At 40.8% G+C, this 279,992-nt stretch overlaps 20 protein-coding genes and 2 long non-coding RNA genes across 40 annotated transcripts; 11 read left to right on the forward strand and 11 right to left on the reverse strand.

The window, feature by feature from the left end:
* Positions 1–7,553: 7,553 nt before the first annotated feature.
* LOC117465123 (uncharacterized) lies at positions 7,554–32,671 on the reverse strand. The gene is made up of 16 exons (XM_034108032.1): positions 32,620–32,671; positions 25,304–25,357; positions 25,055–25,231; positions 24,774–24,925; positions 24,573–24,662; positions 23,864–23,930; positions 23,177–23,340; positions 21,008–21,110; positions 20,896–20,925; positions 20,632–20,808; positions 20,062–20,207; positions 19,882–19,971; positions 19,243–19,290; positions 19,075–19,138; positions 18,828–18,991; positions 7,554–8,187 (listed from the first exon to the last, which is right to left on the reverse strand). Exons 1-16 carry the CDS (start codon positions 32,669–32,671, stop codon positions 8,023–8,025), a joined length of 1,743 nt encoding a protein of 580 aa, XP_033963923.1. The 3' UTR covers positions 7,554–8,022.
* A 5,558-nt stretch (positions 32,672–38,229) lies between these two features.
* Positions 38,230–43,425, reverse strand: LOC117464726 (sarcoplasmic reticulum histidine-rich calcium-binding protein). Its single transcript, XM_034107351.1, has 6 exons — positions 42,247–43,425; positions 39,632–39,732; positions 39,466–39,537; positions 39,322–39,376; positions 39,204–39,240; positions 38,230–39,112 (listed from the first exon to the last, which is right to left on the reverse strand). Exons 1-6 carry the CDS (start codon positions 43,148–43,150, stop codon positions 39,091–39,093), a joined length of 1,191 nt encoding a protein of 396 aa, XP_033963242.1. The 5' UTR covers positions 43,151–43,425; the 3' UTR covers positions 38,230–39,090.
* Positions 43,426–45,123: 1,698 nt separating this feature from the next.
* Positions 45,124–69,804, reverse strand: LOC117464736 (transient receptor potential cation channel subfamily M member 4-like). The gene is made up of 28 exons (XM_034107366.2): positions 69,552–69,804; positions 67,500–67,561; positions 67,211–67,388; positions 66,694–66,874; positions 60,825–60,994; positions 60,233–60,407; positions 59,303–59,367; positions 58,957–59,190; positions 57,062–57,164; positions 56,843–56,964; positions 56,061–56,354; positions 55,881–55,982; positions 55,647–55,775; positions 55,278–55,398; positions 54,598–54,743; positions 54,120–54,232; positions 53,917–54,033; positions 53,739–53,788; positions 53,417–53,655; positions 52,754–52,872; positions 52,139–52,271; positions 51,867–52,041; positions 51,522–51,687; positions 51,264–51,445; positions 46,878–47,010; positions 46,686–46,758; positions 45,664–45,757; positions 45,124–45,567 (listed from the first exon to the last, which is right to left on the reverse strand). Exons 1-28 carry the CDS (start codon positions 69,609–69,611, stop codon positions 45,536–45,538), a joined length of 3,768 nt encoding a protein of 1,255 aa, XP_033963257.1. The 5' UTR covers positions 69,612–69,804; the 3' UTR covers positions 45,124–45,535.
* Positions 69,805–75,332: 5,528 nt separating this feature from the next.
* LOC117464718 (chaperone Ric-8A) lies at positions 75,333–82,866 on the forward strand. Its single transcript, XM_034107336.2, has 14 exons — positions 75,333–75,416; positions 75,949–76,044; positions 76,132–76,179; positions 76,875–76,892; positions 77,008–77,091; positions 77,179–77,696; positions 78,434–78,569; positions 79,165–79,353; positions 79,447–79,541; positions 79,926–80,076; positions 80,522–80,617; positions 80,698–80,842; positions 81,449–81,728; positions 82,396–82,866. The coding sequence occupies exons 2-14, from the start codon at positions 75,955–75,957 to the stop codon at positions 82,535–82,537; spliced, it is 1,992 nt and encodes a 663-aa protein (XP_033963227.1). The 5' UTR covers positions 75,333–75,416; positions 75,949–75,954; the 3' UTR covers positions 82,538–82,866.
* Positions 82,867–82,962: 96 nt separating this feature from the next.
* Positions 82,963–88,890, reverse strand: irf3 (interferon regulatory factor 3). 2 transcript variants are annotated; one of them, XM_034107345.1, is made up of 11 exons: positions 88,689–88,890; positions 87,638–87,798; positions 87,282–87,453; positions 86,508–86,581; positions 86,348–86,408; positions 86,189–86,254; positions 85,855–86,091; positions 85,348–85,438; positions 84,509–84,798; positions 83,861–83,979; positions 82,963–83,403 (listed from the first exon to the last, which is right to left on the reverse strand). In XM_034107345.1, exons 2-11 carry the CDS (start codon positions 87,794–87,796, stop codon positions 83,290–83,292), a joined length of 1,383 nt encoding a protein of 460 aa, XP_033963236.1. In that variant the 5' UTR covers positions 87,797–87,798; positions 88,689–88,890; the 3' UTR covers positions 82,963–83,289. The 2 variants fall into 2 exon arrangements, with proteins under 2 accessions (XP_033963236.1, XP_033963235.1); XM_034107344.1 differs by having other exon boundaries at positions 86,189–86,257.
* Positions 88,891–89,452: 562 nt separating this feature from the next.
* prr12a (proline rich 12a) lies at positions 89,453–106,426 on the reverse strand. The gene is made up of 15 exons (XM_034107292.2): positions 105,166–106,426; positions 103,222–103,379; positions 102,641–102,802; positions 97,853–102,405; positions 97,011–97,238; positions 96,217–96,904; positions 95,512–96,011; positions 95,197–95,313; positions 94,962–95,095; positions 93,991–94,445; positions 93,789–93,908; positions 92,870–92,967; positions 92,196–92,327; positions 91,754–91,849; positions 89,453–90,777 (listed from the first exon to the last, which is right to left on the reverse strand). Exons 1-15 carry the CDS (start codon positions 105,246–105,248, stop codon positions 90,643–90,645), a joined length of 7,659 nt encoding a protein of 2,552 aa, XP_033963183.1. The 5' UTR covers positions 105,249–106,426; the 3' UTR covers positions 89,453–90,642.
* Positions 106,427–107,567: 1,141 nt separating this feature from the next.
* Positions 107,568–109,295, forward strand: LOC117464737 (uncharacterized). Its single transcript, XR_004554117.1, has 3 exons — positions 107,568–107,694; positions 108,497–108,609; positions 109,048–109,295. It is a non-coding gene; the product is annotated as an uncharacterized lncRNA (long non-coding RNA).
* Positions 109,296–111,287: 1,992 nt separating this feature from the next.
* Positions 111,288–128,632, forward strand: brsk1a (BR serine/threonine kinase 1a). Of its 8 annotated transcripts, none has more exons than XM_071206790.1 (20): positions 111,288–112,484; positions 112,598–112,692; positions 112,872–112,957; positions 113,417–113,557; positions 113,871–113,987; positions 114,214–114,247; positions 114,427–114,495; positions 114,642–114,788; positions 115,619–115,650; positions 115,851–116,015; positions 116,683–116,780; positions 117,412–117,565; positions 117,665–117,725; positions 119,691–120,321; positions 122,968–123,018; positions 123,614–123,662; positions 123,779–123,902; positions 124,217–124,421; positions 124,884–124,970; positions 125,988–128,632. In XM_071206790.1, exons 1-20 carry the CDS (start codon positions 112,400–112,402, stop codon positions 126,200–126,202), a joined length of 2,646 nt encoding a protein of 881 aa, XP_071062891.1. In that variant the 5' UTR covers positions 111,288–112,399; the 3' UTR covers positions 126,203–128,632. The 8 variants fall into 8 exon arrangements, with proteins under 8 accessions (XP_071062891.1, XP_071062895.1, XP_071062896.1 ...); XM_071206794.1 differs by having other exon boundaries at positions 120,045–120,321; XM_071206795.1 differs by having other exon boundaries at positions 117,415–117,565; positions 120,045–120,321.
* A 1,401-nt stretch (positions 128,633–130,033) lies between these two features.
* On the forward strand, positions 130,034–146,465 carry LOC117464716 (carnitine O-palmitoyltransferase 1, liver isoform-like). 2 transcript variants are annotated; one of them, XM_034107331.1, is made up of 19 exons: positions 130,034–130,196; positions 133,531–133,676; positions 134,278–134,417; positions 137,512–137,683; positions 138,254–138,355; positions 138,914–139,051; positions 139,274–139,351; positions 140,038–140,145; positions 140,540–140,627; positions 141,471–141,666; positions 141,758–141,943; positions 142,038–142,143; positions 142,224–142,340; positions 143,065–143,229; positions 143,318–143,446; positions 143,618–143,773; positions 143,852–143,962; positions 144,437–144,529; positions 145,288–146,465. In XM_034107331.1, exons 2-19 carry the CDS (start codon positions 133,536–133,538, stop codon positions 145,411–145,413), a joined length of 2,352 nt encoding a protein of 783 aa, XP_033963222.1. In that variant the 5' UTR covers positions 130,034–130,196; positions 133,531–133,535; the 3' UTR covers positions 145,414–146,465. The 2 variants fall into 2 exon arrangements, with proteins under 2 accessions (XP_033963222.1, XP_033963223.1); XM_034107332.1 differs by lacking the exon at positions 140,540–140,627 and adding an exon at positions 141,043–141,127.
* Positions 146,466–155,780: 9,315 nt separating this feature from the next.
* LOC117464735 (troponin T, slow skeletal muscle-like) lies at positions 155,781–159,273 on the forward strand. The gene is made up of 10 exons (XM_034107365.1): positions 155,781–155,811; positions 157,363–157,387; positions 157,475–157,532; positions 157,642–157,758; positions 157,898–157,975; positions 158,110–158,223; positions 158,309–158,418; positions 158,698–158,788; positions 158,870–158,910; positions 159,190–159,273. Exons 1-10 carry the CDS (start codon positions 155,799–155,801, stop codon positions 159,233–159,235), a joined length of 693 nt encoding a protein of 230 aa, XP_033963256.1. The 5' UTR covers positions 155,781–155,798; the 3' UTR covers positions 159,236–159,273.
* A 3-nt stretch (positions 159,274–159,276) lies between these two features.
* On the reverse strand, positions 159,277–163,294 carry LOC117464723 (dynein axonemal assembly factor 3-like). 2 transcript variants are annotated; one of them, XM_034107346.1, is made up of 12 exons: positions 163,226–163,294; positions 162,825–162,907; positions 162,116–162,222; positions 161,928–162,021; positions 161,685–161,839; positions 161,407–161,607; positions 161,181–161,303; positions 160,776–160,898; positions 160,520–160,661; positions 160,098–160,212; positions 159,861–159,935; positions 159,277–159,689 (listed from the first exon to the last, which is right to left on the reverse strand). In XM_034107346.1, the coding sequence occupies exons 2-12, from the start codon at positions 162,904–162,906 to the stop codon at positions 159,548–159,550; spliced, it is 1,359 nt and encodes a 452-aa protein (XP_033963237.1). In that variant the 5' UTR covers position 162,907; positions 163,226–163,294; the 3' UTR covers positions 159,277–159,547. The 2 variants fall into 2 exon arrangements, with proteins under 2 accessions (XP_033963237.1, XP_033963238.1); XM_034107347.1 differs by having other exon boundaries at positions 162,825–162,956; positions 163,226–163,277.
* LOC117464738 (uncharacterized) lies at positions 162,897–166,195 on the forward strand. Its single transcript, XR_004554118.2, has 4 exons — positions 162,897–162,986; positions 165,637–165,742; positions 165,820–165,980; positions 166,109–166,195. It is a non-coding gene; the product is annotated as an uncharacterized lncRNA (long non-coding RNA).
* Positions 163,801–168,423, reverse strand: syt5b (synaptotagmin Vb). Of its 2 annotated transcripts, none has more exons than XM_034107349.1 (9): positions 168,308–168,423; positions 167,135–167,398; positions 166,015–166,190; positions 165,827–165,922; positions 165,553–165,720; positions 165,035–165,202; positions 164,770–164,887; positions 164,521–164,654; positions 163,801–164,415 (listed from the first exon to the last, which is right to left on the reverse strand). In XM_034107349.1, exons 2-9 carry the CDS (start codon positions 167,391–167,393, stop codon positions 164,206–164,208), a joined length of 1,329 nt encoding a protein of 442 aa, XP_033963240.1. In that variant the 5' UTR covers positions 167,394–167,398; positions 168,308–168,423; the 3' UTR covers positions 163,801–164,205. The 2 variants fall into 2 exon arrangements, with proteins under 2 accessions (XP_033963240.1, XP_033963239.1); XM_034107348.1 differs by having other exon boundaries at positions 165,827–165,925.
* Positions 168,424–170,048: 1,625 nt separating this feature from the next.
* On the reverse strand, positions 170,049–175,694 carry LOC117464733 (ferritin, middle subunit). Of its 3 annotated transcripts, none has more exons than XM_034107363.2 (5): positions 175,610–175,694; positions 172,545–172,648; positions 171,064–171,210; positions 170,849–170,974; positions 170,049–170,594 (listed from the first exon to the last, which is right to left on the reverse strand). In XM_034107363.2, exons 2-5 carry the CDS (start codon positions 172,644–172,646, stop codon positions 170,445–170,447), a joined length of 525 nt encoding a protein of 174 aa, XP_033963254.1. In that variant the 5' UTR covers positions 172,647–172,648; positions 175,610–175,694; the 3' UTR covers positions 170,049–170,444. The 3 variants fall into 3 exon arrangements, with proteins under 3 accessions (XP_033963254.1, XP_033963253.1, XP_033963252.1); XM_034107362.2 differs by lacking the exon at positions 175,610–175,694 and adding an exon at positions 173,281–173,408; XM_034107361.2 differs by lacking the exon at positions 175,610–175,694 and adding an exon at positions 172,799–173,013.
* Positions 170,551–191,530, forward strand: LOC117464712 (receptor-type tyrosine-protein phosphatase H-like). Of its 3 annotated transcripts, XM_034107300.1 has the most exons (23): positions 170,551–170,633; positions 173,880–173,965; positions 176,935–177,055; positions 177,312–177,566; positions 177,800–178,054; positions 178,301–178,555; positions 178,800–179,054; positions 179,299–179,553; positions 179,800–180,054; positions 180,300–180,554; positions 182,730–182,987; positions 183,107–183,340; positions 184,156–184,419; positions 188,190–188,283; positions 188,377–188,427; positions 188,657–188,738; positions 188,883–188,973; positions 189,111–189,187; positions 189,374–189,508; positions 189,672–189,794; positions 190,012–190,172; positions 190,474–190,609; positions 191,059–191,530. In XM_034107300.1, exons 3-23 carry the CDS (start codon positions 177,049–177,051, stop codon positions 191,230–191,232), a joined length of 3,672 nt encoding a protein of 1,223 aa, XP_033963191.1. In that variant the 5' UTR covers positions 170,551–170,633; positions 173,880–173,965; positions 176,935–177,048; the 3' UTR covers positions 191,233–191,530. The 3 variants fall into 3 exon arrangements, with proteins under 3 accessions (XP_033963191.1, XP_033963190.1, XP_033963189.1); XM_034107299.2 differs by lacking the exons at positions 170,551–170,633; positions 173,880–173,965 and adding an exon at positions 175,789–176,039 and having other exon boundaries at positions 188,380–188,427; XM_034107298.2 differs by lacking the exons at positions 170,551–170,633; positions 173,880–173,965 and adding an exon at positions 175,790–176,039.
* Positions 181,160–182,722, forward strand: LOC139435846 (tenascin-like; the record flags this gene model as incomplete). The annotated part of the gene is made up of 2 exons (XM_071206828.1): positions 181,160–181,451; positions 182,168–182,722. Coding segments are annotated over 2 exons (570 nt in total), but the record flags the coding sequence as incomplete, so codon positions are not given.
* Positions 191,531–191,564: 34 nt separating the features above from the next.
* Positions 191,565–193,910, reverse strand: LOC117464729 (putative nuclease HARBI1). The gene is made up of 2 exons (XM_034107355.2): positions 193,083–193,910; positions 191,565–192,121 (listed from the first exon to the last, which is right to left on the reverse strand). The coding sequence occupies exons 1-2, from the start codon at positions 193,756–193,758 to the stop codon at positions 191,706–191,708; spliced, it is 1,092 nt and encodes a 363-aa protein (XP_033963246.1). The 5' UTR covers positions 193,759–193,910; the 3' UTR covers positions 191,565–191,705.
* Positions 193,911–195,635: 1,725 nt separating this feature from the next.
* On the reverse strand, positions 195,636–197,536 carry pigp (phosphatidylinositol glycan anchor biosynthesis, class P). Its single transcript, XM_034107364.2, has 5 exons — positions 197,319–197,536; positions 197,145–197,229; positions 196,729–196,801; positions 196,502–196,620; positions 195,636–196,220 (listed from the first exon to the last, which is right to left on the reverse strand). Exons 2-5 carry the CDS (start codon positions 197,224–197,226, stop codon positions 196,105–196,107), a joined length of 390 nt encoding a protein of 129 aa, XP_033963255.1. The 5' UTR covers positions 197,227–197,229; positions 197,319–197,536; the 3' UTR covers positions 195,636–196,104.
* A 220-nt stretch (positions 197,537–197,756) lies between these two features.
* On the forward strand, positions 197,757–201,152 carry rexo4 (REX4 homolog, 3'-5' exonuclease). The gene is made up of 8 exons (XM_034107350.2): positions 197,757–198,268; positions 198,378–198,706; positions 198,788–198,934; positions 199,577–199,770; positions 199,872–199,960; positions 200,054–200,128; positions 200,219–200,293; positions 200,439–201,152. Exons 1-8 carry the CDS (start codon positions 198,047–198,049, stop codon positions 200,607–200,609), a joined length of 1,302 nt encoding a protein of 433 aa, XP_033963241.1. The 5' UTR covers positions 197,757–198,046; the 3' UTR covers positions 200,610–201,152.
* Positions 201,153–208,699: 7,547 nt separating this feature from the next.
* LOC117464719 (voltage-gated potassium channel KCNC1-like) lies at positions 208,700–267,545 on the forward strand. 3 transcript variants are annotated; one of them, XM_034107338.2, is made up of 6 exons: positions 208,700–209,200; positions 217,972–218,659; positions 246,131–247,112; positions 248,453–248,647; positions 249,615–249,743; positions 262,690–267,545. In XM_034107338.2, the coding sequence occupies exons 2-5, from the start codon at positions 218,039–218,041 to the stop codon at positions 249,734–249,736; spliced, it is 1,920 nt and encodes a 639-aa protein (XP_033963229.1). In that variant the 5' UTR covers positions 208,700–209,200; positions 217,972–218,038; the 3' UTR covers positions 249,737–249,743; positions 262,690–267,545. The 3 variants fall into 3 exon arrangements, with proteins under 3 accessions (XP_033963229.1, XP_033963231.1, XP_033963228.1); XM_034107340.2 differs by lacking the exon at positions 249,615–249,743; XM_034107337.2 differs by lacking the exons at positions 249,615–249,743; positions 262,690–267,545 and adding an exon at positions 256,957–257,529.
* A 3,290-nt stretch (positions 267,546–270,835) lies between these two features.
* Positions 270,836–275,878, forward strand: LOC117464721 (potassium voltage-gated channel subfamily A member 2-like). Of its 2 annotated transcripts, none has more exons than XM_034107341.1 (3): positions 270,836–271,139; positions 271,337–272,187; positions 274,286–275,878. In XM_034107341.1, exons 2-3 carry the CDS (start codon positions 271,501–271,503, stop codon positions 275,180–275,182), a joined length of 1,584 nt encoding a protein of 527 aa, XP_033963232.1. In that variant the 5' UTR covers positions 270,836–271,139; positions 271,337–271,500; the 3' UTR covers positions 275,183–275,878. The 2 variants fall into 2 exon arrangements, with proteins under 2 accessions (XP_033963232.1, XP_033963233.1); XM_034107342.1 differs by having other exon boundaries at positions 271,416–272,187.
* Positions 275,879–277,160: 1,282 nt separating this feature from the next.
* On the reverse strand, positions 277,161–278,115 carry LOC117464732 (fibroblast growth factor 21-like). Its single transcript, XM_034107359.1, has 4 exons — positions 277,939–278,115; positions 277,758–277,835; positions 277,531–277,634; positions 277,161–277,448 (listed from the first exon to the last, which is right to left on the reverse strand). The coding sequence occupies exons 1-4, from the start codon at positions 278,084–278,086 to the stop codon at positions 277,161–277,163; spliced, it is 618 nt and encodes a 205-aa protein (XP_033963250.1). The 5' UTR covers positions 278,087–278,115.
* Between the last annotated feature and the right edge of the window lie 1,877 nt (positions 278,116–279,992).

Genomic DNA, 279,992 nt, shown 5'->3' on the forward strand with positions numbered 1-279,992 from the left:
CTTTTGTCCAGTTTCTGAACAGATATGAGGAGCTGTGAGCTCTGAGTGTGTGCTAACGGCTGATGTGTTGGGAGGGACCGGTTGGGACATATTGCGCTGTCGGACGTTGACCAATCACGAAGCGTCATTTCTTCACTGGCAGCAAAAACAACCAATCACAGCAGTGCTGTCTGGCTGGCTCTGTCCAATCATAAACAAGAAGTGTTCTCCCTACGGAATACCCTTTCCGTCCAATGTGAAATGCTGTGGTGTTTTCTGAAATGCTGCGGCGTTTTGTGAAATGCTGTAGCGTTTTGTGAAATGCTGTTGTGTTTTCATTTTAAGTCATACGCTAATATTAACCAATACACAGCTTCAATTATTACTTTACTTACCTTGACCACATAACAGCTGTATTGAAGGTTTGCTTTTTGATCAATAAACACAACAACAAAAAGCAAACTCCACTGGTATGGAACATACATGGCCTAATATCAAGAGGAGATGCGTTTATTGAGTAAACAAACAGTCAAGGGCAGAACGTCTGCACAACCCACTGCACCGCACGCCACGGTTAACCTGTTAAGCCGGCGGGGACCCTGGTTTTTTTTTCCACGACACTGTGTCTCAGAGCATCTTAATATTTAAAAACCTATTAATGTGTTATACCAGATTAAAGAGAAGAATCTCAGCTAACTGACGATAAGAACTATTTTTACCGAAACAAAACAAAAGTCTCACAAGAAGCGTTAGCATTAGCCCTTAGCTAAAACGGGCAGATGCTACTTCCGGTGCTAACTAGCAAAAACGACCTTTAAAACTTAATGTTTTCTGCACAAACTACATATCATCTGAAAGCTGATACTCCACAGATTATTTTTGTTATAAGTATCATCACTGTAGGACACAAACTCACTGAGCTATCAGCCAGAACAGAGAAGAAAAAAAACAACAGTTTTCAAAACCATAACAATAAGTATGTCTTACCGTTGCTGTTTTGTGATCAAAGCTCTTGTTCAAGGGAATAAAAACGCTGTTTAAGGTTAATCCAATGTCTCTTAGTCACTTTAGAATTGTTCCTGATAATCTATCATTACTTTCATGGCGGCAGAGTAGGTATAACGTTTTGCAGTCCCGAGCTAATGCTGTCTCACGTGCGGTTTACGCAAACCTCTCTCTACTTGACGTAAGTGTTTAGCGGGACTTACTAACTGTCACTCGATTCTATTGGCTCCAACTGTTCAGAAAAGGTGTCAATCACCCAAATCGACCAATGGGTTCCAAAGATATGATCCTGTGTAGTATAAACTACGCCCGCTGCGGCTCCATTACGCATTACGCAGCCAGAAGGGAGAGCTTCACCACCGAGGCGAGCAGGTGCTAGAGATTCTAGCTGACGATAGCGGGGCTTTGATCATACCAAATGACTCTTCGTCGGATGATGAAGATCTCCTCCAGCCAGACCTGGATCCGGGCAGTAGTGACTCGGATGTTGAACTTCCACCACGGGAAAGGTATGTAATCTCTCTGTTTTTATATATTACTTATGTGTTTGGTGGAACTGCGTCACAGTGCTAGCTTAGCCAAGAAGCTACAGGAATGATTAGGCAAAATGCTAAATAGTTTTACTTGTCTTTTTGGAGTTACATTTTCTAAATGAATGGCCAGTGAATGAATATATACATGTGTTTACTTATTTATTTGGTGTAATATTATTTATTTATAGTCCAATATTATCCTTTTTATATATTACTTTTGTGTTTGGTGGAACTGCATCACAGTGTTAGCTTAGCCAACAGGAATGATTAGCCAAAATGCTAAATAGTGTTACTTGTCTTTTTGGAGTTACATTTTCTAAATGAATGGCCAGTGAATGAATATACATGTGTTTACTTATTTATTTGGTGTAATATTTCATTTATAGTCCAATATTATCCTATAAGTATAAGCCAGTGAATTAATCTAATCTCTTTGTTTTTCCACATTTGTTAGATGCAGCAGGACAAAGCCACACACCCAGAAGACTGTCAGGGAGCAGCTTGCTGCAGAATTGTTGGAGTTTGCTGAAGGCCCTGCTGAAGGCCCTGCATCTCCACCACCCCCTCCTCCACCACTCACATGCATGCCCGAGTATTATGGGGAAGATGCAGTCCGGGACACGAACGTTTGAGAAATTACGAACGGCTCATTTCGGAGGACACGCGCGCATCTGCTTGACGCCGGGACGACCAGCGACCCTCCCCTACAGGCGCTCGGACGCGAAGGCCCGCCCACAACTGCGTGCACGTCTGTGACCGCAGTTTTAATTTAAATTGAGTTTAGACATAAAACACTGTAAGACTATAGTTTAAAGCACAAACAGAGGAAAAAGGGCAACAAAATGTCACTACCTGCTAAAGAAACAGACAACCCCCCAGAGACACAAGTCAGGTCCAGCTCTCGTGAACAAAGTCTAACACAAAAAGCCCTAGAGTTGCAAGAAAATGAAGCTAAGAAAAACGAAAAGGCATTCAATAAAGCCTACGACTCTTGGAAGCAGACAGCAAGAGAGGTTAGACTAAGACTGAAAGAGTTCTGCTCAGTTGAAGACCTAAATAGACGCACAGAGGACACAGAATCCAAATATGTCATAGTACAGCAACATTATGAGCCCATTCGACGCAACCATACCACTACTCCAGATATTGCAGAGAAAATGGATGCATGTGTCACTCTTACAGCTGAGATTCGTGAATTACTCAGTAAAAGGCAAGAGAATATAGATGAGGTTTTCAACTACCAACTTGAGAAGGAGAGAGTGAGGGCGGCGCTAAATAAGAATGAGTATGGCTCTGTCTTTGGAAACACGAACACAGAAACTGTAATCTCAGAGTCATCACGAGAACCAAGTATCACCTCCAGCTCCTCTAGTAAACATGCAGAAGCAGACCTTGCAGCCAAACAAGAACAGGCAAAAGCTACACGAAGTTTACATGGCCAACAAGCAAGAATCGATAAACTGGAGAGTGAATGGAAACTCAAGGAAACACAAATGCTGGCAGAAATCAAACAGAAGGAGGCTGAAATGAAGTTAAAGCTAGAAGAGGAAAAAACAAGGTTACAACAGCTACATGTAGATAATGAAGTAAAAGTAGCAGCAGCTCGAGTGAGAGCGTACAGACATTTTGATGGGTTTGAAAGTTGTGAAGAAGAGGTCGACCACACATCTCAACATTGTGGCCGAAATACCGACCACAAACCCCCCCCCCCCCCCCCACTAAATCCACAAGCAAAGCCATTCCGGCTTCATCCTGCACCGTCGGAAGCGCCAACGTCTCAGGAAGAAGTCAGCCTAACCCAGGCAATTGTAAGCTCTTTTACTCTGAATCGTCTACCTGTCCCAGAACCAACAACGTTTACTGGCAATCCTTTGAAGTTCATAGACTGGAAGATGTCCTTCATGGCCCTCATTGGAAATAAGCCCCTCCCAGTTGGTGAAAAGATGCTCTATCTAAAGAGTTACCTCGCAGGGGAGGCGCGCAAGGCTGTAGAAGGATTTTTCTACAGAAACTCAGAAGATGCATATCACAGTGCCTGGGCAGTCTTGCAAGATAGATATGGAAACCCCTTTATTGTCCAAAAGGCTTTCAGAGACAAGCTCATGAAGTGGCCCAAGATAGATTTAAACGACCCCATAGCACTCAGAGAGTTTGCAGATTTCCTTCAAGGTTGTGTTGAAGCTATTCCCTATGTAAAGGGCCTGTCCATCCTAAATGATTGCGAGGAAAATCACAAGCTTCTCCAAAAACTCCCTGAGTGGATGGTTCACAGGTGGAGTCGGATTGTTGTTGAAGAGTTAGACAAATTTGGAGACTATCCAAGTGTTTCACGTTTTACAGAGTTTACACAAAAGGAAGCTAGAATAGCTTGTAATCCCATTGTATTCCCCCTCCTGATGAAAAACACCAAGACCACAGATGAGAGGTTTCTCAGGAGAACGAAATCACTCAACACCAGTACTGAAATGAATGAACCCACCTCAGAGACATTCGTAACTTCAAACTCAAAACCATGGCCACCTTGTTTAGTTTGTAAGGATGAAACACATGGTATTGCAAGGTGCCCAACCTTTACAGCAAAGACTACAGACGAGAAGAAAACTTTGATTCACGAAAATAACCTTTGCTTCGGGTGCCTAGGAAGGGGGCACATTTCCAAAGACTGCAAAAGGCGACACACCTGCAGCACATGCAGTCGACGTCACCCAACCTGCTTACACATAGAAACAGACAAAAGACCTGCAGAGACATCAGGCAAATATTATGCTGCCACATGAGAACATACTAGTAAGTAGATCCACAAAGTTATGTCCCATGCACTGACACAGCATACTTCTGCCACCTCTAGCATTGTTCCAGTTCTGGTGTCGTCAACAATGGATCCAGATAGAGAAATTCTCACTTATGCCCTACTGGACACACAAAGTGATTCAACCTTAATTTTGGAAGATTTAGTTACTGAACTAGACGTGGACACTCAACCAGTGCAGCTGAAACTCAGTACAATGACAGCGGCTAACACAGTCATTGCAAGTAAGACTGCCAGTGGTCTTCAAGTTCGGGGACTCAACTCTGAAGCCTATGTCAAACTACAGCAGACCTACACACGAGACTTCATACCAGTTGAAAGATCTCATATCCCCACTAAAAGAACAGCACTCCAATGGCCTCATCTCAAACACTTAGCAAACAAGCTACCACCACTTCAAGACTGCGAGGTAGGATTGCTAATTGGTTATGACTGCCCATCAGCGTTGGCCCCCTTGGAAGTTGTCACAGGAGGCGAAAACGAACCTTTCGCACAAAGAACCGTGCTTGGATGGAGCATCATTGGCTCAGCCAATCCCCATTTGGATAGACAGGGACACCAAAGCTTCGTACATCGAGTCACAGTGAAAGAGATGCCAACACCATCAGCCACCGACGTGCTGAAAGTCTTGGAATCAGACTTCAATGAAAAATGCTACGAAGACAAGTATGTGTCCCAAGATGATGTTCGCTTCATGCAACTCCTTAGTGACAACATCAGGCAGAAGGAAGACGGACACTACGAGATGCCTCTTCCTTTCACCATCACTACCAAACAATAAGAAGCTGGCGACTATCCGGCTGCAACACCTTAAGACAAAAGTGGCACATACCCCGGCGCAACCTGAAGGTTAACGACATAGTCATTATCAAGGAAGACATGCTTCCAAGGAATCAGTGGCAGCTAGGGCGAGTGGTCGAGACAACTGAAGGGACCGATGGTTTGGTTCGTCGAGTCAAGGTGCAAGTTGGAGATCGGAAATCAACAAGGAAACAAGATTACACCTCCAAACCCTCGATCATAGAACGTCCCATTGAGAAGCTAGTTTTACTCATTGAAGGTGAATAATTGGCTAAAATACACTTGCATCAGACATACTAGTAAACATGTTTTCTAAGGCGACAAAGCTTATTTGTGTGTGAACAACCATACCTTTAAGTGTGTTTTTTTTTTTTTGACGGTCTCGAAATCCTGTATGATTCACCCAGTTTGTTTACCTCTTTAAGTTTGTTCATCAGGACAGGATATGGTGGGAGTGTAACTGACCGCTACGTTATTTTAATATGCATGGTTAGGGGCGGGCGTAGGTATGGGTGTGACGCTGCGAACCCCGGAATCATAACTGATTTAAACTGTTCCCAGGCAACGAGGTCTAGCCTGTGCTACGGACCTCTCAAACATACATGTAAGTTACTGAATTGCCACGAACATTGTGTTATATAATCGGTTTATATAGGTTTTAATTGAAACTGTGTGTGTTGTTCCTTGGCTCAACTGTTCATAGTGCCAAGTGATATATTAAGATAAGGACTGCCATGCCTGACGTCGCACATATTGCACCCTCGGTGAGCGGAGCGAGGTACGTTACAGGGACTGTATTACAAGTGTTTGTTTGATCCGTGAATATATATTTGTGATTTAATCAATGATTTGTACTTGTTCTATGTCTGTATATATTTTAGTTTTCACGATGATTGAAAGACCATTAAAGAAACTACATCCGTCGAGACTCTGCTGTGATTATTGCCGAGGGCAGCTACACTGCTGCTGATGTAGCCACTAATAAGGGTAAGCGCAACCGAGAGAAGACCCGGAAATATGCATATGCCATCCACAGATTGTTTGAGGATTCACTGTCCCTTCTACATGTATGTTTAAAGTTAAAACTTGTATCTGTGAATTATTTTAATAGCTCTGTGTTCCGTGCAAGTTGTATGTTTATAAATGGCAGTGGCACGGCCACCCTGTACCTTGCACATGTTTAAAATAAAAACATGAATATATTAACTTGTGGCTACCATTAGCAGCTAACATGTTCTCTCCGTTTTTTACATAAAAATGGAATTATGGATTATAAATTAAATAATTTTTTTATACAGAGACGTTAAAAACCTATGGATTAACCGATTCAGCCACGTTTTTTCTGGTTTTAATGCCATTGAACACGTCTTTTGATCAGATTGACAGCTACGGTGAGACGATCTCCCTAGAAGCTCCGTAAAAGATACGTGTTGTGATGTCTGTGTTTGCTTCCCCTGTCAAGAGTTCGGATCACTCAGTGATGATATATATACCTAAATAATCTGTGGAACCTCAGCTTTAATCAGATATCTTGTATGTGCAGCTACGATAAGTAATAAGGGTACTTTTATCTTGAGTTCTGTGCCAATGTCCGTTAGCATTTTTCGCTAAGGGGTCATTTAGATGCTTCTTATGAGACTTGTGTTTTGATTTGGTAAAAATGGTTTGTATCTTCAGTTAGCTGAGATTATTTCCGTTAATCTGGTATAACACATTAATAGGTTCTTAAATATTAAGATCCCCTGAGACACAGTGTCGTGAAAAAAAAAAACAGGGGTTTAACAGGTACAGTAATCAAGTGAGTGCTTTGTAAAGCTGCTATAGGTTAAAAGTAAATAACTAGGAATCTATGTTAAGGAGAACATAGGAAATATTGGCTTTACACTAAGGTGACCAGATAATTGTATTTTCTATTTCCATATCCTTCTGCTTTATACTTCTACACCACTACACTACAAAAGCAAATGTTATTTATTTTTACTCCAATATAGCCAGCTAATAACTTTAAGATTGAAAGTATAAAATGTGATCAGCAAATATTTTTTTGATCCCTTGAAATCAATTCACAAGGTGCCGTGCTCTTGATCAGCTTGCCTTGATTAAAAGTCTTAACCTTTGACAAATATACTGTTTAAAATCTTCACTATCACCTAAAAAGAATTACATTTACAAATCTATTGTATTTGCTAATGCACTGCGCAACAACACATTATGTGGGTAGCTTAATTCACATGAGATACTGCATTTACTCTTATCCCGCATAACAGTATGTGAAACAAGTCAAGAAAGGATTTCACGCTCAAATAGTAGCATTGCTAATTGATTCCTTTTTATTGCTTGACATTAATTATTCTTAAATTAATAATACAGTTCATTCATAACTGATCAAAGCAACAAAACAAACTCACACTAATATAATAATAATAAAAAACTAAAGGATTAGATTCAGTTAGTCAGACAAGAACAGTTCCTGTCAATCAAAGTATGATCACTGCTTTTAGAGTCAGACTGTCAACCAAACACACACTTAAATGATTTGTATCTTTATGAATATTCTGTAAGGTTATATAAGTTGTTTAGGATAATCAACAAAAGTCTTCGATTACTACCCAAGGCTGAATTATTATTGCGTTTTATAAATGATGTCATGTTTTGACAAAACATATGGTGATGATTAAATCAAGTGCTACCCAGGTCATGTACTTATCTAGAGAGGCTTATTTTTTGTATTCTTGATTAAAAGATGATATAATTGCACTGTTAAGGTAGCCTATAAAAATCACTGATTGAACACTATTTGAGGTGTTTGGCTAACAATTATTAAAAGGACAATCTGAAGGGACTGATAATCATTACAATATTTGGCTCTACAGAAGCTCCAATTAGTAAAACTTATCAGAAATGTAATCTAAAGTGAAAGGCGCAGAGACACACAAGCAGCAGTGAGATGGAGACGGGGGCTCTGGCTGCGGCTGCCGTGGTGTAGACGGTCCTGCCGTGAAGACCCTGCGCACACCGAAACACGTTGTGATATCCTGTCTCATTCGGAAACATCATCATCTGGTGAGGGAAAGGAAAGTGTTAACTTTGATTTAGCTACTGTAAAGGTGGATCACATCATTTCAGTTTTAAGACTTTACACTGGCTTCCCGTCTGTCAAATAAAATACTAAAGTTGGCTACCCCCCCCCAAAGCAGTAAACCTAGGGGAAACACTGCACTTGTTGGCTGCTTTTCATTCACTCTGTGGTCCAACTGATCCCAAACCATCTCAATTGTGTTCAGGTTGGGTGATTGAGGATGCCAGGTCCTCTGATGCAGCACTTAGTCAAATAGCCGTCACATAGCCTGGAGGTCTGAGGTCATTGTCTTGTTGAAAAACAAATGATTGTCCCAGTAGGCGCAAACTAGATGGGATGGCATGCTGCTGCAGAATGCTGTGGTAGACATGCTGGTAAAATGTGCCTTGCATTTTGAATAAATCACCAACAGTGTCACCAGCAAAGCTCCCCCACACCATCACACTTCCTCCTCCAGGCTTCACGGTGGGAACCATTCAAGGTTCAAGGCTTTTATTGGTCATACGTACATAGCTACAGTGTAGTTATGACGATGAAAATCTTAGGTCACAGGCTCCTCCAACAGTGCAACACAATAAAACAGAAAAAAATAGTGCAAGTAAATTCGATCACCCTCCCTGCATCTCAAAAACAAATGTTGACTCATCAGACCAAAGTACAGATTTCCAATGTCTAATGTCCAATCCTTGTGTTTCTTGGCCCAAACAATTCTCTTCTTCTTGTTGTTCATCCTCAGTAGTGGCTTCTTTGCAGGAATTTGACCATGAAGGCCTGAATCACGCAGTCTCCTCTGAACTATGGATGCTGAGATTGTCTGCTACTTGAGCTCTGTGATAATTGATATGGGCTCTGATCTGAGGTGATTTAATTTGAGGTTTCTGAGGCTGGTAACACTTTTATCCTCTGCAACAGAGGTGTCTCTTGGTCTTCCTTTCCCGGGACGGTCCTCATGAGAGCCAGTTTCATCATAGCGTTTGATGGTTTTTTGCGACTGCACTTGAGGATACATTCAAAGTTCTTGAAATGTTCCGGATTGACTGACCTTAATTTGTTAACGTGATGATGGACGGTCGTTTCTCTTTACTGAGGCCCCGGGCCACACGAGGACGAAAACGGTCGTTTGCGTTACTGTTTAGTGTCATATAGACCGTTCGGCCACACGAGGACGACCGAATATGGCACTAAACGACTGAGGAAACGATAACGGGTCCCAAGGTGGATAGAACGGCATACGCAACGCTCTGGGGGGTCCAACGGCTCCGTGTGTACGCCCTATATGATCATTTTCTGATAATGATGAGGCAATAGCCCCGCCTCTCCCCACCTCTGCTGCTCACCCCCGCGTCAAAGTAAACTGCACACTGAATTCAGATTATTTATCTTTCTCTCGATATGGACATAAACGCGAGTGAAGTCTAATCTGACAGGACGGAGACACCTCTCAAACTACCTACACTAGTTATAAATATGTTTATTTTTACTATCAGCCGGGTCACTCATTACTAGGGTTGGGTACCGAGAACCGGTTCCAACATTTCGATTCCAACGGCATCATTTAGACATGTGAATTTCGGTTCTGCTTTTCGATGCCTGAGGAAATGTTTCTCACCGCTCTCCGTAGCCTACTGTATGACTGCGAAGGGGCGGGAAATGTAGCGTTGTACCCAGCGCCATATAGATAGATATATCTATATGGCGCTGGTTGTACCTACACTTCCTACGGTGTAACCTGAGACCAGGGCCGGCCCGTCACACTGTCGTTATAGATGTTCGCCTAGGGCGCCAGATCTGTGGAGGCGCTGCGCTGACAGCTCTGGGAGGGGAAAAAAAAGTTTGGACCATTGGTGCTCATCCTAATTTTCGGCCTTGATGTAACAACATTCATAATTAAGTAAATGTAACACCCTTTTTCACCCCGGTTACTTTTCCTTCGCCCTGTACGATGGGCGCTGTAAGTGATGAAAATGGGGGATGTTGGCTTATCTGGCACCCGCAGCTCACAGCCAAAGTGCGAGTGAGCGAGGGAGAAAGGGAGGGCGCTGTTGTTATTAGCATCTGGTGCTAGCTGCTCTAACGGAAGAAGAAGATGTTTCTACAATGATGTGGAGGGAGAGTCCTCTCCAGTCAGACTGAGGCTGATAACTTCAGCTCAGTGAGGTAAAGGACTCTGAGTGTTTAGATAGTTCACTTTAGTCTAAGTTATCTCAGTGGGTCTCAAACGTTTTGATCACAATTTATGTAAACACATATTTCCAAGGCATTCCTTTATAATTATTGGGATAAAACAGGTTTGAAATCATTCCAATGTATACTATAGGACAGTAAACCAGACATATCGTTTTAAACTGGAGAGATAAAAAAATATGCATAAATAAAATAGTAAAATAGGATATGAATGAACAACAAAAATAAAACAAGTTACATATTTGTTATTGGCTATGGTAGGTTACTGGTTATGTTCACATACTTATTTGATTATTAAAATGTAAACCGATCTTTTTCATATGGGTGTTTAGAGTTGTACCCCCTAGATCTAGTCTCTAGTAATTCTGCTTAAAGTGCACCAGATTGAAGCATTTTACTTCAAAATGTTCAAACATTTCTTCCCGGTAGGCTATGCCTGAGAAGGCAGATATGCTTGTTTTTCTCAACAAGAACTGTTTTTAAATGGGGGGTGGGTTTCCTTTAAAAGTTGGACTGTTGCACTGTTGTAGCTTCAGTGGTTCTCAGGTTACAATTACATAGCAGTGAATATAAACAGACTGATTAATGTGAATATTACTGTAAACTAACCTGTGTAAAAGTTTCTCGAATAAATGTAATTTTTTTGGTGGAAGAAGCATGTATCATTTTTTTACCCTGCCCCTCAAAGAATCGGAATTGAGAACCGTTAAGAACCGGAATCGAAAAGTAGAATCGGAATCAGAATCAGAATCGTGGAAATTCAAACGATAACCAACCCTACTCATTACTGGATCACCTGCTGCATGAGACAGACACTGACGCTGTCCGAAGAGAGGGAGGAAAAAGAGAGGCTCCGTGTATTTTATTATTAGATTATAGAGTCGTTATTCATTTGTTTTAAAGCTCAATAAATAACAAAGAAGACCTTTGACCGGCACTTTTATAATTTTGTCCCGGAAGATTTAGACTTTAATACACGTTGACTGGCGAAAAACTCTGCCCGGTTCCCTCGGCCCCCACCGCGGGGGCAACCATGACAACCATGCTTCTTCGCTGCTTTTGTGGAGGAAGTTACAGCGCCACGTACAGGCTCCTGCATATGTACTGCAGCTTCTCCAGCGGTTGGAGCTAAACGGAGCGGTCTCGTGTGGACAGACACTATCCGGTGAATATTGCGTGTGGACGGAAGCTTTTTTGCGATTGCGTTTGCGTTAATCCTATGCGTTTAGCCGTTTTCGTCCTCGTGTGGCCGGGGCCTGAGTTGAGTGGTTCTTGCCATAATATGGATTACAACAGTAGTCCAATAGGGCTATCCACTGTGCACTAACCTCTGCCTCTGCACAACACAACTGATGGTCTGAGACACATAAAGAAGGCAAGTAATTCCACAAATGGACTCTTGACAAGGCACACGTGTTAATTGAAAACTATTCAAGGTGTCGACCTTATGAAGCTGACTGAGAGAAGCCAAGAGTGTGCAAAACTGTCATCAAGGCAAAAGGGGGCTACTTTGAAGAGTCTAAAATAAAAATCCTGTAAAAATCCTGTCCTGTAACACTTTTTTTGTTTACTAGATAATTCCATGTGTTATTTTATAGTTGTGATGTCTTCAGTATTAATCTAAAAAGTAGAAACAACTTTAAATAAACAAAAAACATTGAATGAGAAGGTGTGTCCAAACTTTTGACTGGTAGGCTACTGTACAAAGAATACTAATATGTTATATTGTTGTAGATTTCACACCATTGGATTTCAAATTAAACACTGACTGGCCTTTGAGTGATGGCGTTCAGAACTGTTTGGGTAAAGAGTGTCAGAATATGAATCCCTGATGCATTGCGCGTTCATGTGTGTTGGAGGAGGTGGAAGGAAGGGGCGGATTCTTTTCGGCTGTGTACTTTCAAATTTTAGTGCACTCCAGCCGGTTTCTGAAACTTACCTACCCCACCTTTAAGGACGACCACACTACATCTACAGTATTATCTCACTGCCTTACTAAACTAAACTCGAATGCCATCTTATCATCACGTTAGCTGCCATTAAAGGTTTGACTGGTGCTCTTGTCATCTTGTTGCTCGATTGAGCACATTCAATTCGGGCAACATTTGAATACTTGGAAAATCTAGGTAGTGCCAAAATGGATTGGGAAGGACTTTGGGATTTGTTGACAATAAGAACATAGAGCACCTCAAGCCTTATTTGTGTGAGAAATAAGAAATAGTAAACTAAACCTAAACTACATCTGAGTTTTAAACTATTTAATTTAAAAAAAAAATTCCCCTACTCCCCCCCCCCTACCCGACTTGTAAAGCGACCTTGGGTTTCCTGAAAGGCGCTATAAAAATATTATATATTATTATTATTATTAATCAGTGTTTGTTTAGTTTCCAGTCATGTTATAATGTGCGTAACAGATGTGACAATTTGATTAGCTTCTTTGTTTTGTCACATCAGAGAATCCTCACAACAATGCATTTCATTATTATCTACGTCCCCAACACACTCTCACTCCCTAAGCGTCCAATAGCGACGTTTGGTCAGTGTCCGTGGCGTCCAATTGTGACGCTCCTAGGCTCCTTCAGCGTCATAAAGGGACGCAAATAGCTTTCAACTGATTGCAATGTATTCCCATCTGCGTCGAGATTTGACGCTCATGGAAGCACGGCATTCGTTTATGTCGGCTGCCCTTAAAGGTAATGTGAGCGTCCATTCCCAGGAGTAAAGGATGGCAGAAGACACTACACTACCCAGAATCCCCAGCTATGGTTTGGACTAGACCATGTGCTCTTGACAAACCCCGTGATAGTCCTCAAGCTCTGTGATTGGAGAGTGTGCTCCGAGGGTTACCGAGCCTCGAACAGCACTTGAAATGGGATGGAACCACGGCAGACTGTCCAAAACTGGATTTGAACGGGTCCACCGCGTCCCCCCTCCCCCACCCCGTCCCCAGAACTACACATGCTGGCTATTCTGTTTCGCAACATGTTCTCTAAGGCACGTCTCTACTGGGAGTTGTAGTTTTAACCTGTTAAGCCCGAAGGTCCCCGCCGACGGGGACCCTGATTTTTTTTATACACACTCACACAAATATTTTTAATATTTTTTTAAGAATCTTTTTTTTTATTTACATTTTTTTAATTTTTTTTTTTTTAATGGAATGAATACCTATAGTGATTATTCAATGTAATACAATGCTTTTTATAGTCTGGTATCTGAAAAAGGTCAAATGGCACTGATGGGCCCAAATGGGCCCAAATGTGCCCAAAGCTTATTCCGCCTGGACTTTATTTTCATAAACCTCTCTAAAAAGGTCAAATGTCACTTGTTTTGCCTCAATCTTGATACAGGGTACTTATTATATGTTATCATTTGGATTCCTAAAGCTTTTAGGCTACTAACCCATCATTCAAGGTTGGTCTTCACTATAAGTAATGGGTTTTCTTTAGGCGGAGACAGGAATTTACATTTTTTTGCTATGTTCCATCTGAATTTACTCTGACACAGAAACATCTATATTGATTCTGACACTTCTACATCCAACTCACAGATGTAACCTTGCTTTGATAACAACAATTATTCATATAAACCTTTTAGAAGTGAAGTGCCAGTCATTTGTTCTGGGAATGTCATTTTCGAGCCTGAAACCTGAAAAACAGGCTCGGGGTTTAACAAGACGTTTTCGTATTTCCCATAATAAGAAGTTGCCAGTATTAAACTGTGTACATCCCTGGAGGTTTAGGGGACAGGAAACACTCACATTTAAAACATATAATTAATAAATGGGTGAAAATTGCTTGTGCCCAATATGGGCAGTATTAATATATATACCCACATGCCAGCTAAGGTCAGAAGAGCTTTATTTAACAGCTGGTCTTATGTGTGTGACCCCTGTGATAACATTACATTACATTAATTGATAAGTCTGAAACATGCACTTGTCAAGGTTCAGAGGCACATTTTGCAAATATGGCAGTAGCCATCGATCAGCTTAAGATAAGATATACTTTATTGATCCCAAGTTGGAACATTTGCGTTACATCAGCATGTGTAACAGTTAAATATGCAGTTGTGTTTATTTGAAAATCATTTAGTATAATCACATAAATTCTGTGTTTTATATTCAACAATTCTGTGTTCTTTATTTATTGATTGTTCAATACCTGACAAGGCCGGAGAGGAAATATCTACATACATCTTATAAGAGTAATACATTATGTATAATATCAGTTAAAATAAGTGCTTCAACATAGTTAACATTGCTGGAGGTATGCACAAATATTGATAGATCTCTTGTAATGCACTATTGAGGAACCTGCAACCCAAGTTTTTCATTCAGTGCAGAACTACACCACAGTTGTGTAGGCCTATATGATATGTCAATAAACCTTAGAAAATCTTGAAATCTTGAACGGGATGTGCAAAATAGTCATTACATACAGTCTTTAATTAACAATTAGTAGAGAATAACGAGTAATGAATATACTTTATAGGGATCGTATTAATATCTAATAATAAAAATATTGAAATTCAATAACATGCTTTAACCACCAGGTGTCCCTTGATATCAGCTGTGCACCTTTATGGTGTAAATACAGCCTATCTACCAATTGGATCAAATATAAAAGTGAGCCGAATTAGTGTTGATACTGCAAGGAGACGTATTGTGTGAAAAGAAATGTAAGATGTTGTTTAATGGCTGATATATTTATGATCCACGTCACGTTTTCAGTTCCTCATGTTTGTCTTCTCATCAGGGCTCTATAAATACAGAACTACGGCAGATATGTAATATGTAACGCAGCCGAACCGTGTATTACAATGCCGTTATGTGATGACTTTCAAAGAGAAAAGCAAGCACACTCGGAATAAGGTATTATTATTATTTTGGTCTGTTTCCGGTATTTGTTAATGACGATGTGCTCTGAGATGTGAGACTGGAATTGCACAGGGGGGAAATAACGTAGGCTATCTTTAGATTCGGATTTTGTTAAACTAATATGTTTAGGCTGTGGACCAACACTATACATTGACGGGGAAGGGGGTAGCAATAAAGATAACACCATTAAACAGTTACACAACATAACAGAAATAATATCGATAGCAGCGTCCCTAGCAACCACCTTGGTAACAATGAAAACGTCGCGATTTCCTGAAGTAATCTTCGTAATAACTAGCAAACTAAAGATCATGTACATCCACTGCACACATAATCTGAAATAACAACTCATATTTCTCGCATCAAATGACATCAAAACGCATTTTAATGGCCAAACTAACTTTAAAATAGGCATTTTACACCCAGAATAAAACGAATTTCGGCCATGTTTTCTTTTTCTGCAGGGAGAAATTTGAAGATCACGTGACATAGGCGCCAGCCATCGGAATGAATGGTGAAAAAAACGGGGTTTGTCAAACAGAGCACATGGTGTAGGCCAAACGATAGCTGGGGATTCTGGGTAGTGTAGTGTCTTCTGCCATCCTTTACTCAGAAAACATATTTGTTTCTCCGAATTGAAGGGGAAAAATACAAAAGCATTGCACACAATTTAAACCAATCAATGTTGTGTAATTAACAAGGATAATCTGGTGTTTTTTAGTCGATGAGTAGTGCAGATATCACTGTAAAATCAATCGACAGTAAGAGGAGTACTTACTTCCGGGTGTAAAATTCTCCGTTATCCAATGGGAATGGATGCTCACATTGCCTTTAAGGGCAGCCGGCATAAACGAATGCCGTGCTTCCATGAGCGTCAAATCCCGACGCAGATGGGAATACATTGCAATCAGTTGAAAGCTATTTGCGTCCCTTTATGACGCTGAAGGAGACTAGGAGCGTCAAAATTGGACGCCATGGACACTGACCAAACGTCGCTATTGGACGCTTAGGGAGTGAGAGTGTGTTGACGTCCCCGAAGAACATTAGTCATTCTTATCTTGTGACGTTGAGGAACCCCACTGCCATTACAGAAACTATTTGAATCTCATTTTATACTTCTGCTAAATGTTAATGGTGTTAGAAACCCTGTTGATACATAAAAACAGACCATATATAAATCTGAAGATTCATTTTTAGTTCTGGGGATAAGAATTATGGTTGAGTACTGTTTCATGGATTATTGCTATTATGTTTTTATGCAAAGTTATTGTGGCGAAGGTGGCTTCGTCACTATGGACTGACGGCTTCAGGCCGGCTGATATGGCACTTTGTTGGCGTGATTGCACAGTATAGGTTGTCTGTGGCTGATGATTGTGTGCACCTGGTGTCCTGTGTAGTCTCCTCCCCCCTCACCTGTGTCTTGTTGTGATGATTGGAGTCTGTGTATTTAGGCTCTGTTGCCCTGTCTGTTGAGAGGGCTGGGTGTGTGTGTGAGATCCTTGTGGCTGAAGGATAGGTGAAAGGAGAACCGCAGATTGAGGCGGTGAACTTTGTGCCCATGTTTTTAATAAATGCCCACGCCGGGTTATCTTTTTGGACGTTCTGCCTCTGCCTCCTTGCTTGGTCGGGCCGCTCAATTGTCAGCTTCAGTTATATTCCACCACATATGCCCAGCGGTGGGAGAAGTAGTCAGAACTTGTACTTCATACAAAGGGTTACTCAACTAAAAGTGAAAAACTATCGGCATCAAAATACACTTAATGTACCAAAAGTAAAAGTAGTCATAATGCAGATTGGTCCATTTTAGAATATTATATATGTTATGTTTTGATTATAGATATTGATGCAAGTGTTATCAAAGCTTGTAAAGATGTAGCTAGTTTTAATCACTTTGCGCAGCGTAGCTTGTGAATTTACTCCAGGTGTAACTAAAGTCTGATTTAAGTGTTGGTTATATTTCACATCATTATTCCAAATATGTAGTAACTAAGTGCAAAATAAATGTAAAAGTACAAGATTTACCTCTGAATTGTAGTGGGGTAGAAGTACAAAGTAGCAACCTTTATATTCAGCTGATGGTGAGTAGCACGTACCAGTAGGGGTGGGCGATATGACGATATATATCGTCGTGACGATATTAGGTCTCCACGATATGCTTTTTCAGAGATATCGTATCTATCGTGATAAAATAAAAAATAAAAAACTTGAAAAAAAAAAACTGATGTGAAAGACATGCTCTAAAGCTGTCTAGTCAGGATTCAGACAGTATTGCACTTCATTTATTGTCTTGGTTGATTCTGTTGGCTTATATTTTTATTGTATTTGCATATGAAACGCTTACCATTCCCATTGAGATAATTAAAACTGTCATTTGAACGGCGATCAAGCCTGATGCCACAGAGACGGACACGATCCCCTGTCCGGCTAGGGTTAGGGTTAGCCAACACACTCTCACTCCATAATCGTCCAGGAGCGACGTTTGGTCAGTGTGGTGGCGTGCAGTTGTGACGCTCCTAGGCTCCTTCAGCTTCATAAAGGGACGCAAATAGCTTTCAACTGATTGCAATGTATTCCCATCTGCGGCAGGATTTGACGCTCATGGAAGCACGGCATTCTTTTGTGTCAGCTGCCCTTAAAGGCAATGTGAGCGTCCATTCTCATTGAATAACGGAGAATTGTACACCCGGAAGTAAGTATTCCTCTTACTGTCGATTGATTTTACAGTGATATCTGCACTAATCATCGACTAAAAAACACCAGACTATCCTTGTTAATTACATAACATTGATTAGTTTAAATTGTGTGCAATGCTTTTGTATTTTTCCCCTTCGATTCGGAGAAACAAATATTTTTTCGGAGTAAAGGATGGCCGAAGACACTACACTACCCAGAATCCCCAGCTATCGTTTGGACTACACCATGTGCTCTGTTTGACAAACCCCGTGATAGTCCTCAAGCTCTGTGATTGGAGAGTGTGCTCCGAGGGTTACGCTGAGCCTCGAACAGCAGTTGAAATGGGATGGAACCACGGCAGACTGTCCAAAACTGAATTTGAACGGCTGGGGGAGCGGGAGGGGAAGAGGCTCTCCGTGCGCGGCGGGGCTATGACAGCGGACGGAGAGCCTCTTCCCCTCCCGCTCCCCCAGCCTCACCTACTGATTTTAATTTCACCATATATCAAGCCCGATCGATTTCACAATGTCAGCGCACCTCTGCTTTCGTGTTGGTAGTTCAGTCCGAGTTGTTTGACACGCTAGTCAGTGCTAGTGCTAGCTCAGAAAGTTCATTTTTATACTGAGAAACTGTATCAAAATGTTGAATTGTTCATTCGGGGATTCATTTCAGAAATAAAACCAGCTTGAAATACTATTTTGGTCTGTTACTCCTTTTTGTTGTAGTTTCTGTTACCTTGTAGGTGCTTGTACTGTTAAGTAACTTGAAAAATAACCATAATAACCGACATGAAAAAATATCGTGATATATATCGTCTATCGTGATACTGCTTGAAAAATATCGTGATAATATATTTTTCAGTATCGCCCACCCCTAGGCCCTACGTACCAGGGTTTCGTCCAACTTGATGGACTCTTTAAACACGGTCCAGACCACAGCTTGATTACAGGAAGGCGTGGTCAAGGAGCCGTTGTAGCGATAGTATGACTCTCTGTTCACACTGCCAAGCAAGTCGTCAATGGAGATCTCTTCGGTGACGTTAACTTCTGAACCTGCATTGAAAACCAAAATGCCCAAGATGTAGTGCCACTTGTATTTTACGTAATGTATGCCAACAAAACAGGTGTGCACTCACTGATGTTTTTAATAGCTGAAAGATAGCTGGTGAGTTTTTTCAAGGCGTCCATATCAGATAAGGACTGTGTGTGCAGAGAAAAACATGGTGAATAAATAAGGAACATTTCATCAGAAGTAGCTAATTGGACCACAGTAGCACAATCTGCTGAAAGCTTCCATCTCTTACCGCGCCTTGTTCTGAACTGCTGCGGCTTTTTTCCTTTGCGCTTGTGGCCTGGAAACAAGCAGGTTAGTCTGTTGTGTAACTGGCTTTTCTCAATGTCAAATGTAGACACAAGAGAAAATAAAGCATTACTCCCAACAATAACATGAACTGGGAACCAACGGTAGAACTGATAACACAAAGTAGATTTATTTTGCAGTTCATATTGACACAAATAAGGGTTTATTTTGTATTTTTATAGGGTGTGGATCATGACATCTGTGCAGGTATATGCTTTAAATGCGAGCAGGTAGAGATAGTGACATTCTTGTTTGCGATGCGGATATGTTTCAGTTAGTGAAATAACTTTTGATTGACAGCTCAATTAGCACGGCGTCCTTGAGCTCTCTTTTGTTTTCTAAAGGATTCTTATCTTGTTCAAATATTTCTCACCACCACATTTTTCCCACATTTCCGTAGTGCATTATATTGCTGGAGGCTGTCTATAAAGGGTGTCAGAACATAAAACTGGTTTTCTTTTGTATGAATAGTATGCATAACTTTGAGTATAGTTTTGTAACTTTTCCATTATGAAAATACTAGCAGATACAGAGTTTGTAAAGTATGGATTTGGACATAAGAAGTGTAATGCGCTTAAGTTACCTCAATAAAGAATCCAAGCACAGCCAGACCATCAGTAGTTTGTAGTGCCTTTTCGAGAGTTAAATCTTTCCTCTTGTTCACTATGTGCATCTGGATAAAGACACAATTCATCAATAGAAAACAGGCAAAAGCTCAATCTATAAGAACACACTTCAATGCAATAACGTTTAAAAGCCTGACCTCCATTGGGTATCTCTTTGAATCCACTGTGTGCTCAGAGCCTTCAGAGTCATGCGCGCCCCAATGGAAGTGCAACTGAAGGGTGGAGAAGACGTGTCCCAAACCTCCACCTGAGACCTCCACACCCTCCTTCAGTATGCACTTCACTGGGAGTCAAATGAGAACACATGTAGAAAGTGTTACATGTTTTCACAGACTTAAATGTGTTTTTCCTATTTAACTAACAATTTTTTGAATTGTTTGTATTCTTGACACTATTTTGTCAAATAATGAAATTATTTCGATGACAGGCAAAGGGACTTGATTTGTTAGGTGAAATGAAATTGTAAAAATAGCACCTTAAAGTTGCCCTATTATCATCTATATTTATCTTAAACCATTAACCAGTCATCTAAATGGTTGTATCTTGATAAATACTTGTATTAATGGTTGCAGCTATAACCCTCTTGAGATAGAAGTAACTAAAGTTTTAGATACGCTTTGGGATGATTAAAATAAATAAAAGTCCTTCTTTTGTGTCTAGATTCCATAAATGTCCACAGAAACAGCCAATAATAAGGGTGAACAAACCTGTGTGGCCTGTGTTAATGATTTTCTCGATGACATGTTTGTCGTCAAACTTTTCAAAGTGGAAAGCACCGAGTTTCTCCTCCTTCACGGCGCTGCTTTTCGCAATGTTGATGGGTGACTGGCTTTTCCCGGCGCAGTAGGCGTTGGGCAGGCGGCTCCACTCAGACTGCGTGTACTCTGGAATTCAAGGGGAACAAGTTCTGTAGCAGCATTATCACTTTAAAGCTGTCCACTCATCACATTTGTACATTTGCCCCTACATACCACAGTGATCATGATAGCACCATGGATGACCTGAAGAATAGAAGAACAGTCATGTTGAATATGTCAGTCTTAGATATTATGGGTCTTATATGTGTTTAATTTTACCACTCACTGGGTAAAGGAGTTGCAGGGGAAGCCAACACCTGCCGTCCATTAAGAGCTTGTGTAGGTCGATAAACATTTCTGAACCCTGCCTTTTCGGGGAACTTCTGAATCTAACAACAGCACAAAATAAACATAAATAAAGAGACTGCATGGAGCGTGAGCCAGCAGGCCAGCCACAATGAAGAAGGCGAATTCCAAAGGTGTGATAAATAATGGCAAAGACACCCACTGTGGGTGTAAAGTTTAAACACTCCCTCGGATCAGGTCATGACGACCTTGTCTTTGATGACACTGGTATTCGGCTGTGTCTTCTCACACCAACTTGCATTAATCATGTGATTTTACTTGTTTGTTCCTTATTCAAATAAGATGGTTTAAAATGAAACTAATTTGATACTCATAAAACACTGATGGAGTAAAATATGTCATTATGTCTTATCAAAACCTGGTGCCTTCATTACCCAATTCAGTTTCTCCACCAACAGTTTTGGTCAGAAACTCGAGGCTAAAGTGCCCGAGCCGCTCGCCTCAAACAGAGATGAAGAGCAGATGACATGACATGTTACTTGCCACACACCGCAGATTATGTAAGATCATATCCTTTTAAATCCACACCCCAACATTGTGTCATTGTTAAGCATGGGTTCAACCCTGGATGCCACATCAATTAATTTCCCTTGAGGTGATTTATGAGGTGATTTATGAGGTGATTTATGAGGCGTTGCAAGTGCTCTGCCCTGGAGCCACAAACGGTTTCATCCATTCCAATCCAATCCACTTTATTTATAGCGCATATTAAAAACAGAGAGTTTACCGAAGTGCTTCACAGCAAACATAACATTATAATAAAATATTACAATAATAGATAAAACCGGTTTAATTTTGGACAGGAGCCTCAAGTGATAAGAACTGGACTTAACCACAGAGTTTATCTGTTTATCCAATGTAAAAGCACTGTCGATTTTGACGCCCAGATTTGTGACCATGGGTTTTGCATACGGTTGCAGGGAACCCAGGTCAACGGAAGGGACATCACCATTTGGTCCAAATATAATGACCTCCGTTTTGCTCTCATTTATGTTTAAAAAGTTTAGCGCCATCCAGGCCTTTACAGTATGTCATTAAGACAGTCAACCAGGGGCATCAGAGAGCTGGTGTTTTTTTTTAGGGGTAGGTATATTTGGGAGTCGTCCGCATAAAGGTGGTGGAAACGCCATGTTTTCTAAAAATTAGTCCAAGAGGGAGAAGGTATAAAGAGAATAAAATGGGCCCCAAAATAGATATTATCATAGCTATTTATTAGGTAGTTCTCCCTTTCACCTGTAAACAGAAGATTATGCATTATACTTAAAACATAATGCTGCATCCACAAAAGAACATAGATAAATGATGATTAAAGTAATTCAACGTTATATCTATAGAGCGTTTCAAAACCTGACTTATAATGTACGTAAAAGGATGGACATTTTTTGCACTTGAAGGCTATTTAGTTCCACTTCATAAATATACATGTTTTAGACTACACCTTTAAATTATAAGGCAGTAAACAGTGTTCAAATTAATACTTTTATGAAGGATATAAATCTGATTTGTTGTTAAAAAGAATGGTTGCACTTCACGCGATCTTTGAGATAATTTTGCCGATCATCATCTCTTCAAAACAGACTGGTATGCGTGCAACTTGGGTCAAAGAGTCACGCACCTGCTGTGTCACCTGACTATGTGACATGTGCACCTGTTTATCTGCAGAGGGCCTGTCAGGTAGATCTAATGAAAAGAAAGATTGTGCGTCATTCTGAACATGTGACTCAACGATCTGTTTTTCTGTCACGCCGTCTGCAGCTATTTACTTGGAGTTAGACCAAACCGATAAAACAAACCTGATTATCTCACAGGACTCTCACATGCACCTGTATATCCCGGCACCATGCAGTCTGGTGAAGTTGCCCTGCATATATGGGTGGTCAATGATGTAACAGGTTGCATGTGACTCCACTTGCAATAGGTCACTTTTTTTTAATTAAATGTTGTTCGTATCCAGAACACAGATATGAAACCCTTCCCATCCAGGATTTCTTACAAAAGTCAGAAGACAGCTGAACCTGCTGACATCTTCCACACCCACTTTTGACATTGTATTACTTCCGTTTATCGCTCTCCTCCGCTGGCAACTCACCAGAGTTTTGTGGATGATGATTGGCTCATGAAAGACTGTCCACACGACCGCTTCGCTGCAGTTTGGGGTGGTCAGCGAGCCCATGTAACGGTAGAACTTTGTGAGGTCCACATCTTTAATCAGGTCATCGATAGAGATGTCATGTTCCATATCAAACTCGGTGTCTGGGGAAAGATGTTTGAAACAAAAAAGGCTGTCATGTGGATTTAAATGCTCCAACAGTGTCCTTGGTGTGGTGCCATAAAATGATATTTATAAAAAAAAATTGCATTATCTGACGATGTAACAAAAAAAGATTAATGGTTTTAAAAACAACTCTAACTTGACCTTACAATTGTAAAGTACAGTTCAAGGACAACACCAACCAGTTCAAGTACAACAGTAAGCATGATTATTTATTTTTGTATCAATACAATACAAAAGACGACATTAAAGATAGTTGTGAAAATTTAATTTGCAGGATTTGTTCAAATATATTTATATATATATATATATATATATATATTATATTATATTATATTATATATATATAAATATTTCAAGCATGGGTTGACAATTATTTGAATGGTTGTTTAAAAAAAGCACAAACCTTGAAATGTCAAGGTTTGTACATTCAGACCATGCCAGGGATGTAGAGAAACCACAATATTCTCACTTGCGATAACAACACAAGGGAAGAAAACGTACCCATGACATTTGTCAGGTAGGATGTGAGGTTACTCCATGTTGGCGACACATCTCCATCTTCTGTTGCCTTTAGGTGGAGGACATCATATTACACATGAAATGTTAGCTCTTTTTTCTAGTCTAGTTATCTGGCCTATAGGGGTTGTCAGTGTTAGAGTTGATGCATACATTTAAAAAAGGTTCAAGTTCCCATAGCACAACCCATTGACTGCCTAAAAGAAGTTGAGTATAACCGAAGAATGAACAAGACCATTTTAGGCGACCAAAGTACTGTAATACATTTTCAATGGTAAAAGATCTCTTAAAAACTTAAACCGGAAAATGCCGTGTAATCTTAATCAGTTAACATTTTAGGGTAATTTTGGTATTTTCTCGTAGATTTTTATACAATCTGACTACAATCTGAGTTGCCCTCTGCTGGCCATTGGAAAGAATGCGGGTTTAACATACTTCAAATGTGGCTTCACTAGTTTAGACCATAGACTGTATATATAAATATCAAAATATGTATAGGCTATACATACATATGTATATATATATATATATATCTTGGTTTAGACCAAGAGGTTTCTGCTTTGTGCAATTGGAATTGAGCAACCTGAAATCCTGCAATAAAAGTTTAGCATTTTTGTGGCGTTTTTAAAGCATAATGTGATTTCAACAGTTAGCAATTATACCACTTTACGATAACTTAACGTGTAGGACATACCTTTATGAAAAACGCCATCGCTGCAATTCCCTCTGATTTCTCCGTGGCCTGCTGCATAGTTAGACCTTTCATCATACTGACTATGTGCATCTGCAAAAGATTAGAATAGAAGGGTGTGAAGTCAAAAGAAAAGTCACAAAGTGCGCAGTTTAAAAAACAAGAAGATGCATGTTTTCTATGGTGAATGCCGAACAATACTACCTCCATTAGATATCTTTGTCCGTCAATCTTGTGCTCTGAACCTGGGTGATGTTCTGTGTCGCCCCAGTGAAAGTGAAGCTGAATTGTTGAATATGCATCATTTAGTCCACCTCCGCTCACCTCAACTTTCCCATCGTGCAATTTCAATTTCACTAAAGATAAAGGATGTGTTAAGCATATACTGAAGTTACGCACATTTTAAAGATCATGTACAAATTCCAGACCTCTGTCCCAAACAATGAGTGTAGTATAGAAAAGCCCTTCAGTCTCAGTTTGTGTACCTGTGTGTCCATTGTTTATTATGGACTTGATGACATGCTTAGAAGAGAAGTTGATAAAGTTAAAGTTAAGCAGGTGGGGGTCCGCATGAACATTGTTGGTGTCTATATCTATCGGAGACTGCCTTTTTCCTCCACAGGAAGCCCCATGGAGGTTTTTCCATGTGGACGGGGTGTCATCTGAAAGTTAGAGGTGGTCTTAATATCACAAACTAATAGTAAATCAATAGGAGAGACATTTTTCGTACTTACCGCAGTTGGTATAGCACCAATCGCTTCCAGTAGCTGAAACAGAAATAATATGTACTGCGAAAACTGTAGAAGGCTGACCGAAAAGGCTTTGTAAGCATTTTGTAATCAAACATTGCTGAGTTATATTGTAACTTGGACCTGAACACAGTGGTGGCTTTAAACCATGCAATTACACATTATTTTTGGACTATTATTATTGCTTTAAATGACATTGAGGATATGGGGACGATCCCCCACTCAAAACATGATCACATGGATAAGATATTGACTACATTTGTACACTTTTTATATAGTAACCTTTGTCCATTACTTTCTGTTTGGGTAGTAGATTGGTCTAATGTAGAGACTTTTAATTCATTATTTACATTTAATATGGTGTGTTCTTTGGATAGTCGAAACATTTTTTATTTTTGTTGTATCTTGTGATCAATAATTGTATGTCCACAACGTAAGAGTAGATTTAACTGGTTTACTTTGGTAACATGCTTCCGGGACTTCCTCGTGGGAATGTATAGGCTCTTTTAATACCAAGAGTGAGTTTTCCCCCTGCTGGACAAATACAATAACACAAGGTAAAATACTACATTTCCCCCCCCTTTAAGCTAACAATACTTCCCGAAGGTGGGGGTATAACATACTCCCGTTACACAACATTTCGAGGTACTGACATAAATCATTTCACTTTCAAAGATTAACATTCTAAAAATGTCCTTAAAGTGAGAACAGAGAACTATGCTGCTCTTGATCTATTTAACAAAGTCTTTCAGGCATACAGGTGGCTGTCTCTTGCGCGCTGATCATCTCACCACGGGTGTAGCAGGCAAGTCCGGCGGGACCGGAGTACACAGAATCACTGGCTCACTTGCAGGAGGTCCTTCTTGCTCGATTGTCACTGGAACCACAGTATCTCTGTTGGAGTCCAGCACCGGCTCTAAGGACACAGTGTCTGTCAATCTGCCTCTTACTTGATCCACATGCCGCTTCACGACTTGACCACTTCCAATGATCACTGTATATGACACTGGACCTGATGAGCTGTCGATGACCGCAGGGATCCATTTAGGTCCATAAGAGTAGTTTCTGATGAAAACGTTATCCCCAGGTGAGAAACTTCTCAGTTTCCTGTTTGTGTCATGGGACTGTTTCTGTTTTAGTTGTTTTTGCTGCACTCTTGTTTTCACATCTGGCAGGAGCAGGTCAAGTGCAGATCTGAGTCTCCTTGACATCATCAACTCTGCAGGCGACAGGCCTGTGGTCGCGTGAGGTGTGATGCGGTAACTGAACAGAAACCTTGACAGTCTAGTTTGCAATGTTTCACCTTTCATCTTTTTCATCCCCCCTTTGAAGGTTTGGACCACCCTCTCTGCCAGCCCATTAGAAGACGGGTGAAACGGTGCTGACCTCACATGGCGGATGCCATTTTGTTTCACGAAATTCTCAAATTCAGCACTTGTAAAACAGGTTCCGTTGTCTGACACCAACATTGTTGGCAGTCCAAAAACACTGAAACTCTAACGTAGCTTTTCAATGGTCACCTGTGATGTAGCTGACTTCACTGGATACATATCCATCCATTTTGAGTGAGCATCCACTATCAGTAGAAACATCTCTCCCAGGAAAGGACCTGCATAGTCCACATGAATTTTCGTCCAGGGAGACTCCGGCCACTCCCAGGGATGTAATGGTGCTGATGGTGGTGACTTGTGGTGCTTTTGGCACTCCTCACAAGACTGCACTTCCTTTTCTACATCCTGGTCCATCCCCGGCCATCATACATAAGATCTAGCCAGACCTTTCATATTTGACATGCCGGAATGTGTTTGGTGCAGTACTTTCAATATCTTTTCCTGCCTTTGTTTGGTACGATGACTCTGGCTCCCCAGATCACGCAGCCATCCCTCACACTCAGTTCCTCTCTCCTCTGATGATACGGCTTGAGAGGAGCCTCAGTCACTGAAGGCCATCCCGACAGGACATAACCATGAACTTGAGACAATATTACATCCTTAGCTGTCCAGTGTTTTATTTTGGCTGTGTCCACGAGTGTGTCTTCCAGAAGATCAATCATGAGCACTTGTTCTGCGGTCTCACTCTCTCGCACATCTTCCGACAGTCTGCTGAAGAAGATACTGTCTGCTTAATGCGTCCGCATTAGCGTTGTTCTTTCCTGGTTTGTACACAATGTGATACTCATAGGCACTCAGGTGCACCGCCCATCTCTGAACTCTAGGGGAACCCATCTGTGGAATGGATTTCTTTTCGTTGAAGAGAGAGATCAGTGGCTTGTGATCTGTATAGGTGGTGAAAGTTCGACCATACAAGTACTTAATATAACTGCTAAGCCTTCTTTGTCTAGCTGTGAGTAATTCTTTTCAGCAGGCGCTAGGGTACGCGACATGAACCCCAAAGGACGTTCAGTTCCATCGTCCATTACGTGTGATAAAACAGCGCCCACCCCGTAAGGTGACGCATCACATGACATAATTAACGCTCGGTCAGCAGAGTAATGCACCAATACTTCTGCTGAGTTTAACAGGGCCTTTGATTTTTTAAAAGCCTCTTCCTGTTTCTTTTACCATGTCCATCGCACATCTTGTCGCAGGAGCTCATGCAATGGTGCCAATAGTGTAGCTAAGTTTGGCAGAAATGTGTTATAGTAATTTAGCAAACCTAAGTACGACTTGAGTTCAGTAACATTTGTGGGGTTGGGAGCCTCCATGATGGCTTTGACTTTCTTTTCCACAGGGTGAAGTCCCTGTGCGTCCACTCGATGTCCCAGATATTCCACTTCCTCTTCCAGGAAAGTGCACTTGCTCCTTCTCAGACACAATCCTGCCTCCTCCAGCTTTGCCAACACTGTTTCGAGGTTCTGCAGATGGTCTTCCTCATCCACACCGCTCACCAGGATGTCATCTAAATACACTGCCACGAAAGGAATGCCTCGCAGGAGACCTTCCATTGTCCTCTGAAATATAGCTGGGGCTGATGCTACTCCAAAAGGCAGTCTGTTGTATGTGAATAAGCCTCTGTGCATATTCACTGTTAAGTATTTATTTGATTCATCACCCATGAGTATTTGCTGGTATGCATGACTCATGTCCAACTTTGTGAACTGTTTTCCTCCTGTCAGTGCTGCAAACAGATCTTCCATTCGGGGTATGGGGTATTGTTCAAGTGAGGAAACTGTATTTACAGTGAGCTTGTAGTCTCCACATAGCCTTACTGTCCCAACAGGCTTCAGTATTGGAACCACTGGTGCTGCCCATTCTGCATGTTTAACAGGTGAGATTACTCCTTCTTTCAACAATCTGTCTATTTCTTCATCTACTTTGGTGCGCATGGCATACGGGACAGACCTTGGACGGAAGAAACGAGGGACTGAATCAGCCTTTACATGGATGGTAGCTTTCATACCTTTCAGTGTGCCAAGCTCCTCTTTGAAGACATTTTCATGTTTGCTCAGTACTTGCTGCAGCGATATGTCCTCTGTCTTCAGGTGTTTCAGGACTCGGGATTTGTGTCTGAGCTTGATTTCTTTCCAACTCAGATGTATTTCCTCCAGCCAGCCTCTTCCCAGCAGGCTGGGGCCGTCCCCTTTAACCACAATGAGGGGCAGGTACCGCCTTTGATGTTTGTATTTCACTCTAACAATGGCAGCTCCGACTACATTAACAGGGTCACCTGTATAAGACTCGATGTGGATTTTGGTTGGTCTCAAACATGGACTTTTTGTGTGTGTCCATAGTCTTTGGAATGTCTGTTCATTCATTATTGTGAGACTACAGCCAGTGTCTATCTCAAAGTTAACAAACCTACTATCCAGCTTCACTTCAACCATGTATGGGTCTACTCGTCTCAGGTGCACTTCACTCATGCGTCCCAATCTGAACCTCATCTTATTCAGAAAGAATGTATCTTCTTCTGAGCGATCACTTTGGCTCTGTTGCTCTTGTACTTTATGAGAACGGTGATATGTGGTTTGCCTCCTTTCTCTCTTTGGGTCTCCATTGTTGCTGTGTAGATCTACTACGACAAGCTCTGGCAATGTGTCCTAGTTTACCACATGCATGACATTTCTCTTGTTTAAACTTACAGTCTGCTGCTTCATGCTTGGTTCCCTTGCATCTGTAACACTCTTTGGTAGGTTCTCTGTGTGCATAAGCCTCCTGTGGATTTGTATCCATTTTGAAGCATTTAGCTGTGGCCCCTTGGTTTTGTATCTCCTGTGCATTTGTATTTGCAGTCTCTGACGCCAGAGCAATTGACAATGCTTTTTCAAATGTTAAATCTGCTTCTGATAAGAGTCGTCTCTGAATCCGATCTTCATTTATTCCACAGACGATCCTGTCTCTCAACCTCTGCTGCAAAATGTTACCATAGTTGCAATTATGGAGTCAGATTTGGGTATTCAATATATATATATATTCAGATTCAATATTCTAGCGCGCAAAACAAGCTACTCACGAGTGGAAAATGTGCTTTTACACGCGCATGAAATGACCCCTGCACGCGGCTATGCGCTACACTTAAGAATATAATAGTTTTGTATGTACAACTTTACCATTCAGTCTCGTCCAACTGATCTTGCAGCTGTCACTCCTCGGCTCTTGGTAGTTCAGGCATGTATCAAACCTGGTAACTCCGGGCTTCCTTGCAGCTGTCAATCAAAGTCCAGTGGCTCCGCCCCAAAGTGTCAGAAACTTTTCACACGCACATAGACAGACTCCGCGAGCAAGTGAGGCTGACACTCCCGCGATCGAGCAAGAGGGCTGTCTGCATAGCCGCTCGCGGGGGTTTAATCTGCGCGCGAGGGTCATTTCATGCGCGTGTAAAAGCACATTTTACACTCGTGAGTAGCTTGTTTTGCGCGCTAGAATATTGACCCAAATCTGACTCCATAGAAATCCTGCGCTAACCGACACAGCTCAGCCACGTATTCCATTACTGACTCATTGGGCTCACGGTTGCGGGAGTCAACTTTGTACCTTTGTGTACCTTTGCACAATTTCACTAGGCTTTGGGTCAAAGTGATTTTTTAGCAGCTCCACAAATTGTGTGTAAGTCTTATCCTTGGGCTTATCCGGACTGAGGAGGTTTTTCATAAGGCTGTATGTTGATGATCCCACAACACTTATTAATATGGCTCTTTGTCTGTCTCCATTATAAATTTCATTAGCCTCAAAAAACTGTTCCAATACCTCACAGTATTCTTCCACTTCTGATGTTTTGCATCAAGAGGTGCCAGCGTGCCAATCATTGCCATTGTGTGTCAATGAATCCTCTCCTCCACCCGCAGACGTTGCTAATAATTTGAGCTAGCTGCCGCTAACAACCCAAACCTGCATGTAAGGTGCTAACCAGTCCGTTCGGCATGTCCTCTTTGATCCCGTCTTGATCCTTGTCTTAATCTTCTTCTTAATCCTCGTCGCCAATAATATGTTGTATCTTGTGATCAATAATTGTATGTCCACAACGTAAGAGTAGATTTAACTGGTTTACTTTGGTAACATGCTTCCGGGACTTCCTCATGGGAACGTATACAACAGGCTCTTTTAATACCAAGAGTGAGTTTGCCCCCTGCTGGACAAATGCAATAACATGTAATAATAACACAAGGTAAGATACCACAATGTTCTAATTCAATTGTTGTCTGGGCTAAGCCTCCGATCTTAGTAGATACAAGCAACGCCCCTGGTATAATCTAATATATATATATTTTAATGCATAGCCCTCTTCTTGTAATCATTCTGGATGTATGCTTGCCCTTTAAAATCAATCAAAATCAATAAATCCATCTAAAGAGCAGGTTCAGAAATCGTTTAAATAATCATTACGTAATTAATTATACTTAATGATCATAATAATAATAATAATTCCCAATACCAGACCTTCATGCATCCTTTTATGCTATGTTATGCTTATTTACACTTAACGCTTCAGAGGGTAAATGTATATTTTACAGTTACTATACATTTTAAGTCCAACAAGAAAAAAAGGGTAACAATTATTTTTAAAATAAATGGAGATTCCGGATCCACGTTTTCCCAACACTATCTAGGGCCTAGGCCAAGACACCTTGTGTAGGCAGGGGCGGTGGGGCCTTCCCAAATATGTGTGTCACTGCATCCTGGTAAAATAAAAATATATAATGTAGCCTATAATGTTTGTGTATTTGACATTCGCGCTGCTATGCAGCTACCTGTGCCCTGTACGAACGAAGTCAGTTCAACAGACCCTGGATATGTTTGAGTTATCTTAACTAACTCTAACAAATGAGATCTCGCTAAGCGGTCCGACGACGCTGGTTATCAATTCGGTAAATCAAGCCAGTGTTTCTCTCTCCAGCTGAGAGCGCGTTCACGTGAAAGGGGCGGGGTTAGCTACATTTGACCAATCACAAACAGGGACATTGACAGCGCAGCGTCATACTTCATTAATGAAAAGTAAACTAATATTAGACAAATATGAACTTTAAACATCCATGACTTAAACATATAATCCAGGATACAAGCCACATAGTTACACCTGCAAGGTGAATAACAACTGGTTAAAAAATAAATAATCTACAGAGTGTTTGAATTATAGGTTTGAATGCGTACAACAGTTTTATGATCACTGCCCCAGACACGAGTGAATCTGACTTTAATTACATTTGAGTGTTTCGTCAACGTAATGTGTTGCTTAAAATAATACTTCTGCATACAGTATATGTGACAATGTAAGTGTTGCACGGCCAGATACGGCTCGAGAAGCTGACTCAGATAAGGAAATATTGTGATATTATATGATCGATGATCTGATTGATGATGTGATATGAATGATAAGTGCGACACGTCGGCGTCTTCTCTGCATAGGCATAGGCTACGGCAGTTTAAACTCTATTTCCTTTATCCTGTAATATGACTTGATACTTAAACTCCGCACACTGAGCTCTGATTGGTCAGCAGGCGGTGCTTTCATTGAGTTGATCTCTTTTCTATAGACGCCGGAGGCGGGCAGCGTCAGGTAAAAAAAAAAGTTATTTAGCCTTCCCAAACCTGAGCCTCACGAGTCGCCTATGTGTAGGTCATGCAGTATGTATGATAGACAGCTTAAGATAATGCTCTTTATTCACAATCTTGGATGCATAAGATTGCTCTACATATGTCTCCAAATCTCTGTTTAGAATTTTTTTTAAAAGGTCCTTGACATCCAAATTATATTGCGTCCTGCACTGTAATCCTCATTAAAGATGATACCACATGAAGTACAAATGGACAAAGCTCTTAAACAGAAATATTTACATTTAGTAGAAATGTAAGCTTTTTACTCACCACATTTTACCAAAGCCCCCAAACTCAGGCACAGCAGAAGGGCGGACAAATGCATCTTCAGGAGGAAAGGTAACAAGGTCTGCATGGGTTTTATAGCCATTTCACAATGTCTATTAACAGCATGAAGTAAACACGTTTTGAGACAAAGCTATGTCTGTACTAACATACCTACTGTATGCGAAATGTATCAAAATATATCAATATGAATTCTGCGTTTTTGCAGCAACTGGACATTGAAACATCAACATACGTCATACAACATGCATTACTGAAAGGATGTTGAATGTGTTGAAGCAAGTCCTACTCAAAGAGTCCCATGAAATCCAATTTAAATAAGACACGGTATAAACTCAAGTCTTCCCACTGCATCCCAAAGGCAGGCAGCAGGAGGTTTGTGATGCCATATAATGTGGAATCAAAGAATAAATCCTGAATTCATGCTGAAAATGTAATCGTTTAAAATTTGACAAATCCTCTAACCTTGCTGTCCAAGCCTGAAGTCCCCAAGGATTAAATCAGATAGTTAGATTGAGGTGTCACAATAAAAACATGTGTCCTTTTCCAAACAAGCTCTTCAGTGAGGAGAAGGTGAGAGCGTCCTATAGAGTTGCAGACAATGCAATGGGAGGGGGGGACACTGCGTAACACTAAACCAGTATAGGGGAGACGTAACATGAGTATAAGTTTGTTTTAAGGACACTGCACTCAAAATACAGGTGTACCATGAGGTGGTTAATGCGGGGGATGTACTCAGCAAGGTTAAACCTGAATGACCCTGCTCCTGTACCAAAGCACCACAATGGTAATAATATGAAGTTGACGCTAATTCAACCTTAACCTAGGCAACAAAACAAAGCCCTAGTTTAATTCAAAGCATAACTTTTAATCAGTAAATTCATTATCATAACCTTGGACCCTGTAATGCAGCATGAACTTCAAATAATCCATTTGATTCCTGTTAAAGGAACTGTTTTGATTTCTAATCCCTTAAATCGAGCCGGCAAGCAACAATAAAACATTAACGTACAGATAAAGATAAAGGATACACCACTTTATATACAAAGGACACAGCCGTCTATAAGCTTTTAATTCTTATGTTGTCCTGAAAACTGACACCTTAAGAAGTAAAATAAACCCTCTGTATATGTTGGATTAAGACAGACTTTAGGCCAACACAAATAATTGTAGGAATGTTTACTTTAAACCGCAGTAATGTGACGCTGTACTGTGCTGGGCCACGGCCGAATGTATAACCGTCTGATTCAAATCCAGATGCTCCTCTTCTGAATGGATTTCTGATTTGGCATCCAATTTTTAATTCCGACAAACCACAATGACATTACCACATGAACATCATTAAGTTCATGTTTGGGTGTGTTATCAAACACTTCATATTAAATTGATATTGACTATAGCATTTAATGACAGATGCAGGCTGAGCACGAAACATTAACACTTAAGACAACCATTTTCTTCCAAACATGAAAGCAAGGTGTCTTTTTACCTGGAAATGTTTATTGTTATTATTCCTGTGTTTATGCACCACTCTTTAAATGAACCTACGCAACAGGTTTCTTTCACATCCACTCCTCACACCTCATTACTCAGAGCCCTACATTATACTTCTCTAAAAAGAAAACACACCCTGCCTTTTCCAAAACAGCAACGACAAGTTGTCAGACAAAATGTCGATGAATTGTCACATGGGTACGAAAGTATGATTGGAGATAAGTTTATAAATCAATAAATGAAGGGGCAGACTCACAAGAGACCTTCTATGCGAAGAAGAGTCCAAATCAAGTCAATAAAGGCAGAGATCTCCTTCGATTTAGAGGCCCTATTATGCACATTTTCAGGTTCATTTTTTTAATTGTGTGCATTTACTGACATGTCTCACTGTCTGCTTTAATGTTCAATAAGCTCTTAATTTTTCTCATACTCATATTTTCACCCTCTGTCTGAAACCAGAGCTCAGTTGGTTAGCTAGCCGGCTCTGTTGTGATTGGTCAAATGTCCCGCCCTTTAGCCTTACACATAAAAATGGTTGGAGTGCTAGCCAATAGAAGTGTGGGTGTTAGTGATGTCATTATGTTAAGGTCATAAACAAAGGAGTCCAATGGAGGCGTTTCGGGCAGCGGGGGGAGTGTTTGGGAGAGAAACCCCCTTTGGTGGTAGGTTATTAATTTAAACCATTTCAACAGGTCATGTTAATAATGAGAGGCATCACAGCCTTAAAAAAAGATGAACGTTCTTCAATATTTAGTTATCAGCAGGTTCATACTTACCGGACACAAAGCCCTGACGCCGTCTGTGTTGATTCAACGATACACTCAATTGATTTCTCCTCCTTTTTATTGCCAAGTTCCAACCAATAAATACGAACTTTGTTTTCCCTTGACACATGGCTCATGTTGTCCTGAAAACGGGCACCTTAAGAAGTAAAATAAACCCTCTGTATATGTTGGATTAAGACAGACTTTAGGCCAACACAAACAATTGTAGGAATGTTTACTTTAAACCGCAGTAATGTGACGCTGTACTGTGCTGGGCCACGGCCGAATGTATAACCGTCTGATTCAAATCCAGATGCTCCTCTTCTGAATGGATTTCTGATTTGGCATCCAATTTTTAATTCCGACAAACCACAATGACATTACCACATGAACATCATTAAGTTCATGTTTGGGTGTGTTTAGTGCAACTATCTATCATCAACAGATAAGCTAATAAAAGCTATGAACAATAAGTGCATTGTGATTGATTGAAAGGAACAGGTTAATGAAATTCCAATGTAGGTTAAAATAAATGTTCTTATCTTACTCTGCCAGAAAGTGAATGATTGCATTTCCAAAATTATCAAACACTTCATATTAAATTGATATTGACTATAGCATTTAATGACAGATGCAGGCTGAGCACGAAACATTGACACTTAAGACAACCATTTTCTTCCAAACATGAAAGCAAGGTGTCTTTTTACCTGGAAATGTTTATTGTTATTATTCCTGTGTTTATGCCCACAAACACCCCTGCTTTAAATGAACCTACGCAACAGGTTTCTTTCACATCCACTCCTCACACCTCATTACTCAGAGCCCTACATTATACTTCTCTAAAAAGAAAACACACCCTGCCTTTTCCAAAACAGCAACGACAAGTTGTCAGACAAAATGTCGATGAATTGTCACATGGGTACGAAAGTATGATTGGAGATAAGTTTATAAATCAATAAATGAAGGGGCAGACTCACAAGAGACCTTCTATGCGAAGAAGAGTCCAAATCAAGTCAATAAAGGCAGAGATCTCCTTCGATTTAGAGGCCCTATTATGCACATTTTCAGGTTCATTTTTTTAATTGTGTGCATTTACTGACATGTCTCACTGTCTGCTTTAATGTTCAATAAGCTCTTAATTTTTCTCATACTCATATTTTCACCCTCTGTCTGAAACCAGAGCTCAGTTGGTTAGCTAGCCGGCTCTGTTGTGATTGGTCAAATGTCCCGCCCTTTAGCCTTACACATAAAAATGGTTGGAGTGCTAGCCAATAGAAGTGTGGGTGTTAGTGATGTCATTATGTTAAGGTCATAAACAAAGGAGTCCAATGGAGGCGTTTCGGGCAGCGGGGGGAGTGTTTGGGAGAGAAACCCCCTTTGGTGGTAGGTTATTAATTTAAACCATTTCAACAGGTCATGTTAATAATGAGAGGCATCACAGCCTTAAAAAAAGATGAACGTTCTTCAATATTTAGTTATCAGCAGGTTCATACTTACCGGACACAAAGCCCTGACGCCGTCTGTGTTGATTCAACGATACACTCAATTGATTTCTCCTCCTTTTTATTGCCAAGTTCCAACCAATAAATACGAACTTTGTTTTCCCTTGACACATGGCTCATGTTGTCCTGAAAACGGGCACCTTAAGAAGTAAAATAAACCCTCTGTATATGTTGGATTAAGACAGACTTTAGGCCAACACAAACAATTGTAGGAATGTTTACTTTAAACCGCAGTAATGTGACGCTGTACTGTGCTGGGCCACGGCCGAATGTATAACCGTCTGATTCAAATCCAGATGCTCCTCTTCTGAATGGATTTCTGATTTGGCATCCAATTTTTAATTCCGACAAACCACAATGACATTACCACATGAACATCATTAAGTTCATGTTTGGGTGTGTTTAGTGCAACTATCTATCATCAACAGATAAGCTAATAAAAGCTATGAACAATAAGTGCATTGTGATTGATTGAAAGGAACAGGTTAATGAAATTCCAATGTAGGTTAAAATAAATGTTCTTATCTTACTCTGCCAGAAAGTGAATGATTGCATTTCCAAAATTATCAAACACTTCATATTAAATTGATATTGACTATAGCATTTAATGACAGATGCAGGCTGAGCACGAAACATTGACACTTAAGACAACCATTTTCTTCCAAACATGAAAGCAAGGTGTCTTTTTACCTGGAAATGTTTATTGTTATTATTCCTGTGTTTATGCCCACAAACACCCCTGCTTTAAATGAACCTACGCAACAGGTTTCTTTCACATCCACTCCTCACACCTCATTACTCAGAGCCCTACATTATACTTCTCTAAAAAGAAAACACACCCTGCCTTTTCCAAAACAGCAACGACAAGTTGTCAGACAAAATGTCGATGAATTGTCACATGGGTACGAAAGTATGATTGGAGATAAGTTTATAAATCAATAAATGAAGGGGCAGACTCACAAGAGACCTTCTATGCGAAGAAGAGTCCAAATCAAGTCAATAAAGGCAGAGATCTCCTTCGATTTAGAGGCCCTATTATGCACATTTTCAGGTTCATTTTTTTAATTGTGTGCATTTACTGACATGTCTCACTGTCTGCTTTAATGTTCAATAAGCTCTTAATTTTTCTCATACTCATATTTTCACCCTCTGTCTGAAACCAGAGCTCAGTTGGTTAGCTAGCCGGCTCTGTTGTGATTGGTCAAATGTCCCGCCCTTTAGCCTTACACATAAAAATGGTTGGAGTGCTAGCCAATAGAAGTGTGGTTGTTAGTGATGTCATTATGTTAAGGTAATAAACAAAGGAGTCCAATGGAGGCGTTTCGGGCAGCGGGGGGAGTGTTTGGGAGAGAAACCCCCTTTGGTGGTAGGTTATTAATTTAAACCATTTCAACAGGTCATGTTAATAATGAGAGGCATCACAGCCTTAAAAAAAGATGAACGTTCTTCAATATTTAGTTATCAGCAGGTTCATACTTACCGGACACAAAGCCCTGACGCCGTCTGTGTTGATTCAACGATACACTCAATTGATTTCTCCTCCTTTTTATTGCCAAGTTCCAACCAATAAATAAGAACTTTGTTTTCCCTTGACACATGGCTCATAGCTGATTTGAAGAGCCCACTCACTTTTCACTTAGCTTCACCTGAGCAGCAGCTGGAGCTCATTCACTCATCATCGTGGGATTGGCTGAGCAATTCTTCTTTATTATTTTCTACCATGTTGTGGTGATCATACATCTCTTGTGTGTGTGTGAACATGTGTGGAAATCCCTCTACGAATATAGCATAACAAAGACCATGCCTGTCAGATTATTTTTAAAAGAAGGATGAAAAGGTTAAAGGGTGAATAGAAGTAATTTATTTAGGAAACAGTCATCGATTTTGCCTTTTAATTCTATAGAGTATAAAATCGATTCAAACGATCGACCAAAAGTCACCTACTAAACCCAATTTACTCCAATGAATCATTTCACATTTCCGACAGGTAATTCCCATAAGTTAGGTGGAAAAACTTTCATTTATGCACAGTTGTGAATTAAAACTGTGAGGCCTTATTAACATTGTTTCAATTAGGCACTAACTGCAGTTTGAATAGTCATGAGTATGCTAAAAAAAAAAAAACTATAAATAACCAATGTGAAATAAAAAACCAAAAGTAAACATATCAAAAACAGCTAAATGTAATATGAACTGTGCTTGTGGTGTAAATGTCGGAACCAAATTGAACAGTTAAGAAACATTAACACATAAGAATTGGTTAAATTGAATAACATGTTTTTGTATCAACACGTATATTAAATTATTCTGTAACAATAAATGGACTGTCATCTTTCTGGTGCATTCCTACAGATGTCATCCACTAAAATAAACGTATTCACATTGTTGTTCAACTAAAACTGTTTTACAAAAAGGTTCCTACAAAATAAGATTCTCAACAAAGTATATAATAGCCTTAGCAATTAACTATTACATTAGGTACTTCATTAAATAAAGAAAAGGAGAAGAGACTCTTATTTGCAGCCCAAATGACTAGTTCATTTAAAAATCTAAACAAGAGTTAAAACCTTAATGTGTTTCTGTTTTTCTGTCAGCTCTCATGTTGCTGGAGAGGTTTGCACAGCCGGACAGCTCTAGTCCTGGGCGCAGTACGTCACTTTACCACAGGGTGGCGTTAGAGGGAGCAGCCTGCAGGTTGCTCAGAGTAGAGAGGAAACGCTCCTGAAAAACAAGATCATAGCATGAGTAAACTCAACTACATAATGACATAGTATATGCACAATACATCTAAATGTGTTGTGTGAAGTCTTACTGAAAGAGAGTCCCAGTAAGCTCATCAACAAGGCCACCTGAAACAAACACATGCAACATTTAAGAAGTTGCTTAAAGATTGAACTATACAAGCATAATGAGTATTTCTCAGTGTTTACCTGGTGAGCAGATTGTGTCGCACAGTAAGGGGCAGATGTAGCAAGATGAGCAATCCTGGAACAAAATAAATAAAGTTTATCCCAATTGTTGCCTTTAATGTGTGTTATTGAGAGTGTTTTGCACACTGCACAGTGAAGACTTACTTGGCACTGCTCACAGTGATCCGACTCATCGTCATCTTCACACGGGCATTTTTCACAGTCTGTAGAGCAGTGCTGAAAGAGGAAGGAAGACACACAATGTACAGTTATTATCTGTTTCTATTTCTCTACAAGTTATTTCGTCATAAAATCCATTGAGGTCTCTTACCTCACAGATGGTGCACACACTGCACAGAGAGCCGGAGCGGTACTGCAGCAGGACGGTGGCGGGCTCCTCAATCGTTTCATTTGCTGCGTCAGTGACTTCATCTGCATAGAGTTAACAGAGTCACAACAAATTAGTTGGGCCAATACATATTAGCTTAATATTGAAATTAGCTATAGGCTTTTGTATGTATCTCGGCCAATAAGTCAACCCTTTAAAACCCTAATAAAAATGGTGTTCCCATACAAAACTGCACTGCCAATATCGTTTCAAGGTCTCTATGACATTTGGATCAGTTTAAAACATGTGGTTGTGTTTAGAAATCCAATATTGTTGGTTAATATAAGCATGTTACATATGTTAGCTATGTGTGGTAGTTAACTTCCCAAGTTTAACAAGTCGGGGTTGTTTTTCGTTTCACACACAACACTATTATCGGCCTCCTTCATATGTTTGACCCCTACACCTACCCAAACTTTCCCATTGAAATTGATAGGAACCTTATTTGTAATCCAGGAGATACATCTAATAAAGACTGCATAAGTAGCTTGTATTACAGAGAGAGTTCATTCAGGTATTCAGTATCCCCAGAGGATGAATTATACCGACCTTGGTGATCCCTTTAGTTTCCACCCAGCACCACCATGAGGTTGCAATTTGAGATTTAGATATTTAGATATTTAAGTTAGTCCAACACTTTGATTTATGACCAAGTACCTACAAAACTAGTGGCATTCCTATGGGCCTTGGCAGTATGCTGATTTGTGTGGAGTGCTCTCTGGTTAATAATAGCATGCTTGGACGCTCAACTGACACCGCGTACATTACAAACATTATATGTTCTAAACATGAGCATGCCAGTATTAACGCTGACAGCACATTTGCATTTGGCTGGAGTAGACGCACAGAACTGCTAGCATGGCTGCAGACTCTTCTTACATTGCTAAATCCTGCTTGGTGTGTATTTGTGTATCTTGGTCAGAGCTCATTATGTACCATATGTAGGGGACCTGCATCAAGATTGGTGTTTATGTTATGTGTTTCTGAACGAAAAACAAACAAAAAAACTTAAAGTATTGTTTAGCGAACATTTCATGCATGAGCATCAGGTTGTGGATGTCTTGTTTCCATACAGATGATATTGAATCATTATAAAAGCTCATTGGATAAGTCTTTTGTTTAAGAGCATTTTGAAAAGCTGCTATCTATTAATACCCAAATGCTTTAGTCCATCGACAGAAACATGTCAACAACTTTTTTTGATAATGGGTTCATCTTTACAAATATTTTTCATTTAAAAATGGCAAAACGTTTTTAATCTTTCGGCCTTTAAGATACGATGTCCTGCTTTTCTCTGCTTTTTTATGTTAACTGATTGTCTTTGGTATTGGACTGACAAAACAATAGCAACAATTATACATCACCTTGAATTAAATGCACGTTTTACTATTTTGACATTTTTAAGGCCAAATTGTAAATTGATTGATTTAGAAAACTTATCATGAAATGACAAAGTACTTATAACTCAAGTAATCAATAGGGAAAACTGTTCCCATTACTGATTAGTAATAATGATGCAGGTTCGAGTTGGGAATACATATTTTGTTGTTGCGTAGTAAATATGAAAGCATGAACACCGAAAGATCTTGAGACAGTCCTTTTTCTTAGTTCTTTTAAACGTACGCACTACACCAGTAATTATTTTTGCATCTTAAAATAAACACAGTGGTTCAACAAAAGGCATGAAAGGTTTGGACCCTGCTGGATGCCAGCTACTTCACCGATAAGTGAGTCTATTTTAGGGCCGTTATTTGACAGCGTTCCTGGTGACTGCAGAAAGACTACAATGTCAAAGGGACTGTGGAGTTAGGAGGCATTAAAGCAGGGGTGTCAAACTCAAGGCCCGGGGCCACATTCGGCCCGCGACTTCATTGTATGTGGCCCCACAAGAGCTTGCAAAGAATATAATATGTTTATTATACGGTTACATGCTACAGAAGCACGTTGCCCATAAACTACATGTCCCACAATGCATCTCAAATATGACTTTTTTCTCAGAATTTGCCTTTTTTTCTTCAAAATATGCATTTTGTTCATAGAATTCCCAATTTCTCAGAATTAGATTTTTATTTCAAAATGTCACTTCTATTTCTTTTTTCTCCAGAATTTGGCTTTTCTTTTTAAATCATTTTGGGACATACTTGCCCTAGACTTATGCTTTCAGATGTAGTATCCGTTGATAATCCAATGCAGAGGCAATGATGTAATATAATACATTATTTTATATATATGATATATTTATATGTATTTTTATATAGTCTTAAAGTTACAACCGGCCCTTTGAGTGCAACCATAATGCTGATGTGGCCCGTGATGAAATTGAGTTCGACACCCCTGCATTAAAGGGTCCAGGAAGTACATTTACTCAAGTACTTTACTGTGAAGGATGGACTATTGTTACAGTGTAATGTTGCTACTTTCACTTAATTATAACAATAATAAGTACTTCCTTCACCTCTGAAGTGTTATACTTTATATTAAATGACACAAGTTTAGTGGTAGTATTTTGATAATCTATGAATATATTATAAAATGTAGTAAAAACAAAAGGGGAATACCGTCATCTTCCTCTTCTTCAGTTGCAGCGTATTCCTCATCATCCTCCTCATCAGCCTCCTCTTCCTCAGCCAACTCCTCCTCCTCCTCCTCCTCCTCATCATCATCATCATCGCTGGCTTCCTCTGCCTCTTCAGATGCCTCCTCCTCCTCTGCTGCATCTTCTTCGTCGTCATCTTCAGCTGTGGCATCCTCCTCCTCCTCCTCCTCATCATCCTCCTCCTCCTCCTCCTCCTCCTCCTCAGCAGCCTGTTCTTCCTCCTCTGCTTCATCTTCAGCAGTCTCCTCTTCGTCATTGTCCTCCTCATCAGCAGCCTCCTCTGCAACCTCTTCTTCCTCTTCCTCTTCCTCCTCCTCCTCCTCTGCCTCCTCAGCAGTCTCCTCTTCCTCATCTTCCTCCTCCTCCTCTTCCTCCTCTGCCACCTCAGCAGTCTCCTCTTCCTCCTCTTCCTCCTCTGTCACCTCAGCAGTCTCCTCTTCTTCCTCCTCCTCCTCCTCCTGCTCCTCCTCCTCCTCCTCCTCCTCCTCCTCCTCAGCAGTCTCCTCTTCGGCCTGATCCTCCTCCTCCTCCTCCTCCTCCTCCTCCTCCTCCTCCTCAACAGCAGTCTCCTCTTCCTCCTCATCTTCCTCTTCCTCAGCTGCCACCTCCTCCTCCTCCTCTTCCTCCTGTTCATCCGACTCTTCCTCATCGTCTTCCTCTGTTAGATGTTCCTCTTCATCACCCGCGCCATCATCACCCTCAGCAGTTTCTCCCTCTTCAGCTACCACCGCCTCCACATATCTGGCGTAGAGGCCTTCCCCTGCCTCCCCCACCTCATGGGCACTCACCCCCCCAGAGAGAGGGGTCTGAGACGGGCAGAGGAGGACCAGCAGGAGCCCCACCATCCAGCCTTTCACAGGAGACATTTTGAAAAAAACTCAAAAGGTTTGGAGCTTCTTCTTAACAAAAAATCCACAAGTCTCCTGACCCTGTTTCCTCCACCGAAATGTAAAAAAATCAATGACTTTAACACTTAAAAAACATTAAATCCACAGGAAAGGTGAGAGAGTTGCAGGTGGTGCGAGGATGTGGTTCAGCTCAACAGACCAACAGAGCAGAGTGCTAGCCTTGTGCCTGGAACACAGTGGAAACACAACTGGGTGTGTGGTGGAGTAGCATATGTGCATGAGTGACAGGGGCACATGGGTGGGAAGAATGCTCCCGATGCCCTTAACCCAGTGTATTAGAGAGGTGGGTGTGTGCTTAGGGTAGACAGGGGGGGTTGTACCGCAGGAGGGAGGGGGGTAAGGGGTAAAAGAACATATGAAAATGAGGGAAGAAGCAGATTGTTCACCAATATTAAATAATCCAATTGAAGTGGATTAGGTCTTCATTTCAAGTGCTACAGTTATTCGGGAGAGAATCTTTATTTGCATGTATGGGTATATATGTACACACTTGTAAATGACTGTTATTTATTTAATTTTGAGTATATATTTTTTTCAGTTGTTGATATCTACTTTCAGTCTGTCTGTAAATCCCCCAGAACAAAAGCAGTCCAATAAAGAATACATTAATACAATATACCATAAAAAGATACTACAGTTCTATTTTATTTGTATTCTCTTGCACTATCTGTTTTATGTCTGATATATATTCATGTTGCACTGCTGGGTGAGCCTGGGACTTAAGTTTATCATTGCCATATATGCACTGTAGCTAATGTGCACATCACAATAAAGCCTTGAATCTTGAACAAATTAGACGCATGCAGGCAACAAATGGTATTTACACGCTCCAACAGCTTTGACTTTCCCTGATTATTCTCTACCTATTAAAGCTGTGGGAGGTGTAATCAGGAGCATTCACACACTCCCTTTCTTTAATTGAATCTATAAATAAACCTGGCTGAAACTCAGGACTGCATTTGCACAAAGCTCCATTGTACAAATAGATTATTTTAAACTATGGTCTCATGAAAGTGATAACACAAATGATTGTAATATTAGTAAGTAATAGTCCCTTTTCTGTTAGTTTATGGGGTTAAACGAACACCTATCAGACACAGTCTCATCAGCGAGTCGATATTTGCTTGCCTGTCCCTTAGCAGGGAACATGTCAGGATGATGTATGAAATGGATGTAAATAGACAGAAATGGATATGATGGCGGTCTGCACATGTGCAACAACTGCCATTCCCAAGAAATTCTTTATGTTTTAAGAACAGAATGATTATTACGGGTTTTCTTTATGCAGATAAGAAACAGTAAGGATAGTTTTGGTTAATTGCGTTGCAGATTGTGTGTAAAAGGAAGCATCAAATGTAGCCTACTCAGAAACTGAACCGTGACACACATGCTCACAAATGGGTTCATGTCTGCACATGAGAGGGGGGGGGGGGGGGGGACAGAAAAGTGATGACACTGCCTCTCTCGGTGCGACCCGCTGCTGCGATTGACAGGTGGCCCAGCCGGCTATTTACAGTGAAGCCTCCTTCAATAGCCCTGCTCCACTATGTGACCTTCAATAGAGCTCTTGCAATCTGAAACTCAGCACCACGTACACCTTTCACACTTACATGTCCCTTCTATCTACAGTATATCAAACTACCTCACTCCTATGTTTAAGTCACAATTTCCCTCAGTGATTCATGGGATTATGGTATTTCAATGTTTGACCTTTGACCTGACGCGTCGCTCCAGAGAGTGTAGCTAAAGGAATAGTTCAGTCTGTAACTGACACTGATTAACATATTTTGAGTCAGGGTAGCTGTTGCCATTTTGTTTCAAGTATTTGTGCTAAGCTAACTGTCTATGCTAGCTCTTGAGAGTGGATGTCGTGTATGTCACAAAATCTCCCCCTAAAGGGTTAATCCGTTAACAGTAGCATAGTTGACTCCTTATACCATTGTTTACAATTTATTGAACATAATAAAATAATTGCAATACAAAAACATGATTTAACATTTAAGTTTGCCCGAACATAAGTATTAAACAGTAATGTGTCCTGTAAACATTATTGTAGTTTTAATATAGCGGTAAGACCCTATATAAAAACCTTTGAAACAGTATTCTAGGAATAAAAACATGATAGCATTGACAAACAAAATACAGGCAATATGTCATGCTACATCATAAATACATACACTTTACTTTGTAATTGGAATAATGTAACAAGTGCTACTATACTCCAGTTCAGAACAATTAAACTACTTGAAGTGAGTCCAGTGATGACCATGGCAGTGGGTAGCATGGGAGCAGCCAAAGTAAAAACACTTGTCTTTTACCGACCCTGAGCAAGTGAAGGCTGGATCAGGCAGTGTGGGAAGAGGAGGGGAACGCCTCTGTGAAACAGAACACGGTAAGTTACACATGAATGACTTAAGGCAAAAAGCAACAGGAAACAATTGAGAATAAAAATGTATGCTGTGATTTTGTACCTCTTATTGTAGGAGGAGGCCGAGGAGGTTTGAACGTGCTGCCTTGTGCCAAAGTATCCACAATCCAGCTGAGAGCACTCGAGCAGTACTCCATCTGAGATGAAAGATCAGAAGAAGAGATCAGAAGAGAGCAAATGTGTGCCTTTACATGCAGTACACACCTGAGGTGAGGATCTATTACATGGGAATACCATGACGTTATCTAAGGCTACATGTTGAAGTTTCCTGGTCATTTTGCATGTGTGTGATTTCGCCTTAATTATGCAAGCAGATCATTAAAAAAAAAAAAACGAGGGTTCTAGTTGATATCATGCGGTCCCATTTTAACCTTAACTTAAAGTAATAGTTTGACATTTTGGGAAACCTCATATCAACCTGTTAAATATGAGGCTATCGCAAGCAGCCAGTTAGCTTAGCTTAGCATAAAGACTGGTAGCAAGTGGTAACAGCTAGCATGGCTCTTTCTAAAACGGAAATCCAGATACCAGCACCAGCTCACTAGATTTACAGCTTCTTCTTTTTTTATCTGTACAGAAAACGATAAAAAAGTTCAACAACCAACGGAGACTCAGGGAAATTATTGGTTCAAACCAAGACATACCAGGTCATAAAACCCCAAGAGAAAACAGTGCATTTTTACACTTTACACTAGCTGCCCTCATAATGCTAAATAAACCCAGTTAGTTGCAGTAGCTTCATATTTAACGTACAAACAAAAGTAGAATAAATACTTTCATCTAACTCTCAGCAATTAGCAAACTATTCCTTTAAAAAATGTGTGATTTTCCTCACATATGAAATAATGCATATTGTGATAACAATATCAGAACATGGTGTTCTAGTTGTCGGGATGCATGTCATCCTGCCCTGCTATATCTAGCTGGCTGACATTTATGTCACCTTTGGATAGGATAAGTTGACTGAGTGCAAGACATGATGTGAAAGTATCAAAAACAACACAAATGGTACAGAATAATAATCTCAGTGAGAGTCAATACTTTAAAAAGGTGCTATAATTTCACCTCATTCTCCAGAGCCCTCAGCCTGTGGTCGAAGTCTCTGCCTTCACTCATGTGTTTAAGTACACCATCCACTCTAAAAAAAGGAGAGAAAAAAAGGACACATTCACTATTATGTTATTACTGATTATGTATTATGGAGCATGACATAAATAATTACACTGCCATAGTGTTGGTATAGGGAGGTGTGCTCACTTGACAGACATCTGTTTGAGCCTCTCACTGTCACTGCTCTTCTGGATCTTGTTCTGGGCGGTCAGGAAGTCCTCCTTCTGAATGGTTTCCCACGTCATGAGCCTGTTGGCTGCTTTCCCTTTTAACTGCAACACTAAAGAAAAGAGAAGGATTTGTTGATTGCAAGTTGAAGATGATGTGGGAGTTACAATGATACAGTCCTCTTACATGACACTATTCGAGGACACTGACTAAATTGGGGGGAAAAGGCAGTTTCAAATAAAACAACACATTGATAAAAGCCAACTGGGAGTCAAATGTGTTGGTGCATTTGGGAAACCATTTTTTATATTAATTAGACTCACTTGAAAGGATATTCTATATGTTTTGAAGGGATTGAATGAGGTTTATATCTATAATCAGTGTATTTTAGTATATGGAAGACGATGCTTTGCCTGTTAGGCCCTAAGCCTGTTTTTCAGGTCTCAGGCTCGAAAATGACATTCCCAGAACAAATGACCATATCTTCCCTTCTAAAAGGGTTAAATTAATAATCTTTTTTCTCAAAGTAATGATAAACCTGTGAGTTGGATGTAGAAAAGTCAGAATCAATATAGATGTTTTTTATTTTAAAGATATTTCAGATTGAACATGGTAAAAAACTGTAAATTATAGTGTCCGTCCAAAAAATATTTTGTACTTATAGTGAAACTAACCTTGGATGATGGGTTGGTAGACTAAAAGCTTTAGGAATCCAAAGTACAACATATAATAAGTACCCTGTATCAAGATTGATGCAAAACAAGTGATATTTGACCTTTTTAGACAGATTTAGCAAAACAAAACCTCTTCTGGGGCCATTTGGGTGGATTTCCCGTATCTCTGGCCCCCCTTGTTCAATTTTGACATCTGATATCTCTTTCTGACCGTTAGAGCCAATAGAATCGAAGGGAAATCTTCCCATAGACTCATGTTTAAAAAAAAAAAAATGGTAGCCTCTCTGCGCATGCTAGCTTGCCTTAGAGGGGAGAAATATCGCTGCTCTGATATCAAGCAACGGAAAAGCTGTTTTATTGCTTATGGATTATCAGAACATTTCAAAGGAGAGGCAGTCACATTGGATTAACCTATGGATTAACTACACCATCGTTGTTATCGTTTTAATGCCATTGAAGACCAGTTTAGACCAGACAAAACCAAGGTAAGACATGTTAGCGTTGTGGGCTACCTAGCGCCACTTGTTTTGATGTACGTTTTTGTTGATAACGTCAGGAGTTTGTATCTTTCAGTATTGAGGTGGGCACCGTTAGATTCTGTGTCTCCTTGCGATCATAAACGATGTGTTGGATATGCACCTAGGATAAGTAATAAGGGAGCTAGGAGTGAGTATCGGTGCAGTAATAGGTTAGCATTTTTCGCTCGGGTCATTTAGATGCTTCTTATGAGACTTGTGTTTTGTTTTGGTAAAAATGGTTTGTATCGTCAGTTAGCTGAGATTATTCCCGTTAATCTGGTATAACACATTAATAGGTTCTTAAATATTAAGATCCAGAGGTGGGGACTCGAGTCACATGACTTGAGTCGAGTCGCATATTTTTGGACTTGAGACTTGCTTGACTAACATTGATAAAAGACTTGACTTGGACTTGGTATTCATGACTTGAGGCTCGACTTAAGCTTGAGACAGATGACTTGAAAGGACTTGACTTTTTCAAATTAAATATTTGCGTTTTGTTTTTGTAGTGAGATATTACATTTAGTTTTTTCAAAAAACTTGATTATAGCGCCATGCGCGCAAACCTGGCAACCCACTAGAAGGCAGGAGTCTCAGTTAACATGGCAGCGGCTAGCTTTACTCCAAAAATAGTGAAGTTCGGATTCAAGGATTATGTTGTCGGTGACGCTAATAAGAAGAGAACAGCGGTATGCAGGGTCTGCAGCATAAAGATCAGTGATACGACCACCACAACATCCAACTTCATTCGTCACTACAAAAAAACCCATGGAGAAAGGTGCGTGCATGTGTTGTGTTAGCTAGAAAGCTAACGCTAAATTTAAGCTACGTTAGACTTGGTTTCAAATTGATTAAGCAAAGAGAAGACAAAACGGTAAATGAACACTAGAACCTCCAAGGGATTCATTTTGACTAACCCCGATAGTGACGGGCTGTCAGGAGAAGGGGAGAGAGAGGAAAAGAGATGCCTCGTTTATTTCCCATGTGTTATTATCAGAAGTTACTGTAAACTTTTGAATAATGTAGTTCATCTACTTTTAGTAGTTTGTTTAAATGTGTTAATTATGTTGTTTTTGTTTGTAGAAGTGCATCATTCCTTGATTTATTGTAAAATGAATGAACTTTTTGATCTGTTATGATGTTAACTGAAGCAATTTCTAAATGAACCCAATTAAGTGAGTTTTAAATCGTCCTACTTAGTTTATAAGGAAATTATGAAGAGAAACAAATTAAATGATTTGAAAATGATATCGATGTAGGTGCTGACGCTGTTGGCGGTTCTAGTGTTAACAGAAATTTAAATTAAATATGTGTAATGGCAAATGCCATATATGATTTTCTTACCTGGAATTCTGCCTTTTTGAACAGACTTTTTGATTGAGTCCTAGCTATATTGTCTGCAGTTCTAGGGTTAATATGAATCCAATATGATTGTCATCGGTCTAAATTAGATTTCAATGATTAACTGTGTATGTAATGAAGATCATAGTGTGGGTTAAATCCATTTTCATAACCACTGTCTTTTAACTGATTGAAATGCGAAAACTGGGCTTATTCATCAGAATTGTGTATGACTTGACTTGACTTGCTTGACTCTCACCACAGTGACTTGGGATTTACTTGAGACTTGCTCATGACTTGCACATGTAGGACTTACTCCCACCTCTGTTAAAGGAATGGTATGCTCATGACACTCATTTTTTAAAAATTATCATCCGATAAAACAGACCAGTCTCTGCCAGTCTCTCTCTTTTTTTTTTTTTAATCCGATGACATTATCAGTGATTTTAAACTGATTATATACCGAAATAACATCAACACTGTGGGCGCCGCCATTTCCCGGACGTGACGTAATCCATGCGTTTGGTTTTCGAAGACACGTTGATCTCCATGTTATTTACTGTAGTTTCTCTATTCAAATATGCCTCACTGTATCGCGAAATATTGCCACAATTCGGATAGGAACAATCCACGGAATGCTCGGTTCCATCTGTTGCCAAAAGGTAAGCATAAGAAGTACATTCGGAGGCAGTGGCTAGCGAAATGTGGCCGGCCCGAACCGAGAGATTTACAGGCTCATGTATGCAGCGAACATTTCACATTTCCGGACGACTACTCTGAGAGTATGATAAAACATAACATGGGATTTAAAGAACAACCATTACTCAATGGAAATGCAGTACCATCGGTCTTTCTGGTGTCATCACCGACCAGGACACCAGTTCGGCCAGTAGAGAAATCGAGGAGCAGAAGTAGTGCTCGGAGTAAGAATAAGGTATGTTATAGCGCATTTCCATTGCAGCGGCTAGCCCCGTTTTAACGTCCAGGCCAGGACAGTTTTTGGTGGCCTTTCCATATAGCGTAGTACCAGCTAGTGTGTATTTCCCCCCAGTTTTTCCGGCCCCATAAAATCGTGATTCTATGGCCAGGGACAACGAAGCTGAGTATGCTAAACTAGAGAGGGAATCGCTAGCAAGGGTGGTACTACATGCATACATATAGTATCTTATATCATCTTCCCATTATACACACATGCATTTCCAAACATCTGGACTACCTATGTTGCAAATGTATTATCTTTTCAATTTACACACGGCATCTATTGCACGTCTGTCCGTCCTGGGAGAGGGATCCCTCCTCTGTTGCTCTCCCTGAGGTTTCTCCCATGTTCCCTATAAACTGTGGGTTTTCTTCGGAAGTTTTTCCTTGTACGATGTGAGGGTCTTAGGACAGAGGGTGTCGTATTGTCATACTGATATGTATGGCTGAATTCCCCCATCCAATCTCTTCACATTGGTGTTGACAAAGTGAACGCATGGATGACGTCACGACCATCACGTGACTACTGAAAATGGCAAACATGGCGGCGGCCAGACGGAATATACAGGTCTTGATAAAAAAGAGCTATAAAATCATTATTTACCGGGGAATATCGCTGATTTCTTCAGGGTATGGTTTAAACATAACGTTTCACTAAATACTGAAGTTTTGATTAATTATCTAATGAGTGGACCATTCCTTTAAGATCCCCTGAGACACAGTGTCGTGAAAAAAAAAAAAAAAGTACCCGCCGGCGGGGACCTTCGCGCTTAACAGGTACATGGACTGGATAAGTACCTCCCTGCCTCAAAACATCCAAACTATCCCTTTAAGATTGCTGTTGAAATACCTACCAAAGTGGTAGATCTTGATGGAAGGCACCTTGCGGATTACCCTCTTGATAAAGAGATTGATGTGAGAGAGGATGATGAATGGAGGAGCCAGGGAAGGACGGGAGTGGTACTGAACAATCAGGTTGTAGCGCTGGAACTTCCAGTAGATGTCACTGTTACCCTGCACTTCAGAGAAGGTGTGGCTGGGTGGACAGAAGGAGAGCAGAGTTAAACCATGTGGAGCTACAGAGACAAACTGATGGGCAGCCATCTTCTTACCTGAACATGGCGATGAGCAGGTTGATGAGCAGGATGTTGGTGACCAGTAGATAAACAATCAGCAGAATAACGACCAGCCAGTTGCTAGACGTCGTCCTGCAGGGCTCCTCGCCCATCTTAATCAATGTCACGTTGTGTGTGCAAGGCATGTCCCAGGCCTTCCCCACTGAGATTGACAAAAAAATAAAAGGAAGGTTTTAAACTACGTTCGTACCGTGAAGTTTAAAAAGCTGCAATGGATGTGGAACAAAAGTTCAGATACATACTTCATTCTTAAACCGGTTTTAAACTGTAATATTGTAATACTTTTGATCAGTTGCATGACACACAAACAAACACATTTACCATCCATCTCTTCCACAGGAATCTGTCCGAAGATGTGCAAGTACGGCCTGTAGAAAACCCGGCGAAAGATGCGCTCCAAGCTGGGGTCGTAGGAGTACAGCAAAGCCTGATTGGCTACTCCGTATGCCATGAGCCACACCATGAGGAAGAACAGGAAGAAGAAGATGTCCTTCATCTGAAAAAGCAAAAATAAAATAGATTTCCATCAATATAATGAAAACATCCTACTAAGTAAGGTTGGTATGATGTCAACGTTTGGGATTGTTTCTCACCATCTTGCCAACAATGATGATCTTTGGTCCCATCTGTTTGTGAATGGCAAAGATGTGAATGAGACGCAGAGTGAAGACCATGTAGTCCACACACAGGATGTCGCGGCCTAATTCATAGGACCAGTCGAACATCCTAAAACACAGTGAAGAAAATACAGTTAGGTAACAGCACCATCCAGTGGGTGAAATGTAAGAGTGACTGCCGATTGAATTCACGAGACATGAGGATTAAATCCTTTGTGATTTTTATTTTGTCATGTTGTTTTGATTTATGTCCAGTTTGGTTAGCAACTGCATTAAGTTCCCTAATTATAACTGTAACCAACTCTAACTTTTATAAACATAAATCTCATTAGGCTAAACTGTGCATACGTCTACTCTTTGACATTGTCACATATATCACAACACACTGCTCTGTTTTGAAGGGCCCAAGCCATTGAGAATAAGAGTCTTAAAACACAATAATTAAAACATAATTAATCTTTGTAATTCTGTAACATGAAAACTCATGGACAATTTTACTAATAGTGTAGAGTTCTGTCATAATCATATATGAGATATATATAATTTTTAAACTTTGCGTATACTTATATAATATGTTTGAAGTGTCTATACCTGAGGATTACTCCTACGATGAAGAGCACGATAGCGACGAGGTCACACTTGTTCCACACGTCCTGAATGTACACTCTGATCTTCTTACGCAGAGTCTTCATTGTCCCCAAAAAGAACGTCTATGGGAGAACATCGAGCATAGATGAAATAGGGCTGTCATCACAAAATCACCAGATAGTGCAAAATACTGGAAAGCTCTTTAGAGGTAGTGTGAGACTCTAATCCAACACACTGTCATATTCTGTGCGTACTGAAATCTGGTGAAAATCGACCTCTGTCAACGGTAAGTGGATCAATCTGAGCTGCTAGAGCTGTACCAAATATACTTCTTTTTACAGTCAAAGCTTCAATACAAATTTAGTTTTTAAATGTAATGAAAAGGAGAAGGGAAAACAAGGACTTGTTTCTTTAAGACTTGAGTGTCCGTATAGCTTTATATCTGGAAGAAAACACTAGCTTTTCTCCTTTTCTGAAAAGTTGGACACCATAAATGAAGCTTTGACTAATTCTGTACAACAACAACAACAACTGTGCCACGCAACACTATCCTGGTTGGGGAAAGGCCATGGATGAATAAAGAGAAAGGCAGTGATAGCGAGAGGGGAGGTAAATCTGGAGGCGTTCATTTGGTATAAATTATAACTAAGATCTGTCTGCACTCACCTCTCGGAACTCCTCACACACGATGGTGAATACCCAGAAGTACAACACATACTCAGTGATGGCTGGACCAGCAGGAGGCGGGGGCAGAAAGTCCACCAGCAGCACATAGGAAAAGAGCAGGAGGAACAGGAAGTACATGATAACATTGCCCAAAAATGCGGTGACAGGAGCGAACCAGAACTGACGCCATCTTGACACGATGAACGGACGCTTTGGAGGTCTGTGAGTCTGGGGTAGGCCTGTAGGGAAGGTCATCGGCCATTGTTAAGTAGTTTGTCTCATTTTTATTTTGCAAGAGGCATTGCGTTAAAAGACAGCTCACCTTTGATGGTTGCGGTCCTTGGAGTGTGTGATCCTTGCGTGTCAGCTTCACTGTTACAATAACAAGACGTTTTTAAAAAAATCAATAGACAAAAGGAAATTTCTCCTAGAACAAACCAATAAAGCAATGTGGTCCCTTTTCCTTAAATGATAAAAATATAAACATGTTAGAGTTTTACATGTGCTTGATGTCTGAGAAAGAGAAGACGGTGGCACCATAGAGGCTGTCGTTGTCGTGGCCCGGTCCGTCATCGCTAGGCTTCCCCTCGTCCTCCTGGTGCGGGTCATTTTGTTTCCTGTGAGGTAGAGCATGAAGTAAAGGATCAGTGCGGAAATCTGACAATTCTGAATGACTAAATAATGATACTAATTTGGGTTTTACCTGAAGGGGATGAGGTTGGTGTAGCAGAGGAAGGGGCAGAAGAAGGCGAGCAGGAGCTTCCACACCTCTGTGCTCCTCTTCATGTCACCCCACCAGATCTGAGACATCAGAGACTGGAGGAGAAATGTAGAGCATTTTCACCAACTGCAATGTATTTTCTCAATATAAAAAGGTGCTTTTTTTTGTATTAAATCAAAATTCCATTATCATTATTCCCATTATTCCTTCATTTTCAAGTGATGTTATTTGCAATCATTTTAATAATGTTAAAGAAGAGAAGACTATTTCAGTTAAACATTGTATGAAAACAAGGTTTGATCTATTTAATTATTCTCGGGAAGGGAAGTTAGCAAGTTACAGTATCAAACGTTTAATAGGATAACAGATACCTTGTTAAACTGCCTCAATAAAGCCCTTGATTTGGTTCCAATGTTGTCTTTGATATGTTAGTCACACAGCTTTGAAAACAGTGACGTACCTGCACTCCGTCATGGCTGAAGAAAAGTCGTGCATCAGCGCCCATGCCCATCTGTAAGCAGGTGGTGCCCCCCCAAAATGGAGATTTCCTAATCAGCAGCGTGAAGGAGCGACTCTCATCGCTCCGATAGCAAGAGCTGAAGACGTCTGAGAAGAGAGAGCACAGACAGAGCTTCATTTAGAAAAGTGAAATTCAGCAAGAAAGTTATTCTGACAAAAAGTCAATCATCATAAACAGGATGTGCATGCATTGCTTTGTAAAAAACAACCGATTTCCACAGGCAACAAAACAATTAATTCCTAAAAAGCAGACAGCTAAAAAATAACTTAATGTCTGACCATCATTGCTACACGTTTTCTCAAACATTAGTGGATTGAAGGTTCATGATAGTGTTCATTTCATTAAATAAATATGTGACTTTTTGTTTTTCATGAATTAGACGAGACTACGACAAAGTGTCAAACAATCCTACCCCTGGCATTACCAACACGCAATATTGTGATTAAAAAAGATCAGACTGATGTGTAGTTTGAAAAAATCAAAACTCAAAGATCTGTCTTTTTCATGAACTTCCACATTTTCTTCCCATCACTTTGTCACTCTCCCGTACACTCACACTCAGACTACAGTATATATATATATAAATAGTTGTCCATATGAAGACTAGTTCATGCTCTCACCGTGTGCCAGGTTCTCAAACCTCTGGGCCAGCTCTTTCATGGACAGTTTGGTCTCAGCCTCGGCCTCCAGCTTGGACATTTCCCTCAGGATTTTACAGCCACTCAGAGCACACAGCACCGACTCCCTGCCTGAGAGAGAGACAGCAAGGAAACTCAGGTCATACAACAACTTTCAATGATACAATATGTTTGCTAAGAATGGGATGTCCATGAATGTTTTTCTTCTGTATCACTCAGGTGGTTAGAAAAATGATATTTACTAATCAAGCTCTGGGTCTGATTGCACCAGAAGAATGCAGATGATTAGATTATCAAGTGCTAATTTAAAAAAGAAACACATTATTGCTTTATATGTCTTCAAAGTCTTACCATCTCCCAGAAGAATGTGGACATCTTGCTGCGGTTCTGGAGGACAGACCAGATGAAGAGCGAAGCCCAGGGGTAGCGACAGCGCTTGTCCCGATACAGGCAGTCTCCTCGCAGCACCTTACTGGCCCGCTGGGATGGATGAAAGGAAGCAGGGGAGGGGGTGTCAGAATAATTGCAAGTCCACGTCATTTGTTTATTAACTTTGATATCCGTCTACTTATTAAGCAAAGCTACCCTAAGAGCTCTCCTCTTGGATGAGATCTGTTCTAATCCCAAGGCTTCGTAGTAAAACGGCTGGCAGACATCACCCATCAACAGTTCCAGGACCCTTGCAACCTAAGGAAAGAACAAAAGATTCAAGTGTAAACACAAGTTCTGTTTTCATTGGCCTGGCCTGTGTCAGAAGAAACAAACCTCAAAAAGGCTGATATCCGTCACTCTGCCACTGTGTACGTTCTCTGCTGCAACTTTAGTGGAGTCCTGCAGGTTTAATGTGGGTGCAGGGGCTGCATACCCCAGCCTCTCCACTAGATGGCGCTGAAGCAGATGGTAAAGCACCGTCCCGTCGGCCACGGAGCGGTAGAGGTTCTCCAGCCGGCCATACGTCAGGTAGTCCAGAATGTTGAGGCCATTCTCTGTGAAGAGGCGCACAAACTGAGGCTTGTCGTTGACCAGGGCGTCTGTCATGGAGTCTTCCAAGTCTTCATACTAATTGATTGGGAAAAGGTTTCAATATAAGGTCAATACTTACTGCGTACCAATGCCATTGCAGAGTAGAACTTTAAGTGCTGTAATTACCAAAAGGGCTTCAAAATAAGGCTGCACAAGTTAGAAAAAAAACAACTAATTGTGACTATTTTGACTGTAATTGCAATTACGATATGATTTACAATAGTGGAGACATTTTTACAAAATGATTGTCATCATTATTGAAAGATATTTTTTAAATCCACATGGCGAGATTCCTTTTAAAGGATCTGTACCAAACAAAGATAAAATAAATTAAGTCTGAAGAATACGATGTGTAGTCTGTCTAATATTATGCCTTCTGCAATTTCAAAATTACACCAACCAATTTTGCTATTGCGATTACATTTCGATTAGTTGTGCCCTAATACAGAACACTACACATAATACATTTACTTTAGAGTGGTAGTATTTCTCATCTCATGTGATGTCTCCCCCCTCCCTCTCACCCTCCATTGGATGTCTCCATTGAAGAGTTCACTCTTGGCGATGTCGACCCTGTTCCATGTGACCGCTAGCTTCAGCTCTTCATTGTAAGGACTGTCATCAACAGACGCTCGATGCTTACTGGCTGAGAAACACAGAATCACACCACAAAACATCAAAAATAAAGGCGTGTTGCCACTTAAAACAGACATTTTTCATAATTTAAAACGAGTTGCATGTACCTCCCACCAGTGCCTTGAGCAGGACTGTGTCAAATTCATTGGGGCTCTCCAGCTCTCCATGGTAGATTGTAATTAAGTCTCTGTTTTGGTAGATGCTCAGAGCCTGGAATATGGAGACAAAAAACAGGAAAAGTACACATTTGAGTTCAATAGTGATACTGAGCAAGAGACGGACATGCAGACAGTGAAGAAGAAAGATTGGGTGACAAAGGGAACTGTCAAAGCCATGAAGATACGTCCCCAGGAAGATACGTCCCCAGCTGACCCAGAAAGCGACGCAGCTTCTGGTCCAGGCTCTCGTCACCTCACGCCTAGACTACTGCAACTCCCTCCTGGCTGGTCTACCTGCATGTGCCATCCGACCTCTGCAGCTCATCCAGAATGCAGCGGCTCGTCTGGTCTTCAACCTTCCTAAATGTTCCCACACCACGCCGCTCCTCCGCTCCCTCCACTGGCTTCCGGTAACTGCTAGAATACACTTCAAGACACTGGTACTTGCTTACCATGCTGCGAATGGATCTGGCCCTTCCTACATCCAGGACATGGTTAAACCGTACACCCCAGCGCGTGCACTACGCTCTGCATCAGCCAAACGGCTCGCTGCACCCTCGCTGTGAGGGGGACCCAAGTTCCCATCAGCAAAAACACGTGGGTTTGCTATCCTGGCTCCAAAATGGTGGAATGAGCTCCCCATTGACATCAGGACAGCAGAAAGCTTATACACCTTCGGGCGCAGACTGAAAACTCATCTCTTTCGACTCCACCTAGAGCGATATAATTACTAACAAAGAACTGCTAACAGAGCACTTATATACTAATAAAGGACTGGCTTATCTATAACCAGTTGAGTAGCACTTGAAATGCTTGGCTCTATGAAACCTGATGTACTTATATGATTCTGTTTTCTTCAAGGTTGTGTCTTCCTGGTTGAATGTACTTATTGTAAGTCGCTTTGGATAAAAGCGTCAGCTAAATGCAATGTAATGTAATGATCTCGTTGAATGGACTCGCCGCTGAGTGAGCAGATTGTCTGGCATTTAAAGATGTTATGAGGGAATTAGGAGTCAAGCATCAACAGTAATAATTAACCATTGATTAACAGTGGGTATCAAATGAGTCCCAAGTTAAACAGATACTCAATAGGCAGGGAGTAGACACATCTGTTATATTTATTGAGTACATAATCATGATGGCACTAACAATAACCAGCCACAGTCTTTGAACGCAGCATGGGCTGTTGATAAAACTGCAGCGATTAGGAGGGTGTGTTGGTAGTGCAGAGGAGCTGACGTTGATTTAAAATAGAGAGCAGCTAAGATACTTCACAGCTTTTTACAATGCATTTTGGAAATGTCCAAACATGTATAAGAGTGATTTTGATCAGATATGTACTGAAGAGTTGGGAGGATCACTAAAGGCATTTTTCTTTTAAACATTATTGGCTAGACAGATGCAACTAATCCTATTGCAGTCTGTTTTGTTACAGGAATAATCCTCTTATTAGTCTACAGGCTCCGTAGAGGCACAATAATTGTTCATTAAATGCAACCATTGTAAAGTGTTGGATGACATGAGCAACAAATAAACCATGTGGCTGTTTTTCTTAGAGCCTTAGCAGCTGCAGCAGAGCTTAACATGTTAGCTTTCCCTGGGGGTTATGGTACAAGAGAAAATACTTTTCCACTTGGGAGTATATGCATGTTTATTGGAATGCTGATATATCCTGTGGGAGTAATATTGAAATCTCGACCTTATAAAAAGCAAAAGAAAAGAAAGGTCAAGGTGTCACCAGGAGGCCATGAATTTAAAAGTTAAATGTCACGGCAATCTGAGCCAGTAGCCTCTGAAAAAACAGCTCCTTCCTGAACACAATGACAACATGCTTCAGCACTTACCCTCTCAACTAGTTTATCCGTCTCCGTTTCAGAGGGGAAGTGCTTCTTAACCCGTTCTGCCACTCTGTCTTTCAGATCCACGCTGGGCCCAGCCTCGCCGTCCCCCTCTGAGGAGGACTGGGCGGTGGGGGCAGAGGACAGGTTCTCCAGGACGTCGCTCAGGAAGTCAGCCAGCCCTCCAGAGCCAGCCAGCACCAGCCAGGGCATGGAGGTCTTCAGAGAGAGGTCCACTCTCTGGTGGAAAGTAGAAAAAGAAAACAAAAATATTGATGGAATACAAAAGCCCTAATAAAAGTAAATTGTGCTTTTGAAATGATTTATTCTATGTAAAAAGCAGCAACTGTACCTCCAGCTTGCTTGCCTCCCCTGATATCAGCATACATAGGACTGGGATGTCGATGCTGCCGCTGCCTACAGAAATACATTTTAACATTTTAATTCCTTCACTGCATTGGTACATTTATTTCCACATGTATATTTTTTTACTTTTTAACGCTATTTTATTACTATTTCAGAAATATTTTGAATTGTTTATTTCTAGTTTCTTGATTTCTCTTATGTTCATTGCCTTGTCTTTTATGCTGCTGTAACGCAAACATTTCCCAAATTGGGATCAATAAAGTACTTATCTATCTATCTAAATTCTTTGTTTATACAGACTTCACTTTAATGCAGACATTAGATCCTGAATGCAGGACTTGGCACAAACTAAGCATATTTTCCTTGTAACGTAAGAGGCAACAACACAGAGGGAGCACGCCGTTAAATATTTTTGCCTAAATCTCTGCTTGACTAGACATGTTTAAGAGCTGTGACATGTAAAGGATTTCATTCTGCAGATAACGAAGGATCATTTTTTCAACACATTCATGAATGAAAGGTCACCACAAGAGGTGATGGATGAGCAAGGACTTGTTCGTGGGTAAAAGAGCCTTGTGCCGTTTGGACATATTTTTGTTTTCTTTACATACACTTTACACTACTGAAACATTAGTACAAGGACAATTAGGGATAATAGCAGCAGCAGAAAAGCTGAAAATCTACTATTTATTCAGGATTCAAGATAATCCATCATCATTCCTCATGCATGGTTCTCCAAAACCAGTTTTACCAGCAATTCAGTAGGAAGGAAACAAAACAACAGAGGAAATACAGTTTAAGTTACACTTTTTTCAGTCATTGGTGTCACATTTTAAGTGAAGAAGGGAAAAAAAAACTGTCTTTTCTGATACTACATATAATAGCAAACATTATATTTAATCATATTATCTCTCACCCCATATGCCTGTGCGCTGATGGGAGATGTAGTCCTCCAGTTTGGCTCTGAATCCAGTCTCTTGCCTGCGCTCAACACTCCCGTCGTCCACCAGTAGGAAGGCCTGGTAGTTGTTGTCCAGGCAACAGGAGTCCTGGGACGTGTTCTCAACGTAGTACTTAGCGGGAAAGCTGCCCTGCAAGAAACAAGGAAGTTATGATATAGCAAGGTGTCTTTGAATAAAATCAATATCTGATGTGCATTAGAGGCCCGTGTTTACTAGATTCCAACATATGACAGAGAATCACAGTAAAAGAAACAAAGCAATACAATTGGGAACCAAGATAATGAAGAACATACGATACAGTTCTTCTACTTTTGACACGTAAAGCTGAACAACATCTTCCCTTAATGACAAGGTCTGGTTGTAATAGAGAAAATAATTCAACCCCAATTCAATTCAATTCAATTCAAAACCTTTATTTATCCAGGTAAAATCCATTGAGATCAATGATCTCTTTTTCAAGGGAGACCTAACTTGGGACCTAGTCTTTTCCTCATTTAGAATAATTAGTGCAGATTTGTAAATGAAGTATAGGAAAACCTGTCCAACCTGAGGGTTGACCAGCTGCTCTCGGTTGTGGACGAAGCCCCAGGGAGCGATACCCAGCGCCACCACCTTGTTGAGGGACACAGACGAGGCTGCGGTGGCATGATCCCTCACCGCCTCTCCAACACACCTGCCCACGCCTTCACGCAGGCCGGCCGTCAGGATCCACGCTCCTGGGAAGAGCAGACAAACAGTGAGGGGGAGAAGAAACCAGAAACTGTGTGGTAGCTGTAACTTCTTAAGAGGAAGAGAAATGTTATAATAATTTGCCGTTTAAAGCTAACATTTTTACCTCTTGACTATCAGGTAAATGACCAAGACCTATTTACAAAAGCCTTCAAATTAATTGTAAATAAACTTACATATTCTTGATTAGGACTAATCTAATCTAGTCTATTTGAGATAGACAGTCATTTATACTCAAGAACCATAGACATTGTGTTAAGTGTTTTATCATGGAAAATGCTAAGTAACAACATCTAACCATGGGAACCTTAAAAAAGAAAAGTTAACATGGAAAAGAAAACATCAAAAGCTACTATCACGGAGATATATATATACATACAGCCTCAACACACATTTAACATCTGTTTACTTTGCTAAATATATATTTATTACGTAATGTTTACTACTATTTTGATATTTTATGTCCATGTCAACAGTCCTTGTTGGTACACACACACATCTACACAGTGTTGTGTATAAACAATGTATTTGGAGACATCTTGTTAAAGTGACCTCGGTGACAGGAGATCAGTATCGCTGTTTGCAACCTGCATCTGGCACAGGAGTGAGGAGGAAACGGCCATTGTCGTACCAAATTAGGATCGGACCCCAGGGAGTCCTAGATTGTACTGCTACTACACGACTAACAGCTGTATTTTTCCTGCTAAAAGCACCATGAGTATTTCTGTGTCATTCAAGAAAACCCATGAATAGATTGTTACTTAGAAATGTTTACACATTTTAGAGGACTTAATGTGCATCTCTCTCTATCTACATTACATAATAATGAAATTATGGTGATTTTAATGTTTTAATGATAAATAAATGTTGAGATTAAAATGTAAAAGAGGTGGGCAAAATACTATAATTACCATAAGGGGGAAAAAATAATTAAATTAAAGTTACATACGGCTATAAAGGTTAGACATATGAAGTGAAATGCCGTTAGAAGCATTTGTTTTATAAGGGCAAAATAAAACATAAGGCAAATTCAGGCTTTCTTCAAGGTTAATTTAGTTAATTTAAGACCTTTTTGAAAACCAAATACACAGTATAATAGGTAAGTAAGTATTATGATGAACCAGTGAAGATGGTATGGCCCAGAATCATATATCAGGTTTCTTAAGCAATTGCCATCTGTAAAAACAATAATTCCTGCTGAAATGTTGAACTATATTAAAGGTGGGGTAGGTAAGTTTCAGAAACCGGCTCGAGATACACTTTGTTATATTCCATGGAATGCTCTTAACATCCTGATAGCAATGAATATCTTAAGTGCTTTGACAACAAATCCATAAAAAAATGTCATCTGTGGAAGCCGTGGTGCTGTAAAAAGTACAACCAATCGGTGATTGGATTGCCGCCCTGTCTGTCAGCCTTCCATCTCGTGCACGCACAAATGTATCTCGTGCCCTCATTGGGCGTGCATTGCGCGTTCATGCGTGTTGGAGGAGGTGCTCTGTAAGGAAGGCCCAATCCCAAACCACTCCCTCGACCCTACCCCTCCGTGATGGAGTGAACTCCGTCTGTAGCCAAACTCGCAGCTCAACGTGGCTCCCTCCTGTCAGATGGAGGGAGTAAATACAGCAGCAAGCTTTGGGACGGCCTCCCCTCTCTCCGGCAGAAACAGGAAATGCCGAAACTGTATCTAACAACGGTTTCAAATCAGCATCTCTTAGACAAAAAGTTTAAATTAATAACTCAAATAAAACTCCAAACATATTTCATTGTGTTTCAAAGCTCTTTTAGTTTTAAACCTGATGTTTATAAGCTTCTTAGTTTTTGCAACGGTCTGTAAATATACACAACTTTATAATAAAATGCACACATTTACCTTTTTCTAGACTAAACACAGGTTTGATCCTAAGTTAAAAACATATGAGGTCATCATGAGGTTGTTAACATTGCAGTTTATCAGTGGATGTTTGCTGGAACTACTTATAAACAGCGTGTTTCCTGACGGACACACACAGCGTGACTCCGGTCAGGTAGAGACCGGTCTCAAGTCAGCACCGCTGCAGACTCGCTGTTTGAGGGCTTGATAGCCCACTCCCCCTCCACACTCGTTGCTTTGGAACAGCCCTCAATATGGCGGACCCTCCGCGTGAACGCGCAAACGGAGGGGTAGGGTGTAGGGAGCGGTTTGGGAATGGGCCGAAGTCTGAAGGAAGGGGCGGATTCTTTTCGGCTGTGTACTTTCAAATTCAACACACTCACTCCATAATCGTCCAGGAGTGACGTTTGGTCAGGGTCCCGTGGCGTGCAGTTGTGACGCTCCTAGGCTCCTTCAGCATCATAAAGGGACGCAAATAGCTTTCAACTGATTGCAATGTATTCCCATCTGCGGCGGGATTTGATGCTCATGGAAGCACGGCATTCGTTTGTGTCGGCCGCCCTTAAAGGCAATGTGAGCGTCCATTCTCATTGAATAACGGAGAATTGTACACCCGGAAGTAAGTATTCCCCTTACTGTCGATTGATTTTACAGTGATATCTGCACTACTCATCGACTAAAAAACACCAGATTATCCTTGTTAATTACACAACCTTGATTGGTTTAAATTGTGTGCAATGCTTTTGTATTTTTCCCCTTCGATTCGGAGAAACAAATACTTTTTTCGGAGTAAAGGATGGCAGAAGACACTACACTACCCAGAATCCCCAGCTATCGTTTAGGACTACACCATGTGCTCTGTTTGACAAACCCCATGATAGTCCTCAAGCTCTGTGATTGGAGAGTGTGCTCCGAGGGTTACTCCGAGGGTCAAAACAGCACTTGAAATGGGATGGAACCACGGCAGACTGTCCAAAACTGGATTTGAATGGGTCCACCGCGTCCCCCCCTCCCCCACCCCGTCTCCAGAACTACACATGCTGGCTATTGTGTTTCGCAACATGTTCTCCATCCATGGCACATCTCTACTGGGAGTTGTAGTTTTAAAAGACGTTTTCGTATTTCCCATAATAAGAAGTTGCCAGTATTAAACTGTGTACATCCCTGGAGGTTTGGGGATAGGAAACACTCAAATTTAAAACATAATTAATAAATGGGTGAAAATGGCTTGTGCCCATAATGGGCAGCATTAATATATATACCCACATGCCAGCTAAGGTCAGAAGAGCTTTATTTAACAGCTGGTCTTATGTTTGTGACCCCTGTGATAACATTACATTACATTACATTAATTGATACGCCTGAAACATGCACTTGTCAAGGTTCAGAGGCAAATTTTGCAAATATGGCAGTAGCCATCGATCAGCTTAAAATAAGATATACTTTATTGATCGCAAGTTGGAAACATTTGCGTTACATCAGCATGTGTAACAGTTGTACATATGCAGTGGTGTTTATTTGTAAATCATTTAGTATAATCACACAAATTCTGTGTTTTATATTTAACAATTCTGTGTTCTTTATTTATTGATTGTTCAATCCCTGACAAGGCCTGAGATGAAATATCTACATACATCTTATAAGAGTATAATACATATGTATAATATCAGTTAAAATAAGTGCTTCAACATAGTTAACATTGCTGGAGGTATGCACAAATATTGATAGATGTCTTGAAATGCACTATTGAGGAACATGCGACCCAAGTTTTTCATTCAATGCATAACTACACCATAGTTGTGTAGGCCTATATGATATGTCAATAAACTTTAGAAAATCTTGAAAGGGATGTGCAAAATATTCATTATATACAGTCTTTAATTAACTATTCGTAGAGAATAACAAGTAATGAATATACTTTATAGGGATCCTATTAATATCTAATAATAAAAATAATGAAATTCAATAACATGCTTTAACCAATAGGTGTCCCTTTATATCAGCTGCTTTATGGTGTTAATACAGCCTATCTACCAATTGGATGAAATATAAAAGTCAGCCGAATTAGTGTTGATACTGCAAGGAGACGTATTGTGTGAAAAGAAATGTAAGATGTTGTTTAATGGCTGATATATTTATGATCCACGTCACGTTTTCAGTTCCTCATGTTTGTCTAGAAGTCTTCTCATCAGGGCTCTATAAATACAGAACTACGGCAGATATGTAACATTTAATGCAGCCGAACCGTGTATTACAATGCCGTTATGTGATGACTTTCAAAGAGAAAAGCAAGCACACTCGGAATAAAGTTTTTTTTTTTTTTTTTTTAAATGTTTTCGGTCTTTGTTAATGACGATGTACTGTGAGATGTGAGACTGGAATTGCACAGGGGAAAATAACGTATCTTTAGATGCGGATTTTGTTAAACCAATACGTTTGCACTGTGGGCCAACACTATACATTGACGGGGAAGGGGGTAGCAATAAAGATAACACCATTAAACAGTTACCCAACATAACAGAAATAATATCGATAGCAGCGTCCCTAGCAACCACCTTGGTAACAATGAAAACGTTCTATGGACGCAATTTCCTGAAGTAATCTTCGTAATAAGTAGCAAACTAAAGATCATGTACAATTTTACATCCACTGCACACATAATCTGAAATAACAACTCATATTTCTCGCATAAAATGACATTAAAACGCATTTTAATGGCCGAACTAACTTTAAAATAGGCATTTTCCACCGAGAATAAAACGAAGTTCGGCCATGTTTTTTTTTCCTGCAGGGAGAAATTTGAAGATCACGTGACATAGACGCCAGCCATTGGAATGAATGGTGAAAAAAAAAAACGGGGTTTGTCAAACAGAGCACATGGTCTAGTCCTAAACGATAGCTGGGGATTCTGGGTAGTGTAGTGTCTTCTGCCATCCTTTACTCCGAAAAAATACTTGTTTCTCCGAATCGAAAGGAAAAATACAAAAGCATTGCACACAATTTAAAGCAATCAATGTTGTGTAATTAACAAGGATAATCTGGTGTTTTTTAGTCGATGAGTAGTGCAGATATCACTGTAAAATCAATCGACAGTAAGGGGAATACTTACTTCCGGGTGTACAATTCTCCGTTATCCAATGAGAAGACGCTCACATTGCCTAGTTTAAGGGCAGCCGACACAAACGAATGCCCATGAGCGTCAAATCCCGCCACAGATGGGAATACATTGCAATCAGTTGAAAGCTATTTGCGTCCCTTTATGAAGCTGAAGGAGCCTAGGAGCGTCACAACTGCACGCCACGGGACCCTGACCAAACGTCGCTCCTGGACGATTATGGAGTGAGAGTGTGTTGTCAAATTTTAGTGCACTCGAGCCGGTTTCTGAAACTTACCTACCCCACCTTTAAGCAAACTGGAAAAGCAGCTAAAAATGTATGAATGAATTAACCAATGAAAGGTGGTGAGTTAAGTTAAGTTTAAGGCAAGGGGAAATATTAAGATTAAATGTAAGATTGTTTTCAAACATGTTATGCACTATTGAGGAAACAATGCAATATTAAATGCAAGATGCAGATTTCCTGAATTTAGGGCACAGTCACACCCATCAAAACAATTATTTTAAATGTGAAGGGGACCAGTCTGTAAATGATGACATCATATGCTGGCTGTAGACAAATCGCTTCCCAAGGAATTTTAAAGTCACAGTGATAAAAGTGTGCATGGGTTTAACTGGCCTGTAACCTATGACCCACCTTCATAGCAGTGTTTGCAGTTTAGCCACTTCAACGTTCATTTGGCTTTCACAATGTTTACCTGTGCTTTGTGAGGCTTTCACCAGTCCCTGCCGGAGGACTTCTCGTACCCAAGTCTTCACTTTTGTCCTGCCTTCTCCGCCCACTATAGAGACCACCAGGTTAGGAGCAGAAAGACCCCAGTGAGCCGTCATCAGGGTGTAGACCATAGACGCTTGGGTGTCCCATGACAGACGCAGGTACTGATATCCCAAAGAGACAAAACATTGAAACGGGTAGAGGATAAAACACAAATTTGACTTCAATTTAATTATAAAATGTGTGCTTGATTGTATTATAACTGTCCTATGTGGTCAAATGGTAATGTAGCTTATCAGTAAATATATGTGATCCCTTTGTGTTCAGGTGCAGCAGTAGGTTGAAGATAAAGGGGGGGGAAGTACTGATAACTACAGAGTAGGTGCATTGGAATCTTAATTGTCTAAAAACAGAATAGATTTGGTCATAAAATCTAAAAATATAGAGACAAACATTAAATGAGCTATTCAGAGAACAGAACTGAGCAAAAAGCCACCCACATAGCTGTGCCTCTTGCTGGCTCCTGCAAACTGCAACTCCCCAAAGGCATCAGTGGGATATTCAGAGGAGTGCTGGGCGCTGACCCAGCGGTTGACAATCGCTGTGCTGAAGTAGTCTCCAAGAGCCACAGAGCCGTGGTCATCTCTCGCACCCCCGCACTGACACCGCGCGCCATTACTGAGAGAGGTGAGAGGATAACGCATGTGAAAACATGATCATCCTGACGCATCGCCACAATAAATAGACATTACTGTCACAGAGGAATGTGCTGCACAGAGTTCAAAATACCTGAGAGAATCTTCTACAAAGGTGGTGCACACTCTCTTCTTGATGATCTTGGGGATCCAACTCTGAAAACATTTTCAAAAGGTTAACACACTGAAATTAAACACAGGCTTTTACCACTTTAAGAACTCTATCCCTACCCTTTTATGCTTGGAAACTATGTGGCAGTAGGGCGTAAGAAAATGTTAAAGTGAGAACTTTGACTTTGGCTCAGAGATGGTGAAAAGCTGGTGAGAAGTTCTGTGTCTGAACACCTGGCTGTGAATTCTGACATGGTGCTGTAGTTTCAGACCAAGTTTCTAAAGTGTGTGTAAGAGTGCGAGTGTGTGTGGTGGGCACGTAGGCCACTACTGTACACAGGTATCTTCTGTGCATCCAGGAGGCTACATTCTGCAGGGGCCCGACTGGACACGTTTTACACACTGTACTGGAAAGGGAAGCATTGGGCACAATCACTTACCTGAGACCTGACACACCTAAACAGAATGCAGCTCTGTTATTATTAACACCTGTGCTTTCAAGTGAAAATATTTGTTGTGAGACCTGAGCCAAAATCCTTATATTCTGAACAGATATTTGTTTTATCTTTTGAATGTTTATCTCCCGGTATTAACAGCGGCTATGTTTGTTAGGCTTTAACTTCAAGCTATGATATAGCTTACAATACTTCTGTACTTTTACTTAATTAACATTTTCAAAATCAGGACTTGTAGTAATGTAGTATGTAAAGACTGTGGTATTAGTACATTTACTTAAGAAGAGGATCCGAGTAATTTTACCACTAATGCTTACAAAGTTATCAAAAGGTGGCACGAGTGGTGGAAAGTAACTAAGTAGATTTACTCATTTACAGTACTACTTAAGAACATTGTTGAGATACTTGAGTTTTACTTGGAGTATTTAAATGTGTTGCGACTTTGTACTTGTACCCCACCAGAATTCATAGGTGCAGATTTTGATTAATATTTTGAAATACAAAACACTATACGACTTCACATCTGGAGTAACATTCCAAAGCTACCCTGCAGCTGCAAAGTCATTAAAACTAGCTGCACCTTCACCAGCTTTGATAACACTTGAATGCATCAATAATTAATTGATTAATTAATCAAAACATATAATATATTATTCTGAAACGGGCCAATCTGCAGAATGTGTACTTTTACTTTTGGTACTTAAAGTACATTTTGGTGCCAATACTGTGTTATTTTACTTGATTAACATTTTGATAGCAGGACATTTACTCAGAATTTTGTTTGTTTACAACAGTAACATGCTAATTGATGCAACACTATTATCTAGAGATGTCACATATATAAATAATAATATACACACAAAGGCAATTTTTCTGCACATGATTTCATTCAAGTACATTTTGCTGATAATAACTTTGTTCTTTTCTTAAGTAAGACTTTTACTATTAATTAAGTATTTTGACAATAATGTATTGATACTTCTTCCACTAGTTGGCTATGTACCGTAACGTTAGCTGGTGAAAGGCTGGGTAGCACAGTACAATAAGGGGCGTACTCTTATCTGTGTCTGTACAGTCAGAGTTAGGGTAAATAAAGTTAAAGTAACATTAAGTAGGCAAAAAGCAACCCTATGAAGCTCTTGTTTACAACTGTCAATGACTCTAACCGGCAAATTAGACGTTAGTGTTGTACATTTTAAAATGTTAAACGGTAATTTCTCTTCCGCAACAAAGTGAGCTAGCTTAACTTCCGCCGGTTTGACAACTATCCACAGATATGAGCACTAGCTGCTTTTTAGGTACATTTGCGACCAAATACGGGTCTGTTTACACACAAACACACAGCTGCAATGCTACTTTCTGTCGTCCATGCGTCCGTCATAAACCGTGAGTATTAGCTCCTGCTCGACCAGCTGATTCTGCTGTTTGCCCTTCGCGTCACTGTGACTCAGAGCCTCTCGGGGAATAACAACCAGCCACAACTTGTATCACAACTTCCACTTAAATTCCTCTATTATTAAACTGTAACCGTAAAAAACGTGCATAAAATCACGTCCGGAACAGAGAGATTATGAGCCTACCTGGTCCTTCTCAGATTTGCCGATTTTATTTTCGCCTCTTCCTTCTCCTGTGTCTCTCATTGTGTTTCCTTTCTATGTTCCCCAGTGGGAGATATAAGGGGAAGAAAGACTTCACAGTTTCGGTCTGCCCATGTTACAGTGAGTATGCTAAAATACTGGGTTGAATAAACCTGAAGCTATGGAAGAGCCATTTCCAAACATTTCTGAGCAGCCAGAGAGGAATCCAGGTGTGGCGCAGACACACCACACACAGGTGAAGGTGTGGTTTCACAAGAAGCTCACCTTTTCTAATTTTCCTCAACACTTTAAAACAGGAGGAGCCAGTCACCCCCACTGTCTGAGAGCTGCTGATTATAAACCTCTTCATGAGTTCATATAATTGTTATTATCTAGGGATGGCGAGATGAAGCCTTACGAAGCTTTTAAGATTTCCTGCCAATTTGTTGGGAAATTATTTCGTCACAGAAGCAGAAGTGTGTTCAGACCGGTTCAGACTTTATATTATATACTTTAAATACTTTAAAAAGTGGTATAAGAGAATTAACATTACAAATGCAATGAAAAGTATTATATCAAATATAAACAATATAAACAAAACAATATAAAATATTCCGGATAATTTAAATAAAAAGTAGGCTACTTAGGCGGATCTCAACAGTGTGATCTTTCTAGTACCGAGTTCCCAATAGAATACATTTAAACAATGAACATAACATCTTATTTTCATGTAATCAATTTGTATCAATATTGTACTTATTCCAGTTGAATGATTTTGATTGAAAAGCCTAAGGAGGCTGGTAAACATTGCAAAGAGGGATTTGTATTCCTTAATAATATTCTCAAACTTAACCACGTTAGCCTCAGAAAGATAAAATAAAATGTAGCCTACTTTAATCCTCTCAATTTGGGATTAATAAAGTACAAAACCAAACAAGGCATTACATAATACCAAATAAAAAAAAGTAGAAATAAACCATTCTAAAATATAGACATCATAAAACAGAAATAGAAATAAACCAGCATTAGAGAGTAAGACAAATATACAGATGACCGGGAAGATATCAAATCTATAAACTGTCTGATGTATTTGTTGGTGATAAAAACAGGATAACATAATATGATATAACACTTTTGACTGTAAATACATTTAGCGGATAATTCTGTACTTTTCATATTTAAGACTTCTACTTGTAACGGAGTATTTAAGACTATGGTATGTGTACTTTTACTCGAGTAAAGGATGTGAGTACTTCTTCCACCTTTGCTGATGACACATATGTTGACGATACTTTAACTGGCGGGACAACTGAAGCCACGTGCATGGGCATTGAGCAGTTTGCTTCTGTCAAGGTTGCCTAAAAATATCACAGCCTGGTCAGCCTGGATTTACAGCATGGAAAGTGGGACAGATAATTCAATCTTCCATACACCTTAAAATGCAGTATCCTTTTGCAGAATATATGAATGTGGTCATCCCGGTAAAAAACAAAAGAGAAATAAATAGGGCAATTTTAAGACTCTTTTAATCGATGCATCAATGATCTATGCAAAGTGAATTTTCCAAATTTTCTCCAGACCCTTACAGATTATTACATACTTTTTATATTAAATATTTATTATACAATGCATTTAAATAATGAGGAATTTATATTTTAAAAAGTAATATGATTAAGCATTTCAATACATCCACATTCTCTTTGGTTAATGAGCATACATCCTTATAAAGTACCAGTCAGTCAGAACAGAATCAGAGATATTTGGTTGGAGAGAGATGGAGAATATGTTGAGAACCCTCCATGTTATCAGTCCTTAAGTGCCGCCATTCCTCCTGGCCCTATCTGCCGAATCCCCGCGGGTCATTGGCCCTTTTCGACTCCTCTTTTCCACTTGTTTTGCCGATTTGGTACAAAGTGTTAGCCAGGTTGTGAAGCTGGCATGTCCCGAGATGGCATCCTCGGGGTGCACGCCGAGGACGTAGCTTCTCTGCCATTCTGTCAATGAAGAAGAGGAGAAAATTAAAATTAGGCTTTTAAATCATCCCATATATTCACTTGACAATAACTTGTTTAAAATAAATCACCAAACTACAATTGTGGTTTGCGCTCAGCCATAATTAGTATAACTAAAATAAACACTACAGTTTTCATGGTGCATAAATCAATTTCAATTTCAATCAAATTTAATGTGACATGTCAGGAGAACGGAAGGGTTTAACTATTCCATGTACTGGTACTACTCATGCTATATTGTGAATGTATATGCTTTTTCCTACCTGTGTTTCAGTGCCTCCAGGTCTGGATGTCGGACTTCTGAATGAAATGGGATGATCCTCAGTGCTGGAGCATGCTGCTCATCTGTGTCCTCTGACCTTTTCACCCCTGAAGTCTGGACAGAGTCCCCTGTGAGGACAGTGTCTGCTTCTGACCTGTCGGAAAATCAGAAAAAGGTACTTATTAAAGTAGGCACGCACAAAACAACTCTGATTTGCATGACTGTAGAGATGAACATTTGTTGACAGGTTTTCCAATGTTCTTTTTTTTTAAGGCAGAAGTTTTTTAATATTCCATTAAAGATTAACAAGCTGTGGTTGACACACCATTATGGTTACTGTCAGTCTTTCACATTCATCATTAGCTGTATATTTACTGATGTTTTCACTGACCTGTGAGTCGGTCTAAGTGGTGAGGCAGCACTCAAAGACACAGTCAGCAGCAGCAAAACGGCTATCTCCATACCGCACTGGCCTGCGTGGCGGGAAAAAAAAGAAGGCATGAATGATGCTGAGGAAAACATCCTGTCCTGACCAAATTGAACACCATGTTAGTTGTAAAACACAGACAGAAGATTTTGTGAAGGGAACTATCAAGATAGGTAACAACTATGAATTAAACAATAGTTTAAACAAGTTGAAACTTACCACCAAGAAGATCCCAAAGGCTGCTGTTTCTTTTGGAGTAAACCATTCGAAGTCTCTTGCTGATTGTTGGATGCCCAAGTCTGTCACCCCTCTCCACTTTTGGTCCTTTATAGGGTGAGGGGGTGTGTCTGAAAGGTAGTCATTACACAGTCAGACCGACTCACACACTCGGTAATTAATCAGCTCTCGTGGCAGTTTTATTCTTTATTTATAAGAGCTGTGATACATAATGTAAACAATCTATAAAGAACCTCAGCATTGTATTTATACTTGAAGTGACCTTGTACCTTTCATGATGTTTACATTGATTACCGATGTTCACTCTCCGCCCCCCCCCCCCCCTCTCCTGCTCCACTTCCTCCTCCATCCCTCTCCTTCACTCCACTTGCTGCTGAGCAATTGTTCCAGAAATCGCTCTTTCATTTCCATCACCTGCAGGAAGCCTGCAGGGCCCAAAATAACCCTGATTCTCCTCCAGGCTTTTCTTTATCGGACTATTTGTCCTGTGCCTTTTTCCCTCGAGTCACCTCGCCTTCACCGTGTTTATTACTGAAATGTCCTTCACTCACATACAGTGTTTCAAAAACATCTTGTTCATCATACATCTGGTTTTACAGATAATCTGATAAAGGTATAGATTCCACGAATGTTTTTTAAGCTTTGTTTGTCCACTTATAAATGGTGACAGACGTAAGAGAACTTTTCAGGTTTGGCACAAGGCCACATGTTATTATCTTTCGAGGAAAGGATCCTGTCATTCATAATCTTTGTATACAGTTATTCCATGGGGAACCAGTTTCAAATTGTCCAAGCTCCTCTCTGTTTCTCCCAGCCTCTCTACTTCCCCTCTCGACTCCATTGTGTAGCTTTCCTGTGCACGTTGTCTTCAGAGTCGTGCACTGAGTCATCGCTGCTGTGCGTGCACACAAGAGCTGTGAAATGATTAAGCAGTCCTGTGATTTCACAGACAATTAAGTGTGTGAAGTGTGTGAAGTGTGTGAATCTGTGACCCTCTACAAAGGTTACAACTGCATGACTAAAGGCGTTCTGTGCCAAAGTCAATCACAGTTCCTGTACACCTGCTGCTTCCAAGCTTAGCCAAAAAAAATACTATGCATACTAAAATAGAAAATAAACTGTGTCACTAATAACGTCTCAAACAATAAGTTATTGAATGGATCAGTCAATCAAAAGCAGGTTGATCTGCAACTGTTTTGATGATTTAATTATCATCACATACTTTTATCTGATGACATCACATTTAGTAAATTATGATTTCCATTTTGACTCTTTTTCCTAATGTTTCAGTTGCACTACTGTTGCAATACGAAACAAGTTGGAACATATCTTTTGTATCCCTCTTTATTATGATCTTTTTTGCTCAATGCTGTGACATTTAGAAGGAATTAGGAATCCATCTGTAGAAAATAAAACATTTGTTTTGTTCAATTACATCTAAAGAAACTCTTTGAATAATAATTTGTGCTGGGTATGCTTTTTAAAATATATATTTTTAAAAACTCATTTTCATCCTTATTGAAAAATCCTCAATATGTGAATAGGCAAACAACATTTTTCACCCCATATTCGTCCTTAATGGACATTTTTTGAATGGTTTATGACAAATAGACACAGATACATTGAAGTCGATTGACCCTTGCTCTTATTTGTCAGGGGATTTTGGTCTACATGCAGTATTTTGTGTCGCGGCCGTTATGACGGTAAAGTAATGATGTCAGTCTGTGTCACGATGTTGGAGGCCTATTCCTGGATTGCACAACAGCTGTTTTCTTCCACTGTTTTAAAAGGCTACTGGGGGTCATCACCTGTTGATATCCTACATCTTAAGCGTGTAATTCACCTTGAAGGAACATGCTTCCCTGAGAGCACTTTGTCAGGACTCCCCTGACTTTCCTCCCACTCTCGCTGACGTACTGTGCATCCTGTTGTTGTAAACCTGCATCCACCAGCCGGCCCTGCTTCCTCTACCCACTGGGCACAAGAGTGAGCATCCTGCCGGGAAAGCCTGTCGTTCACTCGCATGTCATCTTCTCACGGAGTTCATCTTTCAGGGCCCTCAACTCATTTTGTGTGTGAACCATGTTTACAGTGCATCGAAAACAACAACATTTACTAGTATCATTTGAGAGTGCAATCCTTGTTCTTGCTCTCATCCACTGCAGCTTGATTTCTGTTACATCTGATCTCATGAAGCAGCCTTTTCTAAGTTCATTTGCAATAGAAACATGTTTTAAATGAACTCATATTGTGCAATAGAGACATTATCTCATCAGACTGTATGGTTTGATTGTCTCAACCTTGAGAATAGCCCCATCTTGTGGGACTAGACACAAACAGCTTTATCCTACAGTATAAGTCACTGTACCTTTTTTATGTACATGATTCTATAAAAACTGTAACATGTTAATCTATCGGATGAGACATATTGACATTGTCTTTGTTGACCCTACAGATGCATTTATAAGACACGTTTTCAAAGTCCGCCTTAGCAACAGTGTGGTTATGCAACAGCAAGAGAGGCGTGATAAAAAAATAAAAGATCTGGATGGTTCTTTCAGCATGGTTCATATGCTATTAAGAGATTTGAGGGAAAGAGTGTGTTAAAGCTGGACACAGAAAGAGAAAGCGTCTGGTAAAGCTGTAGGTTAACGGGTCAACACTGCAAGATATAAGCCCAGAGTCCATTAGTGGATTATAAGCATAACCAAGCCATGGCTCCTGAATCCCTCTTGGATTAAAGAGAGAGGGAGAGAGATGCGTAGATACGCTGAGTGCATGAGGAAAGCCATTGACTCGAGCAAATTTGAAGGCAGAGCGTTGTATACTAGTTGAGCATAGGTGAACTTAAGGGGGTCTTGGCACAGCTAAGGTATATTATTCTAAAATATACTTATCTCACACCTGGCTGATTAAGGGACCTGCACAAGGTAAATTTTAACAGTGGAGTTAAAGTATTGTTGATGTGTGTGAAGAATATATATTAGTGTAACAAAGTGTCATGTGTAGATGCAGCTTCCAGTAGACAGGAAGCATGTATTAGTGATCAAATAGATGTGGTTGTTGTGAAGATAAGTTTGTAGGAAGTGTGTAATTTGTACTTCTTACTGTCACATGTATTGTTTTATATTCATACTTTCTCAATCCTGTACATGATGTGTTTTAATTACTATGTTTTTAATCTTGCATAATCTCCGGCACCCGTGACCATCCTCGTAATGATTGTTGTGTAACTTCAATTTCTTTATGGACTGAATGATTATTCCTTCCGTGCGTGCGTGTGTGTGTGTGTGTGTGTGTGTGTGTGTGTGTGTGTGTGTGTGTGTGTGTGTGTGTGTGTGTGTGTGTGTGTGTGTGTGTGTGTGTGTGTGTGTGTGTGTGTGTGTGTGTGTGTGTGTGTGTGTGTGTGTGTGTGTGTGTGTGTGTGTGTGTGTGTGTGTGTGTGTGTGTGTGTGTGTTCAGAAAAGCATGGACGTGGACCTGGAGGGGATTATCCAGTGTATCAAGCAGGGGGATGAGAGCGGTGTTCAGACACAGCTGGAGGAGTTCAACAAAGAGGTAACCCCCTCACATAAGCCCAACCATTGCTGTGTCTGTCAAATACACTGCTGATAGACCTGAAGTTGTCGTCATTTCTCTCTACAGTATGCCCAGTGCTTCTTCTTTGATTCAGAGGAGAGGGACAAGAGAAAAGTACGTTTGTATGCTTCTGCACCTCTGAGAAAGTGAATCATCATATCCCTGGCCTAAGTCCTTAAAGTTGTCTACACTGTCTGTGTGTGATTAGTAATTGTGCTGTATCAGTTATCCCTGATCCTCTCTCCTTGAGTCCCTAGACAGATTGAGCCCCAGGCTTTAAATAAACAACATACTGCAATTACTGTTAATCTATACTACCCTCAGCTGTCGCTTACAGCCATTCAACAGCTGTATAATAATGAAATCTAAAAAACAAATCCACCAACAAATAATGCATGTAATGTTTAGTTTCTTTTATTAAATTTGATATATTTTTAATTGTATTCGATATTTTTTTTCATCTAATTTATTCAGTTCCTTTTCAGTCTCTTATGTATTGATCCATCTAGATCCACTGACAGACCAGTCCCCTCAATGGCTGTAGAAATAGTTGGTAAAAAATTCAAAACATGATTTCATCTAGCAACAACGTCTCTTTTCTTAGTACAGAAAAAGTTTCTCAGCAGCTTTGTAAAGATATACTAAGAATAAACTCTTATTAGATTGTAAGATCTCCGTATGGTAACATATAGGTATGAAACGTAATGAAATATCGCCCCCTAATTCCCAATGATGACATACAAATAAACGTATATTGTTTTCTCTCTCTTCTGCTGCGCTGCTCAATGACATCTGTCCACCTCCTAAAGCAAAAAAAACTAGAAGAGGTACAGTACTGCCACAGTGCACAAACAATGTTCAAGTCTCTCTCCTGTTTGCACACCCTTTAACTACTTCATGAGTTGTAGTTGATCACATTTGTTCTTTGCCCTGCTTAACCAGTTCAGGCAGAATAAAGTGAGGGATTACGCTGATTCTGACTCTGAAGAGTATGACCAGGAGGATCCAGGCCTCATCCTCAGACAGGTGACACTATCATTTACCCAGAAGTGTTTACATGTATTGCTTTGTGAGGAAAGTTGTTCAACTGAATGTCTGTTTTTCTGTCCTCAGAACTTAGCTCTTGTCCTGGTGAGGTACATTAGAGCAGAAGTGAAATGTCCTCTGTTGAGAGTCTCTCTACGCACCCTGAGGATCCTCTCCAGAGACAAAAAGGTCCTGGGCCCCTTGGTGACCGACAGCGCTCTCCTGGCGCTCGCAAAACTAGCCGGGCTGACCCAAAGTGATGCAAGTGACGACACCAGCGACTCTGATTTCTACGACAACATCCTGGCTTCTCTCGCTGAAGCCAAAGTGTTGCCCTGTGGCACCGAAGAGGACGAGGGTGACATTGAAGCCAATGACCAAGACGAAGATTTCTCTGAGGAGGAAACCATCGGCACCACAGAGGGCATCCATCCTAATGTGCTGGAGAGAGGGAAGAAGGACCGCAGAGTGAGCAAGATTGGTGGGGAGGAAGAGGAGGAGGGAGGCGAGTCAGCAGAGGAGGCTCAGAGGAAAGAGGCCATGAAGGTGTTGTGTAACGTGGTGTACAACAGCAGCTGGGCGCAGGAGAGGTTCAGTGCTCTCAGGTGGGCTTTCCTCAGAGACACACGTCAATTCCAAATACTGATAAACACCGCCGCTTGCTTTGCATTTCTGGGTCTATATATCTGTTATTACCTGCGGCTTCCTTCCTTATTTTCCTATCAAGCCACTAGACGCCTTAAACAGACAATTTGTACTCTTTATATTTGTATTACTTACAGTTGAAGAGTTACTTGGCCTCCGATGGTTTGGATGATATTATGCAATGGGTTTACTCAAAATAAGATAACAAACTTTTACACAATAAAGAAAAGAGGCCTTCACCATAGTCAAAACAAAGAGGCAAAACTCAAATAAAATAACAAACAACTTAAGTATTCTTTCTTGCTTTCTTTGTTTGTTAAGGCTTATATAACTTGATAACTTAAAGGGTAATTGAACGGTTAAAAACTGTGCCTCGACGGCGTCTTTCTAACAGGTTGCCCAACACTGTCACTTTAGAGGAGGTGCCATGGGAATTGTAGTCTTTTATACTCTGGTTGACTACAGGCGTCACGATTAGGTGGCCTTTTTATAAAAACAAAGTAGGCTACTGGCTCTAACACTGCATATAATGGTTAAATTAAGGCAGTCTTCTGTCAATTTGGAGTGAACAGGAAACACAATTCTGTGTATTTAATATCAGTGACACCATTAATATACTTTGTCATGACTTTCTGCTGGCTTTGATACAAATCAGAATATTTGCAGAGATCTAACCTCTTGTTTTGTTCTCCATCAGGCTCATTTGTGGCCTCACAGAGCGTCTTTCCTCCGCTGTCAGTTTCTCGTCTCCCTCCAGTGTTCACTTCTATGAACTACGCCTCATGTTCCTCATGACTGCTCTGAGGCGGGAGCTCAGCACTCAGCTCCAAAAGGTAAACAAGCACGCAAAATGTTATTTATAATGTACATTAGACATAAGACACAAAAAGCTTAAAACAGACACATCAATGATACACCTGACCTGACCATTAAGAGAAGGTGGAATGAAACGTTAAAATCATTAGGATCAGCAAGCAACAAGTAAGAAATAATAAGACGTGAAAATCAAAACCAAAATAATTAAGTAAAGTTATGATTCAAACAGTTGACAATAAATTAGTTAAACCCAATAAAAAAGTAGAATAAACTACAAAACACTTAAAATAAGTACGAATACAATCAAATAATAATTAAGAAAGCAACCAGACTACTCTTGGGCGCTGCTAAAAAGTGATCTTTTCAGTTTAATTTTAAAGGGCAATAGCGTATAGTCGATGTGCCTTGGAGCATAAAAGCTTTAACCAGTACCTCACTTATTACAAAGTTACCGTACTAAATGTGTAGAATGGTAACTGTTATGGTAGTTTTAATATGTGGTATATATGTAACAACCCCTGGGGTCCTTCCACCATCAGTTTATTCTAGTATTGCTATAAACAGGTTGAAGTGTTACCCCTCTGAGCATTATCTCCCTATGTTGCTCTGCAGGAGGGAGGTGTGTCCATCTTCACAGCCGCTCTGGAGAGCTGCCTGCAGGTCCAGTGGAAGGAGCAGTATGAGTGTGTGCTGGACCCCGGAGCACCACCCATCTCTCTGGAGGCCTCTCAGCGAATCATAGAGATCCTCAAAATCCTCTTCAACATCACCCACAGCGCCCACAGGCAGGAGCCGAGTGAGGTCAGTGCCAAGAGTCCATTATCAATCCATTAGGTGTATGGTGGATTAGGACAATACATATAACCTCTGTACTGTGTGTTCCTCCTCCTTCAGGATGATGCAGCTCTTTACCGTCACCTGGTGGCGATCCTGCGTCTCTGCCTGATGAAGGAGTGTTTGCTTTCAGACGACACTGATGAGCTGCAGGGGTGAGCATGAACCAAAGGTGGTTTATGGAAAATGAAATTGCAATGAAAATCACCATTAATCATTATTTATAACAAAACTGATGCATTTGGTAATAATAAGTTGCCGGTTTCCAATTTGTATTTCATTAAATACTTTCATGCACATTCTTTTTAACTATAGTTCAAATGAGCTTCAACGGTATAAATGGCCAGGTCTAAATGACATGGATACTATGGTTTATAGTCATGTACCTAATCTTTAGTGTTACATTCTCTCTGACAAATTTGTTTTGAAAACAGTTCTTTCATACAAAAAACTGCCAAGCTGAACCGACTGCTTTGCCTTTGCGCTCTATTTTATAAATGTTTGCAGTCTGTTCTTTAAATCTTGCCTCCCTCCCTCAGTCACACGGTGAACCTGCTGTCCGCGCTGCCTCTCCAGTGTCTGGATGTGATGCTGACGGTGCCTCTGGAGCCAGACTCCATGCAGTGCCAGGGGGTCAACATGGACTGTGTTCAGACCCTGCTGATGTTCATGGAGAAACGTCTGGAGCTGGTGAGGGAGGAAGTGATACAATTACGGTTTTGTGCCTACAAAAGTTAACATTTTCATTTCATTTTTATTTGTTCCGTTGATGGTATGCACAACTTAATGTATAACAATTATTTACAAAACATGTCCTCGAAAACACACCATACCCGAAAAGGAGCAGGGAGAAGAAAACAATCATATAATACCTGCCCCTTTCTCAACACAAATGTAATAAATAGAAATAGATGGTCTGTCCTTCATATTTTCTTATTCACAGCCAATCATTACATTATCGTAGGAAAATAAGAGAAACGTACAAAGAAATCCGTAGTTCCCACTTTACAGTTAACGGAAAGAAACAAAACAAAAAAACAACAACACCAAAACATCACATGAACAAGGAAGAGTGCAGCACTCTTCTGAGTAAGACTGAAATAACCTGAGGTCTTCTTTATTTGTTGCTTCTCAGGGTAATAAGCTGAAAGAGAAGGTGACCCCGGTCCTCAATCTGCTGACAGAGTGCTGCAGAGCCCACAGAGAAACCCGCCATTACATCAGGAAACATGTAATACCCCCCGAAACACCATACCTCAGAGAAAGCATTGTGCTTCTCACACTTAAACTATGTTGTATCCTCTTCATTAGATCCTTCCTCCTCTGAGGGACGCGTCACACAGGCCGGAGGAAGGCTCCACGGTGAAGAGTCGTCTGATCCGCCTCATGACCAACCTGGACACAGACCTCAAACACTGCGCTGCTGACCTCATCTTTGTCCTCTGCAAGGAAAATGGTAAGATGACACATTATTATTCTTCATATTTTCACATTTTGGGGTCTCCACTACAGAATTTAAAACACATGTCAGTGCTTTTAAGCACAACATGCATCAGAGACCCTTGGAAAAGCGTGTCAGTCTTTCTCACAAGTCTGTTTCTTATTTAAAGTACATTTTTGAAACTATTAATGTTTTGTTTTTTGCAATGTAAATCTTTATGGTCACAATATACATGGTATTAACATGCTGGTTACAACAACATAATAATAACACTTTTACAAAAGGCCAGCAAGGCATTACAACATTTAAAATTAAATAAAAGGCTAGGGATATGTCTTCATGTTATTATATTATTAGCTATTGTTCCATTCAAATGTCTTTGTTTTGAGTCTTGTATAGAGTCCATTTTTCCCACTTTCCGTTGAGTTGCGTTTCTTGTAATCTCAGTCAGTTTTTCCATCAAAAAGATTTCTTCCAGCTGTTACCCATTGGTTTTTCGTTGGTGGTGCTTCCTTACCCCAATTCCTAGTGATAGCTTTCTTGCTGGATATTAGCAGAATTTGATCAGATATCTGTTACAAACTATTAATAGTTTAACACCACCTTCACATCTTCTTCCAGTGGGCCGCTTTGTGAAGTACACAGGTTATGGTAACGCAGCGGGTCTCCTGGCCACCAGGGGTCTGCTGGGGGGCCAGAGCTCCAGGACCCTCAGCTCTTACGCCCAGTACTCCAGCGACTCGGACTCGGACACTGAGGAGTACCGGCAGGTCAAAGATCGCATCAACCCGGTGACAGGAAGGGTGGAGGAGGAGCAACCCGACCCCATGGAGGGCATGACGGAGGAGGAGAAGGAGGAGGAGGCCAAGAGGCTCTTCATGCTTTTCAACAAGCTGTCCAGGTCAGTTTCAACAACCGTAACATCAAACTAAATCAATAAGATTAATGTAAATGCTGATTTTTAAATGAGTTTTTCATCCCTCATTGGCAGAGGTGGGAAGTAGGGGAGTACAAATACTTTGTTACTGTACTTAAGTACATTTATCTGGTATACTTTACTCTACTAATTATTTTTCTGACGACTTTTACTTCTTACATTTTGAACACAAATACCTGTATTTTCTACTTCTTACATTTTCAAACAGGCTGATTCCTTTAGTTTGAATGTGTGTTTGGTGCGTGATCATTATTATTTAGAGTCATTGCGTGCCTATTGATTTGAACACGATCCGTGTATCCATCACTTCCTGGTCTTCTCTACAGAAGAGGGACCAATGAAAACGTTGTCATGTTGCCGTTGTTCAGCATGGAAACATTCATTAGCTAAGAATGACATTATTGTTCTATTAATATAAAAGGAGGTCAGGTACTCTTTAAAACAGCTGCTAGTTATGGGTACTTTTTACTTAAGTACATTTTGAAGCCCATACTTCTTTACTTTTACTTGAGTAAAGAAGTTTAGTCAGTAATTCTACTTTTACCAGAGTATTTTTAAACACGAGTATCTGTACTTCTACTTGAGTAAAGGATGTGTGTACTTTTGCCATCTCTCCTCATTTGTTCCACAGAGAAGACATTATCCAGCCGATGGGAGTGGACTCAGAGGGGAAGCTGGTCCCCATGTCTGGAATGAGAGATCTTTCCATCCCGGAGGAGAGGAAGTCTGGCTCAGAGAATGATGGAGAAGCCGAGGAAGGAGAGAAAAACTAAAACTCCCATTTGTTTAATTTATATATTTATTTTGTAAAAGTCCCATTGCTAAAGTTGACAATGCTTGGAAACAAAGGAATGTCGTTTTCTCACCCAGACCCAGCAAGCATCCGTCAAATTAATGGACCCAAGATAGGATGTAAAAAGCTTTTTTTCTTTATATTCATAATAATAATATAAAGCATCAGAAATGTCACATTGGTTTAGGTGAAGTTTACAGTAGATTTTAAGTGAATTTCATTGTAAACGTGATTATATTCTAATATTTTAATAAAGTCTTGAACGTGCATTATGTTTATTTTCAAGATGTTACTGTTAAATCAAATGATACCCCAAACAGGGAGATTCAAGGCAAAGATTGTACTAATGTCTTTAAGCAGAGACAGATTACTTTAAAAAGAGCAGAATATACAATGAGTGAAAAGCCTGTTTAAGAGCATTTATTGATCTCAGTTTCTTTGCATCAGAGAGCAGGACATTATATAAGAGAAGTGGTTTAAATTCCCAGAAACACTAACAGCAGAAATAAGTATAAAATATCCAATCAGAACTCTGTGATAAGAGCCTGATTATTATTATGTAAAGCACATATTTATAGTAAAAACAACACCAAAGCAATTATTTACACCACTATTTTACCTGATCTATTTGGTGTAAAACGAAATGCTCGTAAAATATGTAAACATTATTATTTCTGAGATGTTCTCGGCAAGGTAAAGGACACAAAAAGGGTAAACAATGAGCAAAGTGCGTCAGTACAGGTCCATCATCTCCTCCAGGGACATCTGCAGCTCCACAGACTGCAGTGAGGAGGCGCCGCCTCCAACAGCCATATTTTTCAGCTGCTCCATCGAAGTCAGGACCACCTGACACAGAAAAACAGAAGTCAAATTAGGGATGAAAGTCAGGAAGGCATATTTCAGCTTGTCAGAAGCCATGCAATTTGAGAGAGATGGAGTAATGAGACGTGTCAAGTTGCAAATGAACTTTTTGTATGAGCTTCTCATTTCTCAGCATGCATTCCTCTGTAGTGGTTGAAGAGCAGAGACACCTTGACACCTTTACACCTGAGGGATCAGCTGTCACCTCCGGTATGCAGCCTTTGTTCTCTCAGAGCTATTAATCAATACTGAGAAAGAATTGCCTCTTGAAAGCCGCCGCTCACTACAGCTCTCTAGAGTGAGCAATTTAGTGGGTTTGATCACTCGTGAAATTTGATAGAGGGAGAGAGAAAACCCTTCACTGCCAAACTGAAATACTGCTTTGAGGTCTGTGAGAGCACAACACTGTCTGTGACCTTTAATAATTCAAAGGTACTCTCACCTCCACTGTGATGAGTTTCCTATCCCAAGGCCTGTTGTCTTTATCCGGCCACTTCTCGCCGAGGCAGAAGAACAGGGAGCTGGGAGGGGATTCCTTCCCATTTATGAAGTCCAATATACCTAGTAAAAGACAAAGTCAACTTTATTGTCAATTTTTCAGTTTGTGAGAGATCGAAATACCGTTTCCCACAATCCAGAGGAATACAAAATATAAATATATATAAAAGTATGTACAAATAAGTATATACATAAATATACACAATCAACAGACACATTTGCACATCAGAATCAGAAACAGGTTTATTACCAGGTAGGTTTACACGTATGAGGAATTTGACTTGGTGTCGTGGTGCATGTAAACAAGAATTTAAAACACATGTAGGGAACTAGAAAAATATAAAAAATATAGTCAAATATAACAGTATTTACATTGCAATGGAATGGAATAAGAAGGAATAAAATATGGAATAAAAATCGGCATATGCACACATTAAAGACATAAATAAAAGCACAACAATCAACATACAAAATAAAAGTAACTTCAAAAACTGTGAAAAATGACAATTGATCACTACACCAACATGAAAGATACACCACATTTTCACAAGTACACTTACAAAAAGACGTTATAGTTATTGCTTTCACCCACCTTGGATAAATTCCTTGAACATGTACAGTGGTTGTGGCTGTAGTTTAGAAATCTCTTGCGGCTGTCTGCTCTCGTCAAATTTGGAGCGGCTCCAAAATGCTTTGATTTCACCCCGTCGCTGGCCGTAGACCACACTGCCCGACACTCCGACGTCCAAACCCTCGCCCAGCTTGTCCAGGATGCGCTGGGTCAGGTTGGCCTGGGTTTGATCCAGCATGGCTCCGGGACTTGGCAGAGAGACGAGCGACAGGCCGGACCCGGGATCCAAAACTGTCCCTGTGAGTTGAGGACTGATGAAAAGACAACTCATTCCATTTTAAGTTGAACTGCAGGTAATTTGCCTTTGATTCATTACAGAAAGTTAGATGGGATTGATGCCACTTTCATATCAGTACAGCATTAATTTAGCTGCAGCCATGACTGTAAACTAGCTTAGCACAAAGAATGAAAACGGGAAAAAAGTAAACTTGTTCTTTTTTACACGTCAGATTTATAGAACCTGGTTAGCAGTTTGGCCAAAAATATTATTCATATATCATAAAACTGCCATTGTATAGTATCTCAAAAACGTTTTTAATATAGTATCTTAAAACAATAAAATTATGAGTGTCTACATACTTAAGAATATGTATTTGCTGAAGTGCCAAAAAACTGTGCAGCTTTAGAAGTGGTAGTATTTTGCAAAACTGTAACAAAGTGGTATAATAACCTAATCTACTACTCTTAGCAAGAAAGTGAATATTGTGTTGTTCCCAAACTAATAACTTTTACTCTAACTGTGAGAGTACATTTTTAAACTTGGGATATTGAACATTTTGTTTCCTTTATTTGGGTGTTACCTGTAGACCAAGCGGATTCCAACTTCATTGTCAACCAGCTCATCCAACACCTTCACCCCTCTGTAGTACACGGATATCCTGAAATGTGTCTCTGTGGATTCAGAAAGCAGAGAAGAGTATGAGAAAAGGCATGTTTACATGTTTATAGACCACATTGTTTTGATGGCCTTAATCAGACTCAGAACAATGTATTCATCCCCGGGGGAAACTGGGTTTTGTAGCAGTTGCTCCATTTTAGAATAAAATAAAAATGTGCACATTGTACTAAAATATAACAACAATGTAGAAATGTGTATATGACAAACTATAAAGTGGTGTATTAGTATTACGAAAGATATGAATTCTGAAAACAGATCATTGCTTGTGTACAGTGTAAACAGTAATAATCCCAAGTGATATGAGTATTGCACAGTTGAATAATAATGGCACAGGTCAGGGTATTCTATGTTAATATTTTAGACATCTGTGTGTCCATTTCCTTTCTTTCAGTCATGTTTATCCACTTACTGAAATGTTCTCCATCTCTGGTGTTGTTCACAGAATGTTTGAACTGCTCAGCAAACTGCTCGTCATAAGCCCCGCCTACAGCTCCCTCTATTGGTCCTGCCGGTTGCTCAGGCAACCCAGCTTCACCCTCATACACCACTGGAAACTGCTGTTGCCCAGGCAACGCATGTCCACCAATCACAGCCGGGTTCTGGAGCTGCTGTTGCTCAGGAGGAAGCTCAAAGCCTGCAGTGCCCTCTGTGGAAAAGTTGGAGAAAGTGAGAAAGTGTTTCCAGGAAAGTACCTTCAGTCTGCAGCGATGATGAGGAGGAAATGATGAGAAGAGCTAGTCTACCTGTGTCCGGGCCAATATTCAGTCCCATCAGACACTCCTGCAGAATATCATGATGGCCGGGGTGTTCTGCTGGCGGAAATTGGTTCTTAGGAAATGTTCAGAAAAGTAATTCCATGTTCTTAGCTTTCAAATGAATCCACATTTCTGGAATTCTCTTACCTGAAAACACAGTGTCTTCTGGAAGATAGAGATAGTCTTCGAAGTTTGGGACGGCCTGGCTCTAAAATATCATAGATACAAAAGTGTTTACATGCAATCGTAAAATTATACAGCATTTGTGATTTACTTCCCGTGTTTCTACAAACCCACAGTCATTTACCTCTTGTGTAGGAAGGGGGAAATATTCAGACAAATCGGGATCATCTTGTTCCTGGGATCCAGCAGCAGAGTTAGCTTTGAGAGTAAAAGTAAAGAGCTTAGTTAACCTTTCTAATTATTTATTCTCCTCAGAACACATCTTTAATCCTATAATCCACTTCACGGATGGTAATGATTCTGTATTTGCATATTACCCTCACAGATCTCAACCACAGAAATGTAAATCATGACATAATTGTATGCAACAACGTCTAGAAGGGCTGTCTGACAGAGGTTCAAATAAATACCATAGCAAACAGTTAACTGAGGACCTTATTAAAAGTGATTTGTTCACAGCAGTAGGCTTCATTGCTTAGCTTCTATACCGATAAACCTCTCTTCCTTCAAACTTCGGGCTTTCCGTCCGCCATCTACTCTAGGGCTGCGGCCACACGAGGACAAATTTGGTCGTTTGCGTTACTGTTTAGTGTCATATAGACCGTTCGGCCACACGAGGACGACCGAATACGGCACTAAACGACTGAGGAAACGATAACGGGTCCCAAGGTGGATAGAAAGGCATACGCAACTCTCTGGGGGGTCAAACGGCTCCGTGTGTACGCCCTATAGGTTATACACTGACTATGGATTTTTGCCAGGTGCCAGTACACACACTATTGTTTTGTAAGTAGTTTAGTACAGTGCATAGACAAAATGCCTTTTTTAGCTGGCCTGTTATCCAGTACAATTAAGTACCAAATGTTGACAGTCTACGGCCGGCTCTGTGGATCCTCACCTCCTGAAGCTGACGCCTCCGGCCAGCGAAACACTTTGTGGGGGTTAGCGCCGTCGTTCTTGTTGTCTGAGATCAGTTTGAAGCCTTTTGCTCGGAGGGCGCTGCGGAAGTTCCTCTTCCAGACTGAATGGTCTCCGTGAGCTCGGCCATTGCCACTCGTCTCTGCCCAGGCCTACAGCGGGGACACGGGTTAAAACACAGCACCGGCTACCTGTTTCTCTCAGAATAGTTACAACAAATATTTTACTTGTTTTTACAGTTTTAAATTGCAAGTTGATCCCTATACCTGATTTTGTTTAAACTATATTGCGACTCGTGTTTTTCAACATCATCCTGATTATTGTGTGTGACATTACCTTAAAGATGAGGATGTCCGTGTTGGAGGAGTCCTGTCTTAAAGCGTGTTTCCATGGGACGGAGAACTCTGTCTGCTCCGGGTTGGTCCACTGGACACCGTCATACTGGTCGCTGTTAATCTTGGCCCGCAGCCACGGTATCAGCAGCGGTTTAGACATTTCTGCAGGAGAAACAAAACAAGTTAAGTTTATACTATTCAAATCGTACATACCAAATCAGTGTTGTAGCTATGCACTATCCAGAGTAGCTTGCACCAAACTGTGAACTTAAATATGATTTTAACCTGTAGAAGGCACTATTTAGTAACTTTAAAACCGATGCATGAATACATCACCAAATCACCAAATAGTCCTATATGTAGTAAAAAAATGTGTACATAAAAAATAAAGCTATTTTAAATTTGCATGTTCAAAAACTGTTAGCTAAAAAATTTTAGTCTTGTATTTTTTTGAAAACGTTTGGGTATATTATTTCCATTGTACCTTGCGTTGTTGATTTAATTGAATAGATCATTATAACTTATTAAACGTAATTAGTGATTATCCACCTTAATATTAGATTGTTATTGTCACTCAAAGACTATGGTGCAGCTGGAAAAATCTGCCTAAATTGGTAATTTCTGTATTGCAAGAAAGAGGAAGCAGGCCAATATTACTCCAGCTGTATGAACACGCAATACCAAAAATATTCTGATAGGGTAAAAATAAATAACTAGATTTTTTTGAAATACTCAAATATACTGACTCATTACAGTAAATATTTAAGAAGGAAGAGTGAAACTAACTATATCTGGAAAAAAATATATATACTTTACGAAATAGCCAATACTATAATATTAGTGTACATGTATTTCATGAATGGTTCGTTTAGAGTACAAATTAACAAGGCTAAACATATCTACAGGTATGTAGTATTATACAATATTCCAATGACCGTGTGTAACAATAAAGAGCTACACAAACAACAGCTTAAGACGGAATGACTGAGTAACACATTCGTTCACTACAGATAATAACTAGACAGTGACAGCAGTAATACAACCGCTCCTACCCGCAGTGGCCTCAGCCGGTGTTGAGTTCAAGTGCAGTCTGCGTCAAAGGTCCGAAATATGATGCAAGGCAATGTCTGTAACTAAGCATTAAAGGTGAGAGTCATTCAATCCGAGCCCATGCATTCCTAGAGTATCTCCAGGTCTGCTTTCTCTCTGATTTAAAGAGGTTGATCGGTGTTCTCGGGAAACTCCGAGTCGTCAGTTTCGTTTTTCAGATGTGACGTCAGCGAGAGTTTCATATCAGCGGTCCCGCGAGGTGGGGACACACACACACACACACACACACGCACGCACGCACGCACACGCACATTTATTCCAAATCAGTAACTGTGATTATGTAAAGAAAATCGTAGGGAGATGTAATTGTATACTATTTTCCACCAGATTAGCTTGCCATATAGCGCCAATAGTAATTTACAGGTTTGCTGAATATAAAATAATGCTGCAAAATCTATGTGGTTGATTTTATATCATTGACTCAGGCTGTGAAAAAAAAAACCTAATAAAAATGCAATAGTGCTCTCATGGAACCATCATTTAAAAGGCTCAAACATCTTACATTAAATACTATTTGGTATTTATCTTCAAGTCTAAAGTTGGTCCTGCTTGGCTGTGAAGTTTGAAGTGTGAAAAGACAGCTTTTCATGTTCAAACATCTGAGGAACAATAGTTAAAAACGTAACCCTCAGAAAAAGAGGGTGGTAGTCAAAATGTCCTCCTTTGCTTTGTAAAGGAACACACACACTGTGGGGAAATGAAACAGTTTGTTCTTTGCAGATTTTATTTGTTTCTCAAATACAGGAGAGTTAATGTACAGAAGGACAAAGAATTTCATCAAGAACTGTACAATATTTACACGCCTTTTTTTTCCTTTTTTTATGGAAAATTAGATTGTTTTCAAAATAAGTCATAGTATGCACAAACATCAAAATGATAAAAATGAAATGACTATTTCCTCTTTAAATATTACTTATTTATACTCCTTCTTCCCACATGGGAAATGGATAGTTTACTTCTTTTTCTTTGAACCTGCATGACTGATGATGATTGAACTGAAGCACAACAATGTTAAGTTTCAAATAAAGTTTCCCCGTTATCTTTTTTTCTTACTTTTTTTTCCTCATTATTTTACACCCACTGTATTTGATACAATATTTCTGTCTCCACGTCTGTTTCTTTTGTATAGAGGGGAAGACGGCTTGGATATGTGGGTTACTGACTGTATACTGATTCTGTGGAAAATAAAAAGGTTTTTAAAATGTTAGGGCAGCAACCCAGTGCTTGTGAGAGTTTAAGTTAAAAACCTCCTCATATAAATAATAAAAATGTGTTTATATATTATCACACAGCTGACTGGGGCTGCCCTTCACGTAGATGAGAGAGAGAGAGCGAGCGTTTATTAACACAATTCATGTTTCCATTCGCGGACGAGTCTCATGTTCACGCTGCTCCCGGCAAACTCTGCACGCAGTTTAAAAAGCATTCTCACCCGCTTCCACTCTCTTCAAAAGCCAACAGCTGATGTTAGTCTTCAAAAAAATAATTTATGTAAAAACTAAGTGGTAATAGTTTCTCTTTGAACTATTGTCTTCATGACACAAAGTTAACATCTCAGTGGCTCCTCCGGTGACTTGGCGTTTCAGCTCCTCTTCGCGTCGCTCACTTTTTTAAGCAATTCCCTCTCGACCCCGCCGATGACCTTTAATCCGACGGGGTCCCGCCTTCTCACCAAGTAAGACATCTCTTTAGTCAGTGATCAACAACAAGATAAAAGAACAGAGGCCAGTGTCCGAGGTCACATGAACAGACCCATTGTGTCCGTCGAGGGTTCTTAAAAATTCATCCTCGCATCTTAGAGATTTGAAGAGGGAGGGGGGGCTGTACAGTGGGATCTCTTCTCGTATCTTCATTTAGTTTTTTTTTAATCCATTCTGTCTCTCTCTTTGTGTGGACTCAGGCTTTGGTGCTGAGCGTGAGCAGCTCGATGAAGGAGCTGAACAGGGAGTCCAGCCAGCTCTGGTTGGCCATGCACTGCTGCACCACCTCCTCCTGGCCGGGGTCCTCCGTCGCCTGCTCGATGCTGTTGGTCTGTGAGGGTGGGGGGGGCGGGAAACAGTCAGTGGTGACGCCAAGACTCAGACCAGCGTCACAGAATACACAGAGCCAGCTTGTATATGCTTTATTTTACACTTGTTTAAATAGATTTGCGCTTTTCATACAGTCTATTTTTGGTGAGAATGTACTAGTACATGTTTGTAGTACCAGCTCGATTCCAAAATGAGAAAACTATGTTGATCAACTGCTAACATGACTGGGGCGAAATACAAATTATAGAGAGATTACCAATAGAAACAAATGATACGGTTATCACGTTTGTATTGCCTTATATATACACACAATTATAATCATATTCTTAGTAGTAGTGGAAGAAGTAGTTCATTTTTAAGTTATTATTTATTCTGTGTGTAGCATTTTATTAATGACATTAGAAATGAACTTGGATTCAAGATTTTGAATATAATCTTCAAAATATTCAAACCGTTAAGCTTTCTGCCATTAATACAGTTAAAGTGATCTGAATAAACAACAGAGTGGGAATGGTATATTTAAAAATAGCTTTTTTGAACATTAAAAGAAACCTGTTTTATAGTAACGACTCCTCCATTCACAACTTTGAAATGTATGCTTGGTGCAATAATTTCGAAGCATCATGTTCCTTTTAACATTATGTTCTTATCTTTAATATGTGTATACAAATAGTTCAATGACCCATGACGTTAACTATTCTTCGGTTGCAAGGAGCACCGTTTTGTTGAGCAGTAATTGGGAGAATGGAGACGTGGGAAAAGGGACGGCAGAATTGTTTGCAATTCATTCGTCATCATTACGAAATAACAATCCTACAGGAACATCTCTAAATAACCATATTCTATATATTATTGATAATATCATCTTATAGTAATTCAGTTGGAATTGCAGTGTAGGACAAAAGCAATGGTGGAAATACAATCAAACGCCAGTCTGCACAAGCCTAACACCAATACTTGAAAAGCTGCTTGCTTACCTCTTTCTTGCACTGTAAGAAGGTGTGGTATTTATAGTGATGCAGGGAGTGGAAGAGACTGTAGATACGATGCGTCTCCCCTGACAGTTTAAGGTCCTAGAAGGAGAGAACAAAAGTTAATTGGATAAAGCTTTATTGTAAAACATTACATAGGCAGAAAAGTAGAAAGCCACAGGGGAAAGAACTCCTTCAATTCCATGTAAGAAAGAGTGACAGTGGAGCCGGTCTAGAAACTCTCAGCAGGTGTTAAGAGGAAATGGGTACGGTTTACCCTCCGAGTCCTTAGTGATAAATCTGAGCTTTCTAGTTTTTCTATTGATGCCGTGGTTTCAGTGTCACCCAAACCAGAGGAAAATGGTGTTCCTCCCTTTATCAGATTCTTTGAAATACAATAAATCATCTGTTAAAAAGACCCACAAACACTAACTATCCTCACACCTACCTGTGGTTTAGGCAGGGTCTTTTTGACTCTGTTGAGGGTCTTGCGGTTGTAAGCATCCCCGCTGAGCCGCACCCTCACCAGCCCCGAGTCCAGGGGGTCAACTAGGATCTGGGGGTACGCATGCAGGAACTCCTGTGAGGGGAGACAGAGATGTTTTGATACAGGGAGAAGTACAACTAAATATTCTTTAAAAAGTGTGCCACATTGTGTTTATGATTAATTTAATAGATAGTAGGGCAGGGCTGGAGATTATCCGGCTGAACAAAACGTGCATTTATCAAACCGGTTTGTTTTCCACAGATCTTATTTTTTACAATATTCCAAAATCCTCTGGAGAAGTCCCATTGCCTTTTTGTCGAGGGAACCCTTGCGCCGCTTACGTCCGGGTCGGCCTACAGAAATACGTCATCCCTGCACCACTCTATTACCAATGAATCTTAACAACGATTATTTCGTTTTAAACATTTCAGAACCCAAGGTGATGTCAATATAAGATATTAAATGAAAAATATCTGACCATCTGGAACAATGATCAATGACGACCGAATTGATTAGCCGATTATCATGAAATCAACTTTTTCTTTGTTGACAAACCAGTTAATCTCCTGCGTGTTTCATTACTGCGATCCGAGGTATGAGTCACAGCAGAGCCGCCGTGCATCGGGACAGATTACCTGGTGCTGAGAGCTCATGCTGACTCTCCTCAACAACCGCCTTTTCTGTTCGCTGATGATGCTGTCGATCTTCCTCATCGGCGGGAGGTACAGCTCATCTGGGGGCCAATCAAGGGGAAGGAAGCTTCATTAGTCAACATTCAAGGCGCTGCCAACCACGTTAAAGACCAAGGGCAGATTCAAAGCAGCATTCCCTTCAACCACCTTGTTTATTAGGATTTCCAAAAAGAGTCATGTCAATTTGCTGCAGACTTTGGGACATTTCCCCAGTTTGTCCAGCTGGATGGCTTGATCGGACACTTGGCAGCTGCTGCTCGTCAGTGGTGGTGATGTTTATTCAACCTGCCCAAACTACACACAGATACTTGAAGCCATTTTGAGAGAAACATCCTCAAAATGCCTCAACACTGCGGTGTCAATGTGGACATTTTATCTGTAGGAAACATACTCCCAGACTAGCATGAAATAAGGAAGCATAATTACATCTAAAATAAGAAAATTGCAATAAGGACTAGTCAATAGCCAAATCGCGGTAGGAAACCATATTTGGTTAATGCAAAACATATGAAAATATCTTTCTGAATCCAGTACTGTGGTGCTGCAGAGAAGTCCCAGCCGACAAACAGTGTCTGACCGACAACATAAAAAATCATCGTTTGATCTTCTTAAAATAACACCATCATCATTTTAACATATTGTTTGCGAATAACTTTTCACAAGCGATCATTCCTTCTGACATTGTGAATCAAATCGCAATATTAAATCATAATGATCGCAAATAGTTATTTTTTTCCAAATATTGCAGCCCTAGCAACACAGGCTGCCCTCGGAGCTCCTTCCTCTATTTCGGTCTCCTGCATGTCAGTAGATTTTTAAAAGGAGGCTTTAATTGTAAACATGCTGAGGAGGCGCTTCTCACCGTCAGTGTCCTCCAGGGCTTGGATCATGTCGGGGTCCAGCGCCGTGCTGACCAGCATCTCCACGTAGCTCCTGAACATCTCCCTCATGGCCCGGTTGTTCACTCCGCCTTTCACTGGCACTGGGAGGAGGAGATCAGAGTTAAAACCAACCTCATACTGCGGCATGAAAAATGATAAAAAAAAAGACATCATGGCACTCACTTTCATTCTCGCTGGCTGCCTCCTCCGATGAGTCCGAGTCCGATGATGAAGGTATTTCCTTCAGCCACTTCTTCCTCTTCTTGGGCGGTGGCTCCGCCTTCACTTTAGTCGGCTTGGCCTTGGGAGGTCGCTCAGCCTTTTCTTTCTCTTTCCTCTCCACCACCTTCTTCTCCTCCTTCGCTCTTCCTCGTTCTGCCACTGCACGTTTCTCCACTTTGTCCTGCTGCGGCTGGACTCTCTTCTCCCTCTCTTTCTCGGGCTCCCTCTCTTTCTCCTTGGCTTTGGGCACAGCAGCCGGAGCCTCCTTTTTCTCCCGTAGCTCTTTTGTCGTCGTGGTCCGCGTTTTCTCCCTCTGTTCGCGCTGCACCGGCGGAGTCACTCTCTCCTCTTTCTCCACTTTGGGTGGCGCCTGGGTGGCAGTAGGAGGGGACGCCATTCTGGGGAGGGGCGGGCGTCTGTGACACAAGAGAAATAGATTTAGAGCTGGAAACCAATAAAGATCAATAGAATGTTTTGACAGAAAATGTTTCAATTCAGCCAAATTCTCACAAATGTCAGCTGGTATCTCTTCATTTTTGGAGCCTCTCCTGTCTTTTTATTTGATCTAGGCAGAGTGATTTAATCTCAACTTAATCTAGCAAGTCTTAATACCAACATGTTTTGACTTTTGCTCCTATATGAGAATGGTTGGCACCCTGGGCCCAAACACCTGTTCATGTACGATGCGTCTTTGATGAGCAGGAAGTGCATAAGGCTTTATTGAACCAAGTTGATTTTGGTGAAACTGGATCACGCTCTATGTAGAAAACGTATTCTCTTTTTTTCTCCGATGGCTGCTCGACCTCGACTTTCTGCGATTTAAGGGTTTCCTGAAAGACAGAAAGCTTCACTTGTTGCTAAAGCGATGCTAAACGCTGCCGGGAACGGGAGCTCGGAGCACTGAGGGGGAGTTGATGTTTTTATTTTGGTACCTGGGAGCCGGTGTGGCTCTGCGCCAAGGTCTCCGAGAGCAGACTCGCACATAGTCCTTCTTGCTCACATTCTCCAGGAACTTGACATAGATTCGCTGGTACCGCCTCTTAGCATCTCCGAAGTAGCCGAGATACTATGCCAGAAACAGAGTGTTAAGATCACCTTGTGACAACACCGTGAATTAAGAATGTATCAATGTAAATACACGACAGCATATACTACAACATTTCTCACGTTGCTCGTGGCGCAGAACTGTCTCTGTCCATCTTTGATCTCCGGGCTGAACTTCTGCAGCAGGGCTTTCTGCACCCTCCAGATGGGTGGGGGCTCGCGGCCCATTTGCAGGGCCAGCTGTGCACAAACACAAGACACACAAGTAAGTATAAAACGTCTTAGATTCAACTATTTTTAGCCTTTTGCATCAGTGTTATTATTTTTGAATTAATTCAAATAATGGTTTCAGCAACTTTCTCTATTTGTGTAAAAAAAGAAAAGTACCTCATGATTCCTTAACTGTCAAAAACGCAATAAACATTTACACCCAAATACCTTGAGAGTTTGAATGTCCTCCACCCGCACCACGAACTCGTCCCTCTCTCTGAAGATGCCCTCCCCTCCACTCTCACTCTCGTCTTCCTCACTCTCTCCGGCGATGGCTGCATCTTCCTGTTTCTGCGCAAGGTGCAGGGAGGTGATTTTAGGAGCCGGGGCGTCTTCGGGAGAGGAGGGGGATTCTGGAGACGGCACGGGAGACTCCTTCTGGACTGAAGAAGGGGGGTGAGGGGAAGTGGGATGAGAAGGAAGTGAAGGAGGGGGAGAAGTGGCAGGCTGAGAGAGGGTAGCTTGTGGGGGAGGTGATGGGGAAGTGGGAGCAACAGGGCTCAGAGGCTGTGAGTTCTCCTGTTGTTCCTCCTCAGGTTGGGGCATGGGTGAGGGGAATGAGAGGGGAGGTAGGGGGGAGTGAGAGGGAGAACACGAGGAGGCGGGAGAAGGAGGGATGGAGGGAGCTTCAGGAGATTCTGGCTCTGAAGGAAGCTCGGGGAGCAGCGCTGGAAGCAAAGAAGGGAAAGATCAATTTTACACATCGATCAAAAACAGCCACAAGAATTTAATCAAGTTCTTCCATAAACGGACATTTGCTTGGAAACATATGCCGCTCAGCCGAAGGGGGGATGTAGTAATATCTTAAGCTGAGCTGTGCAGAAATCAACAAGAAGATTTAAAATGATAGGAAATCAAAAACTCGTAACTTACCATCTAGACTCGGGGCTCCCAGGATCTCCAGCTGTGGCTCTCTCTCCTCCGTCATTTCCCTCTCTTCATCTCCTCCCGCGCTCCTCTGCTCTTCCTCCTCTTTGTTCTCATCCATATCTCTGTCGTCTTCTAGCTGGAGGACGTCAGGCTCGTTGGACTGGGGCAGGTCGTGGGGGGTGTGCATGGCGGGCTGAGGGCTGAGCGTGGGGGGCTGCAGCGAGGGAGTGAGCGGGGACGGGGTGGCCTGGGAGTGAGGCTGGGGAGGGGACGGAGGTAGAGGGCTCTGCATGTTGGAGGGCAGCTGAGGGGTGTCGTACAGAGCAGAAATGGCCGAGGAGATGCTCTTCTGGAGGTCCTGGTTCTTCCCCACGGAGTCCTCTTCGTCGGAGGAGAAGGAAGGCAGTGTCTCCAGGTTCCTCTTCAGCTCGTCCTCCAAGCGCTTGGGGCTGTGGCAGTTGCCCAGAGTCAGACCCCCGTTCCCTTCACTGTCCCCAAAGGGAGCCAGCGGCGGCGGATGAGGACCAGGAGACAACTGGCGCAGACCTCCCGATTTAAAGGGCGACGTTTCTCCGTTGTCATGCTCCATTCCTGGGGAGATGTCCAAGCCTGGAGGTCTCTTCCCCGTCTTGAGGAAGTCCAAGAATGAAGCGACAAAGCCGGCCTTGGAATCAGAGTCCTTCTCATCACCCTGTAAGCAAAACAAAAAAGACACTTGTTAACACTGAAGTAAAAAATAACTGTTTAAAATTGAACCATTTAAATGTTTTGCTCTACCACAATCATGTAGCTCTTACCCTTTCCTCCAGTCCCTCATCGTCCACTCCTTCACTCATCATCTGGCTTTTCTGCTTGTTCTTGTCATGACTTCTGTTGCTTTCCGTGCTGCAGGGGGGTCCAGGACTCAAACCCAGAGAGGGAGCGGAGCCCACCGAGCCGTCCGACAGAGCGGGGTCCGTGCCGGACAGAGAGTCCGTCCTCAGCAAGGCATCGGAGGAGGACAGGGTACCAATGGGTAACTTGATCTAAACAAAGAAAGACGAAAGGAAACGGGTAAGAATTAAAGTATGGCTGCAAAGATTAATCAACAGATCAACTAGTTAAGAGACATAAAATAAGTATTTTATTTGTTGTAACCAATTAATATAATCGAAAATAGATATACAAATTAAGTTATTTTAATTCACTCAGATGACATATCCTGCAATATTATATATTAAATATATTTGGGTTTTCTAATAACAAAGCACTTACTAGAAATCCTCTGAGAAACCCGAACAAACATTTTTTTATCATATTTTATGGACCAAATGATGAGGCGGTTAAGAAAACTTGTCAGGCTTATGAATAATGAAACACTAATTTAAAGTTAATTTGCCTGAAGGTGCAAAAATACATAATGCAAACAAACATTAACGCCATGATGACGTTTTTTATTGCAATTAAACAAATATTATGGGTTTAGCCTTCCCCCCCCCCCACAATCAGATCCCATGTAATATAAGGAAAGGACATTTTTTATTTTCAAGGCACTGTATATAGTTAAAATATGTTTTTAAATGTATTAGAAAAACACCTGTGCTTGAAAAACTATTTCTTTGAATATTTCCAAGCCTTTTTTATGCTGAATGCCACTGACCTTCAGAGGAGGAATGGGCTCGTGCATCTGCTGCTGGAGCTGCTGCGGCTGGAGTTGTTGTTGCATCTGATCCTGCTCCTTCCCGCTCATTTCCATGTACATATCCTCCCTCCTCTGTCCTCTACCTCGGCTTCCGCGGCCTCTACCCCTACCTCGGCCCTCGACAGTGAATCCCGCTCCTGGAGTTGTCGGAGCCATTTCTCCCATCATCCCCCGTGGAGTGTAAGGCTCGGGCATCGGGCGGATGCGTGGCCTGCCTCTTGGTCTCGGTGGTCCATCTCTCTTGGGTCTCGTAGGCTTTCGGCCCCTCTTCTTGGGTCCTTCCTGAGGCATAAGAGAGTGTGACCCCATCGAGGAGTATCCAGAGGCGTGGTAGAAGTCGATGTCACCCATCAAAGGGCTGAGAGAGCCTCCCCCTCCTCCCTTTCTGCAGCTCGACACCAAGTCTGGCAACAGATCCGGGAGCCTCCGGCTGTTCAACCGGATGTCAGCCGGCTGGTCGGCTTTATCCTCATCGTCTTCAAACTCGTATTCTTGAGCGTAACTTTTCTTAGGCAGTGTGTTGGGGTCCCGCCGCTCCTTTAACAGATGGAAGGAGCTTGACTTGAGGAGCTTCTTGGGACGAGAGGAGCAGAAAATAGGAGATTGGAGGCCTCCGGAACCAGCGCCTTGGCTGGGTCCTCCGGGCCCAGAGGACATTTTAGCTCCAGGGTTGTTGGGACCAGCCGGGTTGGTGCCCATACCCATAGCTGGGCCCTGGGACTGTATCAACCCCAGCTGTTCCGTGTTCACAGTGGAAGGGAGCTCGTGGGTTTTAAGGGAGTCCAGATCCAGAGTCATGGTGTTGTTGCTGGGCTCTTCCAGGCCGTGACAGTAGGGTTCGTAACCCTGATCTCCACCATGGTGACCCATCATGTCGTAGCTACCTCCGCCACTTCCACCTGCTCCACCTCCGCCTTGTCCACCTTTCATTGAATCCATTCCCTCTTGCCCGGTGTGGCTGTCGTTCATCTCCTCCTGTCCCGGCCCAGCACCCCCTGCACAGCTCGACTTGTAGTCTTCTGCACAGAACATGTCTTCCATTCCCGGGAAAAAGGAGCGGTCCTCATCCTGAAGGAGAGAGTCCGGGAAGCAGATGGAAGTGAGGGGGACGAAGCGGTTACTCTGCTGATTCTGGTCTGCCTTCTCCACTGGGCTGACGTTGTCAAACTGGTGCTGCTCGGAGCGCTGCTGGTCCAGCTGGCTCTGCTGGGGGGTGAGCTGGGAAGAGAGGGGCTGCTGGGGGTCAGACTGAGACTGGGAGTGGCCTGAGGCTGACTGTGAGGGTATATGGTGTTGAGAGTGAGGGTGGTGGGAGTGGGTTTGTTGGTGTTGGGAGCCGGGGTGCTGCTGTTGCTGCTGCGCGTGGTGCTGTGAGAGGTGGTGCATGTGAGGCGGGGTGGATAAGCCCATGTCTGGCTCGGAGAGGAAGGAGTGGAGCTCGGAGGCTGAGTGTTGCTGCGAGAGATGGTGGGACGGGTGCTGCCTCTGCTCCTGCTGCTGTCTGTGGCGCTCGCTGCTCCCTCCGCTCCTTCCCCCGTCGCGTCTGTCTTCTGCAACGGCTACGTCCGTGCTCGAGGTCTGAGAAAGAGAGCGCTCCAGCATGTCCAAGGAAGACACCACCGAGCTCTGTTTGACCTGGCTCTGATCGTGCTGATGTGTCGGGGGCCCGTGGTTGTAGTGAGCCGCCGCCACCTCCATGGCCTGTGACTGGAGCTGTAGCTGGAGCTGGGTGGACTGAGACTGAGCCTGGTGTTTACTCGAGCCGAGCGTCCCGCCGCCACCTTCCATCACAGCCTGCTGTTGACTGATAGAGTGCTGCTGCTGTTGGGAATGAGAGTCCATTTTGTGGTGCTGTTGGTGTTGCCGATGTGAGTCCATCTTGTGGTGCTGCTGTTGGTGTTGTTGGTGAGAATCCATCTTGTGGTGCTGCTGCTGATGAGGCTCTAATTTGTTGCGGGTGGTGTGGGACAGCACCGACTGGAGCAGGTGGGGCGGCTGACGGGATTGGTCAGTGGGAGAGTCCATGAGGGAGGCGGCACCTTGGGAATGCTGTTGCTGGATTTCCGGCGTTTTCCGCGGATAAGGAATCTCAGCGCGCTCCTGCGGCTTCTTCTGGAGCTCCATCTGGGAGTGGGACGGGATCTGCGAGTGCGAGGAAACGAGCTGACTATGTGAGGAGTGTTGGGGTGCAAGGGGGTGTTGGCTGTATGGATCTCCTCGCCCGTAGTGGACTACCGAGCCTAGGTTGTCATGGTGATGGAGATGGGAGTGCACTTGTTCAGCGCTGCCTCTCCCTCCACTGTTTCTGCTGCTTCCAACAGACCTTTCGTTTCTCTGCTGCTGCTGTTGGTGATGGTGGTGTTGTTGGTGTTGCTGCTGTTGTTGTTCTTGTTGTTGTTTCTTTAGTGACATTTCCAGCTGGCTCTCCAGCCCTGAGATGGACCCTGCAGACCCTGCATTACCAGCAGATGTGGCACTGTGGGTACGGATGACACTCTGGGGGTGGTACCTCTCTTCAGAGCTCTTACTCATATCGTAGGTCAGCCCTTTGCCTGAATCAGTGTCCGAGGGCCCTGACTGGGGCTGGGGCTGCGTTTGTTGGGACGTCTGTTGGGGTTGTTGTTGAGGATGGTGATGCCCACCCTGGGGAGCGGGACTTGCCTGCGCCTGCAGCAGGTGCTGGATCAAGAACTCGTCGTCGTCGTCCACTTCCTCTTGGGATCTCTGAGAGCCCACTCCAAGCATGGAGGTGTCTGCCTTTGTTTTGGAGGAGGTGGAATGGTAGGACTGAGGTTGGGAGCTGGGGCCTCTGGTGTCGGGGTAACCCTGCGGGGAGGCGAGGAAGGTGGGGGAGAGAACTGAGGAGATGTATTTATTAGAGCCTGCGCCTCCCGGAGATTGTGTGGGACAGGTGGGCACTGGGGAGTGCAACCCTGGACGGACGATGCCCGAGTTGCCTGATGGGGAGGGGCTTGAGTCTGGAAGGTGATAAGACCCTCCAACACTGCCACCTCCACCTCTCTCATTGCTCATACTATTTCCCGCTCCTCCTCCCGAGCCAGAGTTCCCACCTCCTGTGCCACTGCTGCCGCCTCCTGCAGATGCTCCGCTGCCTGATGAACCGCTTGACCTTAAAAGGGCAGGGGAGTGACCTGGGGCTCCGTAGCCTAGTGATGGGCTCCCAGCTCCGCCCAGAGAGGATGGAAGAGTTCCATAAGTGGAGTCAGTTCCATATATATCAGTGGGGTAAGACTGGCTTCGCCCTCCAAGACTCCCATAGCCTTTTCCGCCCGTACCAGAGCTCAGGTCTTGGGCTTGTGGTGAACTGAAGCCTCCGTAAGACTGAGCCAGGTGAGAAGGAGGGGGCTGATTAGGAGAATATGACTGTGTCTGTTGTTGGGGTGGGGTCTGACCAGTAAGAGAAGATGTAGGAGTCTTCACTGGAGGCACGGGCGAACCGTAGCCTGAGAGGCAGGATTTGGGGAGAGACTGGGGGGCTGACGAAGATGTGGAAGGGGGCTGCTGCGGGGCTGGGGGAGGAGGAGCGGGCTGAGGCGGGGGCTGCTGCCTGGAAGGGGCTGCGCTGGAGCTGGATGCGGGGATGGAATTGGAAGGATGAGCCCCAGAGGTGGCAGAAGAAGAGGAGGAGGAAGAGGATGTAGAGGAAGCAGAGGGGGGTGTGTGGGGAGTCCTTGAGGAGGATGCTGAACTGGCAGAAGAATAACCGCTGCTGGAGCTACTTTTGGTACCTTTCCCAGCGGAGGAAGAAGACGAAGAGGGGGAGGATGAAGAATAGGGCGGCTGGATGATTGGCCGATACTGATCAGTGCGAGGGGGGGGCTTGTGGTCAGATGAGGGGCTCTGGTCACCCAATGGGCTGCAGGAAAGGCCAGCGTGCCTGTGGTGGGGGGCAATCTGCTGGTACCCGGCGCCTCCACAGCTGAGGTAGTGCTGAAGGGAGTGGGCCGCAGAGGATGAGAGCTGGGACTGAGTCGGCGTTGGCCGCTGGTAGTGCTTGATAACGCTGTCCTGTCGGGGAACAGCCCGTTCCTGAGCCGAATTGGACTGAGGCTGGGGCTGCGCTGAGGAAAACACTGATGCATTGTACAGCTGGGACGACTGGTCCTGGAGCTGTGATGACAGCAGGTTGAACTGGTGTGACTGCAGGTGTCTGGCAGAGGACGCCTGGGCTGATGTGACACTCGTGGGATCCTGGCTGCCCCGATAGGCAGCTGCTGCGGCGCCCTGCGACGTCAGGAGTCTATCAAACCCCAGGCTGGACTGGGAAGGGGCCTTGATGTGTAGTAAGGGGTCATGTGGGGAGAGCAGGCCATTGGATGTGGGACTAAATGTGGGCGTGTCCTGGAGGGAAAGGGAGCCTGTAGGGAAGGAGCGACTGGAGAAGGATGCTGGATGCTGATAGGCTGAGAGAGCTGAGGCCGAGGGGAAGGAGCCAGAGCCAGGAAGCGCTCCAGAGATGAAGAGTTCAGGAGGGGCAGGTGTGTGCATTGCTGTAAAAAAAGAAGAAGAAAGAAATGATAGAAACATTCTTTAGTCTCCATCAACCTGTCATTTAAAATTATGAAATAATGGAAGCAATAAATAGTAATCTAGAGTGATAGGAGAAGGAAAATTCCCAAACAGCCTTGTCAGAATAATTAAGTAGTTTAACATGAGAGGTTCTTTAAATGTTATTTTGGGCCTGTTTGAATGTCAACACATGAGGGACGGTCTAACAAAGCCCACCTGTCTGCCAGGATGGCGTGCGGAACTGCGAAAGAAGGGAGGAGGCGGAGGGCGGAGGCTGGGGACCCCGAGACTCCAGGGCTGAGATCAGATTCATGACGGAGGCATCGGGGGCAGAGGGGCTGGCATGGTGCAGGCCAGTGTCGAAGAGCCCTGACAGACCTTTGGGAAGGAAACACAGAACCAAGATTGATTAATTAATAAAGAATGCAAAAATGAACAGCTAATGCAGAGATGTAGTTAAATCATGATACATCATCACAAAATCAAAAAAGGTTTATTTCTCGAGCATGCAGTTACAGATACAACAAATGTAAATGAGTCAAAACAATGTAATTTGTTCCAAGTTTAATTATAAGCACATAAACCTCAATTTCTATAAAACCATTATGATATTGTTTAACTGTATGAGAATGAATGCTGTGTGACGAAATGCTTTAACATCTAGGGCTTCAACTCAATTGAGCAATAATGTGCACATTTTTCAATGACAATCTAACAGTGCCTGTGGAGAGAGACATAATAATTCATTGCTGGGGCCCCTTATGGTGGTGACATGGAAGGTATGACATTTATCTCACCCAAACTCCGTCCAGCTGCTCCCCAAGCTCCGCCTTGGCCTGTGCTCCCTGGGTGGTGATTGGTGGCATAGCCCTGCAAAGGGTGTGGGGTGGCGTAGGCTTGTCTGTGAAGGAGCTCAGCCTCAGGGTGGGATGATCTGGAGCTCCCATACACAAGACTATGGAGAAAGGGAAATTATTAAGTGTTATTAATATCAGATCACATTTACATAAACTTAATCTGTTCCCTAAATGTGACCCTTGAGAAAAGAAAATGTCAACATAATCTGAAGGGCAAGTTAATTGTTCCCTAATTAAAAATCCACACCTCCAGGTATGTCAACTCCATGCTGTTTATTTGTTTGGTCTCCATGTGTGGGTTCTCCATAGTTTCTCAAATGTGAAAAACAAAATTGCTGATAAGTAATTTATATATTATTCTAATAGATTAATTGGTTAGAACATTGGTTCAGGACCTTTCCCCCCAAAAAAGTGTAAACAGAAAACTTTGGAATTATACCAAAGTGAATTGCAGTTGATACAAATCTGTCAATGCAATGTAAATGTCATGCAAAAATAATAGGGTAGTTAATTAGCAATTATTATAATGGCCACACAAGACTCAACCATTAAGTAATGTATTAATGTAGAGACTATATAACATTCTTATTCAACACTGAAAATGAGCCAGTTGCAGAACTTTGCTTTAGAAAATAAAGCTGAAATGCGTGGCTGCCTGGCTGGCCAGATAACATGCTAACATTGTGCTACTGCTAGCACCGCCTAGCACCAATGAACAGTAAAAATGCAGAGACTAGGCCCAAACTGCAAGGCCAGTCAAGTCTTTTACGTGTAAATAGACCATGTTTAACGAATATGAAGGTTGAGGTCAAGTAAAACATGTAGTTCTCTCAATATAAACCATAGACCTATCATTAATTTGTCTGCAACCATCGATTATGTCGATGTAGCTAACAGCTGGATGCTGCAAGTCGACGCAAATACATGCTAAACTGCATGCAAACACCAGCCACTATCAAGGTTTGTTTATCAAAAGAACACTTCTAATAGGGGCTTGGTGGCTTTTTACTGTGATAAATCAGACAGGTTTGAGTCAAAATATCTCAAATATGTGCAGCTAACTAAGCATAATGATGCTTACGAGCACAGGCCTCAACTGACTTCCATGCAACATAGCGCTAGCTTGCAGGCTAACGCGAAGCTAAAAGACATAGCTATCTTGCACAGCACAGGCAATTTTCATCATCTTAAAAATTCACCGTCGCATTTTATTTTGTTTTTGCAAAACAGCAAATTGCATGATTTGGTACTTTTGAATAGTCCACCATTTTTAATCAGGAAATTAAATAATCCATCACCGATAATCTAGATCACGCTTGGGTAAAATGCATCAGAAATCTCAATTTTATCATAAGAAAGTCACCACCTCTAATTTAAGACGTTTTATTATTTTTCTTCATAACGTCACACAGAACAATTGTTTTGTTTAATGCATCTCCCCGGGTATTATGCATCTGTTCCGATTGTTGATGTCCGTCAGGGGCTTTGCTGCGTCTGCACTCTTCGCAGTTGCTTTGAATCCAATGCATTTATCTATCAGGGTCCAGGCCTGCACACAGGGAACAATAATTCCTATGGATGCTCCAGACATACCCCCACCTCCACCCCGCCAGGTCCACCTAAAACCCATGTCTGTCAATCATTTTCAATTCATATCCCCAACCTTTTCCTTTCTCCACCCCGCCCACCCCCACGACACGCACACTACTCTATTCCTGTTTATAATATTATTACTATGCATCGGTTTGGATGACAATGCACTGCACATAATGGCACGGCATGCTACTATTTACGGACCCAATGGCGACAATTTGTTTACATGGGCCACACCGTGCCTTGCAAAGTACCAGTGATGCATGCACATTGTCTGAATCAAATGCATACCTTGCTTTTGCCGATCTCTCGTAACTCCATCCTGCTCCTGCGCCCAAATCACCAAACCCTGTTCCCGGGTAATTCCTATCCATTTATGAGCTGTACAATGAGTGCGATGAGGACGAAAGCAACGAGAACGTCGCACCGCAGATTACGGAAAAAAATCCAGTCTTTCCCGTTGTCGGTTTCAGGCTATTTTCCCCGGTTTCATAAGCAAGTCCTCAGGAGTGGAAAACAGCATATTGAAAGAGAAATGGAGGGGAGGAGGAGAAAGCTGGATGAAAAAAGAGGGGGGTCTACGGGGTTATAATCCAACCACCTCCAAAAAAGCCAGTCTTTCTCCTTTTCCGTCGCCTTTCACATTTATCATTTCCACGAATGCAGATTTAGTCCAAAATCAGTCATGGTCATGATGGAGATGCCGCGGATTTGGCCGGTGGTGGATGAATATCTGATAAACATTTGATTTGAATGCGTCCTTTTCACCGTCTCTCCTCCCCTTTCTTTAGGCTAGTCCTTGCTACGATGCTAGCACCAGAAGAAAAAAGGATTGCAATCGACGGGGCCACGTTGGTAGCAATCACTCCCCACCGACGAGCAAAAAGAAATCCCCACAATTGCAAAATCCTTTTTCTTTTCTCCTTTGAATGCAAATCGTTCCCACCCCCCTCCGGAGCAGAGCTGTGGGTTAGCAGCAGATGCTAGCTGTCACTAACGACGCATCAAAAATAAAACAGGGCTGCCTTTATTTCCCCAAATACTCGCTCCCCTGATTTCTGCTTTCTTTACCCAATTCAAGTAAAAGCGACGACGAGTTTGAAAACACGGGGTAAAATAAAAACAAAGTGCGAAAAAACACCAATACCGAACGAGGAAGTATAAAGAAAACAGGCCGCGTTTTAATATTTTTTACTCATTTTCCTCCGGAGACGCCATTTTTGAAGGCGGCTGGCCGCTGTCCGTCCTCCCTCTCCCCCTCTGTGCCTCACCGCTGAGACTCACTCAATGTCTGCGGTGACCTCCATTCACTCTGCCAAGCAGCCCTGCATGCTATTCCAGATTTTTATCTTATTAAAAGGCCAAATATTAATTTAGACTGCATTTTACACGAACAAAAATAGTCAGCTGTCTGTCTTGATCGCTGCGATTGGCTGAGACGCGTTCGAGTGCAAAAGTATTTCCAGTGATAACCAGATTTATATGGGCCTTCAGCAACCGCTTTTCAAATTTACATCCGAAATGTGGAGCCTGTTTTGAGAGACAGAAGCATTTCCTGCCTCAAGTCCGATGCTTAAGTATGCTGCAGTTTGCATATAATCAGTGGAATGCAAATACTGGGGATTTTCCTTACAATTGGCAACATTCCTTAAATCGCCAAGACCTGATTTAGGGTGTTTCTTGCTAATTTTATTATTTGGAGTACCAGTCTGCCTGAGCTCATGTGCACTTGATTTGAACACCAGCAGATGGCACACTGGATTGTATGTTCATGATAAAAGAGAAGGAATCACTGGCAGCATGACAGAGTGATGCTTTTCTCATATTTCATTTTTTGATCGGGGTTTTCTGATGCACTGTCAGTAGCTTTACCATCATATTAATATTTCACCATATTGAATTGCATAAAAACACCAAGATACTGTAAGAAAATGATTTCAATACGTGAATGAACATCTAAACTAGTGAATAATGCTAAATGTAAAACGTATCTATTTTGTTGGCAGCAATGATGCACATCTCTGGAGGCCATTTGTCCAGAAATGTAATGTGTATGAGAGTTTGTTGCCCTCTAGTGGTGAAGTGAAATCCTTGAACTAAAATACTGTAAATAGTAAGTGACCACAAGATTTTAGGCATTTTACCTTTTGTAATACCTTGTCATTTAAGAAAACGTGGGGGACAAACAATCTATGTTTTGTCATATTTGCTACAACTCCCTACCTCTTAAGCTAACAAAGCAGTGTATAACAGAAACAGGCTTCCCCATCTCCTTTCAGGAGAAGACCCTCCCCTGTGGTGAGTATTTTAGATGCATTATGAGGTCTTTGTAATGCACAATGCTTGACTCAAAAGGTCAGCTATCTACATATTCATTAGAAAGGCTGTCAAACAAAGGATGGACATGAAAGCATTTGAGATTACCTACATTTTGTAGGTTAATGTACATAATGGATAGAAGATACATGTAAACAAAGAGAAAGGAGCAAAGAAACTCAACTTTCAAACATTTTGCAAAAAGTGAAATAAAAAGCAAGACTAGAGAAACACGTATTTCAAATCAATTGAGCAATCTCTTGCAGATGATTAATTTATTCTGAGTTTATTACAAAGTTGCTGTCATACCTCCTCCCTCCCTCTTTCTCTTTTTCTCTCTCTCCCTCCCTCCCTCCCTTCATCGCTGTAACCAATCTGTAACCATACATGAATACAGCTCTTGTGGTAAAGCCACTAACTCCAGATCTTCCCTGTCAAAATGCCAGACTCCAATGAAGCAGTTCCAGCATCATGCCAGGTCATCAAACAGGACTTTGACAAATGGTGAGTACTGACTGAAATTAAGGTACAATTATAGATACTAACATTGTATTTGTACAAACATACATTACTATTTCATCAGCCAGCGTGACAGTCTTTGGTGTCTGTAATTGCCAATAGAGAGGGTCTTTGTTTAACTGTGTGCCCTGAGGGGAAATGAATTAACTGTGTTTGGGTTCCAACTAAATACTTGTCACTTCAATTACATCCACATGGCCATCCTCAGTTAACACTCATTGACTTCTATGCGGGGCATCCAATGTTTTCATATTCACTTGTCATCTGGGCTCAATTTGTAAGACTGCTGTAATCCTTAAGTCTAACTAGAGTTCATGTAGAATACCCGACATTTATGGAGGGCCCTTACAGTAATGCAAATGTCTTAAGAAGAAAAAATAGACCTGAGGTTTAAAATAGGTTTACACATGTATGACCTATTGCAGAGCATCGGCACATACCAGTCTGTTGGTTCGTGTTACATGAAAACACTTTGTGTGTGTGCAGGTGCAGCTGTTGTTAGTGTAGCTGCTGCTGAAATTTTTGTATTGTACTTTAGTAAATGCAGAGGAGTACTTTATTATCAGGCTATACTGTAATAATCCCTTTCATGCACATCGTTGAATACACTTAGCAGTACCTCCACTGAGTTGTAGGTGACTTTTAATGTGTTTACTGTTTTTCTCAACATTTACATTATGTAATTTGCACAATTTTAAACTGAAACATGTTATTGTGTCAGAGAAGATAAGCTATATACATGTGCCGGGAGTGCTAAGTGTTTTGTAAACCCAGTTTTGTGTTTCAGTGTCAGAGAGAAGGGAGAGGACGCCTGCAAAGATCTGATGGACGCCTTCCAGTCCTGTTTAAAAACCCTGTCTGAGGGATCATGATACGTAAGGAAGTACATCTTCATCAAAGGTAAGTTCACACAATTGACTACAAACTATCATTTCTGATTTTTCTTTCATGTATAATCACACAAAATGAACACATCACTCTACTAATTAAATGAGCAAGAATGCACTAAGTGAGTTTATTAGGAGTTACAGTATATGATAATTTTACTAGAATTTAGACTCAAATGAAAAAGGTAAATTTATTAGGAAAAAAGTATTGAAACTGTAAAGATAGGACATTTAAAGGGCAAATGGATACTTGAAAATAATAAGTAAGCTGCTCCAATTACAATATTACTGGCTAGCTAATGTGAAATAATGCTTTTTTATTCCATCTAAACTATTGATTGTCTTTTGAAGGGTGAATATACCTGTGAGATTAAATTGTATTGTGTTGAATTACAATCACATATTTATATTCATAACATTTCCCATCTTTTTTTATTTATTTAAATTGCAGCTTCACTTTACCCAATCCTCCACTTTTCCCAGCATTCCCTTCACTGCTGATTGCACCACACCGAACCATCAGAAAAACTGAAGAGGGGGGTGCTGATACTGAACGTCGTGAAATACTGTATTCTTCTGTCAATGTGAAACATTTGTTGTCATAACTGTGATAACTCCATTATGGATTCTACTCTGATAAACTCTGCACTGTAACCTTTTTTGCACAAAAATGCAATAAATAAAAAGCTACTCTATTGACACGTTTTTAATTCAAATGTTTTTGTTATGTTTTATTACATGTGCTGGCTGTTGAAATCTTTTCACTGGCCGAGTTTGTTAATCTCTGCTTAATCCTCACATATACCTGCACTGAGCAGTCTGATGTCGCTTTCCCAGTCTGAGCTCTTGCAATGAGTTAGTGGAGATGGAAGAAAAGTCAGAGTTCCTTATTTTCAGTAGAGAAAAGGTGTTTAGGAGCCGAAATTATTTATTCACAAACCAGATGTGACAAAATAGACAGGGTAGATCCGGGTGTTGTGGACGAAAAATATATATTTACAAATGTTTGCAAGATAAAGCAGACTTTATTCTGCCCTCAAAAAAATGTAAGGCTGAGACTTTTTGTCCTTCTTTTTTATTTCCTATCTTTGCTTCTCTCAATTCCTTTAGTATAAATGCTTGATTGCAAACATAGCATCACGCCTTACAATATGTCATTAATATTTACTTTATCATTTGCGGCACTGATTGAGGCCCATAATTTCTGTAGTACTTTGATCTAAAACAACAAAATATGTCTCACCAGAGGGAAACAGACGATTGTATGTTTCCAGTTCTATTTCTGCACCATGGTTGGAGACAAATCCTTCTGGCTGCGTGTAAATCAACCAGCTAGGCGCAGATGAAGATGGGCTTTGGGGAATTATCCGCCCACACACAACATTTTAGATTTAGAGATTTTTTAAGGCACTTTACAGATGATACATTCACATGTCCTACATACCTCCTTTTCATCCCTGTGTGATTCATTTAAATCAGCATCCAACACATATCTTTTCAGTTTCATCTCCAGATGAGGAGGTGTGATGGGTCACCCTTATTTAAGGAGATGTGATCGTCAGAAAATATTATTTTTGTCCTATAGCTGGCATCATGAATTTCTGGGACATTTAGTGTTTTTTATACAAAGAGAAAAATGTGTGATTATATCATGTAAATGGGGCTGGCAATGTATGAATAAGGTGACACAGAATATGTGTGTTTAATATAAGCTGTTTGTCAGTTAATTTAATGTTTTACAGTTTTGGAAAAAGCATTGGGATATTTCACTTTAGTATAGCATACTTTATTACAAGTTACCAGTGAGTTAAAAATAATTTAAATGTGCTTAATTACCTTTATATTTCTAATACTATATATGTATTTCGATGTTGTAGCTAATCACACAATTTGAGTAATTATGTTTTTAAAATATTCCTCTAGAATTTAATTAAAATCATAATTAGTAATAAGTAGTTTTCAATAATCTAATTCAATTTACGTCGCATCAATTGTAGTGGAGTAGTATCAAGTGCAATACAATACAAATATTAGAGTAAAGTTCTTATTGACTATTGTAAAATATTTGAATAATTTGACTCTTTTGTTACTTCAAAAGTTAGTCCAGTATTCAGGGATGCATTTTGTTAAATCTGTTTAATAAATGAAGTGGAGTACAATTACATTATTTCCCTTTTGGAGTAGAAGTATAAAGTAGCATTAAATGGAAACACTCAAGTAAAGTACAAGTAAAAAGTACAGTAGGCTACTTCAGTAAATGTACTTAGTTACTTCCCACCTCTGCTGGAGAAGGCCTATACAGTTGCATATAATGGAAATACTGAGGTTATGTAATTACCTCCTTATTGTAGCCTACTTCATTAAATTGTACATATATATATATATTTTTTTTTTTAATGTAACACAATCCCCACTGCGGCCCAAAGGCTGCGGGACAGCGGTGAAATCTGAGAGGCCAGAGCCGGGACAAAACACCCAAGTCCCCCCACACCAGCAGCGTCCCATCCGCTACCTCTGCTCTGGCGATGTTTACACTTTTTTTTCTTTCTTCATGAAAACAGTAAGGGAGGTGTCCGCGGTGCTGAGGTGAATGCAGAGATAAGCGTATTTTGAGGAAGAAGACCAGGAGGAGGAGGAGGAGGAGGAGGAGGAGGAGGAGGGGGGCGAGATGAGAGTGGATGGAGAGAGAGAGAGTGGGACCCGGATGCTGATGCGAGTGAGACGAAGGAAGGAAGAGGAGAGAGGAAAATATCGATTTACGGCAAGAAAACCAAAGGGAGTGTAATTCAGGGGGGCCTTTTACCCTGCGTGAACTATTATTAAAAGTGAGGTTGGGGAAATAAGGCAGTCGATAATTGTGCGAGGTTATCTGCGGATATATTTTTTTACCTGTGTATCCGCCGGTGAGGAGGGAGGACACGCCAAAGGAGAGAGGAGAAGATGCTGTGATCTGCAGGGATGTAGAGAGACGGGGGAGAGTCAGGGAGGGGGAGGACTACGCTACGCTAAAAGATGGTTGTTTTGCCAGGAATTTCACCTCGAAATATTGTGAGAATGCGGAGGCCGTGTGATAAATCTAACCGTTTGGCGTTGAACTTCCGGAGGAGTCGCTTTTTTTGACAGCGAGACGGCCGTTGGTCCAGCCGTTGAAGCTAAAGCTAGCCTCGCTGCTGTGTGGGAGAGCGGCGGCGAGGCTAAAACATAGCATGTTGTTGCACCTGTGAAAGGCCTGCCAGAGAGAGTCAAACAGATTTAATTATCAGTGCTAACAACCAACCTGCGTATTTTGACATTTTGTTGGTTGGAGACGACCAGCAAATGATATAAATCTTTCCAACCTACGTGGGAAAACACGTTAACGTTCCTCTAATACGATAATTTCTACTTAATATCTACTTAACGTCATTATACAAATAAGCTAATGTACAGGAGTAAAACTCTTTAGTTTGTCATGTTTGTCTTTAGGGTAGTGTTCAGTATTTAACGCATACAACAGCCTTGTAACTTGCTCTCATTTCAGTTTCTCTTCTTCAACGTTATACATGTTAACTGTGCTTCAGAACAACTATATTTAGCTTTGTGTATTAACCAGATTTGGATAAAGAATGTTCATGTATCACCCATATGTCAGCACCAGTTTGCAGTTTTTAAGCATTCACCCAGTCAGTGTATCAGTATTATCACTGAAATAAAATCTGCAAAATTGAGCACCATCTTGTAACTGTATAAGCTGTATAATATCACAGTGATTGCAATAGCCACTGTGCAGATAGAGTAGTGTGTTAGCCTCCTTCAAGAGCAGTATGAGTAAGGAACTGTCTCTGAGTCAGTCAGCTCAATATGTTGGGCCCTACCGACTGGAGAAAACACTGGGGAAGGGACAGACAGGTGAGTAAACCCGGCTGGATTTTAAACTACTAAACGTAGACATTTAAACTCTAGATGACGAATCTTTCAAACATGTCTGTGTCTTATTTTTGCCTCTACATTTTCTATTTCAGGACTGGTCAAGCTCGGGGTCCATTGTATTACGGGTCAGAAGGTAGCGGTCAAAATAGTCAACAGAGAGAAGCTGTCTGAGTCAGTCCTGATGAAGGTACAGTATGAAGCTCGTCAGGTCGTTGCAGTGATCATAATGCTGATTTTAATCAAGATGCTTTACACAAACTGCTCCATATTCTCTATATTTAACTTCTGTATTCTCCTGGCTTGTGTGCTCTCTGCTTTAATATCTTCAGCTCTTTTTCTGCACATCTGTCTCTTCTCTCTAACCAGGTTGAGAGGGAGATTGCCATTCTGAAACTGATTGAGCATCCGCATGTGTTGAAGCTGCATGATGTTTACGAGAATAACAAATACCTGTGAGTTTCCTCTGCATTCAAAAGAGCCCCACAACTGCGCTCTATGCAGTCTGCATGCTTTATTCTGTGGCTGAATACTGAACTTTGGAGTAGGCTGGGTATTAATATTACTCCTATGAACTATATTAATCTCCTATTCGTCAAATCTCCCTTTTCACTTGTTTCTGCTTTGTCTCTTGCATTAAATCTTAAATGTTTTTGATTTTTCTTGAAGAAAATATTCACTAAAATGTTCAAATAAAGATCTTTCAGATTAAACAGGTATGTTAGCTTAAAGTGAAGGCATAACAAAATAAATTACAAGATTTCATATAAATATTTTAGACCAAGAATCATACATCCAAAATGCGTAGTATCTAAAACTATAAGAGTGTCTTAAAAAAAACAAAACTATTTTACAATTGTTGGTCCCTAATACTGTCTTTTTGAAATCACACTGTTCTTCCTTAATGTTGAAAGGTACCTGGTGTTGGAGCATGTGTCGGGGGGGGAGCTGTTTGACTACCTGGTGAAGAAGGGCCGGCTGACTCCGAAAGAGGCCAGAAAGTTCTTCAGGCAGATCATCTCTGCTTTGGATTTCTGCCACAGTCATTCCATCTGGTGGGTTTCTTTGCTGAGAGAGCAGTGGTCCTTAAATGAAACTCTTTAAACAATGAATAATCCATACCAAGTTGATGTGTCATGGAAGAATAAATCAGAAGCTGTCTTAGTCAGTTACATCAACAATGAATCATAAACATCTCTTTCTAATACTGACTCAATGTTTGCAGGCACTTTTCATCCATAAATATCATTTGGACACATTTTTGTCAGCAAATCAAGTTATACATTAGTGGATTGTGTAGCATGAACAGTTGAAAAGCGATAACCAGTACTGGAAATCTTACAGTTTCTGTTGTGTTTGTGTCAACAGTCACAGAGACCTGAAGCCTGAGAACCTGCTCCTGGATGAAAAGAACAACATCCGTATCGCTGACTTTGGCATGGCCTCCCTACAGGTGGGGGACAGTCTGTTAGAGACCAGCTGTGGGTGAGTACCAAGTGTTTGAGTGTGCTGTTAATGAGTACACCCATTTGAAATTTTGATTTGATTTTGTATTTCAGAAACAGTGTATATCAATGCATAACATAATGAATTCCTCATGATAAAGAGTAGATAATGTGCCACTTTTTAAAATACTACTTATTATTAGTAATTACTGCCAATTATTCCAGAATTGCACACGTAACAATTGTGCTTTTTTCTTTCATTTTAGATCACCACATTATGCTTGCCCTGAAGTCATACGGGTGGGTGATTCTCAAATGTTGGCACCTGTAATATAAACCATGCAGATGTTAATTCTAAAGTCATTTAGGAGATGTCTTAGATAAGCCCCTAATGAGCTGAAATTAAATCCGTGAATTGAATCAATCAAAGTCACTCGAGTCATATTGCGTCAGTGTATGATTCATTTTTTCTGTCGCAGGGAGAGAAATATGACGGGCGGAGAGCAGATGTGTGGAGCTGTGGGGTCATCCTTTTTGCTCTACTGGTGGTGAGTCTTTTGCTTCCATTTCACACCACAGTTTGGTCCTTTTGTAAAGACCCCTTTATGTTTCTGCAGTCTTCCTTCCCCTTCTTCAAGTCAGGTTTATTCTTACCCCTTTTTTTGTCCTTTTCATCCCATCCTTTCTCCTACAGGGTGCCCTGCCCTTTGACCATGACAATTTACGGCAGCTCCTGGAGAAGGTGAAGAGCGGGGTGTTCCACATGCCCCACTTCATCCCCCCGGACTGTCAGTCCCTGCTGAAGGGCATGATTGAGGTCAACCCCGAAAAGAGGCTCACGGTAAGAGACTGGGCTCACACCAGGCTCAGAAACATGGGGTCTAAATGCCTTCTAAAAACTTTTATTATCATTCCTATATTTAGACTGTTTCCAAAGATAATTTTGTCAGATTTACACCTGTGTTACGATACGATATACTTTATTGTCCCCTTAAGGACATTTGTTCTGGACTCTGTCCTGCAGTACATCTACATATACAAACATAATAAACATTAAAATACATACACATATAATCAAATTGCGGTTTGCCTTTCATTCCTACTTTATGAATTTATCGGAATTGACAATATGTTCATGGTACATTTACATTCCTGTAGTTGTCACTGTAGAGAATGAAAAAATAGAGCCTAAAAATAAAATACAAGAGGATCACATAAGAAAGACCAGACTCCCAGAATGTTCCCATTCAATTATAAAAACGTTTCCTTTTCTTATGCAAGGAGACGTTATTCTTTATGTTAACCTAATTTTAGATGATTAAATTGATCGTTTTGCCCCAAAAATGATTGTCGCTGAATTCCTATTTTTAAAACAAATATTTGTTTCTTAAAAATAAAATGTGATTCCAACCAAGCCATTTTAAGAGTTCCAAGCATATTTTAATGATTCATTAGGATAATATCATGAATCACACCTACAGTACTTAAAAAATATCGTCCAATGCCAGAAATCAGAATAACGCATGTAATTGTGATTTAATGTACAATACTGATGAGGAGTTTGAAAGAAAAGTGTGGTGTGAGGTGTTTACACAGCACAGCTCTGCGGCCATCTGGCTGCAAACAGACTGTAGGAGCTAATGGCCCCATCTGCCCTGTCACCCTTTACAGCTAGAGGCCATCCAGAAACACGCCTGGTATCTGTGAGTATACGCTCTCTTTTTACATGCTGGACTGTTGAATGAAATACTAATCTAAAGCGATGTGTGGTCATTTTTAATTATTCATTATATCTGTGTCATTCATGTGTGTTTCATGGTGTGTGTGTGTGTGTGTGTGTGTGTGTGTGTGTGTGTGTGTGTGTGTGTGTGTGTGTGTGTGTGTGTGTGTGTGTGTCTCCCAGGGGTGGTCGTAATGAGCCGTGTCCCGAGCAGCCTCCTCCCAGGCGAGTGTGTGTGAAGCGAATCTCTTCCCTGACGGAGCTGGACCCAGATGTGTTGGACAGCATGCACTCGCTCGGGTGTTTCCGAGACCGAGGCAAGCTCACGCGTGATTTGCAATGTGAAGAGTAAGTATTTAACATAACTGTGTTTAACCGTGAACGCCGCGTGACCTGGAAAACATTCACACTTACTTACATAATGAAGTGCAAGTGAACAGCCCTGCAGTACAACCACTACTGCTCTAATTACAATGGACAGTAATGAGGTTATGTTATAAAACAATTTGAAACTGTTGAAAGATTGAAAAGTATTATGTAACTATTATGTAAGACAATACAGTACGTGAAACATCTAGTTATACTAAATGCATTTATTAAAGACTGCAGTATTTTAGTTACTATTATTCTGCTCACACATTCATGTACTTCATTTATGATTTGTTGTACTCCTGTGTATTGTGGACAGATATTTTGAGAGCTGTGTGAAAGCAGAAAGGGGATACAGTTCCCTCTCCAAAATGCAATGTGAAACGTTAGTGAAAGAAAGCAAGATGGCGGATGAAGCTGTGTGATCCACACCTTACAAAAATCAAAGTCATGGTGCAGTCAGGTGCTCATTGAGAAAACAAAGCAATATTTAAATAAAGATTTGTGTTCAAAAAAGCCTGTGTTTTGTTGTTTTGAAGTGGAAAACGCTGGAGATCAGGCACCTCAACATACCTCACCTTAACACATAGTTATAGTAGGAGTAGGTATTTGGACCGATGTTTATGTTCTTCTGTTTGTGTCTCAGAGAAAACCAGGAGAAGATGATCTATTACCTGCTGCTGGACAGGAAAGAGCGCTACCCCAGCTATGAGGACGAGGACTTGCCACCGCGCAATGACGTAGGTCAGTCAATAGGGGGCAGGAGGGATCCACTCAACGCAGGGAGCTGCTTTTACCAGCCTAGGTTTCTGTGAAGAGATTTTACTGGAGTGTGTGAGTCTGGGGCCAAACACAGGTACCCTCAGAATTATTTACACACTACTGGGTTTTGGATAAGATATTTGTACAGATAGCCATTAGACCAAGAAGCCAGTCAAGGTCATCCCCACCATTAACATCGGCCGAAGGCCTCTTCTGTCTTCAAAAATCATTTAAAATTGGACAAAACTGGACAAAACTGGGTGAAGAGGGCTATTCTTTTTGATTAAATAAAGCTACATTTATCACAGTCACAGATGGCACAGAGAGCCAGTGGGAAAATCACACTTTTGAGTACTGTAAAAGAGAAAATAAATGCATAGTGACAACAGAGAGCGAGATGATGAAGATGAAGCCACATTTTTTACTAACAGGAAGCAATAGGGTTTATTTATTTAAAAAAAACACCTAACCAGTACCACTTCAGGGGAAAGAAACAGCATATTTCTCAGAGTGACAGTTGCCCAACGTATCCTGCAATGTAAGTCAAACTTAGCCAAAAACTGCAAATAAATGCCGGTCTATCCTTTCATAACTTTATGTCGGTGCTCCACAGCAGACCCTCCTCGAAAGCGCGTTGACTCTCCGATGCTGACGCGCCACGGCCGCTGTCGCCCCGAGAGGAAAAGCCTCGAGGTGCTCAGTGTTACTGAGCAGGGGTCCCCTACCCCGCCTCGCAGGGCCCTGGACTCAGCTGCACACAGCCAGAGGTACATATAGTATGCTAACACACATGCATTACACACAGCTTCTCGTTGCTCATACTCTTTGTTTGCTGACAATCCTTTGACCTCCACTCTGGTCCCCAGGTCTCGCTCAGTCAGCGGAGCATCAACCGGTCTCTCCTCCAGTCCTCTCAGCAGTCCCAGGGTAAGGGCCTGGTGGCCAAACTTCGACAAACTGTACACATTTAACTGTTGCATTGATTACCTGCACTGTCTTTGATCAGAATGCAAGCATGCATTATAAAATATTGAAATCCAACATTATTTTGTATTATTTAACTCCCCCAGGATAGACTCACAATAATCAGGCCTTTGAACGACCCCCCCCCTGCTTGATTACACTTTGATTTGGTGTAGAATTCCCTTTGTGTGACTATCCCTTGGCTGCAACTCAGCATTGCAACACTGTGTGGGAAGCCTAATATTAATAATAATAATAATAATACATTTATTTTGGGGGGCGCCTTTCATAACACCCAAGGACACCTTACAGGGTTACAGATTTACAATTTACATTTACAATTTTACCTTACAAGTTAAAACAGTGGATTTAGTGAAGTATCAGCCGGGGTAAGACAAGACAAACAACAGGAAATTGACTACAAAAGGACACAGAAGGACACAGGGTACAGATTATAAAGAAAATGCCAGTTTGAACAGGTGGGTTTTGAGTTGGGTTTTGAATGTTGTTATGGAATCAGACTGTCGGATGTGTCGTGGCAGGGAGTTTCAGAGTCTGGGAGCCGAGCAGCTGAAAGCTCGAGCACCCATGGTTTTGAGGCGATAGCTTGGGACGGTGAGAAGTCCTACAGACGAAGAGCGGAGGGTGCGGGAGGGGGTGTACTCCTGAAGGAGGTCAGAGATGTAGATGGGGGCAAGGTTATGGACAGCTTTGTATTTGAGTAGAATGTTTTTGTAGTCAATATTAGCTTAAGATAAGCTTCAGGAAGCATATTTACACAGAACAAGAACTGTCCATTTTGGCCAGTATCACTTACATTTAAAGCACATTAAGAAGGGATCACTTACAGTTACTGGCAGCATGAACAGGAGGAATGATTACACGCACAGAAACTCTTCTGATGGACCCCTGGCTATTGTTTTAAGACAGTCTTCAGAGATCCTATCCTTAAAGCCTTAATGTTATGTGTGTGCTTCAGTGTTGCCCAATCAGCAGAGGCCACATGGTTAGCATTTCCATCGAGCCCTACAGTGAACATTTAGGTCATGTCATATTCTGATAGTTTGTTGATAACAGTGCCGTTAACCAATTTGTCCTTTTGAATTTTGAAGTATTGATGACATTAAGCTGGGACTGTAATTTAAAGTTATTTATTATGTATTCATTAGTTTTGTGACAATATTCCCATGTTATATAAACAAATGTAGACCTTAACAATGTCTAAGAATGTCATAAATACTGCTAATCATGTGTGTTTTTTAACAGTAAAAATCATCATTACACTAAGTAGTTTCAATGTGTGTTTAGCTATCAATATCAGTGTGCTGTGCCTTAAACTGCTTTTATAAAAATGTAACCACATTCACGACCCCCTCAAGTATCCATTTATCAAGTCTTCAGTCATTCTTACACATCATCACCAGCACACCAGTTCCTCAGATTAAATCTCACCCGACAGGAGGTTTGTGTGGCATTCTTCTTCTGTCTTCATGTCACTTATCTTCCTCATCATGCATGAACTAGTTGTGTGCACCATTCTCAAGAATATGTCATTGAACCTTTAAAAAGAGGATTAATTTGGGTTTATTGGATAGTTCGCTCATGTTCTAAAACAGCCCATAGATGGTGAATAATTCATCCTTAACTGCAAGCAATAACTTTTTCACTGCCACTGTCTTTAGTCACTAAATGTTTAACCCAGTCACTACCACAATCACATGAAATATGAAGAGCACAAAAAGATGAAGCGCAGACGTGAATGCTTCTTTAGTCACCGTTGCTAGTATTGCATTTGACACTTTCACTACTCACAAGATGCACTCTTTTGTCATGAAGCATGATATTCATCTCCATCCTTTCTCCATGTTCCATCCCCTCTCTTTCTTGGTATCCATCCCCCCACCCCACAAACCCCCCCCCCCTTCCCAGTCCTATCAAAGCCCCATCTTCACTTTCAGCCAATCAGACGTCACCTCAGCCACCGCCACCCTCCTCTCAAAGGAGTCCAAACAGGGAAACGCCACCACTCCTCGCTCCGCACGGGCTCATGAAAAGCCCAAAGCTCCCCCCAACCCAAAGACCCAGACCCTGCCCACCAAGGGACCGGCCGACCGACCCCACCTGCAGCCCATCAAATCCCTGCCTCTGCACAACCCATCCTCCCGCTCACCCTCCCCCTCTCCACTCCTGTCACCCATCCCTCGTTTCTTCTTCCCCTCGTCTTCTGTCCTTAAGTCAGTGACTAAGAGCTTCTACCCAAACTCTGCCCACTCTGTGCCGCAGGTTACCCCCCAGGGCTCTCCGTTGCCCACACCCTTGGGCACCCCTGTCCACCACCCTCACCACCCCTCCTCTACCCCGCCCTCCTCTTCCTCGTCCTCATCCTCCTCGCGGGCAGAGGGAGGGGGAGGGGTGGGCTCTCTGTCGCTGACCCCGCCCTCCAGTCCCGGGGGGGTAAGCGGCATGGCGGCCAGCAGCTCCGCCCACTGGAGGACCCGCCTCAATTCTTTCAAGAACAACCTCCTGGGCTCGCCGCGTTTCCATCGCCGCAAGATGCAGGGTGAGTTTGTAGGAAGGAATGTGGAGGTGTCGTGATTTTAAGGTCTCAACATTATCTGCACCAGAGTTGACTAAACTAACAAACTGTAGCTCATCAGCTTTAAGACGTTTTTTCTACTTACACAATAGGACATATTCACTATATGATTATCATGGCCAAATCAATAACAGCGACTATATTATTGAGATAACTATTGAAATAAAACAAACAAATACTGCTTTAAGTCATATTCATCTTTCATCTTGCCTTTTATTTTGTCAAATAAATTACACTTTTATGTGCGTGGGGTCTTTGGGGAGGGAGACAATGCGAGAAAGGAAAAAGCAGAAATGATTAAGGAGGCGCTGGATTATTTACACATGTTTCACAGAGGTTCGGAAACTTTTCAGAACACATACCAAATCAAATTTCCCAAGCCACCTTAGCTATACAGTATACAGCCTTTGCTGTTCCTCTGGCCCTGTTAATCCTAGAACTGCGGTAAAGTTTGTTTGAGGTTGGATATTCAACATTCACTCCGCTCTTAATACTCAGTTTCACAGACTGCCAGCATTTAAAGCTCATATCTAATCCAGCCCTTACTCTTTACCACAGGGCTTCCCTTAGGGACCATCAACAAATCACTGTATGAACAACACAAAGCCAATGTTATCGCCGCCGTGCTAACTGAACCATATTAGTGACATAATGCTAAAAACTTGTATACAATCAATTAGTATGATGTCCCATGAATAATTGATTCCAAATCAATGCAGCATTGTATTACTACACTGGCCAAGTAGCACACACTTTTCTTTATTGGATTTTAGTCAACTTCCTTTTTATATTAATATTTCCATTAAAGAAGAGGTGTGTCCTACTTGTCCAGTGAAGTAATTCAATGCCATTGGGTTACAGGAAATTGAAGCTAATGAAAATAAATCTGAAATTCCACTTAAATATACATATAAAAGAGAATGTGGGCTAACATCCAATAAAAAGGTGTGTCTTTCTAGTTATACAATGCTGCATCGATTCAGAGTCAGAGGGTGTTTCTCAATGTCGAGGAACGCTGCTCCAGAGCCACTATTTCAAGCATACTACGTCATCGAGTGCCGCCGAAGGACTGTTCCAATGTCCATCATACTTGGAATTCTACCGAGCCCGGCGTACTTTGTAGCGAGAAATTTCGAGGCTGCACATGTGTAGACTCTGCGGTCTTAGGGTGTTTCTCAATGTCGAGTACGCTTGCTTGGTAGCACATGTCTTCCGAGTCACTTGCTTCAGAAGCGAGGCAAGAATACTTCCTGGTATTCGGAAAACGAAGAGTGAACCAGGCGACCAAGGCCGTTTCTCAATCTCGAGGATACTGGCTTCCAAGCCAATATTTCAAGGATGCTACGTCATCGAGTGCCGCCGAAGGACTGTTCCAATCTCCAGCATACTTGGAATTCCACCGAGGCCGCGTCCTTGGTTTGGGGGAAATTTCGAGGCTGCACATGGGTAGACTTCACGTCCTTAAAATCCCCACGATGCTTTGCGCACGGACCAATTTCAAAAACTCTTGCAGAGAATGGCTGAACCGACGCAGCACACATTTAAATGTAAGTATGTGGCGTAGAAAATGTGTATGTGTAGTAAATGTGTTACTTTGTTACATTTGTTACCACCATAAATGTGTTCCGTGAAAGTAAAGCAAGTTCATAATTAGATAGACATCGTGAGGTATTTATTTTCGGTACAGTTTATGTTGAAACCATTAGAGAGAGTGGCACACTTGTTAGCCTGTTCCATTCTTCTTCGTTTTCCGAAGCCGTGGCTTGGAAGTATACTTGCTTCGTTTCTGAAGGAAGTGACTTGGAAGTACGCGACTACCAACGACTACCAAGCCAGCATCCTCGCGATTGAGAAACGGCCCCTGTGTGCAGGTGTGCGTCATATGAGAGGCCCCGCCTTACATTTTCCGCCACAGATTTGGGGAAATTGGTCCGTGCACAAAGCATTGTGGGGATTTTAAGACCGCAGAGTCTACACATGTGCAGCCTCGAAATTTCTCGCTACGAAGTACGCCGGGCTCGGTAGAATTCCAAGTATGCTGGACATCGGAACAGTCCTTCGGCGGCACGCGATTACATAGTATGCTTGAAATAGTGGCTCTGGAGCAGCTTTACTCGACATTGATAAACGGCCTTAAAATCCCCACAGTGCTTCACGCAGGGACCAATTTCCAAATCTTTGGCGGAAATCGTGCTCCATTTAAGGCGGGGCCTCGCATATGACGCACACCTGCACACCTGTTAGCCTGTTCCACAATTCTTTGTTTTCCGAGGCTAGGAAGGATTCTTGCCTCGCTTTTGAAGCAAGTGACTCTGAAGACATGTGCTACCAAGGAAGCGTCCTCGACATTGAGATTATTATTATTTTGTACCACACCATACTTTTCACTTATGGGCAAACTACCACAATGGTTTTCAAATGGTAATTTATTATTGGAAAGTGAAACCCTTTGGTTTAGAGCGAGGACTGGGTCTGCTGACGGTCTGTGATACTGGGTGAGATGACCTTCTGGATCCAGGACATTATTCCGAATATCCAACCTGAAACTAACTTCACCGCCGTAGTTCCAGATTGCTGTAGCCTGGTAACATCTTCTCATTTTCTTTCTAGAAGTGGCGCCGCATGGCACCTCAACTGCCGACCCCTCTTCAGCAATGAAAGGTTCGTCTTTCAGGGTCGTGTTGTCAGTTGCCTCTCGACTGTATTTTTTATAGTTATTATAGTTAATCCAAAATTAAAATGTATTCTGTTTTAATCATTGACTGAAGATTTAAAATCTGACTGCGTTAAGCTAAGTTAGTTAATTTCATGCTGTGTGTCAGACATGACATCATTTCATTACTAAAACATTCAAATGATTAACAACTCATTTTTACACTTTCATTGTATTTTAATGTGTACAAGTAAAAAATAACTGTTACTCAAAAATAATTAAATGACACATTTTCGGACTCGGGCCAGTTGGAGGGCACTTTTGGGTATGGCAAGGCTCTTCTGTACCACCAGGTGAAACAAGCGGACCAAAACAATAATATTATGTGTATTATTAGAATAATATCCATCTTTAATTTGTTTTTAGTATCATGCTATCATGATGTCATTCTAACACTGACAAACATCCATTTTCTGTTCCAGCATACAGTGTCCTGACCTCTTTAACCCGCATGGATCATATCTTAATATTTTTTTCCCTCTGACTTCCAGTTGAAGATCATCTATTGAACTGCTAATATTAAAAGTGAGTTGTCTCTTTCAGTTCCTACATCAGAAGACATGTCCAGTCTAACACCAGAATCCAGCCCTGAGTAAGTCGCGATAAACGGGTGGAGTCGTTTTAACTCTTGAAGGCTTTGTGTTTGTGAGGTTTATTTTGGCTCTGTGTATTTGCTTCTACTGTATATGTTTTCTGTCTGGCTGCCAGGCTGGCTAAGAAGTCGTGGTTCGGGAACTTCATCGGCCTGGAGAAGGAGGAGCAGATCTTCGTCGTGATCAGAGACAAACCTCTGAGTTCGGTCAAAGCCGACATCGTCCACGCCTTCCTGTCTGTGAGTATCTGAGCTGGTCTGTCTTCATTCCTCTCACTATCAACACTTGTTTGTAGAGGCATGGCTCTCACTGGCTATAAGGACTTCACACGCACTCTCATACTGTACGCATTTCTTTCACGTTTTTTTTTTTTTTTAATCTTGCTCACCCGTGGCACGTTTATCTATCACTTTGCTTTCACCAATGGCTCACTCTGTCTCTCTTCTCCTCACCCTCACCCTTTGTCTCCCTATACTCACGTTTGTACCCGTACCTCTCCTGCCTCGTAAGTCTGTTGGTCTCTCTGCTTCTTCTCTCTCTCCCAACCACACAGATCCCGTCGCTCAGTCACAGCGTTCTTTCACAGACCAGCTTTCGGGCCGAGTACAAGTCCTCCGCCGGCCCTTCTGTCTTCCAGAAGCCCGTCAAATTCCAGGTGGACATTTCTTTTTCCGAAGGCGAGAGGGAGCGAGAGAGGACCGAGAGGGAGGGCAGGAGGGAGACAGGAATCTACAGCGTGACGTTCACCCTCATTTCAGGCAAGTTGGCCGATCATTTAATTGGGAGTTTATTCAACTCCATTCAAATTTTAAAAGAAGTTTTGGTCGTAATTACTTAAAATAAAAAAAATGACATAACTAGTTTCAAACTGAGTGAGGGGTTAATTGAGAGGATCAATAATAATTGGTTTATCTAGCCTTGGACAGAGCCTGGCTAGCTGTTTCATCCTGTGTCCAGTCTTTATGCTAAGCTAACAGGCTGCTGTCTGCCATATACTAATCTAACTTTGATTCAAAAAGGGAACATTTAATAAAAACATGTTCACTTATTCTCTGATCCTGACGTTTTAAGGTTGTATTTTGTATAGACATTGAGAACTAATACCTGAAACTCATGACCTATTTGACAAATAAAAAAGATATCATCTGGAAATGTTAAAGTCATACTTTCAGTTCTTAAAACGTAAGCATAATATTTTGCGTGACTCGGTGCATCTCCAGGTCCGAGTCGCAGGTTCAGACGAGTGGTGGAAACGATTCAAGCCCAACTTCTCAGCTCTCATGATCAACCCATGGCGCAAGCCCTATCTGGTGAGACTGCTTATTCACGCTTGTGCTTCCACCAGAGTAACAATATGACCTTTTCCATGTTTGGATTTATTATTCTAGGTATGTGCAGGGGCATTTATGTGTTTTTCTTGCCTTTTTATGTTTTGAAATATATTTTATTGGCCAATACTTCATTTCCTTGTGCTTGAAACGTCTCTTGGTATTTACAGATACACACACATATAGGTGGCTCTAAACTAACTTATTACACCATGAGCTATCTGAATATATGCAAATGTATGTAAATGTATGTAAATGTATGTAAAAGTCAGTGCCAAACAATTAAAATGTAAACTTTAGACTTGAAGTGCAATAAAAGACTTTAGCATAACTGAAGGGCAAAACTATATAAATACTTTATTGATAAAATAAAATATAAGCCAACAGAATCAAACAAGACAATAAATAAAGTGCAATACTGTCTGAATCCTGACTAGACAGCTTTAGAGCATGTCTTCACATTGTATAGTTTTCTTTTTTTTAAACTTGTGTTACTTTTCTTGTTGTATGACAGAACACAATCACAGATTTTTTGCCAAGAAAATCAGTTTGTCAACTTTCTCTGGCTTGAGATTTCTCTTTTCTTTTTTTTTCTTTTTTTTTTTATCACGATAGATACGATATCTCTGAAAAAGCATATCGTGGAGACCTAATATCGTCACAACGATATATATCGTCATATCGCCCACCCCTAGGCTGAAGTAGTGCAGTTGATCTGTCAATAAAGGAACTGAATTTAAGGCTTACCCCCCATTTCTGTAATCAAACATTCCATAGACACTAAAGCATGTATACGGCTGTGGTGGTGTTGGGATCAGGGGAGTGCAAACCCCACTGCAGTCAGCATGTCGTTGTGTCCCTGGGCAAGACACTTCACCCCAAATTGCTCCTGTGGGGATTGTCCACAGTATTGAGTATGCAAGTCGCTTTGGATAAAAGCGTCTAACAAGTAACATGTAACGTATACGTCGAGAGTGACTTTCCTGTTCTCGTCTGCTGATCCCTTCCCAGATGAGAAGAACGGCCGGCCCCACGGGACCCCCACCCGCCAAAACTCGAGGCGCTCCGAGGGTGGGGGCGACAGGTGCGAGTGGGGCGACCGGGCGGACGGAGGAAGCATCGGAGGCAGCGGGGGGGTCCTGCAGCGCAGAGGCTCGGCGAAAGAGAGAACCCGACTGCTGTCCTCCAACGGAACCCAATCCCAACCGTAGGAGAGAAGTGAGTCAGCGTAGCGGGATGCCTGAACCACAGCGGGAAGAAGACAGTGTAACTTCATCTCCAAGTGTCCCTGCAAGCCATGAGCTACTCCTTTTCCTCCTTGACTAAGTTATTGAAGGTGCAAGGGTTGAGTATTTCTCCGTCACGCTTTCCCCCCCCCCAACTCCACATTGTTTTGATCTTCTGGATCTCCAGGATTCCTATCCCTTAAATGAGAAGTGTTAAGGAATCACCCTTTAAGGGAAAACATATAAATGTGAATGAGCAGTTTGGTATCCCTCATAGATACAGCTTCACAGATCCAACTAGGAATTTTGAAATACTAATGTGCATGCCAGTTAGCAAATCAGCCTGCTAAAGGATGCTGAAATGATCAGATAGGCTAGTCTACCATATCGTCGTAATACAGTATCTGACACCAAAAAGAAGTAACAGTCTTGTGACGGTTCTCAAGATTACTCTTTAAATTAACCAGTGCGCTCATATCATTATCAAGCAACATGCAGTCCATACTGAAAGAAATATAGATGTATCTCTGCAGAAGAACCCTAAGAGTTAGCAACCTGCTCCCACGTCAGTGAGGAGCTGAGCAAAAGGTCCTGATTTTCTCAGGAGAAACAACAGCCTGGAACTCCAGCGGTGTCTTCTCCTGAGCTAAAGAAAACCAACCAAGTAAGCTAAGTAAGTGAATGTGAAAATAAATATTTTTTTATTTAGTTTGTATTTATTGTTTACATATTTATTTCGAGGATGTCAGTAGCACAGTGACGGCAGTACAGACAGAAACACTCGACAGTGCCGGAGAGGGGACGTTGCTTTAAGAAGGCGTTAAAGTTCAATGTTTTGATTCTTTTTGTATTTTCTTTTTACTCAGAGACAATATGAAACAATGCATCTAAGATTTTCACGTTGGACCCTTGTTGCTCTGAACAAAAGTATTTTTTGATTTGAACAGAAATATGAACATAACTATATGAAGAAAAAAAAAAACATTATGCGTGAATTGTTCCATGAACCTCATCCCTGCTGTTTGAGGCCAGAGTAAGAAGAGTGTTCCTGGCCTGTGGATCAAACAGACGCCACCTTTCTCGTCAAGCTTGTCTCCTATTGCCATAGTATTTATGTACTGACTCAGAACAAAATGAAACAACAACAAAAAAAACTCACAAAGGAAATTGATCAATGGACATTTTCATGATGCCGGACTCTAAAGGCTTGCGATGTCAATTCCTCGTTGTGCAGGACTTCAAAATGGGAAGCAAGCAAAGAGTCTCCTCACCCCGGGATCCTCACTTCTTCAGTGTTCACCAACAAGCCAAGTAGTCCATCACTGCACCCACGCTCACCACCAGAGAGTCACACCATCCTGCAAGCAGACGTAGCAGCTCGGACAGTCACGTAGTCCTCCAGCACTCGATCAGACTAGTCGATGTTTTTCACCAGTCTTCCATACAGCACAATATGCAACACAAGTGCAGAATGTTTTCAGAGAGACACACAGTGCTACAGTTCTGGTTATTATTTCGTTTTTTATATTTATTCACTAACGTATCCATCTATTTATTTTTTTGGTCAGGTGGTTGATCGTGTCATGTATTTGATTAGATTTAATGCCAACAAAAGCTAATACAAGTTGCCTATTTCAATTCTCATTATCACTGTTTTTTGAGCATCACTGACAAGTTGCTCTCATCTTACCTCTCTGATGATATTTTTTTATGTCACATCATATTTATCGTGCTTATCTCTGGTAACGCGCGCGCGTGTGTGTGTGTGTGTGTGTGTGTGTGTGTGTGTGTGTGTGTGTGTGTGTGTGTGTGTGTGTGTGTGTGTGTGTGTGTGTGTGTGTGTGTGTGTGTGCGCGACGGGTGGATGGCGGCTGAGTGAGAGTGAGATGAATACTTTGCAGCAGATGCCTTTTGAGCGTACAGAGTTTTAAACTGACCCAGGAATACTACATGAACTAACAGCCAAACGCTAACCGGCACATCATTTCTCTCATGCATTAAATGCTTGCTATTTCGCTTCATCTCTTGCTTTTTAGCCTTGTCCCCTTTGACCTGTCCGTCTGCCTCTTCACCCGTTGTGTAGCCTTCATCACGAGAGAAACTGTACAAAGTTGTTTGCCTCACTGTCCGTGCACACTCTTTGATTGCTCACCATCACCACTTTCATCTGTTCTCGTCACGACGTCACCTTCACTATCATTGACCCAACTCTGGCTAAGATTGTAAACTATTCTCCATTCATAAGGGTCAGTAGAATAAGGTGTATACAAAAAAAAGGAAATGTCTATCATAATTTAAATATAAAAAGTGCACTATTATAACTATTGCCTGTGATAAAAAGAACAATTATGATTGAATTGATGGTCAAAATAAAGAGAGATCCACCTTATTGTTATGGTTACAATAATAAACCCTAAATTCATGTGTGTGTCTATTTAGTTTCTGGGCTAAAATGTTGTCTGTTCATTTTATGTGGCTGTTTTTTTGGTACCACTTTATAATAAGACTACCCTTATAAAGGGTTTACGAATAGTTTGTATTTCATTTATTAATTTGGTTGTGAACACTTTATAAATCATTAATAAGCTTTTATAAGACATGAGATAAACAGGGCAACTGTGACCGGTTGCTTGCCAAATAGTGAGCCCACATGTATCTGTACGAAACGGTAGTAACTCATTAATACATGGGAATGTGTTTTACACTTTACAATAAGGCTCCCTTTTGGCAACTATAAATGTTAGTAACTCGTAAATAAATAGTCATAAAGAGATGCCAAGAAACATCAAGATGGATGGGGGGGAATCAACTCAGTGAACAACAGATACCAAGGATGCTGGCTGATGAAGAAGACGAAGTAAACTTGGTAGCCAATATAAGGCTTAGTCATCTTGCCAAATAGTGAGCCTGTGTTGATGTATGAAAACTATTTTAGAACTGGTTTATAAATGGTTCTTAATGATTAATAAAGTGTTTACAACCTAATTATAAACCCTTTATGAATCCTTTACAAGGGTAGTCTTATTGTAAAGTGGTACCGTTTTTTTGTAATAGGCCTACTCTACACAAAGAAAGCTTTGAATAGTTCTATCATCTGCATGCAAACATTATTTGATAATAATTATAACTTCAATCTCAATGGGCATTAACGTTCAAACAAGATGAACATACGCTGATAAGGAATTATTAACCTTAGAACAGTCATTTTTTCCAGAGTTTTTTTTAAATGATTTATGGTGTTCAGTGCAGAGATGGGAGTTTCTTAGTCCACTTAAAAAAACGTAACACCTTTGTTAGGAAAAATGAATCAGAAAGCTACTGTAGTTAATATTCTTAGTATGAAATCAAATGAACATATATCAAGAAAAGCCTGTCAGTCATTTACCTTTTTTAGATGTATTGTTCTTAGAATACGACAGTAGAGAGGTAATCCATATTGAAAGTCAAATCAGAGTCAACATTCCTTTATTTGTCCTGCAATGGGGACATTTACAGTATTACAACAGAAGCATAGTGGAGATAAAGTAAAAAGATGAACGAAAAATAGGCAAACGTTATTAATAATAAAAACACAATAAGTAAAAAAAAAAAACAGATAAGCAAACCATGGTAACTTAAACAAAAACTAAGTAGCTATATATATTTTTAAAGGGGACATATACCATTATGGAAGTAGCTGGTACTGTTCACAGATTGTAAATTAGTTGAAGGAAAATGAACTACTGGCATATGTTGACATGGGGGCTTTTCTCCGCCCCTTGGACGTAACAGATTTAAAACATCAAACAGCTCACCAGCACTGCGTGATTCCGACATTTCCCACAGTCTGTGAAGGCAGCAGCAGCTCCATCCAGGAGCATCCACAGTGACAGTTCAGTGGACAAGGCCGACACTCACAAATACACACTTGGACGTAGTGAGGATTTAGCAGTCGATTCCATGCTACCCTGTATCCTGGAAATATCGTAAACAACAACAGGTATGCTATCAGGGTTGTGACAGTGTTTTACTGCGTTGCAATGAAGGGAAAAGCAGTCGCATCTTCCCATGAACGTGAAGCATCCGTTAGCTAATGGGCTGGACGCTCGGCTAACAAGGCTAGCTGTAGTTAGCTAGCTCAAACGCCAGCTAGTGCATCAGTTGTATTGGCTTTTTGTATTATTTGTAACATAAATCTAATATTACTGTGGAGTTATAATAACAATAAGAGGTGTATGACTCAAAACGTGAAGCTGTGACACGTTACTGTTTGTACTGCTGAATCAAATTCTACTTTTTGTTTAATTGTAATGTAATATAAAACAAATGGTATAGCTAGCTAACACATATCTTTGTAAAAAAAACTGAATATACTGTTGGTTGTTTAGTTGAGTTGTATTCTTACACATTAATTAGTTTGTTGTAGCCTATGATGTGTAGGCCTACATGTTTTGTTTTATTATAATTGCCACAAATGAACTCAAACTAAACAACCAACAGGATATTCTAGCGTTTTTAAATATTTACGTTAGAGATAAATGTTGGCTTAAATAACTGTCAAATGACTGTCTGCTCTTTAACTGGGACCAAAAGAGCTCAGGGTGATCTTGACTGTAAGCTATATTTGCTTAACAAACAAAACATGTTGACTTTATGGAAGTGGTCCTATCATAGGCTTCATATAATCAGAAGTACAGTGAGTGCTAATGTTTCTCTCATAGACTATATATATTTTTCTCTATAGAGTTTACACAGTAGCTGCTGCAGGTCAGAGGTGTTCTGCTCGTTAAACATTGAAACATCACCAGGCCTGCCTCATAAAACACTGTACATATATTGGGCAATGGCTTACAGTGGCTTTATAGTTGTGTACTTGGAATATCTGGATGTAAATGGGTGTACCTCTCAATAAAACACTCTCCTGACATTAGCATTCCTCCACTGAAGAGAGTAACTTTAATAATAGATTATTATCAACAAAGATATATTGTGTTTTTCAGTAAACCAGCTTAAAGACCAGCAGATTATAATGTTTTATACAGTTTAATGAAGTGATAAAAAAGACGATGGTTATTTTGCAAGAGATGTATATCTTGGGAGCTTCACAGTCTTTTTGTCTTTTCAAATCTTCAACGAAAGTCCTACCTGTGGACTACCGTTTCTGTAGTAAGAATATCTGCACATACTCAAAAGTAAACAAATGTAGCTCAATTCTTCAACTGGAGAACACCTGAGTGAATAACCACTGTCACTTTAATAATCAAAAGTGTTTGCTCAAATAATGTCCAGCTAAATAAAATATAGTTTAAACAATTTCATCCAAAAAAGGGCATATAATTGAATATCTGGAAATCCAGAAAAAGAATCTCACATTTCGGATCATGTGTGTGTCATGCATTATATGATTCCCTACAGAGGTGTTCACCTTTCACCTAGTTAACTGTGCCGGACCCAATTTCTCCTCTTTCTGTTCTGGACCCAATCTCTAATGTTGATCTGCTATCTTTCTGTCTGGCAGCTTTCCAAAAAAGAAGGATGCAAAGTTGTTTAGTTGTTCAGCCAAAATACAGGGTCGTGTCTGTTCAGAGAGTTGTGTCTACATTCGGCGCTGAACTGAGCCGGTTATTTGGAAGGGCTGACCAACATTGAACTGAAGTCGCAAAATGCAGTATTTAAATATCAGGAAGCACAATATTTATTGAAAGCTAATAATTATGTGGTAAAAGGCCATTTTGCTGCAGAAATATCCCGGCCTACAAATATTATTCTACAGACTTAACAGAAGTTAGATTTGTTCCATAAGAATTGGATTTAAAAATAACGCCATGGTTATTTGGAATATTTTTTTTATGTAATGAGTATTTTGACTACAAACAGATTCTTCCCTCTTAAATCCTGAATTATATCGCAATTGTATTCAGTCAAAATGAATCCCAATGAGTTTCTTTATTCCAAATTGTGCTCCCCTATAGTTTTGGGAACAGGCACGACTGTATCTGCCAGATCCGACCTCAAGGGCAGCTCCTCAATGCAAGCAAGGGACGATGAGGGAGTTATGTTTGTGTGTGTGTTTGCTATTTGCCACACACACACAGCAAGAGCAGACGTGGCCTCCACAGGGCGCAGTCCAGTGTCAGAGTGACTCAACCTCAGGGCATCATCCATAGCCTATTTGTGGAGGAAAATCAATTTCCCTTTGTGGAGTGAAGCAGTTTTTGCCCTCAACAAATATACCGAATCCCATCGGCCGCCAGTCAGCGCTTTCCCCCCACAACTCCATCAGTTTCTCTACATTCTAAAATGACCCATAAAGAATGTGTCTCTTTTTGAGCTTCTGTTAAAATCATGCATTGAATGAATGTGTATAGCCAGGAGAGCACTCACATATTTGGCATTTAATCATCTGTGTGTCCTTTCTACCGCCTTCAGAGCTCAGTTTCCCATCAGCTGCTGCACACAGGAATCGTGATCTGAAAGCGTTAGCCTATGTTGGCCTTCTTGTTTATTTTTCTTGTTGGATAGCTGTGTGCACTTCTCAGTATTGTATTCTCCCCCCGAGGTATCTAAATGTCACATGTATCGCCTCATTAGAAATGTGAGGATTGTATCTAACCACAAAGACCCGAGCTGGCAGGACTTTCACTTCACCACCGAAAGACGGATATTGTTTGTTTGTAGCCTTTATTTAACCAGGTGAAAGCCCCTTGAGATCAAAAGATCTCTTTTTCAAGGGTGACCTGCAGTATTAGTTAGTGTTGCATATTAGTGTTAAGGTTACATCTTTACTTGAGCAGTCAACCTTTGAATTATCTGTGTTGTTTGACAGAATATTTCATTAGTTTTTACAAAAGATGTTGCTGGTTATCATCTCTGGATTTGAGAAGGCATGTACATCAGTGTATTTGTACATCTGGGAAGGGCTACATTTAAATGTTTGAGAAGTGTCACTTACAATGGGTCTTAAAGGAGTAAAACGGAACCAAACATCTGTTTAAAAGAAGTAACTTGGAACTATAACATTATGTATAACTAAAGCTTGTTTGTGTACATATGCTAAAGCATGTTAAATGAACAACTAAATGAATCATAGAAATATGTCCTACGTTTCTTAATATTTTCACAATCTGAAGGTGCGCAGTAGTCGATACCTTTATCCTACACACATTTTAGTCAGGGTTTTTTTCAATTCAGGAGATATGAAATGTACATTGTATGAAAGCCGTCAACTTTAATATTGAGGTATACCGCTTTACTGATCCTCAAGTTTTTTACTAATTGACAGCTAAAGAAAACCTTTCCTGTGTCTTCTCTTCTGTTCCTCTCACCGTGCTCAGTCATCATGGCTGAAGCCCACCAGGCCGTGGCCTTCCAGTTCACGGTCACTCGAGAGGGCATCGATCTGCGGCTGTCCCACCAGGCATTCACTGAGATCTACCTCTCCGGTGTGCGCTCCTGGAAGAAGCGCATCATCGGACTCAAGGTATCTTCACTCTGGCTGACGCACTTGTTTGTACCCTAAAACTGTCTATAATGATCACATAGTTCTCCATGTCATTACTATGTTTGCTTCACTCTTCATGTCAGCACCTGCAGCTCATTGTAGGTTGCTCCTTTGCAAGAATACAGAGAATAAAAGTTACTTGTATTTTATCTCAATAATTGAAATAAACTCAGGCTTTATGCTACAGGGTTGTCTTGAAATGTTAGTTGATGGAAATGTTGTGTTAGTTTTGCTTGTATGATCCTATATAAAGGGCACTTCTGAAAAAGACGGCTTACTGATTTTTATGGAATGCATGTGGGTATCCTCAAGTCTTTGTTTGATCACACATTGATTTTTGGGGAGCAATGTGGATAATAATTAAAGTGATTTTTTTTTTTACACCTGCTGCAATAGCTTTAAAGTTACAGTTAAATTCAAAGTGGTTAGACGTGTAAGTCAGGTTAGTGTCTGACACTGAGCGAAATGCAGGTAAGACCTAAGCTTGTACGTACTCTTGATCATAACTGCATGTCAGTGTGCTTACTGTAAACAGGAAGAATGGCACTTCAAATCAATCTCTCTCTCCTCTTGTTTACAGAACAGCGTGGTGACGGGGGTTTACCCTGCCAGTCCTTCCTCCTGGCTGTTTGTCGTCATAGCGATTCTGGCTACTATGTACACACGCTCCGACCCCTCCATGGGACTCATAGCCAAGATACAGGAGAACCTGCCCGTCAGGTAACACATCTCGTGACTTTATGAGATGGGTAATGATTCATCTTCGGCCGCGGACACACAATATTCACTGATTGTACATTGTGTCACAGAGAGATGTACAGTATAGTGTGTGTGGTTTAAACAGGCCTTCCCGCTTCCCATTGTTAACTAATAGTCTCCTGTAATACATGTCAGTGTTTCCCACAGATCTGAAATATACTTGGGGGGTGGAGTTGAGGTGATAGCGGGGGGGGGTGCATAAACATTAACATTAACCTTTCTGTTGGTCGCTTGTTATCAGCCCCTTCACGCGATGGCAGAGCGAACAGGTGAAGGCAGTGCCCATAGTGATAGCCCTATAGTTTAAATCTACTACCCACAAATAAACATATGGACATGGGTTACTATTTAAAAAAATGGTAAATGTATTTAGGAACCTATCAATGGGATTTTAAGTGGGGGTGGACCTCAAATCCTCTAGGGGGGTCCGGGGGCATGCTCCCCCGGTAAGATTGTTTGATTTGAGTTAAATGCATCAATCTGGTGCATTTTGAGGGGAAAATAAAAAGACTAGATCTATGGAAACACCCATATGAAACAGAACTGTATACATTTCAATAATCATAAAATCATGGCCAATACCATATCCAATATGAAAAAACACTGAAACTTGTTTATTTATTTATTTTTGGTTCATTTATAGTTGTGAGTGTGTCTGTGCTCCTGAATCAGCCTCTCCTGTCTCCCTCCTCTCCCCCTGCTCCCCCTGTTCCTCAGGCAGCAGCAAAAGACTAGTTTTAGCTCTCAACAAGTTTTAAAAGTGTATCTTACCTTTTTTTCACCTAGTTAACTTTTTATTTATTTATTCATGCATATTTCACTAATCACTACCCCCTCAAATGGAAATATGTGTTTACATAAATGGTGTCCAAACCGTTTGAGACCCACTGAGAACTTAGACTAAGTTAACTATCTAAACACTCAGAGTCCTTTCCCTCACCTGAGCTGAGGTTATCCCGAGCTTGAATGACACACCGAGACCAATCAAGGGCTTTGATTTATGATCTGTATGACTATGACAGGGGCCATGTTGGCAGGCCACATCATAGACAGCCAGTCACCCTGTGTGAGGCAGGCCACTTAACAGGCCAGGCCATCAGGAAACCCCCCGGTCCTCCCGATGGCCAGTCCGGGACTGGGTACAGGAGGCATAGAGCGAGGGATCATTGTCCACAAGTTAATCAATCGCAGAGGCCGTCTTGGTCACGGACGAATAAAAAAACAAAACTAAATGGGTCGCGAAATATACTTTGGCGGCCGTTAATATACCTGGGCGGCCCGCCCAAGTATAGTCTATGTGTGGGAAACCCTGCATGTATTCTCTTGTTTACACGAGAGGGTTGTATATAGCTATATACATAGGCTGGGCAATATATCTATATTGTATTTATATCATGATGTGAGACTAGATATCAATTTAGATTTGTTATCATAATATTGTTAGTGCTGTATTTCCTTATGTTTAAAGGCTGAAATACTATATAGTAATTTACATTTTTGTGATGACTTTGTTAGCTCTTCTATTATTTTCCTCTTACCAATACGTCATTAAAGGGTCCCTATCATGTTCATATTTGTATTTTGTGTCTATACTGTGTAGTGTGTACTAGGGGTGCAACAACTAATCGACTTAATCGATTAAAATCGATTACCAAATTAGTTGCCAACTAATTCAGTCGTCGATTCGTTGGTGACGTCATCACGTGCGTTTTACGCGCCGTTAAGCTACAACGTTATTGGTACTGGGGACATTTAAAAAATATATGTCGTGTATTATTGATACAAAAACATTATATCACAGTCTTAGTGTGGCCAGCTCGTTTCTAATATGCAAAAAGACAAACAAATGCGTCTATGATGTATTTTCGATCAGACGAGATCTCTCTCCCCGGTCTGTGTGGGAGGGGGCGGGGCAGTTTACACACACGCGGCTGCTACATGCAGCAGCACACTGCGGAGATGGCGGAGAGAACGCCGCTCCGAGGTGTTGTTAAACTTTACCCGTCTCGATGCTCGTTGCCAAAAGTGCAATAAGAGTTTAGCATGTAAGGGCGGTAACACGAGCAATTTATCTAAACATTTAGCAAAGTGCTCCACATCCAGACGGAGAAATGCACCGGGTTCGACTGTCTTTCTAGCAGCTCTGTAGCCCCGTCCACGAGTAACGTTTTCACGTCAGGTGTTCTGTATGCTAGCAGCAACACACGGAGTTAACTCCATTATACAAACATGGGTTAATGATTAGAGGTAACCGAGTTATTTAGTTTGTTAAAGTTTCAGCTATTCTGTTTACAGTTCTGTTATCACATTATTTATTATTTGCTAAAACACTGTTGTTTCTTTTGATGTGAAATATTATTTATTTAATTTAAATGAAAAGCAATGTTCATTTTGTAAACAATTTGTTTAGTTAATTTAATAATATGTATTTTTTAATCAAGTATTCATCTTTATTGTCTTCATTGTTAGTTTCCACATGCCTAAAACAACCTCAAGCTAAATCTAAAAGTTGATGGCTAAATAAGAGCGCTTGAGAAATTGTGCAAGGCGTAATAGTCCGAATAGTCGATTAGTCGTTTCATTAATCGATAGATGAATCGACTATCAAATTATGTTAAAATGTTAAAAAAGGTCTTTATTGTTCTGATACTGCCTGTGCTGCAGCACCTCTTTTCACCCTCTGTCTGAAACCAGAGCCTAGTCTGCTCTGATTGGTTAGCTGGCTGGCTCTGTTGTGATTGGTCAACCGCTTAGAGATGGGATTTTAGCCCTTGCAGACCATTTACATGCACAAAAACCCATATAACACATTACCGGAAAGGGAAAACCCCAAACGCAGAATTGGGCCCCATTAAATCCACATTACTGCTGATTATTTATCAGAAATCTCATAATGTAAATATTTTGTAAAATGTCAACAATACAATATTGTCAAAATATCGATATCGAGGAATTTAATCAAAAAGGTAGATTTTTCTTCCGCTCCATCCTTGTTCATCTTAGTTTAATTTTTATTTGTATTCACTGTTCTTCTTTTGTCCCTCTGTATTTGCAGCCAGTCTATGAGTAACCAGTGCCAGACGTTGGTGTCGGCATTGCTCTTCAGCACCATGCTGTGGCTCCTGCTCATCTTCACCATGCGCATGTGCCTCAAGCAGCTGCTCTCCTACCACCGCTGGATGTTCGAGAAGCACGGCAAGATGTCCACCACCACCAAAGTCTGGGTGGTCAGTGCCGCTTCATACCCATTTCAATTTGTTGCTGTTGACTAATTCAGACTTTCACTTTCCTCCAGTTTTGTAAACCTAAGTCTTCAGCCTGTGCTGTTGTTAAAAATACAATAAGTATAGTGTCATGTTTCACGCTCACTGGGAACAAGGTCATCTTGTTCAAGAAATTCTTATTTTATATACATTTTATATTTTATTTTAGATAAACAAGAGGGAAATGTAAATAAGACGGTAAGTAAGCTGTAAAACAAATCATGTAATCACCTTTATAATACCTTTTTTGATGTATTTGAAAAACTGTAATTATGAATTTTTCAACAATATTAAGACGACATCAAGACAGCAAGGAAAAACTGTACTACTAAAGGAGTATACGAAAAAAATGTAATGTGCAAATAAAAAATGAAAACGGTAATAAATTCAAGTGCTTTCTTATGGTTTTGGGAATGTCAAAGTATATAAATATATACGATGTTTAAGATATGTAGTACCAACCATGTGTGCCCTGTGTCCTCCCTTTAATATTGTATGTTTAGCCTCTCTGTTATGGATGTGTTTCTCTGCCAGGCGCTGGTGCGGATCTTCTCTGGCAGGAAGCCGCTGCTCTACAGCTACCAGGGCTCGCTGCCAAACCTTCCTGTGCCGGCCATCAAGGACACAGTGAAGAGGGTGAGGCGTCTCATGAAGCAGAGGAAGTGAAAACACGCTGATAACTGAACATTAAACAGATGGATCCCTCCTCACTATCAGCATCTTCTTCCTCTTTATCATCACATATCCTTTGTTTATGTCTGGCTCCAATGTTACATTACATTTCATTTAGCCGACGCTTTTATCCAAAGCGATTTATAATGACCGATTACATCGGGACATTCTCCCTGGAGTAACTAAGGGCTAAATGCCTTACTCAAGGGCACACGAGTGGTGGTGTTCCTGGCGGGATTTGAACTCACAACCTTCCGATCTTCACCCCACCTCACTATCCATTAGACCACCACTGTCCCTGTAGTTGAGATATATTTGACAAAATAAGAGATTTTGTGTTGAATAAGCGGAATTAGATGTGTTTGTATTGTTATAAGACTTCCACATTACCAACTGCAGGCTTTCATTTATGTATATTCATTGATTTACTAACCTTTTTCTGTTTCCATATTTGTTTTTCTTTATTTTACAGCCTCTGAATGACACTTATTCTTGTTTTCTTTGCACACCTTCTCTGTTCAGCACTTGGAATCGGTGCGTCCTCTGATGGACGACACAGAGTTTGAACGCATGACCCAGCTGGCGTCAGAGTTTGAGAGCAGGCTGGGTAACCGGCTGCAGTGGTACCTCAAACTCAAAGCCCTCTGGGCCACCAACTACGTAAGTGGACCACCGCAGCGTTTAACTGTGACCACTTCAAACGTCACTCAAATGTTCAAAGCAAAGCAGGGAAAAGGACATTTAAAATTCCATTAAAAGTGTATATCTTTGTGAGGCTCTGTGGTTTAAATAATTCATCCTGTCCGAATATGTAAGTGATGTGTTTGCCCGTTGGCTGCAGGATTAGCTTTCTGACCATTTCTTTGTGTTTGAATCCTCCAGGTTAGTGACTGGTGGGAGGAATATGTCTATCTACGTGGACGAAGCCCAATAATGGTCAACAGTAACTATTACGGCATGGTAGGAAAGTCGTTATGTTTTAAGAAAATGTCTAATACAACCTGCTGTTATCCCAATGTATATTTGACTCTAATGAAATGGCTTGGTTTTAATAGTCGATTCTGATTGGTCGAGTAAAGCAGCCATACAGTCTGTTATTTTTCAATAGCAGACTGTTGCTATGTACGCAGTTCAATCTCCTGTCAAAGCAAGGGGAAACATTTTTTACTTTCTAAATCAATCAATCTTTTGTAAATCAATAATTTGTGTCAAATTAGTGATCTCCTTAGTAGCCCTGTATTAATGCGTCCTGCTTTATGACAATAATGATAAGCTCGCAGTACATTGTCCCCTATTTAATGGTGGACATGTTGGCTTTAACAGGTCTAACAAGTTAATTTATTCTGTTTGATGGCATTTAAAATGTTGTGAATCATTTGTGTGTGTGTGTGTCATGAGGAGAGATGTTAGTCCTCTGTGTGTTACTGCTCATTGGACTTTTCATTAAGTCTATATATTTTGAAACTGATTTCTTTGATCAGTTTAAAAAATGTAATTTAAGGAAATGTAGCTGCGAACGTACGACTGCTACTATTGCAAACTGCACCCAACTTCTCAGATGTACTTATGGATCCCTTTTGTTTCAATGAAAGTGACCCGTGTTCATCCTTCTCCTGACTTCCTGTTTCTGTGCCCTCTCTCTCCAGGACTTCATGTACGTGACGCCCACGCCCATCCAGGCGGCTCGGGCCGGCAACAGCCTCCACGCACACTTCCTCTACCGCCGGAAACTCAACAAAGAGGAGCTCAGACCTGTGAGTTTGACCTACAAGTCAACCATTTATAAGGAGGCGTATAATATGCATGTCTTTTTGCTATTGTAACAGAAACAATGGGATATTTCTTAGCTAAAATATATGATTATTACAATACAGATGTTTGAGAGCATCAGTTTGTGTTGTGTGAGTTACATCCATTCATGGCCGTTTGTGTGTATGCCTGTTAATGATAAGAAAGTGTGCATCTCCATTTATTTGTTTAGCTTTTGTGGAGACATTTCCCTCATGTTCTCATACCATGCTCATCTCTCCCCCCCTACCTTTTGTACTCCTTTCACTCGCTTGATTCCTCTTCATCTACTTCCCTTGTTTCCTCTTTTTTCGCTCGATTCTACGTTCCCTCCTCTGCTCTCGCCTCTCCGTTTCCCAGACCCGCATACCAGGCACTGTCATTCCCCTGTGTTCAGCTCAGTGTGAGAGGCTTTTCAACAGCACACGCATTCCTGGAGAGGAGACCGGTAAAGAGACTGACATGCACACGCACATCACGTTTCTCGCTGTGCCGATATGTGATACAGTCGGAACTCGTAGCTTCTAAAAAATGCCAACACACGGCTGCCTCAGAGCGGATGAGGCGAACTGAAGGTGTCTGAGCCCTCTGGAGTTTAAGCGTGGGATAGGAGTGAGTGAGTGTGACTGAGTCATAATATGTCTGCTGCAGAGGCCGTCCTGTCTTCTCTCATCTGTCTCCTCTCGCCTGCTGCTCTCATCATCTGGGTTTCTGTCTCTAACTAATATCTATTTTCTTCTGCCCACACATTTTCTTTTCTCACCTTTTTCTTCCTCACCCTGTTCACTTCCTGTTGCATCCCAACACTCCTGTCTTTTTTTCCTTTCTTCTTGCACCGGGCCTTCCTTCTTTTCCCCGCTCAGTTGATGATGAGGTCTGCAGTTCCTTGCTGTTCCTATCAATTTGAGCAGATGTTTGCCACTTGTCGAATCCCTGGAAGACTAACAGGTAGTAGTTATAATTTTACACAACTGGCCCAATCATATTTTAACCAATATAATAACACTGGAAATGTGCTTGAGATTTTCAAGATGATCAGTCAAGTAGAGTCAGATCACACGACATCTCTCGACAAAACACAAGCACATTGTCTATGTAGTATATTTATGTACTTATTTTTATGTCATTTTATCTAAATAATGTCACCAATGCCAGTAGGACAGAGAAAATGCCCCCAAAAATAAACAAAAATACAGATAAATAATTAATTAAACTTAATTTTGTGTAGTTCTGATACATTTATGTGACATGCTTCTATTAACCATATGTGTATTTCCTTTTATGTGCGAAGACACCGTGCAGCATTGGCAGGACAGTGACTACATCGCGGTGTACCACAGCGGGCGCTACTTCCGGCTCAGGATGTACCAGGTAGGCCGGCTCCTGTCGCCCCGGGAGATCGAAACCCAAATTCAGAGGATCCTGGATGACCCCTCAGCTCCTTCAACAGGAGAGGCCAAACTGGGGGCCCTGACTGCTGGAGACAGGTCAGTTGGAGAAGCCTCCGGAGATCATATCACATGTGAAAACACAGCGCTCTGCATCCCTCATGTCTTACCATCATCTCCTCCCTCCCAGAATTCCATGGGCCGAAGCGAGGACGAAGTATTTCAGCAGCGGGGTGAACAAACGCTCTCTGGACTGCATAGAGAAAGCCGCCTTCTTTGTGTCCCTGGATGACGAGGAGCAGGGCGTGGTCGCAGACGACCCGGCTAGTTTAGATGCATACGCCAAATCCCTGTTGCATGGGAAATGTTATGACAGGTCATTTTACACCTCATTAATCACTGTCCTGTGAACGTGTAATAAGTTCGGTTTTCCTTTAACGTTATGTTGTTTTATCTTCATTGACATGCAGGTGGTTTGACAAATCCTTCACAATTATTTTCTACAAGAATGGAAAAATGGGCGTGAATGGAGAGCACTCGTGGGCCGATGCTCCGGTGTTGTCACACTTATGGCAGGTGAGGAACATGAGAGAAAAATCCACACCGTTTTCTTTCTGAGAGGTCATCACTTATTGTTATTTATTGTTTGTTTCCAGCAAACGTTGTCCACTGACTGCTTCCAGCTCGGTTACAATGCAGAGGGTCACTGCAAAGGAGAGGTGGACTCATCTCTCCCCCCACCACAGAAGCTCAGCTGGGAAATCCTTCCAGAGGTGAGTCATCCAGTCACACACTTCACTTACTTCCTTTAGTCTTTAGCTTCAGAAAACAGGCTCCTGCTCCTGTGTTGGCAGAAACCCCTATAAGCTTTTTATGCATGCATCAAAAGGTCTGTCTGAAATGATAATGCTTAAATTATAAAATCAAAATCACTGCTAATTAGATTATTCTAACAGCTGCCTAATTTACCTAAACAATAAGGCAATTTCTCATTGGTTTACCCTTATATTGAATTTTGATAAGGTGTTTTCAAGGAATTATTTTAATGTTCAACTGCGCAATTGCTTTGAATGTATTTTTTATTATATATTTTAGGTTTTGTTGTTTATTTATATAGTTATACCTTTTGATATGTTGTATTTATCAGGATGCATCGGTTTAATTCTGTATTTTTGTCTGTTTAAGTGTAATTTAGTTTATTGTTTCATTTTGATAATTGGTGACTTGTGTCACGTTTTGGTTAATAAATGTATTTTTTTTAATGGTTTTAAACACAAATATAAAAAAATTCTAAAACAAATATAGCACAATACTTTTTATACATATATTTCATGTTTATGATATGTTAAAAGCGGTGAAATGCTGCTAATTACTTGAAGTAACAACATGGACATTGTCTTTGCTTATCAGGGGATACAACATTATTTTGAAAGCACACTGTGCAGTGGTGTCAGTATCTCCGTCCTGTTGATGTAAATGTCTACCTGTGTGTCTCAGTGTGAGGAGCAGATCTCACAGTCTCTGGCTGTGGCCCAGGCCCTCGCTGACGATGTGGATATTCACGTTTTTGCCTACCAAGAATTTGGCAAAGGGAGGATCAAGAAGTGCCGAGTCAGTCCAGACGCCTTCATCCAGATGGTTCTGCAGCTGGCCTACTACAGAGTGAGCCTCCCTCTGAAGCGTTGTGGACTACATTACATTTAATGTGCCACCGTAAACTTTATATGTGAATTTTGTTTCGTCTTTCCAGGACCAGAGGAGATTCTGTTTGACGTACGAAGCCTCCATGACCCGTCTGTTTAAGGAGGGCAGGACGGAGACGGTGCGCTCCTGCTCCAACGAGAGCAGTGCCTTTGTCCGAGCGCTTGAGAATGGAGAGGTGAGACCATGGAAACTGTCTCTTAAATATCATTATTTTATACAGTGTGAGAAAAGCATTTTATAAAATGTCAAATATAGGACCTGTTTGAGTGTGAATTGCTATTTTCCTCGCATAAATCATACCGTTTCTATGCAAAGCAGTCATGCCGCTCTTGCCTTTCCCCTCCAGCCGGCGCATGTGTGCAGGCGTTTGTTCCAGGAAGCGTCAGAAAAGCACCAGAATCTGTATCGCCTGGCTATGACTGGATCTGGCATCGACAGACATCTGTTCTGCCTCTACGTGGTGTCCAAATACCTCGGAGTGGAGTCTCCCTTCTTGAAAGAGGTTCAATTCTCCCATCTGGCATTTTCATATTTATAACGAGTTCAGTTCATTATTCAATTTGATATCTACGTGTTTCAGGTGCTGTCCGAGCCCTGGCGGCTGTCCACCAGTCAGTCTCCGATGCACGTGGAGATGTTTGACATCGTCAACCACCCAGAGTACGTCTCCTGTGGAGGGGGCTTTGGACCGGTCAGTGCTTCGCTCACACAAGTTACTAAACTGGTTGATGTTGTCCTGGAAACAATACATAAACAGGGCTGTACCAAATAGCTTCAAATGTCATCAGAATATTGACAAATGCAAATTATTTCCTCTTTTGTAACCCTGTATTTCTGCTACACTGACTATATCTGATATATCTGATTGTATGACCACAATAACAAAAAACTAAAATTCCAGTGATTGAAAGATCATAATAAGCTTGATTGAAAAACACTTGGTACAGCCCTAGAAATACACTTTTAAATTGCTATGCCATTTTACTGGTTTTATTTACTAGTCTTTTCCTTTTTCTTCAGTCTTGGACCTGTAAAATAAAACATGCCAACATTTTTAGTACTTTTCTTTCTCATATTAACAGCTACTTTTTTGAATGAAAGTGGCTCTGTGTTCTTGTACTCATTAAGCAGCCACGAGTATAAATATAGTGTTTATCTCTTTCAGGTGGCTGATGACGGTTATGGCGTGTCCTACTCCTTTATGGGGGATAACATATTGAACTTCCACATCTCGTGCAAGCACTCGTGTCCAGAAACTGTGAGTTCAATAAAAGTGATGCAATACAATAAACAGAAACTGCTCTACATATTTAAGTTTAAAGGGGACCTTTCATGCAAAATGCTCTTTTTGATGTATTTTATACATAAATAAGCATATGTGTATGTATACTCAAGCAGCGTCAGAAAATAAAACCCTCTCTCTTTTCCTCCGTACCCAAATCTATAAAAACGGTGGTACAACGGAGCTGATCCAGATTTGCGTCCGATATGACGTAATATCGGAAATGTGGACGCACAGCCCTATCGGAAACGTTGCTATCAGAAACAATGCCCGACAGTTATGGACGTAATATGGTCTTTGTTTACATTAGCAAGCATCGCTAACACTCAGAGCTAACCTGTACTGGAGAGAATATGTGTAAAAAAAAGTAGGAAATAAAAAAAGGAACTCACCTTGTGGTAAACCCGCAAGAGAAAAAGTATTTGAGCAAAACACATCATAGACATGTTTTTATATATTTGTATATATCTGAGACCCATAATACATGCATTTTTTTAAAATAGCATAATAGGAGACCTTTAAATATTGCTTTTATTGATAAAAAAAAATCTACTTTTATGCAGAATAGGATTTAAAATACTTGAGACATGACTAATTGTTTTGAGCACAGCTTTTTTTAACGCCCAGGGTAGTAACGTTTTTGAGATGTACAGATGAATACAGGTGACATAAGATCTTATTGGATGAGGTTGTGTGAAATGCTAATTCTCATTTGGTCTATATCTGCCCTCCAGGATGCACATAAGTTTGGCGATCAGATCAGAACAGCGCTGCAGGACCTGCTCCAGCTGCTGAGCCCCATCCGAACAGAGTGCCACAGTGCGGAGGGGTGGCGGCCCGACGTGAAGAAACACCTGTAGGCGAGACTCAGGGAAAAGGGAAGCAGAAATAAAAGTCTGCAAGCATAACATTAGGAAGTGAGGAAAGACGTGTATTTTCTTCCTCATGAATAAGGAGAATTTTATAGCCAGATGATATTCAAGGGACACTTCCATTGGGGAACTGATCAAGTGGAGGAGATGTTTTTACTTATGTGTTTAAATAAGCTCTTTGATAGGTGTGTGAGGAGGAAAAAAGTCTGTAGATTAACAAATGAAGAGTACAGTATGTTTTTTTTATTTGTTATAACAACAAAACTATTAGAAGTTGTTTTTGTGACATGTTGTAAAAAGGCCATTATGAATCGCACCACTAACTGTTAGGGTAGAAATCCCTAACGCGTATTAATTGCAGGGAGTAATTTCAAGTCAAAGATTGCCACTTTTTGTGCCACTTCATTTTCTGTCGTCAAATTTGTTGCGTGTGATGCGTCTCGCCGCAGTATAGACTCAGTTTCAACCGCCCGAATGCATCATCGCTGTAGCAGTGACACCACACACTTTAACATCTCGGAGGTCTGTGACTTCTCAGTGTTAACTCATTATGTATTTAATAATACTTTTTCTACAAAAACATGATTGTAATGCTGTGCTGGGAATGCCAGGTGGTGAAATAACAAATCCACAGGTTGGCATTACTGTTTGACTGGTATTATATTCAGGAAATAACACTTATTTTATGTTTTCACACATTCAAAATGTACAAAATATAAAGGTCAGTTTGCTCTCATCGCTCGGTTGGTTAAAGACTCTACTGTAACAAACTCCAGATATTTCACTGCCACCTTAAATCTGTTTTGTATTTTGTTTTTACCACTGGATTATTACGGAAGCACGATAACAGTACAAGCTATATTTATGTACATCATGTATTTAGTCTCGAGCAGTGCTGCAGGTCAGATGTGGATTACATCCGATTCCTCTTGTCATTTTTCATCGAGAATTGCCTTTTCATTCAAGCTTGTCTCGCTGTATTACTATTGTCAGCCTTTTTAATGCAATATAACGGGAGAAAATAAAGTTATTCATTAAGAAAAAAAGTGTGAAGTGTTTGTTTTTGTTGCCCTGCTGTTGCATCCGCCCACCTTATCGCCTGAATCTCCTCCTACAGCAGGGGTGTCAAACTCAGTTTCATCATGGGCCACATTAGCATCATGGTTGCACTCAAAGGGACGGTTGTAACTTTCAATCTCAGTCTCAATCTTTATTTATTTATATTGCACATTTAAAACAACCTCAGTTGACCAAAGTGCTGTACAGGGAACACATATCAAATAATAACACAATAGGCGTAAAATAATTAAACGATACTTAAAAACAAGATAAAAAGCACAATAACTAGAAACATATAAAAACACAAACAAATATCAAAATGTTATGTTCAACTATTAAAAGCCAGTGCTAAACTTTAAGACCATATAAATATATCAAATAATGTATCATATTACATTATTGCCTCTGCATTGGATTATGATCAGATAGGGTAATTACTTCCTAATTAACTACGTCTGAAAAGCAGAAGTCTAGGGCAAATAATTGCAACTGAAGAGACTTCAGTGTGTACGTCACAAAATTAGATGCATTGTGGGACATGTAGTTTATGGACAACGTGCTTCTGTAATGCGGCATTCAACCGTATAATAAACATATTGTATTTTTTCAGAGCTCTTGCGGGCCACAGAAAATGAAGTCACGGGCCGGATTTGAGATTGAAACCCCTGTCCTAGAGCACTATTGTGTTTTGTTTAACCAATCATCTTTCAGAGGGGCGTGGCAAGCGGCAGCTAATTTGCATTTAAAGCTACAGACACATAATCAGCACTTTTGAAACAGGGCTGAAACAGAGGGGATTCTGGGATGCTACAATGATCTGCCAAACACGTCAGAGACATGTTTTGTATGTCTGAGAACTATAGTACATTGTTGAAAAAGAGTATAATAGGGGACCTTTAAAATAATTCGTATTTGCCAAATGCATCAGAAAGCACTTTTCAAAAGGAAGCATAAAGTGCATACAGAAGCTCAGGAGTAAATGTAATGTCTTGTCTGGCACTGCAGATAATTTCACAATAGCCTCTTCTTCATTCGTTTTATTTTTCTCTTTTTCCTGGAAAATCTTCCCATCTTGGACTCTCCACTGAAGGGCGAGTCCCTGGAACTTCAGTTTGAGCTATTTAAGCAAGAGAAGATGAATACACTCCTTTATAAAAAAATAAGCTCGGCATCATGTTGTTATGACATTGTAAAGATAAAAACGTACTTCCTGCAAAATGGCATTGGACACAGCTTCGTCATTGAGGTCTAAGGACGGATCTGACTTCATTTCCAGCCTCACAATCTTCACATGTTTTATTTTTACGTCTAAACAAACAGAAAAAAAAAATACATCGGTAAATGTACTTCACCACATTCCACCACTGACTTTAAGTTTGCTTTCAATCACTTTGGCATTTAGATATAGGCAATGTACTTGATATAATATAAGTAATGCTCACCATCCTAGCAGTATAAAGGATATTTGACAGCACAGCTTCTGTCCCACCAGTTCTTGGAAGAGATCCTTATCAATGTACAGGAATCAGAATCCGGCTGACCTGGAGCCCATTGTCTGAAAGAACTGTTACTCTGATCCGACCATTGCCACTCATCTCTGAACAGACCGAACCACACCGAGGACAGTGATGAGCTACTCATTATTTGCTGTAATTCATCGTTTTCAGTCTCGCTCCTTGCACTGGCCAAGTCAAAATAATTCAGTCTACAGTATGTTTGGGCGTTCCTCCAATTCTTCTCTTCAAGAACGACATGCATCCTACCTGACGTCTCCCCTGTGAATATTGCAAACATGCAATGTAAGATCAAAAGGTTCCAAGAGAATAGGAAAAACACACATGCTTAATTTGGTTTTTCAGGTTTTTGCAAAAATGCACTTCATGCCCATAAACACATACTCGAGTTATTAGTCTTTCCCTTTCATAAAGACAGTGTCCAATTATCTAGATAAAAGGAGCTGAGCTGAGGCTTAGGTTTTTGATAAGTCTCAATCAAAATATGCTGCATTTCCTAGTGTGGGCTTACTATGCATCATTTATCTCGTAAAACAGAAAAATACAGTAGAGCAAGGCTAAATACATCCATGTTTCCAGTCTTAAAGGGCCCATGTCATGCTTTTCCGGTTATTACCCGTCCCCTTGAAGGTTTGTATGCATGTAAACGGTCTGCAGAGTCAAACACCCTCAAAGTACACCCTGTAGCGAGTAAAACTCTAACACAGAAAAGACCTCCCCAAAACGCCTCATTGGAGATTTCTCATTTTCCATTGTTTACTTCCTGGGTACTGTGACGTGTGAATACCCAGAGGCCACACCCTCTGCCAGCTTTTCACGAAACAAAGCTTCCCAACTCTTTCAGCGATTCATGCCGGATATGTACAGCATAGGGCACTGAAGAATGATGTTGTTTGGACCAGCGGGAGATTCGGGTACACAACCTGTAAGTATTCATTGTTGTTTGTGAATTTATGATGCTTAAAACAAACAAGGTATCTACCACGACTGTTTAAATGGGTAAACGTTTTTCGGGTTGCTAAGTTGGGATCGCGGAGAAATGCTCTCCGCAGATCCCTTCTCACGGCGTTATAAACCTTTTTCTTACTCAATATCAAGCCACACTTATTGTTTTTGCTGTGAGTGTTTGTGTGTGCTCAGGATGAGTTTCGCTTGTTCTCGCTGTATTGCCGACCCGGAAGCCTGTCCGCTCCTCGCAGCAGATCACAGCAACGAGCCTCGCAACGTCCTGACCAATCAGAGCACACTGGGCTCACAGGGAGGGGGGGCAGGAGCTCCAACAAGCCGTTTAGGACAGAGAGTGAATACCGGTGAATACACATACTTTACAGAGATGTTGTATGAGAAACCAATGTGAGTTTGGAAAATTGCACAGTATAAATCTATTTTAGTATACCTCAACAATGGAATTATGATCAGTAGAAATGGCCATGACATGGGCCCTTTAATGCTAAGCAAATTACCAAATTCTCATCAAGAAAAAAATCCCTGTTACCTACCTCCATGACACACAAAGGGACGAATAGTATTACAGAGTCCACCGAACCATTTCCCATCACCCCCCATGCCTCCGCAGTGGTGAGAGGAGGCAGGTGAAGCGGCCCAGTTACTGTATCCGGCTGATCTGGTTTTTTCTCCAACTGACCATGACCAAGTCCCCATGCCGGTCTTTTTCAGACCAATCCTGATTTCTGATGGCACATTGATACCGTTTGTTAGTTTTATCAATGTCTCCATGTCGTCATGACTGCGAATGGTAACAAGGTCAGTGAAGTACTCTCTGCAGTACGTCTGGGCATCCTCCCATCCCTTTACATCTTTCATCAAGTTATACTGTCCTACAACTTCTGAACACAAAGTGAATGAACCTGCAAAAGGACACCAAACAACACAATTAATAAAGCCATCGTCATTATTACAGCACTGCGTTTTTAATCTCAGCATTAACACAAAGACACTTACTTGAAGCAAGGAGAAAAATCACCAATTGCAGCATTTCTTTCTCCCTAGGATACAAAAGAATAAAAAGGCAAAGCAAATTCCTATCTCCAATGCTTGTTGTACAATTATTTTTGAGATCTTGTCCCTAAATTTCATTTGAAAACAGTGAGTAAATACTCAGCTCAAACCAAGCTTTTTTAGAGAACCATGTTCATTGAGTTAAATAAATACTTAGCAGTACCAAACAATAATATAGATATTGAAATCCATGCTATCCATAGAAGTAGGAAAAAGGAACTGATTGTTGAAAGGCTTTGACAATCTGCAACTCAGTTTTAAATATTTACATCACCAACTCTTTTTAGTTGCCACAAAACACATTTGAAGATATTTAGTCCAAAATTATATCAGATTACATGAATTGTTCCCAATATCCAAATAGATCTTCTCACCTGATGCACAGATCTTTCCATGTGAGAGATAAAGGCACTCCTGCAGGTTGTCACTCAATCTCCCTCTCGCTCCTCATGAATTTGTTTTAGCCGTCCCATTTCCTTTATATTTGTCTTTATGGAAATTCTGTTTGAGTTTCACCACTGCATGGACTTATTTGTATTTCACAAACATACCTGTAAGAAGCAAGTGTAATAAACAGCTTATGTGTTTTACATTCTCTGTCTATAGTTCTTTTTTTTTTTTTCTTTTTTTTTTTAAAGCTAGTGGTTTATTACCAAGCGAGAGTGTGAAGATTCATGTTAAATACTACTGCAGAGGTTTACTTTAAAGAGGCCCTTATGCTATTTGGGTTTTCCCTTTCCTGTAGTGTGTTATATAGGTTTTGCATGTAAATGGTCTGCAAATGCTAAAATCCCAAAAAGAAAGTCCCATTAATTTATGGTCCCATTAATTCAACGGGTTTTACTAACCGGTATCATTATGTTGTTACTTCGGCATCATTTTGAAACATGTATTACAATTAAATCACTGTCAAATATGTTCATCTTGTTGTAGTTGTAGCCCCCTTGCCAGCGATTCTCTCTCTAGTTTAGCATACTCAGCCCGACTCAGCCTGGTTGTTGGCCCGGAAAGAACCTCGATTTTATGGGGCCAGAAAAACTGTGAAATAGTACCTGCTAGCCGGTACTACGCCAAGTGGAAACGCAACCAAAAACAGGCCCCGCACGGCTCGGCACGCTTAAAGCGAGCTCCGCGCAGTAGTGGAAATGTGCCAATAGTGGCATTACTATGTAACACTTGGGCTTCTATTGGCCGGCGCTCCAACACATTGTACGTGATAGACTAAAGGTCGGGACATCTCTAAGCGGTTGACCAATCACAACAGAGCCGGCCAGCTAACCAATCAGAGCAGACTGGGCTCTGGTTTCAATAATAAAACAATAATCTACTTTAATGGTAATATAACAATGCAATACAATCAATACATTACCATACAAAGCCATATCATATCATATGCGTAATGTCAGGAGTATGCCTACTCCTGGCCCTTGTTCACGGGCTGCCACGACCTTCCGGTCCGGGCGGCGCGAGAAGAGAGAGGCAGAACAAAAAGCTGAATAGGCTTTCATACCAACAGAAACAGGAAGGGGTGGAGTTTACTCAGCCTCCACACACACACCCCCCCCCCCCCCCCCCACATTCCAGAGACCTCAGATGTGTCTTAAAGGATATTTAAGATAACACAAATATTTCATCTCTCATATCTCCAACTTCTGGTTACACAGAATACAAAGTAATTAAACCCACAGATATACTATTCAAGATATGTAGACTTCCCTGAAACATGACATGCTAGAGATCTTAAGCAGAATATACTCTTCCCCCACCTAGCACCCTGTCATGCATGCCTACACCTCCCCCACAGGGCAATACAACCCTGTTTACTCTAAACAGCCCTTGTTTAGAGCCATTTTAGTCCTCACCTTTCTGAAAGGATAAAACAGAGAAATCAATATAAAACACAAACACAAGTATTGTTTGAACAGTATTCACTTAACTGCTACTATTGATAATTACCAGAGAAACTCAAGGGACCTCTTTTAATATCTGGAAATTGCAACAAGACTTTCTGCCATTTCAAATGTAACACACTTCTTAAATATCAGATGCTGCATTCCTTACAGAGCCCCTCCTCCAACACACACGAACGCGCACATGACCAATGAGGGCACGAGATAAGATTTTGTACAGATGGAAGGCTTACAGGCAGGTAGGCCATCCAGTTATTTTAGTTTAAATACTAATATGAACCTTAAGATGAGCATAATTATGGCCCCTTTAAACAAAGTAGCAATATTAAAGAGTACAAATATTGCATTCAAGAATGCAGTCAAGTAAACGTACAACACTTGAGTAAAAAATACTCATTATGCAGTATGGCCCATTTAAGAATATCATGTATATTACATTGTTGTATTATGTAATTATGTTTTCCACACTTTAATATTCTATCTCTTTGTATGTCCTGCCACCTGTCTCTGTGGCTTGTTTCAGCTGTGAGGTCAGCAACAAACCCCTTGCTCATTATCCGGCCACAGACTTTATCTTATGCTCACAAAAGCTGCCAATAATCCACACACAATCCCCTGGCCTTCTTTTCTAAGTCTTGCCTCACACACAGACACGTTGTATGCCAAGTCACCTCTCCATCATCACCCCAGAGAGCCCCTTATATAAAGCTGTGTCTCCCCCCTAGTTTTACTGCCTGTATTTTTGTCTTCCGGGAAACATCCCTCTATTTTGCTGTTCAGGTATGTGCTTTGAGTTTCTTCTTCTTTGATATTTGAAAAATATGTCACCATCTAGAGGCAGAGGATATTTTTCAATAAGTCAAAAAGTGTTAGAAAAAGTATACAATATTTAAAATAATAATAATCTGGCAAAATCTTTAATTAGTACAAATGTACTATGTTGTTGTACAATTTCCTGTAAACGTGCACACCATTGGATCTCATAATATTATATTGACAGTGATTTTCGTTTGAAATGTAAATTGTTGTTAGATGAATTTCAAGGATGTGAAATGAATTGGTTGAATATGTTTCTTTAAAGATAATGATATTATAAATATATTTTATAATAAAAATGTATCAATCAACTCTATAATGCTAGGAGTGTTGGGCATAGTGATAAACCCTTGATAACATTTAACTTAAGATACAGTTCCTCTTAACACTACAGTGCTATTCTTCTTCTTTCAGCTCTTTGTTTAGATTTTTTTTGGTTTGCACATTTAAAAAAAATATAAAAAACCTGCCCGGCTAATGGAGAGACAGACGAAGTTGGCAACAGTTTTTAGCTGCTGAACAAAGTGGTGCAATAAGCAGCTTAAAAGCCAGATATTCTCCACAAGTAGAGGCCAACATCAGGGTGAAAAGAAGAATGAACATTGGATTAACATACGCAGGTGCCCAGAAAAAGCAAATTCAAATGAATGTTTTTGTTGCATGGTTTTATGTAGATGTAAATGGCAGCTCTTTGCTTTAGTTTTCAATTATAACTTAAAATGTACTATTTTATTAGTAGTTACAGCTCTTTCCTGCCGTGTAAAAAACCCTGAAATTGCACTTATTACATTTAATCCATAGCAAATAAATAATTGATTGAATCAAGATGCTTTAAAATGTTTCAAACCGATTTTAATGGCTGATGACTTAGTCTAAACACTGTCCTTCTCAGATTTGTTTTATCGTACATTGTCACATTGTTTGGATTTCCAATGAATACAAATACAATCCAGGATGTTGATTAAGCTGTATGAAATCTCTAAAATTAGGAATGATCCCTTATATAATTCTTAGTGCCCTTGGCCTCTCTATCCGTCCGGTCGGTCAGTTTGGACAGAAACATCCAACAGTCAAGCGATATGTGGAATTCCTCTCCCAATCCCTCATCTCAGTCATCTGCCTTTGTCCATGTGCCCGTGTTTATTCAGATTCACATGCTCATGCTCTGAGATCTTAAAAACTAACCATGAAGGGATCAGTGAGACTTGCGCGGCCATAGTGCTTGATCTAGTTAATTCACTCAAAGACTGACAGCGAGTCTGGTATGTTATGAATATTGTGCTATTGCTGGTGTGTTTACCTAGACACCCATTTTTCTGTTTTGGTTTGACTCATCCGACTGAAATACACAGATAGGCTGCTAAAATAATGGCTAGGAATATTAAAATACTCATGGAACACACATCTAAATATCCCATCAGTTCAGTCAGACTGCGACTAGATCCAATGATAATAGAGGATTGGCTGGTGTTAATAGCAGTCAGCCGACCAGCTTAATCTCTCCATCCCACATTCTATCTTGTAAATCAAATTAAACAAAAAGGATTGGCCAGCTGATACCAAACTCTTATCCTGGGTAACAGGACACTGCTCCGGACTACAGTCACTCTGACCTCTTCTATTCCTAGACCATTAGCTACAAATGGACGTCCCCTTTATCTTATGCTTAGAACAAAAGCACCAACCTGTGTTGAAAGTGTAATGCATCTACACTGGCCTTCAGGACACATGAGCTTTGATAAGCACAGCCATCACAAGTGGCAAGCAAACATATACAGTGGGAAAAAAAAGTATTTAGTCAGCCACCAATTGTGCAAGTTCTCCCACTTAAAAAGATGAGAGAGGCCTGTAATTTTCATCCTAGGTACACTTCAACTATGAGAGACAGAATGGGGGGAAAGAATCCAGGAAATCACATTGTAGGATTTGTAATGTATTAATTGGTAAATTCCTCGGTAAAATAAGTATTTGGTCACCTACAAACAAACAAGATTTCTGGCTCTCACAGACCAGTAACTTCTTCTTTAAGAGCCTCCTCTGTCCTTCACTCGTTAACTGTATTAATGGAACCTGTTTGAACTCGTTATCAGTATAAAAGACACCTGTCCACAACCTCAAACAGTCACACTCCAAACTCCACTATGGCCAAGACCAAAGAGCTGTCAAAGGACACCAGAAACAAAATTGTAGACCTGCACCAGGCTGGGAAGACTGAATCTGCAATAGGTAAGCAGCTTGGTGTGAAGAAATCAACTGTGGGAGCAATTATTAGAAAATGGAAGACATACAAGACCACTGATAATCTCCCTCGATCTGGGGCTCCACGCAAGATCTCACCCCGTGGGGTCAAAATGATCACAAGAACGGTGAGCACAAATCCCAGAACCACACGGGGGGACCTAGTCAATGACCTGCAAAGAGTTGGGACCAAAGTAACAAAGGCTATACCATCAGTGACACACTACGCCGCCAGGGACTCAAATCCTGCAGTGCCAGACGTGTCCCCCTGCTTAAGCCAGTACATGTCCAGGCCCGTCTGAAGTTTGCTTGAGAGAATTTAGATGATCCAGAAGAGGATTGGGAGAATGTCATATGGTCAGATGAAACCAAAATAGAACTTTTTGGTAAAAACTCAACTAGACGTGTTTGGAGGGGAAAGAATGCTGAGTTGCATCCAAAGAACACCATACCTACTGTGAAACATGGGGGTGGAAACATCATGCTTTGGGGCTGTTTTTCTGCAAAGGGACCAGGACGACTGATCCGTGTAAAGGAAAGAATGAATGGGGCCATGTATCGTGAGATTTTGAGTGACAACCTCCTTCCACCAGCAAGGGCATTGAAGATGAAACGTGGCTGGGTCTTTCAGCATGACAATGATCCCAAACACACCGCCCGGGCAACGAAGGAGTGGCTTCGTAAGAAGCATTTCAAGGTCCTGGAGTGGCCTAGCCAGTCTCCAGATCTCAACCCCATAGAATATCTTTGGAGGGAGTTGAAAGTCCGTGTTGCCCAGCGACAGCTCCAAAACATCACTGCTCTAGAGGAGATCTGCATGGAGGAATGGGCCCAAATACCAGCAACAGTGTGTGAAAACCTTGTGAAGACTTACAGAAAACGTTTGACCTCTGTCATTGCCAACAAAGTGTATATAACAAAGTATTGAGATGAACTTTTGTTATTGACCAAATACTTATTTTCCACCATAATTTGCAAATAAATTCTTTAAAAATCAGACAATGTGATTTTCTGATTTTTTTTTCTTCTCATTTTGTCTCTCATAGTTGAGGTATACCTAGGATGAACATTACAGGCCTCTCTCATCTTTTTAAGTGGGAGAACTTGCACAATTGGTGGCTGACTAAATACTTTTTTGCCCCACTGTAGATTATCTACTTTTTATATATCTTTTTTATGTGTGCTTAGTCAAAGGTTCAATTTGAATACCATATATGTTTAGAGTGTAACTTTTGCCACAGAGAGTGGCCACAAGTTACTAAATAATAGCACAATTAATGTTGAGAAACAGTAGCACAAAAACAAAAGAGACATTTAGTTCAGCAAACGGATCCAGAAAATCACAGTTACACAGTAATATCTACAGCATCTAAAGCTAGCTAACGTTAGCCACGATAAGCTACAGCTTACCATTTTTAAGTAAAGGATTGTGTTTTACTTTAAAACATCACAGTCCAGCTCTAAAGTTTGTTAAAAGTATCCTAACTCCAGTCAACACATTGCAACTTTAGCTAATGTGTGTGTTAGCAGCTAAATTGAATATGGGACATAGCCATTGCTGGTGAATGAGGAGCCAAGTTGATGACCATTTGATACATATTCTACATGTATTCTAACATGTATGCAACTTTTACCTTTAAGCTAACTAACATTTGAAAAATCCTGGGAAAAAAATTGTATTTTGTTAATGCTTAAACAGTTATTACTTTTATTATTTTAGCTCCAGTGCCACCATGTCAGACTTTGAATATCATGGGTGAGTAAATCCAGTCTTAATTTGCTATTTTTTCCAACTTTTTTCCAATCGTTATATGTTGGCATCTGTTTTACAATGTATTCTTTCAATTATTGTTTATCTAGAGGCCCGGAAGGTAAGGAAACTCACAAATTCATTTATTGGAAAGCAGTTTCATTGTGTCTCTCGACTCAAACGCTGTGTCACTCTTCCTTTCTCCAGAAGAAGATGAGGAGCAAGGAGAAGGAGAAGGAGGTGAGACTGTAATATTGGACTGTGTTGACTTCATGTCTGAATTCCACTCAAACATAACTTATTCACATAAAGGCAACCTGTCTGTGAAAAAACAGGAGAACTTTCTAAATGTAAATATAGATTTACATATCATATCCCGCCATGCTCGGTGTACATACTGTCCATGAACTTTGAATTTATATTCAAATTGAACAGGAAACGTTAACATATAATCCTTTGTGTATCTTTTTGGCATAAACCCTGTACAAGTAATAAGTAATACAACTTAATTCCAATCTGCTTTATTCCACTTTGCCTTTGAGTTAAAGTTGATTCAATTCCTCTGTTGTATTTTGACATATAACTGCTTTTTATTAATAAAAACATTCAATTATTCTCTTTTCTGGCTGCCATCTTGAAGAACGGCCAAAATACAAGTAAGATGGAATACTTAAAAAAAGTAAATAAATAGCAGAGAAAATAATCTGATGGTACATAATGTTATGCCTTCGTGTTATTTACAGGCCGGTCACACAGCTCGCTGCCCCTAAAATCCCTGAGGGGGAGAGGGTTGACTTTGATGTTTGTTCCTTCAAGGTTGTTGCTAATGGAACATTTACACGATTAAGGCATCAAATACCAGCTGTTAAATAAAATCTTGATGTGTGAACTTTCTGCTGGTCCTTTTTAGGATATTCATCGGAAAAGGATGGAGAAAGATCTCCTGGAGCTGCAGACTCTGATTGATGTGCACTTTGAGCAGAGGAAGAAGGAAGAGCAGGAGCTGATTGGACTCAAACAGAGGATTGTAATGCTTTTCCGATACTGTTTTCACAACTGTTTGTCCATTAGTTTCATATGTATTTGTCTGACAGATAGTTATGCTGATTATTCAGAATAACAGTGATTTAAGAGCTATGTGTAAAAGCTGTTGTTTGCTGTTGTAGGAAAGACGTCGTGCTGAAAGGGCTGAGCAGCATCGTGTGAGGGCTGAAAAAGAGCGGGACAGACAGACGCGGATTGCAGTAATTAATGCCTTTTACATATGTTGTCTAATCCCTTCATGACAATTATCCGCTTTGATCGCCATATTTTGACCTAATACATTATGAAACAGCAATTGAAACAGCCATAATAAGCTGAAGATTCATCTTTTCAGGTGGAGAGACAGAGGAAAGAAGACGAAGAGGCGAGGAAGAGGGCAGAGGATGAGGCCAAGAAGAAGAAAGTGCTCTCCAACATGGGGGCTCACTTTGGAGGGTTCCTGGCCAAGGTAAGAATAATAAATGTCTTAGGCAGATGTGCTACTGTAAACTCTTTAATCCTACAAGAAAGTGAATTGTTTTTACTTCCTGCAGGTAGAGCAGAGGCGTGGCAAAAGGCAAACTGCGAGGGAAATCAAGAGGAAGACTCTGGCAGAGAGACGCAAGCCCCTGGCTATTGAGTCAATGAGAGAGGACAGCCTGAGGTCAGTTTAAGGTCCATTATGGTCCATTCCAATCATTTTTTACTTTTATGTATGCACCACGACACCAAGTCAAATTCCTCGTACGTTTAAACCTACCTGGTAATAAACCTGTTTCTTATTCTGATTACATTTTAATCCAGCTCAATTTAACTCAAGAGGGCCAGTTTACTAAATCTGGCACATAATATTTAAAGCTATTGACAAAGGAAAAAGTGACCTTTTATTAAGACATAAGAAGGTATTTCAGTATTCTCATGTTTCTAATGTGCTGTGATTAAGAGAGAGAGCCAGGGAGATGTGGGAATGTATCTACCAGCTGGAGTCAGAGAAGTTTGACCTGACAGAGAAGACGAAGAGGCAGAAGTATGAGGTGAGCCCTTGAGTTGAGAATATACAAAACATGGTATTTTAAAAATGGCTCATTTGTGATCCGTGTTCTTTTTTCTTTTAGGTCAAAGTCCTCCTGAACAGAATCCAGCAGGCTCAGAAATTGTGAGTCCTTACTTGACACAACATTCATTTCCCTGAAAGTAAAAGCATTCTGAAGAACTACTTTGCATCAACTATGCAAACATACCACAGATGTTTGGCAGCAGTTGAATAAACACAAGAAACACTAAACTAACAGCTCTTAAACATGAGTCACTTTATGCACATAATTCACACATCTTAGATATTAACATAAATGTATTCTCTATCAGTCACAGTGGCTTGTAATTGCTTTGAGGACTACGACTGTTTTTAACACACTTTGTTCTTGCCTTCACGCAGCAAAAAGGTGCACGGTAAGGGGAAGGTCGGAGGACGCTGGAAGTGAACACACACAGAGGCAAAAAGAAGACTAGTTAAAGGACAAGATTTCCAGTGTGGGATTTATTGAAATATATATCCACTCACATTTGCAACACATTTTGTATCTGTAAAATACAAACAGTAAAATGGACATTTTCTAACAGTGTCATTGAAATCTAAAATGAAACACTCACAGTTGCTGATTTTTAGCTGTACACATAAATCAGTTCTGTATGTGATCTTGTAAAGTGACTGTGATGATGTGAAGCAATATAACCTTTGCTATTGCATATTGTGATAAAGCTGCTGAAAATGGGAGAAAATAAACAAAACACATTTAATTCCTCTTTGGTATGAAAACAGCATGGACGTCATCACTCTTCCCCTCACGCCACAGCTCAAATTCAGCATCCAGAGCCATGCTAACCACTTTCTCTGCAAAGCCCGCTTCTTGCTCTTTGTTTACATCCAAAATATACCTGCAATACACACAAATGCAACAGTGTCATAACAACTTTGTAGCAGTCAATGCAGCTGTAGCAAATAAGTCACATGCAAACAAGAACATGCACTTTTGATTAACATGGCTGTGCTCTTGGTGACTGAAGTGTCACCATGGTTACAAGCCCTGTTACTATAAAAACCCTCACTTGGCCAACTCCACGACGAGCACAGCGTCTGGTGCTGCAATCTGTCTCACCGTCGGGCCCAATTTGTGCACGCAGCTTTACAGCATTGACAGTGGGGGAAACAAAAACACAGAAATTAAAAACATGGTCAGCAGATTGTAGCCCTAACCCTAACCGTAGATTAAATTACTACATTTGTATTAAACTGTTTACTAAGTGTATTTATACGTGTACACATTTGAGATGAAAAGGTCTCACCTGAAAGAGAAGTAGACGGAGTCAAAGAAGTGGGAGAATTTCTGTTTTTCTGGCAGTTTGTCAAGTGAGTCCAAAGGCAGGAAGGTCACAGAGATCCCACTCAGAGGCATCAAATCTGGAGAGGATTGAGAAAAGCTAAATGTTTATTTCAAAGTAACTGTTTATCTGGGTACTAAATATCTAACAGGCTTCAGAAGGCTGGGAAGTGATCTACCACTGACTGGAAACCTTAGACTCAGTAGACCCATTTACATTTCTTAAATATATAACATGTGCACCCTGAACCAAAAATGCTGCAACTTAGTCATACTACATTGTTTGCATCAGTCTAAGCTATTTAATTGTGAGTTTAACAGGTTTGTCATTGCGTTCACTGACACCCATCTAAAGCCACAGGGCTGCTAGAGCTAACAGGCATTTACCGTTGATGGTGACCGATTTTCGCTCAGACTCTGGTGGCGGCTGATCTGCGTCAGACTGAGAAGAAGTGGGGGGGCAGCCCCGACTGCTGGACAGGGAGTGGAACAATTCCTGCACATTTGCAAAGGAGATATCCTGGGCTGTCTGTGGATGTGGGGAAAGGAAGGGACAGACATTCATATGGTCATCAGTAGATGCACGACGTAATGCAACTGTATGATAAGAGGAAGCGGAGACAATAGCTATAATATATTTTACCTTGATGTGTTGCCCATTCTGTGTTTTCAGCATGCTCTTGTCATCAGTCTCAATGCCAAAGGAGAGGTAAGGACTTGAAACAATGTCTCCCCAGTAGCCCCTGAGAGCCACTTTGTTTCCTTTCTGTCCACACACACACACACACACACACACACACACACACACACACACACACACACACACACACACACACACACACACACACACACACACACACACACACACACACACACACACACACACACACACACACACACACACACACACACACACACACACACACACACACACACACACACACACACACACACACACACACACACACACACACACACACAAAGTTCCTTCATGTCATCGTATTGCTGTGTTGTGTAGACAATATTGCGCAGAAAAACCGACAGTTACCTGACTGAACACTCTGGAAGAGAGCAAACTTGGATTGGTTATTTGGTAGACACCTTCCCTCATTTCAAACGCCAAACCTCGCTCCCTCCATCGTGCATATTGTTGTTTGTTGATGACACCGCACTGCAGATACAGAAAGATTGTCCATCGTTAATCGATTCTATCTTCTAAATGTTGCCTGAAATAACTCTACAAACAAATGAAAAGTACACAACAACTCAAATACCCCTCTCTCGTGCAGTTTCATTTTCAGGTCCCAGTCGAAGCAGCCTGTCTTAGAGTCGTAGCGGGTTCCAAGGTGCTGCCTGACGCGATAATCCCAGGCTTTGGACATTAGGATAGGGGCAGCACTCTGAGATGAAGATGATGAAGACTTAGGTTGGATCCACAACTTAAATATCCTGGCCAGCTCATCTCGCTCCTTGAACTGTGGGAATATCAAACAGTATATGAAAGTCTCTGAGCAGACATCCATGTCTGATGAAGAAACAAAGAGGATTGTACCTTGAGGAGAGTTGTGTTTAGACAGGGGTGTGCGGCTGTTTCCAGTGTTTCAGTAACAGAGAGAGAAAGCTGCGATGCTGCATGTCTCAGTGTCTCTTCTGTCTGACTGCGGATCTCACTGTTCCCAAACACCTCCAGGAAAACCTCTGTCTTTTCTGAAACAAAAATTTCAATATTATTCAAATGTGTTTTTTTTTATTTGTACTTATTTATAACGTTTTTACTTTACCAAATCGCACAAACCATTATTTCCCACGCTTTCCTTTGGCATCAGTGCCAGGTAGAGGAGCAGCAGCTGTCTAGCCACCACCTCCATGCTGCTCTCTATCACCCACACCTGCAGTAAAGCAGAGGAAGTAAGTTTGCAGCTCACAGTTGAGTATCTTTGTTCTCAGGGATTCAAAGACAGTTTAAGTGACTGAGAGTCTCACATGAAGTCTCTCTTCCTCTTGCAATCCAGAAATGGTCTTCAAAATATGTCGTGGATCTCCACTGCCGAGCAGTAAAACATTTACATCCCCACCGCGTTTCACAGGGCCTGGCACAGAAGGACAAAGCTTATTACAGTAGTTAAAATACAGCACACTTCTAGGGCCGGGTACTAACCTCAATGCTTAATTAATATTCAAGATTCAAGATTTTATTGTCACATGCACATAAGCTACAGTGTAAATGGCAATGAAATTATTCTGACCTGAGCTAACTGTGTCTGTAGCACAGAGTATTAAAAGTTGGCATCTAGCCTTGTTAAATAATTTTTTATACAGATCATGAATTAGATAACTACATTATATATTTTGTGTAAATACAAAATAAATCATACATTTGTAAATGTTAGACTGTATCATTTAGGCAGTAGGCCTACACATTCTGGTTTGGTTTATTAATGATTAATTGTTTATCAACAACATGTTACCTCTTTAAAAAAAGTATAAAATCCTTTTTATTGTATTATGTTTTAAAGAACTTATGGTTTTATAGTAAGGTATTGAAAAAAAGTCATTAAAAAAAATGAGATAAAATATATTTTTATATTGTGATATCAATGTTATAACAGGTAACTTAAATAAAGTATGTGGACCTAATTACTGTTGATCTGATGCACCTGTGTAGAGGACCCCGCGGGCTCGAGGCACTCACCTGTTTTCAGCAGGTCTCGCGCAGGACTGAAGCCCCACCAGGTGATGCAGCCCGCTCCTTCTGAAGCACGTCCAGCACTCATCCTGTAATGTGACCGAAAAAACAAGACACACAACAAGTCCGGACACCAGACTGTAAACTGTTCAAGGCTCAAGCTGTAAGGTAATGTTTATGATAATGTAGACACTTTCCATTGAGGTGGCTTAGTTTAGCTTCGTTTAGCACGAACTTTAACCCAAGCTAACATTAGCATAGCCTACTTGGTCAAAAAGAACATTGTTAGCTTATCAGTGAAGCTGTTCAAGGGGCACAACCCCGTCTCTTAGGTCAATACTTTCATAAATGGTGTAGCAATTCTACCCAAATAATGTCAAGTGAAGAAAAGTAAAGATAAAACGTACCTCTCAGTCTAACAAAAGAGTAAAGTTTGTAGCTAACCGTCTCAGCAGAAAGTTTGGGTTCTGTTGCTGGGCAACTGTTTCTAGATGGGTAGAACAGGCGCCATCTACCGGTGGAAATATTATTGGATAATTATGTTATCAATAATCCTCTATTATCTTACTCAGTTCTCTAGGATATTGGATTGTTGGCTGGGTCATTTAGAATATTTAGCAAGTAAAAATCAATGTGTAGAAAGAGTTTTATGTCCAAAATACTTCCCTATGTGTCTGTCAGTGTAACAAGTAGTATAAGGAGATAACAAAAACAAATGCAAAACGCTGCAGGAACTGCGACCTTATACATTTTCCAAAACTCAACTCAACGTTTCCTTATCAGCTTTTCAAGAGCTTCAAACCAACCCCAAACAAACAATTGATCAATTGTGAAGTATAAACGTATTGTACGTTGTGATAAGGCTACATTATGCACGAAGAAACTGCACATCAACTAATTCTTAATTGAATCAAAGACGAGAGAAGCATTGATGTGAAACTGTCCATTGTGAGTTTATTCTGAAAAGATACAAAGCATTACAACAAGTTTTATTTGGGACCTGCACCACATCACTACAAAAAGAGCACAAAGGCTCAGTGTACATGTCGTGAGAAATAGAAGCTCCACCATGTAAACAGAGTAACTTTTCAGAACACAGAGTTACTCTGATATCCTTCTTTTATGCATCCAAATGTTACTATGCCAATACATGAGCATACAATTGTTTCCAAATATACTACAAGTCATATTGGTTTACAGTAAAAGGTAAATGGAGGGATGCCAAGTTACAACCAAATATCAAAAATTGTCTGTACATCACACAGACACATACATTTAAGTATCTTAAATGAAACGAAATCAATACAGGAACACCTAAATTGGGAAAGCATCAGGATTAACAATAAGTAACATCGGCAGGTTAGTCACACTAAAACAAGGTGCGATTTTAACGAGGTTTAGCTTTGACTGCCGCATCGACCTCTTCTTCTGGCAGGAGAGTGTGCCACTGGGCCACCGGACGTCTGGGATTTGCGAGCATATCTGACCAGTGGCGCAGACCGACTCCTGTTGCTCCATAACCCATGAAGGTCTTTCCAATGGGGTCATTGCTCCCAAGTTTATCATAGTCCAACACTGTGATGACCACTTGCACTTTCTGAAAGACAGAAAGATAGACATCATTCCCAATATCAACACTGTACACTCAGAACTTATTACAGTTACATTTAAAAATAAATATTGATATGAAAACACAGCGTACCTGTATCTGCTCGAATGGGACTTCAAAGCTGAAACTCTCATTAAAGTAAGGGTTTAGTGTGTTCTTCTTGACTGTCGTCTTTTTCTTCTTAATCCGTTTCCCATTTTGCTGCAGAACAAGCTTTACATAGGGATCTTAAGGAAGATAAAGAGAGGATGATATCGTTTTGTTTTGTTGGACTATTTCAATTACCCCATGAGAATGATTTTTTCAAAGAATAAAGCAATTAGATGAAGGAGACCTATTTACCTGATAAACCACCAACATCCATTTTCTTCAGATTCTTTGCCTCCATGATGTTCACAGTCAGTTTTCCAGCAGTGGGTACATAACGTAAAGAAATGCAAATATCGCCCAGTTGCTCTTGCTGAAAAGAAAATATTATGGATTAACACCATGTTTAATCAAATTGATGAGAGCATAATTTATAAAACAAATTCTGATCATCATAGATGATTAGTTTTCTTAAAGGAAGAGCCAGGGTGTAATAATACAATAACACAATCAATCTTACCTCTTCCTTCTCACCACTCTCTACATCTCTCCATTGTTGCATCGGCTGGCCCAAATCAACGCTGTTCATGGGAATCTTTATCTCACCGATCATGTCATGCTTTGAGAAACGGTCAAAGTCGAAAACTTGCAGAATCAAAGTCTTTCCGCCCAACTCTGCATATGGGATCTACAAAGAGAGTTTAATACAGCATTAGGATGTATATTACGTAAAGGGATAAAGTATACCGTTCTGCTACCATATGACAGCATGTGCATATCCACACAATGGAGACAATTAAAAACATGCTGCTTTGATATTTTTTACGGGCAGGGATACCTTGACAGACGCCATTCAGGGAATGAGGGACTAAAGACGAGGGGACGTAGAGACACAGGCCAAACTTCTGCCTCACAAGGGGTAAACAATGACATGTCATCATAACCTGGATCACAAACAAAAGCTGAGACATAAAGAGAAAGAACAAACAAGCAGACAAACATCAAGTCAACAAAGACACAACGTCAGGCATGTGGTACCTTGAAGATGAAAGTCTCGTTGAACACTGGGCATAAGTTCTTGCGCTGAACTTTAGTCTCGTACTTCTTCTTTTTGTCTGGCAGCAAAAACACTTTGACGTAGGGGTCTGAGGTTCCCCCCATATCCATAGCAGCAAGGTCCTGAGCCTGAAGGATGCCCACTATGAGCTACAGAGGAAAGACAGAAAGGGTCAGAATGATAGTTATTTGTTGAATCTATATATAAGTCATTTCATACTTGAAACTGAAAGCTTTGTTTTCACACAGGACCTACCTGAGCATCTGTGAAGTTGTAGTCCAGCGAGAACTCCAGTCTGCCCAACTTCTCCTGTTCCTTCTCCTCTTGCTCTCCTTCCTTCTTTACATCTCCCTCCTCCCGGAAAAAAAACACCAGTGCTTTGGATATTCATCATGAATATTTACATCTGGTAAGATTAAACAATATTTCTGGAAATGACATACCTTCTCTCCATTCTCTCCTTCGCCTTCTTTTTCCTTCTTGCGGCGACCTGTTTTCCTCTCCCTAACTTTCTTTGGCTTTTTCTTTTTCCCGCAGCATTTCTTGAACATACAGAAGATGCAGCTTGCCACCAAAACCAAGACCACCACAACAATGGCTGCTATTGCCCACACGGGAACTGCAAAATAACAAGAAGGTGAAATCACTCATCAGCATTCACTTCATGCAAAAAGAGAGAATATTTATCATGGCAGAAAGTAAAGATATCTGTGACCTTCACAATTATAGCAACTACAGAAACCCCAACAAAACATATACAAAAACATGTACATGAATCTGATCTTAAGGTAGAAGTCTTAACCTTTAAACTCCACCCCCTTTGTCCAACGCTTTGAGATCTCGGGATTACATCAAAGAAAAATCCACTTCTCGATTCATCTTGCTCCTGTGGTCAAAATCAGTCCAACTATACTAAATATCAACTTATTTTTCAAAGCTTTGAAACAGAAGCAAGGGGGTAATGCCACATATTCTCAAAACCAAATATGACACTGATGAAATTCAATTTGCTGCTACTTTCTAAGGTGTTTCGGAGGGTTCTTATGAGCATTTCATGACCTCACATTTTTAAGCACTTGTTTATGCAGGGCCGGTTGCTGTGTGTTGTCAGCAACACCCTTCTCCACGATCAGATAATAACACACTCTAGGCTGGGAGTGGTACAACCACCGCCCCACGCAGTGCAGCTCATCATTAAGGGCCTAACTGAGAGCCCTTCAGCAGTAGTTGTTAAGTTAAGGGAAAAAACAATTGACGTGCACTTCTTCCCCATACCATTTCATAGGTTTGATGAATGTTAAAATGATTTGGTAAAATGATCAAGAAAACAAGCTCAAACTAACTTTACTGTTTGGGTTAGTGAAGAATTTCAAAAACTACAATAATAATTTTACAATATCTTGAAAATATTGAAAAAATACACTAAACTGCTAATTTATATTACCATAAATATGTCATGGGTATTTTGTCTCTTCCAAATAATATCTCAATATGTACAGTTTATTTCAACAGGTACATTAAAGTATATTCATAATTGTTTTGTAAACTCTATAAGGGGCTTACTTGGCAGATGACCGAGTTCATTCATGAACTTCTCCTTCATGTGGTTGTATTCGTGGCCGTTGTGATGTTCTGTTTGTGAGTGCTCATGGTGTTCTGATTGCGAGTGCTCATGGTGTTCTGATTGCGAGTGCTCATGGTGTTCTGAATGAGAGTGCTCATGATGGACCGGCTCTGTAGCTTCCTCTGATTTTGGTTCTGGTTCTGGTTCTGGTTCGGACGGCTCCGCAGCCCTCCGGCCCCGGACGCTTCCCAGCCTCATATCAGCTGTGAAAACATCAGAATCAGTGCTGTGATTGTTGGCTCCTACAGTCTGAGATAACACGACCTGGTATGTGCGCTGTGTAATCCCTATGTCCATGCGTGGCACTACAGTTCGAGAGCATAGGACATCTCTAAGCCAGATGCTCAACATGGCTGACCCTAATCCCACTGTTACTCTCATCCACTTTTTCATCTCCCCGGCCCCATAACCCACGCCTTCACTCCCACCCGTTGGTCTCATCCCCATTTTTCTCTCGTCACTGTCTCTGCACGTAACTGGATTAAACTGTTGGTCTACAATATTAATCCAAAATCCCAGATTCCCTAAACCAAAATAAATCGGAGTTGGTCTCCTCCCTCATTCTACTTCCCTTGGAGTTTTCTGGAATGACGACTGTTTATTAAGGCACATTTCTAAAGAAACACAGTGAACTATTGGGAAATTGATGAGAAACCTCAATCTTTCTAGTTTTAATGAAAATGGAATTGTCCCATTACAATTTAAACCAATAAATAACATAATTTTACAAACATATGTACTTGTTTTTGCTCGATTCATAGAACCCTACCAACAGCAATTTCTCCTTTCTATAGTTATAGGTGCTTTAAAAAAAACGTTGACTAAAATGTAAACATTATTGGGATCTGTTCACATTTATACTCAACTCATATCAACTGTGTGTTGGGGTGATTCATAGGAAACTACAGGAACATCATTCACATCAAAATAACCCATCAAAAAGTTTTCCAATCTCTAAAGTGGGTATTGTTCAAAACCAAATGTGATGCTATCATTACAAAACAAAAACAAATCTGAATAAAAAATGTTAGCTTTTTCCTCACAGGTATTGTTTTTCAATGCAGAGCTCTTAATCCTTGACATGTTTAGAAACTCATACGCTTGCATCTTACCTGTTGGTATGTCCCTTTAATTCCCTCTATGCCGCCACAGCTTTTGGAGCAACTTTAGTTCGAAGTGTATTTCTTACTGCTTCCCGTTTGGCCCTTTGTAGTCGTTACACACCCATCGTTCCTTCGGTATGCTGCGCAGTCTGTTTGGCAGTCTCCCTACAAACCCTTTCTACCAAAGCTAAAGCGCTGGCAAATCACTAGAGCTGCGTCGTGATTTAATCCCCCCCCCCCCCCTCCGGATACTAGAGCGCTGACAACACATCTGTTGCTGTATGTCTCTGAACGAAGGTGCATAGAGAGCAACAGCCACTTTTTCTTAAATTACTTACATTTAAAACACCTTTAACCGTTTTAGGGCTTCTCCTTGTGAGCTGTGACTTTTCATTAGACTGAGGAAACATGGCAGTGGTGGTTATGTTTATCCATTAGATTGAAGAGATTGCAATACATTAGGCCTACACTAATCCCCTCAGCATAACTGTCCTCGCTGTCAATCGGCAATCTACCAACAACTCTCACTGAGAGTGGATATTCCACCCTCCCCATCCCCTGGTTTATCGCTTTACTGTACAACCACATTTAAAGCACTGAACAGTAATCCCAGGCTCGCTGCCACATGTTTGCACTGCTACATCTGGAGATCTCAGTGGCTCCAATCCAACATGCAACAGCCTCCTCTAATAGATAACTAACTAAACTGCATAGGGAAAATGGAAAAAAGAGCACAATATAATACTTATTCTATCAGAATCAGAAACGGGTTTATTACCAGGTAGGTTGACACGTACGAGGAATTTGACTAGGTGTCGTGGTGCATACACAAGTAAAACAAAAATTAAAAAAACACAGATAGCGAACTATATTAAGAACACTATAATAACATTGGTTTGATTTTATTCCCTCTGTAAGAGTGTTTTGTCAACACGCCGCCTTTCGAGTCAGCTAATTAACAGGACTTTCAATACGATGTCACTCCCTAAGATTTCAAGTAAATGTAAGTAGGAATAACTTGCATAATGATTTAAAGAACAATCATTGATCAAGTAAGGGGTGGGAATTAATAAGCATTTGCTTCCTCCTGCTCCCTTTCGGACACATGATTTATTATTAAGATTTCTTTTTTTTTTAATATATAAATATCATGAATGTGGATAAATACTGTATTTTAACAATACGGTATTCTGTTTTTCACATTTGTTATTTTTTTTAATCTGTTCGAAATAAAGATTGAAATGAAGTATACACAACAATAGTAGAGACCCTAATAGTTTTGTAAACACTGTTGCTCTCATTTAGTCACGTTTTTTTCTTTGATTCTGAACTAATTCAATAGAATAATAATCAAATATGTTTTTCACAACTGTACAACACAACACATTCGTAGCATTTATCTTGGGTGTGTTTCAGAACTGCTGGTCTAGACCCCAACTGAAACATTAAAAGACCACGCCTTGCTGTGAAGAACTGTTTCAAACCCTCCTGCAACTAAATCGTATCTTTGCTGAAACATGTAATTTACTAAAGAAGCAGCATGGTCATTTTTAACCACACACTGGTAGCCTAATGTTACAAATGAAGCTCCCCCCAGCAGTGACTAAGCAAAGTCCCAACATTATCTTTACAATGTTCTATAGGGAGTCGCTGACATGACATCGGGAAAAGTACAGACTGTGTTTGGACTGCATGTAGGATCAGATAGTCTATCTGAACATACAGTTGTAAAAAAGACTGACAACAAAGATATAGCACAATCAGTCTTTATTCAATGATTTTCTAAATCTTTGACTCCAATTATTTCAAAAATAGTATCAATTTACAAAGATATGTGAAGAATAAACCTCTGACACTGGAACACATGACACATGAATTTAAATGAGTATTTTTTAATAACTGAAGAAAAATGTGGTTTCAACACTATATTATTGAGAACATTATTTTCAACTGTGGTTTTCTGACAAAATGAGGTATTTCTGTTTTTTAGCTTTAAGTTTCTCTTGTGCCATTGGTACAAGAATAAAGTTTGTGCTAATCTGAAAATATTGTATACTTTTCTTAACGGAGAAGAGAGACTTTTGCTCTCTTGACACTATGCATCATTTCAAAATGTCGAGCATCCTTTACTGTAATGGTTTGACCTTTACAGTGTGTGTTTATCAAAGAGGTATTCTCCCATTGGACCGTGTGTCTCGGACGCAGTGATGCGGGTCAGACTGCCAATGTAATCGCCCAGCTTCTTGATGGTGTCGTGGCTGTCTGGGAGGAAGTGCTGCTCGAGAAAGTCACACAGCTACAAAAGAAGAAAGACAGAAAAGAAAGACAGGAAAAAGTGAGTAAGATGGTAAACATACTATACAAGGGGGTACTGGGAAACTGTTAATATTTAATAGAACAAACAACCCTAACGGACTGATTTTGCATAATATTCTTGTGCAAAAAAGTATCAAGAGTAGCTTTTTTTTTTTTAAACGTATTTACTATCTGTAAGCTTGACAATCACCTGAGAACAAGTAGCATTTATATCCATCTAACAGTGCCACTTACGTGAGGGTCAGTATGGGTGCCAGCTCTGCGGTGCACATCAAGGATACAAGTGTTGAGAACCTTCTGGTAGTCCAGGGAAAAAGACATTGCATCCAGACCACCTCTCCAATCCTCTCTACTTGGTTTCTAAAATAGAAAGTTGATATTTAGATGAATATATGTACACGTTTTTTAAAATAAAGGCTTGAAAATGACACCACAAAAACTGGACTCACAGCAATAGTCTGAAGCAAAATTCGGCCGCCTCTCATGTTCTGATATTCCAGCAGCTTCTCAGCCTGATCCCTCTCTTTCATGGAGCGCTCCAGAAAAAACGTGGAGAATTTAGGCAGTGCAACATCATCCCTGTCAAAATACATCCCCTACAAGAGATGATAAAAATAAAGCATTTAACGATTACAGTGCAGTCACAAACTTTCAAAGAGGGCTAGCTCTATTGTTTATTTCTGTGCAAACACAGGTATTTCTGTGCACAGGCCCTGACACACCAAATAACACGTCCCGACGGACCCGACTGTTGTGTCACCTCACATCTCCTGCGTCTTGGCCAAAAAGTCGCACTGGAACACACCGCAAAGACTTCAGCCGACGGCCAATTAGCACGTACGCACTGCGCATGCGTGAGTCTCAATAACGCAGCGTCCACACGGCGGCGTGCATTGAAGCTTGCCGGCGGGCGTGTCTGAAGCTCGACCAACAACCAATCACATGAATCTCCCGCCCCGGACACACAAGCACACGGTTTGATTGGCTAGAGCTTGTACTGGCATATGATTTGATTGGCTGACGCTTCCGTCGAAGCTTCAAAAGTTGAACATTGCTCTACTTTTGAAGCGAGCAACAATACAGTTCGGCAAAGTGTGACGTCACCCCATTCAAAGTGAATGGGCAGAAGCGTTGAAGCTTCAACGCACGCCGCAGTGTGGACGGGCCGTAACTCTCCCACCAGCAGGCGTCGGTAGTGTGTATTCGTCATTTAAAAGAGGCAACCGGAAGACAGACTGCGTGATATATACAAACAACAAATAGCTACATGCTACAGCTCGAGCCAAGCTGCACTATGCCAATATTTTTAACAGTATCGGTGCAGTGCCTTTTCAGTGGGGCAAGATATAGCAAATATGTGTGCCTATCCTGCTATTTGTGTTTATTCTTTTAATCACACAGCGTTAAGAAAAAAAAGTGTGCCTACATAACTACAGCTACAACATTAAAATGATTGGCAGATTTTGGACAGTAACAAAGTACATTTACTTAAGTACTGCTCCATTCCCATTCAGGCAAATAGTGTTTCGCTAAGCTGAACAGCCAATCAGTTTATTGATTTATTTTGCCGACAGCCTCCGCTGCAGGGCCGACAAGACACACCAATCTGAGTAGGCCGAAATCGGCTTGGTGTGTCAGGGCCTTTTAATGAAGGCCCGGACACACCAATCTGACAACAAAGCATGACAAATAGGATAGAGGATGTCGTTTTTCTCATACTGATATTCTGAACAGTCTGTGCTGTTGTATTTGCTGTAAAGTGTCTCTACTGTAGGCTATTTTTATTATATGTACAGCACTTTGGCTCGACCAAAAATCGTTTATAAATGTGCTATATAAATAAAACTTGATTTGATATGAAATGTCACAAGTCATATAAGCACTGGTGGTATACTGTTGACCTTTAACGCTACTCTTAAATAAATCTTACCAGAGAAAGGTAGGCGTAGGATGCATTGAGCTTCAGGTTGATGAGTTTGTTGACGTCTCCTTCAGTCTCCGCATGGAGGTTTTGTTTGACGGTGGACTGCATTTCTAAAAGACAAAAACATATTGCAATCAATGTGACTGGTATATAGGTAAACCAACTCCAGTTTGGATAAAACCACTACTAAACTTCAGACAGATAATCGTGTCTGTCGTGTTGTAGCACAGAGCAGTACAGAGGACAAAGGGATATCTTACCTCTCATCTTTTCCAGCTAACTTGGCTACCAAATGCTTGTGTTGTTCACTCTCCCAGTGAAGTGAGCTAATATAGGATGTTTGCGTCTGTGCTTGTCAGCTTTTATGCACCCGGTGTTTAACGGCTTCAGTAAAACATCAGCCACGCTGTGGTCATGTGTTTATGAAGTCAATTGAGTTCAGGTGGGATGTGCCTATAGTCAACAAGGTTACGCGAACACTAAAACGTTGTGTTTGCTGAGAAATGAAGATCTCTACAGTTAGATTAAGCAAAGACATGAGCCGTACCACAAAAGCCCAGAACTCAATAAACTGGAAATAGTGACTGACGCTATCTTCACATTTATCACTGAAAGTTAGCCGAAGCTACAAGCTGTTAGCACTTAATTAGCATTACAATTAGTTGATGTAAACGACAAGTATGACAGTTGGCACAGTTAGTTAGTTACATTACAATGTCACATTTTGCTGTTGGTCACTCACCTGTCAGTACAAGTAACGCTGACTGGCTTTATCTTGTTTACAAAAAAAGAACCAGAGACCCTCCTCTGGCTAACGTAAGCTAGTTAGGTCTTTTATGTGCATCCTTGTGTGCATCTCTACTGCCCTCTCCTGTGTGTGGGACGAATTACATCATAGAGTGTTTGTTTACCCAAACCTAAACACAATGCATACAGTACACGACCAAATGTTACAGCTACTAGTTTTAATGTTTTGAATAAAAGGGACCATATACTGCTGTTTACATTTATTTCAAAGTTACATGAACAAACACAATGACTGCACAGTGATCATGCCGCAATCAATCCGGGAGGGTGTGCCACTCACAAGGGAACTGAAACAGCTGTGATAATAAGGTTCTCAACACCAGTCCAAGAGAAAAGCACTGATTTAAAGAGAAACAGATTAAGTGTAGAGGATAAGAGGAATATACATGTACAGGAATGTGTCTCAGTGTTTCCCACAGATCTGAAATATACTTTCAGATCTGAAATATACTTTCAGATCTGTGTGGGGGGGTCGGTAAGGTGAGGTGACGTGCAACAAAAACATTAACCTTTCTGTTGGTCGCTTGTGAGCAGACCCTTCACGCGATGGCAGAGTGGACAGGTACAGCCAGGGCCGGACCAAGACAATAAGTCGGGCCAGAAATTATACACCCAGCCAGGTAACTACCAGTTTTTTTTGTGCCATTTTGCTGGTTTTATTTGTCAATATTTACAGCGTTGCTGCCCATAGTGATAGCCCTATAGTTTAAATCTACTACCCACAAATAAATATATGGACATGGGTTACTATTTAAATAAAATTGTAAATGTATTTAGGAACCTGTCCATGTGATTTTAAGTGGGGGTGGACCTCAAATCCTCTAGGGGGTCCGGGGGCATGCTCCCCCGGTAAGATTTTTTTATTTGAGTTAAATGCATCAATCTTGTGCATTTTGAGGGGAAAATAAAGAGACTACATCTATGGGAACAGGAACACCCATATGAAACAGAACTGTATACATTTCAATAATCATAAAATCATGGCCAATACGAAAAAACACTGAAACTTGTTTCAGTGTGAGAGCCAGTCACCCTGTGTGAGGCAGACCCATTTGCGCAGCGTTGCATTCACAATACATTACATGTTACTTGTTAGACGCTTTTATCCAAAGCGACTTACATACTCAACACTGTGGCCAATCTCACAGGAGCAATTTGGGGTGAAGTGTCTTGCCCAGGGACACAACGACATGCTGACTGCAGTGGGGTTTGAACCAGTGCTCCCCTGATCCGAACACCAACACACTAGTCCACTACGCCACAGCCTCCCTGGACATAATACATATTTTTTTATTATTTATAAAAGAAAACAACTAAATGGGTCACGAAATATACTTGTGCGGCCGTTAATATACCTGGACGGCCCGCCCAAGTAAAGTCTATGTGTGGGAAACCCTGTATCTAGTTGTGTACAGATACACATGGTGCACAGTAGGACCTCATATCCTTTCAGCCTGATTCAGACTTTGATAGATTGAAATTAAAACATACTTCAAATTACAATTGAATTGGATGTCTAAATGGATTAAGACTCACAAAACAGGAGCTCCATTTTACATTTTAAATAGTTTATTAAGACTGCAGATTCTAAAATGTTACATTATCCTGCAGAAGGGGACAGATATGAAATAGACTACAGTAAGTTTGCTTGATGAATTCAAATGATTTTTATTACAAGTACTGGTTAAGCTCAATATCTAACACGGAAGTTCTATTTATTGTGTGAGATTATGTTATACCAAGAAATAATAAAAATATGATCATTTATAAAGGTAATTTCCTCCTTATGTTTCCCCAATTAAAAACATTAGATAACATTTGATCTGATAAACCAGCACTTTTATTGCACAAAACTGTCATGACTTCAGGTTCTGTTGTGATGAAATGTAGCTGGTGATGTTTTTTGCTCGTAGTTCCTTATAGATCTTAACCACAAGGAAGCTATAAATATGACAGCCTTCCGAGACAGAAACTAAAAGAAAACGGACTGCTCTGTGAAACCAGCCCAACTGAAGAGACAAGACAGTTATGTAACTACTTATTAGCAATAATTAAAATAATCCTTTAAAAAAGTTAGAAAACAAAACAAATATAATTTATCTTGAGCACCACTTTTGAAAGCTTGGCCTGTGTTCATAAAACATTTGTCAATTTTTATTTACACATCATAAAAAAACACAGGCCGTCACATACATGAAGCTGGTAATGTAAAAAACAGTAGATGTTAAGCAATTACCACCAATAAACGTAGTTCATTGACTTACCTTTGACAAGTAGCACGTTATGACCGTTAATAAGGAAGTAGCAGGCGGGGAAAAGGTCTCTATGGTTGTACAAGGCCAAAAAGGAGAAGCAGCTATTTACTTAGTCTCTCACCAATATGAGAGGGGATCAGAGGTTAGAGAAGGAGGACATGGTTAAGAATTAAAAGTCAACACCACTGGAATAAAGTTAATATTGGACTGCGTCAGGCAAGCGGCGGAAAAATTCTTCGGCAACTTAAGTGTTGTTTTTGTCAACACACCCGTGGCAGTACTGACAATAGAAACTTGAAGTTGGTCTTGGGACAACAAAGGAATTGTACAGGTTCATAGCATGTGTGTAGCTTAATGAACCGTGATTACGATGGAGACTTTATCTTTCAAAATCACCTCGGACCACTTTCTGCTGTGTCTCTTCCTGAGTCTGCTTTGGGTAAGTGCCTTTTTTTAAATATTTATGTTCTGACAGTGATCACATGTTTCACCTTTTTCAAAGAATAGGTACCCTCAACAAAGGAAAAGCGTAAAAACCACAGCAATGGTTCAATGCATGATATGAATCATAACCATAACGGTTAGACAGTGAAACGCATTGCCGGAAATATCCGTATCTACAGAAAAATAGAGATGCACAACATAAGAATGGACTTTTTGTAGATGGTGAAATATGAGTTAATTTTGTCTTTTGTCAGTAATCGGTTTTTACTGACTTCCTTAGAGAAAAAAGATAAATGAGGAAATAACTTAACGTAAATCATAAAACAAGCTATACCTCAACAAATTGTATTTTATTTATTATATATTTCAGACAAAGAAATGTAACTTGATAATCTCTTGTATTATTGTCTGTATTTATAAGAATACTTATAATTTTGAATGTTATAATATAGTAGGGAATGTAGATCCGGATTTGCTTGTTATTATTTTTAGCAAGCAGTGAATGAATCATTTGCCATCTTTTTAAGTAGCATATATTTGTGATTGTAAAATGCTACAACAATTTTCTGGCCATAATTTAAATGTAAAGATCTTAAATGGTTCATTTCCTGAAGTTTCATGTAATAGATGTACGTGATGAAGGAAAGATTGTTGACGAGGAGTGTATTTTAACCTTCTTGCACACTGCCGTTCACAATTGTTCATGTAACAATATAATATAGATTATAACAGCATAAATGTAATTGCTTTGGGATACTCACATATTGCATTAGAGTTATCTCTGCTATGAGTCAGTTAAACACTTCTGGAAATGTTGGACTGTATGAAATTATACTTTTTGCGGGTTAGTCTATTCTCAATGTTTTCCAACGATTCCTTTTTTTTTTTAGGGCATTACTGAGACGACCACAGCAGCATCAACAACATACACATTGGGCACAACAGGAGAGGCAACATCATCAAGCGAAACTCCAACCACTTCATCAACAAGCCTTACAAACACAATGACTCGTAAGTTTGAGCCCCTGCCCTGTATCTCTTGTCTGTATTGACTTGTATTATAGTGCAGACTTGTATGAAGGCCCATTATAATGTCATTTTATCATATTTGACTGTTATTGATAAAATACTGGAATTGAATGCGACTTATTTTTTTGAGGAAATTAACTACACAAAATACAATATTTTATACAGGAAATACTGTAATTTTTGTATCCTTCTGTATAATTTTGTGACTGTTCCTTCATCATGTTTCTTTAATTCCCAGCTCCCCCTAATGCAGAAGGTTTCAAATCACTTGCACAAACGGAGACCAGTATAACTGTGGGGTGGAAATATGTGGATGCAACCTTCAACTATACACTTGTGATCAATGGAGAGGAGATGAATGTCCCTGCATCAGCTGATACTGAAGCGAAACACACAATCCCAGATCTTACAAATGGAACTAAATACAACTTCCAGCTCTTCACTGTGTTTGAAGGTGTCAAAAGCACTGGAGTAAACCTCACTGCAGTCACAGGTAAGATGTTTGAACTCTGATACAGGCAATTATAATGTCAATTAAAGTTTCTCATTAACTGGGGGGTGTTGCTCACTTTACATATTTGACTGTTATTGATAACATACTGGAATTGAATGCGACTTATGTTTTTGAGGAAATTAACTACACAAAATACAATCTTTTGCTGTAATTTTTGTATCCTTCTGTGTAATTTTGTGACTGTTCCTTCATCATGTTTCTTTAATTCCCAGCTCCCCTTAATACAGAAAATGTCAAATCAGTTGAACAAACGGAGACCAGTATAACTCTGCGGTGGAAAAATGTGGATGCAACCTTCAACTATACACTTGTGATCAAAGGAGAGGAGATGAATGTCACTGCAACAGCTGATCCTGAAGTGAAACACACAATCCCAGATCTTACAAATGGAACTAAATACAACTTCCAGCTCTTCACTGTGTTTGAATATGCCAGAAGCACTGGAGTAAACCTCACTGCAGTCACAGGTAAGATGTTTGAACTCTGATACAGGCAATTATAACATGTCAATTAAAGTTTCTCATTAACTGGGGGGTGTTGCTCACTTTACATATTTGACTGTTATTGATAAAATACTGGAATTGAATGCGACTTATTTTTTTGAGGAAATTAACTACACAAAATACAATATTTTATTCAGGAAATACTGTAATTTTTGTATCCTTCTGTGTAATTTTGTGACTGTTCCTTCATCATGTTTCTTTAATTTCCAGCTCCCCTTAATGCAGAAGGTTTCAAATCACTTGCACAAACGGAGACCAGTATAACTCTGAGGTGGAAAAATGTGGATGCAACCTTCAACTATACACTTGTGATCAATGGAGAGGAGATGAATGTCCCTGCATCAGCTGATACTGAAGCGAAACACACAATCCCAGATCTTACAAATGGAACTAAATACAACTTCCAGCTCTTCACTGTGTTTGAATATGCCAGAAGCACTGGAGTAAACCTCACTGCAGTCACAGGTAAGATGTTTGAACTCTGATACAGGCAATTATAATGTCAATTAAAGTTTCTCATTAACTGGGGGGTGTTGCTCACTTTACATATTTGACTGTTATTGATAACATACTGGAATTGAATGCGACTTATTTGTTGGAGGAAAGGAACTACAACAAATACAAAGTTGTATACAGGAAATGCTGTAATTTTTGTATCCTTCTGTGTAATTTTGTGACTGTTCCTTCATCATGTTTCTTTAATTCCCAGCTCCCCTTAATGCAGAAGGTTTCAAATCACTTGCACAAACGGAGACCAGTATAACTCTGGGGTGGAAAAATGTGGATGCAACCTTCAACTATACACTTGTGATCAATGGAGAGGAGATGAATGTCCCTGCATCAGCTGATACGGAAGCGAAACACACAATCCCAGATCTTACAAATGGAACTAAATACAACTTCCAGCTCTTCACTGTGTTTGAATATGCCAGAAGCACTGGAGTAAACCTCACTGCAGTCACAGGTAAGATGTTTGAACTCTGATACAGGCAATTATAATGTCAATTAAAGTTTCTCATTAACTGGGGGGTGTTGCTCACTTTACATATTTGACTGTTATTGATAACATACTGGAATTGAATGCGACTTATTTGTTGGAGGAAAGGAACTACAACAAATACAAAGTTGTATACAGGAAATGCTGTAATTTTTGTATCCTTCTGTGTAATTTTGTGACTGTTCCTTCATCATGTTTCTTTAATTCCCAGCTCCCCTTAATACAGAAAATGTCAAATCAGTTGAACAAACGGAGACCAGTATAACTCTGCGGTGGAAAAATGTAGATGCAACCTTCAACTATACACTTGTGATCAATGGAGAGGAGATGAATGTCCCTGCATCAGCTGATACTGAAGTGAAACACACAATCCCAGATCTTACAAATGGAACTAAATACAACTTCCAGCTCTTCACTGTGTTTGAATATGCCAGAAGCTCTGGTGTAAACCTCACTGCAGTCACAGGTAAGATGTTTTCCCTCTGATACAGGTAATTATAACATGTAAATTAAAGTGTCTCATTAACTGGGGGATGTTGCTCACTTTACATATTTGACTGTTATTGATAAAATACTGGAATTGAATGCAACTTATTTGTTGGAGGAAAGGAACTACAACAAATACAAAGTTTTATACAAGAAATGCTGTCATTTTTGTATCCTTCTGTGTAATTTTGTGACTGTTCCTTCATCCTGTTTCTTTACTTCTCAGCTCCCCTTAGTGCAGGAGGTTTCCGAACAGTTACACAAAATGAGACCAGTATAACTCTGCAGTGGGACAAAGTTGACGATATCATCAACTATACACTTGGGCTCAATGGAAAGGAGATTATTGTCACTCCAACAGCTGATATTGAAGTGAAACACACAATCCCAGATCTTACAAATGGAACTAAATACAACTTCCAGCTCTTCACTGTGTTTGAATATGCCAAAAGCACTGGAGTAAACCTCACTGCAGTCACAGGTAAGATGTTTGAACTCTGATACAGGCAATTATAACATGTCAATAAAAGTTTCTCATTAACTGCAGGGTGTTGCTCACTATTCATATTTGACTGTTATTGATAACATTCTGGAATTGAATGCAACTTGGTATTTGAGGAAAGGAACTACACCAAATACAAGATTTTATACAGGAAATGCTGTCACTCTTTTATCCTGTCGGGAGATGTTGTGACTGTTCCTTCATCATGTTTCTTTACTTCCCAGCTCCCCTTAGTGCAGGAGGTTTCCAAACAGTTACACAAAATGAGACCAGTATAACTCTGCGGTGGGACAAAGTTGATGCAATCCTCAACTATAGACTTGGGCTCGATGGAAAGGAGTTTAATGTCACAGGATCAGATAATACTGAAGTGAAACACACAACCTCAAAACTCACAAGTGGAGCTAAATACAACTTCCAGCTCTTCACTGTGTTTGTAGATGTCAAAAGCACTGCAGTAAACCTCACTGCAGTCACAGGTAAGATGTTTTCTGTCTATAAAAGTTTCTCTGTGACGGGGCTGTTGCTCATTTATTTGACTGTTGCTGATAAAATGCTGGAATTTATAGTTCAACCCGGAGAGACGTGATGTATGGAATACATATTTATTGTTACACGTCATATGAATGAAATGATTGCCATGATAATACAACAGGAGAATGGAATGGTGTTTGGCGATTAGGCCCCGGTTTGCAGGATAATCATTCAGGAGGGAAAGAACCGCTCCGATGAAATCCCCGGGGTCTAGACACTGGTGGTGGTGATAAGTAGGTGGGACCGGTCTGAAGGAGGAAGGTTTTAGCTTTGTCCTGGAGGAGACGGGAGGCGAGAGGGGTGGAGGAGGGTTGCGTGTGGTCACCTGAAATGACAACTGACAGGAAGGAAGAGCAGGCATTTAAGGAATTTAACGTGTGCAGCAATTGGCTGCTGAGGGGTGACGCCCGCGCATTTAATGAGGGGGGAGAGAGCAATAGAGTGACGTGCAAGTGACTCATTGTTAGGTCTTCCTTATTGAACTTGCGCTAAAGCTTTCATATCATTGTTTTGGGGAAAAAACCTACACACCATTCTTTAAATTGATTTTTGTGGCAGTTCCTTTATTGTCTTTCTTTACATCATAGCTCCTCGTAACACAGAAGAGTTCAAATCAGTTGGACAAAATGAGACCAGTATAACTCTGCAGTGGAACAATTTGAAAAAGATCTTTAATTATACACTAGTGTTTAATGAAAAGGAAATAAATGTCCCTGCATCAGAGGAACCTCTATTGACACAAACAATCACAGAACTCACAAGTGGGATTAAATACGAATTGTGTCTCTTCACCGTGTTTGAAAATGTCAATAGCACTGGAGTCAACTATACTGCAGTAACAGGTAAGACGTTCTCTCTAAATTAGGCCAAGCTCTTTTATGATATGTCATTTAAAGTTTCTCAAGGGGGTGTTGCTCGCTTCATATAATTGACCTATTAATAAAATACTGACATTGAATTAAACGTATAATTGTTAGGGGGGAGCAGACTACACAAAACACAAAGTTGTATCTTGGCTATCCTGTTTTATGGTTCATTTATGATGTTTCTTTACTTCCCAGCTCCCCATAGTGCAGAAGGTTTCCAATTAATATCACAAAATGAGACCATTATAACTGTGCAGGGGCAAAAAGTGAATACAATCCTCAAGTATTCACTCATGTTCAATGAGATGTTGATAAATGTCACTGCATTAGAGGGATAAGACACATTTAAATACAACATATTAGGGCTCACAAGTGGGACTAAATACAATTTCAGTCTCTCCACTGTGTTTGAAAATGTCCTAAGCATTAGAGTAAACTACACTGCAGTCACAGAGATGTTTTTATATGATATAGGCAAAGCTCTGCAATAATATGTAATCTTAATTTTTTCAGTAACTGTGGTGTACCTCGCTTCATATGCTTAATTTTCATTGATACAATACTGGAATTAAATGTAACTTATTTGTCTGGGGGGAAAAGTTCCCAAAAACCAAACGTTTTATCATCGACATCTTGCAGTTTTTCCAAATGTTAGGTTGTGACCAATCCTAATCGTGTTTCTTACATCCTAGCTCCCCGTAACGCAGAAGAGTTAGAATCAGTTGGACAAAATGAGACCAGTATAACTCTGCAATGGCGGAAAGTGAATGCAATCCTCAATTATACACTTGTGATCAATACAAGTATGATAAACGTCTCTGCATCAGAGGGATTTGACAAAGTGAAATATGTAATCTCAAACCTCACAAGTGGGACCAAATACAATGTCAGTCTCCTCACTGTATTTGAAAATGTCAAAAGCACTGGAGTAAATTACTTTGCTGACACTGGTAAGATTTCTCCTCTTTGATATAGGCCTGATACAGGAACCACGACACAGTTCTATAGTAATATCTAGGATACATCTAAACAAGCATCTTACTTTTAAAGACTGTCTCTAAAAGTTAATAATAATAATAATAATAATTCCTTACATTTATTATAGCGCTTTTTCAATGACTCAAAGCGTGGAATATTACTCACACTTAATCCTCATGTCGGACTGAATGTTTTTTAATTCACTGCATATTTAAACCTGTGTCTCTCTGTAACCCTACATGTGTTCATGTTGTTACATGGCGTGTGTGTTTTCAGTTCCCTCAACAGTGGATTCTGTCCATGTGACTGAACGCTCTGTGACCAACATAACCCTGATGTGGCAGAGAATGAAAAATGACTGGGACTACCGGCTCGAAATGAATGGGGAAAATAGAACAATCCTCCAAAGTAGAACCATGGATGAGGTGTCCCATTCAATCCCAAATCTCGAGCCTGGAACAGAGTATCCATTCAGAGTCATTACACTGTTCTCTGGACTCAGCAGCATTGCTTATGAAGGCTTCACAGTAACAGGTATTTGAAATAAAATGAACACAGTCATGGTTCTTGCAAATTATGATTATCTTATAGAATGATGTGCTAACTGTGAAACTGAAGTTTTTTGTCTGCAATTCTTCTCTCATTCTTTTCAGGCATAGACTGTGCAAATGGAAACTGGCATGTAACTACCTCATCGATCCAAGGAACGGTTAGAGGTTTGTTCTCAAGTGCACAAGCCAGTAACACATCAACCCAAATGAATGGCAGTACTGGAAATAGCAGTGTGTCATTTTCTGGACTTTACCCTGGCGCGACCTATAACGTGACCCTTCAATATGAGAAAAATGACACGACATTTGAACAATGTAGACACACTGTGACAATCGGTAAGTACAAATCTGTCTTTCCACATGAATTGAATATTTGTCTGTGTTCCCCACAATAATGTGAAGTACTAACATAATGTTTAAAATTGTAAGATTCAAGATTTCAGCATTTAAATAATTGAGTATATGGGCTGCTATTATAATGTATTAAACAATACATTTATTAATTATTATCCAAAGAATGGGAACATGCTACAGGTCACTGTCCGCCAAAACCGCTTCAAAAACAGCTTTTTCCCCTTTGCAATACGGACACTAAATGGACTCTAAATAACCCAATGAACAATAACAATCCACCACACCTTGAACTTTATGTTATGATATGTCTTTGCCCTGTGCTGTGTGTTGTACTTGTTATTGTATGTTGAATTGTATGGAACAAGCTGTAATACTCTGCACTGAACACGAAAATCCACCAGCCTGGCTGTGTGGTCATTAAAGATTCTAATCTTCTAATCTAATCTAACATTTCTTTGTCTTTAAAAAGTGAAATTCTCCTCTTTTTTACAATCAACTATCTCCCAAAAAATGTAAATACCAAACAAGTAAAACAGATAAGCAGCAAATTTGTACTCTGAGAAAGCATTACTTACTGGTCAAACTTGTCGTGGGTAGTTAAACTCACTAGTTAAACAAATTAAATAGCATTATAGTTTTTAAGAGGATTTTCTGTAAATTGACTAATCATGTGTTACTGTATGTTGCATTGTGACTTTTATGGGAAGTAAACAACTTTCAATGAACTTGTGAACAGCTAGACAGGTTTGTGTAGTGGTTTCTGAATTGAAATATATATATCCACTTGTTTTTCTCAGTTCCTCCGTATTTAAGATCTTCATGTGAGTACTCTGCAGCCGGCTATTCTATGTCCATCATCTGGAATAAACCGGAAGGTATCTGGACTTCAGTGGAGGTGAACGTCACAGGGAAAACTCATAAAAAGCTTGAAAATGGGGAACACTCTCTGGAAATTTCTGGATTCCTACCCGCCAGAAAATATGAGGTGTCTATAGCTTCAGTATCTGGGGATGTAAGAAGTGATGAACTATTCGTTTTTTCGTGTCTTACTGATCCAAGGGGTGAGTCAAAGTTCCTGTATTACTTATTATTAAAAATACAATTTCAGTGTATCCTGATGAAACAGTTTACCAATATATTTTTACATTATATTGCATTTAGCTGACGCTTTTATCCAAAGCGACGTACAATAAGTGCGTTCGACCAACAAAATACAAACTTGAAGAAAACAGAATCATATAAGTACATCAGGTTTCATAGAGCAAAAACATTTCAAGTGCTACTCAACTGGCTTTAGATAAGCCAGTCCTTTATTAGTATATAAGTGCTTTGTTAATAGTTCTATCGCTCGAAGTGGAGTCGAAAGAGATGAGTTTTCAGTCTGCGCCGGAAGGTGTGTAAGCTATCTGCTGTCCTGATGTCAATGGGGAGCTCATTCCACCATTTTGGAGCCAGGATAGCAAACCCACGTGTTTTTGCTGATGGGAACTTGGGTCCCCTTCGCAGCGAGGGTGCAGCGAGCCATTTGGTTGATGCAGAGCGGAGTGCACGTGCTTGGGTGTACGGTTTAACCATGTCCTGGATGTAGGAAGGGCCAGATCCATTCGCAGCATGGTACGCAAGTACCATTGTCTTGAAGTGGATTTTAGCAGTTACCGGAAGCCAGTGGAGGGAGCGGAGGAGCGGCGTGGCGTGGGAGAATTTAGGAAGGTTGAAGACCAGACGAGCCGCTGCATTCTGGATGAGCTGCAGAGGTCGGGTGGCACATGCAGGTAGACCAGCCAGGAGAGAGTTGCAGTAGTCTAGGCGTGAGCTGACGAGAGCCTGGACCAGAACCTGCGTGGCTTTCTGGGTCAGCTGGGGACGTATCATCCTGATGTTGTAAAGCGTGTATCTGCATATCTAGTATCACACCCAGATTCCTTGCAGTCTGAGTCGGGGAAGCAACAGAGGTGCCGATGTTGATTGTTAGGTCAAGAGTGGGACAATCTTTTCCCGGAAGGAAAAGCAGTTCAGTCTTGTCAAGGTTGAGCTTGAGGTGATGAGCAGACATCCACTGAGAGATGTCAGCTTGACAAGCAGAGATGCGTGCGACGACCTGGGTCTCTGAGCGGGGAAAGGACAGAATTAATTGGGTGTCTTCAGCGTAGCAGTGGTATGAAAAACCATGCGGGCTAATGACAGATCCGAGCGAGTTTGTGTACAAGGAGAAGAGGAGGGGACCGAGAACAGAGCCCTGAGGGACCCCTGTAGTTAATTGACAAGGGTCGGACTCCGACCCTCTCCAAGTAACCCTGTAGGTGCGGTCTTTGAGGTATGAGGTGATGAGGGACAGTGCAGAGCCTGAAACTCCAAGTTCTTGGAGAGTGCGAAGGAGGATCTGATGATTCACCGTGCCGAATGCAGCAGACAGGTCCAAAAGGATGATGACAGAGGATAGGGAGGCTGCTTTAGCAGTGTGCAGTTCCTCAGTGACAGCAAGGAGGGCAGTTTCTGTGGAGTGACCTGCCTTGAAACCAGACTGGTGCGGATCCAGAAGGTTGTTCTGATGGAGATAACAGGAGAGTTGTTTAAAGACAGCGCGTTCAATTGTTTTGGACAGGAACGGGAGGAGAGAGACAGGTCTGTAGTTTATAACATCAGACGGGTTGAGAGTGGGTTTCTTTAGGAGAGGGTTTACTCTTGCCTCCTTGAGACTGTTTGGAAAGTGACCAGAAGTTAGAGAAGTGTTGATGAAATGGGTGAGAAACGGTAGAATATCAGGAGCGATAGTCTGAAGGAGGTTTGAAGGGATAGGGTCCAGAGGACAGGTGGTAGGGCGGGCAGAGGTAATGAGGGTAAGAACCTCACTTGGAGAGAGAGGGGAAAAGGAGGTCAGTGTGTGGGTGAAAGGAGGGTCTGGTGACCCAGCGGTGAGTAAAGGTGAGTCAGAAAAAGAAGAGCGAATATCATCAACCTTTTTTTCAAAGTGGTTAACAAAGTCGCTTGACAGAAGGGAGGAGGGGGAAGGGGCTTTGGGGGGGTCCAGGAGGGAGGAGAAGATGGAAAATAGTTTTTTGGGATTAGAATAGGAAGATTGGATCTTATCTTGAAAGAAAGTGCTTTTTGCCTGAGAGATCGAAGCAGAGAAAGAGGAGAGGAGAGCCTGATAGGTTAGGAGGTCATCACAGTGTTTGGATTTCCACCGTTTCCGCTCTGCTGCCCGAAGGACGGTTCTATTAGCACGCAGTGCGTCATTTAGCCAGGGAGCAGGAGGGGACTGACGAGCCTGCCGAGATGTGAGAGGACAGAGAGGATGAGAGAGTAGAGAGGAGAGTTTCTGCAGCAGAGTTTGGAGGTAGGAGTTGGAACGAGTCAGAGGAAGGGAGGGCTGAGAGCACTGATGAGGCAAAGGTAGAGGGGGAGAGGGAACGAAGGTTACGGCGGACAGGTGCAGGATGAGAAGAGATTAGTTCGTTATGTTTGGAAAGGGGTAGAGAGAATGAAATGAAGAAGTGATCGGATGTGTGGAGCGGTTGTCTGGAGGTTGAAGTCTCCGAGAAGTACAGCGGGAGGGCCAGTTTCAGGGATGTGTGAGAGGAGATTATCTAATTCCTCCAAGAAGTCCCCCAAGGCGCCTGGTGGACGGTAGAGAACAACAATGGTTAATTGTATAGGATGGGTTACTGTGACGGCATGGAATTCAAAGGTGGAAGGAGTGAAGTTAGGTAGCTTGAAGAGGGAAAAGCTCCATTTGGGAGAGAGCAGGATACCAGTGCCACCTCCTCTGCCAGTGGGTCTGGGTGTATGGGAGAAGGAATATGCTGTGGAGAGAGCTGCTGGGGTGGATGTGTTGGATGGAGTAATCCACGTCTCAGTGAGAGCAAGGAAATCCAGGGACTGCAGGGAAGCGTAGCCAGAGATGAAGTCGGCCTTAGGAACAGCTGACTGGCAGTTCCACAGGCCGCCTGAAACTAGATGTTGGATCTCAGTGGAGCACGTGGGATAGACGAGAGCAGGCCGGTTATATCGATTACGAGATACACGGGGCCAGTGATAATTGCGAGAAGACACATAAACAGGAATGGAGAAAATACACATGATTATAGCATGAGAGGCTAAACAATTAAATAAAACACCAGCGATACTTAGCTCAATCAAAGTAGGATTTGCCTCCTCTTTGCCTCCCTCGTGACTCCCGCAGGACACCTTTGTCTGACGCTGAAGCTGACGCTCCAGGAAAGTGCTACCTAAATGGAAACCTGATTGCTGAGTTCTCACAGCTGTGAGGCCACGTCCCTTTAATTAGTTAGCTCTCTGCAGCTGGTGGCCCTCAAAAGGAAATCGAGACTGGCTTGAGTTGCTATAGTATCTTTTCAGTGGCCCAATGGTTTTACAATTACATTAAACCCTAAGTTATAAAGTTATGAGTTTAACCCTTAATACAGTTACACCTACTCAATAAAGCTCTTAGTATTCTACAAATGTTTAAATCAAAGTTAACCCTAGCAGTCAGTTAGTTCAGTTTTAAGGTTTCAGTCAAATTACTTGTCCCAAGTTTCTGCCTAACAGATACTGTAACGGTTTTGAGATTTAAAATCACAATTTCAGTCAGATCAACTACAGAGCATTTATACAGAGTACACACACTGAAACAGAGAAGTCTAAAAACAGAATGTTACTCACACAATTCTAGAAGTCACCAGTTGTTATCCTGTTAAAATCGAGTTACTTATTATTTTGCTGTTTGGCATCTTTTAAATGACTTGCTTTTTGTGTGGTTATAATGTCTGCTGTGCTGAGTATCTACTGGATGTTACCAAGTATTTAATCCAGAATCATTTTCTTGTAGGAGTAATTGCTGGGTCATTCTTTGCTGTTCTGATTTTTGCGGTCCTGGCCTGTCTGGTTGTCTTTATTTTTCTAAAAAGACCGGATATTATCAGGTTGGTGCCACCTCAGTGACTATAGTTAGATTATCTTCCTGAAATTAACTAAATTCGTCTAAATCAGACTCCCTCTTTGCTTATTTCCCAAAGCAGAAAAAAGCAATTTATTGGTGGTTCCAGACAATCCAAAGAAAAGAGCAAGTAAGTATACGTAATCATATCTTTATATTCTTTAATACACTTTCAATATATTGAAAACATAAATTATGTGTTGTTTAATTTGAAAGAATAAGAGGGTTTCCATGTGTAAAGATATTTTCTATTTACAATTAACGTCAATGTTCTTTAATATTAATGTATGTCAATGGTCTTACATATCATTAACACGTGATATCAATTCAAATATTGCCATTATGTTTTTCTATTTCAGAGCTTTTCCTGTGGCAAAGTTTCCAGACCATTTCTACCAATTAGGCGTGGATGAAAACCGAGGTTTCAGCCAGGAATATGAGGTACATACAATAGCAAATTGTGTTTTGTTCTTCCTCAGCTGTCTTCCTATTTTTGCTTATGAGGGAACAACTTTAATGTTTTAATTTCCTTCTATTGACCTTTGTCTTAATCTCATGCCATGTCATCTGCCATCCTCCATGCAGAGCCTCATTCCTGTTGGCACCGATCAAACACGAAATGCAGCCACTCTACCCGAGAACAAACCCAGGAACCGTTTCAACAATGTTCTGCCATGTAAGCCTGTCCTCTGGACCGGGACATCGTGAGCAATAGAGACTCATGAAATGGTCCAGATCCACTGACTCATCCGAAACAACGTCTATTTTGTTGTGGTGTGTTGTTGCAGTTAAACCATCTTTTCTTCGTCCTAGATGACTGGTGTCGGGTGAAGCTAGATACTCCCAATCCCAATGGAAACTCTGACTACATTAACGCCAGTTACATGCCGGTAGGTAGTGCTTAATAACGGCAAAGTGCATAATTGCACTTGCATAATTGCATAAGTGCATAATTGCCACTTATGCAAGTAAATGGTTAATAAACAATGAAAACCCTGCATGAACGTTCATTCTCTCTCAATCTAGCAATTAATGCTGATTCTCTGGGATTTCATGTAATGACGATTGCTTTTCAGGGTTACAACAGCAGCAAAGACTACATTGCCTGTCAGGGTCCTCTGCCCACAACAGTCAATCATTTCTGGAGGATGATCTGGGAACAACGAGTGAGAGGCATCGTTATGGTAACCAATTGCACTGAAGGAGGAAGGGTAAGTCAACAGGGACATTTGAAAAAAGTTTTAAAGCCAGATTTTAAAGGAAGTACAAAACTTCATTCAGTGAGTCAGTGTTAATAATTTGCTAATGGTGACTGCATTCACACGTATTGCCACAACTTCAATAACCTATTTTTCATTACGTTTTTTTTCCTAGACGAAGTGTGAACAGTATTGGCCTGCAGACAGTACGCCTGTGCCTCAGGGAGAGCTGATAGTAACACTTAGGTCTGAGCGGCAGGAGCCCGACTGGACTTTGAGGGAATTTAGAGTGAAAAATGTATGAAACCCTCTTCAATGTTTATGATGTAACTCAATAGGCTTCTTATTAATATGTTTCCAAGTCACAGATAACTATTTAATGTTTCATAAAATAAGCTTGTTTGAGTTTGTGCACATATGCTTTTATAGAGGATAATGCTTGAGAACTTGAAATATATTTGCTCAACACAAATATTTACTGTATTTGAGTTCCTCTATTTGCATCGTCTTCACAGAGGAACAACTCAGAGGAGCGCACAGTGAAACATTTTCACTTCACTGCCTGGCCTGACCACGGAGTCCCTGAGGGCACAGAAGTGCTGATCCAGTTCAGAGGACTGGTGAGACGGCACATAGAGAGAGACGGGGCTGGAGCACCAACTGTGGTTCACTGCAGGTACAAGTTTTACGTCAGGAGAGTAACCTATGCTATTCTTTTGGCAGTTTTGTTTAAAAAACAATTCAGTGGAACAAGAAATCAGACAAAGGTCAAAGACAGGAGCCCTGTAGTTAGGTCAAATTAATAGCTTACTGCTACATCATATGATATAGATATGCATACACATTTTAAATAAAATATCAGCTTTTGAAACTTACCAGCTGAATTTTCATGTCAGTATAAAGTGAATAGTTGCTCAGGACTTATGGGACTACATGATGGTGACTATCATACCTTTTGCTGCATGTCTCTCTTTTAGTGCTGGAGTGGGGAGGACAGGCACTATCATGGCCTTGGATGTGCTGCTTCAGCAGCTAGAGAAAGAAAGAGCGGTGGGCATCAATGGCTTTGTGCACAAGATGAGACTGAGTCGCCCACACATGGTGCAAACTGAGGTAAAACTAACCCTCATTCTGAGCTATGACTTCTTTAGGTACCCTTTATAATCTTTTGATTTTTGGAAACAGGTAGTGAAACAGTACAAGCACTGTTCTATAGCAAGTTTAAGCTTTGCGTATTTTTCCACGTAGATGTACATTTTTAACAGTTGTCTTTTACAGTTCCGCATTTAACCTACTAATGTAGAAATGTTACCAGAATGACACAATAACAATGTATTAATGTATGTGTCACTGCACATATGTGTGTGTTTACAAAATACTTTTACATTCTGTGTAATTATAAATGTTAATAAGTCCAAACACAAAAAGCTTGGCTTACATTATTAGAGAATTATGATAAACATCTTTAAGGAAGTATCACCCAGAGCACAGTGTGAGAATTAACAATTACCCGCAAAGTTTTGCTTTCCACATGACCCACAGATTTGGTTTGTGTTTTTCAGTCTCAGTACATGTTCCTGCACCACTGCATCATGGACTGCCTGCAGCCTCATGAGAATACTGAAGAGAACATCTATGAGAATACTGAGGAGAACATCTATGAGAATACTGAAGACATGATTTACGCCAACGCCACTGCACTCCGAGAGTTTCCTCAACAAAAAAACATAAACTAGACAACTTGACAGTACTGATCATCAGTCTTTTATGTACTTATAATTAATAACTAAATCTACATGCTATATTTTGCTAAACTGTAAATATGAAAAACATGTAAGCCTATATTTTAATATAAATTCATAGTAATCTTTAGATTTTATTTAATGTATAACATTGTGTTCATCTTAATGTGTATGATTCTTGTTATCATTATTATTATCATTATGTGAGGGAACAATATGATGACTGAAGAATTTTTTCGCATTACATTCAGACTTTATTTGTACAAGAAATAAAATATTTTTAATTAACAAATATATCTGAATGTGTTTACAAAGTCTTTAAATGAAATGAAAAGACAACATGCGTCACATTTTCCGTTAGTGTCAACAGTAACAAACTATTTACATTTTGCATAATGAGCTGGGTTTTGGGTCCAGTGTTTGTCCTCGATGTATGTTGATGACAACACACCCGCTCAAGCATCCTCTTATGTGTTTTGATTCGATGTGTCCTGGCTACTGAAGCTGCTAGAGAACTTAACATCGATGATTTCCTGTCTGGCTTTTAAGGCCTCGGGGATGATCTCGGCTGGCACTGTTCGCAACTTGCTTGGATGCAGGGGCTCAATTTTACCAGCCACAGGCGGGGGAGGGACGGAGAACTTCTTAGCCAGGTTATGAAGGACACAGCATGCCTTGATGATGTTGTTTTTTTTGTCCAAAGATTCATCGTTTGCAAAACCAAGTTGCATCAGACACCTGAAACGCCACTTCATGGAGCCGAGTGTATTCCGCATTACCTTTTGGATCTTTGTGTGGGCCTCGTTAAAGCGGATCTCTTTTTCATTTGCAGGTTCTGCCACAGGAGTCAGGACATGTTTGCTCAGGTTGTATCCTTTCCCACCTAAAAGAGACAGGACATTATGCAATTAAAAATATGTAGCATTAATTGTGGAGGGTACAAACCAGACTTGCAGTGTACAGGCCTTTTTTTGGCAGACAATTGAGAAACTGTACACTTCCCTAAAGGAAACCGCATGATTAAACCAGAAGATAGTGGTGGATGAAGCTATGTGTTTCAGAACTGACACTAAAAAGGATGTGTAACGTTCCTGCATACAATATAATAATAGTAATATAATATAATTATACTAATAACATGATATCAAGAAGTAATTGTATGATATGACAGCATTACAGGGGGTTGTTACAAAATGCTGCTGACATTGTTATGATGTGATATGATCTTTTGAAATCTTGAAGTATTACATTAATTCTTTAGAAACAGTTTTATTTTGCTTCAAGGCCAACTTTCCGACTTGTTCCAGAGATTTCAACCACACATATGGGTCTCTGGTGAGTCTTTGACATATAACTGAACGCTTGACACACAGTCACACTTCACATTAATTTGTTAACCATTAGAACATTTATATCTCTGTGCCTGTAGGGAATTTCCTTACATCTGGGGAAAACCTCTACTTGAACTAAAGGATAAACTGATAACAAGTTGGTGCTTAAAGGTCACTGGGAACATGAAGAACAAATGTAGGCCATTTCTTTAAGGATTCATATGCTCAAAGGCCAATTTAAAAAAAGATCTTGGTCAGATATGCATGTTGTTGTGGTAGTGTAGTGTTTTTGTTTATTTTATTCTTTGAAACAAATACACTGTTAGATACAAAGCTACATTTGAGTTATGTGTTTTGCTTGAGTAGGTTTTATTGACAGGGAGGCAATGAAGTAGTGATGTGTGAGTGGAATGATTATACACTACTACTACTACTACTACTACTACTACTACTTCTACTATAGGCTACTATAATGTGTCACTTTGATCCAGCTTTTGATTATTTGTATCTTACCAATAACCCAAAACGGTCCATGCACTTCCTCCTCCATCTCCTTCCCTTTGATGGATGAGTACCACATGTCCTCCTCATACATGCTGCCCACACAACACTTCTCCACACTCAGTATGTTTCCGTCGCTGTCACATATGAGCTGGCTCGACACCGATGTGAAACCCAACGTGTTGAGGAAAGACCTGAACCTCTCCTTCTCATATGGAGAGGCTCTGATCCTAAAGTGTGCTGGAGCCAGGACACCCAGCGCGTTTGGGATCCCGCAGAACTTCTCAATCCTAGAGGCGACACTATGTTTGGCATTGTGGAACAATGGGAAGGAGATGAACGCATCGGACATCCCGGCCAAGACCTCGGAGACTGTGCTGAGGATCTCGGGGCAATCCGCCTGGCTCTGTCCAGCCCTCAGCAGGAGGTCGGGGGAGGCAACTCCATGCGCGTAATAGTTCAGAGCCACCATGACCATCTCGTCCGCGCACAGTTCTCCTTTCTTCGGGTCGATTTTCTTTAAGCGGATGCGCACAGCGTCTGTGATGAACGCGATACATGGTCTGGTGAGGTGAAACACCAGAAACAAAGCACCGTCGTCGAATTGGTCGAAACACGTCGGATCCACGTGGGTCTGCTCGAGGAGCTCCTTCTGGACCGCGAGCCACACTGGCAAAGCAAAGGCCATTTGATTACTAATGTACTGAGTTTAAATTCAGATGTGACTGGAGAAAAGAACGGCTGACAAAAAGTAAACAGTCGTACATTACAAGTGTCATGGAAGCTGGGTCTTCTTCTGTCATGTTAAGGCAGTCCACAAAGCTGCTCTTCATCGCCACCCAGCGGACAGGCATGCTGAAGTGGAAAGTACTATGACTTTCCAATTAAAACATGTTGAAAATATTTATGTTTATCGTGTGATTGTTGTTATAAAGATAGAGGAACAACATTTGTCCCTTCCCTCTGTCCATTTGACTATATTTGAGTCGGATATGCAACTTTCTATAAACAGGAAAAGCGTTATTAATGGTGTACTTGATGTGATATGTTGTGTTCTATTGGACAGACAATAGTATCATATATATTATTTAGATTCAGATTATTCTTCCACGTTAGCATACATTTCAATGCTTTCATCGTTTTCTTGTTGATCCAAAGAAAAAGGAGACCTTAGTCTTACCAAAATATGAGAGACGAAAAAGCTGCCAAGATTTATATTTGAAAGGAAATACACTTATTTTGAACTCTTAAGGAACTTAAAGGTTACCTATTATGCAAATTCCACTTTCTCATGTCTTTTATACATAAACATGTGTCCCCTCTGTGTAAAGAGATTCTGAAAGTTTCAGGAAAATAGATTCGCTCAATGAGAGGGGCTGTCATTGTGCTGCTTCCCCAAAATAAACTAAATACAGACACTTGTTGTCCGATTTGGAGGGAGAAATAGTCTGCCACATGAAATGGTAAACAATAAAAATCCTTTAGTTAAAAAAAAAAAAATACAGAACCAGACTGTTTCCCCATTTCTATCTTTATGCTAAGAACCAAAGACACTTATTTTCCGATTTGGCGGGGTCGAAGGGGCATCTTGTGCATGCTGGTTTACAAAAGATGCTTTGTCAGGAGATTGTTGACAAAGACAAGTGCAAAACTGGAAGTGACCAAAACACAGTGAAAGGTCACCTATTATTCAAAATCCACTTTTTCATGTATTGTATACATAAACATGTGTCCCCTCTGTGTAAAGAGACTCTGAAAGTTTCAGTACATTTTTTTTTTCTCTTTTTGTCCTGATCCATTTGTATATAAAAACCAAGGTACCCCTCCCCCCCACCCGAATCTCCTCCTAGAGCACCATTGTGTTCTTTTGGGGCGTGGGGAGTGGCTCCTTATTTTCATCTAAAGTAACAGACAGAGAATCAGCACTTTTGAAACAGGGCTGAAACAGAGGGGATTATGGGTAATGCTGCAATGCATGATCTGCTTGGTATTTCGAGCAAAACACTTCAGAGACATGTTTTGTATATATCTGAGACCTATAATATATTGATGAAAAATGGTATAATAGGGGGAAGAGAATTGCTGATTTCCCCCTGTCTTTTTAACAGATATCCCCTTTGTGTATATAGTTTATGAATTCACTCTATATTAGCAGAAGCAGGAAGCCTGTACTGTAAAGAGAAAACTGCTTATCAGTTAAACATATATAGCATCTCAATAAATCCAAATATGGTGCGGAACTTAAAGTGAAAAAGAGGAAATGTAGGTAAGACACTCAAAATAAAACATTAACATGTATACTTTGGGACTGAAGTAGATCTGAGTCGTTAAGATCAGATGAATGTATCTTGTGCTTTAACATTGTAAGTCAGAATCATTGCATTTTGAAAACAATAACCCACTAAACTGCTTCAGCAATCAGGACTCAGGATTTTTTTGTAGCTTCACTCCTAGTATTTTAGCAGTGGACACTGAGGTTACTATCTTCCCCTTGATAATCGCAATGGAACAAACATTATGTAAGATATCTTCTTTATGATAATTGTTACAAATATTAATCACATTTTCTTTGCATAAAGCAAACATGTATACAAATTGATTTATTGAATATAATCATATATTACATGCTCCAACAATAAGTTATTGGTGACATTGTGTTACATCACACTCATATTACAGCTTTTCACGCGAACGCACGCACACACGCACACACGCACACACACACACACACACACACACACACACACACACACACACACACACACACACACACACACACACACACACACACACACACACACACACACACACACACACACACACACACACACACACACACACACACACACACACACACACACAATCTTGTCCAATGTAGATCCGGAACATACCATATTGTCCCCATGTTGCATTGATCTTTGGTAAATAAACAAAGCAGAATTCTTTATAAACAAAGATGAAAACCGTGACGCCATATTAAATACCCAGCAGCCTTCCTTCTTCTTGGCCTCCAACTAAAATGTGTTTCTGTTTGTCATAGCTTAGGTGACAAATAAAACATTCTGTTGACTTCACTAATGTCAATATCTCTCAGTCTGGGTATTCCCCCTTTGTGGCAGTCTGTTGTCTTCTGACCTTTAGCATACACATCTGTAACAAAAAGGGAAGCATTGAAATATGATGTCAAAATAACTGTATCATATATATTATCATTAGAATATACATACAGTATGATATCCTTTTAAATATGCTTTCCTATTTTCAATTATATATTTTTTGATAATTGGTTATGTTGCTTTTGGTATGTGTTACAGAAGTCATTATACTGTAGTATTAATACTGTATGTGTATAGGGAGGTGTGTTAATGTTGCCCTACAGGTGAATTGCGACCTAAACAATAAGTCTCTGTTAGCATATAGCTTGTCCTCACCTGTCATGTTGTCCAGGGAGTCCAGTGGAGCCGTATTGTTCATGTTCACACCGAAAAGCAACACCAGAATAATCACTAACGTCACCAGCAGATAGATGGGTGCAGCAAGGGCCCAATATCTGCACAAGGAAGGACAATGTCTCAGTTAATGGATCATAAAACGTTTAATATTTATTAACTATTTTGTTAATTGATGACTACTATCCAATCATGGTCTTTATATTTACTTTTGAGGCCAGTAAGTGAGCCCTATTGAATGAAGCCACTCCTCTGGTATAAATGCCCAGAGACAATACAGAACTGTGGAGAGAATAAAAGGAACGTTAATGTGTTATTGATATGGATGACACATGTGTTATGTTTGCATGCCTACTAAGAGTATTTTACATTGGAGATATGCGCTTTGCAGGTATTTTGCACACACAACTATGGCAACAAATCCTCATAATAATAACATAACAACATCCCCTTGTCAAAATGCAGATCTTATTGCAATTGTTTTAATCGCACTGGACTGCCTATGCTATTGCTATGTATTAAAACCGTAACAAACATGCTATTCAATTCCCTAAATATCTATATTTTATCTAGACGTGTTAAGCATTTCAATACTGGATGAGTTAGATGAAAATATGTGACTTACAGAAGCCAAACTGAGAGCCTAGGTAAAGGACAAACCCATAGATGGCTCTCTCAGGCAGAGGAGAAGGAGAGTTTACCACCATGATCTGAAACCACAACAAAAGAAGCAAGAAGATGAAGTGTCGATTCAAAGAATAAATAAAGCTTAAAATCCATGTTTGACCCACTTACATACCTTTGAATTATAGATGAATGCCTTTCAAAGAGCTACCATATATCTTCCTGACAACACACCTAAACTGAGCTTTAGTAATTTATTACGACGACATTGACATAAACAACATGGCGAATGTATCTGAAATGTAAGTAAAAACATTTAACTATCGACTTTTATCGAAAGGTAGGCTGCTTCTTTTCCAAACTGTCAAACATCTCGCCTACGTTTTGTCTGAAGTTATATTCGGTCCGATATGCAACGTTTGCCACACAACGAGTTTCCGCCTTTCGAATAAGAAGCAAAACAAACAGCAAGTTATATATATATTTTAGCGTATTAACATATCACATACACTAAAGTGAATATAAGTTGAAAAATGCAGGACAATGGTGGATTTATTAAAGCCTAACAAATAACTACACATACGCATTTTACGAGCTCGTGTTTCTACCGGACACATTTGGCTGATGCACGTGTCGGAAATATACATTTCAGCATGGCTTTGGATCTGCTGTAGTTCACTGAGCACATTTCATTGCAGATAAGGAAAACATACTAAGATTGTATCTGTTTTGGTTTCGCTAAAAGGTACATTTACTCCGGGGTAACATGTGTAGGTGAGACCGAGTTGACGGTTGATTTTATAACGTTAAACGGTAACTAAGCGACGCAGCTCTGACGGTCCAACGTGGCTGGGGACGGTTAACATACTTTACTTGGAAAATATTTTACCAAAAGTGGCCACAATGTCAGCGGTGAAGGAAAAGACAAAAGACTCGTCTGTTAAAAAAGGACCTGCAACTACAGAAAACAAATACACAGTTAAAAAGAAGAGGAAACAGTGGATGAAGGAGAAGTTTAAAACCATAAATCCTCAACCCCAGAAACAGGAGAAAGCTAAAGTCCAGCAGGTGGCTCCTCCAAAGGATGGCCTCCAGTTCTCTGCGAACTGGAAGGCCTTACAAGAGGTTTGTCATTGAAATGATCTGTCTCTAACTTGTTACCATGTTTCATATCTGTTTAATAGATGTAATCACATTCAGTTTACTGAAGTTCACTTTGCTAAACTTTCCTCAGATGTTGAAGGCCAGTCAGCCGCCGAAGAAGCAGCCTGTGACACCAAAACCTCCCAATGGTGCTCTGCTAAAGAAAGAGACGAAAGAGAAAACTACTAAAAATATTTCCAAGAACAATCCTGGGCAGAAAGACACCAGGAAAAAAGAGAAGCAAAAAGCTGTTGTTGTTGCCCCTAAGGACTCTAAGTTGAACTCAAAGGGTCCAGCTGTCTCGGAGGTCAAACAATCTGCTGCTCCAAAAAGGAAAAAGGACAGTGGGAAGATGAACGGCGAGCAGCCAGCTAAGAAAAAGAAGATGGAGAAGATGGTGGAAGAGACAAAACCTACAGAGTAAGAAGCACTGATGTCTGCTTATATTGAGGTCAAGAGGAATTGTGTCCACTAACTTCATCTTGTTTTTTGCTATTGCAGAGCGGACCTCTGGTTTGATGATGTAGACCCGGATGACATCGAGGCGACGGTGGGAGCTGAGGCAGCAGACATAATGAGGAAGAAGCAGGGCATTCACAAGAGCAATGACACAGAGAGCTCCCTGGTCAAGGAGAAAGCCTTTGAGGGGTGAGTGAGGACAACGTTGGTGGTCTTTTGTAGCACAAATGCTTCATGTAACACTTGTACGAGTGTGACATCCAATTGAACCAGAACGCAACATTGGCACTGGTCCATCTGCTGTGTTTGTGGTCCCTTTGCATCTTATCAATGGCCCTTATTTAGAAGAAGAATTTGGGGTCGTTTTTGAGGCATTTACTTATTTGCTTTATCGCCTTTAGATAAATGAACGATTTATACCACTCTTCTATCTGTACAGTAAAAATAAGGTGAGTTTAAAGACTGATGAATTAGTTATAATAATAATAAGTTATAATATTTAGATTTCTGTTTGTGTTTCCCATTTGACAATGCAGCTTGTCATATAGACTTGGAGCTGGTTTTAATGAATTTAAAACGCATATTAAAAGTGTCAAACACTACTACATGCTATGGAGAAATGTGGCACTCCAGATACATGGCTCAATACAGACAAACGGAGAGGAATTCAAATTGTCTTATCAAAGTCAAATTCCTTGTATGTGTACATACTTGGCAAATAAAGCTTCTGGTTAACAACATATGCAACAAAAACAGATCTTCCTCAGGCAGGTTGATGTCGTAGTGAACACTGTCCACTCATCACCTTGTTTACCATTCGCCCACCGTTAGCCTCACCAGAGCCGTGGCCATTGACTGCGAGATGGTGGGAGTCGGTCCTGACGGAGAGGAAAGCATCTTGGCTCGCGCGTCCCTCGTGAACCAGTTTGGGAAATGCATCTATGACAAATACGTGAAACCCACAGAGAAGGTGACAGACTACAGGACAGCTTTCAGTGGCATCAGACCAGAAGACATCATAGACGGTAAGTAGTGAGAAACTAATACAAGTTATAGTTCATTGCTTTTAAAACGTCTGCATGCTGTGTAACTCCATGACTTGACATCCATGTTTGCCTCACTGCAGGAGAGGATTTACAGACTGTGCAGAGGGAGGTTGCTGAAATCCTGCAAGGCAGAATAGTAGTCGGACATGCCATACACAATGACTTAAAGGTAGCCTGGATGGAGAATCTGAGCAGGAACTTGAATCATTTTCAAAATAAATGTAGGCTCTTGTTTAGCTAATATTTCTATCTGCTGTTTCAGATTTTACTCTTGGATCATCCCAAAAAGAAAATCCGGGACACTCAAAAGTACAAACCCTTTAGGAAGATTGTAAAGGTACGTTTACTTTTTGAAGTTGTGCACCCCACTTTACCAAATCTAAGAATCAGTGTTTAATGTTATGTGATTATTTATTTATATTTTTAGAGTGGTCGACCATCGCTGAAACTGCTTTGCAGAGAAATACTCAACGTTAAAGTCCAACAGGGCGAACATTCATCCGTAAGTCATCAAACACACTACCCACTTAACAAAAAGTGTACCAATTGTTTTCCTATTTCTCTCACATTGACTGTTTATTACACAGTAAGAAAGAATACCAGTGAAAAATATAAAAATAAAGCATCTTGTACCCACTGTTTACCAGGTCCAAGACGCACAGGCCACCATGAGGCTCTACACGTTGGAGAAAAAAAAGTGGGAATCGGACATTAAAGCTAGTCATAATAACAAAGACTCAGACAAGAAGAGGGTGAGAAAGCCAAAGTCCTCCAAGAACAAGAACGTGAACGTGAACAAGAACCTCGTGGGATTCTGAATCCAAAACCAATCTGCTAGGACACCTGTGGATGAGCAGCACAGACTGAAATGATCAGATGTTTGGAAACATGTTCATAAAAATGAGTTTTCAACGAGTGGCCCTCAGACAGGATGTGAAAGACTTGATTGTTTTTGCACAAGACTTTCACAAAGCCAGGAGTGTTCTGCCTGAGCACCTCAGGAAGGAACTTGCACAGGAAGTGAAAGATCTGAGAGATAATTTAGTCTTTTTCTTTTTTTAAACATAAGCCTTTCCATCTTCAAAGACCATCATTTACTTAGATATTTCAGTCGGCGGGAAGTGGAAGCATCCAGAGCTCATGAGGACTTCAGAAAATGTTTCCACTAGCACACGATCTTATTTTTGCATAATGTTTCCAGTGTTATATAAACCGTGTGTTCAGATCCTTGTTCTCCTGTTTGTAGTATTGTGGTTCCTGGTTGCCTTAATTGTTCAAAAAAAAGTATGAATTAAACATGAGAGAAAAGTTTCTATCTAGATATATTGCAATTACTGAAAAAACATAAAATACTAACCAAAGTTGTGTCTGACAGAATTTGTAACATCTAATCTTCTATTTTCACTAAAAATGATCTCTCTTAAAATCAGAGGGCTGACAGATGTAAACAACTTTTGTTTTAACTGATGCTTACCTCTTATAATGACTACACACAAGATGTTTGGAAGCATGGTGACAATTGTGTCTAGTAGCACAGCTGCTAGACAAGATATAGTTTCAACATCCCAACTTGCAATGGTCTCATCGCAGGAAAATGCATCGGCAAGTAAGGAATATGAAATCACACACCATGCTACCATTACTCGTATACAGGAGAAGTCTCTTATATAACATCATTTACTCCAAGTGTTTGAGTGCACAGCTTGTTTCTGCTGATTGACATGGAGGCTCTTTATGCACAGCAACATCAGCCACATTCATTCTTGATCATTTGATCTGAAGTGAGGGAGGAACAAGAGGAACCACCTGTAGAAGGATGGTGTTGACCAAAAACAAGGACGGTATCTTTATCAGGTAAAGATTATTGCATTTTAAACGCAATGACAGTTTTTCAATAATCCTGCTTCCCTATCTTGTTCTTTGTTAACATGGTTTTTATCATAAACAGCAGCTCGTTTACATCCACTAAGTTGGCGGGTTATTCCTGGCTTTGATGGCCAAAGGCTCCCATGTCAAACCACCAAACTGTTCTTTATTGAATTAACAGTGTTGACACATCACCTCCATATGGGTTGTGACCCAAAATGCATCAGCAGAAATAAATTCCTCCTTTCTACCTATTTTTGCTTTTAACTCCAGATAAATATACAATTGGTACTAACGGAACTAAAGAACCAAAGTACCAGGGAAAGTCCTGCGGTGTGAATGCGGCTTATGTTTCCAGCTATCTCAAATGCTAGTTTCATGGCACTGATCCCGTTTTGATTGGGGCTTCTCATAGCTGCCCAGTCTTCTGTAAGTGTGTGTTATTTCGCCTAATAGTGGGATCCAGGCTCCTCGTGTGCCTGCAGTTCATCGGTATGATTAACTGTCCATGTTTGATGGAGAACTTGCCTTTCTTATATTAGAAATGCAATCTTGGTCAGAAGAGTCCCGACTCTAAATCAGTATGGATCAAACTCTTGGAGCCACAGGTGGATGACATCTTCTTTCCTTTATCTTCCTCTTAAACGAACCCTTCAAATATAGTGTGAAAAACTCTTACCCTCATGCTATATATATTTTTGTTTTTGTTTGCACAAATGTGTGTTATGGTTGTTTTTGGTCTCCGTAACACACAGCCTTCTCCAAGTTGTTTGAGAGTACTTCTTGTTTTATCCTTACTTCTTCTCTATTCATTAATGCTATCAAATTCAGCATTACAGGAGTGATACAATAATGGATTCTGTTTACCCGTGTGCCAACAGTTTGTCAGTGTGATTTGCTGCCCAGCGCCTGATGCTCAGGTGCTCTACATGGCTGATGTCCTTGGTGTCCAGGTTCTAAATTAGAATCTGAAGCCCGGTGATGCTGTGATGCCTCTGATAAATATCTGAGCAAATGTCAATATACATTTGGGTGAGGGTTTGACTCATCTGCTGAAACAAACCTTTCTTTTTATATTTTATATTTCGGCTCACGATGGGTGTTTTGGCACAGCTGTGTTATGATTGTTGCAGGTGTAACATAAAAGCAGAGAAGACTCCTCCCTGGATTTCCCCTTTGTGCAGCCGATGACTGTTAAACTATGTAATGTCTCCCCCTAGTGGTCACACATTTAAAGACAGGAGGAGAGCCAATTGATACAGATTTGACAAATGAAAAATGGTTGATTTCAAGGTTTTTACCTCTTACAATTATGGAACATATACTTAAAGAAATGATTTTGTATCAAATATGTATCTAAATAATTCAAATATGTGCTGTTATAAAGTAACAAACAGACTGCAACATTTGTAAGAATGTATCAGAATAATGCAAGTCCATGTTCAAGGATACGAAGGCTATTATAACAAAGTATTCCTCTTGCTACCTATATGTCTCCACATGGTGATGTCTCATAGCCGAACTGCACAAAACACATTTATTAAATTATATATCGATGCTAAATTTCCTTTTAACTTCAATAAATTCAAAATATAAAATCCATCTCATCCAGCAATCCCCTTCCTCGAGTGCCTTTTTAGATTAATGATTTCTGGTCTGTATTTTGTGACATTATGAAATAGTCTAAACAAAATTCCTGTGCACTTGTTTGCAATAAATTCTGTTTAATCAATGTTCACTACTTGCAGTGGTATGTGCTGTACATATAAAGCCATGGTCTCAATATAAGGCCTTGGTTACATTTTCATAATAATACCGTATTTATGTCTTTTCATTCTTGAATGAATTTGGTAATTAGTACTGCTCGATCGTGCATGACATAATGAAGCTGTAGCACATCTCTGGAGGACTGAAGAGTCTCATTGAATTGTCCTCCTAATAACTGCAGTGCTGGAAATAACATGATAATAGGATCACATTTTAAATAATCTCGTGATGGGTTTGGAGGCATTGCTGCTGTTGCTCAAATAGCACTTGATTCATAATTAAATAAGAGAAAACTCACTGCCTTCCATTTGTACCCCACATTGTCTCAAAAGGGATTAAACTCAATATTAACATTTGTTGTGCGGTTGGTGTTGGTGGTAAACACACAGCACAAAAAAAGCAGCCCTGCTAAGTTGAATTTGTGCGTCTTGTTGAGTTCTTGTACCAACAAATCTATTAAAATCGCTGTGCAACCAGCTTCCATTGAGTGTAAAGCAGACCTGAAGACCATGTGACGTGGACACAGTTTTACAATTAGTGATGGACAGCATCAATGGAGATTATTGGACCAGCGGTTTGTCTTTGTCAATTAGTCGTTGTACCCTAAGGCCAGCAATTGTTTGTGTTGACCCTCCAGTACAGTGCCCCTTAGTACAAAGAGTAATAGTAGATTTACTGCAATTTAGGGTTAGGGCTTTCAATTGTTTTATATATACACTGTCTACCCATACATTAACATTTACTGGAAGTAACAGTGAACCGATGAATCTGAGGACACCACAGATCTGCTTTTTTTCCCTCTCCGTCAGCGCTTCAGATTCTTCTCTTGACCGCACAATGTCTCCTCAGGTCTGCTCTCACTACTTCCTTATGCATGAGCAGCACCATGCCGCCGCCGCCGCCGCCAAGGGCCTGTTGATGTGTCTGTGTTGGCTAATGCTCACTCTCAGGAAGAACCAAAGCTAAGCATTCAGTATTTATGCAGGTTGATGAGGAAACACTGTCAGCTACTTTCTGTGGATGACTTCCTGCTGCATCTGTTCTGGCCTGGTGAAGGGTGAGTTCACTTTAGTTTGAATATAAGTATTGTTTATTCTTAGCTGGTGCGTGCTGATACAGATTCTGTGGATGGTAATGTGGCTCTTTGGGTTGTTCGTTCCACCATTTCGCTCTTGGCTGAAATATCTCACAAATAATGAGATTGATTGCTCGGTAATTGATGTTCCCCAGAGGATGAACCCTAATTACTTTGGTGATCTACTGACATTTTCTCAATGACCATCAATAGGTTGACTATTAGATTCAAGATTGAAATGTGTAAGTACTATTGACATTTCTAATACCAGATACCCATTTCTAATACCAGATACCCATTCCCATCAGCCTCATCTCTACTCTTTGATCAGTGGTAATTTGCAAATGTATTGGTATTGTCACCATGAGCATTTTAGCAAGCTTATATTAGCATTAAGCACTCTAAACTTTATGCTAAATATTATAAATACTGTATGAAAAACTCCTACAGACTTTGCTGAAAGGGCTCTGGCTGATGTTTTTAACAGCTTGAATTACCTCGAGAATTATTTAGCACAGCACCTGTATAAATCATGTGTTTGACCAATCCTGGACAGCGCTGTAGGGGTGAGACGGGTTGTAAATGAACTAGAAGTGACATAGTGCAGAATAGAGTTATGCATTGTTTCCAGATAGTGCAGAAAAAAGCTCTAAACCTGACACATGGTTGAGGAAAACGTACTTTATTGATGGAATTGTGTCGCTCTTTTTGCAGGTCTGAATTACACATGCACAAACGGGACCGATACTCATGCATTAATGGAGAGAAATCAGCGCGAAGTGGCTCACGCTCTCAAATGTAGCTCATACACACAGAGGGATACACACAGGGACAGGTTGAAAATGGGTTTCCAACCAGGGCAATGATAATACAAACTATTAAGGAAGCGAACTATCGCTTGCACAAAAGTAAAAAAAACATTAAATTAGTCAAAAAGAAAGCCTTAAATCTTAAATCCAGAATATCAGACTATCCAAGCCTGCGTTGTGAGCTCCATGCTATGAATCGCCTGAGTTTGTGCTCACATTTTCTCACTTTTCAACAGCTCCTTTTTTACTTTATTTGAACACTCTTCCAGCTGATATGTCAGACTTTGATGTGACTTATTTAAGGATATGGCTTTAAGTACTTTATGAGCTATAAAGCAGTGGCGATGCATTTAGCCCTGTAGACTTACAGCAGTGAGAAGCTTGACCTTTATGTTGCTTCTATTCACCTTTCGGAAAGGGTAATAATACTTAATTACAAAGCGTTATGCATTTGATAATTGTTCTTTTAACAGTAACATGGTTCTCTTTATGCTAATTGCAACTTTTTTATTAACTTACATTTCTCCTATAGTCATCCTTCTTCCGTCCCGACTTCGCTATGAGAGCCTTTTGTGATCAATGGAAACGCTACAGGCACTTTAGTATTAACCTTTTGCCCTTTTACTATTATAGGCATTTTTATGAGGCTGTGTTGCACTTGACCTTCCTGTCGATAAGTGCATCAGCATCAGCAACAATGCTGATCATGGTACCTTTACTGGATTATGGCTCAGACCGAAGAGGCCTCATGCATAAACAGTGTTTTGATATTTCTTAAAGGGGAACACCTCCTAAATAAGGAATTAAAAAATGTATTATTACATATTTAGGTGCAGTCAATATTTGTGAACATGAGCTTCTCTCTGTCAGAGCCACACACCAGAGAAGTCTCACGCTTATGATGTCATCAATTATAAAGTCTGGAGCTGCTCCAGAATATTAATGGGAGGCTGAACTTGTGAACTCTCATTGTGTATAGCTAAACAAAGCTTCATTATATTGTCATTTCTCTGAACCAGAAAAAATATATACTTAGAACATTTTCCTGGGTTCTCTCAGTTTTGCCTATTTCCCCCCCAATTGTCTATGGAGACGTTTCAGACTTAAACTGGTTGACATCACCATTTTTAGATGTAGCACTCTGTCACACAGTTTTGAGATGTGTTCATGTTTACTAATATACACTGAACAAAAATATAAATGCAACACTTTTGTTTTTGCTCCCATTTTTGATGAGATGAACTCAAAGATCTAAAACAGTTTCTATATACACAAAATAACCATTTCTCTCAAATATTGTTCACAAATCTGAAAACATCTGTGATAGTGAGCACTTCTCCATTGCCGAGATAATCCATCCCACCTCACAGGTGTGGCATATCAAGATGCTGATTAGACAGCATGATTATTGCACAGGTGTGCCTTAGGCTGGCCACAATAAAAGGCCACTCTAACATTTTCAGTTTTATCACAGAGCACAATGCCACAGATGTCGCACGTTTTGAGGGAGCGTGCAATTGGCATGCTGACAGCAGGAATGTCCACCAGAGCTGTTGCCCGTGAATTGAATGTTCATTTCTCTACCATAAGCCTCCTCCAAAGGCGGTTCAGAGAATTTGGCAGTACATCCAACCGGCGTCACAACCGCAGACCACGTGTAACCACACCAGCCCAGGACCTCCACATCCAGCATGTTCACCTCCAAGATCGTCTGAGACCAGCCACTCGGACAGCTGCTGCAACAATCGGTTTGCATAACCAAAGAATTTCTGCACAAACTGTCAGAAACCGTCTCAGGGAAGCTCATCTGCATGCTCGTCGTCCTCATCGGGGTCTCGACCTGACTCCGGTTCGTCGTCGTAACCGACTTGAGTGGGCAAATGCTCACATTCGATGGCGTCTGGCACGTTGGAGAGGTGTTCTCTTCACGGATGAATCCCGGTTTTCACTGTTCAGGGCAAATGGCAGACAGCGTGTGAGGCGTTGTGTGGGTGAGCGGTTTTCTGATGTCAATGTTGTGAATCGAGTGGCCCATGGTGGTGGTGGGGTTATGGTATGGGCAGGCGTATGTTATGGACGACGAACACAGGTGCATTTTTTTGATGGCATTGTGAATGCACAGAGATAACGTGACGAGATCCTGAGGCCCATTGTTGTGCCATTCATCCACGACCATCACCTCATGTTGCAGCATGATAATGCACGGCCCCATGTTGCAAGGATCTGTACACAATTTCTGGAGGCTGAAAACATCCTAGTTCTTGTATGGCCAGCATACTCACCGGACATGTTACCCATTGAGCATGTTTGGGATGCTCTGGATCGGCGTATACGACAGCGTGTTCCAGTTCCTGCCAATATCCAGCAGCTTCGCACAGCCTTTGAAGAGGAGTGGACCAACATTCCACAGGCCACAATCAACAACCTGATCAACTCTATGCGAAGGAGATGTGTTGCACTGCGTGAGGCAAATGGTGGTCACACCAGATACTGACTGGTTTTCGGACCCCCCCAGACCCCCCCAATAAAGCAAAACGGCACGTTTCAGAGTGGCCTTTTATTGTGGCCAGCCTAAGGCACACCTGTGCAATAATCATGCTGTCTAATTAGCATCTTGATATGCCACACCTGTGAGGTGGGATGGATTATCTCGGCAAAGGAGAAGTGCTCACTATCACAGATTTTTTCAGATTTGTGAACAATATTTGAGAGAAATGGTTATTTTGTGTATATAGAAAATGTTTCAGATCTTTGAGTTCATCTCATGAAAAATAGGAGCAAAAACAAAAGTGTTGCATTTATATTTTTGTTCAGTGTATGTTGACTGTCTTATTATACCATATAAATTGTGACATTTTTAAAAGATCCCTTCATATTTTTTTGAAAACAGACAGTGCTTTTACAGCAAAGATAACTTCAACTAAAGCAGTATCCTATCTTCTTGTTATAATTAGGCCTATTATTGAACACATTACTTCACATTCCCTGTCATATTCCCACCTGCTCCTCTGCCACCACATGACTGCTGATGTCAGACAAGAGTCAAGGCTGGGAACCTGTAGACAAAATGGTGCGTCCGTCCAGCAGAGTGAGCAAGTGTGGGCTATAGTGAGGAAAGAAGAAGGGGGGGGGGGAGACGGGAAAAACAAACAATTAAACATATGATTAACAAGAAACACACAGCCTTTCCTCTTATAGCCCTGTTGTGTGTATTTTTTTTTACAGCATATGTATTTATGGAGTTTAGCAGCCATATGAGAAATTAGCCTCTGTATTCACCGGGGTCCTCCCACCCCTCTGTCTTGTTCTCTAATCCGCCCACATGTATCGTCTGAGGAAAAAGGTGACGCTCCTCCAAACGAACAGAGAGACACTGAGGGAAAGGCAATGAGAGAGGTGTCTACAGGCTCCATTGAAACATTTGCAAGAGGAAGAGCTGAATGGTAGCTACACCCTGCGCCTGGAAGCGTAGAGACACTGTAACAAAGGCTGCCAATTATCTTTTTGTTTGCAATAACAAAGAGGTGGGAGAGGGGGCTTTGAAATAGAGGGAAACAGCAACAAACATATTTCTGTGGGACTTCTGCATAATTTCACCCGAAAGACTCATCCCTTTTGCCATCATCAGCATGCCATAGGCTATAAGTAACGTATACGGCAATAACGGTGCCAACACGAGATTTTTTTGCGACAGACGCGCGCAATCCTATTTTGATTTATTCTTATCGTGGGGAGAAAGAAAACAGACCAGCTGAATGCCTGCGAGAATCTGGATACTCTGTGAAATCATAAGAAAAAAGCGATCCAACAAAGAAAACTACATTGTGATTGATCTTTAAGCTTGATGTGCGCGTCTCTGCACGCACTCGAAACGAACCTGAACCACAAGCAAGTGAGTATTATCCGTGTCTGTGTATATGTCTGTATTTTGGTGGCTATTTTATGCGTTATCCGTCTAATAATAGAGCATTTATTGGCCAGCTCTGAAAGAAGCAAGAAAAAAAGCGTCTAGCCTACATTCAACAAGTATCGTTTTATCTGCGATTAATTCTTCCTTGTAACCTGTTATGATCCGGAGGAAACAGAATGTGTGAAAGATGTTCAAATGATATTCATAAACCTCTATACTGTTTGTATTGCTATTTCTAGCTGCTTTTACACAAAGAGAGCCGCACTTTTACACAGTCAGATGTCATTTATCCACTCACATGACGCCTACAAATGTCATTTTATAACATTCCCTCATTGCACAAATTGTGGGTGTTTCCCCATCTACACCACTAGATCAGAGCAGTTTCATGCCTCTGGTGTGTGCGTGTGTGTGTGTGTGTGTGTGTGTGTGTGTGTGTGTGTGTGTGTGTGTGTGTGTGTGTGTGTGTGTGTGTGTGTGTGTGTGTGTGTGTGTGTGCATTCCTCCTGGCATCATTGTCTGTGTGAGCCACTGTTTCTGTCTGTGTGTATTGCTTTGTGCATTTGTGGGCATGCATTTGTTTTGCATGTGCCATCAGTGTGTGTGTTGGTGGCGTGGCAGCACTATGGTAAGTGTCAAGGCCTGAAATGGAGGTTTGCTAAATAAGCCATAAGAGGGACTGACACAAACACACACATATAAACACACACACACACACACACACACACACACACACACACACACACACACACACACACACACACACACACACACACACACACACACACACACACACACACACACACACACACACACACACACACACACACACACACACACACACACACACACACACACACACACACACACACACACACACACACACACACACACACACACACACACACACACACACACACACACACACACACACACACACACACACACACACATTAGAAAAGGTGTGAGGAAGAGATGAGCAGTCGAGCAGAACCACAGGAAGGACATAGTGTCCAGGAAGTCTATGGGGGCAGTTAAATGTCTAGACGGGGTCTTTCTCCCTACAACCCCCCACCACCACACCAACATCCCCCTGCATCACACACAAAGTAGTTTCATAACGCCTCTTCTTCCTATACTTTTCCAACACATGCATTTCCTTTTTGTTCCTTCTGTCTCCAGCATGCTTTCTCCCTGATGGGAACTCTCTTCTTCCATTTGCTTTGTCTCTCCTCAATCCTGCATTATGAATCTACAGCTATTTTTAGATTGAGGGTAACCCAGAAAACACCCATTCGATTTCAGCAACAAAAAAAGAAGCCTCCCCAGTAGTGACAGTGGCATGCTGTCAGTGGATCTCATTGGTAGAGTAGTGATGGGGCTTCAAAAAAGGAGGGTGCTGGTGTTGAAGCAACAGAAGGGGGAATAAATCTATTTTGAGGTTGTGATTTAATTACGCATCCGTCGTGTCCTGGGTGTGTGTTCTTGCTTCTGACCCTTCCTCTCTCCTTGTGCGTGCTGGTTCCTCTCCTCTCTCACGTGTTCATGCCCAGCTTTCAGACAACTTTTCCCCCTCTATCTTTTTAACTAATCCATCCCCTGACCCAGCTGACTCAGTGTTTTCAATCCTTGACCTTGAAACTCACCTCAAGCTCACCTCTCGTCTCCTTTCTTCCTTGTCCTCCTCTTTTTATTTCCTCAAGTTCAAGCCCAACTTCTCTCCTAATCTGTGACTTCCCGTAGCCCTCCTCTTTGTCTAATTGCTCGTGCACAGGTCAGGAGTCAGGAATGCTTATTCCCCCGTCCCGTTTGTCTTGCCCTCTGAGCCACATCATTGCACTGCAGTATAATGACGGTCCTAATCGTGCTGGGAGGGCGGCATTATTCATTAGTAGCAGGCAGGTTTAAATGATATAAGAGAGTAGAGAGGTGCGGAGGTTCACGCCATGTGCTCCTGCTGCCAATCCTCCAAGAACACGGAATACTGAGGGATAATAGCTGGGATTCATCCAGGTCCAATAATAGCCTTCCTTCCCGACATGAAACATTATATCATTGAGGTTTTTTTCCTGCACTCAGTGCTGTTTCGGGATTTTCCTGACCTCTCCTAAACCAATCACTGGTCCTAGAAGGTAGCCTTGCCTCCTTCTGTCACCAGTGGAGTCTCAGTGGGTAAACCCATACACACTCAACACTCATTCTCCTGTTGGCAGGACTGATTTTAGTCATGGACCCTGGCTGAGCGTTCAGAGCTCTCTTACAGGCTTCATTTCTGCCAGCCTATTCCTGAAAATGGCCTTATGTATTAATCATCCCCGGCCAGCTAAAAGGAGCAACCCAGGGTCACATGACTCTTTTATTTCTCCTAAAGTAGAAACAAAGTGTTGCGAGGGGATGGTAGCATGAGATTCTGGATGAAGATGCAATAAGGGGGGGGGGGGGGGGGGGGGGGGCACCAAACCCCCAGGGGAGTGTTGTTGCTGAAGTGTGTGTGGCTTGGTCAGCCCCAGGACATCTCCACGCTGGTTTGCTGAGTAAAGGAGCTGCCATTTCCCTTTCTGCTTGCTTAATTGATTGGCTGCTTAATTCATGTTTTGGGAATTGGACACTGGTGAGCTTTGTTATAAGGAGAACGTGTTTGTTCTCCTGTGTGTGCATAACCAGATTTGGGAATACTGACTCACTGTACAACCTCACTCTCTGTTTTTCTTTGCAAACACACCCTTTTTTTTAACTCCATTCATTTATGATATTCTATTAAAAAATGCATTTGCATTCGTATCATCCACTTCACACGCCTCCTACCTCTCCCCAGCATCCTCACACACTGCACACACCAGAATCCTATACACTGTGAGGCTCAATGGCAATTTGAGGGGGGGAGAGGACACTGTGTGGTGTGACACCGCACTAAAAGGGGAGGTGACCGCAGTGATTCCACGGCGATGCAGTGCCTCACTTTCTCCTGTTGGGGTCTCCTCGATACTGGGGAGTGAGAACGAGAGAGGAGAAGAGAGGAGAGGGAAGATCAGGTAGAGATGAGGGGGAGAGGAATGAGGAAAGGAGGGAGGGAGGAAGGGGGGTGATATGGGTGGAACAGCGTGAAGCCTTGTGGTTACATCCTTTGATGAGGTAGCGGGTGGGAAAAAAAATGGCTGCGCACCAGAAACACATACGTAATTATTGCTATCTCTCTTAAACACACACACACACACACACACACACACACACACACACACACACACACACACACACACACAACACACACACACACACACACACACCACACACACACACACACACACACCACACACACACACACACACACACACACACACACACACACACTCACGCACACACACGCACACGCATACATTACACACTTGCCTGCTAAGCCCTCCTTGTCCCCAGTGCACGTTTGCCATGTATTTTTTCACCTCCTTGTTTCCTTCCTCTCTCTTTATCAATCCACTGTTTCCATTCTTCTTATTAGTATTGCAGACCATCTCCAGCCCCTCCTCCTCCTGCTACACCTTGACAGCCATTCAGGTGCTCTCCTGAGCCACTGCAAGGTCTTTTTTTGTCTTCTCCGTCTCCTCCCCCCACCTTTTTTTTTCTCCCCTCTTTCATTTCCCCCAGGGTTGCTCATTCTCCTCTACCTTTCCTTTCACTTTCTCTCTCTGTCTGTCTATTCTCAACCCTCATTCTCCATCTCTTCTCCCCCCTCTGTGATGTTTTTTTTTTTAGCTTTTTCCACCAACTGCTGGGTCTGTTCCACATAGTCAGCAGCACTCCTCCAAATGTCCTCCCTTGCCTTCTCCTTCTGTCTCTCCCCCTCTAGTGTGCGCTCTCCTCCCATCCCCCCGGTTACTGCTGCTGGTACCTCACAGTCAATGCATCCCATCATCCCGTGCTCCCTCCCCCTTCTTGCTGCAGTGTTTCTGCTAATATATATTAGCGTCAGTGCAGCCCTCGTGCAAATGCCACGCGCACACTCTTTCTTTCTATCTGCCCCTTTCTCTCCATCCGTCCTCCACTGCAGAAATCATCTATCTCCCTAAAGGGCTCATCACCAACGAGCCTTATTTCTGCCTTGAATGGCTTTTCTTAGGCTGTTTTGTTGCAGCCAGGTGAGTGTGTGTTTGTATGCGTCTTCCTTCCTCCCTCCCTCCCTCCCTCCCTCCCCTCCTCTTTCCCCGTGTGTGTGTGCAGTGGTGAGGTAGTAGTAGCAGGGTGGCGCAGGACACGGTGGCCAAGGCAGGAAATGCTGCAGGAGAGAGAAAGAGAGGTGCTGCTGGAGATTGTTCCTCCTCTCCCCCTTACCTCCCCTCCCACTTCCCCCCTCAGCCTCTTCCTCATGCTTCTTCCTCCACCGCTCTGTGCTCTTTTTTTTAATCTTCGCTGGATCTCAACTTCCTTCCTCCATTTTGCAGCACCTTCTTTAGCCTCCCCCCTTCTCTCTGGTGTCTTTGTGTTTTTCAAGCAATTGCACTCCTGACAGTGATTCAAGTGCCGAGGCTGGCTCTTAAATAGATGTGCTTACTTCCACGGTTTTAAGCTCAAACCCTCAAACTGCGCACTAAACTGACATGCAGCTCCAAAGCACTAAACTGAAATGCAGCTCCAAAGCACTAAACTAAAATGCAGCTCCAAAGCACTAAACTAAAATGCCCTCAGCTAATCAAGATCAGGCCATGTTCACAACTCTCACTCAAACTTTAACATTGGATATGATATCTTCTCAGCATAGGCAAGAAGATTCCATATCCAAGTCAATCCCAAATGAGTTTTAAAAATAACACTTAAGTACATTTAAAAAAATCAATAAACTCACCCCACATGACTCAGGGGGAACACAACGGCATTTAACCGCAGTTATAGACTTGTGGCTGTCTGCGTATAAAATATTCAGCAGTTCAACCAATAAGCTACAGCTGCCCGTGAAGTAGAAATAAGAGGCACGAGGGAGTTGCAAAGTGAATCCAAAAAAAGTAATCCGAGGTATAAAAGTTCCACGGCTGCGATCTTCGGAGCTGGTTGTGGAGAGTTAAGTGTCCTGTTAGAGTCCCAGGGAGAGAGCGCCGCTGTCCAAGGTTCTGAAATATAAGCAGTCCCCGCTGGAAAGACCCACAGGATGGAGATGTCTTTACACTCCGCCTGCCTGACTGACTGCCAAACTGTTTTAAATCAGATTGCAAGTTATTACTTTCCTTATTCAGCTAAATGAGTCCTGTTGTCTCTTGTAGTTGTAGAGATGAGACTGAACTGCTTGAGCAGAATGATGCAGTACGACTCTAAAACTCATGAGTGCAGGTTTTTTTTTTGTCGAGCAAGCAGATTTGATGGTCCTGCCGCAAGCACTTTGAATATTTGAGAAAAAGTAGAAGTATAAGGTTCAGTTTCTGGATTTTTCGAACCCGCGCACATGCAGTACATCCATTTTAGTTTTGTTCGAGAGCTGCGCTTGCGATTGTATAACAGTTGTTTTGCTCTGATGTTTCCAAACTCTGACTGCAGTCCCATGCAATAGCCTTGGTCTTAGTAGATCTTACCTGAGATGTTGTTAAGTCCGGGAACTTCAAAAGTGAAACAAATATAGTTTGTACCAAAAAAAAATTGTTTGTACCAAAAAAAAAATCTGAAAGAAAAATTCAATCTGAAAAAAAAGAATCTTAATGTCAACAGAAGATCTGAAGAAAAAGAGAACCAGCTAACTTTTCCATGAACCAAAAGTTGTTTCTGAGTTGATGAAATGAGCAAAACAACAGAGAGAAACACAAGTAACATGAAAGAAAAGGAAATACTGCAGTGTCCTACATGCAGGGAGAAAAGTCTGGGGGGAGAGCGCTGAAGAGAGTTGACCCAAAGTGAAGGAAGCTTACTTTGGGATGGGGAAGAATGGGACAGCAGGATGAGTGAAGCAAAAGAGGGGAGAAATAAAAGAGAAATGCATAAGAGTGAAATGCAGAATAGGAAGGTGGAAAAAGGGGGGGGGGGAAGAGGAGAAGAATGAGAGAGAGGGGCACTGGATGGGAATAGGACCGTGTTGTGAGAGGAGGGAGAAATGAAGCCTTGATTCCCCTCCTTCACTGAAATGTGATTCCTTTATGCGGAATATGAGAGCGAGCGAGGAAGAGAAAGTGAGGGAGAGAGAGAGAGAGAGAGTAGTAGGATGGAGAGGGGGAGGGCCAGTGAGAGCTCGCAGGGGAGGAGGGGGAAGGAGGGCGAAGGAGGGGGAAGGAGGGGGAGAGTGGTGCATTTCTTTGAATAGAGAAAAAGGTTAACAACATAGATGTGGCGCGTGTACGGGCTTGCTGTGAACGCGTGCCTGTTGTGAAGCACCGAGACCCCCCCCCCCCACACACACACACCCCCCCGGATGGTAACACAGCTCGCGGGCGGATCATTTGACCCTCGCTGGGAGAAGGAGATGAGGGAGAGAAGGAGACGAGGGAGAGAGCAAATAACTCTGGCTTTTTACTGCAGCAGAATTCATTCACTTTTATAGTGCACTCCTTTTCGACTCTCTTCAACCCCCTCCCTCCATCAAGAGGGGAGAGACACTAGCTGCTCCCTGTAGGGAGAGTGAGAGTCACTTTCTGTTCCTCCACATCTCTCACTTTGGATCTCTTTGTCATCCAATCTTCAGGTCTTTCTCTGAGCATGCTTGTTTTCCTTTTCGATCCTACCATTAAACATCTGATGTATGGCCTTCCTCTCCCTCTCTCTCCTCTCTCCTTCTGTCACCCTCCCTCTCTTCCTCTACATGTCTTCACACACACACACACACACACACACACACACACACACACACACACACACACACACACACACACACACACACACACACACACACACACACACACACACACACACACACACACACACACACACACACACACACACACACACACACACACACACACACACACACACACACACACACACACACACACACACACACACACACACACACACACACACACATGGAGAGAGTGCATAGGAGAAGTGGCAGAGAAAGCATTGCCATAATTGTGCATCGCATGAATCTCGGTGCGGTCGGAGGGGGCTGCAGCAGTGTGTGTAGCACGCACATAGGCCGATTGAGGAGATCTAACATTAGCACGGACACCACACTCTCGGGAGGCAATTAACAAACACGCACACGCACACACACACACACACACACACACACACACACACACACACACACACACACACACACACACACACACACACACACACCACACACACACACACACACACACACACACACACACACACACACACACACACACACACACACACACACACACACACACACACACACACACACACACACACACACACACACACACACACACACACACACACACACACATACTCACAAACACACACACGTTGCTGCGCCACCCTACGTCAGAGAGGCATCCTTGGGAAAAAGGGGGGGGGGACAACCAGTGAAATGGAGCCCCATGTTCCCCCTTATCCTCATCTTTCTGTCACTCTTCCTTCCTCACACACTCTTAGCCAAATGAGGGATGGTTGCAGGTGGGGAGGGATGGAGGGGAAGGGAAGGGGGGAGGCTGATCAAGTCTGGAAGTGGCCCAATTAGGGAGAGGATTTGAATGAACACTGACATGAGCATCGACCAGATCAATTCAGACATAGTTTAAGGGAAAGCATGGAATGAAGGATGGAAACATTCATTGGAGTCACATCCAAAGCACCATTTGGAGCCCAGCATGCACACGATGCCCCTTCGCCCCCTCCAAATCGGACAATAAGTGTCTGTATTTGGTTCTTAGCAAGAATATAGAAATGGGAGAGAACCAGACTGAAAACAGTCTGGTTCTGTATTTAAAAAACAAAACAACTAACGGATGTTTACCATTTCATGTGGCAGACTATTTCCCCCTCCGAATCGGACAACAAGTGTCTGTATTTGGTTCATTTTGGGGAAGCAGCACAATCTTTTGCACAAGAAGGGCACTTGTCGTTGACAACAATCTCCTGACAAAGGACCATTTGTAGCCCAGCATGCACAAGATGCACCTTTGCCCCCTTCAAATCGGAAAACAAGTGTATTTGGTTCATTTTGGGGAAGCAGCACAACGAGAGCCCCTCTCCCTGATGGTCATGTCTTCTGCGATACTGTGATAAACATAGACACACACACACACACACACCACACACACACACACACACACACACACACACACACACACACACACACACACACACACACACACACACACACACACACACACACACACACACACACACACACACACACACCACACACACACACACACACACACACACACACACACACACACAGCACACACACACACACACACACACACACACACACACACACACACACACACACACACACACACACACACACACACACACACACACACACACACACACACACACACACACACACACACTGTGGTGTCAACATCAGCTTGTCAGGGTGCTGACTCATAACCTTGTCCACCTGCTGCCATCTGTTGCCCTAATAAGTTGAGGGTATCCTTCTGCTGTGTCAAAAACTACTTTGCCACCCCTCACATCCCCCCCACCCCCCCTCTCACTGCACCTGCACAAGGTCGTTTGATTATCAAGGGACTAATTGCACATACAGCTGGCATTGCTGCGTGATTGTTAATGTGTATTGCAATGTTGATCATCCACGTCTATGTCTCCCTTCTGCTAACAGTTCTGCCCTTTTTCTCTCCCCGCAGACTCCTCAGACTCCTCCCTCCTCCTCCCTTCGGTTTCTCTCATCCTCTCCCTCCCCCCCGGTCCTCTATGCTCAGTTCGGTGTGTGTATCCTCTTATAAAGGGCGCAAGGGTGGGAACAAGTCGTCCAACAAAGCATGTTACAGCGCAGACATGACTTGTCCGTCGGAAAGCGAGAAAATCGTGATAAACTGCGGGGGGGTGCGGCATGAGACTTACCGGAGCACCCTAAAAACGCTGCCTGGCACCCGCTTATCGTGGCTCACCGAGCCGGACGCGTTCAGCAACTTCGACTATGACCCCAAATTAGACGAGTTCTTCTTCGACCGCCACCCGTCAGTGTTTTCCTTCATCCTCAACTATTACCGCACCGGGAAGTTGCACTGTCCCAACGATGTGTGCGGTCCCTTGTTCGAGGAGGAGCTGGCTTTCTGGGGCATCGATGAGACAGATGTGGAGGCGTGTTGCTGGATGAATTACCGGCAGCACCGGGATGCGGAGGAGGCGCTGGACAGCTTCGAGAATCCAGAACCGGACGCCCCGGACGACGAGCCCGCGCTGAGCGGTCCGGACGGGGACTTGAGAAGACTGTGCATGCAGGAGGACGCGAGGAGAGCGGGCTGGTGGAAAACCTGGCAGCCCCGAATATGGGCTCTGTTTGAAGACCCGTACTCCTCCAAATATGCCAGGGTGAGTTCCCCACGTCTCTCCTGCAACTTGTTAATGTGCTGTTGCATCTTCTGCATCATGGTGTCTGCTTGGGTCATGATAAGCTTTGTGTTTTTAATGTGCTGTCCACATTATCATTGAAACCAGTCCTCCATAATTAATTACAGTCTGACTGTGGACATGTGTGTATTCCCTGAAGGGATAACTTGCATACAATGAAATGATATGGACTTACTGATATTGAATAATGAATGCTGATGGCATAAGGAAAATGGTATGGCAGCTATATGGGAACTGGTTGATATAACTACCAGAGATGTTGTCAAACACATCACCTCTATGTCTTTTACTTGATGTATCACCTGTTTCAGAGAGCTGGCTTCACACTGAATACCGTTTTATTGCCATCATAATTCCTATGCTTCTTGAGGTTTGATACATATCTGCCTCTGAAACGCGGCATCCGCTGCGCCTGCTGCATCCAAACGCCTTCATTAGGTCATATTTGTCCGTTTAGGATGCACATCAATGCGCCGTATCTCATGGGAGTCTTATTTATTGTATCACTGCACTGAAGCTGCTCATACGACACCGATGTGTCAGTGTTGAAATGCATGTCTCTCCCCACATTTGCCCTTGGTATTGCTGGAGTCTGCTGGGCTGTTTTTTTGTCTTTCTCCCATTTCCCATTTCATAGCTCTTACGCACAACTTGATTCTATTTTCGATTACCCTTTTATTGTTTTCATGTAAATAGTAAATAATTCACCTTCCAAAAGCAGACGTTTGATGGCATTTGATCATACAGGTGTACGAGTAACAAGTACCCCTCACTGTGGTTTTGATCCGTGTTGCATGAAAACAGTAACAGTGGGCTTCTGTTTTATTTTTCTAAGACCCTCTAGTTAAAGACAAATCCAGCTGCTTGATCACAACTGCTTTGATTTGTGTGTTAGTGATGTAGTTTGATCATCCCTGTCTTTCCCCCCTGTCTGTGCTTTTGTTGGTCGTGTGTTGCTGTTATTGAGGGTGTGTGAGGACCCATAGATTGTGTAAATGCATGCAGTCTGTTGCTGCACATGCAACACCAGACAGTCAGCAGACACCTGCAGTGCAAACTCATACCATCAGGCTGAAATTAGCTGTGGGAAAAAAGTATATTAATGCACACTCCGCAACACTTACTGTATCTACAATCACTGATAAAGACAATATAGCTGCACACACAGGCTCCTATTGTCTGGCACCAGCTAGATCTGCATACCTGGATTCAGTTCCCTCTGAAGGAAGGGGAAAGTGACAGACAGTCTGCTGTAAGCCACCTGATCCGCCTCCCTGGACTTGGGATCAGGCAGGAAGTCTTATCAAAGTGTCACTCCCCCTACCTCATGCAACAACACCGCCCTTAGTGTTGCCGTTCTTTGCACAATGTCCACATGTTGCGTTAGGCGGAGACGCCTTCGGGGTCTGGATTTTGAAATCACATCAGATATAGAAAAAGTCAAGCAAAAAAAGATGCTTTATTATGTAAACAGGATTGGATTGTGTGCTGAATTCTTGAATATCATGAGGTGGCAGCATTGCCATACCTCAGATTGAAGATACTGTACCTGCTGCCGGTAGCTGCTGGAATGCATTATGTAATGATCAGTTTTACATCACTGGTGGTTCAGATCTCCTGAATCGTTCATTAAGTGCTTTCAGATAGAGGTTTGTGTGACGTTGAGGTTATGCAGAGTACAGGGCAGGTAGAATGTGGGATTCATTTCAATGGCTGCACAACAGCAGCTCTATTTGTGGGTGAGCACAGCCCGTTCCTCTCTGTAGGTTTCATATGCCAGTGATATACGTCAAACAGCTTTGTGACCCAGATCATTGTTTTTTATCCTCCACCCTCTCTCTTCCTAAAAGTATATTGTCCTACGTGGCAGAACCTTTTGGTCCTTTGTGTCCTGAGAGATGCAAATTATACGTGGAGAGAAAAGAGATGCAGGGAGGCTAGGATAAGGGAAACAACGAGATGCTGATGTGGAAATGCAACGAGACAGATGAGAGAGAGACAGATGGAGGAAGCAGGAGACGAGAGGAAATAAAGGGAGATGAGAGGAGAGACGTTTAAGGGTTTTTTGTTTGCATGGCTGTAATGTAACGCATCAGCAATCAATGTTTTGATCACAGCGTTCGACGCGCATGCAGGGCTTTTTTTTCTTCTTTCTCACACCCACCTCCTCCTTCTTCGCTCATGATCGTGTGAAGCTTCGGTCGTGGATGTGCCGTAGCAGCACAAACATGTACAAACACACACATGCTGGTGTCTGTGCTGGCTTTTCCGCTGCAGTAGACACGGGAGAGAGGAGGGAGGAAGAGGAAAGAGGTGGAATGGGGTGGGAGTGTGGGTGTGAGAGACGGAGCGAGGGAAATGGAGAAGGGGTTAGATAGTGGTGAGGAAAAGATGGGAAAGGGACTGAAGGGTAGCGTATAGAGAGACACAGAGGGAGAAGGAGAAAGGCGAAGAGGGATATTGAGATGAACAGGGAGGAGGTGACAGCCACAGGAGAAAGACGATGCGTGATGGGGGTGGGGACCGTTGTCTTTGCATCTTCGATTATTTGTGAAAGCTCGAGCCATCCAATCTTCCTCACCCAGACCCCCGCCTGCCTATTGATTGATAATCAATTGATTATCTTCTCTTTTTGTCTGTTTTTTTTAAAGACGTTCTCCCTTTCATAATCACCTCTTAAAACCTGATATTGCTCACACCGTACTAAAGCTTTTTCCACTCAGTCGGATGGCAACATGACATGTTCACTCAGTGTCCAAATATATGGACGTAAATGTTCCTGTTTGATGAAGTGTTATACAATACGATTTGCATCTGATTTATTTATTGATCTGTGTGTGGTTGACATAGGTCTTGCAGTGCAGCTCAGACAACATGGAGCTGTTCTATCGTGTTTGACAGATTTTGATCTTCTTACTTACTATTTTAAACTCTAATTTGCCAATTATCCTAATTGAATTCCCAAGGATCCTCCAGTATCAATAGACAATTGGTTTGGTGTTCTTTCTTAATGAACCTTAGATAATCTAATTTAATTGACACTCAGCAGGTTGAGTATATGGTGGCAAATGAAAATGAAAAATACATTGTTTAATGATTGGATAGCCAAATAAAAGATAAAAGATAAAATTAAATGGGAGTGTTGGACGATATGGTCAAATATAGGTTATCATCAAGATGTATATTTAAAACTATTATAATAATGTTCAATTTACAGTTTTATGGCTATTGTCCGACAGCTGCCATTAAAAAACAGACAGTAATTTATGGTTTATAATATGAAATGATGATTGTTACCAGTTGGGTTGTTGAAGGCTATTGTCTGATTCAGTCCTTCGCTCTCTTGAGAGGGGATACAAATAATTTAACGGTGCAGCTTTTCTAGACTTAAATGTTATAGAAGCTGTTGATCAAACTCTTTGGCGTGAAACGAGTCATTTCACGGGGTTGTGAAGCTGAACATAATGTATCCACCATTTCACTATTGCAACTGTGTTACAGCTGAGTCAACGACTGATTGGCTGTTTGTTAATTGTTTTCCTACGTTTCTAGATTGTAAAGATCGTTTTATCCAGCCTTCGGTACAATCACTGTAATTCTACTTACCGATTAGTTAACTAACAAAAAAAATAGATTAAGGATCAAGTTTAAATAGGCAGAAAATATGATATGCCTGTCAAATACCGATATTTTCTGATTTCCTTTGTATATAGCATATTAAACCAAATAATCATTTCATTGTATATTATAATTTAGAAAAAAACTGGGGGAAATCGACTACTTTGCAATGTCAAATCTGTTGCTGTCTATCAACGGTTTCCTTTAATGTCGTCCTACTGTCCCACAGATCTAACTGTGTTTTGGTCACTTGTTCTGACAAAGCACCATTTGTAGCCCAGCATGCACAAGATGCACCTTTGCCCCCTTCAAATCGGAAAACAAGTGCTTGTGGTTCATTTCGGGGAAGCAGCACAATGAGAGCCCCTCTCCCTGAAGGTCATGTCTTCTACTTCATGCTTTCCATTTTCAACAGTATTTAGTACTGTGATAAACACAGATGTGATCCCGGATTAGAAAATCGCCGTTGAGTACAAGAACATTGAAATAAATAGATCATTTGATAGATGTCAGAGAAGATGGCCCAAGGCAGGATCTGACCGTTGTTGCAATTTTTTGTCAGGGACATTGTGTAACCTTTCTAAGGGAGAAGACCTTGTGACGAAGAAGATGAGTTCTGTGTGGCTTTGGAAAAGACAAAAGTTAGGGTTTTACTTCTCTACATGTTCAATTTATTTATTTACTTTATCTTTATTTATTTATTATTTATTTCTCATTGTGATTCAAATCTTTTTTCCAAGTGACACCTGAGACCAAGAAACATTCTCAAGGACACAAACGGGAAAACAGCAACAACACAAACCACACAGAAAACACAAGAACAACAGTTACAAGAATCATAAAAAAAACACCAGATAATAAAGCTGGGGTTTTTGTGAGATTTAGCTCACAAAATACCTTAATTGTTTTCAATAAAACACACTGTCTTTTTTATTTGATTGTGATTAGTATTAGATATATTTTTTCATATTGTAAACAAGCTTCAATTTGTTTTGCACTTGTGCGTTTTACCCCAGAGCCACCTATATCTTCACGTCCTGTACATCCCCATTCTGTTGGAGCTTAATGGGAACAGTGGTGAAGGTGAGCCCTGTAAACACTGGCTCTACGTTGCCTTTGTCCTCTGTTACTATGTTTACCCATAATGCTCCAGGGACGGTTAACATCACAGCTGCTACAATCATTACCTGTATTCTTAAAAAAAGGAGCACCCGACCCTAAAACTGCATCAATGACGTCCTTCTACTTCAAAAGTGACTACAATTTAAGTCATGAACCTACGAGCCTCACTAGACTTTCTCTATGGTCTTTTTTTTTTACATTCAAAGCTTCCATCAGGGTTTTTGAAGAAAGCTTTGAATTTTTAATGACGTCATAACCCTAAAAATAAATAAAACATCCTTGAAACAATCTGAATAAAGTGCTGCATAAATGAAAACAATTGCGGATTGAAACAGCATATTTAGTTGGATAAATGTGTTTTAATTTTTTTTTTTAAACAATTGAATTACATTTTTTTCAATAAATACTGCCTTTTGGAGTTTACAACGACGTATTACACATGATTTAATCTGATGGTTCGTAAACAATCCTGAGCAGCCACCACAACAATATCATTAAAATTGTGAGGGGTTATGTGCAAGATGAAAAGAACACAGAGAGGGTGATAAAGATGCCGATGCAAAATAAATATTCTAAAAGTATTCCATGTTGTTTTCTAATGATGAAACTAGTGATTGTTGTCCACATCTGACACTAAATTTACCGGACTTCTTTCCGCAGATTGATATCAAAAGTCCCTTGATCCTCCTTAGCAACGACCTGTTCTCCTTAGCAGCGGTCTGTTAGCGACAATTAACAACCTCTGGAATGTTTAAATTGACCAATCAGAATCAAGTATTCAACTAAGCCATGTAATAAAATAAAACAAGATATACAAACAGAAATATCTGGGTTCAAGGATAGTTAATGGACATGCAAAAAACTCAGAGCACATGCATTCAAATGTTAATTGTAGAATTTGAGTGTCCCAGTCTTCGCGATGATGTGAAATCAATGTGATGGCGCTCTTTCAGGAGATGAAAAGTATTAAAAAAAATGCCATGTAATGTAACTAATTGCATTGAATTAAACGTTTCCATGGAGGAGTTTTGTATTCGTGCCTCCAAGTTGTTTCCATTGAAACCCCAACCTCGCTGAAAGGCCTATTTCCCACTTCCATTCTTATGCCTCTCCCTGTGGGCTGCATCTGAAAATAGCAAACAGAGGGAAAGGAGGGCCTTAATTTCATTCGCTGGTGGCAAATCTATTCCTCCATTACTGGTGAGAGGATGAGACTATGTACTTGTATGACCATCGAGCGCATAAGCAATACTTTAGAGAACACTAGTCTGAAAATAGCTGAAGCACTAAACCTCTTGATGGAGGGAAAAAAGGATGGAGTTCTTAAGTGCCCACCAAGTTTATTAAGGTAAACTGTTTTCCTCGAGCGGTAGCTGCTGGCAGGGGCGTGATAATTAGTCAACCTGCCTCCTGTGCCAGCAATTGGTAAATGTACCGTGTTCTGTTTCTATTTTCCCTGACAATGTTACCGCAGGCCTTCTCATGTTGTGATCGCATCATCAGAAGTCACAGTGCCTCTGTTTGCCGAGCACTGTCTGTTGGCGATACTTTACTGTATAAATGCTCAATGTCCCATAACAAGGGTAGAGAAGTTTGGTAAATAAATGACAAGTATCTTAAAGGGGGGTATAAAAACAGAAAAAAACTGCAGTATTAGAACAAAACTAGATGTAAATGTGGTTTAATTTAAGTCTATGGTGGATTAAAATTAAGAATTTAACTTAAAAGGCTGTAGTCATAAGTATTACGGTTATCCTATGATTAGATAATAGGATTGATACCAAGTGTACTTCTGTAAATCATGTATAATACGTGACAACAGCCTAATTAATCTTAGCATGAAGATAGAAATGGGAAAACAGTCTGGTTAACAAAAAAAACTAAAGGAAGTTTACCATTTCATGTGGCAGACTATTTCATGGCCAGGACTAGTAACTCACTGTTGTCTCCTGTTAGCCATAGCGCAAGAACATTTTCGGAACATAACACACTGTATATCGTACATTTTTGCACAAGATTTTAACTGTTTAATGAGTGGGCGTTAAAGGCCATGTCAGAAGGATATTGATACCGTTGAACAAGGCAAAGCTAGCTTTTTACAGCTAAGCTAAACAGCTGCCGGCTCCAGCTACTTATTTACCGTACAGACATGAGAGTGCTATTGATCTTCTCATCTTGACAAGAAAGCCTACTTTCCAAAACAGCAACCTTTTGCTTTAAGTATCACATTACGTTCCAGACAGAAGCATTAACATGTTTTGTGATTATGCTGCAAAAAATGCTTTCCCATCACTCCAAATAACTTTTCCTTCTTCTTCAGTTCCTGTCCTTCCCAGCCAAGGGTGTAACTTTGGTTTGAGAAGTGGGGGGGGGGCACAAAACAGGGGGTCCTCCGCAATGAAACATTTTCTCAATTTAAATCCATTTCCTGCCTCTCTACAAATATATTAGGGACTATAGTGTTAACAAATCCAAGAAAAATGTGTAGTGTGTGTGCACACACTTATCTAGTATCCGATCCATGTGAACCTGTTTTATTTGTGATTACCTCACATCCTCTAGGGGGGTCCGGGGGCATGCACCCCCGGGAAGATTTTTTTCTTTAAATTGAAGTTGAATGCATCAATCTGGTGCACTTTGAGGGCAACATTAAGAGATCAATCAATCAATAAATCAATCAATCAATCAATCAATCAATCAATCAATCAATCAATCAATCAATCAATCAATCAATGTTTATTTATATAGCCCAATATCACAAATGTTACATTTGTCTCAGTGGACTTCACAGTTTGTACAGAATATCAGTATGACAATACGACACCCTCTGTCCTTAGACCCTCACATCGTACAAGGAAAAACTTCCGGAGATAACCCACAGTTTAAAGGGAAAATGGGAGAAACCTCAGGGAGAGCAACAGAGGAGGGATCCCTCTCCCAGGACGGACAGACGTGCAATAGATGCCGTGTGTAAATTGAAAAGATCAAATTTGCAACATAGGTAGTCCAAATGTTTGGAAATGCATGTGTGTATAATAGGAAGATGAATCCACGAGGATAGCCATCCAGGACCTATGATCCAGGACCACAGCCACGACTCAAGATCCAGGGCTCGCCATCCAGGACACAGGACCGCAGGATCATCCATGACTCCGGATCCCAGCGTATATAGACACCAAAAAGAAAGAAATGTGGGGAAGCTGGGTTAATCGGAACATGAGAGTACACAGGTATAGACAGAGAGAAGGAAGAAGTAAGATGTCCCCCGACAAACTAAGCCTATATCAGCAAAACTAGGGGCTGAATCTAATCATCCCTAACTATAAGCTTTATCAAAAAGGAAGGTCTTAAGCGCACTCTTAAAAACGGATAGGGTGTCTGCCGCCCGAACACAAACTGGAAGCTGATTCCACAAATGTGGAGCTTGATAAGAAAAGGCTCTGGCTCTAGGAACAACCAACAACCCTGCATTCTTGGAACACAATGCCCTAGTAGGACAGTAGGGTATAATGAGTTCTTTAAGGTAAAATGGCGCCTGCCCATTAAGGGCTTTGTAGACGAGAAGAAGAATTTTAAATGATATCCTGTGTTCTATAGGGAGCCAGTGTAAGGCAGCCAGAACAGGAGTAATGTGGTCCCTTTTCCTAACTCTGATTAGTACACGAGCTGCAGCATTTTGAATCAGCTGAAGCGAATTGACTGACTTCTTGGTACACCCTGATAATAAGGAGTTACAATAATCCAGCCTTGAAGTAACAAATGCATGGACTAGTTTATCTGCATCGTTTTGAGGCAAGATATGCCTGATTTTTGCAATGTTACGTAGATGGAAGTAGGCGGTCCTTGAAATTGATTTTATGTGGTCGTTAAAGGATAAATCCTGATCAAATATAACACCAAGATTCCTTACAGTCTCACTGGAGGCCAAATTAATGCCATCCATAGTTAGTATATCTTTAGATAATTTGTTTTGTAGATTCTTCGGGCCAAGTACAATAACTTCAGTTTTGGTCGTGTTTAACATCAAAAAGTTTAAGGTCATCCACGTTTTTAAGTCCTTAAGGCAGTCTTGAATTTTATTTAGATGATTAATTTCATCAGGCTTGATTGATAAATATAGTTGAGTATCATCCACATAACAATGAAAATGTACAGAATGATTCCTTATAATATTGCCTAACGGAAGCATATATAATGTGAACAAAATAGGTCCGAGCACTGAGCCCTGTGGCACTCCATGGCTAACTTTAGTTTGCGTGGAAGATTCATCGTTGACACGTACAAACTGAGAGCGTTCAGATAGATAGGACCTAAACCAGCCTAAAGCAGTTCCCTGTATGCCAACTAAGTGCTCTCGTCTTTGCAATAATATACCATGATTAGGGATGTCCCGATCACCTTTTTTTGCTCCCGATCCGATTCCGATCATTTGATTTTGACAATCTGCCGATACCGATTTTTCCCGATCCGATCTTTATGCAATGCATTAAGAGAAAAAAAAGGTAACAGATAACGGCTGGTCATCCAACGCGATGAATTCAGCTATCTTGGCTGTTATTGTGTTGGCCTTTTCACTGTTCTGGGGCAGTTTCTCTTTCCTTTTAAAAGTCTCTGAAAGTGTCGGTTGTTTCAGTGCCGTTACCTGAGTGGCCGCTGTGTACTCGTCATGTTGTTGTTGGTGTTTGTTTCTCAGGTAGCGTATTAGATTGGTCGTGTTGAACGTAGCTCTGTTCTTTCCACCACGTGGAACCTCTGCCTTGCAAACATTGCATCTGGCTGTTACACTGCCTTCGCTTTCAATTTTATAATACTTCCAAACTCCTGACATTTTCTCTGTCCCGACTCCCGAGTCACCAGCTGAACGTAGCCTCTCGTTAGCTTACTGCTACTATTAGACACTGCGCCCACTCTGTTGCCAGATTTCAGAGAAATAAGCAACCAGGTCTATGAAAACAAGCCCAAAGAAAGCAACACATACATGATGTTGTGTAATTTTAAACCAAAACAAAGTCCTCAGGATGACTTTAAGACGTCAACATGGTCATTTTTGTTTTGTAACATTAAATAAAAAAAATATATATATAAAAAAAAAAAAAAAAAGATCCCGATCCCCGATTTTTGGAAAATCACGTGATCGGCTCCGATCCCCGATCACGTGATCGGATCGGGACATCTCTAATCATGATCATTAGTATCAAATGCAGCACTGAGATCGAGCAAAACAAGAATAGAGACAAGTCCCTTGTCAGAGGCTATTAGAATGTCATTTGTGACTTTAACCAGAGCTGTCTCTGTGCTATGATGTGTTCTAAAGCCAGACTGAAAATCTTCAAATAAACTGTTTTTTTAAGTAATCACGCAGCTGTTTTGCGACTGCTTTCTCAAGAATTTTTGAGAGGAACGGAAGATTAGAAATAGGTCTATAGTTGGCTAAAACCTCTGGATCGAGGTTGTGCTTTTTAAGAAGCGGTTTTATTACTGCTACTTTGAATGATTGGGGAACATAGCCTGATAATAAAGACATATTCATAATATTTAATAAAGAAGTGCTAATTATTGGAAACACTTCCTTCAACAGCTTAGTTGGAATTGGGTCTAAGATACACGTTGATGGTTTAGAAGAAAGAATAATTGAATTTAATTGTTCAAGGTTTATGGCTGAAAAGCATTCTAGTTTACTATCTAGTGTAATATTAGAACTTAAATTTCCGGGAGCTGTTGATAACACTATACTGGTCAAAGGCAAGAGGTCATTAATTTTGTTTCTAAGAGTAACAATTGTATCGTTAAAAAAAAAGAAGAGATGTATGGATACAGTTCTCAACAAACATATGAAACAGAACTGTATATATTTCAATAATCAAAAACCATTAGAATATGCTCACAACCTATAACACATAATTGATAAACTCCTCTCTCCTATCTTTATCTTACCTAGTCTGCATTCTTTCTTTTTATTTATGCATATTTGGGCAATGCTCCCCCTTTGCAATAACTCCCCTTTCAAACTGTGTTTTTTATTTTTGTACTGACATTGGATAGATTTCTTAACTTATTTTATATAGGCCTACAACTAATATTACATAGATGGAAATATGTGTTTACATAGATGACCACACTGTTTGCGACCCACTGAGATAACTTAGACTAAAGTTTACAACCTAATCACTCAGAGTCCTTTACCTCCCTGAGCTGACGTTATCTCTCTCAGTCCGACCTGAGAGGACTCTCCCTCTCCTTATTGTTGAAACAGCTTCTAATCTCTGTTTGCTCCGAGCTAGCACCAGATGCTAACAACAACCCACGTAACTCTCTCAGTCCGTCCGTCCCTCTCTCTCTCTCTCTCTCTCTCTCTCTCTCTCTCTCTCTCTCTCTCTCTGTCTCTCAAAGTCCAACAGGAAAGAGCTCTCCCTCTCCTTATTGTTGAAACAGCTACTAATCTCCGTTAGCAACAACCGCCGTAACTCTCTATGTCTCTTTCTATCTCTCTCTCACAAGATGCGCTCGTGCTACACACACAGACGCTCCTCCGTGACGATGACCGCTTGCGTAAAAAATAAATAATAACCACATTTAAAAAGTGGGGGGGACACAAATAAGATTTTGAAAAGTGGGGGGGGACATGTCTCCCCTGTCCCCAGTGGAAATTACGCCCATGTTCCCAGCCATCTTCCTCCTCTGCCTCAGTCCATTTAGCCATGCTGGTTAAGTGCTGAATCAGCGCTCCGCAAGGCTGTACTCACTGTCAATTAGTCGGACCTTGTGGTAAACCCCGGACATTTCGCCCTTATGCTCTAGAATTTGCATCGTGGAGATCTCCCACGGCGCCAGAGCCGACTACAGTTGTGGGAGTCTGAATTCTCTAAATGGGGCAAATCTTGTCAAATCACACGAGAGAACAGTGTATTGTGTACTATAGTCGCTCAGGCCACCACATGCACAATCATCAATCATGTGTGTAAACAAACAAGTACACAGTGTGCTCATAATAACAGGGAGAAAATAGATTTAATTGCATGCTGAATCATGAGTCCCATCGCTGCATTAAGAGAGTCAATAATTCATAAGAAATAATCAGCACATAGTGTAACTACAGAGATACTTGCTGTGGTACAGAAACACATTTACTCACTCACAACATGCATCTCACATTTGACCCCCTTGAACACCTGGCTGAACATAAATCAGTTTCAGTGCGCTCATCTTTACACACTGGCCCATACTCTGTAAGTGTAGCCGCCCATAAAGCATTCAGCTGAGCACTCGCACTTACAGCACGCTGATAAATCACTTCATGTGACACGCCTCCGCATGTAACCCCGCAGATCGCTCTCACACAGGGCAGCGTCCCAAATACATGCCTTTAATGAAGACATAAACCAACAACGTGAGAGTTAATTAGCTGGCAGATAATATTGCAAGCAAGTTTTCCAATCAGTCATCACATTTAGGGAGCAAAATGTGTACATTTAAGGTATTTCATATCCTTTTTTTCAGTTTTTAATACAGAAAACTAGGAAAGTTCCCTGAACCAAAGTGAATATGTTCAAATTGCTTTTTATATTCATAACAAAATAACATTTGACATTTAGAAACCAAAACATGATTGGAACTTTTCAGTAGGGCTTCACCTAATTTCCTTAAACTTCCACATATTTTCCCCAATAATTGTTTGGTCTATAAAATGAATAGTTAAAAGTGCCAGTTTTTTTATGTCCATTGTCATCTTAACAAATGTTTAGTCATTCCAAAACCCAACAATATTCAATGATTTTAAATAATAAAACAAAAGAAATTACATTAACGATTAATTGATTACTAAAATAGTTTATAGAGTATTTTTCTACTGATCTGTCGATTGGTTGACTAATCATTGCAGCTCTATCTCTGTATTAAATGATAACAAAATATAAACATGTCTTCAAATAATTAGGGTTATAGAAATAAGGTGGCTGAGCAGTTTGTAATCTTTTGAACTGAAGAAAATACCTAATTTGAGAGCATGTCCAACTTCTTCTAGGGCCGGGACTAAAGGCAAGGCAAGTTTATTTATATAGCACCTTTCAACACGAGGCAATTCAAAGTGCTTTATAAAAATGAAATACATTAAGAAAATGGCATTTCAAATCAGTCATTAAAAAGCAAAGATAATAAAATAAACATTAAAAAAAAAAAAATACATGGATAAAAGTTACAGTGCAGTTTAAGATATGAATAGTTCAATTAAAAGCAGCGGCAAAAAGAAAAGTCTTCAGCCTGGATTTAAAAGTAGTCAGAGTTGCAGCGGATCTGCAGGTTTCTGGGAGTTTGTTCCAGATATTTGTAGCATAATAACTAAACGCTGCTTTTTTACATTACATTACATTACATTGCATTTAGCTGACGCTTTTATCCAAGCGACTTACAATAAGTACATTCGACCAGGAAGACACAACCTTGAAGAAAACAGAATCATATTAGTGCATCAGGTTTCATAGAGCCAAACATTTCAAGTGCTACTCAACTGGCTTTAGATAAGCCAGCCCTTTATTAGTATATAAGTGCTTTGTTAATAGTTCTATCGCTCGAAGTGGAGTCGAAAGAGATGAGTTTTCAGTCTGCGCCGGAAGATGTGCAGGCTTTCTGCTGTCCTGATGTCAATGGGGAGCTCATTCCACCATTTTGGAGCCAGGATAGCAAAACCACGTGTTTTTGCTGATGGGAACTTTACCATGTTTAGTTCTGACTCTGGGGACAGAAAGCTGACCAGTCCCTGAAGACCTGAGAGATCTGGATGGTTCATAATTTAGCAGTAGATCAGAAATGTATTTTGGGCCTAAACCATTCAATGCTTTATAAACCAGCAGCAATAGTTTTGAAACAATTATTTGACACACAGGAAGCCAGTGTAAAGACTTCAGAACTGGAGTGATGTGATCCACTTTCTTAGTGTTAGTGAGGACTCGAGCAGCGGCGTTCTGAATTAGCTGCAGCTTTCTAATAGATTTTTTAATGAGACCTGTGAAGACACCATTGCAGTAGTCCAGTCTACTGAAGATAAAGGCATGGACAAGTTTTTCCAAATCCTGCTGTGACATTAGTCTTTTAATCCTAGATATATTCTTTAGGTGATAGTAGGCTGATTTAGTAATTGTTTTAATGTGACTGTTGAAACTCAGGTCAGAGTCCATGACTACACCTAGATTCTAAAGATAATTATTAACAGTTAATCTGCAGATTATCTTCTCAATTGATACATAAAGTGATGAAGTTGCTCATGTAATCCATCAAACACTCAAAACCAACTTGCAGTTAACAATCATAAATAAAGCATCACACCCTTATAATTAATAATCTCTATGCAGGATCTTTTGCATTTATGTTTGAAAAATGATTTCCTTCTCTCTCCTGAGACAGTTTTCTTGATCAGGTGTTCAGTCGTTACCCTTTGGCACTCAAACAGTCAAAATGTATCACTGCTCATTCCCTTGGAAAATTACATTGGAGGACGTCACTGGGACAATTCCTGTGTGACCATCTGCTTCCTCGTGATTGTCCCTCCTGTCCAAGTGGCAGTGGAGTGGAGGCAGAGCGAATGACTCCCCTAAATAGAAACATGATCGAGAGAAGTGAGTAACGGTCGGATTTGAGAGTGGATCTGGATGCAAATGTATCAGAATGTCCTATTTGTTGAGATCATTCTCTCAAACTTTCAATTTGTTTCTGTTAAACTTAATGAGCAACTCGACATTGAATGGTTGACAGTTTAATATGTGTAGTGCTCTTGTTTACCAAATAGGCCTTTGTGATTGTCTCATTTGATTTCCTTTTTTTTTATGGGGCTATGAGGTAGATTACAGATTTTGACTGAAGCACAGAGGGAGAGAGGGGGAGGGGGAGGCAGTCAATCAAAACAGCTATTAGAACAAGGACAGCTTTGTTTAACTTGCTTTGCGTGTCTCGAACGATACGAAGATTGAGAAAACAGGTTGGTAAGGCAGGAAAAAGGGAGGATCTGCTGAAAAGGAAGGGGGGGGGGGTGGGATGCTGCGTCGCAAAGGACAAATGTAAATAGCATGCTGCAGTAATCCGGACTGAATACAAAGCAGGTGGCACGTGTACAGTTCACTCACCTCCACACAGTGTTTGTTTGTCTTCAGAAAGGTTTGACAGGACTGCAGCAGGAATTCAATGGAGGGTACCTGAACGCTGCAGAGCTGATACAGCACTGTGACGACTGGAGAGCAGTATGTGTGTGTGTGTGTGTGTGTGTGTGTGTGTGTGTGTGTGTGTGTGTGTGTGCAACACGTTCTCACTCCCATCCCGTCACATATTGACGGACGGTCAGGGCCCCTCCCCGTCGCTATATTACGTACAGGGTACCCCTTTCCCGTAATTTTCTACGGCAGGGCGTCCCATAGACCTTCATTGCGGACAGCGGACCCCTTGACCGTCAGGCTTCTACGGGAAGGGCGTCCCATAGACCTTCATAATGCCTATTTTAAGGTTCATTTGGCCATTAAAATGCATTTTGATGTCATTTTATGCGAGTAATGAGTTTTTATTTCTGATTATTTGTGCAGTACATGTACATGATGTTTAGTTTGCTAGTTATGACGAAGATTACTTCATGAATGTGTACACATTCATGGTTGCTAGGTGGTTGCTATGGACGCTGCAACAGCTCCCAGACCACGTGATCAACAACAATGGCTGTCCTTCGTGTTATTCTCGGTGGAAAAATGCCTATTTTATGGTTCATTTGGCCGTTAAAATGCGTTTTGATGTCATTGTATGCGAGTAATGAGTTTTTATTTCTGATTATTTGTGCAGTACATGTACATGATGTTTAGTTTGCTAGTTATGACGAAGATTACCTTACGTCTGTGAGGAAAATGCATGGGGCTCAGAGCCTCGTATTTTTAAAATCTTTTTTTCCTTCTAATTTGTTATTCTTTTCAAAATAACACACTGTTATTTACTCACCAATAACATACAATTATCCTTGCTTTTATTTATTGGTTTAATTCCATAATCTCGGTCTTTTTTGGCGTTCGTCAGGAACTGAATTTAAAAATAAAAATAACCGGACATGTAATGCACAAATAATCCGAAATAAAAACTCATTACTCGCATAAAATGAGATCAAAACGCATTTTAATGGCCAAATGAACCTTAAAATAGGCATTATGAAGGTCCATGGGACGCCCTGCCCGTAGAAGCCTGACGGTCAAGGGGTTCGCTGTGTCCGCAATGAAGGTCTATGGACGCCCTGCCCGTAGAAGCCTGACGGGCAAGGGGTCCGCTGTGTCCGCAATGAAGGTCTATGGGACGCCCTGCCCGTAGAAAATGACGGGAAAGGGGTACCCTGTACGTAATATAGCGACGGGGAGGGGCCCTGACCGTCCGTCAATATGTGACGGGATGAGAGTGAGAACGTGTTGGTGTGTGTGTGTGTGTGTGTGTGTGTGTGAGAGCTCGATTTGTCTGTAGCGTGTCAAGGAGTTGAGTCATTCAGGGAATGTCTGAAACAGAAGTCTGTTTGATGATTGCAATTTTACCAGGATCACTTCCAAGAGCCCTAACCTCAGAGTCAGTGTTTCTCACATTTAGAAAATAAAGTATATCCGAGGATTACCCCGAGCACAAGCTAATTATATCTCGTAGTTCAGAGCCTACTCTTTCTAACCTCCGTCGCTCCTCCTTATTCAGCTCCTGCTACATTCATCTGTTTGATGAGCCTGATGCACTTGTGTTTCGCCCACATGCAATATTGCAACACATGCAGCAATCCCGTAACTTCCCTTGACTTCTTCCAGTCCCACCCGTTTTCCACGCCTCGCCTGTCCTGCCCTTCATTATCCCGCAGCGTCCCGTGTTCAGTGACCCCTAACAGGGGCTCACAGTCTTTTACTGCCTGTCTTGTCTCGGACACTATCGTCCTCCTCCACCAAAGTCAATTGGATTTCCCTTGAGGCGAGACGTTTCTGTAGGACAGGAATAGGGGAGGAGGACCACAAGAATGTGATCTCTCCTCTCAATCTCAATCTCAATCTTTATTTATTTATATAGCACATTTAAAACAACCTTCGGCTGACCAAAGTGCTGTACAGGGCAGGCAGTAACTACAATAGTGAATAACCCAATGGGAGTACGATAATAAAAACAATAATTAAAAACATAATAAAAAGCACAATAACTAGAAACATATAAAAAATAAATAAATAAAAAACACATACAAATATAAAAATGTAATGCTCAACTAGTATTAAAAGCCAGTGCAAAGAGGTGAGTTTTTAGCTGGGATTTAAAAAGTTCAATAGACTCAACAGTCCGGATATGTGCTGGGAGGCTGTTCCACAGTCTGGGAGCTGCAACACTGAAGGCCCTGTCACCTCTGGTTTTTTTCCTGCTCCGAGGAACCACCAACATATTCTGCTGAGCTGAGCGCAATGCTCTAGCAGGAGCATGGCGGTGCAACAACTCAGACAGGTAATGTGGTGCCAGTCCATGCAATGATTTAAAAACAACAAGTAAGTACTTGAACTGGATCCTGTAACTGACAGGAAGCCAATGAAGGTCTGCCAAAACGGGTGTGATGTGGTCATAACGTCTCTTCCCAGTAAGAAGGCGGGCAGCCGCATTTTGGACCAGCTGCAGGCGACGGATCAAGCACTTGTCAACACCAATATAGAGGGAGTTACAGTAGTCTAAACGAGACGTGATAAATAAGTGGATTAGCTGTTCAAATTCCTTACTAGGAAGATAGGCTTTTACCTTCCCCAGAAGCCGCAGCTGGAAGAAGCTTGTCTTGACAACTGAGTTTATCTGTTTGTCAAATTTAAAACAGTTGTCAAAGATGACTCCAAGATTTCTGACAGAGGGACGGCTGTAGGAGGCTAAGGGGCCGACTACACTATTAAAGCCATCTGTTTGTCCAAATATTATAATCTCCGTCTTCTTTTCATTAAGAGTCAAGAAGTTGATTTCCATCCATGATTTTATGTCTTTCAGACAGCTAAGCAAGGCAATCCTAGATTCCTTATTTGCTGTTATAGGCAGGTATACCTGCAGATCATCTGCAAAGCAATGGTAAGAAATGTTGTGCTTTTTAAAAATTGACCCCAGAGGTAGTAAATACAGACTGAACCAAATGGGGCCCAGGACAGAGCCTTGTGGGACCCCATATGCTAGTGGGGCTGCAGCTGAAGAATACTGGCCAAGATGCACAGAAAAGGTCCTTTCTGACAGATAGGATTTAAACCATTTTAGGACGTTACCTTTAATACCGACACACAGTTCAAGGCGTGATAACAAAATGTGGTGGTCAATGGTGTCAAAAGCAGCAGACAAATCTAAAAGCACAAGCACAGCAGAATTCCCAGAATCAGCAGTTAAAAGAAGATCATTCAAAACTCTTAGAAGAGCAGTTTCCGTGCTGTGGCGTTATTTAAAACCAGACTGAAACTTCTCTGATATGCAGTTTAAAACAAGGTGTGACTGCAGTTGTGCTAAAACCAATTTCTCTAGGACTTTAGACAGGAAGGGAAGCTTAGAGATAGGTCTAAAGTTGGAGAGAACAGAATGATCAAGGTTTTGTTTTTTGATAAGAGGCTGCACTACAGCATGTTTAAAAAAGGTTGGAACGTAGCCTGAGGTGAGAGAGATATTTATCAAAGTTAAAATATATGACCCAATAGTATTAAAAACGTCTTTCAGTAGTCTGGGAGGAATACTGTCAAAGGGGTATTGTGAAGGTTTCAATTTTCTAACCACCTCAGATAACTCGGACAGTGAAACCAGGTCAAACTGCTCGAAGATAGCTGAGCACACAGGAGACACTGCTGGGTCTAAGGTGAGAGGAGGAGGTGAAGATCTGATGGCCAAGACTTTATCGTTAAAGAATGAAAGAAACTTTTCACATAGAGTAGGTGATGGCACAACACAGGGAGAGTTACAGGGATTTAAAAGAGAATTAAGAGTGGTAAAAAGGAACTGGGGCCTATTTCTGTTTTTGGACACAAGATTTGAAATAAAATGAGTTTTTGCACATTTAACAGCCCTCTGATATTCGCTTAAACTGTCTCTCAGAATCCCCAAGGAGACGTGAAGTTTATCCTTCTTCCATCTCCTCTCTGCTCGTCTACATGCGCGTCGTAGGGCGCGGGTAGAGTCAGTCCTCTGATATTACCTTATTTCTATTGTGAGTCTGTTGTTATCAGCAGTCATGGACCCGCTCTTTATAATTAGCTGAGCGGTCACCAGAGCATTGCACCTTGACATCTTGACTGTTCTCCAATGGTAGAGCAACCAGAATCAAAATGTCTGACATGTTAATGTAGTACCAAGAGAATGCTGCTGCAGATTCATGCCAATATCCATTAGTCAAGGTATTTTCTGGTAAAATTCCCAACATTTGTTCATGACAGAATTTGAAGATGTGTAAGATGTTATATCACTGAAAATGTAATGCCAACCAAGCAATGACATCATTATTAGCTTTTAAGTCAATACAACAAACACTCAGGTTAGCAAACAGCTGCCCATTTACACTCATGAAGCAACATCATTATTCATTTGTTTGTCTCCATTTGATGAATGTAAGTCCAACATTACCTCTACTTTTTGCTCTTATTTTGGGCTCCAGCTACCTTATTCTCCTACACAAATATTAATAACATTATACAATTTGTAGGATTAGATTCCAGTCTTGACTTTCTAAAACTCAGTCAAAATCTATTGATAACAGATACATGTTATCATGCCCAAAATGTTTTTATCTTATGAAATATATTGGCTTTTAGTCCACATTTGTTGCTGTTTCAAGAGCAACATTTCCCCTGCAGTCCAAATACTGTTTGTTCTGCTGTTGACGCTCTTAAAGTGAGGCAGGTAACTTCAGTAACAGGGCGGTTTATCAGCAATATACTGCACCAGATAACATTGCGATACTACATTTCAAAGAACTGTATCCAATATGAATCTGCTTTCACTTGGCACTCCATAAGTAAATGTTGAAGAAATAAACAGCTTGGCACCTTAAGGTTGCTGATAACGATCCAACAAAATAAAGTGCCAGTTATACTGACTTATTTTCGTCAGACATAGGTTTATTCTAAAAAAACCTCAATACTAGCTTTGAATGTAAAAAACAAATACATTCAGTTTAGCCCTATTGCTTTCCATGTGCTAATTGTAATTAGCGGACTTCATGCAATATGACGCCCTGAACACTGTGATTAACAGTCTTCGACACGTTTCATGGACCATGCCAGGATAACTCACATGAGGACGCCTTGGGCTAGGGGATCATAAACGACTAAAAGCCACTAAAGTAATTCATAATTCAACACTGAGAGAAAATGCAGCAGTTAAAAAAATGAAAGACATGTTTTCTGAACCGCTCTCTCTCTCTCTCTCTCTCTCTCTCTCTCTCTCTCTCTCTCTCTCTCTCTCTCTCTCTCTCTCTCTCTCTCTCTCTCTCTCTGCCTTTCCACTCGGGTTTTCCGCTGGTCCGTTTCACACGCCATGTCCCGAGAGCGAACTCTCTTCTGACATTTTAGCTATTCTCTTTGTCTTGTTCAAGAGCGTTTTACTGCCCTGTTTCTCAGAATATAATGGCGATGATGACAACAGTGATGATGACGATGGTAAAGCGAAGGCTATTCCCGTAAACCCACCCAAGGTTATACTCACACTGCACGCTAAGTGGCTACTTTAAACGTCTCTGAGCGAAGGCCGCAGCCGTTCACCTAAGATAATAGATTAATCTTCTCTGTCCAAGTCTAACCCAGCGCTCGGGTTGCCCTTCAGGAACACGTTCTGTATTTCAAATCGCTTAGACGTCATGCCTCATTCACGTGCCAATTTCACATCATCCTTCAATGTCTTCTTATCGTTGCTGACTCTGCAATGGTCCCCCATTAGCTTTGCCCTGACTGACGTTGATCGTCATATTAATGCTTATCAAACATCCCCATCAGAACATCAGAACCAAAGATCTGTTCATCAGAAGCACGGCCCTTTATTTGTCTCGAAATCTCTGTCAAGGTCACCCCCCCCGACATCTCGAATGTTAATCTTCCATCTCACAATCGCAGCTCTGCTCTTCTACATTCAGCCTGTATGCCAGCTGTAGGAGCAGTGTTTGGCTTAGTCCTGTCCTTGGTGCCTGAAAGCAGAGGCTAACGCAGTGGTTGTCATGGTGACAGAGAACCAGGCAGGGCTGTGGTAATACTGTAATGATAAAGCTCTCCTGGATGCTGCCGCAGTACACACAGCGCCACCAGGGTTCCGTTAAGGAAGAGTGCAGCGCACCACCGTGCACGCAAAACGCCTGCAGGGCTGATATCGCCGCCGAGCATCTCTCCGTGGTTATATCGCTTACATTCATGCTCTCCCAACACCTCCTCCTTTCTTCTTTTCTATCTCTTTATTGCACTCTCACTCTCTCCGGTGCCCCTGCTCTCTCCCCTTGATTGGTTCACGTCATTGTATTCTCTCCTGTGCTCGTCTTTTCATCTGCTCCACCTCCATTCCTTCACTCGCTCTTCCTCATTCATCCGTCGAAACACAATCAAACGCTCTCTATCATCAACTTCCTTTCTCTCTCTCTCTCTCTCCCTCTCTCTCTCTCTCTCTCTCTCTCTCTCTCTCTCTCTCTCTCTCTCCAGAAGCTCTTTCTCATTTGCTTCTCTCTCTTTGTCTCTCCGTCTCTGACTCCGGCTCTTTTCAATTTATGTTGATGATCTTTGAAAATCTAATTTCAGAGTCTGGAGAGCGAGGGGAGACTCTATTGGGCCTTGAAGGTCATTGGACTGCAGGTGTCAGGCGTTTACTGTCGGGGATTCAAACAATACACTGTGCCTCCGAATCATATATTCATACGACCGTCCACATGCATACCTTCATGTCGCAGCGAGGAGAGTGATGGAGGGAGAGAACAGACACAAAGTGCCCGAGGAGATAAATAAGTGTGAAGTGACAGATTGCTACTTTCCTTTCATCTTCCTCTACCTCTATATTTCCCTTTGTGTCTCCACTCGTCCCTCTCCATCACCCCAATGCAGTGCTCATGGAGTTACCTCTCACTATCTGAGATCAGCAAGCGTGCGCACACACACCTCCTGTGCCCATAGGCTGTTTGTCTCACATCGTGAGTCATGTCCACACACACACACACACACACACACACACACACACACACGCACGCGCGCACGCACACACACACACACACACACACACACACACACACACACACACACACACACACACACACACACACACACACACACACACACACACACACACACACACACACACATACCATGTATACATCACTTCAGGGGACATTACATTGACTTACATGCATTTCCTGGAGACTTATCCTAACCTTAACCAACACATGCCTAACCCTAACCCTAACCCTAATCCTAAACCTAACCAAGTCTTCACCCTAAAATTAATGATTCCCCTCATGGGGACCTCCATTTTGTCCCCATAAAGGGACGCGAGTCCCCACACGTGACTATGTAAACAGATTTAGGTCCCCACAAGTATAGTAATGCTAGAACACACACACACACACACACACACACACACACACACACACACACACACACACACACACACACACACACACACACACACACACACACACACACACACACACACACACACACACACACACACACACACACACACACACACACACACACACACACACACACACACACACACACACACACACACACACACACACACACACACTTGAGCCCGGCAATAACGCCAACACATGTGAACACAGGCACATACAGTACACACACACGCACACACACACTCATCTACACCTGATGTGTGGCTTAAGGTTACATTTCTTAGCAGTGGGGGGGGGGGGGGGGGTGCTTCCTGATCACACTGCTTGACATGCTGCTGCATATTTAAAAAGGACTGGCTGCTGTGTTGCATTGATCAATATTGATTCGATGTGCAATCGACTGTGCTCTGCCATTGTGAACCACGGCATCATTTAATTACTGAAACCATGAATGAACCTTTGTGTCATCACTGGCAGTATTGTATTGTAGCGTGGTCAAAGTAATGGAATTATAGTACAGTACGTTAGGTTAAAGTTTCACTTAGCATGATGTTAAGTGCAACCCTAGTGTTGATCTGTGCCCTTTAAGACCTGTATTTATTTCCGTTAAAAAGGTACGCTGTCATTGGTGAGTCAATCTTTCAGTCTAACCGTCGTTGAGGAGTTTACTGTTTCAGTCTCAGGCTGTGAGGTTGACATACAGATGTGTGTTATTTCCTGTGTGTTAAGGATTTCCCACCAGAGTTCCCACCTGACACCAAAGTGTAATTTAGAGATGAGGGCCGATCTGCAAATCAGAGGAGGCTTGGCGGTTTCATCACAAATCTCTTGTGTGTTCGCTCATCATACTTTACCAGCCAGACAAGAGAAGAACGCTTTCAGTGTGGGAGTATGTTCATTTAGTGAAAATAATAGATCAGGGCTAATTGTTGTGGAAAAGTATCTGTGTTTATTTAAAATGATACAATCGTCTAGGTGAAATATAGTCAAAGCCTTCCCTTAGATTAATCTTTACTTTACATTACATAGAGCTTTCTCATGACCCCACATCGATGTATCAGATGGCAAACATTCAAAACAGACCTGCCAAGATGTTTTGGGTTTTAGATGAGCCTTACGAACACTAGGCTCAACTACATATGAATTTGATTTGTTTGCGAATATATTATTTTGAGCGCATCTATTTATTTTAGTCCACTTAGGATAATATCAAATGATTTTGGCCAGGATAAAGGTGACATTTTCCCACGATCCCATACTTGTCATTAAATGGATATATTTGATATTATAGCACATCTTACTAACTGTAGCTTTGAGTCATATGTATTCCTTTCAATGTACTGTGGTTCTTAAAATGTATTATATGTAAGGAGAATAGACAAAGTACTTCCTATGCCCCCTTTGTTGACAGAAGTTACTTATAAGGCCTGTCATATCCTATTAGCCTTAAGTCTCCTGATAGTCGTTTTAGTTTGTCTCATTCTTATCAATATGTATTCTGTTGTTGCTGTCTTTGCGTGACAGCCACATCACTATAGGATTATCAGACCGCTGATTCACCTTAGTAAAAGTTATTCTCCCTGTTTGAATTATGCTCCAGATTTTGTCTTTCGGCCCTCACCTCCTCTGACTTTCATCGCGCTCTGTTCTTTCTGGTGGATTGCTTCAACTTTTTCCTTTATGCTTCTCTACGATCCGCATCGTCTGGTGTCCCTCCCACCTGTCCACCCCCTCCTGTGTCTCCACCTGTGTCTCCACCTACTTAGATAAGATAAGATGCCACTGCAGTTCTGCCACTTGTGTTTTTATCCACAGTGAAGGTCTAAAAAAGCATTCAAAAACTCACTTTGGGGATATTTCTCCATTTCATCACTTCGTAAGCGTGCTGCTAATCTTGAGATTAGCCTTTATTAATGTGGTTGTAAGGAATAAAAGCAACTGTAGGAAAAATAAGTGCGTATCACTTCAGGGAAAAACTCTCCTCCATGCTCTGATTTGTACATCTGAAGGTTGTCTGAGTTTAGCGAGTGAGGGGGCATCCAGAGCAGGTCCCACCGGGGCTTTCCTGCTTCCCCAGGACCGGGGGCTGGCATAGGGGTGGAAGGAGGAGGGTGATTAAGAACCTCAGTCTGTGTGTGTTCATGATACAGAGGGGAAGAGCTCTGCAGTCTGAGAAAGTAGGTCAGACACCATCTAGTGTCTACATAACGTAGACAGAAAAGGACAGGAAAAAAGGCGGGAGAAATTTGGGGTCTTTGAGGGTAAAGGAAAAAACTGGAGCATCCTGATAATGTACGTTTTCAAACTGTCCGGTTTACAGAGGTAATCCTTGAAAAGATGTTGCAATTTTTGTGATTTAATTGCACCTTATATAGATACTAAAATAACCTATACGTTTATACATTGGATATTGACTTAGGCTACACCACTGTCTTTCCTGGAAGGTCACTACTTTGGCTAAACGCTCGTCAGCTAATCTCCTTAATAAATGCAGCGCCTCAGAGTCTTCTACTTAGTCAATTTCTGTCATGAAGGCACTTGGAAAACAAATGTGTATGGCTCTCATCCAATTTTCAACTCAAAGGAAAGCGGAGAGAAAGAAAAGCAAGACCTTCTTCAGAAAAAATAACCTAAACTGTTTCATTTGCTTAGTTTAAGGCTTTAAGTATGTTGCGTTTGATATTACATAAGTGCATAATGTGGAAAATACACATTGACATGCATTATACACTGAAGGCACTCAGGCTTCTTATATATGGGCGCCACTCAAGTCTGAATTACCTTTCTCTTTTGCTCTTCAGGCCATGTCTGTTTTATTATTCATTTGATAAAGCTCAAAGTTATGCTTCTATAAATACACTGCAGGGCTTGTAACAGATGGGGAAATGGTGCTGTTTTCACACACACACACTGATGTTATCAAACTGCTCGCATGAGAGGACAATTAAAGGGGCTACGGTAGAATAATAACCTGGGAAAAGATCACACTGATGGTCAATGCTAAGGAAAATTGTCTTTGAGCGCTGAACAAGCCAACAAACCTGAAAGTCATTTTGAATACGACAGCTTATTTTGTTGTTCTCTGTCCCGATGATTTACCACAGAGGAGAGGCTTTTTAAAGTAGATAAGCGAACATATAGCTGTAAGACAGTGTTTCTCAAACTTTTTCATACCAAGGACCACTTAACCAATAAAAAAACACTCGCGGACCACCTAATTCCACAAATATCCAAAAACACATCGTTTTTTAAAAATCGCCTGAAAATTGTACAAACAAGTGGCAACATGTGTGATGAAGGTGCTTATCTGGGCTATATCATGCAATCAAAAGTGAAACTTAAGCTCGTTCCATTGCGGAGATATTCCCGTGAGAGTGCGAAAAACTTAAATAAATGTATTTATTTCAAATGTGAAATTTTACCAATATACTCAGGGACCACCAGGGGGCGGTCACGGACCACCAGTGGTCCGCGGACCACACTTTGAGAAGCACTGCTGTAAGACATAGTATCAAATTGATGCCACTTGTAGAAGATTTACTAAAACCATACTCCTACTATATGGAGGGGGTTAGAGGCATCCCAATTAAAACGTTGAGTCTGAAACAGGACCTTCAATATTATTTGTTACCTTTTTTCCGTTACAAGAACATTAGCGAAGGCAGCATAAGCTTTACAATTTACAACGAAGATATTTCAAAGCTTTGACACTACATTTTTGATCTCCTAACCACATTAATGAAATGACTCCTACGATTGCAAAAAGAAGGAGGTGGATAGATACTTTATTTATGCCGTTATATAGATGTAATGCCTCAATTTGTTTGGATTAATCATGACTTTCAAACATGAAACGTTGTTTAAATGTATTTTGCTAAACCCCACATTTCAGATTATCAGGAGGAAAATCAACACATTTCAGAAAATGAAATGCTACTCAGACCATCGATGAAGGGGAGGGGCAGGAGGAGAAACGGCATGTAGTAAAACGACAGCGTCGGACACGTTTTTCTTAATATTCAAAGAACCTGCATAGTTCAAGGGTTTGACATCGTACTGTAAGACTGGAAACACATGTACGTTTTCTGAATGTCTCCTACCTTCGCACAATTCCTTTTACAACATGGACCACACAGTGTGCTCTGGGATTGTTGTGTGGTATGTGTTTACTCTACTATAGCACACACATGATCAGTTATTCCTTGATCCTACCCTAACAGGTTTCTCCCCCTTGTCATCCCTCCATCTTCTCCTGTGTCCTCTCTAGCAGAGTACCACAGATAAGTTAGTAGTATCATTCTATTAATTTATAAAACCATTTTTTATTTTCTGTTTTGGATTCAGGACTAACATTAATTCATTGCGATGTTCTCTCCTTTTGTTAAGCATTTTTCTTCCTATTTCATGTTTAAAACATCTTTATTGCCTTAGAAATCTGAGCTGAGACCCTACATTTTCGGGTCAAACCATTTTCTTTAATAGGGGTCAGTGCTCTAATTATTAACCCAACAGTATGTGACATGTTTATTTATATTTCCAGAGTATGCTAATATGAGAATAAGTTATCATTTTAGAATGATACACATAGTACTATTAATAATTGGATTCATTTATAATAATTTCACATGGCACACGATGCGACATTAGACTGACAGCACATCTATTTTCATAGCTTCATCCTACATCACAATCATTTATGACTGTCAGATATAATTTGATCAGGCTGAATTAGTCTGATTATCTTTGGACTTTGATCACAATGGGTTAAATTATGCCAAGGTCCTTTTCAGGGCAAATCTGCATGCCCTGTGGTTGGTAAAAAAATCAAGAATGGGTGTAAAGTTTTGGGAAGACCTCAACATAGATGACCGTTACAACATGAGAAATAGTAGTTTTCTGTAAATAGTATAGAATGTAGTGTGTCTGCAGGAGGGTCCACCAGTTGTTTGTCTCTGCTGTTGTCTTTAGGTATTTTTGTCTATGCTTCTCTATATCCTCTTTGCCTTGCCAAATGTTCTTGATTTGCAACTGACTCTTTCTCCTTCTGCTTGCTTCCCTTTTTCTGCTTTCTCTTCCTATCATTTCATTTTGTTTGCTGATTTCTTTATTTCTTCCAGTATGTGGCATTTGGCTCCCTGTTCTTCATCCTCATCTCCATCTCCACTTTCTGCATGGAGACACATGAGGCCTTCAACACCATCCTGAAGAAGACGGAGAACGTCACGGTGGGCAACATAACCACGGAGGAGATTGTATACGAGGTGGTGACCGACAGCTGGTTGACATACGTGGAGGGCGTGTGCGTCATCTGGTTCACCATTGAGGTCATTCTGCGAGTCACCTTCTGCCCAGACAAGCTTGAGTTCTTCAAGAGCAGCCTCAACATCATCGATTTCATCGCCATCCTGCCTTTCTATCTGGAGGTGGGCCTGAGCGGTCTGTCCTCCAAAGCTGCCAAGGATGTCCTGGGGTTCCTCCGCGTCGTCAGGTTTGTCCGAATCCTCCGAATCTTCAAGCTGACCCGCCACTTTGTGGGTCTCCGTGTCCTGGGCCACACCCTGCGCGCCAGCACCAACGAGTTCCTCCTGCTGATCATCTTCTTAGCCCTCGGTGTCCTCATCTTCGCCACGATGATCTACTACGCTGAGCGGATTGGCGCAGACCCAGACGACCCAACTGCCTGCGCCCACACCGCCTTCAAGAACATTCCCATTGGGTTTTGGTGGGCCGTTGTGACCATGACCACGCTGGGCTATGGAGATATGTACCCGGAGACGTGGTCAGGGATGCTGGTGGGCGCCCTGTGTGCCTTGGCTGGTGTGCTGACCATTGCCATGCCTGTGCCTGTTATTGTCAACAACTTTGGCATGTACTACTCTCTGGCTATGGCGAAACAAAAGCTGCCCAAAAAGAAGAACAAACATATCCCAAGAGCACCACAACCAGGGTCCCCCAACTACTGCAAACCAGATGCCCTGGCTATGGCGACTGCATCACCGCAAAGGCTCTTGGGAAATGTCCTTGGTGGAGTGATGGGGTCTGGAGGCATGGGGGGTGACTGTCCTCTTGCCCAAGAAGAAATGATTGAGAGTAACAGAGGTGAGATATTTTTATTTTACTTTAAGTCTTTTTATTTTAAATGTATTTTACAATGAAATCTGGCTTGCTTGTTTCAAGGGAAATACTTTACTCGGTTTTAGGAATGCAAAGTGACCATTTTAGGGGTTCAGTGAAGGATAGAGTGCTAGAGACCGAGCGAGAGTACTATCAAGAAGGGATGCATAGTTGATTTTGGATCCACTTCAGAGGAATCACTCGCCCATCAGAACTCATGTGTTATTGATGATAAACTAGTTGGTCCAAAATGGCCTTAAGGCACCCATCTGTCAGTGAAGAACAAACACTTGAAGCAAAATGAACTCAATTATCCATTAAAACGGCTTAATGCATCTCGATTTGGGCTGACTGCACATATATTCTTTCTGGCATTAGCAGTAAAATCAGGAGGTCATGTTGCTCTTTGTTTGCTCTTTACATGCTGCAGCATCAGGCGTCAGTCACATGCAACAATAATGCACCTTTAATGCATTACTTTACCGCCTTAGTCATCAGTGAGACAGAAAATATTGGTTTCATCAGTGCTTTTACTACCTCCCGTCTGCCTGGCTTCCCTCCAGACTAAAAAGGTTTCCTGTAGGCTGTGTCAGTAGATCTTTTAAGTAGGAAGTTGTATTACTCAAAGATTTGACAACTGGCTCCAAGAGTGCTCTGCAGTATCCTCACAACATGATAGTAACATATGTTATAGTAAGGCCTCTGTGAACGACGTGTGGGTTACTACAGTTAGCATTCTCAATCATTAATGGACATTAATCACCACTAGACATGCTTGATGATTTACCAATGTGCAGCCCTACTGTAAGCACATGTAGTGATTGCTTAAGTTACTGTCAATAGAACACACGCTGAATTACAGTAATAACACACCTAAAGACTCAATTTAGCGTGATGGGAAACATACAATCAAGCAAATGTGTACATTATTGTTGCTGTTACTATTTTCCTAACAAATTATTTAGAAAATGCTCTTTGATGACAGGTTAGTCCACAGTTTACACAAGACCAATACCCAATTTGCCAAATATAAGAAAATGTATTGGTTTGAAATTTATTTTCTTTTGATTTATTTAAAAAATGTTTGAGTTTTTTGTGTGTTTTTTATTTTTCTGCATTGGGTCATTTTACAAATGTCAAATTTAGCTAAATATAGTCACTTACTTTAACTCAAGCGATGACTTCAAATGCAGGACTTTCATTGGTGACAGAGTATGTTTACTGTGTGGCATCCTGTAAGACACACTACGCTCTTCTCTATGATTTCCCCATAAAACTCCTATATGAAGATCCTGTATGTGTTTCTTCTTCCACCTGTCCTCTAGATGCCAAGCAGAACGGTGACGCAGCCTCGGCCGCGCTGGCTAACGAGGACTGTCCCACCATCGACCAGGTGCTGAGCCCAGACGAGAGGAGCCCCATTGGGCAAGGGCCGACCCGGGAACGCTACCAGCAGGACCGCGCCTGCTTCCTGCTCAACACCAGGGAATTCCGTGCCACAGATGGGAATGTGCGGAAAGGTACGTTTCACACCGGGAGACAGATACGAAAACATGCCCATCTTACGTAAACAGATCCACACAGCAAGATGCCAGGCACCACATACTGCAAACATGTATATAATATACATTCATAGTGCAGCTGATGCTAATACAGGCTACTGTATATAAGATGCACACATTTAGAGAAGGTGGGTTGGAAGAAAAGCACACTTTGAATGCCTCAATTACTGATAGCTCTCCATTACAGCATACACACACACACTCATGCAGTCACAACACATACACACGTCTTCTGCTCTGCTTCTACTGTTTCCACCTCTTCACATTCATGTTGATTGTGTTTCCATCACTGCGTGGTATCATGTTTTATTTCATCAGTCAGACAAGATTTTCTGTCCCTCTACTTCTCTCCTTTTAGTTTCTCTTCTACTCAGTCATGTCTTCCATCTCTCCATAGTGTGTGTGTATTCTGTTCCCTTCATTCGTGCTCATTCATGAACAATCTAAATCTTTCTCTGTCTTCTGGACTCAGTAAGTTGACCATGCATTAATTTTCTCTCGTCAATTCTGTTTCTCTCTCTCTCTCTCTCTCTCCTGCCTTATTTTTCCCCAACCCTCCCCCTCCCGCCTTTCCTTCCCTCTCCCTCTCCCTCCTTTCCTTCCCTCTCCCTACTTTCCTTCCCTCTCCCTCCTTTCCTTCCCCTCCCTAACCTGGTGCACATCCTCCCTCCTGAACTCCTCTGCCCAATATTAAATCCCATGCCCACAATTCCCCTCCTTCTTTTCCTTTGTGCTAACCCCTAACCCCTAACCTTTTTGTTTGTTTTACCCCATGTGCATTACCTTTGTGCTCATGATAAACCTGACACCTTTATTCATTTACTACTGCAATCCAATCACCACCACTGCCTGCCGCCAACCTGCACCAAAACACTCCCTCACACTCCCTCCAAACCTCCAACACCCCCTCGTTGACACTAACTAGAGTCCGTAGCCCTGGCACCCAGCCCAGACTCCCCTCTGACTGACGATTGGTATAAGATGGAAGGGTCTCTGTTAACGCAGGACCTCAATGCAAACTCCACCTCCTCCTGGATCAAACCGTAGACCAGAGGTAACACTGAAGAAAAGATAAACTTCAAAACGAGCTTTGTCAACTTTTGACTGAAAACATAGGAGACTTTAAATCTGGCTCTCAAACACACACTGCAGCATGTTTGCACTACTACACCAGTACGGCACGCACTTCAACACAGACGTAGCTTCACACACTAAGCATGCCGTCAGATCACAGATACACCACCACATCCACAGTGTTGTGTCTACATGTTCAGTGGGGTTTGAAGTGTCACCCTTGAAAAGTCTTGAGAGTGTGGAGAGTGTGCTGTCAGATTTACATTTGGAGAATGTCACAAACAGTTTAACCTAATGTACGTTAGAGCTTAAATCTGTACGGAAAGGTTTTGGGGGAATTTTAGGGCTCATTTTTATCCGCTAAAACCTGAACACCGCTGATATCCTACCTCCGCAACAATCCGATAAACAATGTGCAATATGTAAAAAAAAATGAAAGAAAATGGGATTGCTCTGTGATACACCCACAATGAGAAGTGTGCACACACATGTGTATACTTATGTGTGTCTGTGTGAGGGCGCACAACCTGCATACAAATAATAGTGCAGTAATGTGTCCATGTGCAAATACACCCAGCAGCTTCAGGGTCAATAACTAATAATAAAACATAACACTGAAGAAGATTGAACGGGAACAGCGGGTCACGTTGTTGTCTGATGTGCCTCTGTGTTGTTGTTGTCTCTCTCTTCAGGTTGTGTCATATCACGCGTGTGTATGTGGGCTTTTTCATTCTTACGTGTTATACACTGTGTCTCTGTCCTCTCAATGCCGTCTGAGTGTTGTGTTTGTGTTGTCGTGTGTGGCTTAATTGTGTTCGCCCCTTCTACTGTGTTTATCCGTGTGACTCCCGACCCCACGGACCTCCGCCTTGGCAAACAAAAGCACTCACTGCAATGTATAAAGGTTTTGCCTTTGTGTTATATTTACATGATGTACATTGTGCAAAGGTTACTCCTCAGGTTATGGCACTTATTTATTCTGTGCTTGAGTACATGTTGTGCTTAGACGTGTGAATAGATACATGTACACACGCTGTATTGTATGTCAAATCAATTGGCGAGCCGTAATCGCTTCCCCTGCAGTGCAGTGTTTTATGACAATCATATATCCAAGGCTAAAGGTCACTGGGGTCAGGGGCACATCTGGGTCAAGGGTTAGTACCTCTTGAAACATGGCACGCTTAACACAAACTTTGAAACATTTTATTTGATGAACCAAGCCAAAAACAGTGTGTTTTGAGCGTGTCATGGATCTGAGATACTATTCCCTCGAACATGTACTTTCAGTGCCTAGTGTAGTCCACAGTTCGGGACCTTTTTGTATATGTATACACCTGGAGAGAAATCAAAAGGATTATGAGCTGCACTAGGTGACTGAAACACTTAATGATCAGACAAATGCTAAGACAGATTTGAAAATACATGCTGTCCAAGGTAAGAAAGCTTCGAGCTGTCCGACACTTACAGGTCCCTGACATTGCTTCAGTTTCAGTGATATGTATTTACTGCGATTAAAGTGCTACAAAATCCCTCTTTAAAGCAAATCAGGAGTTTAAAAGAAATCAGCGCTGAAGCTGCTAGTTGGAGCTTTAGGGTTGGACTGTGATTCACTGTAAGAGATCTGTAATCGGTAATATTATGAGCCTTATGCATGGGTGCTTACAGTACATACCAAAGAAACGAGATCTGTTTGACCATCGACATCCTCTCGCCGGTGTGTGTGTAAATGCATCTTTGGCTACATTCATACATTTTAATGGCTCAAACTAACAATTGGTTACAACACATCTGTAATTAAAGGGAAACCAAGCAGTCCTTAATATTTAGAAAAGTAGCAAAATGGTCGACCCAAACATTCTCCTTGCGTTTAAAGAGGGATTCTCACGCTGTCTGAATGTAATTCTTGTGTGCTTCAATTGTGATTTAGTTCGTAGACACACGCATACGATGTCTTTGCCAGCTTAAGCTTTTAAGTTTCTTTGATTGTTGGCCATTTGATTTCCTGTGCCAATGCAATATGCATGTCTCACTGAGGTCAAACGGTCAATCTCCCCTCTGGTTGCCCACTCCCTCCTCGAGGCCTTAAGGATCTCACTCTGTCTCTCTCTCTCTCCTCTCCTCTGTTCCTCAATATATTTGTGTACAAGTTTTTTTTTTTCTTTTATGTATTGAGCTTTTGTGCTTATTTACTTCTGTTTCCAACATGTTGTGTGCATCTTTTATTAAGTATTTCTGTGGAGTTTTATGGTTTTGTAGCGCTTTGTGTTGTGTATGGTTTATCTTTTCAATGCGTCGAGGATTTAGTTATATTTATTTGTGAAATAGTAATTATTTTGCTGTTTGTTTTGGTATTTTATTTTTTTCTCAATGTCTTTGAGTTTTTTACAACCGTGTCTTGTTGTTTGATGTTTTGACTTCCCCTCTGTTCTTCCTGTATTCTGCTTTGAGTTTTACTTTCACCTACTATCTCACTTCTCTCAATTGGATTGATAAAGGAAATTGCCAACAATACGGTACAATCAATCAATTCGAGTAAAAACGGCCAACATCTAACTTCTTTAGGACATTTCCAAGGATTATTTAGACCAGGGGTGTCAAACTCAAGGCCCGGGGGCCAAATCCGGCCCGCGACTTAATTCAATGTGGCCCGCAAGAGCATACAAAGAATATAATAAGTTTATTATACGGTTACACGCCACTTTACAGGAGCACGTTGCCCATAAACTACATGTCCCACAATGCATCTTGTTTTGTGACATGCGCACTGAAGAGACTTGCAATTATTTGCCCTGGACTTCTGCTTTCAGACGTAGTTAATTATGAAGTTATTACACTATCCGGTAATAATCCAATGCAGAGGAAGTTATGTATCATAATACATTATTTTATATATATTAAATATATTATATATGTATATTTATAAAGTCTTAAAGTCACAACCGGCCCTTTGAGTGCAACCATAATGCTGATGTGGCCCGCGATGAAATTGAGTTTGACACCCCTGATTTAGACAATATGAATGTATTTTTCTAACCAAATTCAAACCATCTGCCTCAACAATAGGATGAACCCACATAAATGATACTCAACATGTGCTATGATAAGGTTTAACAAATACTAAATCTATTAATAAAATAGCTGCTATATTTAGCAAAAGCTCATTCGATCTCAATCCCCATTCCATCCCTCCATTACCCAATCATTTCATAATCATGATATTAATTGTGGCTGTAATTATTTCATGGGACTAACAGTTTTATAATATTTACTTATTGGTCACAACATATCGTTGTTTATGCCTTAAGCTCAGGCTCAGTGCAACAGGCTACAACTAAATAAAGAATGCTACGTTTAATATCCTCGTTATGTGTGAAAGCAAGTCACTGTCCTCCTCTCTGTCGTTGTAAGTGGTTTGTACAACTTCTCCTACATTGTCTTGCATGTCTTAACAACAATCTGCAAATATTCTTTTTTTCTGAGCCTGAGAGAAAACACACAATACAGAAAGTGTATACGTAGACTACATACATCGATATTCATATATAAGCCTGAGAAGTGTATATAGATTAAGTGGATTTGAGCTTTAATGATTGCAGCAGACACATATACTGTAGGTATGTATAACCGACTAACAAGAGGATGAAGGATACAGTTGCATGTCCTCTAGTTCTCCCAAAAGACACATCCATACTGTATGGATGTGTAATATTGGATAACAGGAGATCACACCATCTTTTACAGGCAATTGAACCCACGTAAGAATGAAACAGTATGGGGCGATGCCAAGAATAGCTCCTGAACACTCAGCATATCCACAGCAAGCTCATGAAACTATAGAACATGTGAATTACGTAATATGAGAAGTCAAGTAGCTCTCAGCCTTCTCCATACATACAAGATAGAAGTTTTCAGTTTATTTTTACATGATCATTCCCTTGAATATTTGCAGCTCCTCCTCCCTCTGTTCCTCTGTGTCTCCATTACATTTCCCTCCTGTGATTAACACTCATTCTCCATCCCATCCCCAGGCCGCCACTGCAGTGCAAGTGTAACTAAAGAGTGACTGTAGGTAGGTACAGACTGCCTCCGTAGTGTAAATGAAGTGTGACTTTGGGCAGGAATGATGTCACCACTGAAGAACAGTGACAGGCCCACTCAGTATTTCCCCTGGTGGAGGATCCCAGAGCACAAAGCCCTGTTGATATTGTAAATACAGTACTTAGCACCGTGAGGAGGAAGCTGGTAGACCGTGACAGACAGCAGTGGCTCAGACATGATTAACTTTATCAGCTTTATTATTGTCCTGCATGAAAACAATCTCCGTCTTAAAGAATGTGTTAATTAGCCAGCTAAACGGGTCACTTGAGTACATCTTAAATTCATCAGAACCATGTTATTGTTACATTTTCATCAGTTTCACCTTCATCTGATCAACTTATAGGGACTCTTTATTTCTCTTATGCATATTTTACTTATATCACACTTGACAAGTGTTCTAAATGCTCTGTTTTCAGACTAAAAATAGCCAATTAAATGGTTCAAATCCATTTAAAAAAGTGACAGAATGAAATACTGCCAACCTGACCACCTTATCATCTTATTTTGGTTAAAGAATATGAAACATGTTTGTAGTCTGTTGATCGCACTGTGTCATTCCCTTCATTGTTTCTCACTTCGCTCTGCACGCTAATTTTAGCACAAAGAATAGATCTAAAGGACTTTCAAAGTAAAATCAAATCCGTTTGTTGTAACTTCAAAAACGGGCTTCCCAACTTTAGTTCTAATAATTCCCGAAATGAATACTTCAAATCTGTAGGGCACTCGTCATTATTAATGACGTTAACTTATCATTTCAGCTGAATTAAAACATATATGAGCTGTTCGGGCATTACTATAACAGTTAAATTAATAAACACCAAGTAAATAAGCATTTAAGTTGTCTATTTTATATCATAGTTATATCTTTATCCTTTGAGATGTAATATATCTCAAATTCTTTTTTTGTGAAAAAGAGCAGAAGTCTTTTTGCATTAGCAGAAAATAGGTGTTAGTGCTCAGCTCTGACTCTGTGACATAGAGCATACAGTAAACTACATATTCAAATGAGAAGAAATTAAGATGGATTTCATGCGTACATTGCTTCCTGTGAATCCCTTCTTCGTGTGAATGCAATGTGAAGCCAGCACAGCAATGGTGAAGTGCGCCATTAACAATTAAAACTATAACATAAAGAGAGCTAATGACTGAATGCATGCAATACATTCAAACGCTATAGAAAATAAATGCAGATCATAAATAGTATAACAACTTGAATTAGCTATTCAGTTGGGTTGTTAAGTGAAGGTTTACCAGATAATGTTAATGTCATATTTACAATAACTACCTTTAAAAATAAAAAAAGAAGGTCTGCATTGAATTGCAGCATTGTTGTAGTTCTCCTTCCAGTTGTTGCTCCACGACGCTGATTCAGCATCACAACAATGGCTGCCATTTGATGCAACCTGACCATTTGTCTGGGAACATTTGGGTGGTTTGGACAAAATACTTTTGGACTGAAACTTGAGATTGAGGCCCCACCACAGATTGACCAGACAGCTTCTCAGACATCTGTGAGAAACCCGGTGAAAATGCATCATCGATACTTCACTGAGTTGCCATCAGACTAATGTGCCTGAGTTAGTCAGAATAAAAAAAGGACTTTTATTTATGGTTGGCTCAAATGATGCATAATCTAGAGTGGTGGAGTGGTAGCTACGGTGCACCACGATATACTTTTTCTTTCAGTACTGCAGGAAGGCACAAAGGGCGTCATTCTGTACCAATGGGTGTTCTCTGTTGTCTAACTGTGGCCTAGTGATGGTTGGAGTTTCACAAACATATAACTTTATCTGTAAGCAATATAGTGTAACTGCACTTTATTAAAAGTGGAGTCAGCAATTATAATCTCATACAATTTTGGTCAAATGTGCTAATAGTTGGCTAGTAATCTTTTTTTAGTGTAAAACAAAGGTCTGGTACACATGCATGTTGCATCAAGAAAGAAGCAGTTGGAGTTAAAGGGATAGAAAATCTTGGGTTCAAATGTCAACAATCCTTCTCCAGACAACATAATGAATCTTGTTCTTCACAGAAACTGTAAAACTCCATCCATGTTGGGTCAGTTCGCCATTGTTAGGGCGGAGTAACTGCTTCCTACCAATGGTGCTTTTTTTAACGTCACCTGATGCAACAACACTCCGTCAGCACAACACTGTCTCCTCTGTGGACGCTTCCTACAGAGGGAGTTTAATATATGCATGCTGTGTTACACCCATATACAGCGGGAAAGGACACAGTGGGAAATCTGTTATATTTTAGATAAATTAATTTGTAAAATGGTGAAATTACCATGTATTTAGTGGACCGTGTGTCATTTCCCACTGTAAACAACATGTCTACATTACAAGGTGATAAACCTACGGATAGGAAGAGTTTTTAAATGTTGCAGGGAGAACATTTTTATTTTGGCCATTTGAAGTTTAAATGAAACTAAAGCTCACACTAATCTGGCTGTTTCTGAAGCAAAATCACAGGAAAGTGTTATTCCACATGTGTTCTTCATTGGTGCTGTATCCTTGAGCTTTTCCCTCTTAAGCTTCATGTGGTCAACGACTACGCTGTATCAGTGATATCAGAGTATTTACTTGTCGTGTTTGTGTTTTACTCTATAAGTGTGGCAAAAAACGATGTCTAAATCACCTGCACATTGCACATTATGCTTCATGTTGTAAATGTCGGGTGCTTTATTCAACAAGCCAGTTTAAGGTGTTAAATCTGTTACTATCAAATAATATTTTGCTTTTCTGTTTTGAAAAAAAAAGACATATCATAACTCGCATTTTCTTGTTTTGTCTTGTCTTGTCTGTGTGTGTCCTTGTCTGTCCTTTATATGTCTTTATGTTGTCATAACATTTTCTTATCCTTGATTTATTCTCTCCACTTATGTGCTTCTTTACAATTTCTTATTTTTCCTCTGATAACATCTTAAACCTCATGTTCATGTTTCAATACTATGTAACCTTAAAAAAACATATATTTAAAATCTGTCAAAATGATCAAACCATTAACCATTATTTATTGTATTTTATTTGCTTATCATTTCAAAACACAAAATATAAACTAATGAATCAATCGGTTTCTCAAAATTGCAACAGGCTACGAGAAATCTCGCAGTCTTTCTAACATATCGGGAATGGCGGGGTCTTCACTGCGGCTCGCTCCCATCACTAGCCCCCCTTTTGAAAACTACGAGGCTCCGGGACCCCTGCGCCGCTGTCGCTCCCCAATCCCCTCCATTTTGTAGCAATAAAAAAAGGATGTTAACGATTGGATGCTCGCGGTGGATTAGCTGCTGACTGATCGCCTCCATTTGGATTGTACACTGTGCATAAAGATAGCAATAAGAAAAGAGGAAGTTGAATGTCGAAAGAGAGAAACCCCTTGTCTTGTGAATCTTTTGGTTTATGATGATCAGGTTAGCTGATGGGGTCAAGTACAAATTCTAGCTTCAAGGCTACATTGATATTTTGAATTATTAGAAGATATGCTAAAATAGATACGAGTTAAAAAAAAATACGTGCACAGTTACATTTTTAAATGTAGGATTCATTTTTAAATGTTCTGGACCAAACTAAAAGCAAACACTGTCCAGAGAAATAAAAAACTTTATTTAGCCAAAGAAAAAAAAACATTTATAAATTGATGTTTAAAAGTTTTCTACTTTCTCTCTTATGTGAATATTGATGTTTGTACAGTGCAGACATCAATTTGGTAAGTCTCTCTAAAAGACAGACTCGGCTTCTACAGGTCTCAGTCATTTAATTTTCTATCTCATCATCGTAACATCACTTTATGTTGCTATTTTACACAGCACAGCGAAATATCAAAGAGAAAAGGAAGAAAAACTGAGCTTAAAGAAAAAGAAATATTGTACCATAAGAACTATCAAAATTATGTAGCCCAAAAATTATAATTTATTTTTTACATTCCATATGCAATTGCTTCCAGTGTACAGGTAAAGGTCTATTCAGCCACTTCCTTTAGCAGTTGCACGCATGTTATCTAATACCTTTTTATATCATCATCTTATGCATCATATGCAATTATAACAATCATATTCCAAAATGAAAATACTTATTCCATGATATGCCCCTAAAAAAATATATATGAACAATACATTACTTAAATGTTTTATTTATTTTTCTCAATAATATATAGGCGGATATATAGATGGACCACGAGTTAGGGTTAGGGTTAGTTGTTGGGAACGGTTACAACAAACAAGCGTTTTCTTTGTTTATGTGCAATAGTTTTCTGACCACATAGCTTGCTTATATGCAATGCTGTTTGTTAGCAAAACCATACGACTCAACTAGCCAATAAAAGATTATCAGCCCAGTTTGTTCTTCACTGATAAAGGATATTGAGGAGTAATAAGGCATAGTTTAGTGCGTTATTAGTGTTTGAAACTGGAGTAAATTATATATTCTGTTGCAGCTGAGGACCTCACGAGTAGAGCTGCCAGTGTCTTTGGCAAAATAGCACAATTAAGCCATCACATCCTCGGTTAATAATCTATTTAATGATAGTAAATGTCGACCCTTGAAGAAATGCTAATCAGGACACTTCTGTAAATGTACTTATACTGTATGTAGGCCTACAATTGTTCAAAGAAATCTAAGTGCAATGTATTCAAAAAGCTACTTATCGCAATAAACGAAGTAGAACAAATATACTTATAAAGTCATATGCAAGTGACTACATAATTAATGATATACTCAGAACAAATACAAGCACTTTACTAACATTCAGGTTAATTTATTAACCAATGAAACCTGCATGTTGGATAATACGCACACCGTATAGATTTAACAAGTGAGAAATACCCGATCACACGTATCTAAATTTAAAAAATATATCTGTTTTGCTTCTTCATCTGTTTTATTTTATATATATTTTCCATTTCTTTGGTTTATTTTGTCTAAAAAATAATAAAGTAAAACGCAATATGTTTGTTATCTTTAAAAAAAAACATCACAGTGGTTACAAAATACCATTCCTCTAAGTATATATGTTATTAGGCAATGTATAGCTTTTATTTTTATAACTGAGCTCCACCCTCGGATTGCCATCTTCCCATGAAATAAGTTGAACTTATGTTTAAAGTTGAGCAAAAAAAAGACATTCACTTATGCAATAAACATGCAATATTGTTTTAATGCTGGAAACCATGCTGTGCACATACATATGTAAATATGCAGATCTATTTTTAATCTTGCACAGACTTTGAAGGCAGTCTACTTTGATGTATCTGTTCTGAGAAGTATTACAATGACATCATGAGCCTTTTGTCTTGTTTTATTTCAAATCAATGTGGTCTTAATGGTCCTGTAAACGTTTCGATGGTGTGACTGCCATTTTTAATTGTTTACGTTTTGTAACAGTTTTATATTTTTTTCACTTGAACTGGTATTGTGTATTTCATTGTAAGGAATGAACTTTCTGTACCACTGATTGTCTAGAAAAACATTTGTCAGAAAAAGATGCAATGTTGTATTTAACTCGTTCCTGAACAAACAGAAAGTAGTAGGACTGATTTCACGAGGGGAACGAAACTTCTGCAGATGTAAAGGGAGAGGAGTTGCGTGAGTCATAATCTATATTCCCCATTCCCATTTTGTCTAAAAATCAACGTGCTTCCAGACCCCTCAACTTTGAGAACTTAGATATGCAGTATTATGATTCAGGGTGATAGTTATGACATCACTTGAATGTTTTGCTTGTATCTGTTGACTGGAGTTTGAGATGTTTGTAAAAGTTGTATTGTCTCATTCACATATCGATCAGTCACTGTTAGTAATCGGATACGGGTTTTTGAAGGCCACTGCACATATTTTCAGACTCATATTGCATACAGTCATGCTTACTCTCAATACTGTTACATTTCACCATTATGATGTCGAAGAAATTCAATAATTTAGTGTCGTCTGAAGATATCTAAAACAGCATGCAGGGTCTTGTTTCTCCATCTGAGCGTTTTTAGCTCATAAATGTCTGTTGTTACCCTGAACTGAGCAAAGGTAGGGACACTCTGGGATAGCACATGTTTCATTCATGTGAACATGTCATGTGTACAATGACACATGTCGATTGACCCGGGTTCACACTCAAAGCTCGTCTTAGTCCACATCAGCGAACCTGCATCTTGGTCCGTCATTATTGCTCACATCACTTCTGTCAGTGCACAACACCTCATGCAACCTTTGAAGCGCACATGCATACTGTATAACGTTACAATTACTCCACAATGTGGATGTTGCGATACTCTGACTTATACTGGTAACACTTTATTTGGAATGTACATTTTTCTGCACTGAAGGAAAATGTCTTTCCTTGTTATATATCTGCAGTTAGATGCTTTTCTTTAATGCCACAATTGACTGAGAATGGGTGAGTTAAATAACATGCACACACAACTTTAACATTTATGGATATAGATCTAAGTGTTTGTTAATATTTGCTTTGTATTGTATCAACATCTATCTGAAGAATGTCATCAATGTGGTTCTATTGAGCTTCAAATCACATAAATGTGGCCGATGCAAATGGGAAACTCTGACATACAAAACAGGCAGATGTTGTAAGTGCCTCTATGAGGCCACCGTAGGCTCTGATGTCAATTTAGGAGTTCATTCGAACTAGCTAGATTTAACTAGCTAAACCTTCCAAGCAATGCTTATTAATAGGTCAGTGGTTATTATTGAATATGTACATATCTGTATCTACACATGTGAATACATTAAAGTCATACGGAATTAATATATCTATGTACATTTTGTGAGCACGATTTAAAACCTATTCTAACAGCGTTGGATTTCATATGAAGAGTTTGCTCCTAACCTTTCTTTCTGATTATGAATACGTACTTCCTAGGAGTGTATTTCAAAAAGAGAGTATGTTTGTTTATTATTTTACTATACTGTGTCCACATGATATTTAAAGCAAGCTATTATTAATTCAGTTGAAATACCAAAGGAAACATCTAAGTGCATTCTTTGTTATGGCTTGTTTACTTCCACATGCTGGTCCTACACAGGACAAATGCACTGTAGTCTATTGTTCATACATGTAAAGCACATGTACATTTTAAAGGCGTTTGCTAATGCACCCCGAAAGCATGGTACATGTGCAGTTTGAAAATGACAGTTATTACAGTCTTTTTATTTGTAAAACACAGAGGAGAAAAATACACTTTGATCCACTTTCAAATATATCCATCCATCCCAAAATATACACGTAATGAGTGTTATGTAATTATCTATATGGATATATCAATCGTCAAATTGCACTGATCAGAAAAGTTCACCAAGAAGTTGGACTATTTATTTTAACTACTAGTATCATCCATCCATAAGATGTTATGATTTACAACACCAGTGAATAATATGCTGTCCAAGACAAAGCTCCTTGGCACCTCTCAGGATGTGAATACTGCCAGGAAAACAACAAAGACAAAGTCTGGTTTGTGTCCAAACAAAGACTATTTTGAGTATCCAATAATAGCAAAAGTTTTTACATTGTGACACGGAAGAAGGCAAATACAGGATTTTTTTAATTAGACATTAAGATATGTTAACTTTTTATATTGACATATTTGGGAAATGACACACTTTTATGCATCTGACACCAGGTCATGTTACTCTTAGAAAGATCTGCATGAAGAGGCATATCACATAACACTATTTCAATACAACTACAACGTTTATGCCTTTTGGGTTAGCATCCTTGGTGGATAAGCTTAATAGCCGCTGTTTTTTTTCTGTAAGCCACGGTTGCTTGTAGTGTGTATAAGGGCTTTTACTTTCATTGAACTAAATCCCTTACATTCACTATAAGGCGAGAACATATGCACTTGTCTTGCTAACAGCTTTTCTCAGGGAAACTGCAGATATACAGAGGACATTGACAGAGGAAGAGGGTGAAACGAAGAGCAAGTGAAGACATAATCCATCTGCAATAAAGAATAATGTTTTATATTGGGTTGATGTTTGCTGTTGAGCCCACAACAGAGGTGTTTAATCTCTTGGTAAATAATGCATCATGCCAGCACATGTGATACAGGAATTGTTTGCCATAAAATTGCTCAACTTCTGTTGTTGGATAACGGCTTCTTGGATTTGCACCTGTGGTTGATTCAGTCTAAGGGTTAAGCCTCTTGAAATTAGGTCAAACTGATGTGTAACTTTTTTTTGAATGTGAAAAAGTCCTTCAATAGAATGGAGTATGTTTGTAGTGTCCATCGGTCAAACATGTGTTTTCCATGAATTGTACACAGTTATACACACACACTGAGTCACACACACATGAACCGGTTGTCTTCTCCCTATCACATGATTTTATAAGTTATCTGCACTTAATTCATTCCTGTTTGGCAGAGTGGGGGGTGCTGGTCAGTCGGCTGGAAGTGTGTCTCATTCAGTGTACCGATTGTTTTTCTAACACTGTCAGTCGCCATTTCTTGAATTGTGTTTTTCAAGATGTCCCAACTTTCTGCTTGTTGACTGTCTTTGTCGCTGCATTAGAAATGTCTTAACAGTTTAAATGTGTGCACTTCATTCTGACATGCACAGTTAACCAGCAGTGTACAGGTAATGGTAATCCCTGACTATATCCCTGTTGTCTAATGTTAGTAACCCCATGACATGGAAAACAATGTAATTGGCCAATTCCAAATATGTGATTGGTTTATATTCGTTGAGAACCTCTAAACCAATACAAGTGCTTCCACGTAATGTTAGAAGTTATACATTCCCGATCATGATTGATTACAAAGTCTGTGTAATCTCTGTGCAGTTAATATTAATGGCTTTCTGTTCTTTTCTTCACAGTGATAAGTTTCTAGCATTCGCCTTCTCTCTAATGAGGAGTCAGTAACCGGTAAACACAAATTTGCGGCGGGAGCCACGTAAGCTACAGGTGTGACACGGATGGACAGTTTAAAGGAGATCTCTGGGGGGACAAGAGAGACACCCGAGGTTAATCATGAATTTAAGAAATCACATGGTCTGCTCCTCAAGTTGTTACCAAAGCAGCCTCTTGGAACTCCGCACCGCATTTTTGAAAACTGCCTGACTGACTTCTTTTTTTCCTCCTCGGCAAACTGACTGAGCATTGCACTGACACACTTTTGGGGGAGAAAAGGACTCCTGATTACACATTCCAGATGACATTTCTCTGTCAACACTATACTCGCCATCATGTATGATGACCAACTCCGCACCGCCTACAGTGCTGAGCAGCAACTGAGCAACTTTCTGAAAAAACACTTGTCTTCACGAAGGACTGAATGAACAATGTAGCATCTCTGCTAACATATTGTAGCATTTGTTGGCTGGGGAATAACTCAATCCATCAACGCTTGGAAGAGAGAGGAATTTATGCATTCAAGGGATCTTATAGATGTCATTTTTCCTCTTGGGTTCCTTTTACAGTGAAGAAAAAAAATACTATAGTACATGAGAGACAAAAGATTGGTCTTACTTGTTAAAACTTTACATTCCAAAAAAATGCACTAAATACAGACAGTGCATAAGAAGTCAGTATTTACTACCACTCATACTATAACCCCTCGTTCAAGTTTAGCACTTGTATAGCTTGTTTGCCACTGAACCTATGTCTTCCATTCACTTCTATCAGACTGAAACACTGCCCTCTTCACAAGTACTGAAAGAAAACGATGGAGTTGATCAAATGAAGCACATGTAGCATTAGCTCAAACCGGCCGTGTGGCATTTACCTGAAGCATTCTCTATAAGGAAATGGTGGAAAAATACTTCTCTTTATCTCTCATGTGCTTGCCCGAAAGTCTATATGGAAAACCAAAGGTCCTATAGCAAGCACTTGCTGAATGACCTTATGTCATGTATAGTAGAATAGGAGGAATAGTCCATTGAGGATGAGCTTGTACTCACCCTCACACTGCCCAATGCCTCTGTTTATTACAAAAACATTCCTCTAAAAGTAATTTAACTGCCACTAGCATCCCATTCCTATATGCACATTTCACTATTACATGTATTTCTCCATGTCTGACTGACACAGTGAGACAGGAGGAGCAAAAAGACTGACCCAAGGAGACAAAAGTCTAAGAGACAATCTCAGTCTTTCTTCGATATCGAGGGATATTGGCTTGCCTAAATTTAAACGTAAAGGAGACCCTTGTCACAAGGACACTTTTACGTCACATAAAGCTGGACATTAGCTGGAAATTCTGATGAAAGGGACCAATCAGATACCTGCTTCTCCTTAAACAAAGGCTGACACTGCCAATAAGGCACAACAATCTAGAGTTTAATACTGCCCCATCTCTCTCTTGTCCCTCTTGCTGCCAACGACTGCCAAGTCGATGTCAAGATAAGGATGGCCCATCAGGGGAGCCCTTAAGCAAAGGGGAAAATGAGACGAAATGGACAAAGAGTAGAGCACATGTGGAAGTGTACAAAGAGAACAAATCTATATTTTGATAAACAAATCACCTATCCGTTGCTTCGGAGGAAGTTTCTGAGCAGAAAAGGTCCAGAAAGGAAGACAAAAAAAATCAGATGCAAGTGTTAATAGAAGATTTGGCATCATGAAATGGAGTCAAAGGCCTGGAAAAAAGATGGGAAGTTAATATTTTGTTATGAGGAGCGGGCAAAGTTATTTTCCCCACAAGCACCAGGAAAATGTTTTTTTTGAAGAGATAATGAGCAATGAAAGACTCGCCTATGAAGACGTTGGGACGACGAAGGACGGACGCTGAGATAAAAAAAAAAAAAAAAGATAATGCATTTTTGTAACTTTGTTTACCAGCATGACTAGTTTGCATGACTGTCTTTTCTGCAAGCCCTTAGTTGAAGACAAGGGTGCTAGAGATACAAAAAAAGTATATATAAAATGAATTAAAAAAATGTTATATGCAATTAATGTTTTAAAAAAGAATATAATGACAGAGAAGAGCTATATTTTGTTTTGAAAAGTAAAAAAAATGTGAATATTGAAAAATGTATGTTTGCAAAGTACACCCTGAACTATGTTTTGTTTGATGAAATCTCTCTGCTACTACTGCCCTACATTCCCATTCCAGTGTTTTTAACCGCTGTCACAGTTTTACTTTGTTATGCATCGAGCAGTATATTTTCTAGACCATTCACTCAACAGTGATCATTGATTGAAGACCTTCCCAAACTACAGCATTTGCGCAAAGGTTGTTTGTTGTTAGTCCATGTTTTCCTCCTTGAATCATTTGCACAACTACCGTAGCAGCAGCAGCAACAGCAGCAGCAGTTGTAAAACAACCGCTTCCCCATACCGCAACTTTGGCTGCTTTATTAGTACTCATCGTTTGCTTTTTTACTTTGGCAATAATACAAGGGTTGTCACATGATTGTAGCAGGGCAAACTGAGAACCTCGAGAGTATCTTCAACGCCTCGAGATTCGTGAAGGCCTTGGATGTCCCATGGCAGGCTTTTTCTGGGATAGGCTGTTCTGTTCCACTAGTCCTAAGTAGAAACATGGGAATACAAGTGCGGGTTATCCGATAAAGACCAATAACAGACTATAAAAGTTACTAAACTGGCAAACAATCAAGAGAGATTTCAGGTTTGCATGGAACCAACTGCCATTCCAAAGTTTGTGTGTGGTTTAAAGGACTCAGGTGTGTCGATGGTGTGTGTGGATGTCGGTGTTTTCTTTCTAACATAATAAATTCTAGTATATAGATAACGATAATGTGAACACCTCACCGTGATGTGTAAAAAACGCATGCATTATGACTTGATTATCTCTCGAGGGGGGGACAGAGTCTTGACATATCCCCTTAGCCTCCTGTCATTGTCTGTCCTGAATCCAGTCCTGATAACTATGAACACTGTGCCGTGTCGTAGAGCAGAAACGTCTTCCTTTCGAGAGGCAACTGAAAACTACTCGCACTCACAGTGTCAGCATGAGTGTGTAGAGGTAGCTCGTCGTTGTTTTTTTAGATGGTCAGGTCTTTGCATTTGTCTTTACCCACGGAGTTAGCGTCATCCAGCTGGCTAGTCGGCAGCTCGTTACAGCACACAACACAGTTACGTGAGCACCAATCAAAGAGACCCAGAGCTTCCAAACTGATGTCAGTGAAGTACTTTTAAGTGTTGCGAGAAATAGAGGATGAGAGATACCAGTGTCCACCGAGAGGAGATTGATGTAAAAAAAAAAGCATCTCATCGTTGAGTGCGCTTCAAGCACCTCGTCCTTGGTTTGGTATTCGAAGTGAGTTTCAGGCCCTGCTGGTCCGGGGCTCAGCTCAGGCAGCTGAATGGTCCTCGATCCATTCCCAGTACATTAGAGTTATAGGCTCACCAGAATATCGTGTGATGTAGACTACATAGAGAATTCAAGGTTGTACAGGTTTTAGAGCTTCTGTCTGTTTGCAAATACGGTCCGTGGGATTTTGTTTTGGTCCCTTGTTAAAGTTCCCGTTTCGGAAGGCATTACGCAACTACGGCTTCGATGGTCAAAAAGATTGTTTATGAATATTTCAGAAGGTAAACTTCTAGCTTTGGTGTGCACACTTGCAAACATGTTGTGCCCCACCCAGCTGTATGTGTTTCCATGGCCGAGTTCTGTCTTTTTTCTTTCCTTGTGTTTCACTGTTACTTTCGCCATTTTCTTCATTCTCTTCATTGTGACTGCTCTGCCAATGCCAGGCTGAAAAAGATGTCTCTCCGTTTTCTATTGCATAATACTGCCATTTGATTTAGTCATGTTGAACAGAATGAGTTTCAATGTTGAGAGTGCTAAGTCTGTTTTATTGTTTAAAGTTTCTGCAATCAATGTTCAAGATTTCCTCCTCCATAAACCAAAAGATCAAAAATGCTTTACATGGTTAGTAGGTGCCACTGTTAACTTAACGGCTACTTTGTGTTGTGACAATATAATGACATGTCCTCTCCAGGTGTTTGGAAGGTGTTATGTGGTCCTTGGTTGACACATCCTCTACAAAATCCATTTATATTATTTCATTTATGTGCCTGTTTCTGTTGAATATGTTTTTTGTTTTTTTTAAATTGAGTACACTGTATGCAATCTGCACCACGAATGCCACTGATAGACACTTACTGTATTCTCCCTGAGACACAGATGTTCTGTCATCAGTTCAGATGATTGCAACCACATGTGTAGTGGCGTTATGGCTGTCCATAAAGTGACTTAGCAATCACACTAATCTAAACTAATATTTTATTTTACAAAGTGATAATACCAGAGTTGTTTTAAAAGGAAATGTTATCGTACTAACTCGATTTTTTAAATATATTGAATATATAGTTTTAATGAGAAATAATGTGACTAACACCTAACAGTCATACGGACATGCATACATCTAATATTACAGGCTAGCATCATGCATTCACGTAAACATTCCAAAGATAAAAGATGTATGTTCATTTTACATGCCATCAAAATGTATAAAACAGACATAGGTACTAGTCCATTGTACTGCGGTCTTAGTAGGAGAGTGAATGGGGAGAAGAGGTGGTCACTGGAGTGTCTGGATGTGACTTCTGCCGGATTTTATTTTTGAAATGTTGGGACACAAAGAACAACTCATCAAGAACTGTATAAAGTATATTTCAATGGAATGTTCATGATCTATCTTTTTATATTTTGAAGAAAAAATAGAAACATATCAATAAAGTGTCATAATTGAACTTATTTCTACTATTGAGACTAAAAATGTATGAATGTTAATGCGATCTAATGTGAACTAATCTCCATAGCAGCTTGAATGAACAACTGATTAACAGTCATGAGATGCTTTTTCAGAGACATTTAAATTGCTTAAAAATCATTGAAATGAACTTAAAATAAATGAAAAAGTGACATCAATGGCGTGTCAGTTTTCTAACGGATGAAATGTGTGCTCCTGTGCATACTGACTTCTGTAGTGACTGTCACAGTCATCAGCCTGTCAGGAACAGGAAGCCACAATACAGTGATTGATTTAATATAGCTTGAAGTGTGTATACAGAAAAAACAAAGTCTTTCAAGAAACTGAAAGATGACACGACGGCGCTTAGATGTTTAAGCGTATTGTGCTGTTGATGCAAGCAGTAAAAGTAATCTATAATTTTAAGGTCAACTATATTTGTGATATGATATTTGAGATTGATAATGCTATGTAATTTGTGGTTCCTGGCTTGATATCACATTTCTGTAACTACTAATACCCTTGAAAGGGGACACAAACATGGTCAAATCAAATGAAATGTAATACTTCTTAACGTTTAAAGAGTAATTCTATTCTAGGACCTGATGACATGACTTTATGAAAATAAGCATATTAGCAGGTTTGCACTGGTCTTAATTTAAAATATGTGGCAGTAATGTTCTAATCAGCTACATACATGTAGGAGAGTTATCAATTAGAATACCAGTTAGCAGTGAAATAAGTTAACGTTTTTTTTGTTCCGATATACCACAGACCCATAAATCAATGCAAAGAAAAGGTGTGTGAACATGAGTTGTTAAGGTAAATCAGAGTTTAAGAAAAGTGAAAAATGTATAGGCAATTATCACTTAATAATTTCAGCATTGCTTTTTTATATATATCCTTTATTTAACCAGGTAAAAAACTCATTGAGATTAAAATCTCTTTTCCAAGAGTGACCTGGCCAAGAAGGGCAGCATGTACAAAGTTACAACATATAAAACACAGACATGAAAGGCAGACAAATACAGCTGTAAAACACAAATAAAATGGCACATTAGCCAGTCAATATGCGAAGTAAAACAAACTATTAAAATCATTCAAAAACTGGCAACATTTAAAACGATTTCAGGATATACGAGCACTCACATCGACCAATGGTGTCGTGTTCTCTGTCCTTTAAGATGGACCTGAATTCTTTCTTTTTTGGAGAATGCTGTGCTGGTATGTGCAGCCATCTCACGTGAGTCACAGGGTCTCATGGCTGCAGAGTTGCATGACAGAATTAAAAGCCATTTTACAGAACCAGAAGCACCTACCTCTCTGTCACAGTATTCCCTTACCCGAGATTATGATGCACTGCGCTAAAAATAACATTTCTATGGGGCGTCACTCTGTGGTTCGTACCCACATTCTCTACACCATATACAATCTAGAAGAATTTCTTACTGCATTTTATATTCATTTAGTGTTGATTTATTATGTCAACACTTTCATATTCTCATGATTATTGCTTTATGAGCACATTTATACAAAAGGATGTCAGATACATGTTGTGCAGTCTGAGTTATATCATTTGATGACATGATATGCCTCCAAATGGGGATGAAATGTGGCAATGCAGAGAGCAGTGTATTCTTTCTGTGACTGAAGGCAGCTATGAGGAAATGTCGGCAGAGGCCTCCTTCAGTCTTTTCTCCTTTGTGCCAAAACATCACCTCCCTCTGGTGGAAATACACAGTAGTTTCTGGTTTGGTAGATTCAGGTTGATGAGTAAAATAACATAAATTACATTAGTATTACACACGCTTCCATCCAAAGCAACTTGCATACTCAATACTGTGGGCAATCCCCACAGGAGCAATTTGAGGTGAAGTGTCTTCAGGGACACAATGACATGCTGACTGCAGTGGGGTTTGAACCTGTGACCCCCTGATCCCAAGACCAAGGCTCTAACCACTGCGCCACACGCCTCCCATAAATCCTATTGGTTGGATGATTTATTTTTAACATGCATGGTTATTTCTGTCCTTTTTTTGTAAAAATTGCCTAAACACTAGCACAAGCCTTTCACATGAAAATATTACAATTATTATAAAAAATGTTGTCTATTATTATTATTATTATTATTATTATTATTATTATTATTATTATTATTATTATTATTATTATTATGTCATGCAATATGACTTAAACCCTGTAATTCCATTATTATAAGTCCACAATTTATTTATATATAGATATATATTTTTGTTTATGTCATTTTCAAGTATTTAAAAGTATCCATAGGGCACATTTAAACTGTCACACGTTTCAACAACAGCTCAAATCATACACATGAAACTAATACTTGTCTTACTGTATTACACCTCAGCGACCTATTAATAGGCTAGGATTATAATTTCCTGCACATTGTGGCAATAATCGTTTTGCCAATGCTAACATTACAGCACTTGTGCAACATCTGAAAAAACACCACAGTTTAACATAAAGGTTACATGAAAGATTGGTCGCTAACACAACACATTCTGTTTCTTTTCAACAATTACAACACAAATGTCAAATTAGTTACAACGACTGGCACAGTAGCTTATTCCAAATGTCAACACATCCCAGCCAGCAACAAGGCTCTGTTGGCAAACAACAGCATGTACTTACTGTAAGAACATGCTGTTGTTTGCCATGGTGATTTTAATGAAACAACCATGAAGTCCTAAGGAACTAAGATCGCAGTCAACTCGCAGTGCTCTATTTAAAAAAAGGTTATCAATGTCAAGTCATAGTGAAAGTAAATATGTTTGTCTCTGTGTAAACTGATATGCTAATTCACATTTTGATCCACACAATCCACATGTTGATCAGAATGGTCAAGGATCCAAATGAGGGTAGCCTACAGTTGCAAATAATTTGTTATATTTATTTGTACAACACATTTTAGAAGAGTTGATGGTAATGGTAATTACATTACATTTTATATTTGTAATTATAACAAATCTAAACAATCCAAATGCACATTGCTGTTTATGAGTTAATAGGTGTGCAACTTTAAATGAACTGCCAACTGGCTTTCCTTTAGTGTGTATGTCATTTTCACGACTGTAACGAGAGCTCAATTGCTTTTAAATAATGCACATTCTAATCAAATGCTTTTTAATTAATGAGGAGCAGTCAGGGACCTCTGTCAGTCAGAGTACCATGCTTGTTAGAGGCGGTAACACCATGTAGTGCCAGGCAGAGGTGACATTTGATAGGAAGGTTGAAGGTTGTCTTGCCTCATAGCTAAAATGGAGGGAAAGGACGGGGAGGGGTCGGAGAGGGCTCTAGCAGATATTGAATTTCAACAGGACAGCATTCCCAAAAAATGTCAAGACGGACAACGTCAGGCAGCAAGGGACAGGATAAGATCGTGGATGTTCCCTTAGCAAACAACTGGAAGCACAGTTTGAGTATAACCTGGTCACAGAGTTTAGCTGCCAGAGGACTGAAAGTAGAAAGCTAATCAAGGACTTTGTGTATATGACAGACGGACATGATGACAGAGAGGAAAACACACAACCTGATGAGCCACATCCTGCCATTAGTCTCTGTCATCAGCTGTTTTACACTTAGTGAGTAAATGCTTTCATCTCGCTAGCTAACATTGCCTGTTTGTAATTGTTTTAGTCCTCAGTTTGATTGTGTGTGTTGTGCTTGATTAACATTTAAAAGGAAGTTTTGCAAAGTTTTGAGCAATGTGTTTCTGTAACTATGATAAGATCTGTCCTGGAGAATATTTACTATTTTTACTATACTATCTCTCTTACAGCAATTTGCTTCTCATGCCATCTGTAATGCTATTCAATTGAAAACCAAATCCACTGATGGAACTATCACTCTGGTTTCAGACAGGGTTTGCTTTTAAGTCCAGTTGTTCTGCAAATTCTCAGGAGAGTGGTTTGTACAGTTCCCTGGCCTGGGACACACAGAGGAATGGACAGCAGTGACTCACAGGATGACGAAAGAGGAGGCAGAGGGAAAGAAAGCGATGAAGACAATGATAAACAGCTGAAGAACCAGCTCAACTGTGAGGAAAAAGGAGTGCAGGAGATCAAAGGGAACGAGAAGGAGAACAAGAAAGAAAGCAGGCGTTCTGGGTCTCTGTGGAGGAGTGGGTGGGCGCTGAGTGAAAGACTGGCCATCAATGTCTCAGGGATGCGTTATGAAACTCAACTTCGCACCTTAGCCCAGTTCCCTGATACCTTGCTCGGTGACCCCAGGCGCCGGTCACGATACTTTGACCCACTTCGAAACGAGCTCTTCCTGGATCGAAACCGCGCCTGCTTTGATGTCATTCTATACTTTTACCAGTCAGGCGGAAGGCTTCGAAGGCCAGCGAACATACCCCTGGACATCTTCATGGATGAGCTGATGTTCTACGAGCTGGGAGACGACATCATGAACCGCTTCAGGGAGGACGAAGGTTTTCCAAAAGATGAGGAGGCCCCATTGCCGACCAACGAAATCCAGAAAAGACTGTGGATGCTGTTTGAGCACCCCGAATCCTCATCGGGCGCACGTATCATAGCCATCATCAGTGTCATGGTCATCGTGTTGTCCATCCTCATCTTCTGCCTGGAGACACTGCCAGACTTCAGGAATGAGAAGGAGGCCCGGGAGGTACGTAGTGTGATCAAAGTGTATGTTTGGGAGGAAGAATAGTATAAAGAGGGCTCAAAGATGGAAGGATTGGAAGTTTTTAGGGTTTCCGAATTTCCCTTAAAGTAAGGTGAATGGCTTGATGAGTACTAAATGTGGTAAATATCCTCCATTAAAATAAACGATTTACTTACCCTGATATCATTTAGGTGGGTGACAACTGTACAAATAAATAGGAATGTGCATTAAGAGAGGACACGGCCAAATAAATACAATTACATTGTAACATTTGGCCTAAGATTTGATATGTCAACGGTAAAGAGTTGGACATGAGAAAATATATTGTTGGTCGTCATTTTAAAAAGGCGCACTCTACCATTCAAACGTTTTTAAACTGTGTGCTCATAGTTTTATAAACAATATGACACCAATTATTTCATTGCCACCTGCCAAAACTGTAAAAGAAGACACCCAAACCAAACCACCTGGGATTAGGTCTTGAATGGGATGTGTGAACAGCTTGGGTCAGGCTGAAACATGATATCACACAAAGCAGGTGTTTAGGTAAACACACACTTGTGAGTACTACAGCGTGTTAAGAGGAAAAATACTGACATGTGAAGAACTATTTTCTCATATGTCTGGACACCAACCAGAGAGAGAGAGGGTGAGTAAGGGAAGCTTGAGTGGGATTATTTTAGTCGGCTGTTAAATTTGATACACTAGGATTCAGGAAGCGCTAAAGGGTACAGGCAGTAACCCATGGGGCATGGAGTACAAGTACAACGAGGGAAAGAAAGGACAGGGTGACGAGACTGTTAGGTGTGTTAATAAAAGGTCACACAAGTGGCTGAGCACAAGGGCAAAGGTGAACCAAAGCCTTCTCGTGGCTTAGAACTGGAGACTAAAAGGTCTCACAGGCGGCGAGGCATACATTGGGTCATGTTAACACATTCTTCGAGGACTGCGGTGCTAGGCCAGGGTGCCTTTGCACAAGAGCCTGCCAGGAAACTACTGTAACTTACTCCAGTCCAAGTCAACTGCAGACCCACTGAATTGCATCGGCAATGTTTCATGTCTGTGGAGGCCAGGGAGCCAGGATAGCAACCAAGGTGGAGATGGGAGAGCAGACGTTCTCATGTTTCTCTTCGGAGATCTCACAGGGTTATATTTAGTCTTAGGAGAGCCCTTTGAGCAGATCAACACATAGATGTCCACCTTTAGTAATAAACACGACCACAGAAAGTCAAAAAGAATACTCTATGTTTATTCAAACAATGCTGAAATGTATTTACAGCCCATTACAGCATACTAAACTGATCCCCTTATATCCGTGTCATCCGCTTTCACACTTTTAACTTGATGTCAAGTGTAAGATTTTTTAAACTGACACTCTCCAATGCTTGAATGTGATTCTAATAACAGACACGGATGACGAAAAGACAGGTGGAGTGACAGAGATAAATGAAGCTATGGTTGAAATGTAAAGCCGCAGATGTCAGACACTTTTATGATGGTGTTAAAAGTGAGAACCAATCAGATCTTGGACAACATACTGAACAGTCTATATTGATTATAAGATTACCATGAAACAGTAGTCCTTTCTGAGTAGCAGTTTGTAAAATGAACAAATTGTTTAACATTTCAGGAAATACATTTATTTTATCTGCAAGACTTTTATAACACGGATGGAACACGGATACATTATCTAACTGGATACCCCTAAGATGGCACCCATTTAGCCTAATGAGAATGCTTGTCTGGTACATACGGGAAAACATTTCTTCTGGCTTTCAGGTAATGTTAATCCCATCATTCCTCTGGCCTAGACTAGCTATATAAACTAGCAACCACTTTTAGTGGAATTGGCAATGGTTCATTTAAGAATGCTATGCTAACAAACTTTCTGTCAATGATGGTTCTTCTTTAGCAACTGTTAAAGTGGTACAGATTCCAAAGCCAAGTTCCAAAATATTTCTCTAATGTTTTTAGTTGTATGAAATTACTCAATTTACCAATTTGGAAAGTTACAGAAAGGTTGTGTATATGTAGTCTTGTAAAAGTGATCCTTCAGCTATGGTTTACAAGTATGGTTGATATGTGTCTTCTTTTACTCCAGGAATATTTTTACAGGTACCACTCCCAGCCAAAGAATGTATCCGAGCACATGCCTCTTCCACAAAGTGTTTTCCAGGACCCCTTCTTCCTGGTGGAGACCATATGCATATGCTGGTTCTCCCTTGAGCTTATCATAAGATTTGCTTGCGCTCCCAGCAAGATAACCTTCTGCAAAGACGTCATGAACATCATCGATATCTGTGCCATCCTGCCCTATTTTGTCACTCTGGGTACGGAGCTGGCCAAGGACAATGAAGCCTCTCCAGGAACGTCTCTGGCCATCATCAGAGTCATCAGGTTAGTGAGGGTGTTCAGGATCTTCAAGTTGTCTCGTCACTCTAAGGGCCTTCAGATCCTCGGTCAGACACTGAAGGCTAGCATACGAGAGCTGGGCCTGCTCGTCTTCTTCCTGTTTATTGGCGTCATCCTCTTCTCCAGCGCCATCTACTTTGCAGAGGCTGACTATCACAACACAGACTTTGTTAGTATACCACATGCCTTCTGGTGGGCAGTTGTTACCATGACCACAGTGGGCTATGGTGACATGTACCCAATTACAGTTTGGGGTAAGCTGGTGGGCTCAATGTGCGCCATTGCCGGTGTGCTCACCATCTCACTGCCAGTCCCCGTCATTGTCTCCAACTTTAGCTACTTCTACCATCGGGAGACTGAATGTGTGGATAATACCGAGTACAAGACGAATCTGTGGGAGGACGAGGGGCCAGAAGGGGAGGAAACAGATGACGGCGACGGAGATCCAGAGGGAGATTATTATGCCATTGAAGGCATCTGCAACCCTTTGAACGGGACTCTGCTGGCTGGACTGTGTGCCGGGCAGAGCACAGAGTTCAGTGGAGGAAACACATATCTGAAGGAACCACTGGTTACTCAAGTTTAGTGATGGTGAGTGTTATTTTGTACTATTTGACAGTATGAAAAATGACAAATGAATGAAAAGAAGAATGAAACGCAATGAATGAAATTAGAAAAAAGGTTACTGGAAAGTTAAACCATAAAAATAAGACTGATAATATGCTTTTTGTTGACTTTACTTTTAATTGACAGGTATTTATTACAGCACTAGAGCAGCCAAATGCCGCTGAAACGCTAATTTTGTATAATGTAGCTTTAAAAAAGCAAGAAAAAGACAGTGAGTGTTATGTTCTCAGGGTCTTGATACGCAACAAATATATGCTGTTATTTATTAATGCTATCAGCTTGAGTTTTACAATGACTTTCTGAATATCTGTTATGTGCCTTGAAACTATGATGTCTTAGCCCTGTCACTTTTTGGCTTAAAGTTTGAAGTGGAAGCAGTTAGATTAGTGGCAATATAGATATAGAACGTCTCATCAAAACTAAACCAAACCACATTCTCAACATTCTTCTGTAAGACATGAACAAATTCAACCTTTTTGTAGCTTTGGTTTAGGTGATCTGTGTCCTTTCTCACTGCTGCATTACTCATAATGACACAGTGTTACGTATTTGTGTTAAAGAGGAAGGTTTTGAATGCTATAAAAAAACTTCTGTACTTAACTGCTTAACTATGCACTCAGTGTTTTTAATAAAGATTATATTTTATTAATTTTTGTTTAAGTGGCATTGTAATTTATGGTTGTCTGTTGTACTAAGTATTTATTTAGAGAAATGTAACTGGTGCCTCTGAAAATAATATCAGCCTTATTGATTATAGCAGTGTTATTTTAGGACATAACATACAACAAACTAGAGAATCACAATTAATACTTCACTGGTTAGCACAATGCATCCAAGCACAACATTTATTCACAGAAGTCTGCCAGATTCACTAACGTACATGTGACCTTTTCCACCACCACTAAGCCAGTATAAGCAGTAGCTCCATTATACTGGAACACGAGACTTTCCACAACATCACATGGAAGGTATGTGCACTAATGTAACACGAAGTGTAAACGTCTTCGTTGACGTGATATAGTTTGTGTTAATGGCGGCAGTGTAAGACAAACTATTGTTATTGTTAAAGAAACTTCTCACAATAATAGTACTTGTGTTTATGACTATTAACTACTATTCTCCTTAATGGCGGCAGTGGAACAAAGCGTAGAGACAGTGTAAGACAAACAATTGTTTTTATTAAAGAAACTTCTCACAATAATAATAGTACTTATGTTTATTACTATTAACTGCTAATATCCTTAACCGAAGTTTGGATCCAAGTAATAACCTAAATGTCTCTGACCGTAACAAGTTAACAGTAATGTACATTGTAGGGAAATGTCATTATTTAAATGCATAATATGTCATTCGAGGAAGGGTTGTATAGATTCAAACAAAGACAGGTGTTTATGAGTGTTTGGCCCTCTTTGCACCATTGCTTATTTGTCCACCAGAGAGCGCTCGTGCTTTCAAAATATTCAGCCCACTTCCTCTCCACCATGAGTGCTATGATCATTAGTCAAAATAAGTTCTTCCTCATTTTGTATAAAGTTTCTCCCATGGTTTGTTTAAAGGTAATTGAATTCCCCTGCCAACCAATGACTGACTCAGACGAACAAAAGAAAGTTACATCATGTGTATTTTCATTCAGAATTTCTCTCAACTGATACATAGACATACGTAGTACAACAACTTGCCATTTCTTACTTATTTCTTACTCTTACAGAAAAATGTACTCAAAGTGCAAACTGTTAAATCTGATAATTTATGATTAGGTCTTTAAATACATTAGTAATGAACCACACACACAATAAATAAATAAATTACACAATACTACCTTTAAAAAACATTTTGAGGAGCAAAAGCTACTCATTCAATAAATAAAAAGTCCCTGGTCAATAAATAATACATTTTTAGAATACAAAGCTATGTATATATATATATATATATATATGTTACTGGTCCAATGTGAACTGAGGACTGACCATAGCATTCAGACCCATTCCAAGAAGATCCTCAGAGTCCACGTTGAACCTCCTCTGATTGTTTGGCGTCTGTTCAGGCACACTCTCCCGTGCCAAAGTGTTCCTCATGGGTAGGAATCTGGTGAAGACTGTGTGCCGATCCGGGGAATGTCTTGGTGCGAGAGACACTGGAAATCCATGGTGCGAGGAAATAAAACGAGTGTATCCATCAGCCAGCAGCAGCTCTCTGAAGGTGCAGTCGTCCTCTGAGTAGAGCCCCTGAAACACACAACAGATATTAAGCATCACTGAACTACAACACCATGGAGTTTCTTGGGGGAAATTGTATTTTGTTGCTTACCTGCCCCCTCAAATGACTATCACTGTCCATGCAGAGAAACAGAGATGATGACAGTCCCTTGATGACAATTTCCCCTGTTTTCACTGATTTCAGCTCTAGCACACCTGGAACACAAACATATAAATATACGTCTTTACTGGACCTCAAACTATCCCATGAGGATGTTTCTGATAGTAAAATATCCTCCAAAACATGCTCTCTTTCTGATTTATCTCCCAAATACTCACTGTGAGGAGTCTGAGCATCACTTCCTGACACTCTCCCATCCAGGGTCATCTGCAGATACATCCCTCTTCGGTGATTATCTGCATCATGAAAAAGGAAGGAAAGGAAGAAATTAGCATAATGGATAAAAGAGCAGCAACATTTCGTCAATATGCAATATTAAATCCGTTGTCGTATAAATACCTGTGTAGAGATGTACCTCTCTGACTTGATTATGGAAGGATAAAATTGGGTTGGAGTCAGCGAGATAAAACGACAAACAAAAATGAAGTCGAACAATTAGGAGAAAAGACGACAGGCCAGAGAAATACTTGTGTTGAAAGCAAAACATTTGGAAAAAAGGTAGGATAATAAGGAATAAATAAAAAATAAATAGCTTGATACAAATATGAAATAGCTTATAAGACGCTGTACAAGCAAGTTATTTTTGTTAAAAAGGAGCAAGGTTAGCTCCCTTTTAAAGGAGTTTGGAGAAGGAGGTGCTACCCCCTGAATGTGAGTCAGACATTTCTACATAATGAAAGCGTGATTTAATGCTGAGAGGAAGACCTGTGTTTAGACACTATGTATGGGCTTCTTCCTGCCATTTACAGTAAGCCTGGCCTTTAAAGTTGGGTATTTGGACTCGGAAGTCAGGTGGGATTAAATTCCTTCGGGTCAACTATCACTTGAATCCAAAGATTTATGAATCGATTTGATGTTTTAAAGTGTTTCCAGTATTTACCCCTTTTTTTCAGCATGTGTTTTAACATTAAAGGCCAACATTTGGATTCTCTTCCGCCACAGTTCAAATGCCTTATTTCAGATGTTGTTTCAAGTTATTATGAATGCGTTTATTTGTAATTTGTTATTCAATCATTATGTTTCCTCCCTATTCTTCTAAATCACTGCAAACAAGTGTAAGCATGATTGTATCCTGTTGTTTTATATCTCTTAGCTATGACACATAGCTACGTGTTTATGGTTGGCTAATGTGTTTCCAAGCATTTTTAAAAGTAAAAACCGTTGTTTATTAGGATACCTCCTCAATGGTTGAATAAAAAACAAAATTCCAAGTGTTGAGTACAGTTACAAACCACATTATGAGCTATTATCGGTTCACATTGACAAATATCAGTAGATATACTTTGCCATGTAGATAAAACAACTTACCATAACTTAGGGGGATTTTTACTTTTAGAAATATACACATTTTTACAACTGCAAGAAGATGAAACACAAAAACATGTGTCTGCGTCATCTGCTCAATAAATTATAATAAACATGCACGAGTGGAAGTGCCTGGATTTCACTCTGTTTATCTTATTTTGATGTGTGTGTGTGTGTGTGTGTGTGTGTGTGTGTGTGTGTGTGTGTGTGTGTGTGTGTGTGTGTGTGTGTGTGTGTGTGTGTGTGTGTGTGTGTGTGTGTGTGTTTGAGGGAGAGAATGTGGGGAAACAGGGGCTGAAACTTATTTACAAGCAGGAGACAAGTGTTTATGTGTCTGCAGCTGTGCAGTCACAAGAGAAGCTGAACATCATCTTGTAAACTCACATATAAGGAAACACAGGGCATCACCAGGAAATGTTACCTTCTCTCAAAAAAGTGCATTATCATTGTAATGGGATGCAACTTCCGGGGTCGGTTCATCCAAAGTGATATTGTTTCTTAATCAAGCTAAAAGAGTTTGGGAGCAACATTGACATATTACACTGTCTTTGTCTGTATTTATATATCTTCATTTAATATATAAAGTTTCTAAACAGTCCTAAATCGGAGAAGGTTTTGTGGCTTTTTATACAAGGATCCTATGTGAAAGTTAAATAAAAATACACTACATTTGTGTTTGATGTGAAGCTTGCTCAGACATGTTTCCGGATGTTGAAAGTGAAATATGAACAGAATTGCAGTCATAAGCACGATGGCCACGAGATGGTGCTAACCTGTTTTCTCTTCAACCTCCATATATGAGCACCTTCTCACAGGAAGTTACAGCACTGCCACCATCGTGTGTACAATATCAATACATGTGATTTTAAGACGGGATATTTGACAGTTGAATGGACTGATAATGCGTCACATACGTATGAACAGGGGTTACATCGTTTTTTTAATGGCTCTTTTTTTGTATCACCTTTTCAAATATAGCCTTTCAATTACTTTTAAAGTGCCATAAGTGCCAGAGAAATTCGACATACTGTATATTTGGAATATTTGCATGTTTTTTTATCAATGATCATAGGTCAAGATTCATAACC

The sequence above is a fragment of the Pseudochaenichthys georgianus genome, chromosome 19 (genome assembly GCF_902827115.2).
Source record: "Pseudochaenichthys georgianus chromosome 19, fPseGeo1.2, whole genome shotgun sequence".
Classification (NCBI taxonomy): Eukaryota; Metazoa; Chordata; class Actinopteri; order Perciformes; family Channichthyidae; genus Pseudochaenichthys; species Pseudochaenichthys georgianus.

Excerpts from the sequence above, each read along its gene's own strand:
- LOC117464732 (XM_034107359.1), bottom strand. The coding sequence starts at position 278,086 with ATGTTTTGCTTTCAACACAAGTATTTCTCTGGCCTGTCGTCTTTTCTC. Across the intron at positions 277,836-277,938 it reads AGAGGTACATCTCTACACAG|ATAATCACCGAAGAGGGATG; the intron begins GTATTTATACGA and ends TTCATGATGCAG. Across the intron at positions 277,449-277,530 it reads ATAGTCATTTGAGGGGGCAG|GGGCTCTACTCAGAGGACGA; the intron begins GTAAGCAACAAA and ends TGTGTGTTTCAG.
- syt5b (XM_034107348.1), bottom strand. The coding sequence starts at position 167,393 with ATGAGGCTGGGAAGCGTCCGGGGCCGGAGGGCTGCGGAGCCGTCCGAA. Across the intron at positions 165,721-165,826 it reads ACAACTTCACAGATGCTCAG|CTCATAGTGGGCATCCTTCA; the intron begins GTAGGTCCTGTG and ends TTTCCTCTGTAG. Across the intron at positions 164,655-164,769 it reads GGATGTTGGTGGTTTATCAG|ATCCCTATGTAAAGCTTGTT; the intron begins GTAAATAGGTCT and ends ATCTTCCTTAAG.
- LOC117464716 (XM_034107331.1), top strand. The coding sequence starts at position 133,536 with ATGGCTGAAGCCCACCAGGCCGTGGCCTTCCAGTTCACGGTCACTCGA. Across the intron at positions 139,352-140,037 it reads ACAGTAACTATTACGGCATG|GACTTCATGTACGTGACGCC; the intron begins GTAGGAAAGTCG and ends CTCTCTCTCCAG. Across the intron at positions 141,944-142,037 it reads CATGGGAAATGTTATGACAG|GTGGTTTGACAAATCCTTCA; the intron begins GTCATTTTACAC and ends ATTGACATGCAG.
- LOC117464718 (XM_034107336.2), top strand. The coding sequence starts at position 75,955 with ATGGACGTGGACCTGGAGGGGATTATCCAGTGTATCAAGCAGGGGGAT. Across the intron at positions 80,077-80,521 it reads TGGAGAAACGTCTGGAGCTG|GGTAATAAGCTGAAAGAGAA; the intron begins GTGAGGGAGGAA and ends GTTGCTTCTCAG. Across the intron at positions 80,843-81,448 it reads TGTCCTCTGCAAGGAAAATG|TGGGCCGCTTTGTGAAGTAC; the intron begins GTAAGATGACAC and ends ATCTTCTTCCAG.
- prr12a (XM_034107292.2), bottom strand. The coding sequence starts at position 105,248 with ATGGATAGGAATTACCCGGGAACAGGGTTTGGTGATTTGGGCGCAGGA. Across the intron at positions 103,380-105,165 it reads GAGAGATCGGCAAAAGCAAG|TCTTGTGTATGGGAGCTCCA; the intron begins GTATGCATTTGA and ends CTTTCTCCATAG. Across the intron at positions 95,314-95,511 it reads AGGACATTCAAACTCTCAAG|CTGGCCCTGCAAATGGGCCG; the intron begins GTATTTGGGTGT and ends GTTTGTGCACAG.
- LOC117464719 (XM_034107337.2), top strand. The coding sequence starts at position 218,039 with ATGCTCAGTTCGGTGTGTGTATCCTCTTATAAAGGGCGCAAGGGTGGG. Across the intron at positions 218,660-246,130 it reads ACTCCTCCAAATATGCCAGG|TATGTGGCATTTGGCTCCCT; the intron begins GTGAGTTCCCCA and ends TATTTCTTCCAG. Across the intron at positions 247,113-248,452 it reads AATGATTGAGAGTAACAGAG|ATGCCAAGCAGAACGGTGAC; the intron begins GTGAGATATTTT and ends CCTGTCCTCTAG.
- LOC117465123 (XM_034108032.1), bottom strand. The coding sequence starts at position 32,671 with ATGCATTTGTCCGCCCTTCTGCTGTGCCTGAGTTTGGGGGCTTTGGTA. Across the intron at positions 24,663-24,773 it reads GACAAAGATATCTAATGGAG|ATGCACATAGTCAGTATGAT; the intron begins GTAGTATTGTTC and ends AATCTTTTGCAG. Across the intron at positions 20,809-20,895 it reads GTGCTATCATGATCACTGTG|AGTACACGCAGTCTGAGTGG; the intron begins GTATGTAGGGGC and ends CTTGAATTCCAG.
- irf3 (XM_034107344.1), bottom strand. The coding sequence starts at position 87,796 with ATGTCTAAACCGCTGCTGATACCGTGGCTGCGGGCCAAGATTAACAGC. Across the intron at positions 83,980-84,508 it reads GTTCAAGGAATTTATCCAAG|GTATATTGGACTTCATAAAT; the intron begins GTGGGTGAAAGC and ends GTCTTTTACTAG. Across the intron at positions 83,404-83,860 it reads GGAAACTCATCACAGTGGAG|GTGGTCCTGACTTCGATGGA; the intron begins GTGAGAGTACCT and ends TTTCTGTGTCAG.
- LOC117464729 (XM_034107355.2), bottom strand. The coding sequence starts at position 193,758 with ATGGCCTTTGCTTTGCCAGTGTGGCTCGCGGTCCAGAAGGAGCTCCTC. Across the intron at positions 192,122-193,082 it reads TGGACCGTTTTGGGTTATTG|GTGGGAAAGGATACAACCTG; the intron begins GTAAGATACAAA and ends TGTCTCTTTTAG.
- LOC117464723 (XM_034107346.1), bottom strand. The coding sequence starts at position 162,906 with ATGAGTGCTGGACGTGCTTCAGAAGGAGCGGGCTGCATCACCTGGTGG. Across the intron at positions 160,662-160,775 it reads AGAATGGGCAACACATCAAG|ACAGCCCAGGATATCTCCTT; the intron begins GTAAAATATATT and ends CCACATCCACAG. Across the intron at positions 159,690-159,860 it reads CTCGTCGTGGAGTTGGCCAA|GTATATTTTGGATGTAAACA; the intron begins GTGAGGGTTTTT and ends TGTGTATTGCAG.
- brsk1a (XM_071206790.1), top strand. The coding sequence starts at position 112,400 with ATGAGTAAGGAACTGTCTCTGAGTCAGTCAGCTCAATATGTTGGGCCC. Across the intron at positions 112,485-112,597 it reads ACTGGGGAAGGGACAGACAG|GACTGGTCAAGCTCGGGGTC; the intron begins GTGAGTAAACCC and ends TTTCTATTTCAG. Across the intron at positions 124,971-125,987 it reads ACCCATGGCGCAAGCCCTAT|CTGATCCCTTCCCAGATGAG; the intron begins CTGGTGAGACTG and ends TGTTCTCGTCTG.
- LOC117464712 (XM_034107298.2), top strand. The coding sequence starts at position 175,971 with ATGGAGACTTTATCTTTCAAAATCACCTCGGACCACTTTCTGCTGTGT. Across the intron at positions 183,341-184,155 it reads TAGACACACTGTGACAATCG|TTCCTCCGTATTTAAGATCT; the intron begins GTAAGTACAAAT and ends TGTTTTTCTCAG. Across the intron at positions 188,284-188,376 it reads AAAAGACCGGATATTATCAG|CAGAAAAAAGCAATTTATTG; the intron begins GTTGGTGCCACC and ends TATTTCCCAAAG.
- pigp (XM_034107364.2), bottom strand. The coding sequence starts at position 197,226 with ATGGTGGTAAACTCTCCTTCTCCTCTGCCTGAGAGAGCCATCTATGGG. Across the intron at positions 196,802-197,144 it reads AGGCTCTCAGTTTGGCTTCT|TTCTGTATTGTCTCTGGGCA; the intron begins GTAAGTCACATA and ends TTCTCTCCACAG. Across the intron at positions 196,621-196,728 it reads CTCACTTACTGGCCTCAAAA|ATATTGGGCCCTTGCTGCAC; the intron begins GTAAATATAAAG and ends TTCCTTGTGCAG.
- LOC117464733 (XM_034107361.2), bottom strand. Across the intron at positions 171,211-172,544 it reads CCTACGCCTACCTTTCTCTG|GGGATGTATTTTGACAGGGA; the intron begins GTAAGATTTATT and ends CATCTCTTGTAG. Across the intron at positions 170,595-170,848 it reads GCACCCATACTGACCCTCAC|CTGTGTGACTTTCTCGAGCA; the intron begins GTAAGTGGCACT and ends CTTCTTTTGTAG.
- LOC117464735 (XM_034107365.1), top strand. Across the intron at positions 157,976-158,109 it reads ACAGACAGACGCGGATTGCA|GTGGAGAGACAGAGGAAAGA; the intron begins GTAATTAATGCC and ends TCATCTTTTCAG. Across the intron at positions 158,419-158,697 it reads ATGAGAGAGGACAGCCTGAG|AGAGAGAGCCAGGGAGATGT; the intron begins GTCAGTTTAAGG and ends GCTGTGATTAAG.
- rexo4 (XM_034107350.2), top strand. The coding sequence starts at position 198,047 with ATGTCAGCGGTGAAGGAAAAGACAAAAGACTCGTCTGTTAAAAAAGGA. Across the intron at positions 198,269-198,377 it reads ACTGGAAGGCCTTACAAGAG|ATGTTGAAGGCCAGTCAGCC; the intron begins GTTTGTCATTGA and ends AACTTTCCTCAG. Across the intron at positions 199,961-200,053 it reads CCATACACAATGACTTAAAG|ATTTTACTCTTGGATCATCC; the intron begins GTAGCCTGGATG and ends CTGCTGTTTCAG.
- LOC117464736 (XM_034107366.2), bottom strand. The coding sequence starts at position 69,611 with ATGAGAGACACAGGAGAAGGAAGAGGCGAAAATAAAATCGGCAAATCT. Across the intron at positions 67,389-67,499 it reads TTTGTAGAAGATTCTCTCAG|TAATGGCGCGCGGTGTCAGT; the intron begins GTATTTTGAACT and ends CACCTCTCTCAG. Across the intron at positions 55,776-55,880 it reads CCAAGAGGAGAGCTCTTAGG|CGGGCCAGTAAGGTGCTGCG; the intron begins GTAGCTTTGCTT and ends CATCCATCCCAG.
- LOC117464721 (XM_034107341.1), top strand. The coding sequence starts at position 271,501 with ATGGACAGCAGTGACTCACAGGATGACGAAAGAGGAGGCAGAGGGAAA. Across the intron at positions 272,188-274,285 it reads ATGAGAAGGAGGCCCGGGAG|GAATATTTTTACAGGTACCA; the intron begins GTACGTAGTGTG and ends CTTTTACTCCAG.
- LOC117464726 (XM_034107351.1), bottom strand. The coding sequence starts at position 43,150 with ATGTCTCCTGTGAAAGGCTGGATGGTGGGGCTCCTGCTGGTCCTCCTC. Across the intron at positions 39,733-42,246 it reads TGAAGAAGAGGAAGATGACG|ATGAAGTCACTGACGCAGCA; the intron begins GTATTCCCCTTT and ends AACTCTATGCAG. Across the intron at positions 39,241-39,321 it reads CGACACAATCTGCTCACCAG|GTGGCCTTGTTGATGAGCTT; the intron begins GTAAACACTGAG and ends TGTTTGTTTCAG.